The 288,358-nt window shown below is 40.6% G+C and overlaps 3 protein-coding genes, 1 long non-coding RNA gene and 3 pseudogenes across 6 annotated transcripts; 3 read left to right on the top strand and 4 right to left on the bottom strand.

Moving 5' to 3' along the window:
• Positions 1-3,662: 3,662 nt before the first annotated feature.
• LOC114206666 (tubulin alpha-1B chain-like) lies at positions 3,663-5,018 on the bottom strand (annotated as a pseudogene).
• A 4,257-nt stretch (positions 5,019-9,275) lies between these two features.
• NIPAL1 (NIPA like domain containing 1) lies at positions 9,276-33,303 on the top strand. The gene is made up of 6 exons (XM_028100742.2): positions 9,276-9,380; positions 19,335-19,601; positions 24,598-24,654; positions 26,843-26,933; positions 28,742-28,902; positions 29,431-33,303. Exons 1-6 carry the CDS (start codon positions 9,335-9,337, stop codon positions 30,048-30,050), a joined length of 1,242 nt encoding a protein of 413 aa, XP_027956543.1. The 5' UTR covers positions 9,276-9,334; the 3' UTR covers positions 30,051-33,303.
• A 16,921-nt stretch (positions 33,304-50,224) lies between these two features.
• Positions 50,225-109,663, bottom strand: TXK (TXK tyrosine kinase). Of its 2 annotated transcripts, XM_028100526.2 has the most exons (15): positions 109,486-109,661; positions 93,645-93,699; positions 92,509-92,611; positions 91,471-91,676; positions 88,802-88,867; positions 82,959-83,013; positions 75,024-75,103; positions 73,985-74,112; positions 66,822-66,896; positions 64,218-64,389; positions 59,571-59,787; positions 57,339-57,403; positions 54,921-55,039; positions 53,285-53,442; positions 50,225-50,875 (listed from the first exon to the last, which is right to left on the bottom strand). In XM_028100526.2, the coding sequence occupies exons 1-15, from the start codon at positions 109,571-109,573 to the stop codon at positions 50,807-50,809; spliced, it is 1,656 nt and encodes a 551-aa protein (XP_027956327.1). In that variant the 5' UTR covers positions 109,574-109,661; the 3' UTR covers positions 50,225-50,806. The 2 variants fall into 2 exon arrangements, with proteins under 2 accessions (XP_027956327.1, XP_027956329.1); XM_028100528.2 differs by lacking the exon at positions 53,285-53,442 and having other exon boundaries at positions 109,486-109,663.
• LOC114206642 (ATP synthase F(0) complex subunit C2, mitochondrial pseudogene) lies at positions 99,400-99,880 on the top strand (annotated as a pseudogene).
• A 2,283-nt stretch (positions 109,664-111,946) lies between the features above and the next one.
• TEC (tec protein tyrosine kinase) lies at positions 111,947-254,533 on the bottom strand. Of its 2 annotated transcripts, XM_028100747.1 has the most exons (19): positions 254,476-254,525; positions 199,876-200,007; positions 199,255-199,440; positions 148,071-148,175; positions 146,478-146,559; positions 145,686-145,814; positions 143,959-143,999; positions 142,640-142,815; positions 138,816-138,881; positions 131,136-131,190; positions 128,521-128,600; positions 127,143-127,276; positions 122,158-122,232; positions 121,235-121,406; positions 120,898-121,114; positions 117,032-117,096; positions 113,977-114,095; positions 113,735-113,892; positions 111,947-112,560 (listed from the first exon to the last, which is right to left on the bottom strand). In XM_028100747.1, the coding sequence occupies exons 2-19, from the start codon at positions 199,876-199,878 to the stop codon at positions 112,477-112,479; spliced, it is 1,947 nt and encodes a 648-aa protein (XP_027956548.1). In that variant the 5' UTR covers positions 199,879-200,007; positions 254,476-254,525; the 3' UTR covers positions 111,947-112,476. The 2 variants fall into 2 exon arrangements, with proteins under 2 accessions (XP_027956548.1, XP_027956549.1); XM_028100748.2 differs by lacking the exon at positions 199,876-200,007 and having other exon boundaries at positions 254,476-254,533.
• Positions 181,834-182,195, bottom strand: LOC114206660 (eukaryotic translation initiation factor 1 pseudogene; annotated as a pseudogene).
• A 92-nt stretch (positions 254,534-254,625) lies between the features above and the next one.
• Positions 254,626-281,822, top strand: LOC114206620 (uncharacterized). The gene is made up of 3 exons (XR_003608697.2): positions 254,626-254,711; positions 259,207-259,359; positions 281,408-281,822. It is a non-coding gene; the product is annotated as an uncharacterized LOC114206620 (long non-coding RNA).
• The last annotated feature ends 6,536 nt before the right edge of the window (positions 281,823-288,358 follow it).

The raw sequence follows: 288,358 nt of genomic DNA, 5'->3' as shown, positions 1-288,358 counted from the left end.
CATCATGAAACTTCATAGAACTTGTGATTATAAAATAGCTCTTGCCCCAATGAACCTCAATGCGAGGTCATCGCGCGCAATGGTCCAGAAAGAATTCTTGAGACACTTACTGGGCAACTTACTAAGTTCATTGTAGTACAGGGACAGGTCCCTCGGGCAAAAAGAGCTGCACATTTTGCCGTGTGAGGCTGGTGGTTATTGACTTAGTAATCAAAGGGAAGGGGGCATGCAGGGAGTATCAGATTACAAAAGTTTCTTTGAATTTCCACTCCTAAAACTACTTTTGCAAGATTCCTGTGCTGCTTATCATTCAGTTCAATATTAACTATTGGTGAGATATACAGGCAGTGGTGAGACCCTTAAGGAATGTAGCAAACAGCACATATTTGATCCTCATCCAAACTATGCAGGCTTTAGGTCAGCCTTTCGGGCTAAGGGTAAATATTTTCCTGCTTCTGTCTCTCATCAAATCGCTCAATCAGTCTCTCTCTCTCTCTCTCTCTCTTTCTCTCTCTCCATCTCTTCCCCCCCCCACACACACACACTCTCTCTCTCTCTCTCTCACATAAAATTCTTTACTTCTTTGGAAGGACTCATTTGTTTTATCTCAAACACACCTTTCTATACCAACTCTCATACTCTTTCTTGTACCTTTCCCCTCCCGAACCATAATTAAGGATGGACTGAGTATTACCAATTCTTGGGATAATGCTCACTAGCTGTGTAGTCTAGAAAAAATGACTTAATCTTTCTGAGCTTCAATTTCTTTATCTGTAAAATGAAAATGTAATGTCTACCTGATTAGGTTTTTTTTTTTTTGTCTTGTTTTGTTTTTTAAATAGTTTATTTATTTATTTGACAGAGAGACATAGCGAGAGCAGGAACACAAGCAGGGGGAGTGGGAGAGGGAGAAGCAGACTCCCTGCTGAGCAGGGAGCCCGATGGGGGACTCCATCCCAGGACCCTGGGATCATGACCTGAGCTGAAGGCAGACGCTTAACGACTGAGCCACCCAGGCGCCCTACCTCATTAGGTTTTTATGAAGATAAATGGAGCAAGGTTATAGTGTATCACACACTTTTGGTATACACAGTAAATGTGCTCTCACTCTCCTTCCCTTTCCTCTGAGCTCCTGGACTGCATCTAAACGGGACCTCTGCAGCACAAGGCTGAGGCCTCACCTGTCCTCCATATGTTGTCATGGGACTTCTGGTAGCCAGGTATGTGCAGCTATTAAATAGCTAACTTATGTAAAGCTGTAGAACCATTATTTATATCTTGTTTCTAAATAATTTATTATATAATTCTAGTAAAGTAGTAAAGTATGATCAAATGAAATAATTCATTTGTTTTTTTTAATGAAAATCTGTATTTTATGTGTAGAACACTTAACAATGTGAAATACTAATCCTTCATAAAGGCAGAGAATTCGTTCACGTGTTTATTTGTTCATTCAACATGTAATTCCTAAGCCCCACACTGTGCTAGGCACTGTTTGAAGGTCTGGGAGCACACACAAGCCTTTTCCTTAGAGACAGTAACCAGGAGGGAGACAGGCCAAAGAAGAGATGTTTACAATACAAGGTGATCAAGAGCTGAGGAACCCTAAGATTTGGGGAGAAAAAGGAGCTAGACTAGAAGACTGCCAGGGGAAAATTATCTCTGCTGAAATTGAAGGTAAGTAGGAATGTTGTTTTCACACATAAAACCTACTAGGACATTTTTCTGATTTACTGAAGCTTAAAAGGGTAAGAGTGTGTTTTATTTTGTTTTGTTTTGTTTTCCTCCCCAAAATGTGATCAGCTTGACCTAGTCCATCTATCAATGGATTTCTTTTCCGGGGACCTGCAGTAACCTTGACTGATGGAAAGAACATAGCCACATTGGATTATCTGTTTAGTAGGCTACTTTTAGTCTGGTTCCGGGTCTTGCTTTGTCAGCGCCCTCTAATCTTTATAATCCTATTTAAACTGCCTCTAACTATAAATGCTCATTTGCATGACATTGACTCCTGTATTTTCATTTCAAAAATCATGTGATTCCAGGGATTCTGGCTCTTGACCCTAAATTATTAAATATTTGATAGTCTATCTTCCAACCCACCAAGACTTTTAGGCAGAGTGGTCAGTGATGTCTCCTCAACATTTATAACCATAATAATTAAATGTCATGTAATTAACTGTTTAATGTTTGTCTTCTCTGTAAGAAATGTAAACTCCATGGAGCCAGGGCCTGTGTCTGTGTTGTTCATTACTGTATCTTTACTGTCTACTGTCATTCTATAGTAACCGAAATTACAAGACCCCCTCATAAATTATTATGCAATTTAAAATAAACAAAATGTTTATTATTATGTCTGAATTTAACTGGCCTCAAAAACTTATAGAATTTTGATTAATCCTCTTATATATAAGGAGAAGTTGAGTAATAGAATTTTAGCACCTGATAATAGTTGCTTAGAATATTGGAAATAATAGACTTCGGAGTCAGACTAATGTAGACTTACATCCTTGGTCTTGGGCAAATTATTTAACTTCTCTAAGCCTCTGTTTTTTTCATCAGTATAATGGGAGGGCTTCTTTGTATCAGGTTATGGTAATTAGAGATAATCTACATTAAAACTCTTCCCACAGTGTCTGGCACAAATCAGGGCCTTGTTATATAACTATTAAGATTATTATTATTTTACTGAGGAATAGTTCCTGAGGCCCACTATTAGTAATTTGCTGTTAGAGTATCGAATTTCTAGGTAAACAACATAATTAGATATAGAAAGGCTCAAAAGGATTCAGAGTAGGAATGAATCTGTCATGGAGAAGTGTGTGGTTGTACCAGAGGATTTTAAGTCTTTTAGGTAAAGATGAAATTTCAAATTTTGTAAATTTGTACCTTCAATATGCTAGGATTTTTGCAGAATCTACAGTGAAAATATGGTTGCCTATTGCCCTTCCCAAAACTGGCTTTGGATTCAGCTTTCAAATCTTCTGTATGATAACTAAATTTTTTTTAAATTTGGTCACTGTGCCACTTCTCCCACAGGCCCACCCCTAACATTAGCAGGACTGAGGCGAGGGAACAAACAGACGCCTATATACCACATGCCTAAATATTTAAAATCAAGCTAATGAAGTATTAAATAAAATGTGTTTTGTCTTCACCTCGAAAAACATACCTTTGTAACAACAACAAAAAAATCAAATCTGTAGAACAGATTGTTTTAATGTGATTGAAACTTGGCAAAATGTCAAAGACAACTGGATTTAATTATTGTACATGTCTGGGTGGGTCTACTGATGGGCCAGGGATGTTCATATAAGTAATAAAATAAAGATATACATAAATGGTAAATTGTTATATATTACATACAATTTATTTTTCTGCCTTTTCAGAAAAATTACTAAATGCCTTATAATAGTCAAAATTTTACATTATCTGTGTTCTGTTGATAGTAGGGCCAGGTTTGATAATACTTTTTTTTTCTTTCTTTCTTAAAGCCTTTGCTTTAAGACATGATGGAAAAATCTTACAGGTACACATGGAAAAGTAAGACGTGATCACAGTTAAAAGTGAAGCAATCTAACTAGAAAGTTTTAATGCCTGTTGGCTAATGTGGAAGCTAAAATTCTGAGTGTGACATGTTGCAGGGCTGAAAGGAAGAGTAATTAGTCTTCTTCTCCTACTTCTTCACCTTCTCTTTCAACAGAATCCACACCAACCTCCTTATAATCCTTCTCAAGGGCAGCCATGTCCTCACGGGCCTCAGAAAACTCTCCTTCCCCCATGCTTTCCCCCACATACCAGTGAACAAAGGCACGCTTGGCATACCTCAGGTCAAACTTGTGGTCCAGGTGAGCCCAGGCCTCAGCAATGGCGTGGTGTTACTCAGCACGCTCAGAGCTCGCTCTACTTTGGCCACGTCTCCACCAGGTACCACAGTGGGAGGCTGGTGATTAATGCCCACTCTGAAGCCCATGGGGCAGCAGTCCACAAACTGGATGGTACTCTTGGTCTTGATGGTGGCAGTGGCAGCATTGACATCTTTGGGAACCACATCGCTACAGTACAATAGGCAGCAAGCCATGTATTTACTACAGAGAGGGTCACATTTCCCCATCTGGTTGGCTGGCTCAAAGCTTGTGTTGGTGGTCTCTGCTACAGTCAGCTGTTCATGGTAGGCTTCCTCAGCAGAGATGGCGAGAGTATATGTGGCCAGAGGGAAGTGGATGCAGGGAAAGGGCACCAGTTTGGTATAGAATGCTGTCAGATCAACATGCGGGGCTCCATCAAATCTGAGGGAAGCCGTGATGGAAGAAATATCTGGCTAATAAGGTGGTTAAGGTTAGTGTAGGGTGGGCATTCAACATCAAGCTTTCTATGACAGATGTCATAGATGGCCTCATTGTCTACCATGAAGGCACAATCAGAGTGTTGCAGGGTGGTATGGGTAGTAACGATGGAGTTGTAGGGCTCAACTACAGCTGTGCAAATCTGGGGGAGCTGGGTAAATGGAGAGCTCCAGCTTGGACTTCTTGCCATAATTAACAGAGAGATGTTCTATCAGCAGGGAGGTGAACCCGGAACGAGTTCCCCCTCCAAAACTGTATAAAACCAAGAAGTCTTGAAGACCCATGCCCTGGTCAGCCAATTTCTGAATTTGGTCCAAGACAAGGTCAGTGATCTCCTTGCCAATGGTGTAGTGCCCTCAGACATAGTTATCAGCAGCATCTTCCTTGCCTGGGATGAGCTGCTCAGGGTGGAAGAGGTGGCAGTCAGTGCCAGTGTGAAGTTCATCAATGACTGTGGGTTCCAGGTCTACAAACACTGAAGGTGTTGAAGGTGTGCTTGCCAGGACCCATCTCACTGAACAAGGTGTTGAAGGAGTCATCTCCTCCTCCAGTGGTCTTATCACTTGGCATCTGGCCATTAGGCTGGAAGTATTCCAGGCAATAGAGTTCCCAACAGGCACTGCCGATCTGGAAACCAGCCTGGCCAACATGGATGGAGATACATTCATGCATGGTAGCTACGGGATAGCAAGTGCAAGTGACAGGAACAGACATTAGTCCCAGTTACGATCCCTGACAAGCTAAGAGTCGAGGTAAGTAATGCACTCAAATTAGATCATTCTTCTTGAGTCATCATCGAGTTTACATCATTTTGTTAGTTTCTATGTGGGCAATCTTTGTACTGTTTATCAATACAACTCATAAAATGATACTTAAATTCAGAAATAAATCATAAATTTTACATATCATGTTCCAACATTGCATTTGGCTCCTATAAGTCACCTATACTATGGACTTAGCTTTTGCTCATGATGATGTAGCTTGATTCCAAACTGGACAAAAGATATGAAACAACTGTCTTCAAAATACTAGACAACAGCACAGGAGTGTGATACTTGAGAGAAGGGGAGAAAAAGAGTTGAACCCTGCCCAAAAGCAATTTCTGAACTGTGACATAAGAACAGGGAAATAAGGCAGAGCCCAATGGTCTGGCTTAGTTGAGGAGTCTGAAATATGATCTTGGAGACCAAAGTGGCTTGAATTGCAGAACAGGGTTGCAGTGAGGAGGAAGCTGTGCAGAGAAAGCTCCAGAAATCTGCAAAGGGGTCTTCTCAAGTCTTAGGTGGAATAAAATAAAATAAGATGCATCTTTATATCATTTACAAGAAATGGCTTTTTAAAAAAGATTGTATTAAAAAAATAAAAAATAAAAAAGATTTTATTTATTTATTAGAGAGAGTGCGTGAGTTGGAGGGAAAGGGAGAAAGAATCTGAAGCAGACTCTGTGCTGAGTGGAGAGCCCAACTTGGGGCTTAATATCCCCACGACAAGATCATGACCTGAGCCGAAACCCAGTCCACTGCTCAACCGATGGAGCCACCCAGGAGCCCCATTTACAAGAAATGTTTTAAATATAGAGGTAAAGGGATAGAAAAATGTAGAACATGAAAACTCAAGTACTAAAACAGTTGGCTTAGCTATATTAGTATCAAAGTAAATTCAGATAAAAAAGTATTACTAGAAATAAACAAGAACATTTAATAATGATTGAAGTGTCAATTCATTAAGAAAACATAACAATCCAGGCGCCCGGGTGGCTCAGTTGGTTAAGCGACTGCCTTCGGCTCAGGTCATGATCCTGGAGTCCCGGGATCAAGTTCCGCATCAGGCTCCCTGCTCACCAGGGAGTCTGCTTCTCCCTCTGACCCTCTCCCCTCTCATGCTCTCTCTCTCTATCTCATTCTCTCTCTCAAATAAATAAATAAATAAATCTTTAAGAAAAAAAAAAGAAGACATAACAATCCTACTTGTACGTGCACCTAATGACAAATCTTCAAAAATTCAGGAAACAAAAACTGGCATCACTAAATTTATAGACAAACTCACAATTGCATGTGATTTTAACACTTTATTCTCAGTAATTGATATAGCAAATGCAAAAATCAGTAATAAACTAGATTTTGAGCAACCAATTTAACCTAATTGACATTTATACTATACCCAACAACTGCAGAATTTATATTCTTTTAAATTTTACTTGGAACATTCATCAAGATAGGCGATATGCTGGGCCAGAAGCCAAATCTCAATAAATTTCAGAGGATTGTAAGTATAAAGAATATATTTTGTCTTCAAAACAGAATTAAATCAGAAATCAATAATAGAAGGATATCTGGAAAATCTCCAAATATGTGGAAATCAAGCAACATACTCCTAAATAGCCCATGGTCAAAGAAGAAATCACTAGGAAAGTTTTAAAATATTTTTAACTAAATGATAAAAAAGCAACACATCAAAATTTGTTGTATGCAGCTAAAACAGTATTTGAAGGCAAATTAGTTTTAAATGCTTGGGTTAGAAGGAATAAAGGTTTAAAATCAATGATCTATGTCTCCACCTTAGAAATTAGAAGAACAGTAAATTAAAGTCAGTATAGAAGGAAAGAATTAAAAATTAAATAATAAATATACATATTAAATACAGTAGGAATATATAATAATAATAGCAGAAGCTAATGAAATTTTAAAAATTAGTAAAGAAAATAAATAAGGGTAAGAGTTGGTTCTTGGAATAATTAATAAAGTTAAAAACCTCCTAGGGGTACCTGGCTGGCTCAGTAGGTGGAGCATGAGACTCTTGATCTCAGGGTTATAAATTCGAGCCTCACATTGGGTACATAGATTACTTAAAAATAAAATCTTTAAAGAAAATAAAATATGAAATAAAATATAAATAAAATAAATAAAATAAAATAAATAAAATAAAATAAATAAAATAAAATAAAATAAAATAAAATATGAAACCTCCTAGATAGACTAATTGAGAAAAAAATAAGGGATCACAAATTCTCAACTGTTGACTTGGCACAGTCCACCAGTGGGCCAGTTGGAGATTTTTTGATGCTCTTCTTTTGGTTACATAAACACCATGCTTTTGGGGGGACTAAAAATCCCCAAAATTAATGTCACTCAAGACAGTCTATGGTGCTATAACAGGGTAATACCCAAAATCATCCAGAAATAGGCAATGAAGGAAAATATAAAGTTCTGCTTAGGCAACATTGAAACTGAGAAAATAAGGATCCTAAATAAGTTTAAATATTTTTTAATGAGTGTTTTTCTCCTTATTTTCAGAACTGAAAAACAGGAATTACAGCAAAGTGCCTCCTACCTAAAACAGTCCTTAATATGAAACTGGAATCCAATTTTTATAAGAAATTATCTGGGTGGTACATTTTTAGTGGGTTTCTTTTTTCAAAAAAATATCCAATTAGCAAATAGGTTAAGAGCTTACACTCTGAAGCCAGACTTCATTAGTTAGCATCCCAGTTCCCCCACTTGCCAGCTATGTGTCCATAAACAAGTTACTTGGTTTCTATGTGCCTTTCTTTCCTCATCTGTAAAGCAGGGGTTAATAATATTATTGCCAATCCATTATGAATGATTTAAAAAGCAAATATTTATAAGTGCTTAGAATAGCGCTTGCTCACATAAATGCTATATAGGTGTTAAATAATTAATAAATAAATACTACTTTGGATCACATTTACAATCATCATCAATCCTTAATAAAGGCAAAATTTTCAAGTCTGGTGTTCAAACAAAACATTTAAGTAGAAATCGGAGTTTTAAGGCTTATTACCCAAATTCGGCATAAATCTCCCTCCCTTCCAATTTTCACCATTTCTTCCCAAGCTATTCGTTCTCCACGAAGTTATCCACACGTGAAAGCATGTGCCTTGTATTGTTGAACTGACTGATTGTTCTTAACTCTTTGTTTATCAGTCTAAGAACAAGAAAAGCAAGATTGAGGCCACTGCCATGATACTCTTAGTAATAAAGTTAATAGCACTGTTTATACTACCTAGAGCAAAGGCAAGGTGAGCAGAGGAGAGACTTTTCTTCATTGTTGAAGTCCCAGGGCACAGAGGCATCCTATTTCTGCGGCAAAGGTTTTGGCAGGAATTACACCCATTTCATATGGGATAATGACCTACTACCAAGCCTTTCACTAACTAGTTGGTTAAGTTACTTAACCTTACTCTTTGCCTCTGACCCCTCATCTGTAAAAAGTGGCCATTAATAGACTAGGTTGTGAGATATAATGAGCGCCTACATACGCATGGCAAAGCAAGAATATCATAAATGTTAGCTATTACTATTTTGTGGGAATAAGTCGTTTCATTTTGAACATTGCTTCTGCTTCAGGATTTATTGCAAATAACTGCAAGACTTAGAGAAAAAAGGCTTTTGGGAGACATGAGTTTGAAGCCGAGGGACCGCGGGGAGAATCTGATAGCACCAGAAGGGCAAAATCTGTTAGAATCAACTTTAGCATGGTAATCAGAGCAGAATCCCAATGGCCAGCAACTTCCTTACAAAGCCGCCAACATTTGCAGCAGGGCCCTCAGAAAGACATTTTTGGACCTCGGAAGAAGCCAGAAGGGGTGCTCAACACAGACTTTACTCCACTAAATTGCCGGAGAGTTGGCTCGGCGGACGCCACGCTCCGAGGAACACTAAGAAGTGTCCACTGCGCAGCTCCAGCCGCAGACCCGAGAGGCAGCTAGCGCTCCCGCAAGTTTCACGAGGTACCAGAACCTGCAACCGCGGTCCCAACCCCGAGCTCTAGTTCCCAGCCTCAGACCTCGGGGGCGTGGCTCGCGCGGAGGTCCATCCATCCCGTCGGCGGAGGCTGTCCAGGGGCGGAGTCAGCGCTCACACGTCCGGAACCCTACAGCTCCGCCCCATCGCGGGCCCTTGGGGAGCAGGAGAGGCCCGAGTGGAGGAGGAGCGAGGGACTGCTCCGAGAAGCCCCGAGTGGGGGCCATGGGGGGACAGGTGAGGTTACCGCCTGGAGAGCCCTGCCAAGAAGGTGAGTGTGAGACCTGGCATCTGGGTGGCGATGAGACCGGGTGGGCGGTCCCGGGTGCTTGTGGAGAAGAGAAATGAATACACCGACTCGTAACGCGTTCATTCGTGCGTGTACTCATTCAGTCTTTCGGCCAGTCAGTAGCTCCTGACTGGTGCGGACAATGTGCCAGGCTCTGGGAAAGCTTGAGTCGAACAAGACAGACGTACGTGGCCCCCACTCTGGTCCAGGAGGCAGACCCATGTAAATTACAGCGTGCTGAGGGTCGGGACGAGGAAAATCAGGGTGCTGGGGGAGGGAGGGGGAAGATTCCCAAGTCTTGTCTGAGAAAGACGCTTCCTCTGACTCAGACTCGCTTCCAGAGTCCGCGGTCAAAGTCACCGGGTGGGCGGAGGGCGTGCCCCGGGACGAGGCGGGAGTCTGCGTTGCGCCCTGCGTTAGCTCGGCGAGGGTCAGACACTGTGGAAGGTCAGGCGCCCTGGGCCTCGGGGGAGGGCGGCGGACCCGCCTGGGCCGTCCACATCTCTCCTCTGTCTTCGAGATGAAAACTTGTGCAACCCTGCTAGCCTCGCGTCTGACTCGCTGTGCAGTCACTTCTTGGCTACGTAAGGCGAGAGCCCAACGGAAGAGGACACGGGGAACTGGGCGCAGTCAGTGGTAGGTTTGTTACTGCCCGCTAGGCTGGGGTTTCGGCCCCCAAGCGAATCCTGAAAAATCGCTGGGCCAGGCCACTTGCCCTTTGCCAGGTGTTTGCAACACTGGCAGACTTTCTAAAGTCACCGTTCAGAAGGCATGCGTGAGCCAGGATGGAAGTAGGGACGCGAATACCTGGGAACGCGCCGGCTGACAGGAAGGGTGTGTCAACTGACGGGACAGTTTTCGCCTTGTCAAGGCGAAGGCTTGATCTCTAATTTACCTGGTAAGGACGTGCAGAGGGAGCAGTGAGGGGGCGTGGCAAGAACGCCTTTCCAAAATTGGGAACAGCTTCCCGGGTTTCTTCTCCTCTTGGCTCCTCCAGATTATTCCTTGACGCAGAGAGTTTAAACTAAAAAAGGGGGGGAGGGAGGCTGAGGGGGAGTTGGAGGGGGTGTCAGTGAACAAGTCAAAACTATGCCAGCAAGAGAGAGAAGGGACACAAAGAAAGAGAAAATGCCTGAACAACTCACAAACTACTCAAAAGCTGAAGTTTTGGAAGTGGTTTATACTAAAGCAGCTGGATCTGGAATTATTTCCTAGATAGATTGCATGACTTTTGTCTAAATAATTCCTAAACCAGTAAGTTAGACTGTTAATAGTATATCTACCCTTATTTACCCGAGGATCTGTAAGTAAGGAGGGTTTGTGAATTGCCCTCGCTTGTTTGAACTTAGATGTTTTCCTGCTTTACTCGTGCATTTAGTTCCAACAAGATGTATTCAAGCTCAGTGCTTAATACCTGTGATTAATTATAATTAATTGTGTGGGAGAGACTTGAGAGAAATCAGAATCCTTATCAACAGTGGGAAGAGATTAGGCTTTAGAGTCAGTCTTCTCAACTATAACTTAACCTCCTTGAGTCTTCATCTATAAATCAGAAATAATTTGTACAGTTTACAGTTGTCAGGTTACATATGAAGCACATGGCTCAGAGCCTGACATGGAGTAAAGGCTCAGTTTTTCATGCATTCATTCATTCATTCATTCAAATAACAAGAGTCCATGTGCCAGGCACTGACATGGGTGCTGCTATAGAGGGATTTGCAAGACAGTCTAGTCCTAGACTCTAGTAAGCCTCCCATGCAGCTTTACTGTGCAGAAGGCAGATAATATGCAACAAATGAATAAAAAGGACACCCAAGAGTGGTAACTGTCATGAATAATGTATTGAAAGAGCTGAGGATGTTTAGATTGTGTACTCAGGGAAGGTCCCTTAGAGATAGTTCTATTTGAGCTGAGATCCAGATGACAAGGAGTCCATCATGAGATCTAAGGATAGAGCGTTCCAGTTGGACTTCCATAAAGAAAAAGTTAACCCCATACTTTGGTTTTTACTCTTTTTTTGGGGGGGGGTTGGTTTTGTTGTTGTTGTTTTTACTCTTAAACCATAGATGCTTCAAAAGACTTCTAATCCAAAATTTTCTTTTTTTTAAAAGATTTTATTTATTATTTGCGAGAGAGAGAGAGAGAGAGAGAGAGAGAGCATGAGAGGGGGGAGGGGCACAGGGAGAGGGAGAAGCAGACTCCCCGCTGAGCAGGAAGGCCAATGCAGGACTCAATCCCAGACCCTGGGATCATGACCTGAGCCAAAGGCAGATGCTTAACTGACTGAGCCACTCAGGCACCCCTTAATTTTTTTTAAATCAGTAGTGTCTTCTCAATTTTACTTTGGTTAATTGAAATAATGGTCTTCTTACCCAGCCTTAATGGCGTTTATATGTAAAGATATTACTATGACTTGATTTCCATACTTGCTCACAATCATTCTCATTCTTATTCTGCGCCAAATTTTCTCTAAATTATTTCTCATTCCTATTCTGCTCCCTTTGTTCCTGTTTGATAATTCTCTAATAAAATTGTCAGCTTCATGAGAACAAAGACGTGTTCACCTGTCTTGCTGGTCACTGTCTCTCCCGTACTTAGGGCCTGGTACTCAGGAATTGCCCAATAAGAATTTGCAAAGTGTTGAATAAATGAATACCTAACATAGTGCCTTGCATGGTAGGTTTTTAACAACTTTTTTGTTGACTAGCTATATGGATGTACAATGTTGTCATAAAGTCATAATGAAGTTGTGAGAAGAAGTTTGTTTCATCAGCAGCATTAAATAACGATGATGTGCTGATATGATGGAAAGCCACTGAGATGTTCCTTTTTTTGAAGATTTTATTTATTCATTTATTTGAGAGAGAGAGCGAGGGCGAGACAGCATGAGCAGGGGGCAGCAGAGGGAGAAGCAGGCTCACCGCTGAGCAGGGTACCCCATGTGGGACTCCATCCCAGGATCATGAGCTGAAGGCAGACGCTTAACGGACTGAGTCACCCAGGCACCCTTGAGAAGTTCCTTTAGAGTGCGAGGGCAGAGAAGGCCTTTCTAAGAAAGTGACATTTTAAAGATTTATTTATTTATTTTAGAGAGAGGGAGGGAGTGTGCGTGAGAGTGGGGAGGGGCAGAAGGAGAGGGAGAGAGAGAAACTCAAGCAGACTCCATGCTCAGCACAGAACCCAATGGGGGGCTTGATCTTATGACCCTGAGATCATGACCTGGGCAGAAATCAACAGTTGGATGCTTAACCACCTGAGCCACCCAGGTGCCTCAGGAAGTGACATTTTAAAGTGAGACTCAATGAGGAGTTAGCTCTACCTGCAACTGTCAAGGCTAAGTAACAAGTAACAGAGCTTTGAGGTGAGAAGGAATTTAGCCTATGAAAGGAACAGGACCAAAAACAAAACAAAACAAAACAAAAACCCAAAAAACAAAACAATTGTAGGGAATGTGGTTAGAGAGATAACTGGAGGCAAGATTCTGTAGGCTCTTGTAGACTGTGGTAGGGATTTTAGATTTTTCCTAAGTGAAAAGGGAAGCCATTGTGGAATTTTAGGGGGAGAAATGACAGTATTGGACCTACTAATCTAAAGACTCATTTCATCTGATCTTGCCCCCTCTGCTCTATCTTGACCTCATCTGAGGCCATCTCCCTTCCACCACCCCAGTTAGCCTCAAGTACATTCCTGCCTCAGGGTTTTTACATTTACACATAGCAGAGAGGTTTGTGCACTTAATTTAAAAAAAAAATTCTTTTATGCTACTTTTCCTGCTTTCCGTGGCACTCAACATATTATGTAGTTATTAGTTCACTTGTTTATTTTGTTGCCCCTCATTAAAATAAACATGAGAGCAGGAATTCTACTTTATTTACTGTTGTATCCCCAGCTTCTAGAAAATGCCAGACAGACAGTAGATACTCAGTAGTTATTGAATCAGTGAGTGAAAAGATGGCTAGTGTTATTTCAGAGAATGAGTGAGAGAGAGGGAGATGCAGTTTGATGTCAGAGGTGAGCAAGCTTCAGAGCATGTAAAGCTTTTAAAGAGTTCAGAATTAGGAGTTTAGATTTTGTTATAATTGAAATGAAAAGTCATGGGGAGAGGAGAGGGAAATTAAGTAGGGGGGTGACATGATCTAAGTCACACTGGCTGATATTTGGAGAATACATTTCAGGGGACATAAAGAAATTCATTCATATTTTTTTTCTATGCTAAGAGGAATAGGCAGGTATATCCATCAGCTATTGCTGCATACTACTACATAGCCCAAAACTCAATGGCTGAAAACAACAATCATATATTCTTGCCTATGTGTCTGTAGGTCAGCTGACAGTTGACTGATCTAGCCTGGGTTCACCTGGGTGTCTCTGCCTCAGGCTACATGGGCACCTGGGTTTGGCTCCTTCATGTGGGATGAGCTTGGATCGGCTCCATGTGTTTTCATTCTGGGGCTCAGGCTGAAGGGGCAGCAGCTCCTTCTGGAAGCTCTATTCCTGACCAATACAGAGGTGCAAGAGAGTAAACTTAAGTATATCAGTGCATTTGAAGACTGTGCTCATATCCCCTCTACTGCTGTCCCATTGACCACCAGCTCACTTCCAGGCTGACATCGGGGGGAGAATATTCTGCCCACATCAGGAGGGGTAAGGGAGTAGCTATTTGCTGAATAATAAGCCAAACTAACACGTAAAATGGACGGTGAGATAATGATCTCCTGAAACTGGAAATACCTTGTAGTGATTTAAAATGCAGTTTTATGTAATCATTGACTTCTTAGGAACCAGCTTTCCTACTATATGTAATTAACCAAATAATTTAAAGTATTACTCTCTTGTACTTGAAAAAATTATTCAAAGCATTTCATCTTTGTATAAACATTAATAATAACTTTTAGCTGGCTTTATCTGTACTTTATGTTTTTACTTTTCTGAAATAAAAATACTGGCCTGGGAATTGGGTTGCTACTTGGCTGTAATTTTTTTTTTTTTTATTTGAGAGAGAGAGAGAGAGAGAGAGAGAGAAACAGCATGAGAGGGGAGAAGGTCAGAGGGAGAAGCAGGCTCCCCGCTGAGCCGGGAGCCCGATGTGGGACTCGATCCCAGGACTCCGGGATCATGACCTGAGCCGAAGGCAGTCGCTTAACCAACTGAGCCACCCAGGCGCCCTACTTGGCTGTAATTCTGACAATTACATGGCTTTGGCAAGTCGCTTAATATCTTGGCATCAGTTTCTTTTAAAACGTTTTTCGATCACAAGTGCCCATGAGTTTAAAGCGGGTCTATCAGCAACATTTATGAGCCACTGGGATTGTAAGTAAATTACTCCGGGAACAAAGACTGTCTATGATCAAATCACAAAATTACAGAAACCATCTTCAGAATCACTGAGTCAAACTCCCCTATTTAACAAAAAAAAAAAAAAAAACAGGGCGCCTGGGTGGCTCAGTCGGTTAAGCGTCTGCCTTCAGCTCAGGTCATGATCCCAGGGTCCTGGGATCGAGTCCCACATCGGGCTCCCTGCTCTGCGGGAAGCCTGCTTCTCCCTCTGCCTGCCATTCCTCCTGCTTGTGCTCTCTCTCTGTCAAATAAATAAATAAAATCTTTAAAAAAAAAAAAAACAACTCTATTTTAGAGATGAGGAAACTGAAATCAAGGGTAAATATTCAACTTGCCCATGATTAGAGATAGTAATAGAGCTCAAGGTGAGGAGAGGTACATAATCCTATAGGAAATTTAACTTTACTTTGAAATTTTTAGTTTGTGTGTGTGTAAGTGAACTTTCACACTTGTACATGGAAGATATGTATTTATTAAGTTCAACAATACGGAACTGCTATTTTTATGGGGTCAAAATTGTCAAATATCATTAATTACATACATTTCAACATAATTAAGAACTTTAGCAGTACTGTTTGTGAAAGTAAAAACATTGTACATGACTCAAATGTCCACCAGCTGTAAAACAGAAAAATTAAATTGTGAGGTAATCATACAGTGGAATTCCACAGAACAGTGGGCAAAAACAAATCCTACAGCCACATGCATCAACACTGATAAATCTCAAAAACAAGCAGGTCCCCAAAGAATACATACTGTATGATTTACATTTTATAAGATGCAGAAGCAACATGAAACAATGTATTATTTGAAGATACAGTCACATAAGGGAAATCATTTTTAAAAAAAGGGATCTTACACAGGAAGTCAGGATAGTCGTCTCTTCTGAGAAGTAATGTTTATTTCTTAAATTAGGTGGTTGACACATTGGTGTGTATTGAATTTTTCTTTATAACTGACACATATTTTCTAAATATTAATTACTCAATATTTAGAAAAATTAGTAAGAATAATACCAAGGAAGTAATGCACGCACCCTGCTGGCAGGAGTATAAATTGGGACCATCACTTTAGAGGGCTATTATAGTGTCTATTAAAACAAAACATAACGAATGTAATAGATTTTCTCTATGTTGAATAAAGTTTAAACTCCCTGGATAATTACTTTGCTTACTAGAATCTTAAGAAGCCAACTGAGATATCTCTGGTTCCTCTGAAACACTCCAGACACCCTGCCCACACGTTCTACTTTGCCCATCTGTCTCGTGCCCCACCACTCCGCACCCCACAGCCCACCCTTCACTTCGCCACTCCCTCCTTCAGTCACATCTGCTGTAGGCTCTCTCCTCAACAGGCACCCAACATAAAACAACTTAAGTTCTAAGGTCAGAAGCTAGACAAGATTTTTATTATTTTTCCTGCCATAAAACTTGCAGCATTAATAGCTACTGCTCACAATAAGAACTTACGAAATGCAACAAAGATTATTTGCTTTCCCTTATCACCCTCTGCCCCCACACCCCCTAAAATGTCGGAAACATTTTGCTATGTCAACAGCTTAGAAAGAATATTGTTTCACTGGAATGAGACCTGCCTACACTGTTTTCAGAGATGAAGTTTTGGAATGGTTATGTTAATTACATAGTAAGTAACACCAAAGCAGTCGTGGAGGAATTCACTGGAAAGTCAAGTCAGATGTTTTCTCAGGAATTAATGTAATGGAAATTCTTACTATAAAAATCACTTTCCATTCTTGGGTTTTAAATGAGATGAACAGTGACTGGAACAAGATTGCTAAGGGCTGGCTTGTCTGAAAATAAGCAACTCTTAAAACAACCTGCCTGAAAATTCCTCAATGTTACAGAAAATCCCTAAAGTCATATAATTCTCCTTGGAATATTTAGAAGCTTTGAATTAGAATTTATTCTGTATCTTTGAAACAAAGTTGATTCATTTTCAGCTTATAGAAATAAGTGAAATAATAATCATGAAAAGCTTGAATGCAATTATTTTACCTTTTTAGGGAGCTGAACTTTATCATGTTTCTTAACTTTGTAAGTGGTGAATTCAGATAACTGCATAATGTTATGCCAGGGAGGCATAGATCCAGTTACCAAAGTTTTGTCCCTAAGACATCATTTGGTCAAACTGTCTTTTGTTGTTCATATGCCTTCTTAAGATTTTTGAGATGTAAAACTAATATTTTTCATTGAATTCTAAAATTGTAGTTGATTCATTTTTCTTTGCCTTTTTTGTTTAGAATAATTCAGAATGGGAAAATTGTTTTAAAGAAAAAAATGAAACTAATATAACACTGTATATTAACTATACTTGAATTAAAATGAAATAATGGGGTGCCTGGGTGGCACAGTCATTTGAGCATCTGACAACTGGTTTCAGCTCAGGTCATGATCTCAGGGTCATGAGATTGAGCCCTGCATCGGGCTCCACACTTAGCACAGAATATGCTTGAGATTCTCTCTCTCCCTCTCCCTCTGCCCCACCTGTTCTCTCTCTCTCTGTAAAATAAATAAATCTTTTAAAAAAATAAAATAAAATAAAAGGAAGTGAACTATTGGGACTTCATCAAGATAAAAAGCCTTTGCACAGCAAAGGAAACAGTTGATAAAACCAAAAGACAACCTACTGAATGGGAGAAGATATTTGCAAATGTCTAATCAGATATAGGGCTAGTATCCAAGGTCTATAAATAACTTATCAAACCCAACACCCAGAAAACAAATAATCCAATCAAGAAGTGGGCAGAAGACATGAACAGACATTTCTCCAAAGAAGACATACAAATGGCCAACAGACACATGAAAAAATGTTCCACATCACTCGGCATCAGGGAAATCCAAATCAAAAGCTCAATGAGATACCACCTCACACCAGTCAGAATGGCTAAAATTAACAAGTCAGGAAACGACAGATGTTGGTGAGGATGTGGAGCAAGGGGAACCCTCCTATACTGCTGGTGGGAATGCAAGCTGGTACAGCCACTCTGGAAAACAGTATGGAGGTTCCTCAAAAAGTTGAAAATAGAGCTACCCTACATCCCAGCAATTACACTTCTAGGTATTTACCCAAAGGATACAAACATAGTGATCGGCAGGGGCCGCCTGCACCCAATGTTTATAGCAGCAATGTCCACAATAGCCAAACTATGGAAAGAGCCCAGATGTCCATCAACAGATGAATGGACAAAGAAGATATGGGGGGTGTGTGTGTGTGTGTGTGTGTGTGTGTGTGTGTGTACACACACACACACACACACAATGGAATACTACTCAGCCATCCAAAAAAATGAAATCTTACCATTTGCAACAACATGGGTAGAACTAGAGGGTATTATGCTAAGCAAAACAAGTCAGAGAAAGACAATTATATGATTTCACTCGTGTGGCATTTAAGAAACAAAACAGGATCATAGGGGAAGGGAGGGAAAAATAAAATAAGACAAAATCAGAGGACGACAAACCGTAAGACTCTTAATCATAGGGAGCAAACTAAGGGTTGTTGGAGGGGAGGTGGGTGGGGGGATGGGGTAACGGGGTGATGGGCATTAAAGAGGGCACTTGATGTAATGAGCCCTGGGTACTATATTCAACTTATGAATCACTGAACTCTACCTCTGAAACTAATAATACACTATATGTTAATTAATTGAATTTCAGTAAAATAAAATTTTAAAAAAATAAAAGGAAAACAAAAGTTGAGAAGAGGGTCAGAAAATCTTGTCACAATGTCACCTTGCTGGGCAGCTACCTTTTCAAGTGGAGAACAGATTTAAAAGTTCCTTATATTGTCTGCAGTGGGTTCATTTTGTGTTTTAGTGTTTAGATTTAAAATTCTAAGACACTTAAAATAATGGATCTGGTTCAGTAGATTTACGTGTTTGTTTGAGTCCTATTCTAAGAAAAGCATACTGATATTTCATTCCTTTTTTTTTTTTCACTAGATTTTACTTAGGAGAAGGTAGATGAGTAGACCTGAAAAATCATTCTTTTCAGGGAAGCTGGTACAGAAAACTAAACCCCCTTTAAACACATTTTCGGAAATGCACCATCACCCCACCAATGGGTTAGCTAAATTTCCTATAAGAGGCCCACCGATGGATTGCCGGGCCTGTCCCAACACTCAGGCATCAGGAACACTGTTTTCCAGGAGCCACACTGACCAGGTGGAGGAGGGAGGTGGGTCCGGGGGCGCCGTGAGGAATGGCAGAGCGCGCACCAGTGCGAACACCTACCCGCTACTCTTGCTACTCTCCAGGTTGCTGTTTTGCGGGAACCAAGAGCTGAGCAAGTATTGCCGGATTCTCCAATTTATAAGAGGAAGTCAGACTTTCAGGTGACATCTCTCATTTGTAAATGATGACAATGAAACCCTTTTTAAAACATTTTTGAGAACCTATGGGAGCCAAACTGAACGTCTCCACACGGCGTGTGGACCGCCGGCTGGGAACATTCCTCCATGCACTAAAATACGGGTCTCAGGACTGTCCACTAAGGTTTCTCTTCCTCGGAGAAAAGGAGTAAATATTAACGTATCTCCCTTTTATACTTGTTGACATTTCCTTCTGTCCTTTTTTCACAGGCTACCTGCTGTCTCTGCTCTGCCCCAACTCCTCCCAGGCCTGGTGTGAGATCACAAACGTGTCACAGCCCCTGGCTTTTCCTGTCCTCCACAGGGACCTGAATTCCAGCGTAAGCAACTGGAGCATTTCTGCGAAAGTCGAAAACAAATACAGTCTGTATGTGGGCCTGTTGCTGGCAGTCAGTTCCAGTATTTTTATCGGCTCCAGCTTCATATTGAAAAAGAAGGGCCTCTTGCAACTGGCCAAGAAGGGCGTTACTAGAGCTGGTAAGAAACGGATGCAACTAGCCAGTTCAGGTTTCTGCAGCAACTGCAGAAATAATCCTGTTATAAGACTTTTTTTTTTTTTAAGATTTTATTTATTTGACAGAGCGAGAGAGGGAACACAAGCAGGGGGAGTGGGAAAGGGAGAAGCAGGCTTCCCGCAGAGAAGAGAGCCCGATGCGGGGCTCCATGCGGGGCTCCATGCGGGGCTCGATCCCAGGATGCTGGGATCATGACCTGAGCTGAAGGCAGACGCTTGGCGACTGAGCCACCCCGGCGCCCCCTGTTGTAAGACCTTAACGCTACAGTAGTAATGTTTTACTGTCTCTATCTTAGCCCGTCTCTCTTAGCAAAACTCCCCTGCAGTTTCCAAGATTGAGCCAGCTGTGTCGCCTTTAGGGTGAAACTAAAGTTCTTGTTCCCAGAGTGTGGTTTGAGTCCTTCTTTCAGAGTTTTTGTGTGCAATTTCAGTATTCAAGGTCAGATGCTGCTTCCCTGCTTAAAACACGTCAGTGGCTTTCTTTGCACTCAGAATAAAACCCAAACACCTCTCCACAGTCTCTGACCTCCTGCATCAAATGGCCCTTGCAACCTCTCCAGCTGTATCTTCTGCTACCCTCCCTCCCTGTCACCTACTTTTCTCTGCTTCCTGGAATAGACCAAGTTCTTTGCCACCTCAAAGCCTTTTCCCTTCACCTAGAACACTCTTTTCCCTGCCCTTCCTTTGGCTGACCCATCCTTTAGGCTTCAGCTTAAGTATTATCACCTCCGATGGTCTTCCTCTCTGGGGAGGTGTCCCTCACTCCCCCACCCCATTACTTTCTATCGTGGCACTAAGCATTTCCTTCATTGTACCTAAAACAATCTGTCATTGTACGTTTATTGCTTATTTACTTATTTATTGATAGCAGATGCACAAGAGCAGGAACCTTCCCTAGGATAATGTTTGGGACCCAATAAATATTTGTTAAATCAGTAAATGGATAGCAGTAGAATTAGGTTGCTATTTATAGTGACGCTTCACATGCTGAGTAACTCAGCTTAACTACCCTTCATTAACCATGAATTTCTATTCATCTTTTTCTTTTTTTTTTGCCGTTTTATTGATGTATAGTGAATATACAAACACTTCACATAATGTATACAATTTGATGAGTTTGGACGTATGAATATACCTGTGATACCATCACCATAATCAAGATAATAAACATATATATTACCTCCCAAAGTTTCCTTACGTCTCTTTTCCTTTTTTCTTCTTTTTTTTTTTTTTGGTTATTAGAATACATAACATGTGGTCTACCCTCCTGTATTTTTTTTTGCTCTTTCAGACATTTCTTTTTATTTACAGTTTGTGTTCAATGCAAATCAATTCTATGATATGAGAAGTTACTATGAATCAAAGCATAAGTACACAAACACAATATACAATCCAAAATAGATGTATAGCATTCAGGCGTGAAACAAAATTGGATATGGTTGTTTCAGTGTAGGTTCTAAAGATGGGAAAAAATGACCTTGGTTATCAAGACTACTGTGGCCATATTAGATATTGGAACTAAGCATCAGTGCAAACAAAAGTCCTTACAATGTCCATTTTTAAAAAGCTTTCTGTGTATCGAGGCAGACAACATCCCAAGATTAGTTAAGAGATGATTTCTTAAAATGTGGTTTAAAAGTATGGACATGGGGGTGCCTGGGTGGCTTAGTCGTTAAGCATTTGCCTTCAGCTCAGGTCATGATCTCGGAGTCCTGGGATGGAGCCCCTCGTTGGGGCACCCTGCTCATCAGGGAGCCTGCTTCTCCCTCTCCCTCTGTGTCTCCCCCTGCTTGTGTGCTTTCTCTCTCTGTCAAATAAATAAATAGAATCTTTAAAAAAAAAAAAGTATGGGGGACATGTAAAATTCTACCTTGAAAATGAGAATAGATTTTATCTTACCTAGATATAAAGAATGGGATGTGAACAGATTCAGTTTTCATTTGGTTCATGAAATCTTTAAGGCCATAAAACAGGTAATACAAAAAGCTTCCATGATTCTATATATGTGTGTACATTAGAAGAAACTTCCGGGTGTTACTGTAAATCCTCAATGCATTGTGTCAGCAGTCCTAATTTAATGCATAGGTACTCCAGATAAAGTTTTACACTGTCAAGATATCACTGTTTCTTGGGAACTGAATTTTTTCCTCTGTGACTCTATTCATTCTTATCAAGAATGTCATAAAATAACTAAATATTATCCTAGGTTCAGATGAGAAATGACTACAAATTGCACAAACAAGTTTATAAAAATACTATTGGAGGACATTTGCACTATCAGGAATAAAATGTACTATAATGCTATAGTAATTAAAACAGTTTGGTACTGGCCCTAAAAAAGATAAATAAAATAATGAAAGATAATTGAAAACTTATAAAGGGACCCAAGTACATATAACAATTTAATATGCAATTTTTAAAAGTGGAATTTCAGGGCACCTGGATGGCTCAGTGTGTTAAGCATCTGCCTTCGGTTCAGGTCATAATCCCAGGGTCCTGGGATGAGCCCCACATCAGGCTCCCTTCTTGGTGGGGAGCCTACTTCTCCCTCTCCCTCTGCCTCTCCCCCTACTTGTGCTCTCTCTCTCTCTCTTTAAAAAAACAATAAAATAAAATAAAGTGGCATTTCAATCCACTGCAGAAAGGATGGATTATTCGATCAGAAGTGTTAAGACAATTGGCAAAAATTAGAGGAAAAAATGTAAGAGTTCTACTTCATACCATTCAGGAATTTAAAATGAAATGATTTTTCTCAAGAAACCTAAAAGAAGGTCTTTCTAAGCAAGCAGATAAAGGAAGAATCTATTCTGTATAAAGGAGAGACTATCTGGATTGGTAAAAAAAAAAAAAAATCCTACGTGGAAACACCTTAACTAAAACTAAAAAGCAAATGACATATGGGACCAGGGGTGGGGAGAGTGTTTCCAAAATAAATGACAGACAAAGGATATTAAGATCCACAGTATATAAAGAATGACCATAGCTGATAAGAAAAAGATTAGTACCTTAAGATAAAATAGGCAAATACATAAACAAGAAACTCACAAAATAAGAAATGCAAGTGTCCAATAAACATATATAAGCAAATGTTATTTCACTAGTACCAAAAGAGATACCATCATATAACAAGGAGCTCCTGGGTTGTTGTCTATCATTTTTCCTTCTTTCTTTCTGTCTGTCTGTCTGTCTGTCTTTCTTTCTTTCTCTTTCTTTTTTTTTTTTTTTTTGGTGGGGTGGGGAGGGCAGGGACAAAGGGGTAGAGAGAGCACAGGGCTGATCATGACCCTGAGATCATGACCCCTTCAGAAATCAAGAGTCAGACGCTTGATGCTTAACCAGCCAAGCTACCCAGGTGCCCCTGTTGCTTACCATCTTAACAAGGTTTTGTTTTTTCTTTAAAAGGCCGTATGTTGGTAAGGGATTTTGGAAAATAAATAGCCCTTCCGAACATTGCTGGAGGCAGTATAAACGGGTACAGAATTTCCTAAGAGCAATTTGCTAAAGCTTAAAAGTGTCAATGTCTTAAAACCTAATAATTCCACATCTGGAAATTTATCTTAAGAAGTGAACAAGGATGCCACCTATAGTTACATACCAGGATATTTATTTAAGGGTTTTATATAATGAGAACAAAAGTGAAACCCTGTGTGTGTGTGTGTGTGTGTGTGTGTGTATGTGTAGCTGCACACAGGTTAAGTAAATAATGATATGCCAGATTTTGACATAATATTATTCAATCATTAATTAAGGACATGAGAAAGTATTTATGATATATTAAGTTTTTAAAAGACAGATTATGAAAATATATTGCAATATTCCAATTTAATCATGTGCACAGTTTGTAAGAAGAAAATCCTAAATAAATAAACCACTTTGCAAGATAATCTTCACAGCTGATACACCCTGTTTAATTATAACAAAATCAGAGAGGTCAAACGCATAGGATTAAGTATATTAAAATTGGTGAGAAACTTCCATTTTCTATAGCAAACATAACAATGACTTTAGGTCACAGATTACAGTCAAGAAAAGATAACCCTTGGAATACCTCAGGAAAGCTTTTTACCCTTTTCAATAGACCAGAAACTCAATTTCCTGATGCCAAGGTAGAGAATAAGGAGAGTCCAGCTGGCTAATGCTCGTTATTCTCTGATTGATTATCCAAAATCTTAAAAGCTCTCCTGTCAACCATCTTCTTCCCTTTAAGGTCCTCATTAGGCACCGATATAATTTACAATTTATGGTTTTCTGTCTTTAATTTTAAATGTAGCTGAAACAAAGAATCTAGGGCTTATAATATTCTGTGTCCACACCTCTGGCAGGCATAAATACAGTAAACCTAATGATTACACAAAATTTTTTTGCAAACGAAAAAACTTACGCTCTATAGACATCAAGTGAAGATCTTCAGAAATGACCAAATAAATAAGTTGAAGACTAGCTATATGGATTTGGCCTTAATGTGGGGTCTCAATGGTGTGTCTCTCAATAGGACAGGGCCCCCAAATGTGGGGCGACAATAGGGTGGAAGCCACTGCTGTGGGTAGTGAAAGAATTCACCTGAGGCAGAACAAAGGAGACGGAAGTTGACTGAACCACCACAAGGGAGCAGCGGGCAGGAAAGCAGAGGAGAGACTGTCTGCGATGAGGTAGTGGGTGGGGGCTGTTTCTAAGGGGGAAGATAAGGAGGTATGGGGATGTATGGAATTCTCCCTTTTTTGGTTAACTGTGCGTCATTGTAAGTAGCCCAGTGGTCAGTTAGGGCTGGTGGCCATCTTGAGGTGGGTCGCCTGGTGGGCCTTTCCTACATTCCATTGCTCAAGCCTGTTTGCCTGAAAGCGGGCTCGACACTTAAGGCTTGCCTTTTCCAACCACCAACCACATTCCTCTCCTAGTAGTCAGTTCTTCAAACCTTCCTCTTCCAGTTAAGAACCTAATTTTTTTTTCTTATGTTCCCAGGACAAGGTGGTCATTCTTACCTCAAGGAATGGCTCTGGTGGGCAGGATTACTCTCAAGTAAGTCCTTATTGCTGAGAATAATGTTTGCTTGTAAAATGGTAAATTGCACGGAATTGTTCAACATCGATTACTTTATCTTTCTGGTAAGGATGGCATTCAAGTCTAGAAATTTTCGTGCGTGTATATTGTCTTATATATAAAATAAGTCCTATATTTTTTAGAATTAATTATTCCCCGTCTCTCCGTGTACCTCCATGTTCTCAATACTGTCTTGGAATGCAAGGGGAAAAAGTTAACACTTGAAATATTATCTTTTATCACAAACCTCTCCTTCGGTTATATTTTATTCCCCAGAACAAGTGAGGAAAATGCCTTCTTCCCACATTTCCCTGCTCCTAATTCGAATCTGTGACTGTTCTAGCTGCATGTTTTCTAGGGAATGGGTACCTTTTCCTGGTCAGGATGAAAACATGGGTAGATTAAAGTCCCCTCTGGCTGCATAGCAGTGAACACATGGAGAGAAGACGCATGTCTTGTCGGCACGCCCCCTCTCCCAGACTTGCCCTGAGGACTACCTGAGACTGTTGGATGGGAAAACACTTTATAGATGCTCATACGGTGTACAGAGAAGATCTCTCAAGGGCACTTCTGCCGCTCTGTATCTCCTCCCCTAACCCCTCTGAATATTCTTAAATCCCCAACCTAAAACTTCCGAAGGTGGGAGCTTCTCGTTTCTCACCACCATCTCCCTCCGCAGCAAGAAGCCTTCAGACTTCCGTCTATCTTCCCATACACTTCAGTGACACACTTCAGGACTTGTGTGGTCCTCTTACGCAAAAGAATTGGGTAACTTCGCTTTAATATAAGAATCTCAAAAGATGATAAATAAAAATTAAATTTAAACTTGTATAGCCCTTTCAGTTGTTAAGGTGTTTTCTGTTTTCTTACTTCATTGGAATAAAAGTTAACAGGGACTGAACTGAGAAGACCCCAGAGAGATATTTTGGATGATTTTTTTTCTCCTCTTCTCTCTCTCCTTGGGTCTCCCCACCCTCTACTCGCACAATAGGGTGAAGATAGAAGGAGAGTGTTATGTGGCTACATTTACAGTTTTATTTCCATCATGCACAAGGTTCATACCACTATTGAAGAGAGAAAAGCAGAACTCTACAGCATTAGAGATTTTATCTAGTGACAAACATACAGCACTTCAATCGTGAAATTAATATTTTCCTGGGAAGCTGTCTGTAGAGATAAAAATATAAATACTATCAAGTATTCAAGAAAGTTTCATATTTGAAGAAAACTGCCATGGCTCTTCTTAGAAGAGCAGTCCCCCAATTGTTCTGTTCTGGAAGCTTCTATCTGTGTTATGCTATTTCCCTAAACCTGAGTACTCCTGCATATGTGGCTGGGGGAGAAGGGAAGCCTGGGAGCATAGCAACCAGAGGGAAAAAGAAAAAGTATTCTGGTGTCTTTTATCTGTTCCAGAAGCTTTCTCTACAATGCCGTAGGTTGCCGTCATGAAATACTACACTCTGTGGGCAAATGTTGAGTTGTAACCCGTTAAGAGTAATTTGGCCCCCAGACAAGAGTCCTGTCCTTGGAGGGAGTTTCCCTCACTCTAAAAGTCATCTCACAGAAGTGGAGTTCCTCATTTAAGAGAAAGATTGCAGGAGCACATCCTTATGATTTTAAAACATCCCTTGGGATCTCCTTGAGCTTCTAAGGTACTGTTAAGGTACTTTGGGATCATCTACAATTCAGAGACGCCTGGCTCCCTGGGCCTGTGGTAGGCATTCCTGGCCATCCCCTGCCAGGTCAGTAGATCTCTGCAAAGCATTCTGATTTGCCACATGGTTTTTTGTTGTTGTTGTTAATGTGCATAACAGTAGGTATTCTTGAGCACAGAGAATAATTCTTTGCTTAGGCCAAAACCACCTCCAATTAAATTTTATTGAAAGTGACATACCTAAAATCTCTATTGGAAGTCACTTAAAATGTGTATTCATCTGTCACCACTTTTTGCATTAATTGAGTTCAAATCACCAGGTAATTACAGTTTATCTGTATCCCTTAATACCAATCCTCCCCCACCCTCCATAAGAAAATGTTAAATTGCTCCTTTTAGCTGGATCTGTCAGTATCTTTGGGATAGAAGTCCACCACTTTGCGTGTGTTACTGCTTTTTCTCTTCTGACAAGTAAGTCCATCTCTCATATGACCACTGCGGCTTGCTTTCCAGTGGGAGCCGGAGAAGCAGCCAATTTTGCAGCCTATGCTTTTGCACCTGCCACCTTGGTCACCCCACTGGGTGCTCTGAGTGTTCTCATAAGGTACGTGAGAAATGAACTTGGCTTTTTTTTTTTTAAGATTTTATTTATTTATTTATTTATCAGAGAGAGAGCACGAGAGACCGTGCACAAGGGGGGGGGGGCGGCGGGAGGGGCGGGGGCGGCAGGCAGAGGGAGAAGCAGGCTCCCCGCTGAGCAGGGAGCCTGACACGGGACTTGATCCCGGGACCCTGGGATCATGACCTGAGCTGAAGGCAGACGCTTAACCCACTGAGCCACCCAGGCATACCTGAGCTTGGCTTCTATAGAGATGTCAGTACCATGATGAATATAAACCACAAGAAATACATTGCTAAGCATATCTTAAAACAACATATCATACAACTCACTTGAGAAGACACAAGAAAGTGCAGTAAAGTAGGGAATAAATTGTGTTGTTATTTAGAAAACCTACGAGAGTAGGCCTGGTTTCCTGCTAACATAAAGTAATTGTGTGTTATGTTTATGTTTATTCAAAGATTTTTTTCTCTCTCTCTTCCTCTCACCTAAACACATTGCCACAGCCCTTTCAGTCCTTTCTGTTGTCAGAGTAGTTAATGACCATAGTGATCAGAGGACTTTTAAAAGCATAGTGTTTGGGTTAAATTTCAACTCTCACTTAAAGTTTTCCATTGTTTGCCAGGTAGTTATATTTGGAGACCTTTTGGTTTCTTTTAGTACTGGAAATAGGACTAATTTTCGTGTTCAAAGACCTTTTAGTTTCTTTTAGTACTGGAAACAGGAATAATTTTTGTGTTCATAAAACACAGGTCTCATTTTTCTGAGTTGTCATTATTATGATCCCAAATGAATGTGTTCAGTGGGCGCATGAACTCTTATAGCTAAGCAACTATATTATTTATTGTATTTTTCTATTCCTTTTATCTCCATTCGTTATCCACCTCTAGTAGAAAGCCCATGACTAGGCCAACCCCCGTCTTTTCACCTTCTTTGTAGGACTGTTGTGAGAAGTAAATGAGTCAGTACACACAGAGTTCTAGAACACTGTCTATGCATGGAACCATAACTCTTAGTAGTAGCAGTGTTTTGGCTGAGGCTGCAGTCCTCCCAAGTGGCCACATGAGGATGACTCTAAGAAGGTGCCAGGTAATGGACCACAGTCTCAGGTGCACCTTGGTACAGATCATACCCTTGTGGGAGTGCCAGGGCATCAGGGGAAGGAGGCTGGTATGCAGGAGCTATAGCAGACCTATTTGGTGAAGCAGCAGAATGGCAGAGTCTGGTGTCCATAGTGGTGCCAATAGAACTTCCTGAGGCCATGGCAACCAAACAGTGGGGACTTTTGAGTAAGTGAAAGTAGGAGGGTAGAAGCACCTGGTAAAGAAATACTTCAATATTTTGACAACCCATATGGTTGTACTTGTGTGTACTAGCTAAATATCAGCCCTGAACAGAGTGATTCTTCTTTAGACATGTGTCTTTCTTTGAAGCTTTCACAAGCACACACATTCTCAATGAATCATGCCAGTAAGATGTGAAAGATCTTCTATTTTGTTTGGCTTTGCGGGAGAAGACGGGGAAACTGAAAATTAATTGAGTGGGACCTACCTCTCTTGGGAAGATGACACGGGTACAGAATGTCTGTTAAAACTCTTGATATAAAAGCAAGCAGATTCGATTGGCCATTTCTGAGTCTTAAAACTAATCAGGTTTTTCAGCGTCCTGTAGCATATTCAGATCAGTTGATTGGCAACTGAGATAGAGGGGCAGGTACCACAGTGTGACTTCTGAGCTGCTGTGGAATCCAATGTTAACTGAATGAGAGTAATTTTTTTTTCTTCTCCCAACAGTGCAATATTGTCTTCCTACTTTTTAAATGAGCACTTGAACATTCATGGGAAAATAGGCTGCATATTAAGTATATTGGGGTCAACTATGATGGTTATCCATGCCCCACAAGAAGAGGAAGTCACTTCTTTGCATGAAATGGAAATGAAATTGAGAGACCCAGGTCTGTGATTCAACCAGAAGAAACACTCAGATTCTGTTCCACTCTCTCGCCTCATCAAATGAATTTGTAATAATACCGTAAAAGGCTCCCTTGAAGCCTCATTATGGGTCGTGTGATACAGTAAGGTTTGACTGGGTTACCAGTCTTCTGTAAAGGTGACACAACGTTCTGTTCCGTCCATGCTCGCTCCCTACACACTGAAAAGAGATGGGGCTAGGAGGGGCAAAAGGCATATACCCCAACCCCAGCTTTGGCCACTTTCCCCCTCTGAAAATAAAAAGTCAGTCAGATCATACCTGCCGTACCTCATAGTGTTATTCGTGAGATTCAAAGGATATGTTTGTGAAGGTCCATTGTAAAATGTCGAGAGCCATGCAGCAAAATGTCGTCTTGTTTTTGTTGTTTTAATTTAATATCACTTCCCTTTCTGAAACACCTACACTCCTAAACTCATGGCTAACAAGGTTTCACAAGAGATATGGTCCTATTAGCATTTTCTGAAGTTGAATTCTTTTGTCTTCCAAACAGGATTTATCTCCTTTGCTGTGATCATAACTGTGATCTCGTTGGTGCTGATTTTGATCGTGGCTCCCAAGAAGGGACAGACCAATATATTGGTCTACATTTCAATCTGTTCATTAATTGGAGCATTTTCAGTTTCTTCTGTCAAGGGCCTGGGAATTGCCATTAAGGAACTATTGGAATGGAAACCAGTTTACAAGCACCCACTGGTCTTCGTTTTGCTGGCTGTACTTGCGCTCTCAGTGACAACCCAGATTAACTATCTCAACAAGGCACTGGACACCTTTAATACATCTCTTGTGACTCCCATTTATTATGTGTTCTTCACGTCCATGGTAGTAACTTGCTCCGCCATCTTATTCCAAGAATGGTACGGCATGAAAGCTGGAGATATCATCGGGACCCTGAGTGGGTTCTTCACCATTATCAATGGCATCTTCCTTCTACATGCGTTTAAGCACACTGACATTACCTGGAGTGACCTGACATCCACTACTCGGAAAGAAGTCCTCTCTCTGAATGGTGGGGAAGACAAGTATGTCTTACTAGAGAACACAGAGTGTTCAACCCCAGGATTCAGTGATGACATTACCTTGTTTAGCAGGACTGATGATCAAAGTCTCTAGAAACCCTGAACTTAAACCACATAAGACACTTGGAGAGGATAAGAAAGGCCTGATTTTTTTGAAGAACTGTTAGGGGGAAAAAAAAAAGGCCTTCCTTTTGGGCCATCAAATTTGAAAATCAAGGTTTGGATCCTCCTCCAGAAGACTTCTACTGTTTGTCATTTCTACAAACTTGAAATATTCTCTAACCACAAAAGAAGTTAAAGAGTTATAGGAGTCTCCGAGTAGTATCTTACGGTCACAACGTATTTGTCTCTGCCAGGTGGCTCTTCATTTCTTTGGCTGCTATTCTTAGTAATTCATAGATATACTTAACTATGTGCTGATAAGCAGAGTATCAATCATCATTCTCTGAGAGTCATAGTTTCAAATTATTAAACCTGAGAAGCGAGATTACTGGTGCTTCCCCCCCACTCTCTATAACTTCCTTCTTTCTAAACTAGATAGCTAAAGAGTGGAGCGTTAAAGAAAAAAATAGGCCTGCCTTGGAAATTTGCTCCTTGGTGGGCTAGAATGCATAAGACACACAGCCCATGAAGGGCTTATGGATTGTAATTTATTGCCATATCAGAAAACTTTATTACCAATTCAAAAGGGGAGAATAGAGAAAGAGAAATACTTAAATGAAATACAGTGTTTTTTCTTTTCACACACACACACACACACACACACACACACACACACGCTTGCGAAATACAAATGATTACATTCAAGGCTTCTTTTAACTCAAACCCAAACAATGTAAGACAAACGTGAGTTTCTGGAGAAGTCCAAGTGATTTCAGCTTTAGAGTTCCTTATACTCACTTTGTTCCTTTCTGTGTTATCCCAAAGGTCATTTTTCCTGTGAACAGACTTTTGTAAAAGTAACTGGTACATTACTTTAGGATTATATGGTACACCTCAATTTTTCTCAAATGTCTAATCCCCAAAGGGTAAGTTTTCCACAGACTGTTTGGAAATAATTAGAAAAATCTTTGAAAACCCTGAATGAGTTACCGTAATTGTTCTCTTGAAATTTGGCACTTTCACCATTATTAAGGAAACTATAGTTAGTCACTAACCTTTTTAAAAATATACATATCCTGCCACAATAAGTGGTAGATTTTTCTTCTTCTGTTGAATTTCATCCTGACCATATTTTCCATACATTTTATTGAGAAGTGTTTTGGGGGAATAGGAAGGGGACTGAACTTCCCAAGAAAACAAAATATTGAGACCTCAGAGACTGCTACAGGAAAATACCTTTTGCATATTATGACCTCTATACAAGTTTCCTGTCTCCAAGCGCACAGCAGGAATAACATTTTTGGTGGGCTTTCGTGTTTATGGACAGATATCACTCACTGATTTCATGAGAAAGAAATTACCTACTTCCAGACTAAACTTATTTCTGTCAAAACAAAAGTCCTAACCAAAAAGTTATGACATTAAGACAAAACAAAACAAAACAAACCTTCCGGTTGATTCGATTTTTTTTTTTCTGTTCCAACATAAGATGTTATTAGTTTTGTTTGTTTGTTTGTAATTTAGCTCAAGTCTGTCCTGGGTAATAATAGTAAATTCTCTTATCGAGGATTCTATTCAACTGGCTTTGGCACCTCCCAGTTCTGCTGAGCTCTGACTGATGTTCCCAGGAATGTCCTGAGGTGACCATGGAGTTGGAAAGGGCTGTCAACATCTCTTCAGCACAAGTCAGTGTTGAGTGCACCTCAGTGCGTTTCTATTTTTGAAAATTGATAATCCATGGAAGATACATGGGTTGATACCTCAGGTCAAGTACGTGTTTACTCTGTTGATTGCTGTTTCACTTTAATTGTATATCAGAGATATAAGCTATGAACACAAGTTTGTAGGAGAAGTATTTTCTGAAAAGGTAGAGTTAAAAATAGTAGGAATTCTTTTAAAGGTTTTCTTTCCTATTGAAAAACTCTACTGGTTTCTCCAGGACACGTTCTTAGTGAGGAAATTAAGGGCATCCAGCCTGAGGCGGTGGTGGTTCTCCACTCTAGTGAGAGTCAGTGTCAGGTATTTCTTAAACGTCACCCGTTACAAAGCTTTGCCCTTGGTATATTGCGCCCAGGCTAAAGGTTCAAGGAACACAAGAACTCGTGGGCGTCCTGGATTGGAAAATGAACTGGTGTTGACATATATGCCCAGGAGAAAGGCTGAGAAAGATTTAACAAGTTGAAACATGTTGGAGAAACAATGAAATATTTTTAAAACCCTAAAAATCCCTGGTGGGTATATGCATTGAAAAACCAAAATGTTACTGTAAACCTAAAACTAACAATTTTTTCCCAAATAGGAAGATACTAAGAAGGAATAAAATGCTGGATCCCTGTATTCAGACTATGTTAGTCTTAACTGGTAGTTTCATATATGTATATATTTTAACATATATCTTTAGCTCACCTACGTATCTTAAGATTTATTATGTGAATGTCTGGACATGAGTCATTAGGGATTACAAAGCTGTCTTCACACAGCCAGATTGAAAGTTTTCCCAAGTACTGTAAATATGAGTTTCATCTTATTTTTTGACATAATTTTATTGTAGGTCAATGGTTAAGAACTTTATTTTTAGGTGCACCTGGGTGGGTCAGATGGTTAAGCATCTGCCTTCAGCTCAGGTCATGATCCCAGGGTCCTGGGATCGAACCCCACATCAGGCTCCTGGCTCAGCGGGGAGCCTGCTTCTCCCTCTCCCTCTGCCTCTCTCCCTGCTCATGCTCTCTCTTTCTCTCTCTCTCTCTCTCTGTATCTCTGTATCTCAAATCAATAAATAAAATCTTTTTAAAAAAAGAACTTTATTTTTAGTTCAGATTGCAGAGAGTATTCATAAAACTCTTTAGATTTAGCAGCATGAAATTAACACCTTTGTTTTAAGGATACTAAATGAAATCATGGAAAGCACCCCACATCGGGCCTGACATATGAGTCATTTAATAGAATTTAGTTCTCTTTGAATCGACATTTTGATTCTTACTGTCCTATTACTAGATAGTTAAGGACACTTAGTTGCCAATTTTCATACATTCTTCATCTTTTCTTAAGTTGTGTCACATTAGCTTGTTTTAAATAATCCAAGTGAAAATGAATTCCATCATTACAACTATCTCAACACCAAAATGAGTCCAACAAAAATATTTTTTCTTAAAGCCCATAAAACTGAACTAAATGCAATCTTCACATTCTAACAAAACTTTGTGGAAAAGTAATTTGTATGAATATATATGAAATGTTCCCAAATATTTGGAATAAACTCTATAGTCATGAAATTTTCTATTTTTCAAATGTTTATATCTACTGTTCATTTTAGAAAGTTTATGAATTTTAAATTAATGTTTCTGTATATTTTTCATTTGCAATAAAATATGGTTTAGTTACGCTTGTTGGAGTTCAATTTTTAGTTTATTGTAGTTAAGTATGTGTAATGGCAAAAATATCCCCATTTAGATTTGAGATTTTTTTTTAAGTTTTGAGGTTAAAAACAGAATGTGCACTTAGGTTAATTTTGCTCTATCGTTTTCCTTGAAATTGAAATCTGTTTTTTAGAAGAAGACTCTCCACAAAACCATTTCCTGTGTAAATGATTTGGCACCTAAACCAAAGGTAGGAGAAACTGTCTTATCTTTAAATAATTGCACTGAACGAGACAGGTGTTCAAAGCAGTCAGTATAACGAAATCTCTCAGTTCAGAAATTTAAAAGGAGAAAGCATTATAAAAATACTTGCTAGCATTGCATTATATTAAGTTCACATTTGCAAACTCAGCAAATTGAAGAAGCAGAGGAAAAGGGAGAAAGCATTATAAAAATACTTGGTAGCATTGCATTACATTAAAATTTACATTTACAAACCCTCAGCAAATTTCCCTCTAGCCCCTGTGGAACTAAATCTTCATTTCATGGGGGCACCTGGCTGGCTCAGTTTCTTGATCTCTATGTCGTGAGTTTGAGCCCCAAGTTGGGGTAGAGTTTACTTAAACAACAGCAAGGGCGCCTGGGTGGCTCAGTCGTTAAGCGTCTGCCTTTGGCTCAGGTCATGATCCCAGGGTCCTGGGATCGAGTCCCACATCGGGCTCCCTGCTCCTTGGGAGCCTGCTTCTCCCTCTGCCTCTCTCTCTCATGAATAAATAAATAAAATCTTAAAAAACAACAACAACAAGCTTTGCTTCATGTACTGACCACATCACTATGACTTTATCAATTTTCCCTATTTTGATTTGAGCTCATGTTTGAGACCAACCCTCTCAGTTGTCTCGATGGAAATAAATTGTCTAGGATATAAAAGGCCTCTCTTTCTTATGGTATCCCATGGCCCCTCTTCCCACCATTGTATAAATAAAGAAAGAATACACAATTCCTTAAATCACATAGTTACTTAGGACCAAAACACAAGCTTGCCAACATCCTGGACTACTCGATCCACGGAATGTAAGCATCTCTAAGGAAGGCTTGGTGGAGTTGGCTATGTGTAGAAACAGCACATTTCGGCAGAGTGTTCATCAAATGTTCATTAAACATTACAGCACCCTGGCTTCAGTGTATAGGAAGCCTCTAAGAGGTGAGCATAGGTTACCAAGAGTCTTAAATTTTATAACACCGAGCAACATATTTTTCCCAACTGAAAGTTCTGATTGGTTACAAAAAACAGCAAAAAGCCTTTTGAGAGTGCTGGCTGCCTGAATCACCCTTTTACCCCTTTGCCACAAATCATGAAAAACCCTTCTCCTGGAGGGAAAAATGAATCTCTATAAATGCCCTTGGTATAGGAGAAAATCTTTACGTTAGAAGGCATTTTAGTTTTTATATGTAGAACTTCCCCCATGGCGGAGGGGAGTAGAACCTCCGCAGGCCAAGCTCTACCCACCCTCAGAAGCCAAGTCGTCACACCAGTGTTCTGTCCTGGGACACTCATAAGACCGTGTGGACCTCCCTCCCCTCCAGCCATGTGTAGGCCCCAGCAATGGACAGGGCTGGCAGTAGAGATAAAGAAGCCATGTCTGAGTGCATGTCCCCAGAATTCGCTCCCATTTCCTGCTTCTGTGATCCAGCCAGTAAATCCTGACTGCCAGTAAACAGCATCCACTGGGTCTGGATGGAAAGCTAGTGAACTGTTTTTCGAATACCTTCTCCAGGGACTCACAGACCATAGAAAGCCAACCCAGAGCTGTAGTCTCTATGGAGAAAGCCTCTGGGTCTTCTCTAAAATCGATCCTGGGTAATGACATGGGGCTACACCTTGAATTCATTGTACCTAACAAATGCTCCAGACAGTACACTCAAGGACATCGAAGGCCAATAAAACAGATTGTTTCATAGACCAGGAATGCACAAAATCGTCCTCTGACTCGGGAGGTCTCCCTGTCTCTCAATTAGCTTTGGTCTTTGTTTTCACCATCAACATCTCATCATACTACAAGAAAAGTTTTAAATAAAATACATTTGCATAAAAGAGCTCTCTCTTCTCCTTAACTCATGGAACTATAAAGCTGGGTTATAATGGGCAAGCCTTGAGGAAACAGAAAATTCCTATCCATAGAATTAGGTTTTATTTACCCCTGTTACCTTACTTGAACTTAATTCCTTCTGAGTAGTCTTGCATGCACAGAAAAAGAGGACAAGTCTTTCTACCAGTTTGGAGTCTGCTTTTAGACTTTGTAATGCAGCGATTCAATCTTCTCAGCAAGCACTGAGCTAGACGTGCAGCAAAGGGAAGCTGCCAGATCAAGCTTACGTGGGCAGAAAGAAGAACCACCATCAACAGCGCCATGCTGTCATCTTACTATGGGAACCAAACCGGTTTAGAATCAGACAGAGTTAAGGAACTCAGGGCGGTTGGAGTTACACAGAGCAGGTCCACTTACAGGGAGGTGCCTGCTGATTGAAGATTAGCCTGCAGCCAAAGGAAAACTAAAAAGCGTGGAGGAACTGGTCAAACAAGATCAAGTGTTCCTTATTTGCTGTGCCGCACAGTACAGACTAGCCGGGGTGGCACCTGATCTACTTCCACAGCACTGGAATAATTTCCAGGCCAGCAGAATAAAGGTCAGCCCACTTCCAGCAAACACATTTGTGGGCCCAGTGGCTCTGAAAGGCCCTAACTCCAGAATCATCAAGAGACATCAAGGACGAGCGCTCATATCTATAGCCACACAGAAACACGTTCAATTCCGTTCCCAAGCTGGCGAAGAAGGGAGGCTGACTTCCAAGTCCGAAGTAAACTCAGCTGACTTTCATTTCCCCCCCCATTCAACTAGCAGACGCCACAAAAACCAACCAACTCCTTCCTAAAATATATGAACCTCTGGCTCTTTCCTCGGGTTTCATGGACTTCTGCATGTTGTGTGGCTCCCCCGATGAGAGATACAGAGGAGAACCCCACCCATTTCTCTGCTCCAGAGACCTGACAGTATTGACATCAAGTGGGGAGATGCTGCAAGCTCCCCACTGCTGGGCTTTTGGCTCTTTGTAAAAAGGCACTGCGTTTCCTCACTCTCCTTAGCCTTGATTGCATAGCCATCCTGCAGCTGACCCAGGGAAAGGGCGGGCAGGTTAGCTAAAGCCTATAGGTGTCGAGTTAGCGAGGGGACAGCCTGTTAAATAGCTGTTCGTCATCAGGCGTGGATGGGACATGTTTCTCTCATTGTTCCGTCTTTTACAAAACTTCGTAAGGAGGTTTGACTCAGAGTAAACATATCTATACATACATAAAGTATTTTATCCAGTGCAATGATTTTTGGCCCTGGCCTGCATAATTACTTACACTGAGGAGGCTTTTAAAAATTACCATGCCTGAGCCCAACCTCAGACCAATTAAATAAAACTTCTGGGGGTGGACACAGGCAGCAGTATTTGTAAAAAGCTCCCCAGATGGTTTTAATAAGCAGCCAGGGCTGAGAACCATTTAGATCTAAATCTAAGATGCCACCTATTATAAGTCATGTCCCAATTTCAGCGTTGTTTTTTTAAGAAGTGCTGAAATACACACATATTCTATGGTTGTTTTCAATGTCTTAGGCAGACTTCAATAATCTCTGTAATAAGGTAGATAATCTGTACCTAAGTAGAAGTACATAGTACAATAGTTGCCAACAAAAGAGTCAGCAGAGATGTATCATTTAGGAATGGGCTTGGTTTCAGGTAATTGAACATTGGACTAATATTGGCTTAAAGAAATAGGGGTTCATTTGTATCATATAACAAGAAGTCTGGAAGTGGGCAGTTCAGAGTTGGAGCGGTGGCTCCATAACCCTAGAAGGGACCCAGGCTTTTCTTTCTGCTCCCTAGATAGGGTTTCCAGATTTAACAACAACAACAAAAATGCAAGGCAAGCTGTTAAATTTGAATTTCAGACAAATGACAAATAAATTTAGTATAAATATGTCGCATGAAATATGTGGAAATACTTACTGGAATAGTCTGACTTCATTTTTGATGTTTGCTGACAGCTTTCAAGCCCCCTTCCTCCCCTTTCCTTTATTTCCCGCCCACACCTGAGCCAGCTGATAAGACAGGCTGACTGCTCCTTCCCTTGGTACCAGCTGCAAGTTCAAACTGCGCACCGCCAAGCCCTTCAGCTCAACCCCACCCCCAACACCCTGAAACTCCAAGGGAGTTGCCCCATTCTGCTCTCTCAAGCTAGTTTTGGGTCTGTTGGGGATGTCCCAGCAGATGTCCCCAGCAACCCTCACTATGTGAGTTATAAACCTTTCATACCTTCTTGGTATGTGTATGGTATCAACAGTCTCTACATCTGAACCCAATTTGGGATGGGGGTTCCACCCATTTCTGGGCCTGACCATTACAGGAGAGGTAACTGCAACACTTAGACTAAAAAAAATTATTTGTTGTTTATCTGAAATTTAAATTTCACTAGACACCCTATATTTTATCAGGCAACCCTAGCTATGGGCCCTTATCTTCATGCCTGTTTCCTCAGAGTCACAGACGGGCTCTATACCTTCGGGTCTCAAAGCCATGCTCCAATAGGAAGAGGCAAAAAAGTTTTCTTTCTGGTGAGTCTTGGCTTTTTATTTGGGAAGGGAAGTTCTCCTCAGGTGCTTCTGGCTGCATTTCATTATGTGAAACTTGCTGGTGTAGGTATACTTGCTGCAAGAGAGCCTCGAAAGCTGAGGCTTTAACGTTCGTAACAGGAAGAGTAAAGTGTCATAGCTGACTTTTGGAAGATAAACCCACAGCACTCCCAGGAAGTTGCCTGTTGCCGTATGTAATGGGTTTATTTTCAAAATATCTTACTTATCCATAAATCAATTTCCCTCTCTCTGAATCCTGTTAGCCTATAGGGTATGGGGACGCAAATGTCACCTGGGAGAAGGATATGATCCAAGAACTTGCAGCTTTGACATCAGCTAGGAGCTTTTAAAAATGCAGAACCTGAGGTCCCACCTGGGACCTACTGAATCAGAACCTGCATTTTAACAAAGTCTCCAAGCAATTGTATATAGATTGAAGTTTCAAAAGAACAGAGAAGAACGCTGAAAAAGTGAAGAACATTTTCTGAGCGATTCTCAGTCCCCATGAGATGTGGATGGGACCCAGAAGCTTCCATATATGCTCAAGATGGGACTCACAAAGCAACTGAATTAAGAACCAGAAATGCGGGGCGCCTGGGTGGCTCAGTCGTTAAGCGTCTGCCTTCTGCTCAGGTCATGATCCCGGGGTCCTGGGATCGAGCCCCTCATCGAGCCCTGCATCGGGCTCCCTGCTCACTGGGAAGCCTGCTTCTCCCTCTCCCACTCCCCCTGCTTGTGTTCCCTCTCTCTCTGTGTGTCTCTCTCTGTCAAATAAATAAATAAAATCTTAAAAAAAAAAAAAAAGAACCAGAAATGCTGTGATGGCGAGACGACCGGCAGCCTCTGCTACTGGACCAGCCGTCCAGGCCATGGGGCAAGTGGTGGAGTCTGAGAAGTGCCCTCAGTGCCAGCAAGGGGCTGGGGTGAAGTCGAGCCAGCCAGGGAGGGCTTCCAGGGCCTGATCAAGTCAAGAGAGACCGACCCACCCAGCCGCCAACCGGGTCTGCAAATGCCAGCAGGGCGAGCAGCAAGCAGGCTGATGAGAACTACTGTTGAGACCAGAGGTGCCAGGGACACTGCTCCAATCCAAACAGCCCTCGCGTTCACCTCCCCACCCCAAGGTCACCTTCCCGGCGGAGAGCCGGAGAGCCGCAGTCTGCATCACAAGGGCTGGGCTGATGACCGGCCGTCAGCGGCCATTCTGATTGGTCTGTGCCTGTGCCATTTCAATTGTGAAATATTTTGAATATGGCCCCTGGATAAAGCCACCCCTCTCCCTTCTCTACCCAGATACTACCTTGGCAGAACCAGAGGGAGGGAAAGGCAAAATCTGAGTGACTACCCTCTTCACTTACAAAGAATATTTTCACGTGTGTGGAGGCCTGAAGCTACGAGACTAGGTGTAAGTGCATTTTCCCAGCATCCCCCAGCACGTGGAGGAACAGGAGGAAAGGAGGAGAGGTACAGGCAAAATAAAGTAGCTACAGGTTGTCCGCCTCTGGCGGACAGAGGGTGAGGGAGTTTCCATCCCTGCCGTGGAGGTAAAGGTCATCGACTTCCTCTATTCAGTATTTAGCTATCTATATGGATTTATATTTTTCTGTAATTTACGCAGGTGTCTTTTTTTCTAATAATCTGATGCCAATCCCTAACATAATGTATTTTTCTCTACCTAAGGAGGGAGAGGGAGATACAGAAAATTATGTGCAAGTCAAATGCTTCTGAAAAAGAACAAAAGAAGACCCGGTGACTACCTGAAGGGATACACTATGACCAGTTGTGCGGAAATGTTACTGAAACCCAAGTTCGCTGCCCGTGGCAGGAAAGGGCAATACTCAAAAGATAAGTTTTGATTAGAAAGGAATCTAAGCTTTGTTCAGGAGGCCGGCCACCTGGGGAGGAGGCCGTCCCCTATCCAGAAGCCAACTCAGAGGTTTCTGCCTGGCCCAGAAAATTTTAAAGGGGGTTAATCAGTTAAGGGAGTACAGAGGTCCGTGACATTTCTTGATTCCATGTTGACTTGATGACTCTAACTCCAGAGTTACCCTGGTGCTCGGAGGTTGAAGGTCTGGGTCCTTGGTACCAGGGGTTGTGCAAGAGTGCTCTGATCTTTCTGCAAAGCAGGACGAGGTCTACAAATAGGCAAAAGGAGGTCAGTAAAGTCATTTGTGTGACCTGAAACATGAAAAACATTTTGCTGGAAGATTGCTGGGCTAATCAGAAAGCCGAGGTGGCTTAAACAGACCTGCTGGCCTCTCTGGCCTGGGAAGGTTCTGTCCTTTATTCCGCAAGGCCAGTGGTCCACAAATCACAAAGAAAGTAAATTAGTTCTGTTACAGATCAAGGACCTTAAGTCATCAAGCAAGGAGTGTGCTAACTTGAAATAAGTGAACCCTTAAGACCAGCTATGGGGCTGTTACAGAAAAGCAATGGATTAGCCCAGAATCCCAAGAGGAGAGCTGCTTATCGGACTAATCTCCATCTCTGGGAGAAGAAGCTTCTGGATAAGCAAACTACTCTTTGTTCATTGGGTCATTCCATGAATATTTTATTAGCTTAACTCTGTGCCGGACCTGTTCTAGGACCTGGGGATCTGGCAGTGAACAAAACAGACAAAAATATCTGACTTTACACCTGTTACAGTTGCAGGGGGGAGAGGGAGAGACAATAGATTAATTAAATAAGTAGAAATATGTGACTTGTTATATAGTGTTAAGAGCAATAGAGAACAATTATACGGAAAAGGGAGACAGGCAATGTCCATGGTGGGCTTACAATTTTAAATAGGATGATTAGGGAAAGCCTTAAGGAGAGAGAAGCATTTGAGCAAGAACCTAGAGGACCTGAGGAGGCAAGCCAGGTAGACATCCAGGGGAAGCAGGAACAGGAACAGCAGGTGCAAAGGCCCCGAGATGAGCAGAGCCCTGGGCTGGGCAAGGGGCCGCACAGGAGAAGGGAAGAGTGGCAGGAGGTGGGGTCAGTGAGTGACAGAAGGAAACAGCATGCGGCTCCAATCCAAGCAGCCTCTTCACCTACACTTGCAGCCCATCCCGACGGCTTGACATAGCTGAAGTCATCAAACCCCGCTTCCACTTGCCCTAAAGGAAAGCATCTGCATGGGCTTTTCAGCTTCTTCTGAAGATCCTCATATATTGCTAAAGCTCTCTCTTTAATTATGAGAAAGCTTCCTCCAGATCATTTCAAAACGTTCAAGTGCTGGAGAAGACTGAACACAACCAAGTGGCACTTAGTACAGACAAATTCCCCAATTTACTAATCATGTATGAGCTAATCTACATGAACAAGACATGGACCATAGCTGAACAGCTCCGAGTGGTTCCTCGAAAAGATAGCAGACCACATGTTAAATGGCCAGAAAGCAAGAGAGTAATTAGGAAGAGTAGAGCCGTGGATATTTGTTGATAATCATTTCAGCATCTGTTGCTCCCCCTTCCCTGCCCTGCCCTCTCCGGAGCTCACAGCTCCTATTTCCACGTGGTGGTGGGTAAATAGAGTCCACCCCTGGCTCTTGTGGGAACATGTGACCAAGGCTGAGCCAGTCAGAGCACTCCACGCCTCGAGCTGCAGCAGTGTGTTCAAGGAGGCACGTGGCTCTGATCCAGCGAGAGAGAATATCGGGACTCGGGTACAAATGCGGGCACGAAGATGTCTTCTCCCTTCGGATGCTCTGAGGTGTCAAGGTGAGGTACGTGGCTACAGCAGCCACTTATCATCTGGGGGTGGGGAGGCAGCCTAGGGACCAAGAAAGGGAGCTCGAACTATGATAACATGGTGAATTTCCGCACCCCTGGACCAGTCATACGGTCCAATAACTCCTGATTCAACCTCAGCACTATTGACTTGGGGCTGGATAATCCTTTGTGAGGGAATGTGCTGTGCACTGTAGGATGTTTAGCAGCATCACTGGCCTCTAGATACTAGATGCCCATAGCACCTCCCTACCAGTGGTGATGGTCAAAAATACCTGTCTTCTGGGGATTGGGCTACCCCACCCCCAACACCGCTCTTGTTTTGGAAGTAGAATGGAGCCATCCTGGCCTCCAGAGAAATTTGCTTCATTCACTTCTCTCCCTCCAGCTAGCGAGGCTTGGGCGCCCTGGAGGAAAAGAGAGCCTGAAATGCTCATCTGGAGTTGGACCCCATGCAGGTTGGAGGGGCTGGTTGCTATCCAGCCCCGCTTTCTGCTGAAAAATATGGGAGCGGTTGAGACTCCACTCATCACACCCCCATCATGCTCATCATAGGAGTAGAAGGCGGGTGAAAAAGAGGTCGTGCAAACCAGAACTGAGGACCAGCCCTGGCAATGTCTGGGGAGGGGGACAGAGATGGCTCTGAGATTGGAAAGTGCCTGGATGGATGTGCACTTTGGGGAATCAGCCCACAGCACTGGCCAAACTAAATCCTCATGAGGCTTCTGTTAAAGCAACGATAAGCAGCTTGTCAGTGGTGTGTGATCCAGATTCAGAAACTCTGTTCAAAACAGGGGTTCTTAATTTTTTATGCTAGAGATCACTTTGGAAGTCTGGTGTAGCCTTTATACTCCTCGGAATAAGGTCTTTAAGTGCAAAAAATAAAAATAAATGAAGCTAGTAAGGTAACCCATTGTATTAGACAAGCTATCAAAATATTTTGAAAATACATGTGTGCCTTAGTAATATTTCTTTTTTTAAAAAAGATTTTATTTATTTGACAGAGAGAGAGAGAGCACAAGCAGGCGGAGCAGCAGAGGGAGAGGGAGAAGCAGGCTTCCTGCCGAGCAGGGAGCCCGACGTGGGACTCGATCCCAGGACCCTGGGATCATGACCTGAGCCAAAGGCAGACGCTTAACCCACTGAGCCACCCAGGCGCCCCAGTAATATGTCTTTTTTATTGAGTTAAATGAAAAGATCTAGTGGCAGTTCTAAAAGCTTCATGTCTTTGAAGTAGTGATGAATGTAAATTCTCTCCTAACAAAACTGAAACAACTTTCATATGATATGAAAATAACAGTTTTCCACATTGTAAGAAAGTCACAGAAACTGCTACTATAAAGTACTGGATTTTGTTTTCATTTTGTTTTGCTTACATTTGGAATTAGAGGAAGTGCTACATTTTATTTATTTTTTCAAATATATTACAATTTTATTTGTCAATTATACTTCACTAAAGCTGAAAAAAAAAAAATCGGTGGTTGCCAGGGGTTGAGGAGGGAGGGAAGAATGATACAGATGGAGCGCAGAGGACTTTTAGGGCAATGGAAATACTGGTTTTGATACGATAATGGTGGATAAACAGACAGTACCAAGCGTGGACCCCGATGTAAACTGTGGACTTTGGGTGACGAAGACGTGTCAGTGTGGGCTCATCCACTATCACAAATGTGCCACTGCTGGGGGGAGTCGATGTGGGGGAAGCCGTGGTGTGTGGGGGCGCGGGCGACAGGGGATCTCCCTGTACCTTCTGCTCAGTTTTGTTGTGAACCTCAAACTGCTCTACAAAATAAAGTTTATGTTTTTAAAAAATGCTACCTATACTAAAAAAAGAGAAAGGTCTGAAGGAGGCTACTCTCCCTGCAAGCAGCTCTACTTCACCCCTGCTGTCCAAAGGTGGGCTGGCAGCAGGGTGGAGGCATGCGATTCACTGCCTTTAGACTGAATTAGGCCAACAAGAACACTTTAGAAGAATTGCTCTGAAACTCACAAATCTGCTTAATACCAACACACCAGGCGGCAAAGCCATTCCTGAAGGTGACACGAAAAACTTTCTTGACTGCACGGAACTAGGTGTTGCATTAGACAGAAGTGGCTGCAAACGGGCACAGGTTTCCTCTAGGAGAAATGAAAACATCCTACAATTAGACCGTGGCGATGGCTAAGTACCACACCGTAATATGTCAATAATCACATTATTTAAAAAAATGTACCAGACAGAATCCATATATCCTTAAGGAGGTCAGAATTTTTCAGAGCAACCTAGCAAATGTGCTACGAGGTGAAGTTTCATCTCATCTCAAAAGCAAATATCCTTGAAAATCAGCCCGGGAGAGCCAAAGTACGAAGATGACTCACATTTCTATCTGGTAATCGGAAGTGCCACATTTTAGTTAGAGGTCCATAAAAATAAAGATGTGATTTTTTTTTCATTCAAGTTTATGAATCTCTCTAATCCCAGGTCAAGAAGCTTCTGTAACTCGATCCGTGGTTCTCATCCAAGGGCCATTCTGCCCACCCCCCAGGGGACATCTGGCAACGTTGCTGAGACATTTTTTGTCGTCCTCACCAGGGGGCTAGGGGTGTGCTAACAGCTTAGTGAGTAGAGGCCCGAGGATGCCACCGAACACCCAACAAGACACAACATATCTTTCCACAATAAAGAATTATCCAGCCCGAGATGTCGGTAGCACTAAGACTGAGAAACCCTGAACGAGAGGAAGAACACTTGGTCTGGAAAAACCAGAGCGAGGACAAAGACTTTCTGAAGGCAGCTGGGAAGTCTGGCCCTTGCCCAAACCACATACCGGTCCTTAGGAAGCGTGAAGAACCGATCACCCCCCATCTTTACCCTCAGCGCCGTTGTGTTTAGAAGCTAGGAGATGGGATTGTGATTCTAAAGGCATGTGCTTCTTAGGACGCCCAGACTTTCTGGGTTTAGAGGTTTAGACCCAGTGAAGGCAATTATGCCAGATGTAACGAAAGGAGAGGAGGTAGAGGCCAGAGCTTAGAGATGAAGTAAAGAAATGGGCTGATCTGGGGCTGAGAGGCTGGCTGCCCCGAGACTGGCAGCTGATGTGATGGGTGGTGACTAAGAGTCCCTCCTTGACCAAACTTTAATCAAGCTCCTCTGAGCTCTCTTCTTGACTGGGCCTCATCCTTGGGCCCATTCTTGGCCTGCCTTCTAAGAATGCTGTCAAGCCAATTCAGCAAGAATCCCCCTATCCCTCCACCCCCCTGCTCCTGCTATCTCCTTTTGCTATCTGTCCATCTACTGACCCCCTCACTCTGGCTATACATCCCAGCTGTCTTTGCTGTACTTGGAGTTGATATGCATCTCTCTCCCTTATTGCAATAGTCTTGAATAAAATTCTTCCTTACTGTTTCAACAAATGTGAAAACATTTAACCTCTAACAGTCAAAGCCCAAGCTCTACAGCTCTGAGAATGGGGAAGTGGCCAGTGGATCTGTAGGGAGGCTGAGCACTAATGGCAGTGGCCCTCCAGGGAGCAGGGGTGAGGTTCTCTGTGGCTGAGCCCATGTCGGCAGGGCGGATTCCGACAAGGGGAATCGGTATGCCTGACCGAAGCAGAAGACCAGGGAGAGCTGCAGCCTGAAAGAGAAGGAGCTACTGAACACACAGGGGGCAGGACAGCCCTCCCTTCATGCACACCCTCATCACTATTCTCCGTGTAGTACATAAGCCTCCAGGATTCCTACACCGCCTCAGGGAGTCAGGCACAGTGTCTCTCCCAAAAGGCATTTCTTACCAACCACAGCAGGGGAGAGACCCCAAACCAGGTTTAATTTGATTCAGAAAAATAATATTATACTTCCTACACGGAGTGTCGAGCAGTGTATTTACCCTGGCTAGGCGCGAATGTGTATCTGCGTATAGATGGTTCCCTGTTTAACATCCAAGTCTTCTCCACAATGGAAGTGGAGCAGCTCTTCTCTGGGTGTGGCTCAGGGCCATGGCTCCACCCTGGTCTACCCTTCTCTTGTCTTGTTGCATCACTGGCTGATGCTCTTCTGTTACACATTCTCTTTTGTATTCCATACCATTTATGTGGGATTTTCCCACCAATGCAGCCATCACCCAGATAAGGACTCCTTGATTCTCCCATTTATCCAGGTTGCTATGAAGTTTAGTGTCTGTAGCCCAGGGGTTAGGGGAGGTTCTTTCTATCCTCAAAATCAAGTTCAATCCTCAGTGTAGCAGTTGTACCACTGTACATAAGCAAAGCTTTTCCCAAGATTTAGACAAGTTCCCTGGGGGCTTCTATGCTTAGTTTCTTCTGCCCCCCCAGTTTCTTCTTCTTCCCAGGTGCTGCCCTGCACCATGTAGAACCAGGTATGAAGTACACACTATGTTCTTCCCACACACACAATAAAATCCACTCAAACACAGCATTCATGAGCCCAATTGACTTTAAGGAATGTCTGGGGTCACAGGGGTGGGACAACACAAGATAACAGATGTCCCTGCTCTCCCAAGTCTCTCACTGCCATCAGGCAGCGTCCTCGCTCCAGCTCTTTTATCTGCTTCTCTCATCTCCTGCCCGTCTCCAGTTTTTCTCCAGGTCAAGCCATGCATCTGTCTCTGATGCCTACCCCCAAACTTATTTAGTCAAACTTATCACATTTCTTATCAAATCATGAGCTTTCATTTAATAAGACCCCCACTCCCTGGAAAGAAATTAGAGAGACAAATAGCCATGTGGGGTGTGTGTGTGTGTGTGTGTGTGTGTGTGTGTGTGTGTGTGTGTGTTCACCCCACACATGATGAGAAACTCAGATCTTTAATAATATCTCCAGATCCAAGTTCTTTCTTCTATCAAATTCCCCTTCTCTGCATTACATCTCTAATATTTTTCTTTTTGTACTGCCCCAAATAATTTCGATCCTCTCAAATACTACTTATGTTCGGTTGTGCATGGAGCATACTGCTTTGCGGACACAAACAGTGCAGGAAAGAGATTTTACGGCAACAGCGCTCAACAAACAAAAGTAAATATGTGACATCCTTGCTCATAAAAATCCTTTGGCCATTGTAATGAGCAAGACAATTCCAAATACCATTGAGGACGTGAAGCAACTGGAATGTTCACACACTACTGCTGGTTATGTCCTTGGTAATGTCCACTTAGAACAGTGCTTGGCACTCTTTATAAAAGCTGAACACACACATACTTTTCGGCCCTGCAATTCCACGCCTAAGCATATACATAACAGAGATACATTCATATTTTCACCATTAGACATGTAGAACAATGTTCATAGCAGCACCGACCCTAATAGCCAAAAACCAGAAACATCCCAAATGTCCATCAAGAGTAGAACAGATAAATAATCTGTGGTGTAATTATACAGACACTAAACTTCATAGCAACCTGGATAAATGTGGTATAATTATACAACTATACAGGCATAGAATTGATGAAATACAACTACATACAACATGGATGGATTAAACAAACATATTAAGTGAAAGAAGCCAGGCATGAAAGAGTACATACCATTGGATTTCACTTATATAAAGTTCAAAAAAGCCCACACTAATCCATGGTGTTGGAAATCAGGATATTGATTACTATTGGATTAATGACTTGAATAGGAAATGAGAATGGATTCTGAAATTCTGGAATGTACCATTTCTGAATCTGAGTGCTAGTTACACAGATCTACCCACTTTATGAAAACTACGCTATCTACACGTGATTGGATACCTTATTAGGTGAGCAAAGTGTTAGCAGCAGACCTTACTCTTTTTCCCCCAGACCTAGATCTGCCTGGGAGGATTTTAGGCTTACTTTCCCAGCACTTGAATAGCACAATCCCTTGAATATGTCCCAAGATAAATTGGGAATGCTGGGTCCCAGGGCCAGACATGTGTTGGTACACTGTGAAAATCTCTGATCTGTTAGACAGCACATGAGCTGGGAGACCTGTGAGTTGTTAGCCTACATGACAGGTAGAAAACCAAGAAAGAAGTTCTTTGTTTAAAGATGACCTCCACATACTATGGCCTCATCACCGTCAATCAAATACACACACTCTCTAGGTGGGTGAGTGGGGACCCAAGCAGCTATGCACATGGACAATTGGGAGGCTTCACTGAAACTGAAGGGCTGTGCATGTTCTTTCCTGTTCTGAATCTCACTAAAGAGCTGAGCAAACACACTGCTGGACCAAATGCTATTGTGTCATGTGAGTTTGACCGCCAAACATGTTGCCAGTACAATAGTGGGACCCTGCGTTGTACTTCAATAAAAAGTTTACTAAAGAAAAAAAAAATCCTTTGACTATTCTTACCAAGTGGGTATTTGCACTGAACATAGTCTATGCTTGGCCTCCAAATTCCTTCCATTTTTCTGGGCTTCCCCTCTCTTCTTTGAACCCTTGTCTTCTCTTTTTTAGGGCTCTCACATCCAACCCCTAAACCGTTCATTTCTTATGCAGAGCTCTTTATGGCACTATCTCACCCCAAACTATGTAAGCTATCCACAGAGAACCCCTATCAATAACTAATACTGAGATTGGTTGCCACACATAGTTCCCTTCCAGGAGACGTTGGATGACTACTTCTTTAAGGAAATTTTTTCTTTTCTTTTCTTCTCTTTTTTTCAAGAAATTTTTTCTTCTGCTAGACAAAGATGCTGAATCTCTGTCTAAAGATATTCCAAATTCACACATTATCTGGAGCCTCCGTTACATACATGATAGCTCCAGTTACTCCTGTTTCTTGGTATGTCGAAATTTCCGGAAGTGTTAAATCACAAGGCAAGAGAGCATGCCTACCACCCCCAACGTATGCTCCTAGACATGCCAGGGGCTGCCATCTGACCTCCAGCAATTACTTATCTCTGGACTCATTCTTGATCTGCACTCTGTCTCCCTGCATTGCATTGACGGCAGAGGCTCTGTAGTCGACCCTAACTTTTCAGTGTTTGGGTTTTCTGTTTGTTATAACATTAACCTCCCCCCGGTCTTGGCTTTTGCTGTTTGATGGTCTCATACCCTCTTGCACTAAACTTTGGCTTATCTCACTTGAACTAGGGTCTCAGTAGTAGGAGGCCTGTCTCACCTCCCTTAGTCATAAGGAAAAGGGTTATGATCGTTTCAGAAACAGCACAGGGTCTCATACAAATATTTCTGAGACCACCACTTGAATTATCAGAGTTGAACATTCCCGTGACTGATGCTCATTATTTCAGTGCATGTTGACCGAGTACTACGGATATTCAGATATGTCATTTTTGCAGTGGGGAAATATGACTTAAAAGTCACAACTACTACCAGCCAGCAGCTTAGATTCTAATGAGAATCATAATGCAGAACATGATGCGGGGTGGAACGGCATACAAACGCTAGGCTCCCATTGTGAAACTTTATGGTGATAACATTTGTACTTTCTACCACACCCTTCTTCCTATGGGAATTGTGAAGCACTCACAATGATAAAGAGAAATTTCCAATCATCTCTACAAACAATGCATGAGAAATTAAGATTTAATTATGACTCCTGGTTATTTTATCTTGAATTCAAAATCCTGGACTTCAGAAATAATGGAGTTTGAGGTAACATTTGGATATCTTGTTTTTTCCTTCTCTTGTTCTTAGGGGAAAAAACAAGTCATCTTCCAGAAAGGTGCTGGAAGTACTTTCTACAGCAAAATGAGGCTTCTTACAAAAGCAGACCCATAAAGACAGAGAATGAATTGATAGTTTCCATAGGGGATGGACAAAATGGGTAAAGGGGAGTGGGAGATACAGGCTTCCAGTTATGGAAGAAATAAATCACAGGGACACAAAGCACGCACAGGGAATAGAGTCAGTGATACTGTAATAGCGTTATATGGTGACAGATGGGAGCTACATTGTGAGCAGAGCCTAACACACAGAGATGTTGAATCACTATGTTGTACGTCTGAAACTAATATCACATTGTATGTCAACTAAACTCAAAAAAAAAGTTTTAAGGATTTAACTTAAAAAAGATATAAAATCTTCAAAACATATAACTTTTCTTTACCTAACTGTGCAATGAGGATTCTTTTACACTATGAGGAAAACAAAATAAAATAGGTACATTACACATTTTTTTAAAAAGTCTCTTAAATTGTCCAATTTCACACAAAGTATGAAATTTTAGCATTGAAATTCAGGTTCTGAACTGCCCTGACAATGGATATTACTGGAAATAGAAATGTCACCAGGTCCTGTTCAAAGAACTTTGCCTTCACAGTGTTTAAAACTGGAACACAGTGGGGCACCTGGGTGGCTCTGTTGGTTAAGCATGGGACTCTTGATTTCAGCTCAGGTCTTGATCTCAGGGTCGTGAGTTCAAGCCCCATGTCGGGCTCCACGCCTACTTAAAAAAAAAAAACTGGAATACAAGAAACTGTCTCCAAAATAATCAGATACGTGTAAAACCAATTTATTAAATAACATAAGGAAGATTATAAAAGACAGCTTAAGAATGTTCACATTCATGTGGTTTGTAAAGGTGCATTTTCCATAAAGATCTGTACAGCTCAGAAGCATTAAATTCTGCAGAGAAGGCTCCTTTATTCCATGAGTTAGCCGAATTTCTTTATTTCAGTGAGTCCCTGAAGTAAAGAATGTCACTCCTCTTCAGAAAAGATATTTCCTCAGCTCTGTAATGGGTCAAGTTTTCATATACCCTCAGCGGCTCTCAGGGCTATTCTCATGAAGAGCAGCCACTATGAAGATGGTTATGGAGCATTTTTCCCTTCTTCACAAATGGGACACGAAGAACAGTACAGAATAAAGGAGAGTTTGGAAGTCCCTCTCCAACATCCGTGTAGAAAAATTACTTCCAGAATATTCTTAAATTTTAAAGTTTGAAAAGCCTGTGATCTTTGCACTCTTTCTAGGAGTTAGCCACTCTAAAGGAAGGTGTTCATCATCAGTGACCCCACACAGAATTTCCTTTTGTGATAATTTTGCAAGATGATCCTCTGGGTTGGCATTCTATTCAGGTCACCAGGTTTCTGCAATCTCTGTGAGAACCTGCAGCAGCTCAGCAAATGTAGGGCGGCCTTTAGGCTTCTAGAGGAGAGAAACAGAGATGGTCAGCTCAGCCTGAACCTCACTCAGATACCAGCTCTGGAACTTGCTGGCAGGGACCTGGAACCAGGCTGGTTCTCCACAGGTAGAAGAGAAAGACATCTGGGCTGACACACCGGGCATGATTGGTAGTTGAGTGAAGCATGAGTGTGAAATTATAAGAGTAGAGAGTGCTGCCAAAAAACACAAGCCACCTGAGACCATTTAAATTTAAATTAATGAAAATTAAATACATTTTTAAGTTCAGTTCTTTGTCACACTAGCCACTTTTCAATTCTTCAATAGCCAGGCATGAGCACCCTATTGGACGGCACAGACATAACACAGTCCCATCGTCCCAGGAAGTCCCGTCGGATAGCACTGCCCTAGAGATCTATTTGGATGACTTGAGATGCATGGGATAAGGGAAGAGCTGGGAGAGAATGGGCATGCAGAGTTCCAGGCTCTCAGGCTCTGCCCAGCTATTTACTAGACTTGATCCCCTGTAGAAAGAAGGATTTCGATCAGAAAGCAAAAGGCGTGTTTTAATAAGGGTCCTTGCAGGTCCTGGAGCACCCACTGTGCTGTCTTAAGGCTCCTTCAACAAAATCCCTGGTCACGGAGACGAGGACTGGAACGTTTATTTTACTTCACCAAGGGATGTGGTTTGGCTTTGGCTCCATGAAGAACAAAAGATGACACTGTTGGCATCTTTAAAATCCATGGGAAATAAACAGGGCACGTACTGCGCGGAGCACTGGGTATTATACGCAAACAATGAATCATGGATCACTACATCAGAAACTAATGATGTAATGTATGGTGACTAACATAACATAATAAAAAAAATCCATGGGAAATAGAACCACTTGTGGTAGCCACATTCTCACAAGGATCCCTGGCTGCAGAGTTTGTGGGGAGACACCACCCTTAGTGCTTTATAAACAGAGGGCATCAATAAAAAGGACCAAGCAGAAGGGTGTGTAAGCACACATTCAAGTTCTCCTTGGGGTTCCAGGAATAATTTCTGGAGTTTTTGGAGAAGGCTGTCGTTCTGCAGGTAGAAGAGCCTATGAAACAGTATGTGTATATCAGTGTGTGTGTGTGTGTGTGTGTATGTGATAATATAATCACATTTGAATTTAAAGGTGCCTAAACACTTAGGGCATTTAGATTACCTTAAAAAGTTATAGGCAAATCACCTTTTGCAAACAAATAAATCAGCATAACCAAAAACACTCTTTTAATCAATGCTTGGACTACCATTTGAGACTGGCATCATTTACTCGGGCCTCCTGCCACCCTCTGATTTATTCCCTTTTCTGTTTCCTCCCCACAGATAAATAAAATCTCAGTAAGTATTATATTTTATGCACTGTACATGTCTATTGTTCCAAAGGCAGTATATATTTCTAAGCTATCCACATTGTTATTGCAGGGAAGCTCTTAAGACAGCCATTTGTTGCTAACAGCTCACTTAACATGTGCCTGTGTTTCAAGATTCCTTACGGAGCAGTTCATCATATGTAAAATATTATCATACATCAAGGATCTTTATAAAATTAATACTTCTCTGGAATGTGAACAACTACACTGCTCTTGAAATAATTGAGTTTTTCAGTGTTTGTGGATTGCGAATCAAGTGATTTCTTTTTCAGCCGGGAGGGAACTCCTCATCCAGCTGTGGTATTTCTGGACAGACACTGTCAGCTGGAAAGAGAAAGCTGTCAAAAGTCACAGGGGAGTCTGATACAAAGGGGAGAGGTGCGTTGAGTCTGTGCCCAGAAAAGACAGGACATGTCTGGCTTTATTTTGAAGTGTGGCATTTCAAGAAAAAGAAAAACTGGGCTGACCCCTGCCCTCCCCCCAAAGGGAATTTCCTGAGTACAAGTTCCTGGCACACTTTCTGTCTTTATTCCTAATCTATCAGGAATCTTGAGTGCCAAAAAAGAGATGAAAACCATTACTGTTAGCCTTGGAGAAGCAAGACACATTATAGTAGAATGAAGTAAATACAAACAACATCCTTCTCTTTCCACGTCAGTGTTTACCAAACCTGATTCTACCCTTAGTTTCCACCCACCAGTTCTCAAAGGGAGTGGTACATCTCACCCCTGAGGCTCTAGTCACCACAAGAGTTTCTGCAAGAACCAATCTCAGACAAAGAACACCTGAAAAAGGCGCGGAATTCCTCAGGTGAAAGGCCATCATTAAAAACAAAATGGGCTGACGACCTCGACCTCGCAGCGGGAGTTTCAGACAGAAATAGCACTTCCTGCTCTTAGGGGTCCTCATCAAGAAACAGACTCCTCCCCCCACCCCCATGGAGCCCTGGGGTAATGTTTGTCACGCTCAGGCCTGTTCTCCGATGCTGGGACTGCCCACCTTCCCAGGAGAGTAAGGAACATTCACCTCGTGCCAGCAGCCATACATGACTTCGTAGATGGACATCGGCGCCAATGGAGGCCGGTACAGCCGGAAGCCTCTAGAAATGGCTTCCACAACTTGCAAATTTGACTTATTTTCAAACGGCATTTTTCCTTCCGTGAAAACTTCCCACATCAAAACTCCTACAACACGAAATGCATGTAAACAAGAGGTTACTTGAAACTGAAAGAACTCTTTGAAACTACAAGGCCTTATTTTCCTCTTCCAGCCTCTGCATTATAATCGGTCCAGAATGAGAACAGTTCTGTCTAGGAATCAGCCCGTGTGCATCTTCGTTTTCAAACAGGCCTGTAATCTGACAATATTCCAAGTGAAAACAATGCCTTTCTTTTCCACTGGTCTTGACCTCTTTCCGATTGAAAGAAAACGCTGCCAACATTTTTCATTTCTAAGTATGTTCCTGTCTTCACACCCTGAAATCAGCAAGCCTCTCTGCCACCCCATAGAAAATGACAAAATTGTGTGGCCAAGAGTTTACCAGCCAGTAGAAGGCACGTGTTCCTCTCTGCCCGCTGAAAGATGAGACTGCTGGGTAGAGCAGAATATTTAGCTGGGGCTTGGTACATGAGTAGGTGTTCTATAATCATTGATTGGTTGATTAGTGAAACTCCTTCAAGGCTCCCATTTGAACTTCATTTGATTATTCACTTATTCTAAGAATATGTATTATGCACTGATTAGAGGCCAGGCATATGCTAGAGCCAGAAGTCTCTAGAAACCAGTCCATGGGCTCAAGCAGCTCACTGTCCAGTGGGAGATAGAGACAAGTGGTCAGGTAAAACTCAGATATTCTAATTGTTCTGCACCCACTTGATGAGGTCCCTGTATTGCTATCTGTTAGTCTCACAACTTGACTGCTCTCCTGTAGAGCATAAAATGTCACCTGCCAAAACTACCAAAAGTCAGTGGAGAACTAAAGAGATCAATGATACAAGTTTCACCTTACGTGGACAATAAAATTCACATCCTTCTGAGGGTACAGAGGTGTCTCCAAACCCAAGAAGCTATCCAGAGAGGTCTGGGTGAAAGAGAATAGATAGCTTATTGCAAATTGACTGCCACTTTTTGAAAATCAACTCAAAGAACAGACTCCACTGGACATGGATCTGCAACATCTCTTTCTCAATGAAGAACATTACACAATATAAACTCCAATTGACAGTTCCCAAGGAGGCCTACATCTAAAATACCACAAAATCTGAAGGTAATGAAATAAATGCAGTAGTCTTGCTTAGTAGTTAGAAATGAAGTTTATTAATTACACTCGAAATTCAGTGACACCTTAGATCTATTTTCCTTGCAAGTCTCTGTGGTGTAAAAAAGGTGGCTGCCTTTGTTTTCTAGATCAGTAGACGCTCTGTTATGGTTTTCCTGCAAATGCTCATCGGGAAAGGAAAAGATCCAAAAGGTAGACTTATATAAGAAGGTGTATGATACCAGTTGCCAAAGACAGCCTGGATGTGTTTAGAACACTTAAGACAGAAGGACAGTTACAAGAAGACCTTTCTAGAACCCCACATCATACTAAGAAATCAAAGCTTAAAAAAGATTGGCCTTTTATTAAATCAATCTCCATCAAATGAACATCAAATTTACTCACCAAATGACCAGACGTCAGATTTGCTGCTGTACTTGTTGAAATGGAAAACCTCAGGAGGGGACCACTTGATTGGGAACTTCGCTCCAGAAGAACCGATATATTCATCATCCAAAACGTACCTAAGGTCATTAGATTCAAAGCACATTGTGCTAATTACTTCCAAGTTTCATTTAGTTCAAACCCCCTTAGTCTACCTTAAGTTCTAAAAGAAAAAGCAGGGGTGCCCGGGTGGCTCAATCAGTTAAGCAGTTGACTCTTGATTTTGGCTCAGGTCATGGTCTCAGGGTCCTGGGATCAAGCCCCATCAGGCTCTGTGCTCAGCAGGAAGTCTACTTGGGGATTCTCTCTCCCTCTCCCTCTGCCCCTCCCCCCACCCACTCAATCTCTCCCTCTCAAATAAATAAATAAATTTTTAAAAGAGAAAGCATTTTTACCCCCCAAAGTTTCTCTTCTTGTTACCAAAATGGGAAGGTATCCTATATAGTGATTCCTCCTTAAACCAAGCCTCAACTGGGTTTATCTGGGTCTCAGAAAACCAAAACAAATCTTCAATCCAAAACCGATTGGAATCGGGAACCCACTGATTATTTCATATTGACAAATTCTTAATTCTGCAAAGGAGCATGCTGAGTGCTCTAACAACCAAGATTATAAAAAGGAAATAAAAAAATAAATATATATATGGCAAAGAATAAATTCAAAGCTGGATGCCTTATTTTTTTTCTTCATGCAGATGGGTTTTGTGAGGCAGAGAAAGGGGGAAATAAGAGTATTGAACATAATACATTTGATGTGAAAAATATCCAGTGCATTAAAATGGCCCTGTACGACATCAGTAATAACTACCAGTTCCTTTTAAAAACTACAAAAATATTAAACCCTCTCTCTCTTTTGAGGCTTGTAGGCAGGAATATCCAAGTAGGGGAATCTGGAGAGAAGAATCTGGAGAGAAGAGCGAAGAGATGATGACTAACTTGTCGCCCCTGGAGTGTGCAGTAGAGTAGTTTTTAATTATTTATTAGTGCTTCCTCACACTCTCTTTTTTTTCCCACGCACCCTACCTCACCCCACCTTTAAGCCCTTTATTGAGCCAGAAGTCATCCTACTCAGGGAAAGAGTAGCTAATAGAAAACAAAAGAGAAAGAGCCATTTTTCATAGCTTTTGAGTTTCAAAAGTCTAAGCTTTCCAGAGAAGGAGGGGGACTGAGCTGTTACAATACTGGGGAGAATGGCTCATAAATAAGAGTGATATCTCCCCCCACCCCCACCCCAACATCCATCCCTCTAACGAACGAACCTCTGGAGCTGGGAGGTGGCAAAGAACAAAGGGAAAGGGGAGCAGTATTAGCCAGTAGTCGGTGACTGCGGCAGGGTGCTGTCCCCTGTGCTCTACAAGGCCTGCCCCACTGACATGACAGGGAAAGAAGGCCCCACTGAGGGTTGCTGGGATTCAAGAGCAAAACAGAACCCGTGCCTCTTCCCCAGGTCAAGCCCCAGGAAAAGCAAAAAGATTCCCCAAAACAAATAGCTGTGGATGTTCCTAAGCAAATAGGGCCTTAGATAGCTCCAGGGGGTTTCTAAGCATGGAGAATGCCCGTATGACAGCATCTTGCAGACAGAAATTGGGGATGAGTCAGCAGCCGCCTATGCAGATGTTCAGCCAAGGACAAAACAGGAGGATGGTGGCTGCAAGGATACCAGTTGTCAGCGGCTAACAACAAGGACCAGACATGCCCTCTCCAGGACGTGGCCCCATGAAACACTGTGTCTGACCCTGAAGCGAGTCAGAGAGAAACTCTGAATTCACGGGCATTGAATTTTTAGCAACCTGAAGGAAAGGGAGCTCAAAACCAACTCTAATATTGCTTCTTGTGTTTTGCTGTCAGATTAAATTACAGCTTTTATGGATGATTAAATTTTAGTACATTTAAAAATATATATATATCAATGGCATTGAGTGGCAGAAAATGAGGTTAAAGATTTTCCACACTTGAGTCGTAGTCTTAAAGTCAACTACTACACCTGATCATAGAAATGCATGACAATGACATGGAAAAATCGGAACTAAACAAATTTATCCTTTTATCTTTCAGAAATATACATATGTCAGAAGAGCTTTTTTCTTAACCTCATGCATGTAACAAGTAGATTGAGACATTTTTAAAAATTTTAAGTTACGCCTGAAAATAACCTGAAAGAAGATCCGAAGAATAGTCCAAAGTATCCATTTACCTCACAGCTAACATTGGGTTATGTCCTAAAATTCAAAGCAGGGCAACAGGCCAAGCAACCACATCAACATTCTCCTCACAGGGGGAAAAAAAAAAAAAAAAGCAATGCCTATTGACATCTTCAGTTTGTTAATAGATATAAGATTCCCTCTTATGAGTAAACAAAAAATATTTATATATATTATACCTCGTCATTCCAAAGTCCGATATTTTCACTATACTTGCAGCACTGACCAGACAATTCCTTGCTGCCTATAGAAAGAAAAGAATCCGCATTTGAATATAGTCTTTCTTTTGTTTCTACTCTCGTTTTCCTTAGTTTACTTGGGGCCCCACTCTACTTCTATGAGCAGCCATTTATTTTTTTGGTAATACCTGTCGATGCTATGTATGATTCTATATATCTGCCCTCATGATGGATTTTAATGATTCTTCAAAGAAATAACCAAAAAGGGCGCCTGGGTGGCTCAGTCAGTGTGGTGGCATCTGCCTTTGGCTCAGGTCATGATCCCAGGGTCCTGAGATCGAGCCCCGTATCGGGCTCCCTGCTCAGTGGGGAGTATGCTTCTCCCTCTCCCTCTACTGCTCCCCCTGGCTTGTGCTCTCTCTCACTCACTCTCTCTCAAATAAATAAATAAAATCTTAAAAAAAAAGAAAGAAAAAATAACCAAAAAAAAAGGTCAAAAGCAATTTTAATACTTTTCCTTTTAAAAGTTTTTAATGCCTCTCAACAGGTATTTTTGATAACTAGGAAGACTACATCAAAGAGACGTTAAACTATGAATCCTGGCATTAAAAACAGTGTGTATTTTTAAATAATGCAGAGACCATGTATTTGATGCCAAAATAATCCATTTTCAGAGAGCTTCGTCAAAGAAAATCATTGATTTGGTTATTGAGCCTCACGTAAGTCAACAGTTTGATAGATTTTGTTCTCTTCTAAGCTGATAGGTGCTTCAGTTAGTCCCAAAACAAAAACAAGGAACTTAAAATGGTAAGCCAGAAGGAGCCAGTTTAAAAGATTTTGACAAATACTAGCAAGGATCTCCAAGCCAAACCACAAGTTAAGCCCTTGACAAGGAAAAGACTCGTGCTTAGCCGACAGATTTTAAATGGCATAAAGATGGATAAAATAGAACACAAAAGAAAGGAATCAAGGAAGAAACCAAGGACAGGGGGATCTGAGAAAAGCCACTTGGAGCAAAGAGAATGACCAGAACCATCACCCAAGGAAGTTTTGAATTCTAACCTTTGTGAGGAAAGACTGACCTGCAGAGACTAGGAAAGTAAGCTCAGTGGAATTGATATCATATTCATCCCTTCAAAAATGTGTTCCTACTACATGCTGGGGACTGGGGGACATGCCTTGAGGGAGACAGAACAGTGGTCTAAACGGCTATGGAAGGGCTATTGCTGTGGAAGAGCAGAGCTGAGCTCTTCTATATGCCAAGAGCAATTGTAAGTGCTTATCCATATTAATTCATATAATCTTCCCAACAAGCCCCCAGGAGGAAGGTGATGTAATTCATCCCACGTCCTAGTTAACTAGCTTGCCCAACATCACACAGCTAGGGAGAAACAAAGGCCACGTTTCAACCCAGGCTGTCCACCTCCAGAGCGGTACTTCTGAATCGTGGCTGCCCATTGAACTCACCGGGGCATTTGGGGCAAGATAAGCTTTCATTTTTTTTCTCAGGAGCATTCCAGCACAGAATAATTTAACATTTCTAGTCCTCCTCAGTGATGCCGGTAACACTACTGTGATACAGTTATAACCGAAAAACACCCCCACATGGGGGTGGGGGGAGCCCCTGGAGCCTGATCTTCACCACTGTCTGTCCAGTGCCCGGCAGAGCGCTTGGCTGATACTGGCCCTCGTCACGTATTTGATTACTGGTTGAAAGGAAGAAAAGTGGAAGGAATGGAAGAAGGGGGGGAAGGTGAGAGGAAAGAAAAGTAAAATAGTTTTGGTTAGTTGATGAGCGTGGCAGTTAATTAGTTGAAGGTACATTTAGAGTAATGCCTCACTTGGCTGCAGCATTAAGGGGCAATTAAAAATGAAGCTACATTTCCCATAGAATTACAGTAGGAAAGGGTTTAGAAATTAAGTCAAAGGTATTTTATTTAAAATAGTGAAAGGCCTCAGGATGCCTGGGTGGCTCAGTCGGTTAAGCGTCTGCCTTTGGCCCAGGTCATGAACCCGAGGTCCTGGGATCGAGTCCCGCATCAGGCTCCCTGGAACCTGCTTCTCCCTCTGCCTCTGCCTCCCCCCGCCACCCCCCGCTTGTGTTCCCTCTCTCTCTCTCTCTGTCTGACAAATAAATAAATAAAATCTTTAAAAAAATAGTGAAAGTCCTCAATTGTCATATTCTTCTGAATATAATGCCTAGAATAATCAGCCAACTTGCATCCTACTTACTAAATCCCTATGAATGAAGCAGTTCCTCTCCAGATACTCCATCCCTTCACAGGTATCCTGGCACATGCTCAGCAGCATCTCCCTTGTAAGCGTTCCCCTTCTGTCTCTGAGATAGTCCAGCAGGCAGCCGTTCTCCATAAACTCGGTCACAATGTACAGTGGCTTCTGCTGTATGCACACTCCATAGAGCTGGACCAGCCTGGGATGAGACAATCTCCTGTTCAAGAAAAACACACACCAGTAAGCAGATTCGTTTATGCCCTTGAGAGTGCTGAGATTCAATCGGTGATATGCACCAACTCTACGTAATTGTCGACATCAAGATACGAGAAAAGTGAACGCAACCACAGAGAAAGTAGAACAGTTTCCTTTCCACTGTACGTGCTGCATAAGTGGGGTCAAGAGTTCAAGTAGTACTCCCCAAGTCACTGAAGATGCAGAATGTTACGTAGATTCGGTTTTTCCTGCTTTTCCTCCCGAGTTTCAGCTTTCCTAACTGAAGCTGCTCAGACAACAGTTTGAGACAGATTGAAGGGAGGAAACCATGATTGATGCATTAAAAAAAGAAAGAAAGAAAGAAAAATTATAAAAAAAAAAATAAGGTGTCTGGGTGGCTCAGTTGGTTAAGCATCTGCCTTTGGCCCAGGTCATGATCCTGGGGTCCTGGGATCGAGCCGTGCAACAGCGAACCTGCTTCTCCCTTTGCCTCTGCTTCCCCCCCCCTTCTCTCATGAATAAATAAAATCTTTAAAATTTTTTCTAAAAAGGCATTAAAAAAGAAATTTTAGATAAAGTTGGAGACTGAAAAACACTTGCCAACTTGAAACCCTGTTCTGTATTTAGCAATCACACACACACATACACACACACACACACAACACACACACACACACACACACACGTCTTTGAATGTTGCCTATTAAAATACACACAGAACTCTTTAGTCCTCTAAACTTCAAAAGTTTATTGTTTCTTCTGGAGCATAGTATTCAGTCCCTAAAGGCCTGTTTTGCCAAGTAGGCATCATGGAAAACAATATTCAAGTTAATGTTTATAATTTTACAAGACGTATAATAAGCCAACTTCTCTCCTAGTCAAAAGTAACTTGAAATGTTACCAGTTTTCATTCACAGAGGCAAAATAAAGTCAATGACTCAGGGAGATTATTTACCTTAAAATAGTATTAATTGACATATTACCATATGATTAGCATGCAAAGCCACTACCAGGTAGTGGGAAAGAGGTGTTCAGAGGATCGCTACATGATTTTAATCTGTAGATACATATCCTGTATATGTATATTTTGTCTGATTTATCTTTCTCATTTATAAAGTGTATTTTTCAGTTAAGGGATGCCATTTATACGTATGCAGAATAACGGCAGGAAAGTCACTCTTAAAATGGCATATTGATTTGCCATGAGAAAACCACCACATTGATACCCACATATAAACATCTGAGAATTCAAATATTACACTGCATTTGCTTAGCAATATCACCAGAGCAGTGACAAGTATGTTGATGGAACTAACACAGGTGATACAATAGAAATCATGTGGGAGTCAGTCTGCCAATTAAACATGGTAGGGAAGACTTCCTGGAGGAGGTGACATTTAAACTACACACTTAAAAAGGAGGTAATACAGTATTACCAAGTTGTGTATGCTTGGCAGATAGAGCTCAGTGTGTGTCAGCTATGCAATTTTGTAAAGATGAATGGATTTGCAACAGGATTTCAGAAGGAAATTTTTCTGCCTCACTTTCAAAAAAATCAGGAAAAAATAGGCTGCGTTCACCAGTCAGAATGGCTAAAATTAACAAGTCAGGAAACGACAGATGTTGGCGGGGATGCGGAGAAAGGGGAACCCTCCTACACTGTTGGTGGGAATGCAAGCTGGTGCAACCACTCTGGAAAACAGTATGGAGGTTCCTCAAAGAGTTGAAAATAGAGCTGCCATACGATCCAGCAATTGCACTACTGGGTATTTACCACAAAGATACAAATGTAGGGATCCAAAGGGGTACGTGCACCCCAATGTTTATAGCAGCAATGTCCACAATAGCCAAACTGTGGAAAGAGCCAAGATGTCCATCAACAGATGAATGGATAAAGAAGATGTGGTATATATACACAATGGAATATTATGCAGCCATCAAAAGGAATGAGATCTTGCCATTTGCAATGACGTGGATGGAACTGGAGGGTGTTATGCTGAGTGAAATAAGTCAATCAGAGAAAGACATGTATCATATGAGAATTCCTCACTGATATGAGGAATTCTTAATCTCAGGAAACAAACTGAGGGTTGCTGGAGTGGTGGGGGGTGGGAGGGATGGGGTGGCTGCGTGATAGACATTGGGTAGGGTATGTGCTATGGTGAGCACTGTGAATTGTGCAAGACTGTTGAATCACAGATCTATACTTCTGAAACAAATAATTCAACATATGTTAAGAAAAAAGAAAAAGAAGAAGAAGATAGCAGGAGGGGAAGAATGAAGGGGAGTAAGTCAGAGGGGGAGACGAACCATGAGAGACAATGGACTCTGAAAAACAAACTGAGGGTTCTAGAGGGGATGGGGGTGGGGGGATGGGTTAGCCTGGTGATGGGTATTAAAGAGGGCACATTCTGCATGGAGTACTGGGTGTTATGCACAAACAATGAATCATGGAACACTACATCAAAAACTAATGATGTAATGTGTGGTGATTAACATAAGAATAAAAAATTAATTAAAAAAATAGGCTGTGTTCAAACCATCTGAACTGACTTAAAAATAAGCCATTAGCTTCATTCCTGCCTCTGTAAACTTCCAGGAGTCATTTGTATTTCTCACACTCTGGGCATCTCCCACAGTCCTCAAAATATCATTCCCAGAAACCTTGACCCGAAATGCTCAATAAGGCTTGAACCTTTCAAGAATCCTCTTGTCACTACATTGAACATCTCTAATTCTTTCTTGTTCCATAGGAGTTTCTATGGCTTCAACTTTCCCTGAACTAAATGTCTCCCAGTCATCCTTATGATACCTATCAAATCAACACAGCAATATAAATGTTTTGTCTCTCCTTTAGATGTAGGAAAACTAGGGTCTGATGCAGGTGGTATCAGGGAATACAGGCCAGACATATATGTGCCTGAGGTCACCTAGGGGCACACGACCAGCTTTAGGAAGCTGATATCACTGGAAAATTATGTTTATCATAACTTTCCTTGAAATTCACTTTATTGTAACTGGATGGGAAGAACTTTTTTTTTTTTTTTAAGATTTTATTTATTTATTTGACAGAGAGAGAGACAGCGAGAGCAGGAACACAAGCAGGGGGAGTGGGAGAGGGAGAAGCAGGCTTCCCGCAGAGCAGGGAGCCCGATGTGGGACTCGATCCCAGGACCCTGGGATCATGACCTGAGCCGAAGGCAGACGCTTAACGACTGAGCCACCCAGGCGCCCGGGAAGAACATTTTGATAGGACACTTGGGGTAGGGTTGAGAGCCCTCAGAGACAGCACTGCTCTGCCATTAAAGGAGAATGGGTCCAGTTAATCACTTCTGGTTTTTTGGTTGGCTTGTCTGTTTGTTCAGTTGATGTCTGACATTTAGAACAGAACTAAATTGTTTTGGATAACAGAATCTAGGTAATGCCATCTAGAGTTTTTGTTTTTCACCACATTGCTGCTCCTGTAAGTAAGTGTTGAACAAAGACTTAAAGTCGATGGATTTGATTTGGCTTGTCCTGATCCAGCCCAGATTACAGACATAAACCACAACCACATATTCAACGGAGTCAAATGCTGACCTGGGAAATCACAGATGTGATCCCATAGGAACAGCACCCAACATGTCACAGGAGTCACTTCTGTTAGAGCTCTGGATTCTTAAGTTCTCTGAAAGCAAATACTTTATCCTTATATGACTATTTAAATAAAATGAACACTTTTTGCTTCAGGAAAAGAAAAGAAAGAAAGAGAGAGAGAAAGAAAGAAAGACAGACAGACAGAAAGAAAGAAAGAAAGAAAGAAAGAAAGAAAGAAAGAAAGAAAGGAAGGAAGGAAGGGAGGAAGAAAGAAAGAAAGAAAGGAAAGAAAGAAAGAAAGAAAGAAAGAAAGAAAGAAAGAAAGAAAGAAAGAAAGAAAGAAAGAAAGAAAGAAAAAAGGAAAGGAAGGGAAGGGAAGGGAAGGGAAGGGAAGGAAGGAAGGAAGGAAGGAAGGAAGGAAGGAAGGAAGGAAGGAAAGAAAGAAAGAAAGAAAGAAAGAAAGAAAGAAAGAAAGAAAGAAAGAAAGAAAGAAAGAAAGAAAGAAAGAAAGAAAGAAAAAAGGAAAGGAAGGGAAGGGAAGGAAGGAAGGAAGGAAGGAAGGAAGGAAGGAAAGGAGGAAGGAAGGAAATCGTGTAAAGAACATACATGCTTGTCACTTTCACGGATTTCTTCATGTAATTCACACAGTGATGCAGTGAAAAAAGTATTGTTATCCCCATTTTACGAGTGAAGAAATTGAGGCTTGGAAAGGTGAAAAAACTCACCCCAGGTCACACAACTAGCTTGGGCAGGGTTGTGACATAAATCCAAGTGTGACTACTCCAAAATCCATGTTCTTTCCAGGACACCAGAATGTTGTATGCCGTGTATGTGGTGTTGTATGCTTATACTCACATCATCACTTTAGCCTCTTCGATGAAATCCTCCTCGGACATGGAGCCTTCGCTGATGGCCTTGATAGCTACCCGGATGTGCGCTCGCCATTCACCTAAATGGACCACCCCAAACTGACCGCTTCCAATCTCCTTTACAAAAGCCAACTCAGCAGGATCTATCTCCCACTTTTCTAGAAAAGTAAAACATCCATGTCACAAGTAGGGAAAAATTTTAGCTAGAAGAGATTCAGGAATTATCTAGACCTACTCTATTCTTTCACAAAGAGGTTAAAAATTTTATCAGTGAGGGCAGCAGAACCGTAACCATGGTTAATACTCTCATGGTCATTTACATGTGTAATTCCAGAATTCAAGTTTAAACATACAAACTTGACTTGCCTGGAGAGGAATTAGGGGTATCAAAACACTTTCTCTTTCCAGAGAGACCCAAGTTAAAAGGCAACACTTTGCCTTTCTGAACCAAACCTACCAAAATTAGACCTGGCCCCAAGAATATGTATGTCCCCATCTGTTTTTGTCCTGCTGAGTAAACTTGTGAGGCACAGAACATTCGGCCCCCCACCTCGCCCCCTACGTCACTCCTCTGCTCACTTCCACCCCTAAAGGGCTTTTCTGCCTCTGTGTCTTCTCCTAGAGAAAAGCCTAACAAATTCACCTAATAAATACGTGCACTGCTAGGATTCTAACTCACATATATCTAAGTGTGTGTTTGAAGTGAAATTTGTGTTATGGTATATTTCACTTCCATAGAAGCCAAATAAGGAAAAAAGAACTGTTTTTAAAATAACCCTCTTGAAAACACTTGGGAACGATCATATCTTTCCTTTTCAGGATCTCCTTTTGCATAGCAACACCGCCATCTGCTGGAACTTTAGAATAATGTAGTTAAAAGAATTGTAGAGGCTAATGATCCTTATTACCAGCTTTGCAAAGTGCTCCCCCTCCCAGTAGTAGGGCGTGTTTTAAAAGTAACACGGGAGAATATATTTATGACTTTGATATTGGCATAAATTTATTCAACAGAATATAACCCTAAAGGGAAATATTGACAAATTACCCTTCATAAAAATCCTGTTCATCAATTGCACCCCATTAAGAGAGGGAAAAGGTAAGCCACAGATCGGGAGAAGATATCTCTAAAACATGTAACCAGTAAAGAGTGGCTATTCAGAATATGAAAAATCAATTAGAAAAAGGCAGATAACTATATTTTTAAGGGCTAAAAAGCCTGAATAGAGTGTCTTTCACAAAACAGAATACCCAAATGGCCATTTAAGCTATAAAAAGTTGATCAAAATAATCAGTCATCAGGGAAATGCAAATTTAAACCACGATGAGATACCACTACTACACACAGCAGATTGGCTAACGTGAAAACCAAAGAAAAGAATCAACAAAAATACTAAATATTGGCAAAGGTGTGGAGCAACTAGAATGCCCCTACGCTATTGATTGAGGTGTAATTTGGCATAAGCTTTTTGGAAAATGAACTACATCTGAGTGTGTACATACATACTCTAGAACCCAGCAATTCTACTTTTAAGTATATATCCAACACTGTTGGAGCTTAAATGTGTACTGAACTTCATCAAAGACACGCAAGAATGTCCATAATGATGTTATTTATGAGATAAAAATTGGTTTCAACCCAACTGGCCATCTAACGAAGGATGGGTAAATCAACTGTGGTATAGTCATGCAATGTCGCACTATACCACATTGGAGATGGACCAACCACACCCAATATCACGGGTAAAGAAGAAGAAGCCAGATACAAATGCATGGTCTTATTCCATTTATATTAAATAGTCAAAAACAGGGAAAACTAATTGAGCTATAGAGTTATGAGTTGTGCACTGTTCTACATGTTAAAAAATTGAGTTTATTTTTAAAAAGTGAAACAGGACTATGCTTAACTTAAATAAACAGCTAATGGCAGAGCTTTTATTATATACATTGTATTAAGGGCAGAGGAATAACCCAGGACCCATAAGACCCTGAATCATTCTCCCATCCTAATTAAAATAGAGACCCCGAGTCCTGATACACTATATAATTATGTGATCATTTTTTCAGTATTTTCTGTTTCTCACTAATGAGAGAAATTTAAGGGAATAAAATGTCACCAAATTACAGAACAGAATTCTTTGGCTCTTCTTTATTGTCACGGATTTGCTGATACACATCTGCTAGAAAATAGTTCAAATTAAACTTTCTATGGGTTGTATTTTAAAAAGGTGAAGAGGACACTTTGAGCAGCTCTTTTTAGCAGGTTCTCTTGGAGAACAGTCATTTTCCAGCCACCCTTGTACCCAGAGAGCAACAGCTCAAACAGCCAAATAAAAAGAATTCTAATTTATCAAAAGAACGCCTGTTTAATGTATAATGAAATTTGAAGTAAAATTGAAACATTTCTTTCTGAAGTTCAAATTGCTCTTGTGAGATGCATATATTTAAGTATCTCAGAAGGGGGATTTAAACGCTGAACGGAAACCTATCTAGACATCTCAGAAAAGCTAAGAATTTAAAGAACGTAGAGGGAACGTGGAGTAGATTCTTTATGGGATTTGATATTGTACTTGGGTGCATGCGCATACATTACCGTAGCTAAAACCAGCTGTGGCTGGCAAACAGCTGCCCATCAGTCCGACTGGGTAGCGGAGACGGCTCATGAGGCCTGGGGAGACACAGAAATTGGCATTTCAAGCCTACTTACTAACATAAAAGAAAAAAAACAATGTATTAGATGACGATGCCAGTCTTCAAATAAATTAGGCGGGAAAGTATTCTCCATTAGCCTATTTACTTGTTTTCCCCATTTTTCATAAAATAATATTTGCTCATTGGACACACATCTTTTTAATTTATTTTTTTATTATTAACATATAATGTATTATTTGTTTCAGGGTGGAAACACATTTTAAAATCCAAGAAAATTTAAAGACAAAGTAAAGATCTCACTAAATCTTAGCAGCCAGAGATGCACTGTTATCATTCTGGTGAACACCTCTGCAAAAATCTCTGTATATGTACTTGAAGGCATACACACACCCAATATGTTTCACAGAAAAGTAAATGTCTTGCTATAAGCTTTTTACACACAATATGTCATTGATACACATCAGTGACTATAAATAGAGCTTAAAGTTACTTCTAAGATGCCACTATTGTAAAATATGCTGTATGTTTTTGAACATAAACTTTTAGGTACCTCTCAAATTATTGCCTTAGGGATAAATTCCTTAAAATGTGATTTCTTGATCAAAGCACATATAGAAAAACTGTACTAATTCATTCAACCACCAACAGTGTTTAAGGGTACCCATTTCCTGACTCCACTTTTTGAGAGTAGTTTTTTTTTTTTAATAACATGGTAGCATAAATGAGACTTCTTTTGATTGGGTCAACATGTAGTATTCTGTTCCATCAATTTCAATTTAGTTCAACAAGCCTTTGTTATTTATTTCCTCGACTAATGTTTATTTGGGGCCTGCTTTGTGCCAAGCACCATCTAGATGGTGGGAGACAGCAGTGAAGCAGTGAGTAAGCCAGTGGTGGGCCCCGCTCCCGTAGAGCTTACAGTTTGGTGGGGGAAGAGAAAATAAACAAGTACATGCACACTCAAGAAAAAACAGAAGATGATGAGTGGTAAGCAGAGTAGAAACAAAACAGCTTCTATCGAGTGAGCGCTCCGGGAAGGCCTCTCTGACAAGATGAGAGCTATGCTGACATCAACCAATAAGGAGCCATCTTACAAAGATCAGGAGGAAGAGCATTCTGGGCAGATGGAACAGAATGTGCAAAGGCTGGAAGACAGAAAGCAATGTGGCCAGTATAAGAAGAGAAAAAAGCATCATTAAGTGCCTCATTGTGTGCAAGACACTCTTCTAGGTAGATCTCCAAGATTCTGGAGGACCAAAGATGAATAAGGTGAGGACTCTGTACTCAGGGGCTCAATCTCAGTGAGGGAAGACAGGCAGAGAAAGGCAATTCCAATATACGAGGAATAAATCCTGCGCTGGAGATACACAAGATGCTCCAGGACACAGCACCTCACACATTTTTGGATTCGAAGAAGTCTTCTGGAAAGAAATGATACCTGAGATGAATATGGCAAGTGGAGTTAAGCCATGAAGAGAATCTATGAAAAACACTCCAGGCAGAGGTAACAGCGTGAGATGACACCTAGAGGTATGAAGCAGGATGGGCTACTTGAGCAAAAGGTGAGAGATAGAAGAGGCAAGAAATTACACTTGAGAGGTAGGTAATATTCTGGTTATGATGGGCCTTGTAAGCCATGTTGGGGAACATTACATCATCCTGCAGGTGAGAAGGAGCCATTGAAAGTTCCCAAATAAGGGAGTGGCATGGTCAGATTTACATTTTTGGTAGATCATTCTGACATCAGCGTAGAGGATGGATTGAGGGTAAGTCAACATTGAAGACAAGACCAGTTAAGAGGCCATTACAGTTGTTCAAGTGAACAATGATTAGAGCAGCACTAGAAGACAAAGAGAGGCAAGAACCTATATGAGACACACTTAGGATATGAAATTCATTGCACTTGATAATTAACCAGAAGTTGTAGAACAAATAGTATTAAAATTTGTATGGAATCGCAAAAGGCCCTGAATAACCAAAGCAGTCTTGAGAGGGAAAAACAAAGCTGGAGGTATCACACCCCCTGATTTCAAACTATACTACAAAGCTATAATAGTTAAAACAGTATGGTACTGGCACAAAAACAGACACAGAGATCAATGGAACAATACAGAAAGTCCAGAAATAAACCCAAGCTTATCTGGTCAATTAATCTTCGACAAAAAAGGCAAACACATACAATGGTGAAAAGATCCCCATTGATGTTTTCTTCAATAAATGGTGCTGGGAAAACTGGACAACTATATGCAAAAGAATGAAAGTGGACCACTTTTTTACACCACACACACACACACACACACACACACAAATTCAAAATGGATTAAAAACTTAAATGTAAGACCAGAAAACATCAAACTCCTAGAAGAAACCATATGTAGTAAGCTCTTGGACATCAGTCTAAGCAATATTTTTTTCATCTGTCTCCTCAGGCAAGGCCAACAAAAACAAAAATAGACAAATGGGACTACATCAAACTAAAAAGTTTTTGCACAGTGAAGGAAACTATCAACAAAACAAAAAGGCAACCTACTTGAATGGGAGAAGGTATTTACAAATGCTATGACCAGAAAGGAGCTAATATCCAAAATATATAAAGAATTCATACAACCCTATCAAAAAAAGACCAAACAATCCAATTTAAAAAAAAATGGGCAGAGGACCCAAATAGACATTTCCCCCAAAGAAGACATACAGATGGTCAACAGACACATGAAAAGATGCGCAGCATCACTCATCATCAGGGAAATGCAAATCAAATACACCATGAGATATCACCTCACACCTGTCAGAATGGCTGGTATCAATCAGACAAGTGTTGGCAAGGATGCAGAGTAAAGAGAACCCTCGAGCACTATTGGTGGGAATGCAAAATGGTGTGGCCACCATGGAAAACAATGTGGAGGTTCCTCAAAAAAACTAAAAATAAAACTACCATACAATCCAGCAATTCTTCTTCTGGGTATTTCTCCAAAGAAATAAAAAACACTAATTTGAAAAGATACATGCACCCCTATGTTCACTGGAGCATTATTTAAACAGCCAAAATACAGAAGCAACCTAAGTGTCCACTGATAGATGAATGGACAAAGAATATATGGCTGGAATAATGAAATATTCTTCAGCCATAAGAAAAAATAAAATCTTGCCATTTACAACAACATGGATGGACCTAGATGGTATTATACTAAGTGAAAAAATCAGAAAGAGAAAGACAAATACTGTATGAATTCATTTATATGTGGAATCTGAAAAAACAAAGCAAACAAACCAAACAAAACTGAAACATACTCATAGAAACAGAACAATCTGGTGGTTGCTAAAGTGAGTATGGGGGGTGGTAGGATGGGCAAAATAGGGAAAGGGGATTAAAAGGTACAAATTTTTGTAGGAGACACAATGTATGGCATGTGTTAATAATATGTAACAACTTTGCATGGTGACAGATGGTAGCTAGATTTATTGTGATTACTTTGTAATGTATATAAATGTTGAATCACCATGTTATATACCTAAATATACTATCGTATGGCAAATACACTTCCATAGAGGAAGGTTTTCCAATAAGTGAAGAGAAGGAGGAGGAGGAGGAGGGAGAAGGAAAAGAGGAAGAAAGGGAGGGAGGGGAAGGGGGGAGGGGAAGAGGGAGGGGGAGGAGGAAAGAAGTTATCCATTCAGGAGAATGGAATCATCTCTGTGACTCCTCTGTTTCCAGCCCCTGTAATTGGCAGGATGATGACACTATTATCTGAAATGGACAACAGGAAGAAGACTAGGTTTGGAGAGAAAGCAGTGGTTAAGATGAAGAGTTCCCTATCATCACTGAAGTTCAGGGCCTGCGGGATTGCAAGTGCCTGGGACTACCAGGCAGAAGAATTCTGCAAAGGGAAATGTCTAGGGTGAGGAGAGAAGTGACTGGGGACAAATCCCTGCAGAACACCAATGTTTAAGGGAAGAGGAGAAGTAAGACCCATTGGGAAGAACTTTAAGGAATGATCTGAGTTCGAGAGCAAGAAAAGGCAGTGTCAAAACATCTGGAAAGCAGGGGGTTTCAAGGGGTGACATGTCAAATATAGCAGAGAGGACTTGAAAATATAAGAATTAAAAAGCATCACCCTCTAGGTCAATACGGGGATCACTGGTAAAACATAGGGCAATGGAGGCAGAAGCCAGATTGCAGACGTTTAAAATGCAAATGCAAAATGGACCAAGTGGAGACAATGGATGTGGACACATTTCTCCAAAAGTGTGACTTGGAAGAGCAATGTCTAAAGGAAGAAAGGACCAAGGGAGGGCTTTGTTTTTTGGCTTTTTGAATAAGAGATTCTTAAGGATGTTTACACGGTTAAGGGAGAAGGTAAGAAGAAATGGGCGAGATACAGGAGAGGAAGGAAGAGTGGATGGTGGGTGGTCCCAGCAGGAGAGGAGTGGAGGGAACAGGAACATAGGCTCAGCCTCCTAGCCCTGGAAGGGGTGAGGTGAGGATGAGAGCCTGGCAGCAGGAGGACAAGATTGAGGGAGCTCATGTCAGGTGGCTTCCATTTTCTCAATGAAGTAGATAGCTAGAGGTTTGCTGAGAGGGCAGTGGGTAATACTGGAAAAGGGGTCTTGAGGAGAACGGTAAAAGTTTGAAGAGAGAACAGGAAAGGGTACTCACCAATGACTCAGAAGACCTAGTTGAGGTTAGAGCCCTCATCGAGTTGGGACTCTGTAACACATGAGCCCAATAAAGAACATAACAAGGAATTTCTTTAAGACCCTAACACTGTCTTCTAATTTTCAAAGTTCTTATTTGCTAAACATTTTCATTCTGTGATTTATTTATTATTCTGTGATATACTACCAGGGGTTTAATGATGGTCTATCTTTCTGACAAAAAGAAGTCTGTCACTCTCTTGGCATTGTCCTTACTTCTGGGGAAGAGATGGATTGTCATGAACTAAATTGACCAGAAGTCAAAAAGTAGGCAAGATAGTCATGGGCTCTGATTCACAGCCTCCTCTGATACTGGACCCTCCAATGTACCCTCCGATGATCTGATCTGTCTCTTTCTGGAGGCTATAGCAGTCATTGAGTGCAGACGCCAGAGCCAGTGGGTTCAATGGCTCTAAAGGTCTCAAACATTCCTCAAGTTCGAATCTCAGCACAAACACTTATTAACTGTGTAATCATGAGTACCACTCATGTCTCAGTTCCTTCATCTGTAAGATGGAGATACCAACAGCACCTACTTCATAGGATCATTCTGAAAATTAAATAAATAAATATACATAAAAGCACTCAGAACAGGGTCTGGCCCAAAGTAAGTCTTCAACAAATATCGCTATTTCTGGGTCCCATTCCCTTCCTCTTAGCATCCTTCTTTCTTGTTATATCTTTTGTACTTTCTTTTCTCCCTAATAAATAGCAGCTATAGTTGGAAGTTTTTCTTTTTTTGTTGTTGTTGTTTTGTTTGAATCAGTTTTTTTCTTTTTTTAAGATTTTATTTATTTATTTGACAGAGAGAGAGAGGGAGCAGGGGGTTTGACGGGGGGGGAACAGGGGGAGCGACAGAGGGAGAGGGAGAAGCAGGCTTGCTGCTGAGCAGGGAGCCCGACATCAGACTGGATCCCAGGACCCAAGGCTCATGACCTAAGCTGAAGGCAGATGCTTAAATGACTGAGCCACCCAGGAGCCCCTGATCCAGTTTTTTCTTTTTAAAAGTGATATTTTATGCATTATAAGAATAATTTATGTATATTGTAACAAAAAAATCAAACTCTAAACAATCTCATAAGGCAGAAAATAAAAGCTTCCCTTACCCCCAGTGTCATTCCCCAAAAGTAAACATTAAGTTTGTAGTCTGTTATAATCTTTTTAGTTTAAAAATTCTTACCTAACCTTTAACAGAATTTTTCTATGCGCTCATGTGTATGTATTTTTGTTTATAAAAGTGGGACTATATTCTCATATACTGTTTTGCACTTTTTTTCTCTTTACTAAACAACTTATCACTAACATCTCTTCATGTCAGCACATCCTGATCTACCTTAGTATTTTTTTTTAACCACATCGGCATAACCACTCTGTTTCTCAAATTTTTTCTTTGAAGGGAAGGAAAAGAGGACTGTAAAGAAAAAAACTCAGAACTGATCTCCTGATTTTAAGGGTTTCTATCTCTACACATGAATATGTCCTTCCTGGTCCCACTCAGACTCACCACTACTTCCTCTCTAACCAAACTCCCAGAGACCATTGGAATATCCATGTGGATTCATCCCATAAATGGATAAAAACTTCCTTGGATTTACTCTTGATGTTTAGACCAGTATAATGGAAAAGTGGCCACTTTCCAAAAGGATTTTTTTTTTGTCAACACAAGTTTTCATGAGAGATATCTAAAATAATGGCAAGAAATCCAAATAATATGAAAAGTTACAGTGGGTTCCAAATTCTATAATATTGAAGCAAGAAGATTCCCCTAATGGGTTCAAGGTGGTCTGGGAGAGGTTGGGGGAGGGCTAAAGGCCAGAGCTGTGACTGTAATTGTGGTGGAACTTTCTGGAATCCTGTACCTTTCCATAGATAATAAGTTTGCAAAACTAGCAACTATTGCAAACAACACCTAAAGAAGGGGGTTAAATAATGCTTCTGCTTTATTTAAGTCAAATTTTAACTGTGAAAGGCTTTGTCCTATACAACTTTTTGTGTTCTCCAAACAAGAAAGAACAGAGAACGAGATATTTAAGGGTAATTTTCTATACGACTGAAGTAGAGAGTAAATTTATGGGGGCATGATTACCGAGGGCACTTGAAATGCCATTACACTTAGCCCTATGTAAAGTTCAAGAACAAATGCATTGATGATTACATTGCCTTTTGCTTCTCTGCCAGCTATCATTTTTCCTAACCTGGCAGAAATGTAAAAAATTAACCTACCTCCTTTCCCTTGACTAGAAAAACGAAGAAGCTTCAATGAAGAGAAATGTTCAAAACACAGGTTGTATTTCAGGCTCTTACAGATCTCTGCAGGGGTATTTGCTCCTGTTAAAGTGTCTGAGACCAAAGATGCATTGCCTGTCTGGGGCCAGGCCCCCTGACTCTCCCAGCCTGAAGCTCCTGCCTTACCTGCCGCATTATGCTGGTGATACCAGATCAAGTCAGGGATTGATTGAAAGAGGTGTCTTTCAGCCACGTACCACTGTCCTGAGTCATTCTTTTTAATCTGATAATGTTTGATGGTAGCCTCCATATTTCTACAATCAATAGAACGTGAATTAGTAAACAAGCAGAAGATCACTTTGGAACTAAGTCAATTCGTGAAGCGACAGGACTCCACCTCTAAAACTTTTATCCTAGTGACACTACACACTGCAGAGTGGGTTAGATTCAACTGGTGCCTCGCCACGCCCGGGTAAATTCCTGAGCCATCTTATTGGGTCCTTAGATTCGAACATAACTTCAGCCAAAGTTGTCTAGTTGACAACTCCTGTGTCCAAAATAGTAGAGCCTGTTAGGGACACTTATAAGTATTTAGTTATCAGTTCAATGAGTGAATAAATGCACTGTGAGGGATATAAGGAGATATGAAACAAAGAAAGGAGGAAAACCGATAGAGAGTATATTGATGAGCAGGTTTGCTATAACTACTGGGGCTCTAGGCAGCCACGAGAGACTGTGGAACACATCTGAGAATTGTCCCATGAAAGTGCAAAGGAGCTGAGGGGCTAATCTTCCATTCCTTATTGACGGAGGGTTGCTCCTAGGATGCTACCTCTCAGGCACCTCCAGTCTACCCATGGGGACCCCAAGTTCCCACAGCCAGAGAACATCCTCCAGCAGAAAGGCACAGGACGCTTTCGGAGTGCAGGAGAATGCTCTGCAGGTAAACCCCAAGGGATATGAGGAAAGGACCACCATTGTCTGCTACCACTAAGCCAACTTCCTCATGGTTGAGAAAAGGAGATGGGAGAGAGAAGTCCCTTAACTTAGCAAAGTCACACACAGAGCTTGTTAGGAATACAACTCGAATTGATCAGTTTTACTAACTTCCAGGCCAGCAATCTTCTGTGCTAAGACCTCTCTTTCTCCATGTGACAGTGTCTCACCAAGAAAGACTGTCCCAAGAATTGATACCTCTAAAGTGATCAAAATCACAATTGCTTACCTTCTAGCTTTTATAAACACAGAAATTGTGTAGGATCCCAAATGTCTTGAATCTCTGACAATAAATGCACCTTCTTTAGACTGCAAAACAATTCATTGTACAAATTTAGTCGTTATTAGGAAGAAAGACAAACCTACATCTCAGGAATGAAAACCAAACCATACTGACTTACTACAAGTGGATAGGATTGTTTTCACAAATATATGCAATCTTATCTCCCTTATACGTTAAGAAGTCACACCTACAAAAATATTTAATTGGGACAAGAATTTGTAATGTATGAGTATTTTTAAAACCTTGTTCCTGATTTTTCTAAGAAAAATTCTGCATTTGACAACCTTGTACCCCACCATTTCATTATTTTTGTTATATCAATCAAGGTAATTGATACACATTGCTGATGAACAGGAAGCGCTGTGAGACAGATTGGCAGGTTGTATTTTGGGAGAAAAGCAACAACACAGCAGGTGGGGTGAGGGAGGCAACAAGAAATACATCTGGAAGCAGGGAGTGGGAAAAGGGAGCAGAATCCATGACAGGGATGGAGAGAGAATAAGCTTTGAGGGAGTCTGGAGAGAAGAGCGGAGGAGTGATTTTAGTTGCCGCCAGGGTATGGGAGAGACAAGAAGGGAATGGGCTTGAGAGAAGAGTATTTTAAGTTTGATGTTAGGTTATAAATTGGATTCCCACTGACGTCCTCTGGGAAGCCCCAATAAAGCTGTAAACTGTTTTCAAATGACTTGGAATGTTGGACTGTTTGGTTTGTGTTATTTGTTTGATATTATAAAAAAAAGTTTCCACCTTTACTTAGTGTGTTTACACTTGTGGAGAGGGAAACATCTCAGAAGTTTGCCAAACGTGTGAAAGTTTACACTTTCGAAGTGCCAACAACTTGCCTGAGAATTGCCCTAACCCAACAAACACCATGGTGTAACCCTCAAAGTGAGCACGATACATTAAGCAAAGTCTTCTCTTCCTTCTAGATGCTTACCAAGGAACAAGCCTCATTTTCTGGTCAGACTTTTAAAACCAAAAAATCTCTTACAGCCATTTGAAATAATAAAAATCTAGCTTTTATTGAATTCCTACCATGTCTACAGATTGTGTTACAAACCATAGAGGACAGAAGATATAAAAGATGAAGATGTAAAAAGCAAAGTTGTACGTACAATAGCTACATAGGTGGTGTATACACACATACGCAGAGATACTATGCATTCAATCAAGTTGTCTAAGCAGTGACCTCCTCTTCAAGGTGGAAAGAGTGCAAACAGTCATGACCACAAAGCAATAAAAGGAGAAATTAATAACAAGCCCCAAAGGAGAAAGCTACTACTGCATGGATATTTTTAAGTTCTCTTTTATATAACTCAAGGAAATTCAAATAAAAATGAAAACATCTAGAAAATAATAAAGAAATGCCACATATCGGAAACTCTGCTATAGCGTTCAAACAGTACTCAGTCTTAATGCTTACATCAATAAACAAAGGAAATACAAAATAAATGTATCTGCCTCAAGAAGTTAGGGCGAGAACCAGGTCAAGTGGAAGAAAGAAATGAATGAAGACAAAAGCAGAAAACAATCAATTATAAAAACAAAAATATAATAAAGCTAGTCATTAAGTTCAAAATCTGGTTATAGAGGGAAAAACGATGAAATAGGTAAGTTGCTAACCAATCTAACCAATAAATGAGAGGGGAAATATATCAAAAAAATAAGCCACAAAGATCCAGAAAAAAATGAAAGCATCACCTTGACTCTACACAATACATTTGAAAATTTGAATGAAATGAGTGATTACCTAGCAAAACATAAAATTTATCAAAATTGATTCCAGAAGATCTGGAAATGTTCATGGACCTACTGAATGGGAAAATGGATAAGGCTTTAAAAGAGCTACAACATTAAAAACACCACGGAGGACCTATTGTGATGTTGCATGATTCCAGAGCATGTGAAAAGAAGAAAAACTTCTAAATTTTTATATAAAGTGGGTTTAACACCAACACCAACAATACAGCAAAGATTGTGCACAGAAGGGAAAACTAACAAATCTCACTCATGTCCACTCAAAAATCCTAATTAAATATTAACAAACTGAATCCAGTAGCACAGTGGAAGAATAATATACCATGACCAAGAGGGATTGCATACAGGAATGAAAAAGTAATTCAATATTAGGGATTTTATTAATTCATCCTACTAACAGATCTGAGAAGAAAAATCTCATCAACATCACCATAGATATTGAAAAGGCATTTGACAAATTTCAACTTCTAGAATCAGTTTTCTTTAAATTCTCAGTAAAATAGTAATAAATATGTACTTCTGTAACACAATAGTCCATATTTACGTTAGTCCCAAGTCCAGCATTATGTTTTCTGTGAGAATCATTCCAACTAAAATCAGGAAAAAGAAATGCCCACTGCCAGCACTGGTATTTTAATATTGTTCTGAGATGCCAGCTAATACAATTAAATGAGAGGCCAAAAAAAAAGAAAGAAAAGAAACTAAACCAAAACAAAAACCCACCAAGAAATACTGTATTAAATTGTAAAAAGGAGTTGAAATCATCACTGTTTGCTATTGATAAGAGTCTACCTGAAACTCATGAGAATCAACTAAAAAACTACTACCAAAAAAAATTTTGAATTCACCAAGTCTTCTGTTACAAAATTAATTCACAGAACTCAAGAGCTTTCATAAGTTAAAAAAAAAAAGATACCCATTTATAGTAGCAAGAGAAAAATACACAAACAAATGTGCAAGAGCTATATGAAGAAAACTCTAAAATGTTCCTAAAGGGGCTCCTGGATGGCACAATCAGTTGGGCGACTGACTCTTGGTTTCTGCTCAGGTCATGATCTCAGAGTCCTGAGATCAAGCCCCGTGCTCGGCTCTGCACTCAGCCTGGAGTCTGATTGGAATTTTTCTCTCCCTCTCCTTCTGCCCCCGGCCACACTGTGCACATGCTTTCTCTCTCTCTCTGTCTCTCTCTCTCGCAAATAAATAAATAAATCTTTAAAAATAAATCAATAAATGCTCCTAAAGAATATAAAGATGTTTGCTTTTCTCATTAGGTTTTCAATCCATCCAAGATTTATTTTTTTTTTGAAGTAGGGACCTAATTTTTAATTTTTTCTACAGGAATATTTAATATGGGTCCCAGAACAAATTGGTCCCCAAACCCCACTGATTTGTAATGCCCAAACAATTTTCCCTAAATTACTCTGTAAATTTAATACACCAGTAGGAAGGTTTTTAAAACTAGGCAAAATAATTGTGAAGTTCATATGTATAAAATAAATCTCCAGAGTATTTCTGGAAAAGAAGAGTGAGGGAGGCTAGCCACACAAAAAGAGCCTCAGTATTTGAAATATTATAAAGGTATCACCTAAATACACGGGCTGATCAATAAAACTAAGTAGTGAGTTCAGACGTAGTCCAACATAGGAGCTGTGTTTATGATGAAAGTGGTACCTCAAATCAATACAGAAAAGATAGACACTTGGTAACTATCTAGAAAAATATAAATAAAATCAGATCCATACCTCACTCTACATCAGGAAGAATTACAAATGAATCAAACATGTCTATGTAAAAAATAAAACCACTGAAGTAATCAAGAAACATGGGCATTTTTTTTTTAAAGCTCAGAGTGGGTAAGATAATTCTAACCTGACACAAAGCTTTAAAAAATTTGTCTGATAAATTCAAACACATAAAATTTAAGCACTATTCATGGCAAAAAAAAAAATATGACAATTGAAAAATTGGGAAAAGTATTGCTACATATCACAAAGAGCTGATTTCCTTAATGTAGCTACATAGGTCCTACGAATTGTGAGGAAAGCATTAAAAAACAACAACAACAACAACAGAAAATTTTGCAAAGGATATGAACAGACAGCTTACAGAAAAGGAGATACAAATATTTAAAATTTCATATACATAGAGATGCTTAACATTCTTGGGATAGGAGAAATGTAAATGAAACCCACACGGAGATGAGATGTCCGAGAGCAAAGTGCCACACATTTCATTAAACATTTGCTGGAAAGGTTGTGAGAAAATGGGCACTCTTACAACTTTTAGCAGGTATGTAAATTGTATAACTCCTGTAGATGGTATTTAATACCTCCCCAAATTAGAAATGTACATTCCCGGGCGCCTGGGTGGCTCAGTTGGTTAAGCGACTGCCTTCGGCTCAGGTCATGATCCTGGAGTCCCGGGATCCAGTCCAACATCGGGCTCCCTGCTCAGCAGGGAGTCTGCTTCTCCCTCTGACCCTCTTCCCTCTCGTGCTTTCTATCTCTCATTCTCTCTCTCTCTCAAATAAATAAATAAAATCTTTAAAAAAAAGAAATGTACATTCCCTTCGACCCAGAATTTCTATCTTGGGGGATTTATCCTACATATATACTCACATAAATGGGAAAAGATGTGTAGGTAGGTTACCTATAGCAGCACTGTTTTTGTTTTATTTTAAAGATTTTTATTTATTTCTCTGACAGAGAGAGAGGCAGCGAGAGAGGGAACACAAGCAGGGGGAGTGGGAGAGGGAGAAGCAGGCTTCCCGCAGAGCAGGGAGTCCGATGTGGAGCTCGATCCCAGGACCCCGGGATCATGACCTGAGCCGAAGTCAGACGCTTAATGACTGACCCACCCAGGCGCCCCAACAGCACTGTTTCAATAGCAAAAGAGTGTATACCACTTAAATTCCCATTAAATTTTTTTAAAGATTTTATTTATTTATTTTAGAGGAGCACAAGCAGGGGGAGGGCAAGAGGAGGGAGAGAGAATCCCAAGCAGACTCTGGGCCAAGCGCAGAGCCCCACGCAGGTAATCCCATAACCCCGAGGTCACAACCAATCGGAAACCATGAGTCCAGGGCTCCACCCCTCCCTTAAATTTCTTAAATAAAGTGTGATATGTCCAATGTAAGAAATACTATGCAGGTGTAGCATGAATGAGGACAATTTCTGTGTATTGACATGAAGAGTTTCCTTCCCAAAACATACTGCTGAGTGAAAAAAGTAATGTACACAAGGGTATATATAATATGTTACCATTCGTGTAAAAATAACAATATAAGAAAATATATTTCTATTTGTTTGTGTATGTACTAAATATCCCTGAAAGGACACAAAATAAACTAATAATAGAAGTTGGTCTATGGAGAAGGGAACCGGTATCTTGGGGACAAGGATGGGAGAAAACTTCAAAATCTTTTGATTTTTAAACTGTATGAACATGCCATTGAAATGTGAAATAAATAAAATTATAAAATACTTCTATAAAAATTTATGCAATCAATTTGAAAATAAATATAAAGTAGGCAATTCTCCACGTAAATATAAATTGTCAAACATCTCAAGAAGAAACGGAAATTAAATCAGTAGTCAGTTATCTGTTTGAAAAAGCTGCATGTCCAAACTATTTTATGAGAGATATATGTAACTTCAAGGAGCAAATAACTTCTATTCAATATAAACTATTTTAAAGATTGGAAAGAGACAAAACCTCATGTCCCAACTCATTTTATGATGCTAGTATAGCCTTTATACTAAAACTAAACAAAGAGAGTGGGAAATTAGAAGCCAGGCCTCTTGTGAACATAGCAGGACAAATGCTAACTAAAGTATTAGGAAACTCAAACTATCAATATATATGTTTTAAATGCCTCATGATCAGGTAGGATTTAATCCAGGTACTTAAAAAAATAGAAAATATATAAATTACAAAAATATTTTTAGATATATAGGAAAAATATGTATATTTTTAAAAATATCCACACATATAACACACACACACACACACACACACACACACACACACACACACACACACTTTAGACAGATTAGGACCTAAATAGGAAAAGCAAATCTTTAAACCATTTAAAAGAAAATATCACTTTATCACTTCAGGAGAGAGAATTTATTATACTGAAAAAGGAAAAAAATAGATCATAAAAATTGAGAAATTTGACATTAACATATTTTAAAATTTAAAATAAGAAAAGAGCATAAAAAATTTTAGGGCCAAAAATCAAAAGAACATAGTGAAAAATGAGCAAAGGGTATTAGCAGACCTGTAATAGCAGAGGAAGTCCAACTAGCCAGCACAGACATGGAAAGTCACTCAACTGAACTGTTTATCAAGGAAATGCACATTTTAAAATATATATACCATTTCTCAGTGAATCAAAGAAAAGCTACCAACTGTTGGCAAGAATGTAGGGGACCAGTTTTCTCATTTCTTGTAAGGATATAAATTAGTACAAGTACTTTGAGTCATGATTTCAAAATATCTAGCAATACTAAGTCTGCACATAGTTTCTGACCAGATCATTTCTGGGTATAACCAAAAGAAACCCTTGCCCTTGTGTACAAGGTGATATGTGCATAGAAGTTCTTGGCAGCATTGTTTATAATACTAAGAAGTTAGAAACAAGGTGAATGATTAGTAATACGTTTGTTATACTCATCTAATGAAATACAGCAGTTAAAGGAATGTGTTTGCTCTTTATGTATCCATGGGAATGAAACTGAAATACAATGTTTCATTAAGAATCAACATACGTATGATCTCCCTTATGTCAAATGTTAAAACACATAACACTATAGGCTGTTCATGCACCTATATATGATAAAAATATAAGCACATGGATGCGGTGGGGGCACACCCTTCTATGGTGATTGTCTCTGCAGAGTGGGCAGGGACAAAACAGATGAGGGAAGGGATGGGTGTCAATTGCATCCGCCAGGTTTTATTTTGTCTAAGAATGTTATGGCCAAATGTTGCTATTTGTGCTGTCTGGGTTATGGGTGTGTGGAAGTTTGTTACATAACTCCCTGATCTAGTCTTTGTAAGGAGGTCAGCCCCCCACTCTGTTCTGGCTCCCTGGCAGGCGCAAGAGTCTCTCCTGCTGATCCTGCACAGCCCCTGTGATTTTGGCCTGATCACCTGTACTAACTTGCCTACCGTGGACCGACTTGAGAATTTTCCTTCTCCAGTTCTGCCTACTTGTCATAACATCTGTGTCCATTCTAGACCTACTAATATCACTTTACAGGAGGCCACCTGCTGTCACCATGCCAGGCGGGTCCCACATTTGCTGCTGCGTCCCATTTCCTCCTAGCCAGTGAAGGCTCCTTCCCCACCACCAGCTGAGACTGGGTCTGGGTCACTCAAACTCTGTCTAACCCCCTGCTATTCACCGGACCTCCCCTCTGTCTTGAGCCCTTACTGGCATTGACTTTGTAGTTCCAGAACTGATTCTTTCTCACTCATATTTCTAGATTTCCTCAACATCTGACAGCAGGGCAAAGTGACACACATACCTCTTACCTAGTTTCTAGGTTTGACTCTACATTTACCCACAGTTCGTATTTACCGTCCGTTGGAAACTATATGCACCTTTGTTTTGCTTTGACCTAAAAGAGCAGTTTTGATCTGAGTTTGGTATTTTGGCTACCTCACTCTTCCTTTTGTTCCCAAAGAACAAAGAAAGTGCAGCACTCAGTATTTTTCTCTATTTGTGTTTTTAAGAAGCCTTAGCTAAGCTCATGAAGACAGAGGATATATTTTATTGTCTGTGATGCAAAGGTGTATGGGCAATTCCAATATAGACTCTACTGCGGGATGCACTTTAGAGTGAATGAGGAGTTTCAGTATGTTGGAGTTGAAATCATTTCAGGAAAAATACACTTCTCAAGTTACAATGAAAGTCAATGAAAAACATGAGCTGATACAAATACATCTGGTTTACAACTTATCGGAAATTGCACAGTAGAGATAAAGTTGTAATAATATTTTATAACCCAAAAGAACAAGAAGTAATAAAACTTTTTAGTTTGGTCAAATCTTTACAATGTACATGTTAGAAATTTTGAAAATATTCACAAGTTATTCATGAATAAACTGAATTACCTCTTGTCTCAAAATACGTTCTGCCTGATTTCTGGTAATGTTTCTATGGTACCACCTGTAAAAGCAATAAAAATAATTTTAAAATTTTGTATTCTATTTTTTCCAGAAAAAAAAAACCCTGCTTCATTTCCTTCATTTTTAAGAACTTTACTCCAGAACTGATTTTAGAAAGCTGAGCGTTTTTTATTTCCGATAAACAACAATATACTATTATGTGTCATTTAGTATAATAGTTTTATTAATTGTAAGCCAATACCTAGCTTATTCTATCATATCTCAATTCAACTTTCTGACATATACTTAGTTTACGATTTTGAGCGATTTAATCTCCTGAAAATTTCATGAAACGTATGTGGTTTACGTATGTGGTTAAGAAGTCAATAAACATTTACTGAGCTTTGGTAGACAAACTAAAAAATACCCATTTCTTTCTTTGCTTTTAGGAACTTCCTATTTGCATGCTTTCATATGTGGCCATGTTACCGTTCCAAAATTAAAATGTACTCTCACCCATTTGAGTCCCCCAAGTATGTTAACTTGTAGTAAAGTTAGTGGTTTAATAATGTAAATGGAGCAACTAGTACCTGCCTTGCTCCAAACACCCTCTTATCTTTCTGCTTGTTCTCCCCTCATGCTAAGCTTCGGCCATATTGGGCTTCTTTCCTTCCTCAAATTCACCAAGCCCCTTTCTGCCTCCTATCTTGCTGTTTCCTCCGTATGAAACATATCATGAAATGACTTTAGAATATCGGATCCTCTCACAGTAAACGCAATTAAATGAGTATAATTGAAACCCATAGTTTGGCAGAATAAGAGCTAGTCAGTAAGCAAATGTTGTACAGGAAAGAGAGAGGAAATGGTAGAACAAAGGAGAGAGAAAACAAATGGAAAAGTTTTCATTTCAAAATAAGATTTTAAAAAGGAGTTAAGGGAATATTACCAGAAATACTATTTTTGTGGACAGTGGAAGGAAGAATGCATACATAACCATACATTGAGTCACAGTGGGTAGGCCAAATGGTGGCTACGTGAAAACCCTCTATCTGACTTTGAGGACAGAATCTATCATATCTTGTGGACTGACCTGCAGTAGTAAAACGCTGCCACTAAATTAGAATGGTCACATATTAAAAATACTAATGGCCTCAAGTTGAAAATGAACTTTTAAAAAGATAAAGCATAGAGAAGAGAGGATGATTACAGGTGATTCTAGAAGAAACCCCTGGACTACTTATCACTAGTGGGAACAGGAGTTAATTGTGATGCTGGACTGTGAATATCATTCAGTACTTTTTAATGAATATTCATACTGGGGGAGGGACTTTCAGAATGAGTCTAAGACCTCTTGCTGTAGAAAGAAGAAATTCTTTCAAAATAAATGAGAGAGGGTAAGCATCTGCCTTTGGCTCAGGACATGATCCCAGGGTCCTGGGATGGGGTCCCGCAGTGGGCTCTCTGCTTGGGGGGAGTCTGCTTCTCCCTCTCCCTCGATCCCTCCCCCCACTCACCCAAGAGCGCATGTGCCCATGTGCGCGCACGCTCTCTCTCTCAAATAAAATCTTTTTTTAAAAAGTTCACATAAATTGTTTTCTTCTAAATGCTTCTCACCTGCAATCACATTAAGTGTTAATTTTGTTGTTTTGTACTTCTTTATTATGGTGATAAGTAATATAAGGAAATATATTAATTTTGCTTCAATATAAGTTAAAAATCCATCCATGTGTGGATGTCATTAAAATGACTTCAAAGTAGTAAGAGAAGAACCAGAGACAAGTATATGATGAATTTCATATCCTTTAAAATAATGCAGAATTTCAACAGGCAGAAAAAAGAATAGATGGATATGATATAGGAGAGGTGGGGGGGTATGCTGTTTCAGAATTTCATCTGGTTAAATCAGATAGTGAAGAAGACTTCTGTGTTTTGTTTTGTTTTGTTTTTAAATAGGTAAGGCTGCAACTCTTATGCCTAGACAACACTGATTATAAAACTCATACCGAATGATGTGGACAGAAGGCTTAGGGTGGGGCTTCTACTGGCATATGAAAACCATCCAGCACGTCCAACTGGTGCCAAGTACAAGGGTCTTGTGTATGTGTAAGCCTCGGGTAACCCTGTCCCAGTCTTAGAATCAACAAGTAACAGTATTGTGGTCTTGAGTTTTCAACCTAGAAACCCTGTTAGATCTAAGATGGTAAATCTGCTTCTCTCAGTCATTTTTTAACCCTGAGAAAATGAAACTTTCAATAGAGAGAAAATGCAATAAATGAAACTCATACTTCTGTAAAATTCAGCATAAGCAATATGTTTGATATTTAAGGTATCTATTATTGGGGCACCTGGATGGCTCGGTCAGTTAAGCAACTGCCTTCAGCTTAGGTCATGATCTCAGGGTCCTGGGATGGAAATCCACATCGGGCTCCCTGCTCAGTGGGGAGTCTGCTTCTTCCTCTCCCTCTGCCCCTCCCCCTACTTGTGCTCATTCTCTCTCTCTCTCAAATAAATAAATAAAATCTTTAAAAAATAAAATAAAGTAGTATTTTAAGAGAATCGGACATACTAAGTTGTAGCCTCTGATTTTAAATGCAAAATTAATTTTAAACTTACAATTTGAAGTTTAAGGGAATTTGATTGTTTAAATGTTTGTATGGTTATGAGAATTTGGCTTACCACATTTAAGTTTAATTTATTAGATTTCTGGGATCATATATGAACTTACAAAGGGCTATTGAAATTGTAAATTTGCCCTGTCAGGCATGTAAAATATTTAAACAGAAAAATGAATTCATTCAGTTTATTAGTGCAAGTGAAATGCTTCAGGAAATTTCATTAACTGAGCTTATAAATAGGACTGATTGTTTAAGGACACTGTTGAGTTTGAATTAAGGTGACTGTTCTGATTTTTTTAGATTTATAAACAGTATATCAAGATTTGAAGGCTTACTGAAAACCAGGCTTTCACATTGTAATGATGATAATTTGGATAATAATTTAAAACCAAAGTAGCCATAAATATTTCAAAGTATAAAGGTTCCCCTGAGATGTCAGAAGCCTACACTAACATAGCATTCCTTCCCCATCCACCCCTCTTCCTTTAGACCTCAGGTCACTTCCTCAGAGGTCTTCCCTACCCCAATATTCTCATCTTTTAGCCTTGCCCATTGATTTCTCCCAGTGTCCCATACTGTTCCTTCATGACACCACAATTAAAAAAAAATTTTTTTAAGATTTTACTTATTTATTTGACAGAGAGAGAGAGAGAGAGCACAAGGCCGGGGGGGGGCAGCAACAGAGGGAGAGGGAGAAGCAGACTCCCCGCTGAGCAGGGACCCCCCCCCATGCAGGACTCCATCCCAGGACCCTGGGTTCATGACCTGAGCCGAAGGCAGACGCTTAACCCACTGAGCCACCCAGGCGCTCCCACAATTTAAAATTTTATATTTATTTGTGAATTTGAGGTTTATGTTTAATGTCTCTTTTCCCATGAAGCTGTAAGTTCCACAAAAGAAGGGAGTGCATCCACGTGTTATCTGTTGTATCTCCAGTGCCCAGAACAGCTAACACCCGGCACATCATAGGTGGACGATAAATAAAGATTGAACAGATGAGTGATTCAGGGGCGGAGGTAACTATGAAATGTGGTACCTCTGTAACAGCAGGCAAACTGGGAATGCCCTTCCTGTTAGCTTCACGGTTCTAGAATGTATCAAATATTTACTATGTCCTACATGAGACAGGTATCACAGTTCCAAGTTTTCATATCATTTAGAGGTTTATAGATATTCAGTAATTCTGCCCAGAGCTCAAGCACTAGTCAGTGGTGATGTCAGGACTTGAACCCAGATTTCTCCAATTTCTAAACCTATACTATAGTATTTCAACCTAGGGCCATAATTTCTACACAGTCATTAAAACGATGCTTGGCATATAGTAAGTGGTGGATATATTTTAGTGATTTATATTGATAATTATTGTATCTATATTTTAACAAACCCCTTTAAAAAGAAACAGAAATAAAAATTAATTTTCTCACAATTAGAAAATTAAAGAAGATAACTTTCAAAGACACATAAATCAAAGCCAAGAAAATGAGATGATTATTTTAAGTTCAGGGTAGTTTAATTCAAATTACCCAATATCTACAGTATGAACAAGCTGTTAAGGGCAGACTCCAACCCTCAGCTAAACTAAGGAAGCAGCCAGCAAATTAATTAATAATGAAAGGAAGGAAAGTCACACTGTTGCTTAGTGAGCATCCATTTACTCACTACCGGGCACTGTGTTAGGTAGTTTCACACATATCACCTTTAATCTCCTGGAAAGTCTGAACTGGGTTTACGATATGGGAAAAAAGTCTTCTTTTTCTTAACAGGAGATCCTCACACAGAACTTCCCCTGACCTGACCTTCAAAAGAGACCTATTGTGTTGGGCAGCTCCAGTTGGGGGCAGTGGCGAGCCCCCCAAGGTGACCGTAGAGATTTGTGAAACTGTTTTCTTAGCCTTTGTCCCACCGGGTGGAGGCTAGACTTGTGGGGGCACAAGCTAAATGACTCTGGTCAAGAGAGGGGGCATGACAAGCTGAGGGAAGGAGGGAGAAGACAGAAGAGATCTGCGATGGTACTAAGCGGGGAGGGGGGAGAGAGAAGAGAAGTAGCTAAGAGAGAAGCCTGGTAAAGTCATGTGGATGTGTCACGGGTCCTGTAGTCATCCCTTTGTCCCCTCCAATAAAGTCCACATTGTTCACCAATGCTTTTAAAGATTTATTTATTTTAGAGAGAGAAAGAGCGCGTGCATGCGTGTGCCCATGCGAGTGGGGGGAGGGGCAGAGGAAGAGAATCCCCAGACAGACTCCCACGTGGGGCTCCATCCCACAACCCATTAGATCATGACCTGAGCCAAACCAAGAGTCAGATACTCAACCAAGTGAGCCACCCAAGCGACCCCCACCAATACTTTTAGAATTGGATTTGCTTTAGGGAGAGAGATGCTGAGTCTGGCCTCCACGTGGGCTTAAATTAGTAGCAAGGCAGACACCTAGGGCCTGGGAAGGAGGGGTTGGTTCTCATTCAATTTATATTTGCTGCCTGGTTCTCTGAGAAGCACCTGTCTTCATGCCTCAACCCACATCACCTACTGCCATAAGGCTGGAAGCATAGGCTAATCGCAAAAGCGAGTATCTAAACTGGGGGAGAGCACTCAAATGCTAAAACTTATGCAAACCTGAATTTATAAAAGGCTAGGACTACTCTCAGTTCTGCCACTCTCTGCTTGTAAATTACTCCCACAACCTTAGTTTCGGATCTGCAGAATGGGGGGCTAGAAAAGTGATTGCTAAGACCTCCATCTTCCAAATCTATCATTGTAACAAAAATAAGTTTCTAAGCAGAACCTTAGTGAACACGCCAAAAGTTCCCCCCAAACTATAGCATTAGCCTGCTTCTCCTCTTTAGCTATTTCTAAAACGTTTCAAAATATAGTTGTGTGTCTCTATGTTAGGCTCAATTTACCACTCATTAAAAAACTAAGGTCATTTTTGAAATAGTTATTTTTCCGTTTAGGACATAGAGTAAAATAAGACCAAGATGAGTGTTTGGTTTCCATGCAGTCACTGTTAAAACAAACCCAAAAAAGTGGTCATAAAAAACAAAACAAAAAGAAGTTTAAAAAAAGAAGTTTCTGAATCAACCATTATAAGGATCAAAGATCTCTCAAACTAAAGCATACAGATGTGTTACTTTCTTTTCCTTTTGTAGACCAAAACCAGCTTCTATACTCGTAAGCCACCCAAATGTACCTGATTTTTCACAGAGCAACCATAGAGCATATTTTGGAGGAGACTTACTCATATATTTCTAAATTGGTTAGTTTGTTCTCGGTCACATAGTTGCTTGGGATTAAGCCTTCATTCCTACAACAAAAGACAAAGCCAAAATCAAAATGCTTGGCATATCTGTGGCATTATCGTGACAACAATCCTTTTAAAACCTCAAGGACATAGGAGGAAATCCAACTCGTTTTACTGATTAAATTGCTAAAAGAAGAAAAAGGATTTTTCATTTCCATATTCAACCAAAATCTCTGTTTGACAAATACTAAGGTTCTGACTTACAATGGAAGTAATTTAAGATGTTTCGTGACACCAAAATTTTTCAAAGAGGGAAAGTGGCACTTACAAGATCATTGGGATGTCATAGTGACTAGATTAAAAACACAGCAACAACAAAGATATCAACTTAATTCTTTTGAATTGCCGTAAAACAGGTAGAATAGACGTTCTGGTTTAGCCATGTCCCTATTATAGCAAATGCTGCAAAGAAACACATGAACATGCCTTCTTGTGCACCGGGAAAAGTAATTCTCTAAGACAGATACCAAACAGGGAAGTTGCTGGGTCACCAAAACATACCAATTTACACACCCATCAGCAGGGTAAGGGCTTCTCTTTTTCTATACTTTCACCAACAAAATTTGAAAATATAAAATTGCAAAAAGATCTCCATGACATTATTGAAAAATCCAAGCAAGTTGCAGAACAACACACAAAGCATGGTAAGAATTAGGTAAACTAAATCTGCAAATAAGAAGGTGTATTTCAATATGTGCATGAAAGTGCATGGAAAATTTTCCAGAAGGGTACTCACTAAGTGAATAATGGTGCTGGGGTTTGGAGGCATTATTTATCATGGTTGCATATTATAAAAAGCGATATTCACTTATTAACTTTGAAATTAAAAGGTAATTCGTCTTTTTTTAAAGTCTGAGTCATGCCAATGCCAACCTGCAGGAGGGCTAATTACATGGTTCTGAAACTACTCATACCTCTTTTCCCACTGAAAAGTCACCATCACATGTAAAGTCGAAACTAAAAACTGGCAAGAGAGCCAAACCATCAGGAAAATATAATTAAAGAAAGAGGTATATAACTAGATACTTCTAATACACAGATACTTATCATCTCCAAATCATCACAAAGAATAGAAATCAAATGTCAGCATTCTCTTCCAGGCAGGCCAGATCCCCCTCAGAATCATCTACCTCGGACTCTAGTCAGGTACAATCTATTGCTCCCAACATGATGAAGGCTGTTTGCATCCCAAGGTCTTTTTTTCCTTCCAATTTAATTTGGCAAGTACTGCAATGTTTACTTCCAAAACTAGTCATTGCAGAAATACGAAAATTAGAGAGATACTATTTCTGTTCCTACCTTAGAGCTTAAGAGAAAAACGGAGTCAAATACTCAAAGAAAGTATAAATCAGGAGAAAAAACCCTGTATGATAGAAATTATTATTCCCATTTTACAAATAAAGAAACAAAAACACATTAAAAATAGAACTACCATATGATCCAGTGATTCCACTTCTGCTATTTATCTAAAGAAAATGAAAACACTAACTCAAAAAGATGTGTGCACCCCTCATGCTCACTGCAGCATTATTTATAATAGTGAAGATATGGAAACAACCTAAGTGTCCATTGATAGATGGATGGATAAAAGAAAGAGGTTATATATCTATATGTATATATACATATATATGTATACACACACACACACACACACACACGCAACAGAAAATTAGTCATAAAACAGGAGAAAATCTTGCTATTTGCAACAACATGATGGATCTCAAGGGCATTATGTTAAGTGGAATACGTCAGACAGAGAAAGGCAAATACTGTATTATCTCATTTATATATGGAATCTAAAAAAATTTTTAATTAAAAAAACAACCAAACTCATAGATACAGAGAACAGATTGGTGGTTACCCCAGGCAGGGAGTGGAGGGTCGGTGAAATAGGTGAAGGGGGTCAAAAGGCACAAAGTTTCATTTATAAAATAAAGAAGTCATGGGGTGTAATGTACCACATGGTGATTCTAAGTCAATAAACCTATATTGCATATTTGAAAATTGCTAAGGGAGTACATTGTAAAAGCTGTCATCATAAGAAAAAACATTTTCATGACTATGCATAGTGATGGATGTTAACTACACATATTGTAGTAATCATTCCATAATAGATATAAATATTGAATTATTATGCTGCACACCTGAAACCAATATAATGTTAAATGTCAATTATACCTCAATAAAAAAGGAAGGAAGGAAGGAAGGAAGGAAGGAAGGAAGGAAGGAAGGAAGGAAGGAAGGGAGGGAGGGAGGGAGGGAGGGAGGGAGGAAGGAAGGAGGGAAGGAAGGAAGGAGGGAAGGAAGGAAGGAGGGAGGGAAGGGAGGGAGGGAAACTCAGGGTAAGTGACTTGCCAAAGGACACACAATAGTAAGTGACAGCATCGGGATGTGAAGCCAGGTACATGCAGTTCTGTGACTGCCTGAAGTTGCGGTGCTGTAATGCTCTCTCATACAGATAGGACATGTGAGGACAGGTTCTGCTCCACGCAGAAGGAAGAATTCTACACCCAGAGGAAATGAGCCACAAAACAGATTTTACGCTTCAGAAGTCTTCAGAGGATAAACAAAGAGGAATTTGATGAGGACCGTGGCACCAGTCTTACCCCAAACGGTCTCTTGCCTTCCACCAGTGAGGGTTATATTTCTCCAATATCAGGTACTCCTCTGATCTCTTTAATGCTAAATCACACGGCTCTCTGGGCAGAAAATCATACAGCGCCTTTACTTGGATCCTCTCTTCAGTAACCTCAGAGGGTGGGAGGGGAGGCAGTGGCTTGCGTTTTGATGGTTGCATGTGGTCTCTGTTGGACTGTAAAAACCAAGGAATGATTTGTTGTACTATTGTTTTAGTAATCTGCACTAAAAAAAGAATAGGGATAGAGTACATTTCCCCGCTGCCCCAGTTCGCCCGTCTGGCTGCACCAAAGCAAAAACCAGAGTGGGATAAACATAGGAAATGACCATAAAACAACTTTTGAATTCAGCAACCCATTCATCATTTTGTAAGTTGTCAAGATCACAAATTCTCTTGCCAGCATCGCACTGGATGTTTCTCTTTTCTTTTTTACAATAGCTCTGTGCTCAACACAGGGCTCGAACTCATGACCCTGAGATCAAGAGTCGCATGCTCCACGGACTGAGCCAGCCAGGTGCCCCTGGAGGTTTTTTAAGCCACAAGTCTTGAAATCTGATTTCCACCCCAATAGTTTCACTTTGTTTTATGGGTTTTTCTCTCTCGAAAAAAGATAAACAGCCCTTCCCTTTCACACGCTATAAACTGTGTTTGGGTTTATCATACTTCTTAAGAACACTGTTTCCTCCAACACTGAACTGAAAATTACTCCTGGGTTCAAAATGGCAGTAGCCAGAATACATTTTTCCCCATTCACTGTCTGGTTTCAAGTTGTGCCAAAACATAGCAGAGTAGGCTATTTTAACTGGTCTTTCTCTCTCTCTCTCTCTCTCTCTCTCTCTCTCTCTCTCTTCTAAGGCATTCATTCACTAAACGTTTATTAAGCACTTGTTACGTGCCGAGCAGGACACTAGATTCTGGGCATGGCAGCAAACAGTACCTCGAGGAGCGTAGACCCTAAAAACACAAGCTTCCTCTGTTACTTCTCCCTCATCAAGAGGATACTCACTTGCTTCTTGCTTGGCAATTCCCTGAACCACAGCCTGCGACGCTGGGTGTATTTTTCTGAAAATTCTTCATCTTTGCTCAGGCTTATTTGTGCTCTGACTTGTCTGAGATTGAAAAACAACCATGTTACCAATTATGATCTGAATTCAGGTTATCCAAGCATTCACCAGATATTCGCGAAACTAGTAGGAAGCTCCAGGTCTCTTTCTGACTTCTTTCTTACCTAGAAGACTTTCCACGGGCAAGTTACTACCTCCCAGAACTGCATTTTCCTTATGGAGGAGCTAGAGATGCTAAGAGCAAATGGAGTTGTTATGGAATAAAACTGAAGAAACATATGTCCCATGCCCAAACCAAACCTGGTACGTATTCAGGTGATAAAATAATGATCATGATAATGAAAAACTCACTCTGCGTCAGGCACAGTGTTTATCATTTTACATGCATACCTCGTTTGACGGTATCCGTTGTTATAAGTAGACATGGTATAGTGATTAAGAACATGAGCTTGAATCCCAACTCTACCATTTCACAGTGTGGCCTTGGGGAAGCAATAGAACCTCTCTAAGCCTCAATTCCCTCATCTGTAAGATGGAGATTATAAAAACCATAGGTGTTTTTGGGAGTTACTTGAGCTAATAAACGCAAATCTTTTAGCACAGTCTTACACAGAGGACACTGCCATTAAATGCTAACTGTTCCTATTATCGTGGTACCTTGCATTCATTCTACACAATCTTTTGCTGGGCATCAAAGAGACCCTGATCATTGGCGGGGGGGGAGATATTCTAATAAATAAGACAGGATTCTTGCCCTTAAAGGGCAAAAATTATTGAGCAGAACACAGAAAAGTAAACAGCATACACAAAATAAATATTAAATACAGACCCAAGCCACATGCTGTGGGAACGTAATGGAAGGAGCAATTCATGCCAAAGGGATCCGGGACAGATGGTGGAAGACCTGAAATTTCTGAAGGAAGACCTTTAGATCAGTGGACACGCAGCAGGGAGGAAATGGGAGAAGGGTTTCCCCGGCAAAGGGAAGGGCAGAATCAAGGAGCCACGGAGACACAATAGACAATAAAGTAACTGAATGAATGACTTTCCAAGAAGTTGCCCTCAGTAGTAGACTTACCTCTTCTGCATGGAACAGCAGCAACAACAACAGAAAATCGACTGGATGCTGTTATCTGAAAAGCAGATCATTGGAGAGAGCCGTAAGTGTATGACATTGGCTAGATGACGCCGGTGGTGCTAGTCCAAAGGAGGAAATTCCCAAGGGAAATTCCCAAGGAGCGATAGGAATGATAAAGCGTATGCTAGGTCTTGATTCTGCCCTCCTTTATTTGTGGCAGACAAATTTGTGAAACTGTCTTGAAAGCACAAAGAAGTTACTGGCACCCTGGCCAGTGTGGTTTCCCTTCTCAGGCTCTTCTCCCCAGGTCTGGTTTATGCATTTCCTCAGTCTGTGAATGACAAATGACCACTCTATTCTACTTCACCTTGATCAGGGCTAATGTCAGCTAATAAATGTACAAACACAACGTACATGATTCCAAAAGCAACGTTCTCCTAGGAAATCTGGTAGCAGGGATTTTGAATTAGGTCCATCACATTTCTTTTTAAAATATTTTAATATTTTAAATATTTTACTACTTAATACTTTATGTTCATAGAACCTGGGTTTCCCAGTCAACTCTTTCTCATCATGACACTTGACGATGAAGCATTAGGGAAGCAGAGAGCATGTCAGACATGAGTTCTGAGGTTAGACAGACCTGGGTTTGAATCCTCACTGTGCAGGTGACTATATCTGGGATGAGTCCCAGAAGTCACTACTTCTCTAAGTCTTCGTTTTCCTATCTGCAAAAAACAGGATAATCATACCTAACCCCTCTGAGAAGCCTTACGAGGCAGAAGTTAATCTCTAACTTAGTGGGTTTAGGGAAGTTACTGGACTGTTCTATACTTAAGTTTCCTCGTCTGTAAAATGGGAATAATTGGATACTTGGCATGTAAGGCTACTGGGAGGATTAATTGAATGGATTCCCGGAAAGCACCCAGAACAATGCCAGATATATCGGACGAGGGTAATCCAGAAGACCTATTATTACTACAGGGTTGTTGAGAAGATTAAATTAGACATCATCTCTAAAGTCCCATGAAAATAGAAGAGGGGTACAAACAGAAGACACCCGCTACAGTCTACCCCTCAGCATCCACTCTGTGCCCCCAGAACAGGGGATGCAACGGAGTTTTCATCAGCCATCATGTTACCACCAGGTGATGTCAGTGTGGTCATACTTCCACCTGAAACTTAGTGCATTAACCATCAGGACACTTCAAGTAGGTAGGGAAAGAAAGGAGAAAAGAAGAGTAACATAAAACACAGCTGCTACAATCCCCACATCTACAGCTGTCCTGAGTCCTAAGGTGGTGATCATAGATGCCTTCTGTCACCAGAGTCCCTTCTGAAGGCCTCTCATGTGAGTTGAAGGAGAAGCAGAAAGAACAGGTATTATGTGAATATAAGTCACCTGCTCATGAAGCTATCTTGAGCCTTCTGGATCTTCTGGGGCCTACTTTCAAATATACTGCTTCCATATTATGATGGCTTACTGCTATTCATGCCTAATTTTATGGTTCATTGAATCAGATAACACTCAGCTTAAGACAGGTGTTTGAATCACATAAATATTTCATGATCCATGGTTGACCATTCAGTCTTCACCAGTAGCAAGCCAGCAGGCACTTTTCAAATTAAAAATAATTATCAGCACAGTGTCAAGGCATTACTCCTAATTCCTGGGGGATTGTGCTATGATTTTCATCCTGAGACTTTACAGGAGCTCCTTACAGCTAGCATTTTGCCCTTCATTCCAGGCTGCCACCAATGATAATTTGAGTAATTGATAATTGAGTTATTTCCCCCAGCAGTAAGGCTTCCTTGGAACTCTAATTATATGACCAAATAAATCTCAGGTCCAATTTTGACTCTGTTTCCTGGAGCCACTTCTGATACCAATAACTGTATCAGTCAGGGTTCCAGTATGAAACATGACATATTTAAATTAGAATAATTTTAAAAGGGTTCATACACAAAGGGACTAATTACAAAGGTGTGGATAAGGGGGTAAGGGAAACTGGGTCCAACAGTAGAACTGTCACCATCCCTAGGTCCAAAAGGACCAGGAAAGTGAGAGTTAAGTAGATTTCTAGACACTAAAATAAAATAAATTACTGAGCCCCCCAAATCTACATTATACTGTGTATTATTAGGTTTGGGGATTTCAACTGCTTTTGTCAGTTTTCTGGTATCTGCATGAACAAGTGGCCAAAACACTCCTGAGAATGAGGGTACATTAGCACTTAGGGGCTCTGTCTGCTTTAGCAGGACTGGGTCTAATTTACATTCTTGCCAATTGATTCCAATGTTGTTTTAGAGTCCCATATAGATCTGTATCTATCCAGGCCAAGAGATGCAAAGTCAAATGTAGGTTACACAAATGAGTGAAGTGGGTCAGAGTATGGTTTAGAATGTGGCAAAAATGCTGTGGCCTCATGTAGAGGTATTCAAATTCAAAATTTTAAAAATACTCCTTCCCTCTCTTGTATCACCATTCCCCTCTCCACTGGATCATTGCCATTAGCATACAAATATGCTGTTACTTCCCTCATTAAAAATAAAAGAAACTACTCTTGATATTATTTCCTTGATCAGCTTTGCTCCCCTTTTAGAGTAAAACCTAGAAATGAATCATCTTTACTTGCTGCTTCCAATTCTTCTCTCTTTTTCTCTTAACCCATTCTAGTCAAGCTTCTGTTCCTACCACTTCCCCCAAACTGCTCTTGTTAGGGTCACCAATGACCTATGTACCACTCTATCCCATGCTTAATTCTATGTCCTTAGCTTACCTGACCTGTCAGCCGCATTCAACACTCTTCTCTTGGTTTTCTTTCTTCTTGGTCTCTTTTGCCACTTCTCTTCCTCCCTACCCTCTCAGGCTGGGGCTAATGATAGCTGGCTCCAGAGCTTTTGATCTCTTCTCTGTCTCATTCACTCCTTTGATTATCTCATTCCTTTCTGTGTCTTAAAAACAATCTATCTGCCAATGACATCCAAACGTATACCTCTAACCAGTTCCAGCGCATTCCAGACTTGCATACCCAAATGCAGTCTCAAATTCTCCACTTGGGTGTCTAGAGGACACCTCCAATTCACATGAAGAAATCTGAACTCCTTCTCTTCCTTTCTACCCAGACTTGCTCTACCCATCCTCTCCATTTTGTCAATAGCAATTCCATTTTTCCAGTGGCTCAGGTCAATGATCTTGGAGTTGTCTTTGACTCTTCTCTCTCTCTCACACCCCAGTCCAATCTGTCAGAAAGCGTGCTGATTCTGCCTTAAAAATGTATCCAAGAGTTTCAGTTTGGGATGATGAAAATGGTCTGGAGATGGATAGTGGGGGGATGGTTGTATGGTAATTCAAATGTACTTAATGCCACTGGACTATACACTTACAGAGAGTTAAAATGGTAAACTTTACATTATGTATATTTTACCATGTTAAAACTCTCTCTCTCTCTCTCTCTCTCTCTCTCTCTCTCACACACACACACACACACACACACACAGAATCTTACTGCTTTTCCCACCCTCTGTTCTTACCATGGTCTAAGCTACCATGATTCATCTGGATGATACCAACAGCCTGCTGACTACTTCCTGCTTCTACCCTAAACTCCCTATAGTCTCTTCTCAGCATAGCAGCCAGAGTAATTAAGGTAAACCCCAAGTTGGATCATGTTGCTCCTTGTCTCCAAATCCCACAATGGCTCCCCATTTCATTAACAGTTATAGCTAAATTTCTCACACTAGCCTATAAAACCCTCCATGATCTGGCCTCCTGTTGCCTCTCATTCCTGTCCAACATGGCCTTGCTTGTGTCACCCAGCCACACTACCTTCTTCCTGCTTCTGAGACACACCAGGCCTGCTCTTCCTGAAGTTTCTTTGCTTTCGTCTTGGCTAGACCACTCTCCCCTGCAGGTGTCAACCTTCTATTTTTTAAAATATTTTTTAAACTGAATTATAGTTGACGTAAAATATTATATTCATTTCAGGTATACAACATAGTGATTCAACAATCACATACATTATGTAATATTCACCACAATAAGTGTAGTTACCATCCGTCACCGTACAGGGTTATTACAATTTTATTGACTATACTCCCTATGCTGTACTTTTCATCCCTGTGAATTATTTTATAACTGAAAGTTTGTACTTTTTAATCCCCTTCCCCTATTTTGCCTATGCCCCCATCTCTCTCTCTCTTCCGGCAACTACTAGTTTGTTCTCTGTATTTATGAGTCTGTTTCTGTTCTTGTTTTTTCATTTGTTTTGTTTTTTAGATTCTACATGTAAGTGAAATCATACGATATTTGTCTTTTCTGTCTGACTTATTTCACTTAGCATGATACCCTCTAGGTCCACCCATGTTGTGAACAGCAAGATTTCATTCTTTCTCATGGCTGAGTAATATCCCATTGTGTGTGTGTGTGCGTGCGTGTGTGTGTGTGTGTGTGTATGTGTATGTGTACCACATCTTCTTTATCCAGTCACCTATCGATGGACACTGGGGCTGCTTCCATATCTTGGCTATTGTAAATAATGCTGCAATGAACATAGGGGTGCATATATCTCTTCAAATCAGTGGCCTTGTTTTCTTCAGGTAAATACTCAGAAGTAGAATTACTGGGTCATATGATCTCAGGAATGGACCAAAAAAAGGTAAAAGTAAATCACTGGGACTACATCAAACTAAAAAGCTTTTGCACAACAAAGGAAACCATCAACAAAATAAAACAGCAACCTACTGAATGAGAGAAGATATTTGTAAATGATATACTGGATAAGGGGTTAATATCCAAAATATATAAAGAACTCGTATAACTCAACACCAAAAAACCCCCACATAATCCGATTTAAAAATTGGCAGGGGATCTAATAGGCATTTTTCCAAAGACACATGAAAAAGATGCTCTCAACATCACTAACCATCAGGGGAGTACAAATCAAAACTACAAAGAGATATCACATCATACCTGTCAGAATGACTATTATCAAAAAGACAAGAAATAACAAGTGTTATCAAGGATGTGGAAAAAGGGAACCCTCGTGCACTGTTAGGTGGGAATGTGAATTGGTGCAGCACTGTGGAAAACAGCCTGGAGGCTCCTCAGCCCTAATGAGAAAATGAAAACTATATTTGGGGACGGAATAAGTAGGTACATTAGGAAGCAGTGAACAGTAAGAGTGGAGATGTAGGATTAAATTATGAAGGTCCTTGAAATAAGGGAGGATAAGACCTTGAGTGCCTATGTAGTAGGAAGTCTCATTAGATACTGAAAATGAGAACAATGTAGCCAATTACGGCCAGAGCAGAGCAAGCTCTGTAGTCGGTCTACAAACCTCTGTGAGGCAGTCCATCAAGGTGAAGGGTGACCATCTATGGCCTCATGTTCTAAAATAAACTAAAACCATTTAATATCGTCAAGGCCAAGAAGTGTCTATAATGGTCTTGAATAATCATTAGCATGTTATATTGTTCTCTATATTTTTCCAAATGCTTGAAATTTTTCAAAACTAAAACTTATAGGTTAAAAAGAGGAAAACCCCCCAAAAATCAGGTAGGCCTGTGGTCAGATGGTATCTAAGTATCTATTCCAGGACTGAGAACTTTTTACACGTAAGCGATTTTTAGTGATAGTTGCAAGAGGCTTTTTATTTCTCTAATTCAGCCACTGGCTAACATTTCGTCCAACCAGAACGCTCAACCTCCTCTTGAGCCCCAATAAGAAAACTACCCTAGCCCTCCCCACGCCCCTCTCTGTCTTCTCTGCACTGAGAGCAGCCCTCCTGCCACGGCCCCTCCTCCCCTGAAAATGGACACCTGTGCAAAGTTCCTCTCCACCCCCTTCTTGGTCAGGAGCACCTCTCAGCTGTTGAGCCGAACGCTGTTGGCAACGGTGCTAAAACCACCGGAGATGCCGACAGATGAGAGCCTCAGCAGCTCGGCAGCCCCCATGTCCCTCGACCTCAATTATCCCAACCACAGCTTCCGAACCAGCGCTGTTTCAACGGACACGGACACAGCAGCCAAGTGCAATGGGCTGGGGCTGCCATGAGAGGAGTGGATGGCTCTGGGGCTGGAATTGGGACGATGTTTGGGAGCCTCGTATTGGTTATGCCAGGAATCCCTCTCTGAAGCAACAGCTCTTCTCCTACGCCATGCTGGGCTTTGCCCTCTCTGCAGTCAGCGGGCTCTTTTGCCCGATGGTGGCCTTCCTCATCCTCTTCGCCATGTGATGGAGCCGTCTCCACCTCCCATAGGTCTTTCTCCCGTGTCTCGTCTGCCTGTATGTTCCTTTTCCTATACCTCCCCAGGCAGCCTGGGGAAAGTGGGTGGCTCAGCGTTTGACAGAAGGAAGACAAATAAATACTGTATTCATAAGAAAACAGAAAAAGAAAACCACACAAACTGGTTCCCTTTTCTAATCTTCCCAAGTCTGAGTATGATTCCACCACAGAAATCTTGGATTCTACCCAAGCCCCATCCCTTATATCCATTCTGCCATGAATCTGTTCAAATTGTTCGGCTATTTCCTTCTTCTCTCCCCTGCTACCAATCTCATCCAAACCCTCAGCAGCCCACCGGCATTTCTGCGGTAACTCATTTAATCCTCATTTAACCGTGTAAAGTAGGTGCTGCTTTACAGATGAAGACTCTGACCACAGAGGGGACCCTCCCTGCTAAGACTCAAAGGGTTTTTAAGTTGACAGCCAGGATCGGACCCAGGCAGCCTGACTCCAGACTCTCTACTCCCAACCTCTGGGCACAGTGTTCACTCAGTGACTGAATGACCTGGTCAAAGTACCAGCCTCTGAGCCCTCCTTCAATCTGTCCTCTAAGTTCATTTCCCTGAAAGTCTGTCTCAGCCAACGACTCTCCATCCTCAGCTCCTAAAAAGACTCCCAACTACATATGGCGTCAAGATGATACCCTCCCTTATGTTCATTGCCTTTCATAACCTGGCCAACTCCACTCCAACTCTCCGTGTTCACCACTCCTCTTGCACCAGCTCCCTCCACTTGCTCTGCTCTCATAGACATCCTGAACACTCCTACATCCAGCCTGAAAAGGACTTCCACTGCAACTCACTCCCATCTAATGGTCCTCTGGGCTCCCAGAGCACAGGTGATCTGTCCTGCCCTGTGGCTCGTAACTGGGCACCATGTTAGATAGCCATTTACTGTTTTTTAAGATTTTATTTATTTATTTGACAGAGAGAGACACAGCGAGAGAGGGAACACAAGCAGGGGGAGTAGGAGAGGGAGAAGCAGGCCTCTCGCTGAGCAGGGAGCCGGATGCGGGGCTCGATCCCTGGACGCTGGGATCATGACTTGAGCAGAAGACAGACCCTTAACGACTGAGCTACCCAGGCGCCCCTAGATGGCCATTTAAATGACCATCTTTGCATAGGCTCCATCGCTCACAGGATTTCTCAATCACACCACAACTGACATTTTAGATTGGATGATTCTTAGGGGGCTGGGGGCCTCTGTCTTGTGCATTGTAGGATGTTTAGCAGCACCTCTATGACCAAGTGTCAGCAGCAACTCCTCACTCCCCTTCACACCCACCTCCTCTTCTCAGTCGTGAAAACCAAAAAACTCCCAGGCATTGTCAAATGTCCCTGGGGCGGCAGGGGGGTAGGGGGGTGGGGGAGCAGTGTGCAAAAATCCCTTGATTTTGAGAACCACTGAGCTCCATTGTAAGCTCTTCAATTTCAGCGCTTCTCCAGATCATCCAGCATGGGTGCCTGGCACACAGGGAGAACTCAATAAATCGGCCAATACCCCCACACCACCACATCACACCTGGGCTCTACTTTTCAGTAGCTCATTCTACCACAGGACATCTCACAGCACGATGCTGGCCACAGAACAAGTTAGGCTGACCACAACCTTTTAACTAAGTAGAACAGCAAAGTTGAAGAGAAGAGCTTCCGGATCTTTGGCTAGTACTTATAGGTCATAAGCCTAACCCGCTGTCCCAGAAACATTAAATAAAGAAGCAAGTTATCCAAAATCAAGCATCAGTCCATGAAGATATTAAATGAAATAGCGAAACCTTCTCTGGTGTTCAAGGATTTTTTCCATATTAGGACAGCACATGGGGTTTTGAGTGGGTTTTGGTGTCAGACCAACTTGCAGTCAAATCATGGCTCCATTTTCTTGTGGCAACAATGCGATTCTGGGCAATCACTCAGCAGCCTTATCTGGAAAATACAGGAATGAAACCTATCTGCTAGAGAGGCAGTTCCCCAACATAGCCCTTACTATAAGCAGGCACTATACTAAGATCTCATACACTATACTAATTTACTCCCTAAACACTGAAATCGGTCCTATTACCCCATTTTACAGAGTAAAAAGACTAGGAGAGAGGTTCAGTAATTTGTCCAAATTCACAGAATTAAAAAGCCGCTGAGTCGGGGCGACTGGGTGGCTCATTTGGTTGAGTGACTGCCTTCAGCTCGGGTCATGATCCTGGAGTCCCGGGATCGAGTCCCATGTCGGGCTCCCTGCCTGGCGGGGAGTCTGCTTCTCCCTCTGACCCTTCCCCCCTCACGCTCTCTCTCTCTCTCTCTCTCTCTTTCTCTCTCTCAAATAAATAAATAAAATCTTAAAAAAAAAAAAAGCCGCTGAGTCAAAATTCAAGCCCAGAGACTTTGGCTCAGAGTCAGGGAGCATAACGAGACTATCCTTATGGATTAGAAGATTAAATAAGACAGCAGATGTGAAGCACCTAAAATATAGATATTACTCATTTAATTCTCAACCTGTTCCCTCACCCAGTCCCTAGAACTCATTCAAGTATTTTTAGGAACTCACAGGCTATGTTTAAGGTAAACAGAAGTAGATGTGATTCTCCCTCTGAAGACAGCACAAGGGAATAAGGCCAAGCAAGCCAAAGCTGATCTTCAGCCCCCAGCTCCTTTGTCCTGAGCCCACTCTCCACCCCTGACACAAAGGCAAATATTCCCTCCATTTCAGGACTCAAAAGGGCTCTCCCTCCCTAGCATCCAAACAGCTCTCAGGAGAGGCTCTGAAACTTATTCTTGCTAAGATATCAATGATATCATAAACAGATATAATAGTAAACATGTACTGCAGTCCTTCTTTTAAAGGCATTTTCATGTTTGTAAGCATGATACCTATATTAAAGTGAACAGAAAGATTAATTTTTAAGGAATTGGTTCACATGATCGTGGGGACTGGCAAGTCCATAAGCTAATGGGGTGGGCTGGCAGGCTGGAGACTCAGGGAAGAGCTGTGTTCGAGTCGAAGGGCAGTCTGCTGGTGGAATTCCTCTTGCTCAGGTGAGGTCTGTCTCTGTTCTCTTAAGGCCTTCAACTGATTGGATAAAGCCCACCCACATCGTGGACAGTAGTCTGTTTTACTCAAAGACCACTGATTTAAATAAATCTTCATCCCCCGCAGCACCTGGGTGGCTCAGTTGGTTAAGCACCTGCCTTTGGCTTGGGTCATGATCCCAGGGTTCTGGGATCGAGCCCCACGTCAGGTTCCCTGCTCAGTGGGGAGTCTGCTTTTCTCTCTCTCTCTCCCCCCTCTACCCTTCCACCCCTGCTTGTTCTCTCTCTCTCAAATAATAAAATCTTTAAATCCTCATCTCCCAAACCCCTTCACAGAAACATCCAGAACTATGTTGATCAAACATCTGGGCAATATTCTGGGTAATATGACTCAGCCAACTTGACCCATAAAATTACCTATCATAATACCTTACATTTAAATACATAGATCTTCCCGGAAGGAATTGCTGGTATCAGTCAGCAGGCGGGGAAAGCTTTGTGGGCACTAGGAAAAGGCCTTCCCCTACTCACCTGTAGGACTACATGCCAGCAGAGTGGATCATAAACCCCACAATATCCCCTGGGTGACCTCTGCTCTCTTCTGCCCACTGTGATTTAGGAAGAAGTATTTTAAAAAATACTTATTTTTTCCTGATTCAATAGCAAAGGTACAGACCTATGCTGCCACTGATTTAAGTAGGATAAGGGTTTTTTTTCTCCCCCGAAGACCAGGAGCAGCTGTGGCTGGGAACCAACCTCTGTCTTGTTTACAGTTCCGTCCCTTCTGCCCAGCAAGTTGCTGCCCAAGAAATAATTGTTGAGTAAATGAAAAAAAAAAAATTGTGAACGCCGAGCAGCTCCCTGGTGTTCCCTCATTTGGCATGACTTTCCAAGCCACTAGGCATCTTTATTTATAGATTGAAATATCGATTCCCTCCAAAGCAGATAGCAGTGATTATTAGACTTGTGGCCGTTTTCGATCTACCGCTTCACACACGTCTTCGAGGGCAGTGACCAAATGGACAGTCCCTTCCGCGTGCAACCAGTGATTGCAGAAGCCATTCTCTGCTGATTGACCCGCAGAGAGAAAACTCTTCTGTGCCTTTGGGAAATTCCCAGTTTCGGCCGAAGCTCACGCATATCAAAGGCCTCTGCCCGAGAGACTAAAATGCCCCAGAGACGGGCAGTGACTATTTGCCCGCTGGAAGGGTTGAGGATTATCTCAGGAAGGAGCCGGAGCCTCCTCTCCCTCGCTTCCGTCTCGCGCTGATCTCTTCACCTGCTTCTTATTCCCCCCGCAAAGATCTTTAATTATCTACCAGGTCGCGGCAACTTAGGAAAAGGGCACCGCATCCTGGCATAATCCCTGTGACCTTTAGGAATGGCCCATATCTCTCGGGTAAGGCAGTCGAGCCTCTCGCTGCACCGGGCGTTCGCGTTCTTTCCTGAGAAGGCTTGCTGCCTCTTCCCTCACCCGCGCCAGGCTCCCGGCGCCTCCGGGCGGGGGTGGGCGGCCACAGCGGGGGCTGGGGGGGGGACCCGGCTTCCGCCAGGGGGCGCTGGAAGGGGGCGACTGTGAGACGCCCCACTACCCGGAGGCCGCCTCCCGCCCCGCTCGCCAATCGCGGCCCGCCGCAAAGCCGTGGCCCCGCCCCCTCCGCGAAGCGAAGCTCCAGGCCTTTGCTGCGTTTCCCATGGTTTGAGGTTTACGTCGACAAAACCTCGCTTTCATCCCCTGGCATTTCCGACGTCACTGTTTCGTTCTGAATTACAGCCTCAAGTGAAATTTTATCCCTCCTGAATTTGGTCAGAAGTGACAGATGGCCGCTGCTTTTTATTTGAAGACATGAATAACTGGCTCGGTTTCGAGAGCCGTCCTGAACCAAAGACCAGGCCAGTTTAGTCGCCCAACCCGCACGCTCCAGGTGGCGGTTGTAAGACGAGGAATTCTGGTGCCAGCTGCCTCGGCGGGGGAAGGAGGGCGCGGGGGGCGGGCGGTGGACGAAACCCCGTGGCTTTGGGGAAATGGCTCTGGGGGATTCATGAGGGAGTCTCGACGTTCACTACAAGATAGGCGCCATTGTTCCCAGAAATTCTCAGAAAGACCAAACTTCCTCGTGCCGATCATAAATTCCCACCACGAGATGTTTCTTAAGGGCCTTTTAAAATCAGACACATTTTAATCGACTTAACCGATGGCATCTGGGAGGAGTGACACACAGCTAGCTTTCCTTTAGCGCGACATTCTACCTCTGAGTCGGGTATCAGAGAAGCCTTTCCACCTGCCAAACCAAGAACCCACACCTATGGGGGGGGGGGGAAGGAAGGAAGGAAGGAAGGAGGAAGGAAGGGAAGAAGTAAGACACTGAGTTTTTCATAGAAATGTTTATTCAATTTAGAAAGCTATCCTTTACACTAATATCTGAGTGTATGCTCTTTATATATTTGAGTTGTTAAATTATCCTTGTTTTGTTTATACACTTCCTCTTGATATTAAAAAGACACTCCTCTAAGAGGAATGCTAGAAGAACACTCCAGTGTGTTTCCTTTTGATGTTAAAATGTCCCTGCTTCTAAGGAACGATGGTCACCAGAGAGGTTAGTCTTTTTGAATGTGTTGACAAAATAAGTTAACAACCCTATGTTAAACTCCAAACTGGCTTTTTGACATCATCTTGAGTCTTACCCTAAAGGAAGAGGAATAACTACTTTAGGGGAATTCATGGGTCACTAACAGAAAACAGGTACCTAGCTTATGTGACCGTAAACTGATAAATTTGGTGGCAGACAAAAATGGTACTTGGCCGGGCTGGGGCCTGAAGGGGCACTGGGTGTGGGGAAGGAGTGAAGAGACTCTAGAAGCCTGAGGAGCTGGATGGGGTGCTGGGCAGCAGGGGAGATAGTGTCCAGGGAGTAACGGATGCTCTGAGGGAAGGCAGAGCCTCCCTGAAGACTGCACATCTGTTCTCAGTCTTGGCCAGGGCACACCCTCAGGCACCAAACAGTCCAGCGCCCTGAAGCCGTTGTTTGCTCTATGCAGGGATATTGCTTTCTTCCCAGTAATGAGCTGGTGTGAGGTGGACTGGGCAGGCAACCTTGCAGACAACTCCTCCCTGCCCCCAGGTCTCAGAGCAGTATTTTCTAGAAGACTGATGTCTGTGACCTCAGAATTCATGACGAGCTCACAAATATCACACCCAAGACATTGAGCCAGCTTGTGGTCAGACACAAGGCCTGTTGGCGGGGTTGGCACTGTGCCGGAAGCTGTGACCACCGGCCCTCAGTGGGCAGGGGGTGTACAGATGCTGCGGGCCGGTGGGCTTCACGGAGGCACGGCGGGGAATCTCAGCATGCCAGGAGACACGGAAACCTCACAGACGCCGTCACCCGTGCTGGCGACCGCCGTCATTATTGCAACAGACTTGAGGCAGTTGCAGGGGGATAAAAACGAAATGATTCAAAAACAAAAGACACATCTGCTAGCGTCCATAGGAACAGGAGGAAATTCTCTATTTTTGATAAAGGGGAAAACTCCAGCCTGAGGCAAAATAGTGGTGGAAGTGGCCACATTTGATTTTGGCCCAGGGGTTCTCCCTGCTTTTGCCACCGAATTCGTCATCTATTGTTGGAAACAAATCATTATTAACCTCACAGTTTCTGTGGGTCAGGACTCCAGGCACAGCTCAGCTGGGGGCCTGTAGGTAAAGGTTAAGAAATTCATGAAGCTCATGAAATTGTAGTCGAGTTGAGTTGATCCACGTCCATGTTCACTTCCATGGCTGTTGGCAAGCTTTCGTGCCTTCATTCCTCATGATGGGGATCCTCCGCAGGCCACCTGAGAACGCCCACAGCATGGCAGCCGGTAATCCAGGAGACAGAGAGCCCAAGAGCACGAAGTCAGAAGCCACAGTCTTCATACAACCTCATCTCAGGGAGAACACTCTACTGCTTTTATCATCTTCTATTCATGAGAAGTGAGTTACTCGGTCCACTTCAGACACAAGGAGAGGGATTGCACAAGCCTGTGAACACGGGGAGATGGGCACCAGTGGGGGCCGTCTTAGAGGTGGCCATGCAGCTACCCTCTTTATCTCCATATTAATAATCACGGTAATGATAGAAGATAGTAACTTAGTAGGGCTGGTGCAGAAATCGAATACAAGGAGGAATGAGAGGGGGCTTTAAAAATAGGGCCCTCAGGGGGATGCCTGGGTGGCTCAGTCGTTAAGCATCTGCCTTCGGCGCCAGTCATTATCCCAGGGTCCTGGGATCGAGCCCCGCATCGGGCTCCCTGCTCCGCGGGAGGCCTGCTTCTCCCTCTCCGACTCCCCCTGCTTGTGTTCCCTCTCTCGCTGTGTCTCTCTCTGTCAAATAAATAAATATTAAAAAAAAAAAAAAAGGGTGCTTGTGTGGCTCAGTTGGTTAAGCATCTCCCTTCGGTTCGGGTCATGGATCCCAGGGTCCTGGGATCGAGCCCCACATCGGGCTCCCTGCTCCACAGGAAGCCTGCTTCTCCCTCACCCACTCCCCCTGCTTGTGTTCCTTCTCTTGCTGGGTCTCTCTGTCAAATAAATAAAATCTTAAAAAAAAAAAATAGGGGCCTTAGAAAGGCAATGTGATCAGGTGTACATACCTCACCCCCAGATCAAATTATGGAGGTGAGTCTGGAAATCGACATTTTATCAGTATCCTGTGATACTTCAGGCACACTAAGATTTAAGAATCACTCATATACATCGTTAATTTTTTTCCCTTCTACTTCATAAATTGGGAAGAAAAGAAAGGCAGAGAAATTAGGTGAAAATGAAGTGGAGGGGAAGGAAGAGGTGAGTTTTTCAAACCCTTAGTTCTTCCTGGGCTTTGTCCTCTAAATAACTCTACGGGGCTGGACCTGTCCTCAGGGCCACTGTTAGTGGGTAGAAACCTTGACCATACCCAATTATGTTTCACAAATTGAACTTCGCTGGAGCATTGCTCTGCTACCTCGCTCAGGCTCTCCCCACGGTTCAGTATGACCAATATCTCACCTCCATGATCTCCTCCCGCCCTACAGCAGCCTATCAGGCCAGACTTCTATGACAGCTCTTAGAACAACAAACATATTTGGCAAATGACTCTGGCCTGGCAAACACATACAAACACTTTCTGATTAGCAGTAATACACCTGGAGACATCTCTTGGCTTTCTCTTATCAACGGTAAACACTTCAGTGTTTTACCCAGAAGCAGATAGAGCCATATGTCCGGGTGGTTGGTGGCAGAAATAAACAGGGGATTCTTACATGGAAAAAATGACCAGAAGCTGGAAGAGATGGTTAATGTTCATCAAATCCACACCCTTCAAGGCTGGCCAGAATGACCCTCAAAATAGTCCCGCCAAGAGGTTGTCTCTTATTTAATCCCTCGGGCAACCTAATCCTGTCTCAACCCTCACCATTACTTATTTTCTATATAATCAAATCTTTCTTGTTAAAATTTATAGCCTTTTCTCTAGTTCTGACCTCAGGAGAAATGAAGAACAGATGCTCGCACAGCTTTTAATAAAAAGGTTATTAAGTCACTGCTCATCTTCGTTCTACCATCGGGGGTGGTGGGGACAGAAATTGTTGCTTCATAGCTCTTGCCGCTTGGCCCTGGTTCACCTGTAATTCTGATACCAGGCAGCCCCATTCTGTCGATGAGTGGATCAAGACTGTAAGTTATATTCAGGTCAGTACAACTGAAATAGCCTGGTTTATGTTTTACAAATTCTACCAACAAGCGTTGGGTCCTGTGAGGTGATGTGGCTTAAACAGATGACATTTAAAAACTGCCACCCGTTTTTCCTATTGCCACTTAAAAATCAGAAATGTAAAAAACTTTGTTAGCTGGTCTTTGATTACTTTAATCTGATATGACTGGGCTTTGTTAAAACTAGGTTCTATAGTCATTCAGAATTAAAATCAAAGAGTATTTTCCTTTCTTATTTTTTAATGATATTTTGTGCATAAGGCCCTCATAGTTAAAATAATAAGCATTTTCAAAATTGCACATGGAACTGAACAGTCTTCCAAAGCAACTCCAAAATTAAGATCATGAAGGACGTGTCATTTTTAGCTACTGTTTATGCTATCTTGTTGAGAGGTGGGCAGAAACAGGGTACCATTTTACAGATAAGCACCCGACGTAAGAAGTTGCCAAAGGTGACCCACCAAGGCTGCAGCAAATCCAGAAGCTAAAACTTGGTCTCCCAGCCTTCAGCTCTGAGCTCTTTACACTTAATATCGCCCTAAAAACAAACACTTTTCAAACTGCATTTCCATACACAGATATAGATTTAAGGACACTATTTTGTTTCCTTTGCATTCTCCACGCTGAGCATTTACTAAAATTACATCACTACGGTGGTCATTTGAATAACACACAAAACCCTGTCACAACACCTGGGGAAATTATCCTCAAAGTTTCACAAGCCTTGTGCCTGCCTCTGCCGTTCAAGAGTAAGTAACGGGCCCAGAACAAGCCCTGAAGATAAAGGACGAAGCCATCTTACTTACAGGTGGAAAGAATCATGGCTGTGCTTCTGCAGGGAGCAGACCAAACAGCCTTCAGTTCTTCAGCGACACTCCGGTCACAAAAACACATCTTTTAACTGAAATCATAGCTCGCCCAAGATGTTTCTCACAGAGTTAACCCCACCTATTTTCCTGTTCTAAAAACCTCAGAGAAGTGTGTGAATGACAACCCGATGGCCTATATAAGAAAGCTCAGTAATCTCCATCCAGATCTCTGAGGGTAGCTGCTATTGGTTCCTCATTCCCAACTGTGTGGGTGACTCCAGCAAACAACATTTTCAAAAAAAATCACAGAATTTTCGTGCAAGAAACATTAAAAATCATCAAATCCAAAACTGCCCTCTCTGGACAGAGAAGGAAACGGATGCGCAGATAGGACAAGGGACACAGTAAGTGGAAGAAACAGAATTAGATTCTACGTATTGGAGTATAAATCTAGAATGTTCTGTCCTCCCACTCAGTACTAACACTTCAAGGACCATATTACGAAACTTCATTTTTTTGTGGGGCTGGAAGCCAATTCAGTAATACACCTAAAAGGTGACTGAGCCATGGTTCAGAAATATAAAAACAACATCAATAAAAAATGTACTTAGGAGTTTCACTTCATCCCCTTGGAAAATATAACCAAAAATTAAAACTAAAGGGAACAATTCTAATGAGCACATAGCATTTTCACATTGCCCTTCCTATTTCCTGCTTTATAGATTAAGATCTCTTTAAGCATTCTGGGTGGATTCTTCTATTTTTACTTCACTTTTTGCCTTCCTTACGCTTTATACAAAACCTTTTGTTAAGTTTTGGTGAAAAATTTAAAGATTTTTGAAGAAGATGTTCCCAAATGTTGCCAGGTATTATCCATCTTGTTTTCCACATCAATAGTATACATAACGATTACTACAAGGACTATACTTTGTCCTCACTTTTCTTCAATACCATCCAGCTCCTTTAGGTGAAAAGGGAAGTATGGGACCGGACAGGGAGGTGTGGGAGGAGTCAAGGTGAAGGAGAAAGGAAGGAGAAAGATATAATCGACAGTACTCATACTCAAGTATAACGAGTATGACCAACTCCTTGAATGGACTACAATTCCGTTGAAAGGTGTGTATGTTTTTGTGATGGGGGTACGGTTTAAACAGGAAGATGAGGAGGAAGGTGGCAAACAGACTGTGACAAGACTTAAGATAATTTTTTTTTCCATTATAAGGAGGATAAGGAAAGATGGAAGATAGCTTTCAGTGGATGGACAGACCAGAAGGGAAAGATGGTTCTCCAGGGTCCTAGGGAGGCACTGCTCAGAGCAGCCAGCAACAGCTCTGTGTTCCCTTAACACCTGTGGCAGAGGGGACACCACAGCAGTCCCCAGAGCAGCTGAAACTCCTACAGAAAGGCCCTGTGTGTTGTGTGTGCCTCAGCTTTCTACCCTCGTAACACCAAGAAACATGCGTTGGGCCATATGGGGCCTCTGCTATTGATAACAGAGACTGTTTCTTTTCCCTGGGCTCATGAGGAGAAATGAAGGTTCCAGCTCAGCTGGTGTCTTTGTCAGAGATTGAAATGGTCAGAAACCCACTCAAACAAACTTGATCACAGGGTCTACCATGAGGCTCTTCTAGACTATCTCACTGATCCAACCAGATCTCCTGAAAACCATCTGGGAGACAGCTCTATATACCATGCTCTCCATTTTTCCTGGTCTCTCTACCAGAATTTGAGCTTGCTCCTGGGTCTTGCTTGTGGTGGGGGCAGGCTTTGTTGTGAACATCACCTCATCATTCTGCCCCAGAGCCCAGTACCTCCACTTACAGCATCTACGTCCTGGGGCAGATTCCCAGGACGTAGAAAGTCACTGATTGCCTCTAGTTCAATTTTTTTTTTAAGATTTTTATTTATTTATTTATTTATTTATTTATTTATTTATTTATTTGAGAGAGTGAGAGATAGCATGAGCCGGGGTGGGGAGGGAGAAGCAGATGGAGAGGGAGAGGCAGACTCTCTGCTGAGCAGGGAGCCCGATGTGGGACTTGATCCCAGGACCCCGGGATCAAGACCTGAGCCAAAGACAGACGCTTAACGACTGAGCCACCCAGGCGCGCCACCCCAGTTCAATTTTTACCCTACTCCAATTAGTTATGGATACCATGGGCATGGTCACTCAACCCAAACATGGGCCTGATTGGGGGCTTAAATTAGACAGGAACCCCCAAACATGTCTGCCTAAGTGGGGAGGAGGCATTAATGGTAGAAAGTCCAGACTTTTTTCTCTTCAGTAAGGAATATTTGATCCCCAGGGGTAGAGAAATTGACAGCTGCAAGGCATAGTCCCTAGTCCTAAAAAGGTAAGTTCATATGTTACAGAATTAAAATTTTTAATTAAAAGACTACTCAGTTTCTTATAAATATATATCTTTATATATTATATATATTTACAATATATACAGCATACAAATAATGGCAGTCTTGAAAATGGAAGTTTTCAAAACAAAAGAGGGGTACTTATCCAAGATGGGTTCCTGATTCATCCAGAACCCACATTTTAGACAATGCCTGAGGCCCAGATTTCTATAGAAGTCAAAGGAAAAAGAAAGGTTGCTGGAACAAGTCTCTAAATTCCCTTTCCTTTCCCAAATATCCTGACCTTCCACTGACACCAGCCAACATGGCCCCATGTACACCCCTAAAATGGGAAAACCTTGGGGTCTGGGCATCGTACTTAGCACATGGTGAGTGCTCAAGTACTTGTGGGATGATAAAAGTGAGTGTTTTTAATCACCATCTGTCAGGCAGCATTTCCGTAACTTGAAAGATCCAGTCCCAGAGCTAGGACTGGTCTAGAAGCAAATGCTTTAGGTTTTTCCACTTTGTAAGTAAAACAGTCTACATGTCCAAGTGCTAAATAAGTTAAAAGTTAGCGACAAAGTGCCATTTCTTCCTCATGCTTTGGAATCTGGACGCCACAGATCACAACACCACTTATCTTCCAGAAGTTTCTTCACACTCAACTAGTTCATCTATTGTGCGCAGCAAATCTTCAAAGGAAGGCCTTCCCTCTGGTTTCTACAATTAAAAATCAAAGAGAAGCTGTGGGTTCCAGAATCCAGACCCCAAAATAATTTCTCACATTCAAACTCACATAACATAGCACACAAGCGCAAGGTACTCATTGTTTTGGGACTAGAACACTCAGGTGTCTCCAAATGGGTCTACCCTAGCCTACACATACTGTTGCTAGACACACCTTTCCATGACATTCCTTTTGTGTCTCCATTTAAGACTCTAACACAGCTCCTTATTGCCTGCAAAATCAAGTGCTCCTAATTTGCAGTGCCCTCTATAACCTGACTTTCCCCATCCTCTTGCTACCCAATTTCATTTCCCACAAACACCCTCACATGGGCTCTCTGCTCCATGAGACCATCTTCACCCTCCTGTACACACACCACACTCATTACCACCACCTTGCCTCTGCTCATGCTGTCCTCTCCCACCCCCAGCAACACTTCTTGCCCAGGCCTCTCCCATCCCAATCAGTGTTCTTTGGAGACATTATAGCAAGTGACCAAGAGCATGGATTCTGCTTCTCTGTAGCAACGAGGTCTTGGGCAAGTGTCAGTTTCAGGAGCCCTGGTCTTCTCCACAAAGTGGTTATAGTAAAAATCTCTGCACCTCTAAAGGTTATTTTGAGAACTATATCTAAAGCACTCAGTACAGTGCCTAGCACACAATACACATGAACTATTATTATCTTCCAAAAATCATTTTGTTGTCTAATCTCTTCTACAAGGTGACATTTTAATACACCGGGAAGGAAAACTTTCAAAGACTGTAAGTCAAGAGATCTGGGGGAAGTTGAGATTTGGTGAAAGAAACCCCCTCTGGTGAAAGAGTAATACTTCAACAATACAAGTAGTCCAGTGAAAGAAGAGCTACTTCTCTGGACTTAATCCTTGAGTCCCGAACTCAGGCAACTGTGACAGGATTTCCCCTTGGGAGTGGGATGGCAACCTGAATTCATGATCTTAATTATTATCATTTTCTGCTTCTTCACCTTCTTCTTCCCATTATTCAGAACTGACTTGAGAGGGCTGGCTTTCTACCTAGAGTTTGAAATCCTATAAAACACACACTAACTCACCAGGCTGTAGAGACTATAGACTATTAATCTACCAAGCTCAGATCCCCAAATGTTTCAGAGATTCAGAATGAAAGCACAGAAAACTTTTTTTTTTACCTCCTGCCAACATCTCAGCATCACCTCGTATACATATTTGGATGCCAACTTTGGCCTGTAGAGTCGGTGGCCCCGGGTAACCATGGTTACCACTTCATAGTTGGTGTTTTTCTCAAAGGGCATTTTGCCTTCAGTGAATATTTCCCACATTAAAACACCTAGAAAAGGATAAAGGATTATGAAAAGGATGCATCCACTTCCGCTTCAGAGTAGAGCTGGGGAAAAATGGACCATGTTCTTACCAAATGACCAGACATCCGATTTGCTACTAAAGCGGCTGTAATTAAACACCTCGGGAGGGCACCACTTCACTGGAAATTTTGCACCAGAAGAACTTGTGTATTGATCGTCCAGAACATACCTAAAGTAAGACACACCACAGGTTTACGCCTCTGAGTTACGATCTATATGTTGCACATGTTCTTTAAATTTTTTTTTCCTCTTCGAATCAAAAACACAGTTGACTGAAGTCCAACAAGCATCCGGTTGAAGCTAAATGTTTGCCTCCGTGGCCACGCCTGGTGCTTTCCATCTTCCTCTCAGCTTCACTTACACGCTTAAGATGGATGCATTGTAACATTAGTATCTGCACTTTCATTTTTCTGTGTGTTTTTCTTTTTTATAAGGCAATAGAGGCAGGACACAATAAAAGAGTTAGCTAAGGTTTTTTTTTTTTGGTAAGCAATTTTGTTCTTTAAACAAAATTTAACCCAAAGGCCCCACATGTAAAACATCTAAAGCAGAGCTGCTCTAAAGGAAGTGGTGCAGAGCATCTAGAGACACACGTGCTTTTGGCCCCCACAACTCCAGAGTACAATTTAAACCTACAGCAAATGAAAAAAGCAAATTGCAAAATGACATATGTAAATGGTGGAGTATAGATTTATATACCATGACATCCCTCACTCACACACACACTCACACACACACATACACACTCACATACACACTCGCACACACACACTCCCACACATTCACACACTCACACATACACACTCACACTGGCTCACACACCCATACACACTCACACACATACATACACACACATACACACTCACACACATACACACACACTCAAAACAATAATTTTTGCTATGCAAGCATACTTACATCCTTCTGGAAGGACACACACAACCTGACAACTTTGGCTACCTCTGGGGAGGACCCTGGATCAGGGTGGTAGATATGGAGACGTGAGCCCTTCCTGTAATGTGTTCAGTATGGATTTACAAGAGGACTGTGTTTACGTAGTACATGCACATATAAAGCTAATTTCTAAAAAGCTCCATGAAAAAACATTCAAATAATTGCACAAACTTCCTCTGCTACATGGTAACAATGCCACCATGAGTGGGATCCACGTGCCTGCCCAACAGGGGGGGTTTGAGTTTAGTGTCTAATGAGTGTTTTAGAGGGGCTGATGCAAAAGCATAGATTTTCTGAAAGCCAAACGTATAAAAATCCAACATATGAAACTGGAAGACTGCCTATCAGAGGAAAATCTTCATAAAAAGCACAAAGAGCACTGGGTAAGTACTACCCTGACAGGCGGCAGTCCTGCTCTCACGATGAGCTAACCTTGGCCTGTGTGACCTGGTGCTGGGGTAACCCAAGCTTGTCCCAGATTTCAAGCTTTCATACCTGCTGTTTCTTCCACCTGGGATATTTTGTCCTCAGATCGCCACCGTTGGCTACTTCTGTCTTGTTGGTCTCTATTCAAATATCCTAGTCTCAGAGAGGTCTCCCAGAGCACCAGATCAGATGTAGCTACCATCACCCCGCCCTGTGCCACCACTCAGCGCCCACCCACCCCACCAGCCCCACGTGACCTCTATCTTGAGGGGAGCACATTTTTTCTGTAAAGGGCCAGATGATGAGTATTTTCTATTTTTCAGGCCAGTCTCTGTCACCACTAACCAACTCTGCCTTCATCATGTGAAAGCAGCCACAGACAACACACAATGAGTGAGGCTGTGTCCCAATAACACTTTACTTATGGACACCGACATTTGAATTTCAGATATTTTTCACGTGTCCTAAAATTCTTTTAATTTTTGCCAACCATTTAAAAATTGGAAAACCAGGGGCGCCTGGGTGGCTCAGTCGGTTAAACTGCCTTCGGCTCCAGTCATGATCCCAGGGTCCTGGGATCGAGCCCCACATCGGGCTCCCTGCTTGGCGGGAAGCCTGCTTCTCCCTCTCCCACTCCCCCTGCTTGTGTTCCCTCTCTCGCTGTCTCTCTCTCTGTGTCAAATAAATAAATAAAATCTTAAAAATTGGAAAACCATTGTTGGCTCACAAGCTGAATAAAAAGAAGTGTTGGGTCACATTTGGGCCAGAGGCCTTCGTGTGCTGACCCCCACTCGGTCACAATACTGGGTTTTCCTTTCTTCGTGATTCTCTCAGGTCTTATGTCTCTCTCTCTCTCTCCTCCTGAATATAAGAGGCATATGGCAGGGGCTCATACGCCTTATTCTCTGCTATGGTTCAGCCTAACACCCTGGTACATAGTAGGTACCTAATGTTTTCAAGGATGGATGTATGGATGAGTGAACAGACAGAGAGGAGGGAAAGGAAAAACAATACTTTTTAAAGGTCTTTTCTAACACTCTATTAAAATTACAAAAATTAAGAGAATAAAAACACAATGGACTAGGTATTCTAAGAACTGTACCCCTAACCACATTTCTGTGAAAACAAGACTCTAGAAATCTAACCCATCGCCCGGGAGAAAGTAGAATATTTAGCAGGCTATACTCCCACCTAGTGGAGAGAATGAGTAACATCACAATGTGTACTTTGTTTTTTAATGAACTTATTTATCTCGGAACAGCTAACAAGATTTCCTTTCTATTTCATCACTGCAGATTATTCCCATGCTTATTGGCTCTACAAGCTAATGTGACTGTCACCTGACACCACATAATAAAGCAAGAAACAGTCATAATTTCCCAACAATTTTTTACCTGCGAAAAAGCACACAGTAACAGTAAAACAGATACATTCAGCAAAGAAATTTTTCAAAAAACATAATCTAACTTATTTTATTGCCTTACATCAAAAACACACTAAGAAGCAGAAAAATCAATTAGTCTTCCTATGAAAATGATGGATACTACAAATATTTTGAATATAATAGAACAAAAGATGTGGTTAAAAAACAGCTCTTCGATAGGCTTCAGAAAAAGAAGTCGACACAGTCAAACTGCAAAAAAAGTCAGGCTTTCTATACCTTCAGAGGTACATATTAATTTAATCCAAAATTGAAAGAAATTGTTCACATAGACTCTGCCTTACCTGGCCATTCCAAAATCTGATACTTTCACAACTCCCGCTTCATTTACTAGACAATTTCTGGCAGCCTGGAAAACAACATTTCAATGGTATATTAGTTACAAAGTTCTACAAAGTAGAAAAATATAAATTCTGTTTATATTAAATTTAATATAGCCCAGTCAACATTTATGGAAGGTGGAAATGTCTCTTTATAAATTGGATTTATCCCTGTGGAAATGTCTCCAACATATATTTGAAAAAATGGGTAGAAAGACAGGTCAGGAAGTCATATGCAGTAAGACATAATTATATGACTTTGCCAATTGTCACACCTAAATGAAGACTAACAAGGTCAACCTACTTCCCCCCCTCCCATTTCTATTCTTATTAAACTGTCAGATTTTCTTATTGATAATGACAACATCTCTTTAAGTCCTTAATCCAGGTTCTCATTAGGTGAGTTTAATAACACACAATAATCAAAGTGATAGGTAACTGATCTTTTACCCAACAGCTTTGCCCAGTGATTAGTCATCCTGATCTCAGTAAAAACAACAACAACAAAAAAAAAACAAAAACAACCATGTGTAACATAGTTTACCTTGTCATTTACAATGTTTCCTGTATATTGTGATATGACATATGAAATTGGTCAAATATAATTCTGGATTATTTAAATTATATTCTCTTGCCCATTCTTTAAGGGTGAAAGATTCAAGAAAACAGTTTGGTAAAAAGACATAGTGTTTCACAGAAGGAAAACATGATAACATTTTTAATGCCATATCCTATGGGCTAAGATGCATTTTTGTTCCCGACACTTCTAGCATTTTATTCTCTGTATGTGGCAGTTCCACTTATACAAGATTATTCCTGCTGAATGCATTTTAAGAGTCTCTTCTAAAGTTCCCCAGATTTGCCCCCATCTTCCTATGGGGATACCTTATCATTACTTCACTTCATGGTCTACAGCATTCTTTGCCCAAAAGACAAAAGCATCAGAATCTTCCCTTCAGGGGTGACACGAACCTACCATGGTGATGTTAATATTGTAAGCACAAAATTATCAAAATTGCTTTCATCAAGATATGGTCTGTGTGGACAGATGTAGTCTGCCATATTCATGTAGGCATTCAATTTTCATCAGTTTTGAAAGTACAAAAAAAGAGGAAGGTGCTTAATTCACAACTTTCAATATGACAGAGAGATGTTCTGTATCATCACTGAGCATAATAACAATAATGAATGTTATCTATATCACATTTATCTTACAGAGTCCTTTGCCCCAATCACATAATGCGATCTTTAAAACAGTCTTGGTAAAGGAAAAGCCCAAGACCAGATGGCTTCACTGGTGAATTTTTGGGTATGACACCAAAAGCACAAGCAACAAAAGCAAAAATAAATAAGTGATCTACATCAAACTAAAAACCTTTGCATAGCAAAGGAAACAGTCAACAAAATAAAAAAGGGAAACTACAGAATGGGAAAAACAATTTGTAAAACCATATATCTGATAAAGAGTTAAAATATAAAGTACATAAGGAACTCATACAACTCAATACCAAAAAAGCAAATAATCCAATTTTTAAAAGGAGCAAAGAACCTGAATATAGAATTTAAAAAAAAAAATACATACAAATGGCCAACAGGTACATGAAAAGGTGCTCAACATCATTAATCATCAGGTAAATGCAAATCAAAACCACAATGAGATGTCACCCCACACCTGTCAGGATGGCTATTATCACAAACACAAGAGATGGGCGCCTGGGTGGCTCAGTCGTTAAGTGTCTGCCTTCGGCTCAGGTCATGGTCCCAGGGTCCTGGGATCAAGTCCCACATTGGGCTCCCTGCTCTGCGGGAAGCCTGCTTCTCCCTCTCCCCATTCCCCCTGCTTGTGTTCCCTCTCTCGCTGTGTCTGTCAAATAAATAAAAAAACAAAAACAAAAACAAAAAAAACACAAGAGATGACAAAAGTTGTCAAGGAAGAAAAAGTAGAGAAAGGGGAACTCTTGTATACTATTTGTGGGAATCTAACTTGGTACAGCCATTACAGAAAACAGCATGGGGTTTACAAAAAAAATTAAAAATAGAACTACCATATGATCCAGCAATTCCACTTCTAAATATATACAAAAGGAAATGAAATCAGTACCTCAAAGAGATGTCTGAATTCCCATATTCATAGGAGTATTACTCATAATAGCCAAGCTATGAAATAATCTAACTGTCCATCAATGGATGAGTGAATAAATATGATGTGGTATATCTATACAGTGGAATATTATTCAGCCATAAAAAAAAAATCTTGTCATTGTGGCAACACGGATGAACCTGGAAGGCATTATGCTAAAGAAAGACAAATACCTTATGATATCATTTATATATGGAATCTTAAAAAAAAAATGTAGAACTCAGTGTGTTCTGAGGAGCTAATGGATAGCATAACTATAATAATACTTTAATGTTTACTTGCAATTTACTAAGAACGTGCATCTTAAGCATTCTCACCACACGTGAGGTATGGATATAATTAACTGGACTTTGATAATCATTTCATAGTGTATGCATATATCAAGTCATTATGTTGTTTACTTTAAATATATGCAATTTTGTCAATTATACCTCAATAAAGCTGGGAGGAAAACAGTCTTGTGAGCAAACCCGTATTATAACCCACCTATAATTTACAGATGCAGAAAAAGAATCTAAGAGAGATTAGATAACTACCCTAAAACACATCTAGAAGTCAAGTCTTCCACTCACAAATATTCAACTCCTTATTATGCCCTAAGTCTAGACATCGCATACTATAGTAGCTATAGTGTAGACTCTGGAGCTGAACTCTCTGGGTTCAAATTCTGACTCCACACTATACTTGCCTATTGGTAAGTTATTTTATCCCATTTACACCTCAGTTTCCTCATCTGTCAAGTGAGAAGAATAATCATACCTACTTCTCATGATTACACGAGCTGATATATGTTAAATACCTATAAAAGCAATGACTGTTTAAGGTGACTGTTAATTTTTTTTAAATGTTTTGCTGCTATTGCAGAAGAAATGCATCCATGCTTTATGACAAGAAAGTTAAAACTCAAACATGGAAAAATCTCAGGTAGAGAATCACATTCTTTTTGGTGAAAGAATCATCTTCAAGGTTTAACAGGAACTGATAGTTCTGTCATCGTGCTGAAAATAGACACATTTGAGGAAAACAGGCAGAGAAGAAAAAGAGAAAAGAAAGAATAGAGGAGATAGGGAGACAGTCAGGGGAGGGGAAAAATTAAGAAGTGTCTCCATCACAATATTTTAGAACCAATAATAGATTCCTTTTTCTAATATTTTCAGGAGTTAACGTGGGCCTCCACGTTTTCCCAGTGACTTCAGAAATCAGGAAAATAAACCAAGGATTTCTGTTATGGCTTCTGCTTACATCGTGTGAGGTGGAAAAGAGTTTAGGATTTGGTGAAAGGAGGAGTCAACCCTTAACTTCCCCATTTATCACCTTAGGTAAGTCATTTCACTTCTCTCAAGCTAATTTTCCTATCAAACAACAATGATCAGAAAGACTGTTGTGACTATCACATGAGATTCTTGTGGCGATCAAATAGTTATTATATGGTAAGTTGCTTAGAAACAATGACCTATGTAGTCACATATTATTTATGCAATTGCTTATGTAATTATGTATTATATGTGTTAGATTTGATCAAGATTTTTCTGTTAAAATTATGAGGCAAGTTAAGTTTACCAGGTTTAAAGATAATGGGGAAACATCGTTGAGAACAGAAACTGGATATTAATACACCATTGCTCATTTGCTGCCCCGGTGTTACAAAGGAATTCAGCCACTAAAAGGGAATACAGGTGTTTAGGATTACCAGATCTCTGTGGATGAAGCTGTTTCTTTCCAGGTACTCCATCCCTTCACACACATCTTGACACATGCTCAGCAGCACATCTCTACTGAAATGACCTTGTCTCTGTCGGAGGAAATTCAGAAGACAGCCCCTTTCCATGAACTCGGTAACAATGTAAATCGGTTTCTGCTGGGTGCATACACCATAAAGCTGCACTAGCTTCGGGTGTGTCAGCTTCCTGGGAGGGAAGTCATACATACACATAGTTACTAAAGGAAAAGAAACCCGCAGGGCTATTAGCTGATGAGAGGCTACTTTTTAATGCAAAAAGAGGAACCAGAAAGAACCGGTAACTTACATCATCACTTTAGCTTCTTCTATAAAGTCTTCCTCACACATGGCACCTTCCCTAATAGCTTTGATTGCCACTTTGTACTGAGCTCTCCACTTGCCTAGCCTCACCACTCCAAACAGTCCGCTGCCCAGTTCCCTCATAAAGGTCAGCTCTGAAGGATTGATCTCCCATTTTTCTGTGAGACAGAGGGGGAAAGTGATAACATTTAATAAGGAGAACACAGCATGAATCAGTGGGGAATAGAGAAACGACAACCAGTCAATGTCAAAGTTACAGGATAATAGAACTATCAGTAAAACATAGAACAGACTTGCAACCTACATCTAAACTGCAAAAGGTGGCTTTCCAGCCTCTGGGGAGGGTGTACTCCCTTCTAAGCCATCATAATATAACCAAAGTGAACAACAGAAGGCAAGAAGATGCTGAATAAGAGACGAATAATAATAGAGCTTAAAGGTACTTAGAAAAAAACCAGATCAAATACTCCTTTACCATTCATCCCCCTCCGCTTGTTGTACCCCGCCCCCAATTATATCAGGTTGGAAAGAATTTAATCCTCTGTTTAAAAGGCTTTTGCTAGAAGCCACAAAGACAATCAAGTTGGATGCCTTCTTTATTACCTCCATCCTTACTTTCCTGTGATTAACCAATCAAGCTGGTGAGAACCAGAAAAGGATTTGATTTATTTTAGAAATAACATGGTAATGCTTATTTTTCACCAAGAGAAAGTTTTTTGCTGAATTATGAATAGGATGAAAACAGAAAATCTAGGGTTACCATAGCTACAAGGATAATCACCTAAAACCCCATACTATAAAACTGTAAAAATAGTTCTACCATGTGGAATTCTAACATCTAAATTGGTCTTGTGGTAATGGATTTTTTTTCTAAGGAAAATTAGCCAGTGCAACTACAAAACGAGTTACCATAGCTGAATCCTGCAGTGGTTGGTGCATTCTTCTCCTTCGTACTAACTGGGTACCGCAGTCTTGTGACAAGTCCTGGAAGTCAGAGAAAGCATCGAAATTGAATTCATTCTTAATCATTCTGCATGGGAAAGCGCTAAACTTAGACACTCATGTATAAAGGCCGTTCATTTATCCACTTAGTGCTCATCCTCTGTGTACATACAGCACTCTGCTATAGCTAACAAAAAATAAAAAGAAAGGAAGGCAGGCAGGAAGAAGATGATCTTGTTCTTTGGAATTGACAATTTTTATGGAACATAAAAAAGTTTTTTACCTATATATGTTTTTATTCACTCAACAAACATTGCCTTTTCAATACAACAGTGTTTACCAAGCACTGAGCCAGCATATTCTCAAATATTTTTTTTTTAATGTTAAAAAAGGTGGGGCGTCTGGGTGGCTCAGTTGGTTCAGCGTCTGCCTTCGGCTAAGGTCATGATCCCAGGGCCCTAGGATAGAGCTCCAAATTGGGCTCCCTGCTCAGCGGAGAGTCTGCTTCTCTCTCTCTCTCTCCCTCTGCCCCTCCCCACTGCTCGTTCTCTCTCTCTCTCAAATAAATAATAATAAATAATAAATAAATAAAATCTTTTAAAATAAGTAAAATGTTAAAAGGTTTCTAACAGCTATTATCAATTATTATTTCATGGTCTTTTCCAATATGATCTGAACTATGAAAGGGAATTAAGGGAATTACTAGTCTATTAAAAATTAAAGTGACTCACCTTGAATAACTCAGTACTAGTAAGCTTAGCATAAATATGGGGCTTTAAAATATCAACAGCTGGGACCCCAAATAGCTAAAGCAAAGCTGGCAGCATCACAATTCCGAATTTCCAGCTCTATTACAAAGCTGTCATCATGAAGACAGTATGGTACTGGCACAAAAACAGACACATAGATCAATGGAACAGAATAGAAAACCCAAAAATGGACCCATAAGGTTAACTTATCTTCGACAAAGCAGGAAAGAATAGTCAATGGAAAAAAGACAGTCTCTTCAATAAGTGGTGTTCAGAAAACTGGACAGCAACAGAGGAATGAAACTGGACCACTTTCTTATACCAGACACAAAAATAAATTCAAAATGGATGAAAGAGCTAAACGTGAGACAGGAAACCATCAAAATCCCAAAGAAGAACACAGGCAGTAACCTCTTGGACCTCAGCCATAGCAACTTCTTACTAGACACGTCTCTGGAGGCAAGGGAAATGAAGGCAAAAATGAACTATTGGGACTTCATCAAGATAAAAATCTTTTTTTAAAAAGATTTTTATTTATTTATTTGACACACAAAAGAGAGAGCGAGTACAAGCAGGGGTAGCCGCAGGCAGAGGGAGAGGGAGAAGCAGGCTCTCCGCTGAGCAGGGACCCTGGGATCATGACCTGAGCTGAAGACAGACGCTTAACTGACTGAGCCACCCAAGCACCCAAGATAAAAACCTTCTGCACAGCGAAGGAAACAATCAATAAAACTAAAAGGTAACTTACAGAATGAGAGAAGGTATTTGCAAATGTCATATCAGATAAGGGGCTAGTATCCAAAATTTATAAAGAACTTATCAAATTCAAAACCCAAAAAACAAATTATTCCAGTTAATTTAATGTTAATCCAGTTAAGAAATGGCAGAACACATAAGTAGATATTTTTCCAAAGAAGACATCCAGATGGCTAACAGACACATGAAAAAATGTTCAACATCACTCGGCATCAGGGAAATACAAACCAAAACCACAATGAGATACCACCTCACACCTGTAAGAATGGTTAAATTAACAACACAGGAAACAACAGGTGTTGGCGAGGATGCAGAGAAAGGAGAAACCTCTTACGCTGTTGGTGGGAATGCAAGCTGGTGCAGCCACTCTGGAAAACAGTATGAGGGTTCCTCAAAGAGTTAAAAATAGAACTACCCTATAATCTAGCCATTGCACTACTAGGTATTTACCCAAAGGATACAAAAATACTGATTCAAAGGGATAAATGCACCCCAATGTTTATAGTAGCATTATCAACAATATCCAAACTTGGGTGCCTGGGTGACTCAGTGGGTTAAGCATTTGCCTCTAGCTCAGGTCATGATCCCAGGGTTCTGGGATGGAGTCCCACATGGAGCTCCCTGCTCAGCGGGGAGCCTGCTTCTCCCTCGCCTCCCTGCTCATGCTCTCTCTCACTATCTCTGTCTGTCTCTCTCTCAAATAAATAATAAATAAAATCTTCAAAAAAAATAGCCAAACTATGGAAAGATCCCAAGTGTCCATTGACTGATGAATGGATAAAGAAGAGGTACACACACACACACACACACACACACACACATACATACATACATACACAATGGAACACTACTCAGCCATCAAGAAGAATGAAATCTTGCCATTTGCAACAATGTGGATGGAGCTAGAGGGTATTATGCTAAGCGAAATAAGTCAGTCAGAGAAAGACAAATACCATATGATTTCACTCATCTATGGAATTTAAGAAACAAAACAGATGAACATATGGGAGGGAGGAAAAAAGAGAGAGGGAAACAAACCATAAGAGACTCTTAACGGGGGCACCTGGCTGCCTCAGTTGATTGAGCGCCTGCCTTCAGCTTGGGTCATGATCCTGGAGTCTCCCGGGATCCAGCCCCGCATCGGGCCCCCTGCTCAGCAGGAAGTCTGCTTCTCCCTCTCTCTTTGCTCCTCCTCTGCTCGTGCTCTCTCTCTCTGTCTCACTCACTCACTCTCTCTTAGAAAAATAAGTAGCACTTTTTAAAAAAGAGAGAGAGAGACTCTTAAAGATAGAGAACAAACCGAGGGTTGATGGAAGGAGGTGGGGGATGGGCTACATGGGTGATGGGTATTAAGAAGGGCACTTATGATGAACACTGGGTGTTGTATGTAAGTGATGAACCACTTAATTCTACTCCTGAAACCAATATTATGTTAACTAACTAGAATTAAATAAAAATTTGGGGAAAAAAATGAAATAAAATACCAACAACTGGGGATACCAACCACTGGAAATCAGTGAGGTGGGTTAGACACTTTAACGTAAGTTGCTTACAGCACTAAATATGAACAAAGGCAGATATCTCTCCTATAGGCACCCGTAGCACTCTGTGTTTCTTCGATTACAGCATATCTCACAGTAACTTTAAATTGTTATATACTTCTCTGTCTCCCCTACCAGACGGTAAGATCTGAGAGAGACGGGATCAATGACTATCTAGTCCACCACAGCCTCCCTAGAGCCAGGCACAGTTCCTGGCATGTAACAGGTATGCAAGTCATGTTTGCTAGATGAGTGAATTTAGATAATGGTGAAGAATAAAATTTATACAAGAACACACACACACAAAAGAAAGAAAGAAGGGAATGTGAACACCACAAAAGAAAATAACAGAGTAAGAGATAAGAAAAAGTTCTTTGGGGGATAAACTGATATGAAAGTAGCTCTTCACATGTTAAACACAGAGTTAACATATAACCCAGCAAATTCACTCCTAGGTAAGTCACCCAGAGAAATGAAAGATATTTCCATGCAAAAACTTGTACACAAATGTTCACAGCAGCATTAGTCATAACAGCCAAAATGTGGAAACAACCCAGATGTCTACCAACTGATGAATGATGACAAAATGGATTAAAAAAAATTAACACAGTGGATTATTTGTCAATAAAAAGGAATGGAGCACTTATACAGGCTACAATATGGACAAATGTCAGAAACATTATGTTAAGTCACTCAAGCCAGTTACAACAGACCACATATTATATGATTCCATTTATCTGAAATGTCCAGAACAGGCAAATCTAGAGAGACAGCAAGTAGATCACTGGCTGCCAGGGGCTGGACTGATGAAAGGGGGCCGACGAGTGATAGGTGATGGGTACAAGGCTTCTTTTGGGGATGATGAAAATGTCCTTAGATTATAGGATACTTGGCACCATTCTAAATAATACTAATGACCCATGAACTGTATATTTTAAATGGGTGATTCTTATGATATTTAAATTAGACCCCAATAACTGTTCCTATCATTATCTGAGAACATGGGCATAAATGTGGTTTTTGTTTTTGGTGTTTGGTTTGTTCCCACTCTGGTAGTAAGTATAGCAGAGATTCAGGAAGATGGAAAACTTGTCCAGGACATGATTACTCTAGTCTTTGGAAGCCAACAGCATAGCCCTAAACCCTGGGCTTGTCTGCTGGCTTCTGTGACGTCTCTGACATGGACATATCTTGGGTTTTAGTTTCATACAGTTAAAGAAAGGAAACTATTCAATGACACTTCTAAAGGTGGTAAGGCAGATTTTATTTAGGACCACTGTGATTGGTATTGGTCAGGGTCAGTGGATGGAAAACTGCTAAGAGAAATGCTGGGGAGTGGGGGGTTCTGGAATACACCTATCTGAGAGGATTTTGCGGAAGACAAGCCAGGGTGACCAGACATCACCTGGTGGAAAATAAGGAATCTGATCAGATATTGTGTGTGAGAAGATATCAGATGTTAAGGTGGGAGTTCTGGTTAAACTGACTTAGCAGGGTTCTTGCTAAAAAATGGATATTACAAGAAAGTGCACAAATGGGTCTAGGAGATGGTTCAGGAGTCTGACTAAAGCTTGGTCAAGTAAAGAATCTTTGTCAGTACCACGGGTATAAATCACAGAAATGTGAACATTTATCATATACAACAAGAATAACTCCTGTCCTAAGGTCAAGACAGCTTTTTATGAGACTTATTATTTCTATTATTTCTATTTTCTTATATTTTTATGAGACTTATTATTTCTATTTTTTCTTTGTATATATCACTTCCTTAATATGCAATAATTTTAAATTAATCACATTCTATAATTAACAATAAATTAAAACTGCCCAAGGAAGAATCCATCACAATGTCTGATCATTTGAATCACTACACTGTATTTGAAAAATGTTTTACTAGATCACTTACCTGCTGCATTGTGCTTATGATATTCAATAATCTCAGGAATTGAACCAAATGCATGTTTTTCTGCCAGATAATACTTCTTTGGGGATGTTGTTGTTTCCTTTATATGATAATGCCTGAAACCTGACGAGCCCTCACTGAAACAAAAATCCAAATGGGTTAGCACCAAGTTGGAATAATGTAACTTCATTCTTAAGATGTTTTCCACCAGGCAACCACAGGTCCCTACATATAGCCCCTTCTATTCTCTGCACAACTTTTATTTTTTCCCCATGTTCTTCTTAGCTTTGCCTTTCACATTAACAGGTGGAAGTTTTTAAAGTGGTCACTGATAACATACTTGGCCCTTGCATGAGATTATGAAAGAAAAGATTTACCAATTCCATTTACCAACAGTTAAAAGTCTTAAAATAGTTATTAGCTGACTACTGTTCTTTGTCCCTGCTATTGATGTAAACTTGCAAACATCTAGAAGACTTATGCTTCTAAAAATGAATAAGCTGCCTTATAAAAAATGTACAAATTCTATTTTAGGTACCTTTTTAGAACACAGATCTCCTCAAGTCATCTCTTGCTAAAGATCCTTTCAAGAGAACTCCCTCTGCTCTTAAAGCTCCTTGACACTGACATGAGATGACCTCTAGTTTTATCTCTTAGGGTTCGCTTTCCTCCCTCACCCCACCACTCCCATTCCGGCTGTAATATGCTTTTGTCAGTTCCTGGAACTCACAATATCCTCCCTCAATTCTGGGTCTAGGCAGTTTCCTAAATCAGAAACACTCTTTCCCCTCCCTCCAACTTCTGCCCTCATCACCCATCGGGTCTGGCTAGATGTCCCCAGACTACATTTGTGATGAACTGGGATATCTCTCTAGGCTGTGTACCACTCCCCCACACACACATACACACATTCTCTACGAGCATAGGACTTACTCAGGTACTACCATAACTGCCTCTTTGCTTGTCTGAATCCCCCACTAAGCTATCAGAAGGCAGGGTCAGTGCCTACTTTGTTCATTGTGATATCCTTAGTGCTTAGCACAAGGCACAATAATTATTTCTTGAATGTTGCTAAAGTTTCTATAGACATTCTCAACAGATATACACACACACGTGTGTGTGTATATATATACGTATATATGTATATATATATATACGTATATATATGGAAAACCATAAGAAAATTTACCAAGTATAGGAAATATGGATATAAGGAAATATGAATATAAAAAATAGGACAGACTTTAGAAATCAAATTTAGATTTTCTTGTTTAATGCTAAAATGCAGCATATTTTTTGAAATTTAGGAATCCATACAAACTATATAGGAACTTCATATAAAAACTCTTAGAGAGGGAGAGATGATTGATTGAGTACTTACCCTCCAAACTTTGTATAAAGGGAGACCGTGTACATGCCTGGTTGACTGGAATCCCTTACCATGAAACCACCTTCTTTATCCTAAAATCCAAGTTAAGAAAATTTTTTCAATCCAATAACAAGTATCAATGCCATAGAGAAGATTCAGGAAACAAATCTTACAATTTCATGATTATTCCTTGCCTAGAAAATCTGCTTTGGAGAAGCACAACTTACCAACAGCATGCACATGCATGACTTTCCCCTTCACTTTACTGTGCTATGAGATTAGATCAAGAAAGTACTCTCACAGTTCCCCACAATCACCAATGTTCACACAAACCAGCATGAGACATTTCAGCAAGATATCTCGCAGGGCCCTTCCAGAACCAATACACAAGATGTTGCAATTCCTTTCAGTTCTGGACATGTGGGGAAATAGTTACTGAAAAATGTATTTCTTAATAACTGGCTTTCATTTCATACATTCTTCATATTTGCTATAAGCTTTGAATCCTGACTCAATATCATCTTCTATCCACATAGCATTTTTCTGTAAATATCTCAGTGCTCTTTATAAGAACATTTTTTTAAAATCCTAATTCCCCTGGAAATCAATGTTAAATATCATTTGTTCACAAAAGGAGAGTTGGACACAAGGAACTCAAACAGAGAAAACCAGAAGATGAAACAACACAGAATAAGTGAAAGTTAAGTCCTTATCAGGTTTTAAGCCAAACAGCAAGAAACAGAAGCTAGGAACCTCCAATACCTCTCCACCAATACCACCACCATCAGTCTCCAGCTCTGAAATTGCTTTAAGATGAGAGTGTGTTTAGTAGTTGAAAACCAAAATAAATTTTATTATTAAGACAATGAATTAAATAAAGCCCCACAAATAAATCGGATAAAAACAATTAGGTACAATCAATGATCATAATAGTTCACCGATCAGTAAAAAGTATAATAGCTTCCATATATTTATTGAGAGCTTACTCTGTTTTAGTAGGTTCTAATATGTGGATTTACTTAATCCTCAAAACAGTCCCATGAGACAGGTACTACTGTTAACCCCGCTTTATTTCACAGGTGGGGAAATGGGGCACAAAGAGGTTGGATAACTTGCCCCAGATCACACAGCTAGTGAGTAGCAGAGCCAAAATTTGGACCCTAGGTTTTCTAGCTACCCACTCACCTACAGCTGCCTCTCATTGTGGGGTCACCAGTGAGGCATATAAGGACCATGTCAGGGAGTAGGTGGGGTAACATATGATTTGAATCAAGCAGTCACCTTCTTTTGCTCTCAACATAAACTACAGAAATAAGCGTCCAACAAAACCTTGACTGGTGGTAATAAGCAGGAGATGAGAAAACATGGGTTTAAAAAAATTGAGAACTATGAGCGCCTGGGTGGCTCAGGTGGTTAAGCGACTGCCTTCGGCTCAGGTCATGATCCCAGGCTCCTGGGATTGAGTCCCGCATCGGGCTCCCTGCTCAGCAGGGAGTCTGCTTCTCCCTCTGACCCTCCCCCCCTCATGCTCTCTCTATCTCATTCTCTCTCAAATAAATAAATAAAATCTTTTAAAAAATAAATAAATAAATAAATAATTAAAAAATTGAGGACTATTACTAAATAGAATAACTAGATCACAAATGCAGAGAATTATACAGATCATCATCTAATCCAACCTGCTCATCTTACAGATGGGCAAAACAGATGAGAAAAGTCACAACTAGATTCAGGTCTCCTTACTCAGTCCATTGCAGCTTCTTCTATACTATACCTTATCCTTTCGTTTTATTTCTTTTTAAAGTGTAAGAATTTTAGTACATTTTTTATGTATTAATTGGCACATTTATCTCTAAAGGCAACTAAATAGTTATTAAACCTTCATTTGTAAAAGATATCATGTAATATTGATGTAAATTGTTTTTAAAAAGCAACTTCAAAAACTAATGATGTAGGATACGTTGGTTAACTGAATTTAAACTAAAAAAAGTAACTTCAAACAAAAAGGAAAAACACATTTAAGGACTAAAATCCAGGTAGCAGATAATAAATCAGTGAGAAAGGAAGTAAATAAAGTGTTACCCACAGCTTTACCCATTAATATGGGTTTAATTGTTTCCCCCTCACAAAAGATACGTTGGCGTCCTAACCCCCAGTACTTCAGAATGTGACCTTACTTGAGAGTTACAGATGGAATCGAGTTGAAATGCAATCAGTAGGCTGGCCCTAATCTAATGATGGAATTCTTATATGAAAGGGAAATCTGGACACAGAGACAGAGGTGCATGGAGGGAAAAAAAGGCAGGACGCCTAGGACAGATCCCTCCCCCTCCCTCACAGTCCTCAGAAGGAGCCAACCCTGCTGGCATCCTGATTTCAGACTCTAACTCTAGAACCACGCGACAATACATTTCTGTTGCTTAAGACACTCAGTGCGTGGTATCTTGTCGTGGCGGCCCCAGGAAACTGATACTATACCGATCCTCAGTTTTATATGATTAAAAAGAACCACTTATATCACAGTATTTTTGAGGCTTTAGAAACGGGTATGTGAAATCACTTCTCAGAGATCTGTTACAATTAATTTGTGCTGAAACCAAACCCACAAAACAAGTACAAATACTTACTTCACTTCTGAGGAGCTGCTCTGCTTTGCTTCTATTCATATTTCTGCAATACCACCTGAACAGAAAAAGAAGTACCTTTAAGGCCTCCGGTGTTTTAAATTATTTTTTATTCTTTTTAGCATTAAGGTAATACTGCCCATCAATAACAAATAAAATTAATAGGAATAAGACATGACTCATAATCTCAGTAATACAGGCAACCACTAGTAACATTCGGATATATATACTTTCAGACTTTTTCTACCCACATATTCTTTTAAAGATTTTATTTATTTATTTGACAGAGAGAGACACAGTGAGAGAGGGAACACAAGTGGGGGAGAGGGAAAAGGCTTCCCGCTGAGCAGGGAGCCCGATGCAGGACTCGATCCCAGGACCCTGGGATCATGACCCGAGCCGAAGGCAGATGCTTAAGGACTGAGCCACCCAGGCGCCCCTCTACCCACATTTTTTTGATGATATGCACATATGCCAACATTCATATTTTTTTATTAAAGTGGGATCAAACTATACCTGCTATATCATAACCAGAATTTTTTTTACATAACAGCATATGACGGACATCTTTGCAAAGCAATCTAGTTCTGTGCATCATGGTATGGACATGCCATAATTTATTTAAGCTATTCTTCATTATTTAACATAAAAATCATTTCCAAATTTTCACTATTGTAATAATAGCAAGAATGAATTTTACTCCACAAATTCAAACACGTAGGAAACATCACCCAACTTTCATTATTGTATTTAATTCAAATTAAATCTTACCCCAAGCCCCCATCCCACCAATAGGCTGTAGATTTCATCTCAAGTCATTATGGAGGCTCCCCCATTGAATTTCACAAAGGTGCGAAGTGTCAAAGAAACAGCAAAATAGAAGAGTAGGCTTCCTGGGTCTTCTAGACAACGCCTGGCGGTCACCTGAGGCTCTACTGTAGGGATTCCACCATAGCCACATAGAAGCACCTGCCCCCCCGCCCCGACCAGGTCCTGCCACCACGCTGTACAACAAACCCGAGCCCCTGCAGATCAGTGCCCTTCCTAATGCTTGGGAAATCTTTCCCAAGGAAAGATGGAAACTGCCATCTCCCACCTCATCCTCAGAAATACTCCGCCCTCCCCCTGCTTCCCCAGCCCAATCTTTTCATGAGATTGTAAGTTGGCCAAAGAACATGAACTCAGACTGTTTTCTTTGGCCTTCTGTTTTAAACTTTTTGTTGTTGTTTGTTTTGGTCTGTTTGTTCCAGATGCCCTTTAGTGAGCAAAAAACCCTCCACCACAGTCATATTTCCTGAGGCTTACAACGTTATGAAACCAGACTGGCCCCTCTGGACATTTTAATTTCCTACCACAGGTTCAGTCTTCTATAAAAGAACTTGGCACCTACTTTTGACCCAGCAAGCACCCTGAGACAAGCAAACATAAAGGCCTTCTCTGATGGAGGAAGGGAAAAATACAATGACCAAAATACAATTAACAAGATCTTTTTTGGGTCTAGATTCTTTTACGTACTTGTAGCAGCCAAACTACAACCTCAATACAATGACTGCTATTTTATTTGGAGACTGGGGTGATTAACCAGAATTATGGGCATGAAGATCTCATTGCGGAGGACCCCACTTTATGAACTGAGACCAAGTTTAACAAAAGTGCAGTTGGTTGTAATCAATCAATTTCTGAATAAAAAAAGAGAGATACAATAAATGAGGAGAACCGAATGGATTCTGTCCCTAAGCTTCTCCACCAATAACAAGAAACATTTGTCAGAATGCCAAAAAAGTCATAAAAATTAATTAAGGAAAGGCAACTGGAGCTCTCGTGGTGTATTATAAACCAGCAGGACCTGAAAGATTAAGGAAAAAAAAAATCTCTTTATAAATAACAAAGACCCAACCCCATATCTTCACAGCAGGAGTAAGCATTGGAGGTTTAGTCTCACGTTCAGATGTAAGAAATCAGTAAGGCTGCCTCCAGGGGAAATTAACTTTAAGATATTCAGAGAGAGAAAGAGGTTCTTTACTCATCTAGTATATTCCCAGTTCCTGGGAAGGGAAAAAGGAAATAAGAAAGAAAAGGAATCCATGGCACAAAGGGCAGGCAGGCTTTTTGAAATCCTGCCCTAAGCAGTCATTTTTATAGCATTTGCAGATTCCCCAGAAAGGATATTTTCCCTCCCTAGGATGTAAGCTCAGACCTTTAAGAGTATGTTGAAGGAAGGGAAGGAGGAAGGAGTGATGAACAAACAGATGAACCACTTCGTGGTGAGTATTTCCCAATGGTCCACTGTGGCTTCCCTCCCTCTTCTGTGGTACTTCTCACCAGGGAAGAAGGGAAAGACAGAGGTACCTCAGCTGCATTCCATCCTGGCAGGAAGAACACTACACACGGGCGATCATGAAGGAGCCCCCATGGTGAGCAGGAGCGCGGGTGCAGATGCCAGCCCCCAGACACCTCTCCTAGCCTGCCACAGACACAGCTCTGTGAACAGGAGGTTAGTTAGCTGCCCTGGATGAAGGAACACACTCTACATCTAAAAAGAATGGCCTGGGATTTGCAAGTAACTGGTCAGTCTGTCTTTAGATTATCAAAACCCGATGGGAATGAGGTTTTCAGACTGGCTAGTCATTTCAAAACACTACAGAGGAGCAGGACTTCATAGCAATGTCTGCACAGAGAAGAAAAGGAGAGATGGGGATACTCAGGCTTTTCTGGAAAGTTCAGATGCGGGCCAAGCTTCCTGGGGAGGATGGGTTGAGTAAATCACCAAGGGGAAGACAACCAGTATAAATGGAGGAAAAACAGAAACCAACCAACCAACCAGCTCTAAATCTTTGCTGGTTCTCTAATTCGACCCTTTCCTCCTGAGCCACCCACTTAAAAGCCTTATCCTAGACTCTGCCCTGTTCTAAGGGCCCTTTCATGTCGGTCCCCTCCTTCCTTTAACATCCTTCCATCAAGAACGTGTCCTGACCAACACCATGATCCCATTTCTTTCCTGCAGCAGCTCCTTTGACCCTCTCTGCCTCCAACTGTTACCTGGGTGTGGAGGTCAGAACCAGGTTCTGACAGCCCTGGGAGCCTCGGGCCTGGCAATCCGGAGTCCAGCCCTGTGGACAGTCCGTTGCCAGGGACTCCTACGCCCAAACAAACAGCAGGAGAACTCTCGATTCAATAGCTGGCAAAACGCTTTTTAACCCTGGGGACATTTAAGATGTGTTCCAGCATGGGCTGTAGCAAAGAACGAGACAAATCTTGGCCTGGGAAGACTGGGAGGGGAGGGGGATCTCTGATGGTCTACATGGAGAATAGGTTTCATCTTCCTCTTTGAGCTAGGCATGGCCCATGCCATGTGGAATTTCTGAGCCTGGGCAGAGGACTGGGGGATTCCCATGCCAGAGACCATACACAGCAAATTCCCTGAGTCACACAGAGGAGGAGGAGGGTCCCTTGCAAGAGAGGAAATTTCTGAACTAAGATAAATCCAAAAAACTCATGGCAATGAATCATAGCCTTTATAAAATCCTCATTCGTAATCCCATGAGTCAGGGGAGTTCTCATAGTTAGATGAGGATTATCTGGTTTCCAAGCACAGCCCTTCCCAAATCATCAGTTAGGTCTCAGTCAGATCACTTTAAAATTGGGTACAAGTTTTCGCTGTTAAGCACCTTCTCTAATTCTAAGGATTTTGCTATATTTTCCTAAAATTTATTTAAGAACAGAAACACTATTTATCTTACATATTTTGTATACCCTTAGCTATTTCTAAAACAACTTTCAGGAAGTCACATCCCTGAGTGCTATTAATCTTTTTCTAGATCTTAAGGGATACTTACATTACAGAAAGTGATATGGACAGAGGAGACAGCTTTTTCTTGGTGGTGGTGGTGGTGTTTTATTTTATTATTTTTTTCTTTTTTCTTTTTATTAACATATAATATATTGTTTCAGGGGTACAGGTCTGTGATTCATCAGTCTTACACAATTCACAGCGCTCACCATAGCACATACCCTCCCCAATGTCCATCACCCAGCCACCCCATCCCTCCCACCCACCTCCACTCCAGCAACCCTCAGTTTGTTACCTGAGATTAAGAGTCTCTTATGGTTTGTTTCCCTCTCTGCTTTCATCGTTTCATTTTTCCCTCCCTTCTCCTATGATCCTCTGCTTTGTTTCTCAAATTCCACATATCAGTGAGATAATATGCTAATTATCTTTCTCTGACTGACTTATTTTGCTTAGCATAATACCCTCTAGTTCCATCCACATCATTGCAAATGGCAAGATTTCATATTTTGATGGCTGCAAAATATTCCATTGTATATATATACCACGTCTTCTTTATCCATTCATCTGTTGATGGACATCTAGGTTCTTTCCATAGTTTGGCTATTGTGGACATTGCTGCTACGAACACTGGGGTGCATGTACCCCTTCGGATCACTACTTTTATATCTTTGGGGTAAATACCCAGTAGTGCAATTGCTAGGTTGTAGGGAAGCTCTATTTTCAACTGTTTGAGGAAGCTCCATACTGTTTTCCAGAGTGGCTGCACCAGCTTGCATTCCCACCAACAGTGTAGGAGGGTTCCCCTTTCTCCGCATCCTTGCCAACATCTGTCATTTCCTGACTTGTTAATTTTAGCCATTCTGACTGGTGTGAGGTGGTATCTCATTGAGGTTTTGATTAGTATTTCCCTGATGCCGAGGGATGTTAAGCACTTTTTCATGTGTCTGTTGGCCATCTGGATGTCTTCTTTGCAGAAATGTCTGTTCATACCTTCTGCCCATTTCTTGATTGGATTTTTTGTTCTTTGGGTGCTGAATTTGATAAGTTATTTATAGATTTTGGATAATAGCCTTTTATTTGATATGTCATTTGCAAATATTTTCCATTCTGTCAGTTAGATTTTGGTTTTGTTGACTGTTTCCTTTGCTGGGCAAAAGACTTTTATCTTGATGAAGTCCCCATAGTTCATCTTTGCCCTGGCTTCCCTTGCCTTTGGCAATGCGTCTAGGAAGAAGCTGCTGCGGCTGAGGTCAAAGAGGTTGCTGCCTGTGCTCTCCTTTAAGATTTTGATGGATTCCTGTCTCACATTTAGGTCTTTCATCCATTTTGAGTCTATTTTTGTGTGTGGTGTGAGGAAATGGTCCAGTTTCATTCTTCTGCATGTGGCTGTCCAATTTTCCCAACACCATTTGTTGAAGAGACTGTCTTTTTTCCATTAGGACATTCTTTCCTGCTTTGTTGAAGATTCATTGACCATAGAGTTGAGGGTCCATTTCTGGGCTCTCTATTCTGTTCCACTGATCTATGTGTCTGTTTTTGTGCCAGTACCATACTGGCTTGGATGATGACAGCTTCGTAATAGAGCTGGAAGTCCGGAATTGTGATACCACCAACTTTGCCTTTTTTTTTTCAACATTCCTCTGGCTATTCGGGGTCTTTTCTGGTTCCATACAAATTTTAGGATTATTCCATTTCTTTGAGAAAAGTGGACGGTATTTTGATGGGGATTGCATTAAATGTGTAGATTGCTCTAGGTAACATTGACATCTTCACAATATTTGTTCTTCCAGTCTAGAGCATGGAACGTTTTTCCATTTCTTTGTGTCTTCCTCAATTTCCTTCATGAGTATTCTATAGTTTTCTGAGTACAGATCCTTTGACTCTTTGGTTAGATTTATTCCTAGGTATCTTATGGTTTTGGGTGCAGTCGTAAATGGGATCAACTCCTTAATTTCTCTTTCTTCTGTCTTGTTGGTGTATAGAAATGCCACTGATTTTTGTGGATTGATTTTATATCCTGTCACTTTACTGAATTCCTGTATGAGTTCTAGCAGTTTTGGGGTGGAGTCTTTTGGGTTTTCCACATAAAATATCATATCATCTGCAAAGAGTGAGAGTTTGACTTCTTTGTTGATTCAGATGCCTTTTATTTCTTTTTGTTGTCTGATTGCTGAGGCTAGGACTTCTAGTACCATGTTGAATAGCAGTGGTGACAGTGGACATCCCTGCCATGTTCCTGACCTTAGGGGGAAAGCTCTCAGTTTTTCCCCATTGAGAATGATATTCACTGTGGGTTTTTTATAGATGGCTTTTACGATATTGAGGTATGTATGGTGGTGGTGCCTTTAAATAAGTGAATGAAGCATCAGAATGACCACCTCAGAATCACAAAAGTCTATTTGGTATAAATGAGCCTCTCATTAAAACCTGGCCACGCACTGCTAGTGGGCATAAAAATAGTATGCCCATTGCCTTCTCTGGAAAGCAATTTGACAGCATGCATTAGGAATCTTAATAAGTTCGTAACTAGCCTTTAGCCCAGTCCGTAAATTTTTAGAGATCTAGTTTATGACAATAAGCAGAAAGAGGTTATCTCAGTTACTATTATATAGCAAAGATGCTAAACACCACAATGCTGTACAAATAAGAAAATGGTTATGTAAATTATTGTATATCCGTGTGCCACGTGCCTGGTTGTACCTGCTAAGGCCTAGCACAGTGCCTCACACATGCTAAGCTCTCAGTAAATATTTGATGAATTTATGACTGAATGAAATATAATGCAGTTATGAAAATGTTTTTGAAGAATATCTAATGGTATGAGGAAAACTCACACTCACAATACACTGTGAAGCAGAATAAAGAGGATATAACACATACACAGCATGATTCTATTCCTTTAAAAATAGTAAAAAAAAAAAATTGAAATGAAATGCTAATGTTGGGGCACCTGGGTGGCTCAGCCATTAAGTGCCTTCGGCTCAGGTCGTGGTCCCAGGGTCCTGGGATCGAGCCCCGCATCAGGCTCCCTGCTTCTCCCTCTCCCGCTCCCCCTGCTTGTGTTCCCCCTCTTGCTGTGTCTCTCTCTGTCAAATAAATAAATAACATTTAAAAAAAAAAGAAATGCTAATATTAAGAGGTCAACTCTAGTTGATTTATGAGTAATTATTCTTATTAGCATTTTTCATATTTTCAAACAATTTTAAAACAGCAATCATATATTGCTATTATAGCTAGAAAAAAGAAACAAACTTTAAGATTTTGTTTTTAAGTAATCTCTATACCCAATGCAGGGCTCAAACTTATAATGCCAAGATCAAGGGTCACATGTTCTACTGACATTCAGCGAGGTGCCCCACAAATCTGTTTTTTTACTTTTTTTTCATTTTTTTAAAGATTTTTAATTATTTGAGAGAGAGAGAGAGAGCACACAAGCAGGGGGAGTGGCAGAAGGAGAGGGAGAAGCAGGCTCCCCACTGAGCAGGGAGCCTGATGTGGGGCACGACCCCAGGACCCTGGGACCATGACCTGAGCCAAAGGGAAATGCTTAACCGACTGAGCCACCCAGGCACGCACAAACATGTTTTTTTAAAGGCCACTCTCAGAAACTGTATTCTGATTTCTTGAATGAATGAACAATAATCTGTATTTCAAAGTCAGCTAAGCTGTGATTTGTTCAGAATCAATTCAGTTGTATTTGCCCGTGTTATTCCATTCATACATAGTACCTTCAGGTAATGTGTACTATAGAAACTAATTCTCACAACATCTTTTACCACTCTAGACAACTGAGTTAATGAAAGATACCCATTAATCTCCAAAATGTCTTACATAATTAGGAAAATGAAAACATTTTTTGGTTCTCCACATTCATAAAATAGTCATTCACTTACTCATATTGGTCTAAGTTGTTTGATTTCTTTCCCGTTACATAATTACTTGGGATATAACCTTCACTCCTGGAAAGAAGGAAAATAGGTAAACAGAAATTATTTTACTGAGAGGTTATTAAAAGAAAAATTACTGCCTTTGTGGAAATATTAAGCACTATATATTACCTAAAGCTTTAAGAAAAACTAGTCAACCCCCAATAATTCAATATATCTATAGCATTTGATGCTTTACAAACTACTTCCTCATTTGACCTTCTCTAAAACTCTGAGATAGGCAGGCACAAGTGTTCCCACTTCCTGGTGGGGAAACCAAGGCTTGGAAAGATTAAGGGGCTTTCTCCAGGTCCCAAAGCTAGCCAGTAACAGGGCCAGAACTTAAAATCTGACTTTATGATAGGTTCAGAGCCCTTCCTAATATTCCACGATGCTTCTCTTGAATTCACAATTTCTTGGGATGTTTGAAAGAAATCACGATTTCAGAAAAGTTAAAGTGTCAGATAAAAATACCCATCTTGCCAATACTCCAACATCTGTGTAGAGTACTGTTTCACAGAAGGTAATCCCTGACCTCTACATCAGCATCATCTGGGACACTTGCTAAAAAGGTGAATTCTTGGATCATACCCCAAGAGCACTGAATGAGAAGGCCTATGTGAGGCCAAGGAAACTCAGTTTTACCCCAGATAACTCTTACACACATTACCGTTGAAGAAGCCCTCATACTTGAAGTTTGCTAGAGAAAATCTCAAATGCTCACAAACAAAAAGGAAACTATGTCAAATGAGCGCTCTTTTCATTTGATTTGGAAATCATTTCAAAATGCATACATACATCAAAACATCATGGTATACACCTTAAATATATGTAATTTTTTATTTGTCAATCGTACTTCAGTGAAACTTAAAAATTTTTTAAATAAAAAAGGAAACAATCATAATAGGTAGAATCTTGGTAGGAGTCAAGATTTTAGTGTAAAATAAAAGACATGTGTATAAAATTTTAAAAATTGAGTAAAATCCTTGTAATCTTAAATTTGAATTTGAACTATTAGTAGGAACTCATAATACACACACACACACACACACACACACAAAGTACATATATATAGCTCTGCTGCACTGAGAAAGGCCCAGAAACAAAGACACTCTAGGAGTAATTAGAATCCTAGCACCCCAATTGTTGTCCAAACACTATCTCACTAAAAGGAGCAAGCATTCCTTGGAAAAATGGCACACTGAAGGTTTGGCCAGGAAAAAATACCAGATGAACTTGAGCTGTCTTATTTTACCCAGAAAGCAAGGAAACTAAGAAAGATTAAAGAGGTCCCAAACCAGCTACCACTGACCTAAGATGGGTCAATTCAATCAAAAAGAATAATGACTGCAATGGTTGCAATATGCATCCATAATAACCCTTAAAACAATTATTGGTTACCATTGTTATCACTGATAAGGTGAGGAGGCTCAGTCATCAAATCAACCCATCATTCTGAAAATTGGTAAAAGAAAAAAATCAAACATTTCTCTTGCCTTTGCTGTACAAACCAAATGAACTGATTGATGAGATAGTTCTTCTCTAGAGAATTAATAAATACAGACAGAATGCAGAGTTAGAAAAATCACCATTTTACAATCCCTAATGAAATAATGGATCCAAGCAGTAATCACTAATGAATGCCAAAATCATTAGGTGAAACCCTGATAAAAAACTTTATCATCACCTGGACCAGTGAGCAATCTTCACATCATTAGAAGTGGGACAACCAGATATCAATTTCTAATGTGATCAAGACCCTAGACTACAATTTACAGGAAATATAGGACGCGGAGACCTATTAAATGATACCATGTGAAAGCAATTAGCTTAATCTAGATTATGGATCATTTCGTAGGGTAAATGATCTGGTTTCATCAATAAATCAAACTTGGAAAAAAAAAAAAAGAAGGATGGGGACTGTTGTAGAATAAGAAACATATCAGCCAAGTCAAAATGCAATATCTGGACCTTATTTTAATCTTAATTAAATTGCATAAATACATCTTAGAGCTAATCAGGGGAAAACAGAATTATGTAATTGGTACCATCCTTAGACCAGAGGAGCCCCTACCATTGACCTCACACTTTCAAGAGCATGCTAAAGTCCGTGTTCCCTCAGCCCTCTTCTAGACCATCACCTGGATAACTAGGACCCCAAAATTCTCTGTCCGTGGCTAAGGCCAACACAGACCTTTCCACCTTATACTCTGAAAAGCAAATTATGCTGGTTACGTACAACTCCTTCTAGCCCAAGTCCAAGGGGTGGCCAAGTTGGGAAGTGGCTTCTGCAAGCGATGTGGACAGAGCTTGTCCATATGGCTGGGAAATCCACATGGTGCCTGTGGGATGGAGCTATGGTAGAAGGGAAAGAGAGGACCCCAGAGAGCCAGCCCTCCATGCACTGTCACATTCTGGCATGGGACTTCATTCAAACCTTGCTTCCTTGTCATTTTGAAGGTACGTTTGTTAAGTTAGAGGATAAATGTTATTTTATTTACCAGTTTGTCAGCTTGACTTAGGGCTTCAAAATATTTAGATAAATGATATGTGGGCTTTCATTTATACTCTTCCTCCAGTCCTGACAATGTTAGGGTAAAGTCCACAGGTCGTATTTTTTTAATTATTATTAAGTATGATAATGACATAGCAGTTGTTTAAACACATCTTTAGTAGTTAGATTCAGGGGTAAAATGACAGAATGATTTGAATTTACTTTTAAATACTCTAAAAAAAAAAAAATTGGGAGGATTGGTAAATCAGTCCAGAAGTGAACTGAGGAATAGAGAATTGGAACTGGGAGATGTATTTAGTGTTTTGCTTCACATCCAAGGAGGCAAGGAGGTGAGAAAGCAGATTTGGAGGGAAGGTATGCTCTGGCCAGGACAAAAAGTCCTCTCCTTTTTATCTACAGGAATGCAGAATATAAACAGGATTATATTTCAGAGGTAAACACAGTATACAGTTTCTTTAATGAAGCCTAAAAGATACTCATCCCCTACGTTTATCCATATTTACCAATCATTTACCAAATAATATTAAAGTTGAAAGGACTGGTCCTTTAAATCCAAAATTATCTTGTCTAAATAATGCTTGTTTTTAAATTTCTTTCTTTTTTTTAGGTTTTATTTATTTATTTGAGAGAGAGAAAGAGCATTCGCACGCTAGTGGGGGGTGGGAGGGAGGGCAGAGGTGGAGAAAGGGGAAAGAATCTCAGACTCCATACTGAGTGCAGATCCCAACACAGGGCTTGATCCCACAACCCTGAGATCATGATTTGAGCCAAAACCGGGAGTCAGATGCTTAACAAAACTGAGCCACCCAGGCACCCCATTTTAAAAATTCTTGCATTTATGTGTATATATGTATTTTATACATGTATTTTATATATATATACACACACATGCACATATGTGTGCACACGCGTGCGCGCGCGCGCGCACACACACACACACACACACATTCTCTCTCTCTCTTAGAAAAATGTAAGCTCACTTACCTTGGAGAAAAAAACCTAAAATGTCATTCTCCCAAGATCAAAATAATCTAATTAAACATACAATGAATGAGAAAGAGACCAATGTAATGCATTCTAATTTCTGGAAAGAAGTGGTTGATCCATTTGCATTTATTGAGTCATTACTAAGAATACATTGTGTTATTGCAAAGTAATAATGTGTACTTTCATTTACTGTTGACTGAACTAGTCTCATTACATAATAGTTAGACTCAGCACTCAGCCCATAACTCCCACCCACCCGCTGTGTGTCATACACAGAGGGAATACTTACCCGTATTTATCTCTTGCTCTCCACCAATGAACATCATTCTTTTCTAATATAATATACTCTTGGCCTCTCTCTAATCTGAGATCATGCGGCTCTGTTGCTTGGAAATCATACATGGCTACAACGATTTCTTCACTATTGTCTTCTTCTTCAGGTGGAATTGGTGGGGGAGGCCTTCGCTAAGAAAAGGAGACAACATACGAAAATGTAGTCATTCTGTTTGAAACTGGATGTGAAGCAAAACACTAAATGACTCACACAGCACCAGAGAATAAAGCAGAAACCTCAAGTCTACCTAATACAATCTGGGGAATCCTCCCATGACTTTGATGATATTGGTGCTACTGGACTTCTCAGGGGTTTCAGAATATAGGGCATGAGCAAAAACCCTCTTTATTTTTTTTTAAAGATTTTATTTATTTATGTGAGAGAGAGAGAATGAGAGATAGAGAGCACGAGAGGGGGGAGGGTCAGAGGGAGAAGCAGACTCCCTGCTCAGCAGGGATCCTGATGTGGGACTCGATCCTGGGACTCCAGGATCACGACCTGAGCCGAAGGCAGTCGCCTAACCAACTGAGCCACCCAGGCGCCCTGCAAAAACCCTATTTAAACATCAAAGAGCCTCTGCTCGATGTCAGGGCTAGCCTTCCAGGGTTATGTGAGTAGAAACCAAAGGACTAAAGGTGGACCCACCATTCCAGTGGCCTGCAAAGGGGAAAAGACACATTAGAGAGTGAGTCTTTTATCAGGTCTCCTCTCAATCAGAGCATTTTGCACTTCTTTGTGCCTACTATGTGCAAGGCATGCACCTAGTACCTAACACACTTTTTTTTCATTTATTCTTAATACTGATTCTATGAAATAGAGTATATAATTCCCATTTTACAACTGAGGAAACAATGGTTTAAGTAATCCACCCAAAGTCACTTGTACCAGATTCACATTGCATGGGGTACTATCTGAGTCCCAAGTACATGTGTTTCCAACCATACCCCACTCTTTAAAGGCATATCATTAAATCACCGAATTCACTTTTTTGACATAATACTGTGGTCGTAAGACTGAACTATTCCTTCAAAGTCCCATACCTTTTCTACAATTCTTGAAGCCAAAATATAAGCAAAATGCCAGATGGAAGAGAGGACCCCAGTGATAATCTGATATAATTAAATTAATATTATTTGATACAAAAGAAAATCAAAAAATCCTTAGCATATTGGTTTCTGATATGATATGGTAGGGAATGGGGACAGAATCATATGAATGAATATAAACTTACTTATTAAAACTGTAAATATTTCTAAAAGGTAAAGACCACCTACCTTCTTTGTTTCTGGTGCTGGAGGTAATGCTTTTTTTATACCTGAAAATGACAAAAAATAGGTCAAAATGCCATCTTCCAATGATTGAGAGTTTTAACAAAAAGTGAAAACACAAAGATGAGAAATCCACTCGGACTCTCTCATTCTGGTGCATGTTGCTTATATCAGTATTTCAGAGAAGAATTTAAAATGCTGTCGAAGCTGGTTTGTTGTCTGCCTTCCTGAGCAGACTAAAAATGCCGGAGGGATTGGGGCCATGTCTTATTCTTGGTAAACAAGTGAGACTACGACTAACTAAAAAGCTTACACTCGGCGAAGGAAACCATCAACAAAATGGAAAGGCGGCCCACAGAAGAGGAGAAAACACTCACAAATCACATATCTGATAAGGGGTTAATATCCAAAATATACAAGGAACTCCTATAACTCAAAAGCCAAAAAACTCAAATAACTCAAAAATGTTGCAAAGGACCTGAACATTTTTCCAAAGAAGACAGTCAGATGGCCAACAGGTACATTAAGAAGTGCTCAACATCACTCATCATCAGGGAAATGCAAATCAAAACCACAACGAGATATCACCTCATAACTGTCAAAATGACTATGATCAAAAACACAAGAGGTAACAAATGCTTGGGAGGGTGTGGAGAAAAGCCTCGTGCACTGTTGCTAGAACACAATATGGAGGTCCCTCAGGAAATTAAAAATAGAACTACCATATGACTCAGCAATCCCACTTCTGGGTATATACGCAAAGGGAAGGAAAGCAGTACCTTGAAGAGACATCTGCACTTCCATATTCATAGCAGCATTATTCACAATAGCCAAGGCATGAAAACAACCTAAATGTCCATCAACAGATGAACTGATAAAAAAATGTACTGTGTGAGATATGTATATATAATGGAATGTTATTCCACCTTTAAAAAGAAGGAAATCCTGCCATGTGCAACAATATGAATGAACCTGGAGGATATTATACTAAGTGAAATAAGCCAGACAGAAAAAGGACAAATACCACATGGTATCACTTATATGTGGAATTTAAAATTAAAAGAAAAGTCAAACTCATAGTAACAGAGAGTAGAAAAAGTAGTTGCCAGGAGATGGGCGCTGGGGAGAGGGAGACAGAAATGTTGGTGTAGAGGGCACAGATGTTCACTTTTAAGATGAATCAAGGCCTGAGAGTCTAATGTATAACGCGGTACCTCTAGTTGATAACACTGTAATGTATAACGGAAATGTCCTGAGAGTAGAACTTAAATATTCTCACACATACACACCAAAAGGTACACATGTGAGGTGATAGATGTCTTAACTAACTTCATGGGAAGAATCCTTTGCCATCAGGATGCCAAATCATCACACTGTACACTTTAAATATCTTACAATTTTATTTGCTAATTATACCTCAATAAAGCTGAAAAGAAAAAAACTGCTGATGGTGCCACATTAAGCTCATGCTTTTAACAGAGTCATTTTGATCAGGCTTCCATATTGTGATAAAAGCTCTTGAAAACAGACCTTCTGATTCCATGAGATGGCCCCACTGCTAAATAAACATAATTATTCATACAAAATACACCCACCCTACAGTTACATGGTGCTAGAAGGTGTAAAGGTTACAGTTAACCAACACCAGAATCAAAACCAAGTCACTTTCACACTATACCAATAGTTTGTATATCCTGCACATAATATAATTATAAAATAAAATAAATACTTACTACTCTCAAAAAGGTTATATTTTTCACATCCAGGTGCTAATTTTTCAGTTTGTCTGCAACACTGATAACTTCCGTCTGCCCAAAATTTAGGATGATATTTAATCATAATATTATTGTTGTTCTTTATTTCTGTAATTCATAGACACATTAAATGATTAGTGAGATAAAACAGATGACAGAATGTTTTGTAGGTAACACTGTCAATCATTCTCTATTTCTCAGATATTACGTTTATTATGAAAACACCTTCATAACATCATACAACCCAGCGTTCAGAAAATCCATATGGTTCTCTTCCACCTTCTTATTTTGATGAAGCATCCTTGTTAGCAGAAGTGACCGCTGCTGTACCATGATGGATAAACACACAAGTCAGCCCACCCCATTCTGTTCTGCAGAAGAAGGGGTGAGGACTGCGCAGAACAAATCACCCATTGAGACACTCTACGCACAAGTCATCATCCACACCAAATGTTGACTTCATAAGCCATTTCTTAGAAAATAAAATCCTATTATCATAAAAGCCCAGTGCTTTCTCATCTTTAAATGTTTTAGGCATTAAATGGAAGCATACATTTTTTAGAAACTACGTGCATACCACTAGAAGGAATCAGATTATAAAAAAGGAAGTTGTCTTCATCATGTATCACGATAGCAGAGGGTCCTCAGAGAAACACTTATTGTAGATTAAAAGATTAAAAATGCAAGATACATTAGCCATATTTCTCTTCGAGTGTTAACAATGTTATATCCTAAAATTATGTACAGTTAATATTTCATTATGAGTTTTACCTTCTTTTAACTTCTTCACCCACCGGTCCCTGCTTTGTGCACTAGGTGCAAAAATGTAAAGTGTGTTAGCATCATGAACAACCTAAAATAAAACAAAAGATGGAATAGGCAAGAAATACTTAGACACAGCACTTCTGTCTAGCACAGAGACCTTGGTACCAGAGGCATCAATAAATGATTCTGAAATGATCAAATAAAAGTCAATTACTTTGGATCCAAAGAACCTACATTCCTTTCTTACAACAGCGTATCTATTTCTTCATGTCTACATCAAGTGGTGTACACATTTTGCAAAGGACTGTGTTTTTATAGAGGAAAAAATATAGAGAGAGGCCAAGATGCTTCACTAATCTTATTTCTTGCAATCTAATTAACTGAAGATCCTTAAGTAAATTTGGTGTAGCAGGGATTACTCTAATCTAGCATTTTTCTGAATATTTTACATGAATGGACTACTCTGTCAGTGTCATTGCTATACCTTCCTTTTGCCACTATAAATAATGGCAGTGGCTAACTTTATTAAACACTATCCCAACTCTATACTATGTGCTTTACAGACATTAACTCAGTTAATCCTACCATTAAGGTATAAGTATTTACATTTTATGGAGGAGGACACTAAGGCTGATCCCAAGACCTTCCATTCCTGTGTAACTCCAGAAGGCACCATTCATACAGAACACACTGCATATGGTGCCCCCTAATGTTGTGCTACATAACCTGCCCATCTCATCTGGCTGGTAATCCAAAAAACCAGGATCCTGACTTCAGAGCCCAAACTGTGAACCACAGTGCCTCTTTTAGAGGTAACTCGTGGTGAGCAATTAAAGTCTTATTCTTAGTATTTTTAATATTAGTAATAAAATTCAGCCTGAGAAACTAACCCAAGAATTTTGTCTTTGGTCTGTCACTTTACCTTTGGTCACAATCACAAAGCAGAAACACCTTGACTGGCTAAAAAGAAATATAAGGCTAGAAACCTCCCTTCCGACACTGAAAGACAAATACTGCATGATCTCACTCTATGTGGAATCTAAAATAGTCAAATTCATAGCAGTAGAGAGAGTGGTGGTTGCCAGGGACAGGGAGGAGGGGTAAATGGGGAGATGTTGGTCAGAGGGTACAAAGTTTCAGTTAAGCAACATGAATGAGTTCTGGAAATCTAATGTACAGCACGGTGACTACCGTTGACAGTACTGAACCGTATACTTGAAATTTGCTACGGGGGTAGGTCTTAAGTGCTCACACACAGGAAGGAAGGAAGGAAGGAGGGAGGGAGGGAGGAAGGAAGGAAGGGGGAAGGGGGGAAGGGGGAAGGAAAGGAAAGGAAAAAGAAAGAAAATGATAATTATGTGAAGTCATGGATACACTAATCAGCTCGACTGAGATCATCTCATAATGTACACATATATCAAAACATCAAGTTGTACATCTTAAATATACACAATTCCTATGTGCCAACTGTACCTCACTAAAGCTGAAAAAAATTATTTTTTACCAACCACCAAAGCAATGGCAGGAAACTGTAATGTTGAATAGTAAGCATGACTAAAAGCCCAGAATTATACTGTGGCAAAAAACACGCCAGCTTACCTGAAATGGATATTTATTTTGGCAGGGAATAACACCCTCATCATTCTTCACTATTTCCACACACTTGATTTTTGAAACATCAATAAATCCCTTTCTGTATTTTTTCTGTTAAAAGAAAAACAAAGAGAGAACCACTGCAATCATAACAAGAAAAAATGTTATTAATAGAAAAATTTGTTAACGAAATCACCGATTCAAAATACTACAATTTTCTTAATAATTACCTAAATCATGTCTCCATTTATTGTCAAAACTGTTCAAAATACTAACGTTGTGAGAATTGTAATAAAATAATATTATTATATAAAAAGTAATTATTTCTGTTTATTTCTAAAGATGAAATTTTCCTATCCTTGCCCCCAAAACACATTTTTGCCCCCAAAACTCCCTTTTATTGTCACCTTCCCCTTTCAGACATATATCTTTTGAATTTCTTCAACATCTTGTTGACAGCACTCCATCCCCACTCCCTCACCCCACCAAAACAGCATCAAAGACCAAACCAAGCAAACTCCAGGTACTTGACGGGGCACTCAGTTAGCTACACCTCCGACTCTCAGTTTCAGCTCAGGTCATGATCTCAGGATTGTGAGATCAAGCCCCACATAGGGCTCCGTGCTCAGCATGGAGTCTGCTTGAGATTCTTTCCCTCTCCTTCTACCTCTCCCCTCTGCGTATGCGCTCTCTCTCTCTCCCTCCCTCTCTCTAAAATAAATAAATAAAAAATAATAATCACCTTTAAAAAAAAAAAAAGAACTCCACGTACTTGAACACAGGTGCAAACTCTAGCCAGTTACTTTTTTTTTCCTGCAACACAGATAACTCAGGAGGATTTGAGGTGAACTTAAGGTATTCACATAAAACTCCCATTCGGATTCTATTGTTGGATATTCTCCTCTACTTCTCTATTCCCCTCTCTCTGCTCACTGAACTTCTGCCTGCAGCAATTAACTAAGGACACATCAGGACCTCCCTCCACCCGGAAGCATAGTAATCTCATGCCCGAAAATTCATCAAAGGGAAAAACCCAGAAGAAAACAAAGTAGCATGTGCCAACATAAGTTGATAAAATACACCCATTAAAAATGATTACAAACACAACGTAGAAATAAAAAAGGTTCACTGAATAATACTAACTGATATATTCCACACAAAAAGCTGTATAAAGACTTAAGTTATCTTTGGAAAGAGGATGGTAGATATTCGTATGATAAAGAATAGAAGGAAAAGCAGAGAAATGAAGGACACTGTAATATTTGGGGTGACCCCGCTACCTCCTGGCTCTTGTCATTCAAAATTGCTTCACTGAATATTCTAAAATTGTCCTCTGGTCACAACCTTTGAGCCCCCTGTCCTGCTCTCAGGAACCTGCGCTGCATTTTTACTGTCACCGTAAGACTTTCAGACCTGCCCACTTTCCCAGGCCACCAGCTCCCATCTGACAGCTGACTGGACTCTTCTGGAGGTCATTTCACCATACCCTCTTTCTCTCTCTTCCCATTCTCCCCCCACCTCTTCACGAGTCCCACATGTCTCTTGACAATTGTGTCAGTGACCAGTTCTATCTACACCCTCCCTACTCCTTCACACCCGGTTGCAGAAAGTCAACGATAATCCTAATTTTCTTCGCTATGCTTCCCCAGGCCTTGACTGCGGCTCCTCATCTCCTTTGCCTGTATCTCTCATAGAGGAACCTGGTGGCCTCCGTGGAGAACACCAGTCTCATCAGAACTACAAACCCTTCCCATTCCCTTCAGCCCAGGAGACACACTCCCTCACTGCTTTATGAAGAAGAGAACAGCCTTCCCACGAGCACACCCTCCAACTTCTTCCCTCTGGAGATCAAAAGCACTCTAAAATTTATCTTTTTTCTTCTCTTTCATCCCGTCTCTTGGAGAAGTTAAGGATACTGCAGCTCAGACAGGTTAAATATATTCATCAAGGACCCCAACTGACCCCAAAGCCCAGTGGACCCTGGGATAACCCAGCTGCAAACAAGCAACAGCATTAATGGAGCTAAGTCCCCAGGGGGGGCAACAAAGATTCTGAGCATGGACTAAGCTTCAGCCAGGGTAGAGAGAAGAACATTCTCCCCAGCCATGCTTCTTGGAGGAACTTCCTTCTACCTACAGACACATTCGGGCCTCTCCCATCCATACCAAGAACCCTTCTTTGGCCCAGCTATTGCCCTGGCTTCCCTCTTCCCTTCCTGAAAGAGACGATGCTTACGTCCTCAGCCTTCATTTCCTTCCCGCCCATTCCTCCTCCTCAGCCACCTGCCATCTACATCCACCTCACCACAGCCTGCTGAGCCGCTATCAAAAACATCACCAGGGACCAAACCCAACAGTCTTTCCTCAACTGTCATCCACTCACACCTTTATGGGGCATCTGAAAGTGCCACCACTCTCTTCTCCCTGAGTGGTCTTGACTTTGGGTCGTCCTGGTTTTTCCTACTCTCCCTTCCCTTCAGGGTTCCACAGACAACCCTGTCCTGTGTCGGCAACTGTGTCAAGGAGCACAAGGTCAAGATCAGGGAAGCTCACTTCCTAAGCAGACAGCTCAACTATTGTGCCATTCAATCCTCACAAACTCTGTGAGGTAAACATGACCAGACACATTGTACAGAGGGAAGAAACGAAAATTACTTGCCCAAGACAGACAGTGGTTATGATACTGTATATTAAAAAGATGCTCATGGACACAGAGGAGTTGAAGCTTCAATGCCAATTCTGGAAGAGAAATTCTGGTATGTGAAAGGGAGAGAACTGAACGGCACATGACAGGGAAGGAGTAAACAGCACATACGAAGAAAAACATAATCCAGAATGACCTCAGTTGCCTCATACGTAAAATGGGAATAACAACAGCTATGAGAATTAAATGAGTCGGTATTGCCAAGTGCTGAGAATAGTGTCTGGCCTAGAATATGATATCAGTAAGTGTTGGCTACATAAAATAAATAAGTAGCAAAAAAAAAAAAGACCAGTGTGGCTGAAGCACAGGGTGCATGAGGCAGGATGGAAAGATGAGCAGGGCCAGCCTGTAAAGAACCTGCTGCACAGTATTAAGAGGTCTGGTCAGACAGGGCCATCCACCCTGCTCTTGAGGCCTGTGACAGTTAATGGGTGGAAGAAATTGCCAGAGCACCATCCTACTATTAACAAGTCACACATGTTCACTGTAGAAACCTTAGTAAATACTAACAGCACAAAGAGAATCAAATGACCCTTAATCTCCCAACCCTGGAGAAAATCACTGTTGACATCATGGCATTTTCCTGACATTGGTCTCAGGGGTCATTTATCACCTGCCAGCTCTCTTAGCCCTTGAGCAGTAGGCTATATATGGGCTGTTTCCAAGATACCCATCTCCACCCACCACCTGCCCCTGCTATTAAATGCAGCTGTTAAATGCAGGTCAATCTATACCGGAAAATTTAGGATGGCCTGTATACTGGGTTGACTTATGCCCCCTAAATTCATGTTCTGGGACATACAATCTATTCATGTACTGTACTAATATTGGGGTTTGCAGATAAAGGTTCAAATATAAGCTGCTCATGCATGATTTTATCTAGCCCACCAGCAAACACTGATCAGACACCAAGCACAGCGTTGTGTGCTGTAGCTGCAAAATTACACAAGGGGGTTGAGGGTTTCCCTAAGAGGAGTTCACAATAATATACTGGGTGGAAGGAGAAGAGGGTAATGATTCAGAATCAGGTAATAATGAACCCGTGTGAACTCATGGTGTTTATGGAGTGGGGCAATGACTGGACCAGGAGAAGCTGAGGAAGTTTCAGGGAGGAAGTACCACTTTGATTTGGTTTCTAAAGGGTAAGCAGGAGTTTTCCTGTAGAGAAAGTAGAGAAAAATATTCCAGGCAGCAGAGACAACAAAGCGCTCATTTAGGCAACAGAAAAAAATGCATGTGGCTCAGAGTGGTTCAGGGGAAGTGTAGGAAATGACACCAAAAAGGTTATTTGGGACCAAATTAGGAAGATGCCTATACGCCAGACTTAGGAGTTTGGAAGGAAGAGCGCTGTACTGGGGTTTGCTTTTGAAATCATTAATTATGAATGGCAGGGGGACGAATGGGTAGACAGGGAGGCTATCCAGGAGCCTGCTGCAGTCGTTCAGGTGAGGGATGACAAGGTCATGAACCCAGTCAATGGCAGTAAATCAGGTGAGGAAAGCAGGGATGCCAGAACATTAAAAGAGAGAGTCCACATAACTCTGGCATCAATTAGATGCGGGGATTAAGAGAGAGGAAGGAGTTAGGAAACCTCAGGGATTTTGAGTCTGAGTGACCAGTAGACACCAACACCATGAATCACCATAGGGAACACAGAAGAATCAGGTTTGAGATAATGTTGGGAAATGTTTTTTGAGTTGATTATTGGACAACCCACTGGAAATGTTTGAAGGGAATTGACAATATGAGGCTCGTACTCAGCAATGCTTATCACTTTCTTTATAGTAAAGAGAATTCTGCTTTTCTCAACACATATGTTGTGTATATATAGTAGAATCTTATTCTAGCCACATCTCAGGGAACCCTAGGAGATTAGGCAAGGTCAAGGAAGAGACCTGCCATAGGGAACCCTAACAGTTGCTGAAAGAGCCATGTGCCTGCCCCCTTAACACCTGGTCTTTGCACTCTGGTGAATCAGAGTTAACACTGAGAAGGGACATAGAACATATAGTTTTTTCTCCATTCAGATTATTTATCATTTCTTCAATAGGAAAATTAGTTCATGATAACCGAAGTATGCTATACATTACTGTTACTATTGTGGCCCAAGGAGAAATATCCAAGGTCATTACATGTTTCATGTGAAGTTTCCCTTTTATTTCTACAGCCTTCACCCTGCCCACCAAACTGAAAATCACAATTAAACCAAGATGTCACCTTACTCATGTTTGAGTCATCCAAGCTGAAAAATCTACCTGGCACTTAGCAGATGTTCATTAAACAGTGTGCTGAGCCAGTCTGCAAAGAAGTATGTATGACACTCTGTATGTGCGTGTGTGCGTGTGCGTGTGTGTGTGTGTGTGTGTATAACACAGGATATATATCTCTCCTCTCTTGCATGGCCTCTATATACTCTACCATGCTTGAAAATGAGTTAAGTAATTGCCATTTTACACATTTCTAAACCAGCACAAATGGGGAAACTAGATCTAGAGATGAACTATAACTTGCTTAAAACTCCATATCAACTGAATGGCAGAACTGGGAGGTAAATGCAAGAGATCCTATCCCCCGGGAAGTCTTTCAAGGTACCCTGTTTTCCTTTAATTTCCAGAATACTCAGTATTTTAAGAATATCAATATCAATCCTAAATTAATGAAATAACATTTTTCTAAACGTATACAAGCATTCATTGGCCCCAGGTAAATGTGGGAAGTCAGCTATTTATCTTCAGGACACCCTGTGTCCTCCTTCTACACCCTACACCCCAGGCCTCTGAGTCCCCATTAGGCACAGTGAAAGACCTACCATAATTTTCCTCCAATATTGCAAATGATCCCTCCCCTTTTCCCCATCACAGCTTTTATTCCTAATGTGGCTATCCCCAGCTGCACACCACAAAAGAAATTTGCTGGATGAAATCACCCTCACATTGCAACAGGATCTCAGGAAGGGGGCAGGAGCGACCCTGTGTCCAGACTCTGCTTTGCAACTTAGAAGTTGTATGGCCTAGGGCAAGTTCTGTCCCCTCCCTCTCAGTTCCCTTGTCTGCAGGATAAGACACTACTATTCACTCTGCTAAGCTTTTCGCAGCAATAAAGATAATGCACACAGGTGCTTAGCACAGTATCTGGCATATGAAATCGCTCCCTAAATGCAGCATTTACTATTAATTAGTTTTCACAACAACCCTGGGAAGTTGTTATGAAACTGATCATATGAGCAGTTACAAGACCAGCTAAGAGGCTGAGCCACAGATCGAACCCAGAGCTCTCAAAAACACTAAAGCGTTTACCTGACTCCAGGTCTCTCAAGCTGGAATATTTTTGGACTCTTACTATAAAAAATAAAATTATCTTATGTCAAAATCTAACACTTGTAGAGCACTCACTATGAATCAGGCACTATGTGAACCTCTGCACATGGATGACTTAATGAACCTTCACAGCATTGTATGAGAACTCTTGTCATCCCATGTAACAGATGAAGAAATCAAGACTTACAGGGTATAATTAACCGCCAAAAGTCACACAATACACCGGGATTTGAACTTGTCTAATTCCAATCTTGAATTTTAAGTGTCACATACACTTGAGTAACTTGGTATCACTTAACTAAGGACACACATAAAATAAGTCGAAATTTCTAATGCTTATACCTCTTAATACCTATAAGACAAAAGCTAGTTCACAAATTAAATACAAATAAAATTATACAAAAAATAAGATTTAAATGAATGTTACTTGAATGTGATGGATGGGTGTTTGCTGGAGTTGAATTTCTGTCCCTAAGCCAGTTCTTTTGGAATCTACAAGCTTGCATTACTGTGGGCCATGGGACAATCACTTCCACCCTTTCTCTCAATTTCAACTACAGGGAACCTCTGCTTTTGTACACACGGCACCATGCTAGCATTAGGCCTCCATTTGGCACACTAAATTGTTTAGTGTTCGATCAGCCACTGTTCTTTGTCAATAGGCCACAACAATCAAAACATCTTAAATATAAACCCAAAGATGGGAGATGGACTGCTGACATGGCACATTCAGTGACAAGGAACTACCCAAAAAATATAGACAAAAAGTGTGTGTGTGTGTGTGTGTGTGTGTGTGTGTGTGTGTGTATACCCATATATGTGACATGTAATATCATACATATATATGCACACACAGGTTATATTTCTGGGGGAGTTGTGTAAAATATTGCCATCAAATTAAGAACAGAAAATTTAAAATTCCTAGAACCTGCAGTCCTCGGCAGATGGGTAGCACAAAGTTGCCGTTAACATTCATTGCATTCCATCAGGACAGTTCCTTCATTCAGCCATATTCATCAATATGGATTTCTACTTCCGCCTACCACCGGCAAGGCACAGATACCAAAGAACCATGATGGAGATAAACAAGTTCAAAATGTCTAGGTCTTAAGGAGTTTACAACCAGACATTTGCTGAGGTTAAGGAGAACAGTAATTGTTTACAATGAAAGTTCAGATGGGTCAACACTATACAGCTAAAGAGTTCCAGTCAATTCTTAAAAAAAAAAGAAAGAAAGAAAGAAAATGACGCAGTCTACTAAAAATCTCCAACAAGCCAAAGGCCTATTTTATTCATGAGGGTAGTTCTTTTCCCTTTCCACTCAGGACGCAGTTCAAAGAATGGGCCTAAGTGCAGCAGGACACATTAATCATGAGAAACAAGTAAGTCCTCAAGATGGGTTTGGCGCAGGGTTTTGTGGATATTGAGAACAATTTTGATGTAGACCTCTCTGGCATCAGGAGAAGTAGAATACATAAAATTCAAAGGCATTTCCAACTTGATGGTGGTATGATGAAAAGCCCCTCTTCACCAAGGCCTGAATTCTAGTGAAAAATGAAAGTAAGAACAAAAACTTGGCATCCTAACCTTTCTTCCTCCCTTTTCAACAAGTTATAATAATTGACATAGGTGCTTTACATTTTGTAGAGTGCTTTTACACTACAAAAAAATAACCCCCAAAACAACAACAAAACCCCAGCACTTTTACATAAAGAAGCCAGCAGTTACAGAAACATGGTTCAATTATGGTTTTTAACATAATATCCAGCATAAAAACAGGATATTGAAAAACTGCTATAAATTATAAGGAATCTGAAGGCAGAAAATTCCATTTCTGAACTCACAGAATAATCTTCATGTAAGATAATGCTAATATAGACAAGCGTAAGATTTCTGGAGATACTTTTTTCACTACATTTAAAAAGTTTTTTCTTTTTTTTTAAGACTTTTTTTTTAAGATTTTATTTATTTATTTGAAAGAGAGAGAATGAGAGACAGAGCACAAGAGGGAAGAGGGTCAGAGGGAGAAGCAGACTCCCTGCTGAGCAGGGAGCCCGATATGGGACTCGATCCTGGGACTCCAGGATCATGACCTGAGCCGAAGGCAGTCGCTTAACCAACTGAGCCACCCAGGCGCCCTAAAAAGTTTTTTCTTGAGTAGCCATTCCCTTTTAGGACTTTTCTATACTTCTGGCAACCCTTCCCCAAATCCCCCTTGTGGCCCAAAACACTTCTAAAAACTATTACCAGATATGTTTATCACAGTTGAAAGCAAAACTTACTAACATGTGTTTTGAAATAAGTCTAAAAGGGATTTACCTAGTTTAATTTTTAAAATTAGTAAAAATTAGGGTGCCTGGGTGGCTCAGTTGGTTAAGCAACTGCCTTCGGCTCAGGTCATGATCCTGGGGTCCTGGGATGGAGTCCCACATCAGGCTTCCCTTGCTCTGCGGGGAGCCTGCTTCTCTCTCTGCCTCTACCTGCCACTCCCCCTGCTTGTGCTCTCTCTGTCAAATAAAGAAATAAAATCTTAAAAAAATAAATAAAATTAGTAAAAATTAGAATGAGTTAGGTAGAAATAAATGTATATGGATCCTTCATAGATTTCATGTAACAGACTTCCAAATTCAAGGAATTCCAGAACTTAATAAATTCAATCCAAAGATTTCAAATCCCTTGGAGCAGAGGCGATGCCAGTGAGCTCAGATTGCCACGTTTTCTTCTTCCTGGATGTCCATCTCTGCTGCATTTTTTCATCGTCATGCATTTAGGCGAGGGCACAGGAATGAACTTTAGCCAAGGGAGTGCAGGTGGAAGTGATATAAGACCACTTCCTGTCCTCTAAAACCTTGCATACCATCTCCCATGGTCCATCTCCTCCTTTGTGATCCAGCTGGATGAGAAAGTCCAGTGGAAGATTCGGAAGACCACAAGACAATGGCGTGCTAAGGGTATAAAATTTCCTTTTGGGGAGGCACCTGGGTGGCTCAGGTGGTTAAGCATCTGACTCTTGATTTCGGCTCAGGTCATGATCTCGGGGTCCTGGGCTCGAGTCCTGCATCTGGCTCCACGCTCAGCCAGGGGCCTGCTTGAGATTCTCTCTCTCCCTCTCCCTCTGCCCCTCAGCCCAAGCATGCTTACGCTCTCTCTCTTTCTCAAATAATAAATAAATAAATCTTAAAAAAAAAAAAAGATTTCTTTTTGGGTTGATGAACATGTTCTAAAATTGACTGCAGTGATAGTTGCACGACTCTGTGAGCCTACTAAAAATCACTGAATTACAGAATTTAAGTAGGTGAATTATATCTCAATAAAGCTCTTCTTAAATAAAAACAAAAAGACAACAGAGCCACTATATGGAAAGTGCTTAGATTCCTGAATCAAAAGTGGAGGGTAGTTGTATGTAATGTAAGGAAGAAATAAACTCTCTATTGTGTTAAGGCATTGGGTTTTGGGAAATTGCATGTTACAGCAGTTAGCTACCTTTTAAAATACCTTCTAGAATAAGAAGATCCCACATCTCAGCTACTTAATACTTCAGATTCCTTATCCATAAAGGAAACATGTTGAACTAAATCAGTGTTTCCAAAGGATGCTACGGTGGCATCCGAGGTGGCTTTAGGCGAAACTAGGACAAACGTGTGTTTTTATTGTATTTAGTTTCATGATTACCTTTTATTAATGGTTTTCCATTTACTGAGGGATACAGTTTCCTTTCAAAATTAAATGTATTTATGGAAAAAAAGACATGAGATTATTTACAGGAAACATTAAGTATAAAACAATACTATACAGATGGCACATACATATGCCAAAATCATGTAAGTAGCATGCACAATGGTTGAAGTTTGGACAACACTGAGTTAAATTATCTCTTCATTTCCAGTGCTAACATTCCTTGATTTCTGTCATTTTGTACTTATTACTGTAATCCTCCAACACCGGGCCTGCCTGGTATACCTCCCGCTCCATGAGTTAAGAGTACACTGGGGATTGGGGCGCCTGGGTGGCTCAGTCAGTTAAGCATCTGCCTTCGGCTTGGGTCCTGATCCCAGGAGCCTGGAATCAAGCCCCACGTCGGGCTTCCTGCTCAGAGGGGACGTCTGCCTCTCCCTCTCCATCTACCTCTCCCCCTGCTCATGCTCTCTCTCTCTCTCTCTCAAATAAATAATTTTTTTTTTAAGAGTACACTGGGGTTACTGACTTGTTATGACAAGATCAATCCACAGGTATACATTCAGCTAAAACCCCATGAATGTCACACATAATAATTCTCAGCTACCTGAGGCACCTGGGTGGCTCAGTCGGTTAAGCATCTGACTGTTGGTTTTGGCTCAGGTCATGATCTCAAGGTGGTGAAACAGAGCCCCACATCAGGCTCCACACTCAGCATGGAGTCTGCTTAGGATTCTTCCCCTCTGTCCCTCCACCCACTCGCACACCCATGCGCTCTCTCTCTCTCTCTCTCTCAAATAAATAAATCTCAGGTCCCTCTTTCCTTAAAAATACACATTCCTGCACAATTCCTGAATGCCTACTTGTTCCTACCCCACCTAGTTTCAATATTCCTTACTGATAAGATACAGAAAATGCAGAAATAGAGAATGGGTTTTTATAGCAACATTTGAATTCTGGGGCAGACCTCTCACTTGGACACATTTACTGCTAAGACTGGTGTATAGGTATACATTTTTCTGGGCAGTAAGAATTTATATGAAACTCGGTGTTGAGATTTGGGCTCTGAATCTGATGGCTTAGGTATGAAATGATGAGACTTTCTGGGTGAATAATTGAGTAATAAACACAATAATAGGTTATTTGAATAATAAACATATTTGAATAATAGACACACTAATAGGTTAACTCTTAGACAGCATTATGTGCCAGGTACTGTCTCATGAATTTACATAAATGAACTCATTTATGCCTTCTAATAACCATTATACCACTCCATCTCTCCAAAAATGTCAAGAGCACAACACTGGAAAATCAGGAACAGGGTCACAAAGGCAGAAGGGGCTCTCACATGGCAGATCTGTCAGAGAGGACAGCCCATGGCCAGTACCTAGTATATGACATGCCATATGTACACTGAGCTAGATATCAGTGAGATTCAGGGTGCTTTCCACCACTACATACTTTAATATTTAGGTGTGCAAGCACAATATCATGGAAATACTTCATTTCTCTTGACTATTTTCCTCTAAGTTGAGTATATATGCTGATACCTGGAGCCTTCTTTCATACAGTCTGAAATAACAGGTAAGTGTTTATCAGACTATAACCATGAATTTTCCAGTTTTTAAAACATAACTTAATTGTACTAATTGCCATACCTAAACACTAACCCGCCATGGAGCCTCCTTTTAAAAAAATAGAAGCCCTTGGGGCGCCTGGGTGGCTCAGTCGTTAAGCGTCTGCCTTCAGCTCAGGTCGATCCCAGGGTCCTGGGATCGAGCCCCGCATCGGGCTGCCTGCTCAGCGGGAAGCCTGCCTTCTCCCTCTCACACTCCCCCTATTTGTATTCTCTCTCTCACTGTGTCTCTCTGTGTCAAATAAATAAATAAAATCTTTAAAAAATAATAAAAAAATAGAAGCCCAGAGTCACCTTATACTAGATTCTGATTATTTTATCACCTCAGATTAACAAAGCTCTTTTACTCTCATAATGTTCTTCCCAGGTTCGTGTGAAATCTTACTGGGGAATGAATTTCTCTGTAACTCCAGGATTTCCAGCTAGAGAGATGTCTGAAACCTCTTTAGCAAGAACTAAGAAATATGGGATACGGGATACACTTCCCACCTGCAGAGACCTTATAATCTAGGTAGTAAATAAGACAGACAGACAGACAGACAGACAGACACACACACACACACACACACACACACACACACACACACACCATTTTGATGCCTTACCAGGACCAATGAGGGTTCTCAGCCAATACTTATTTTAAATGTCGGGCAAGAAATAGAAGAGTCGTCACAAAGAAAGCATTATCTTGGGTCTGTTGGATCTGCAGGGTGCCAGACAGCCACAGATTCCAGAGACAATGTGGTGGTTCCACCGCTAGAGAAAAGGGGACTTGATATTTCTGTCTATCTGAGAACTCTGCCTAATAGAAGATGATCAGAAACAGATTGGCCAATGAAAGTGATGAGAAGAGTATAAAAAGTGGCTTTAAATATAAAGTCAGAAGTTATGGGGCACCTGGGTGGCTCAGTCGGTTAAGAGACCGACTCTTGATTTCGGCTCAGGTCATGACCTCAGGGTCGTGAGATGGGAGTTCTACATGGGGCTCCATGCTCAGCGGGGAGTCTGTTTCTCTCCCTCTGCCCATCCCCACCCTCCCGCTTGCACACACACCCCCTCTAAAAAATAAATAAATAAATCTTTAAAAAATAATAAAATTAAAGTCAGAAGTTCTTAGGGAAGAAACTCGTCAAGTTGATCAACTTCCAGGGAAATTTATGTGAATAATGTGTGCAACAAGTGAGAACCCTGCTAGAATCTCTTTATTAACTTACTGACCATGCCACAATGTGTTGAGTACTGTCTTAATGTTTTGACATAGCACAGCCAATGCATCATAATGGTTGAGAGCACAGCTTCCGGGTCAGGCAGACCTGTGTTTAAATGCAGGCTCTGTGTCCCCATGCAAATTAACCAACCTCTTCTAGTCTCCATTTCCTCATCTGTAAAATGGAGATATTAAAATAACTCAACCTAGATTATCATGAGGATTAATTGTGGTAACTCATAAAGTGCTCAGTACAGTATCTGGCCTATTGTAATCACGAATATAAGTTTAGTTTAGAATATCCTTTGCCTTTAAAAATAAGATTTCTAAAATTTTTCAGCATTGAAACTTTTTTCCCCACATATAGTATAATTTCGTTACAGAATTCAGTAAGAAAGAAGGATTTAATTTTGAATATTTTACTGGCTTTTACATTATTTCCTTAGGAAACATACCAGTATTTCCTCACTTTCTTCATTGAGGAATTCAGTAAATATTCCAAGAACTCAAAAAATATAGGAGTAGACAAATAAGTTTTGACTATAGTGCATAAAACTGCAGAACACACAGGGAAACAGGATAATAGCAGAACTACTCTTTCTCTTGAAACAAAATAATGTTTTAAGTAGCTATTTTTGAAAGTAAGTTAGTCTTACCTATTAATTACCATTGAAATGTAGCAAAAATCCAACAACTACTTAGGACAATAATTGCTGGGCATCTACTATATGCTAGACAACATGCTAAGCACAAGAGATATAGAGATTAAAAAATGCAACCATTATATTTACCCGAGATAAATGAAGGCATCTGACCATATAAAGATGTGTACAAGAATATTCATAGCAGCTTATTTCTAATAGTTGAGAACTGGAAACAATCCAAATGTCCATCAAGAGGTGAATGGATACACAAATAGTGGTACATCCATACAATGGAATACTATTCAGTAATAAAAAATACAATATTGACACAACAAAATAGATGTAGTTCAAAATAATCTGCTGAGTGAAAGAAGCTAGCTTAAAAGAGTACATGCTATATGACTTTGTTTATTCTACAATACTAGTTCATGCAAACTAATCTATGGCATCAAAAATCAGATCAGTTAATACCTAGGGATAATGGGAATAAAAAGGGAGGTATGAATTACAGAGGGGCACAAGGAAGCTTTTGGGGATGATGGACATGTTCATTATTTTATTATAGTGATGGTTTCACAGGTATGTACATATATCAAAACTTACCAAATAATACAATTTAAATATATGCAGTTTATTGTATATTGATTATACCCCAATAAAACTCAAGAAAATATGTCCCCTGCCCTCAGGGAACTTGAAATCTGGGAAGACTTAGAAACTATGAAATTCTCTGCTAATAATTTAGTGTTCTAAATCATAGACTGAAAAAGAAAAACTAGGGGCGCCTGGTGACTCAGTTGGTTAAGCACCTGCCTTCAGCTCAGGTCATGATCCCAGGGTCTTGGGATCGAGTCCCACATCGGGCTCCCTGCTCAGCGGGAAGCTTGCCTGCCCCTCTCCCTCTGCTGCTCCCCTGCTTGTGCTCACTTTTACTCTCTCTCTCAAATAAATAAATAAAATCTTTTAAAAAATAAATTAAAAGAAAAACCAACAAATACAACCAAAGAGAAAAATAGGTATAAAGATTTAGCAAAACAACTTCACTTTATAATGGGCCAGAAGAAGGCAATCAATCAGCTCTCATTTAAATGAAGGCTCTACCTTAGCATTTATTCCAATTTAGAAACAACTCATCCATCCACCCAATTCAGCCAGCATTAAATGAATTTCTGGGAGAGAAGTAAGATTAATTTTATACCTTCCCCCAAAGTTGGTGCCCGGTCCTACCCTCTTCCCTCTTCCTTTCTCATTACTCCCTTCCTTGAGGCAGGCATGATGGAGGCCACCAAGTGGGAGCTCAGAGGGAACAGACATACTGCCTCCCCAGCACCCCCGACAGGGCCGGCACTGAGCAGGTGCTCGCTGAGTCTGTTCAGTAAGTCAGCGAACGAATGAGGGCCTGCATGGACAGGAAGGGCTTCAGCTAAGCAGAGAGCAGGGCTTCCTTGGGTTTAATTTCACATTTTTCAGTCAGAACCACCACTTGACTATACTGTTTCAGAAAAGAATTTGGCTGCTTTTATCTTTGCCACTGCTCTCTCAGAAACATGCCATTCTTGTGGGTGCAGGCATGCCCAGATCACCGGGATCGGAGATGTCCTGCTTCCTCGGCCCCCCCGTTCCACTCCACTCAAGGGTACGGCTGCACCAGTGGACATCCAATGAGCAGAGTAAAGGTCACGTTACAACTGTCAGAGACACTCATAACTACTGGCAACGGATCCCTCCTTAACCACAGACGGCAATCATTGGATATGTCACCGCAAATCGGCCTGCTGTCTGGGTTTTTTAAGCAGCAAAAGAGAAGGAAGGCTCTATAACCTAGGTTTCGTTCTTGCATCTCTGTGGTTAACACTGACTAGTGGCAGGGCGCTTTAGTACTAGGGATTCCAAGTGCCGTGTGTGTGTGTTTGTGTGTGCCTTCAGTGGACATATCACGTGTGCAGGCTTCTTTTAGTGACACTTCATCGATCTTTATGAAAGGGGAAATACCTAGAATCACACAAACCTGATCTCTTATTAAGAGAAACTCAGGAGAGAGAAGCTTTGTGAGTTTCAGATGGGTGAGAGTTGCAGACAGCTAACAGAAAGTGTAATTTCCAGGATAGGTGGTGGGTGGCCATGGCAACTGGTAAACACAAAGGGCACACTCTGTGGCTTTCTGCATGTGGTCAGGACCTGTAACTGCAGCACGAGGGGCACAATTCCCCCTCCTGCCCCTAGCATCCCCATCACATCACAGCCCAATGGCCTGATGAAGTGATGACCGGTGAAATGACAGCTCTGGGAGTGGGAAGCCCTGTGGCAACTGCCCCCCCACCCCCGGCCCCAGCCTCGCACCAGGAGGCCAGCCTGTGCCTGAGAGGCAGGACTGCATTTCTGAACAGGTTAAAAGTTGGGAGGCTCAGAGCCCCTCGAGAACTTCACCTCCTCACTGCCCAATGCTGACCAGTTCCTCCACTGAGAAAAGCCCCTCTCTCTGCCAATCTGACATGACTGGAGGGCAGTAGTGCAAGCATACCAGTATGAACTGGAAATATGAATTATTTAAAACTGACCCGAGCTTTGCTAGGGTCTTGCAAAAGAACATTAACTCGGTCTTTAAATAAACTTCTACAGGACCCCCCTACATTTCTCTAGTTCTCTCTAGCATTCAGAGGATCACACTGCAGGCTGTTTTCTAAATGCCTCCAAAATATGAAGCTGCAGGGGCACCTGGGTCGCTCAGTCGTTAAGTGTCTGCCTTCAGCTCAGGTCATGATCCCAGGGTCCTGGGATCGAGCCCTGCATCGGGCTCCCTGCTCGGCGGGAAGCCTGCTTCTCCCTCTCCCACTCCCCCTGCTTGTGTTCCCTCTCTCACTGTCCCTCTCTCTCTGTCAATTAAATAAATAAAATCTTAAAAAAAAAATATGAAGCTGCATATAATGGCAGCCTTCCCCAAGGGCCAGCCCCCTTCTCTTTTCCCCCCCAGTGAAGACCATCAGCCACCATTGGGAACGATGCCTTCCTTTTGCTTCTACCCAAGCCTAGGGGTGGGGATGAGAGTGGGAAGATGGGGAGGGAGGTGGAAGAGAGGGTGAGGAGAGGAAGGAAGATGGGGAGGGGAAGTGGGGGGGGAGCACCACTAGAACAATGGCAAGAAAGAGAAAATGTGAGGCTTAGCGCAACATCTCTTATAGTAAGAGAAAAGGAATTGTCCATAACTGTCCCCTCAGAAAGATTCTCGAAGAAAAACACAGAATGGCCTCATTACGTGTTCCATGGGTTTCTGTGGGCCTGATGGGTACTCACCATTCCTTTACTGTGGTTTCTATAGGAATAGTCACTTCGTGTTGCAAATAATTTACAGAAAACTTTTGTAATACAACCTCTCAACTGGGAACCTTCTATAGATAAAATAACTTTTCAAACAATGTCTTCCACTGACTGGGTGCTTGATGATGTCAAGGAAGCTCTGTTGATATGTTCTGGGTGAGAGCATTAAGGTTCTATGTAAGATGGGTACTCCCTGTCTTCTGGAGATGGGTACTGAAGCATCTGCAGAAGAAACGACACACAACTTCTGTGAAGTAATAGGAGCGGGCAGGATTTGCTACATGATGATGGAGGTGGGGTGAAGTGTGAGTCAGGGTCAGGTGGCTGGGTGCTGGGTACATGGGGGTCACTGTGCTACTCTATCTACTCTTGAATACACTTCAAACTTTCTGTAGTAAAAGGCAAAAAAAAAAAATACTCTCTCCATCACATTTTTTAAAAGCCTTTTTTTTTTTAAAGTGGGTTCCACGTAGGGCTTAAACTCACGACCCTGAGATCAAGACCAGAGCTGAAATCAAGAGTCAGATGCTTAACCGACTAAGCTACCCAGGCGCACCTACATTTTTAAAAATCCTGATCAAAATTGTAGGATCTACTTACAAAAAATGTTTTGTGAGAACGTAAGAAGTGTCCGTTATAAATTGGTAAAAAGTAGAGATTATCTCATTATTTAATTGCTACTAATAAAGCTTTGGCTACACTTGTGGTAGTGTAAACACTGGATTCAGAAGACAAAACAATCCCAGATGTTCACACAACTGCTCTTAGAGATCACATTTCCACAGCTTCTTGGATCCATCAATCTCAAAGTGCCCAGTAATTAATTACAGAACTGCTGACCCTTCCGAAGTAATGAGTTGTGTAGCATCTGCATTTTACAACTGAGTAAATGGGGCGCTGAGGTCAAACAACTGACCAAGAACAAATGAAGATACACAAGTCCAGGCTGCCCTGCCATGCTCTTCATTGGCCTTCCCTGCTGGGGGCCATCAAACTCTCATCCCCTCTCCTAGTTTGCTATCGCTAATGCAATTAACTCTCAAATACTCTGACCTAAATTAATCCATGTTGCAAAATACATTCTAAGAGATGCTCCTCAACGCCAAATAAAAGATCCCCATGGCCCAAATAGCCAATCTACTCTCTGCGAGCCCACCAGCACCTGCAACGGGGACAATATCTGTTGGGTTTTCTCTTCCTCATTCCCTCACCTCCCTTCTAGAAGAGCAGAAGGACATCACAGCACCTAGCCAGCAACCAGCCTTGGAAGGCTTTCGAGGAACGCGTAGGAGTTACCATAGTAACTCCGTGGAGTATATCTGAAACCTCTATATTACCATGCACAGGCTTTTAAGTGGATTCAGAAAGAGAGGTAGCTTTTTGCATCAATTCACCAAGATAATACATCAAACCATAAGAAACTGTAAGTCCAAAAGGATCAAATATGGTAATTTCTGATCATTCAGCTTAACACATTTTGTATATTTAGTACGTTTTGGTCCTGTTCACATACCTCACACTCTGAAATACAAACCATTTGTACTGCTCCTTCTACTTAATCATAACCGCAGTTATGATTTGTGGGGCTCTTGGTAGGTACCCGATGCCCATAACAGACGGAACGATGCATGAGAACGGGAGCGGTGCCCACCTGGTGTGATCACCACCAGCACCCGGCACGGTCAGAACCCAGTCAATAATTAGTATTGATGACCCAGGAAAATGTTGGAATTTTTAAGTTAGCCAAATTTTAAATATCAGACAGTTCATCCGGAAAAATAACAGCTCTTTTAAATCATACACTATTTTGGTCACCAACTTGATAGCTCTTTCCCTGTTGCGTGTTTCACAGCTATCAGGACTGTGAACTTCGCAATTTGTAAACTTTTTATTCCTGGTTATGAAGGGAAGCAGGTCACAATTAATAGTTTATGTCCCCAAATCAAAGAGTCTTATATGGCCCATAGACAAGATCATAAACAAAGTCAAGAACTAACTGAAGTGGCCCCACATCTTCTATTGTCTACCTTACACCCCCTTAGCCTTTCACTCTTCTGGACATTTATGTAGCATCTGCTCTCGCCCTCAGGAATTTCCAAGTGACTGGGAAGAAATGATTGCTCATAAGGCAATATGGAAAGTTCTTCATTGAACAAAATGCAGTGGGACATAAATGAAGAAGAGGTTAATTCTTCCAGAAAAAGAGTCAGATAAGTTTGCACCAAAGAGGTGCCTCTTTGAACAGAGCCTTATTACATGAATAAGAGTTTTCCCAGCAAAGAAAGGAGAGAAGATTTTACAAAAGAGAGCATCACAAGCAAAGGCCTGTAGTTGCAAAAGAGCATGGGAGGTTTCAGGACTGCAAGCATGTCAGTGTGTGGTGTGTTCTGATGCGGTCAGGGTCAAGCGGAAGAGGCAGGAGAGAGGAAATTGAGAAGTCGAGTCAGGCTCATATTATGAATGGCTCTGTATGGAGTACTAAGGAGTTGCATTATTAATCTTCCAGGCAACGAGGAACTGTGGCCTCAAGGGATTATATTTTAACATGCAAGGGTCCCTGCTGCTAAAGACAGAAAGCTGAGTCTGGCTCTGTTACTAAGTGTGCAAAAAGATGAACCACTTTATTTGGTTTACATATCCTGTATCTCCTTAGGCTAGGAACCAGCAGGATTGTAACACAGCTCTTATTGCTTAAGAGCAAAGACTCTGCAACCAGACTGTCTGAGTCTGACTCTGCCACTTACTTGCTGTGTCTCCTTGAACAAGTTACTTAACTGCTTTGTGCTTCCGTTTCTTTAGCGATAGAATGGGAATGAATGACAGCAAATAACTTCATACATTGGTTGTAAGAATTTAAAAAGTCACATCATGTTAAGCTCCTGGAACAAAACTGACAAATGGTAAGTGCTCAATAAATTTAGCTATTAATATTTTTTTCAAAACCATATTAACCCTTAGAGAAAATAAAAGCAAAAGCCACTAGAGTTCTGTTTCAAGAAAGTCCCTCATACCCACCTTCTAGACTCCAAGAACAATCTGAGAATGATGTCAGATTTGACTTATAAAATAAAATGACATGAATGAGAATCTTCCTTGGGCCTTGACAAATATCAGCACCCTAAAATTACAGGACACAATGGAACTGACCAGTATCTATCAATAGAAAAAAAGATTAACCTTTACTTCACTGGTTTTACAATTCTGTTTTTAAGAAGGACGGTTGCTGCTTCATGTGACTGTACATTTTTACCCTCTGAAGCTGTTATTTTAGCTCTGTCTTACAGTATGAAACCAAAACTGAATCAGCAAGCGACTATATTAGCACTTCCTCTTTACGTTAGAAACAGTTAAATCTCTGGAAACTCACAGCCTTAAGACACAACAGCAGAGAGCACATCTGGTCAAAATTTGGTCAGTTTCTCTTCCTAAGAGAGGATAATAGTAATATTACAAAAACATACTTTTACCAGTTTGTTAGGCTTTCTTAAAGACTAATTCATGGTCTGGTGAACCTAAAGATTAATATAGTCTGATCCTTACATAAATACACATGTAACTAGCCAGAAAGTCTCACAAAATTACCCAGAAGCAGTGCCACGTAAGGGGTCAGAGCTTGAGAATCAGACAGCTGGGCTGGGTTGCTCTACCATGTACTGACTGCTCTGTAACCTTGAGCAAGGTGTTCAACCTCTCAGCCCTTCAGTTTCCTTAGCTATAAAATGGGAACAATAACTATATCTTCCTTACAAACTTAAGAGGATTGCAGTTAATGATTATGAAGCACATAAGACCTTGCATGACACATGGTAAGCACTATGGAAGATTTTGTAAATTAAAAAAGAAAAAAGGCTTACAAAAGGCTCCAAAGCCCTTCTCCTCCTAAGATCAAAAAGCAGTCTTTATTTTCACTATGCAAAGGGATGTGCATTCAGGATGACCAGGAAGTGACAGAATGTTCTCCATTGTCTCTGCTTTTAAAGTAGAAATATTTTCCTTCTTCAGGTGTTTTTTAACCAATCAGACAGAAAAATTTGTAATATTCCCATCTGCCAGATACCCACATACAAATGGCCTTGCAGGATAGGTATTTTCTCTTTCCAGAGAAAGAGAATGAGACTCAGAGAGTTTTATCAGTTGCCTTATGTCAGAGCTGGTAAATGACAGATCAGGATTCAGAGCAGATCTGTCTGGCTTCAAAACCCACTGCACATCCCCTCAGGAAGTTGCCTCCTTGTAGGGTAAACAGCACTAAATAGCCTAGGTCTGATGATTTCAGATTTAATTCTCTAACCCCATCGTCTTACTTGCGCCTGATTCTGAGTATCTGACTACCTAACGGATACCTCTCCTTATGTCTTTAATATCTTTAGCATGATTCAAAATAAATCCATCATATACATCCTTGAACCTGAATCCCATTCAGACATTCAACAACCATTTATGACTTGCCACAGGTTGCTAAGCAATGCCTTCACCTGCCTTGTGAAGTTTACAGATCAGAGAAAGAAAGACTGAAAAAAAGATCATTGTACCAATAACTTGTTAGAGATAAGTGGTACAAAGTAAAAGTGAAAGATGGTATTATACAGGGAAAGTGAATCTAAACTGGAAGACCAGAGAGACTGTACTGAGGAAGTGACATTTAAGCTGAAACCTGAAGATGTCCAGCCAGTCGAGGGAGGGGAACATGGATTCTAGACAGAGGACACAGCAAAAGTACATGCTGCAGAGATGGAAAGGAGCTGGATGCCTTCAAGGAACAGAGAGACTGCTGAGCTGGAAGGCTGGACCGAGGAATGGAAGGAATTGCAGATTCACGAAGACAGGAGGGCAGGCTGCTGGACCACAGGCCATACTGAGGACTTTTAAGATTTGAATTGGGGAAATGAGAAGCTCCTGAAGGGCTTTAAGCGGGAGAAGGAAATGATCACATTTGTGCTTTTAAAGATCACTAGGGCTGTCGTGTACAACAGACTGGAGCGGGCACACATGAAAAGAGGAGCCTCTTCGGATGTGGCAGAGATCCCCAGGTGTCTGCCCCCGGTATCCACTTCTCATCAGTAAAGGAACCCTGCCGTTTAGTTGGGTACATTGATACTGAGGCTAAAAGACTTTCTCAGCTCCCTTTGCAGCCAGGTATGGGCATGCAGCTACACTGTAGTCAATGAGACCTAGGCAGAAGTCCTGTGCAGGGCATCAGGGAAAGCCGGTAAAGGGACCTAACTCAGATGGGAGAAGTCATTTCTTGTTTTCTGTCTTTCTTCCTTCTTCCAGCCTGCAATGCAGTCAAGATGGCTGGACCTCCAGCAGTCATCTTGAGCCAAAATAAAATATATAAGCAAAGATGATAGAAGGGAAACACAGGATCCAAGATCCCTGGGTTGGATCCACCCTATGCATTCAGGATAGCCTGCTTCCAGTCTTCCCACCCACCCACTGCCCCAACCAAGAGTGAAAGAGAAAAAAAAAATCTTTTTTGTTTAAGCTACTATTATTGAGGGGTCCTATGTGATACATAGCCTAGGTCAAACCTGACTGATACAGAGGCTGCTGTATTCACCCAAGAAAAGGCAGTGGCAGCTTGGATCACGGTGGTAAAGAGATGGGAAGAAGGGCAAAACAAGATATATTTAGAAGGCAGAATTGTAAAAACCTGTCGAGAGTCCAGACATGAGGGAGAAGGGTAAGTTTAGACCAACTTCCAGGTTTCCGGCATAAGCACCTGGGTAGACTGTGGTACAATCACTGAGCTAGAGACAGCTGGGGACGTCTTGGATTTCTTTTCAGACATGTTGAGTTTGAGATACCTGAGAAAACTCTTAAGACCACAGAAGAGATATCAGGCTGGGAAATAGAGACTGGAGAAGTCATCAGCACAGAGCTCCTAACCAAAGCCACTGGAATGGAGGACACCTCCTAAAGCAAGTGCAGAAGGAGAAAAAACTCCGTGGAATAGAACCCCGAGGGAGCAGCCAGAAAGGAAGTTCACATCAAGAAATAAAAGCCAGTTCTTCATTGCATGAACAAGAAGAGCTCGGGGCTTCCACAAGGGCAAGGGGCCACTTCCATGGGTGATGTAAGAACCAGTCAGCAGGATCTAAGAGACACAGGCAGGCTGGAAGAAGGAAAAGGAAAGAGATAGGAACAGGGAAAGAAGAAAGCTCCCAGTCTGGCCTGGCAAGAGGGGGCTCTGAGACTCGAGACTTGGAGGGGGCTGCATTCCAGGGGAAGGAGAGAAGTAGTCTCCTTACCTCCCCAGAAAACCAAGAGCCAGTCAGTGGTTGGATAGCTCACACAGTGAGAGTCACAGGTGCAATCCTAAGCTGCCCGATTCCAGCACACCGGGGCTGGTTTTTAGGTGAAGAGGCTTTCATCCACCACTCTGGAACTTCTTTCAAACAATTATTTTAAATTTTCCGTTGTTAATTAAAGTTTTAAAGGAGTGTGGGATAGAGGGTAAGGAATTTAGTTTACTCAGATCGACATAAGCAGTCAAAAAGAGAGAAAAGATTTTTACAGACACCAATGGTTTAACAGTAACAGCAACATTACTAATTTTTCTTCAAGGCTCACTCTACGGCAGATTTTGCTTTAAATTCCTTTAGTGCATGTTTTAGATGCATGTCTCAACTGAGTCTTCCCCTATGAGGTAGTAACCACTATTGTCCCCATTTTACAGATGAAGAAACTGAGGTACAAATATTTAAGTTTCCCATTAGTCTCGTGTCATATAAACTAGTGAATGACAGAGCCTAGGATTTGGACACTGGCCGTCTAACATCAGAACCAGTGCTTCTTGTTTTATTCAGAAAATTTGCCTTTCTTAACTCTAAAAAAGAACATTTCCAGCCATTACATTAAAGTAGCTAGTGGAGGGGCGCCTGGGTGGCTCAGTCGTTAAGCGTCTGCCTTCGGCTCAGGTCATGATCCCAGGGTCCTGGGATCGAGCCCCACATCGGGCTCCCTGCTCGGCAGGAAGCCTGCCTCTCCCTCTCCCACTCCCCCCTGCTTGTGTTCCCTCTCTCGCTGTCTCTCTCTCTCTGTCAGATAAATAAATAAAAATCTTAAAAAAAAAAAGTAGCTAGTGGAAAAATAATTATGCAAAACCATAGGCAGGAAAATAATTTCTACTTCACTTGAAAACTGAGGGAACTGGTCAAAGAGAAGGTAAGTTGCTTTTCTTTTCTTTGGTCTGTTTGGTAACCCAGAAAAAAAGGAACCCAGGTTTTAGTCAGCTCATGGTATCCTGGTCTATTCTTCCCCAGACCTGTTCCTCTGCAGCAAGGCCCCCTTGAACGTGCTTGTGACAACGGGATACTCTGCAGACAATTCGGTCAGCCCCCACCCGTGAGAACAGAGCAAGGTGTGACCCCAACAGGGGACCCAGACACGGAGGAGGTCAGGTGTAGGAAACTGTTCCACTTTTAGTCAAAGTTTACTGATGTAAAAGTGAGTCTGAAGCAGCGTGTCTGGGGCACTGGAACAAAAGAAATAATATTTCCACTGGAGACACAAATTGCAAACCTCGGTGTTTCAAATGAAGGCCTTTCCGGAGAGAAACGTCACTGAGAATTCAGTCTGGTTATGAAGCTACAGTGAGATGTCTGGGCTAAGCAGTCATAATTAAGCATGATTTGGGTCAACGCAGGGAACCTTTCAAGTACAGAGGCTTTCCAGACACACACACATGCACGCACGCGTGCGCGCACGCACGCACACACACACACACACACACACACAGAAGCTGAGTATCAAAATGAGGATGTGCACAACTCAGGAAGCCATTATTAGAAACCCACCATATATCAAGTTGTATGCAGGCACTAGGAGGGGAAGGCAGACATCATAAGATATGAGCAGGCATAGTCTTTGGACTTTCTCTATTTTCTTTCCTATTTGTGCATTTAGTTAGTGTGCTGAGAAGAGTAAACAGAGCAGGCTCAAGACTGCTATTCTTGGAAAGGCCTCCTTGCGTTTCTACAGTTGGCCCTTGGCTGACATCTGGGAACTTGGACCTTGGGAAGGTCCCACCATTTCCAGCACTGGTAAGAATAGCTCACTGTGCCTAAACTGTTGGTACAAACAATATGGCTTATGCTGAGCACCTGCTTTTGCCTTCTGGAGTCTGCAATTCTGGAACATGCTAGACAGAGGGTGCCTGTATCACTTATCAGTCCCCAGTAAAAAACGTTGGGCACAGAGTGAGTCTCCAATGAGCTTCCTGATATTTTGTGTATTGTCACAACTCACTGCTGGAGGTTTTAAGCATGTCCTATGTGAATCCCCTGAGAAAGGGCTCTTGCAAGCTTGTGCTTGGTCTCCTCTGGACTTTACCCCATGTGCCTTTTCCCTTTGCGGATTTTGTGTTGTGATTTCCCTTTTGCTGTAATAAATGGTAGTAATGAGTACAAAAATATGGTGAGTCCTGTGAGTCCCCCCAGCAATCAACAGAAATAACAGAACCTGGGAGTGGTCTTGGAGACACCCCCTCCATCCCTCCAAAGCAGTTGCTGACCTGGTATAAGTTTTAGAGTAAGAAAGACCTGATTTAAATCCCAACTTCAATGCTTATTAGCTGTGAATCACTGAATTAATCAACATGTTCTCTAAACTGTGGATTTCTCTGAAAATAAGAGAGTAAAACCTGCCTCAAAAGACTGTGGTGAAGATCAAATATGTGGTAGACACTCAATGACATTATATCCTTTCCTCTTTAGACTAATATGTGAATGGCAGCCTTACAGTTGTACAGTGCCCACCCTGCACAACACCAGGGAGCCCTAATGAGGCTCACTTCACTCCACTAATGTTATAGAGTCAGTTCATGCCAGTTCATGAGAGCCTACTGTGCATACCACTTCCCTGCTCCACTTCTTTTTTTTTTTTAAGATTTTATTTATTTATTTGACAGAGAGAGACAAAGCGAGAGAAGGAACACAAGCAGGGGGAGTGGGAGAAGGAGAAGCAGGCTTCCACAGAGCAGGGAGCCTGATGCGGGGCTCAATCCCAGGACCCTGGGATCATGACCTGAGCCGAAGGCAGACGCTTAACCACTGAGCCACCCAGGTGCCCCACCTGCTCCACTTTCCATGTCATGTTGGTGGCTGGAAATCTGCCATGGTGGGAGTATTTACACCCCAGAAACTGGCAAACGCTGAAAATCAGGGCTTCTCCCTCGACTACCAATTGCTAAACATTTACTACACCACTGAACCCTTCATAAAAAAAAAAAAATCAAAAAAAGATGGAATTCCTGCCAGACAGGTTTGTTTGCCTAACCAAAAACAGCAAGCATATATGCATTTTAAAAAGAAATAGGCTGCAAGAAAAGATGTTCAACACTATTAGCCATAAAGAAAATGCAAATCAAAACCACAATGAGCTACCACTTCACACTAAGTAGGATGGCTAGAATCAACAAGACAGAATAACAAGTGTCTTACTGAGGATGTAGAGAAAATGAAACCCTCATACATGTCTGGGGGGAATATAAAATATTGCAGCCCCCTTGGAAGATAGTTTAGCAGTTCCTCAAAATGTTAAACATAGTTACCCAATGACCCAGCAAGAGAAGTGAAAACATAGGTCCACACAAAAACGTGTACATGAATATTCAGAGCAGCTCTATTCATAATAGCCAAAAGGTGAAAACAACCTGAATATCCATCAACAGATGAATGAATAAACAAAACGTGGTATATCCATATAGTAGAACATTATTTAGTTACAAAAAGGAATGAGGTTCTGATACATGCTACGATATGAATGAATCTTGAAAACATTATGCTAAGTAAAAGAAGCCAGACACACAAAAAGTAACATATTGTATGATTCTATTTATATGAAATATCCAGAATAGGCAAATCCATAAGGACAGGAGGCAGATTAGTGGTTGCCAGAGGCTGGGAGGAGGGGGGATTAGGGATTGACTGCTTAATGCATATGATCCTCCCTCCCTCCCTCCCTCCCTTCCTCCCTTCCTCCCTTCCCTCTTTCCCTCCCTCCTTCCTTCCTTCCCTCCCTCCTTCCTTCCTTCCCTCCCTCCTACCTTCCTTCCTTCCCTCCTTCCTTCCCTTTCTCTCTATCCATCCATTGCTTTCCTCTCATGGCCTTCCTTGTATCATCAGTCTTTAGGATTCTACAATGTTTAGTCTATTTGTTTACACTGGCAGCCCTTCCCTTTGAATATTTTAGTGACCTTGATAGCTTCCAGCTGTTTTTTTCTTTCTTTTGTTTTGAGGAATGACTGAAGCTACATGCAGGTTTTCAAGTGTTAATTATGTAATTTTGTGCCACCTGGATTTATGTGACCTAATATGACCTGACTTTTCAGATGATTGAAAAATAATGACAAATGAGCATTAATAATGATAACTATTTTGTTAAAGATGCAAAATGTTTTCACTCCCATTTTCTAGTAAGATTTTCACAACTATGTGAAATAGGTAAGGCAGATGCTATTCCCCCTGCCTCTGCCCTTCAGGCTCAAGATTATTGATCTTCAGAGTAATTATGTGACTCCCTGATCCCTCAAGACCAAACCAGCACTGGACCCCAAGTTTGCTGACTCCTGATTCTAACCTTTGATAGCCATAGAGACTCTCAAATGCTAGAGGTAAAAGTGCAGAATGTTATGTGTAGAGCTTAGTAATTTAAATTTAGGGACTAAAAACAATTAGCAAAGAATCTAATTAAACCTCTTTCTGAATAAAAACAAAGAGAACAAAAAATACTTCTAGTGATGTGCAGGTGTCCCTATAAAGGAGATGCAATTTTTATTGCAATTTAGGAACCAATGGATTATCTCACAGAATATATGGGAAGCAGCTCATTTTTACTTTCAAAAGATGCTTTAATGAATTTTTTATGTAAAATAAGAGAAACTATGAATTCTAAGTTTTGCTGTAATTTTTTTTTTGCTCCTGATCACTTTATTTTTAAACTATTTTAAATATTTAATCCCCTGCCCCCTTCACCATTTCTCTTACCCCCAACCCCCACCTTGGGCAATCACCAATCTGTTCTCTATATCCATAAGCTTGGTTTTCTTGTCATTGTTGGGTTTTTGGTTTTATTTTTTAGATTCCACATATAAGAGAACTCATACAATATTTGTCTTGCTCTGACTGATTTATTTCACTTAGCACAATGCCCTTGAGGTCCCATCCATGTTGTTGCAAATGACAAGATTTCATTCTTTTTTATGGCTATGTATGTATGTATATACATACCACCTCCTCTTTATCCATTCACCCATCAATGAACACTTAGGTTGTTTCCTTATCTTGGCTATTGTAAATAATGCTGCAATGAACATGGGGGTGCATATACCTTTTTGAGTTAGTGTTCTTTTTTTTCTTCAGATAAATACCCTGGAATTGCTGGATCATATGGTAGTTCTATTTATAATTTTTTAAGGAACTTCCATATTGTTTTCCATAGTGTCTGCACCAATTCACATTCCCACCAACAAAGCACAGGAGTTCCCACTTCTCCACATCTCACCAACACCTGTTATTTCTTGTGCCTTTGATAACAGCCATTCTAGCAGGTGTGAAGGGATATCTCATTGTGATTTCCCTGACTGTTAGTGATGTTGAGCATCTTTTGATGTACCTGTTGGCCATCTGTATGTCTACTTTGGAAAAATATGTATTCAGATCTTCTGTCCATTTTTTAATCAGATGGGATTTTTTTGCTTGACTTGTATGAATTCTTTATATATTTTGGATATTAACCCCTTATCATATATATGATTTGCAAATATTTTCTCCCATTCAGTAGGTTGCCTTTTCATTTTGTTGATGGTTTCCTTTGAATGTGCCGAAGCTTTTTTAGTTTGATGTAGTCCCCTTTGTTTATTTTTGGTTTATTTTCCTTTACCTATGGTGTCATAATCAAAAAATCATCTCCAAGACTATATCAAGGATTACCACCTATGTTTTCTTCTGGGATTTTTATGGTTTCAGGTCTTATGCTCAAGTCCTTCACCCATTTTGAATTAATTTTTGTGTATGGTGTTAAGAAAGTGGTCTGATTTCATTCTGTTGCATGTGGCTGTCCAGTTTCCAAACGCCATTTATTAGAGAGACTGTCCTTTCCCCAGTGTGTACTGTTGGCTCCTTTTCATAAATTAACTGATCATATATGCACAGGTTTCTTTGGGGGCTCCTATTCTGCTCTATTAATCTATATGTCTGTTTTTATGCCTGTACCATACTGTTTTGATTACTATAGCTTTGTAACATAGTTTGGAATCAGGGAGTGTCATACCTCCAGCTTTGTTCTTCTTTCTCAAGATTGCTTTAGCTGTTTGGAGTCTTTTGTGTTTCCATACAAATTTTAGGATTGTTCCATTTCTGTGAAGAATGCCATTGGAATTTTGATTGGAATTGCACTGAATCTGTAAATCACTTTGGGCAGTATAGACATTTTAACAATATTAATTCCTCCAATTCAGGATCATGGAATATCTTTCCATTTATTTGTCTCTTCTTCAATTGCTTTCATTAATGTCTTGTAGTTTTCAGCAAACAGGTGAAATTGATTCCTAGGAATTTTATTCTTTTTGATGTAATTTATTTTTTTTAAAGATTTTATTTATTTTTTTGAGAGAGAGAATGAGAGATAGAGAGCACGAGGGAAGAGGGTCAGAGGGAGAAGCAGACTCCCTGGTGAGCAGGGAGCCTGATGTGGGACTCAATCCTGGGACTCCAGGATCATGACCTGAGCCAAAGGCAGTCACTTTACCAACTGAGCCACCCAGGTGCCCCTCTTTTTGATGTAATTTAAATGGGATTATTTTCTTAATGTCTCTGAGAGTTTTTTATTAGTGTATAGAAATGCAACAGATTTTTTTGTATTGATTTTGTGTCCTACAACTTTACTAAATTCATTTATTAGTTCTAACAGTTTTTTCATGAGTTCTTTTGTATATAATGTCATGTCATCTGCAAATAGTGATAGTCTTATTTCTTCCTTTCCAATCTGCATGTCTTTTATTTCTTTTTCTTGCCTAATAGTTCTGGCTAGGACTTCCAATACTATGTTGAGTAATACTGGTGAGAGTGGACATCCTTGCCTTGTTCCTGATATTAGATGAAAAGCTTTTAGCTTTTCACTACTGAGTATGATGTTAGCTGTGAGCTTGTCATATATGGCCTTTATTGTGTTGAGATATGTTCCCCCTATATTTGCTTTGTTGAGTTTTTTTTTAAGATTTTATTTATTTATTTGAGAGAGAGCATGAGCATGTGGAGGGGCAGAGGGAGAAGCAGACACCCCGCTGGGCAGGGAGCCCAATGTGGGGCTTGATCCCAGGACCCTGAGATCGTGACTTGAGCCGAAGGCAGACGCTTAACCAACTGAGCCACCCAGGCACCCCTGTTGAGAGTTTATATCATAAATGGAATTTGAATTTTCTCAAATTCTTTTTCTGCATCTATTGAGATGACTATATGATTTTTATCCATCATTTTGTTAATGTAGCATATCACATCGACTGACTTGCAGATGTTGAACCATCTTTGAATCCCTAGAATACATTCCACTTGATCACGGCATATAATACTTTTAACATATTGTTAAATTCAGTGCACTGATACTTTGTTGAGAATTTTTACATCTATGTTCATAAGGGATATTGCCCTGTAATTTTCTTTTCTTGTGACATTCTTTTTTTTTTTAAGATTTTATTTAGTTATTTGACAGAGAGAGAGAGCAAGCACAAACAAGGGGAACAGCAGGCAGGGGAGAAGCAGCCTCCCTGCCCAGCAAGGAGTCCGACACGGCTCGGTCCCAGGACCCTGGGATCATGACCTGAGCCGAAGGCAGCTGCTTAACCAACTAAGCCACCCAGGCGTCCTTTTCTTGTGACATTCTTGTCTGGTTTTAGATACCAGGGCAATGTGGCCTCATAAAATGAGTTTGGAAGAATTCCTTTCTCTTCTATTTCTTAGAAGAGTTTGAGAAGGGTTGGTATTAATTCTTCTTTGAATATTTGGTAGAATTCATCAGTAAAGCCAATTTGTCCTGGGCTTTTGTTTGTTGACAAGTTTTTGAGTACTGATTCAATCTCCTTCCTAGTAATTGGTCTGTTCAGATTTTCTATTTCATCATGACTCAGTCTTGGTAGGGGGTATGTTTCTAGGAATTTATTAATTTCTTCTAAGTTGTTCAGTTTGGTGGTATATAATGGTTCACAGTAGTTTCTTATGATCCTCTGTATTTCTGTGGTGTCAGTTATTAACAGCCTTTTTGTTTCTCATTTTGTTGATTTTATGTTTTCAAAGAATCAGCTCTTAACTTCACTGACCTTTTTTTTTTTTTTTTTTTTGCTTGTTTAGTCCCTATTTCCTTTACTTCTGCTCTAATCTTTGTTATTTCCTTCCTTCTTCTAACTTTGGGCTTCATTTGTTCTTTTTTTAGTTCCTTGAGGTATAAAGTTAGGCTGTTTATTTTAGACCTTTCTGACTTCTTGAGGTATGCATTTATCACTATGTATTCCCTTCTCAGAACTTTTTTGTTGCATTCCATAAATTTTGGTATGTTATATTTTTATTTTCATTTGCCTCAATGTATTTTTTTATTTCTCTTTTGATTTCTTCTTTGACCCATTGGTAGTTCAGTAGCATGTTGTTTAATCTCCTAATATTTGTGAATTTTCCAGTTTTCTTCACATAACTGATTACTACTTTCATACCACTGTGATCAGAAAAGATGCTTGAAATGATTTTAATTCTCTTAAATTTATTTAGACTTGTTTCTACCACATGATCTATCCCAGAAAAAAACTTCTCCAAGAAAATAACTTACATACTCATATGGAGTCCCCATTTTTGCAACTGCTGCCCAAAGGACACCTCCAGATAGCCTGGCTCTGGTGGCCAATGGGGCTTATGCTCATGGTCCAATAGGAGTGTGTATATTTGCATACTTTTAAAAGCTGTTGTCTATGGGTCTGGCTTCCAATCATCCTAAATCTAAGTGCTGAGATCCTCTTCCCCTGTGGGATAGTGACAGGTCTTGGCATACCCTCAACTACTGGGAGCTATTAAAAATATCATAGGCTGCTTGGGCAAGCACAAACAAGATCTAGAGCAAGGTTGAATGACAAAGTTCATGTCCTACATGAGACCATTCCTTTAGACCTGGGAAAGGTGTGTGTTGCACCTACTGCATAGAAACCAAAACGGAGAGTCAAGAAAAATGAAGAAACAGAGAAATATGTTCCCAATTAAAGAACAAGATAAAAACTAAAAAAAAGCCTTACTAAAATAGAGGTAAGTAATTTACCTGATAAAGAATTCAAAGTAATGGTTATAAAGATGCCCATTGAACTGGGAGAAGAATGGATGAACCCAGTGAGAATTTCAACAAAGGAGATAAGAAATATACAAAAATATCAAGTGGAAGTCACAGAGCTGAAGAATACAATAACTGAACTGAGAAATACACTAGAGGGGTTCAACAGCAGACTAGATGAAGCAGAAGAAAACATCAGTGAACTCAAAACAAGGCAGTAGAAGTCACCCTATCAGAGCAGCCAAAAGAAAAAAAGAATTTAAATAAAGTGAAGACAGCTCAAGGGACTTATGGAACAATATCAAACAGACTAACATTCACATTATAGGGATCCCAGGAGGAGTGAGAGAGAAAGGGGCAGAATCTTATTTAAAGAAATAATGGGTGAAAACTCCCCTAATATGGGAAGTGAAACGGGTATCAAGAGCCAGGAAGACTAGAGTTCAATAAGATGAACCCAAAGAGACCCGAACCAAGATACATTCTAATTAAAATATCAAAAGTTAAAGACAAGGAAAGAATCTAAAAGCAGCAAGAAAAAAAAAATTTGTCACATACAAGGGAAGTCCAATGAGACTATCAGATTTTTCAGCAGAAACTTTACAGTCCATAAGAGAGTGGCACAATAAAATCAGAGAGCTGAAAGAAAAAAATGTCCAACCAAGAATATTCTACCCAACAAAGTTATTCAGAATTAAAGGAGAGATAGAGTTTTTCACATAAGAAAAGCCAAACAAGTTCATCACCACTAAACAGGCCTTACAAGAAGTGTGGGTTTTTTTTAACATTTAATTATTTCTTTGAGAGAAAGAGAGAGCAGGGGGAGGGGTAGAGGAAGAGGGAGAGAGAGAATCCCAAGCAGACTCCCCACTGAGTACGCACCCCACATGGGGCTTGATCCCAGGAACCTGATACCACGATCTGAGGTGAAATCAAGAGTCAGCTGCTCAACCGACTAAGCCACCCAGGTGCCCCATGGCTTTACAAGAAATGTTAAAGGTGGGCGCCTGGGTGGCTCAGTTGGTTAAGCGACTGCCTTCAGATGAGGTCATGATCCTGGAGTCCCAGGATCGAGTCCCACATCGGGCTCCCTGCTCGGCGGGGAGTCTGCTTCTCCCTCTGACCTCCCCTCTCCCATGCTCTCTCTCTCTCTCAGATAAATAAATAAAATCTTCAATAAAAAAAAATGTTAAAGGAACATCTTTGAACAGAAAAGAAAGGGTACTAATTAGGAACAAGAAAACATGAAAGAATAAATCTCACTGGAAAGGTAAATATACAGTAAACGTAGTGGGTTAATCACTTACAAATGTAGTATGAAGATTAAAAGACAAGAGTAGTAAAAATAACTATGATTACAATTATTAGTAATGGATACATAAGAGTAAAATGTGACATCAAAAACATAACGCATGGGAGAAGACTAAAAATGTAGAGTTTTAGAATGTGATCAAACTTAAGTTATCAATTTAAAATATATAAGTTGTTATATGTACATCTCATGATAATCACAATGCAAAAACCTATAGTAAATACAAAAAAGACAGAGACAAAGGAACATAAATATACCATTAAAGAAAATCATCAAAAGACAGAGAACAAGCGAAAAAAAAGGGAACAGAAAAGGAACTACAAAAACAGCCAGAAAACAATTAATAAAATGGCAATAAATACAGAGCTATCAATAATTACTTCAAGTGTAAATGAACTAAATTCTCCAATCAAAAGACACTGAGTGGCTATAGGTATTAAAAAAAATAAAAATAAAAAACAAGACCTACATATATGCTGCCTATAAGAGAATTTTTTTTTTCCTTTTGGTTCTTTTCAGTTTATTGCATGAAGGAGTTACACTAGTCCAAGTTAAAAGCAGATCCCAAATGGTTACATCACACAAGCTGTGAGGTTTTTAAACTTGTAACAAGAGACAGAAGGGAAATTCTACTCATTTCAAGGAAATCCTCACTTAAGCTTCAGTGAGCCAAAAGCACTTAAAACCATGAACCTCCAGCTGGTCGTCCTCAGCCAGTCCAATCTCTCTGAATTGGCATATGTTCTTGCACTGGTCACCCTGTAGCTGAAATACTTCTCCATACTCTGGATATTCAATTATAGTACCATTACAAACAAATTTCTTCTTAAACGCCTTCCTAGCTTCTTTTTATCATAATCATCAGCGATCCGTTGGACAGCAGTAAGGGTCTTCCTGCTGGTTCTCTGTTGATTCTTATATGGATATAATCCTCAGTGCCAGCAGGAAGCAGATCATCACCCTTACTTGCATCAGCAAATGGGTTGAAAAGAGTGGAGGTTCCCGATAACAGACATAAGATGCGATTCCTTTTCCTGGGTGGAAATGGCCTGCAGAAGGCAGTGGAGGGAGAAGGCAGGCACAGGGGAAGGAACATCAGGAAGCAAGGGGGCTTAAGCGGGGTACCGCTGAGTCCTCGGAAGTGGTTCAGTGACTGGGGCCAAGAGACTCATTCTAGATGTAAAGACACAAACAGACTGAAAGTGAAGGGATGGAAAAAGATGTTACATGCAAATGGAAACCAAAGGAATGTTAGGGTAGCTACACTTACTTCAGAAAAAAAATAGATTTTAAAACAAAGATTGTAATGAGAATCAAAGAATGGCATTACATAATAATAAAGGGGTGATTCCAACAAGAGGAATAACATTTATAAATATTCATGCACCCAACATAGGAGTACCTAAATATATAAAGCAAATATTAACAGACTTAAAGGTAAAAATATACAGAAATACAGTAATACTAGGGGTCTTTAATACCCCCGCTTGCATCAATGAATAGAGCATCCAGACAGAAAATCAATAAGCAAATATCAGCCTTAAATGACACGTTAGACCAGATGAACTTAACAGATTTTTTTTTTTAATTTGTCAGAGAGAGAAAGAAAAAGAGAGAGAGAGAGAGAGAGCACAAGCAGGGGAAGCAGCCAGCAGAGGGAGAAGCAGGCTCCCAGACTCTAGGATGATGACCTGAGCCAAAGGCAGATGCTTAACCGACTCAGCCACCCAGGCATCCCGGACTTAACAGATATTTACAGAACATTCCATCCAGAAGCACCAGAATACACATTCTTCTCAATGTGCATACAGGACTTTCTCAAGGTTTCTGTTTGGGGTGAGGAAAAGCTTTGGAACTAGAGAGTGGTGATTATAGCACAACATGATCATTGCACTTACTGCCACTGAACTGTACAGTTTAAAATGGTTACAATGCGGGGCGCCTGGGTGGCTCAGTCGTTGGGCGTCTGCCTTCGGCTCAGGTCATGATCCCAGGGTCCTGGGATCGAGCCCCGCATCGGGCTTCCTGCTCAGCCGGAAGCCTGCTTCTCCCTCTCCCACTCCCCCTGCTTGTGTTCCCTCTCTCACTGTCTCTCTCTCTGTCAAATAAATAAATAAAATCTTTAATAAAATAAATAAAATAAAATAAAATGGTTACAGTGGAAGTTTTATCTGTATTTTACCACAATAAGCAAAAAAAAAGCATTAGGAGAATTAAAAAACAAGCCACAAAGTGCAAACAAGTATCTGCAAAGCATATATGAACAAGGAGTTTGATTCAGAACACATATATCTTTTTTTTAAGATTTTGTTTATTTATTTGACATAGAGAGACACAGTGAGAGAGGGAACACAAGCAGGGGGAGTGGGAGAGAGAGCAGGGAGCCCGATGTGGGGCTCAATCCCAGGACCCCAGGATCATGACCTGAGCCGAAGGCAGACCCTTAACCAACTGAGCCACCCAGGCGCCCCTATGTTATAGCTTTTAAAAATAAATAAGAAAGGGTAGAAAACCGAATTGAAAAAAGGAGGGGGACGCCTGGATGGTTCAGTCGGTTAAGGTCTGCCTTCAGCCCAGGTCATGATCCCAGGGTCCTGGGATCGAGTTCCACATCAGGCTCCTTGCTTGGCAGGGAGCCTGCTTCTCCCTCTGCCCACTCCCCCTGCTCCAGCTCTCAATTTCTCTCTGACAAATAAACAAATAAAATATTTTTTTTAAAAAAAGAAAGAAAAAAGGAGGAAAAATATCTAAATGGGCGCTTCAACAGGGAGTAAATGCCAATGGACACTGAAAATATGCAGACTTGCTCATCCTCTGTAGTAATCAAAGAAATGCAGGTTGAAAAAACAGTGAAACACCACTATCCACACACCAGAACATGGCTGCTCAGAGGCAGGGGTGAGGCTCAAGGCTGAGAACAGGGAAGTTCCAAAGTCTGAGCAGAAAGCAAGGAGGGGAGGGTCTCCTATTCCCCACAGCCAACAACCACTGCCAATATACGTGGACATTAATAACTACTTTAAGATCTAAGAATCACATGTGGCCATGAAAAAGATTCCCGTGAATTATTCGCATAAATCCAATTTCCTCCTTTTAAGGTAGAAACTGGGGCACTGACTGGATTAATGACCTCCCCAAGGTCAAACTGGCTAGCAGAGCCAAAACTAAACCTTGAACCTTCTCTCTGCCATTTCATGTTCCACTGTGCCCCCGTGTCTTGATGTGTAAAGGCCAAATTTTGTGACTGCCCACTTACAACCCACTAAAATCTTCCTATCACATTAAAAAAAAAAAAAAAAAAAAAACACAAAGTCTTTTCCATGGCCCACAAAGCCGTCCATGCGTGATCTTGCCCAGGTCTCTGGCCTCATCGCCCAAACATACGCCGCTCCACCCCTCCCCCCCTTCCATTTCGGCCCCTCGGCCTCTCTGCTGTTCCTTGATAAGGAAGCACCTGCTGCCCCTCTTAAGACCTTGCATTCCTGGCTTCCCTCCCCCAAGGTTTCCAGAAGGCCTGCCTCTTTCTTCTTAAAATCTCCATTCCCCACCCCCACCACCCACCAAAAAAAAACCCCCCAAAACAAGCAGACAAACCAAAAAAACAAACAAGCATGCAAGGCCCCAACCTCTCCCATCCTGCTTTGCTTTTCATCAAGGTGGGAGATGTGTATTGGCTCATCTATATGCTGTCTGTCTTTCTCCTCTAAAATATAAGTCCATGAAAACAGGACATTTGCTTTATATACTTTTTTGTGTCCTCAGAGCCTAGAACAATATCTGCCACAAAATAGGCACTTAAAATATTTTTGTTAAATTAATTGATTCAAGCAAAAAGAATTTTTTTTTTTTTCCGGCTAGAAAAGTAGGGTAGAGGTGCCTAGGGAACTGCCAAGTCAAATGGCCTGGGTTTGAACCTTATTACCCCACCAGTTGGTAGTGATTATGAATTACAAATCTAGATTTCTCTGCTTTTAAATTTTATATTTCAGTCGATTCAGAAGGTTCACTCTTACTGGTTACGTACGTTCTTCTACCATCCCTCATGAATACTTCCCTCCAGCACACACAGTTTATAACTTTCTCAGCAAAGAAATATTTAACCCCACTCTTTTGTATATTCCTACTTTGAATTTAAAATGCTTTTATTTTTGTTAACTTTTTTAAAAATTGTTTTCTTCTGGGGTACCTGGGTGGCTCAGTCGTTAAGCGTCTGCCTTCGGCTCAGGTCATGATCCCAGGGTCCTGGGATCGAGTCCCGCATCAGGCTCCCTGCTCCACGGGAAGCCTGCTTCTCCCTCTCCCACTCCCCCTGCTTGTGTTCCTTCTCTCGCTGTGTCTCTCTCTGTCAAATAAATAAAATCTTTTAAAAAAATAAATAAATAAAAATTGTTTTCTTCTCATGATTTGAATTAAATTTAACAGAAAACAACCCTTTTATAGCAAAGTTGGTAAGAGAAAGTTGCGTCTCTATGTCATATTTAGAAATAGCCTAGTATACTGGTTGGTTACACAATAGATTTGTGAAGATCAAGAGCATGATTATATATTAACAACATCTAATTAAAACAAACATACTATGAAAACCTATTCACAAGAGTAACTCTAACCGTAAAACACTTGGGAATTCGTTTAACATGAAAAGTATGGTACTTTTAAAAACAACTCTGAAAGTATTAAAGAGAAATGTAACAGAAATAGACATATATCACTTTGCTCTTGAAAGGACTTTTAAGAACATAAGCCAATTAGAAATGTGATTGTTTCAGAAGATCAAGCCCGTGGTAGACTCCCTTTGGGCCCTGGAGGAGGAAGTAAACCCCAGATGAGTAAAGACCCCGACTGTGCCATTCAAGACCCCAATGCCTGGCCTGGAGTCGATGCTCAATAAACACTCATTACATGAGTGAACTGATGAATCCAGCAATACACAGAAACAGGACTACCTGGGTATTCTCTATGTTCAATAATAAGTATGTGTTGAATGATGAATAAATGAATGAATGAACAAAAAGAAAGAAAGAAAGAAACGTGCTTGTTTCTTGGCTACTGTACAGCAGAGATGCCTGTATGTATCTCACCGGCAGAATTCATACATATTGTCAGATATTAGAACAAATCAAGTCTTCTGTGCTCCACAGAAACAGATCCAGGTTTTGAATGGCCTGCAGCTTACACACTTTAAGAAGACTTTTTTTTTTTTTTTAAGTGCAAAACTAGGAACACAAAACCGCCAGGGTCGTTCCAGGAACCTGAGAAAGGGGTCTGGAATGAAGTCTCTAGTGCTTACTTTTCTTTCACTTCATAGTAGATCCACCTCTGGTGTATGAGAATGCCAGACTGAAGGAACAGCCCATTTCCCACAACCAGTACCCTGCCACGTGCCCCATGGACAAATGTCAGAGGAAAACATTCACAGCAGAGGCTCCCCAACAAGAGTTCTATCAGCACGGGCTCAGAGATGCCTGGAACGTGAAACTGCCCTACTCTGAGGTACACATTTCCGCCAGTTACCACAAGCCCAGAATGCAACTGACTGCAAGCAACAGAGATCGATTTAGAGAGTGGATCCCCTGCGATACTAGGAGAATGACACAGCTATGCTTATTGCAACAATGTCTAGATCTGGGAAAAGCCAGATGCAAGAGCAAAAACCCTGAAACACAAAAAAAGACAAAAGTGGGTGATCATGCAACATACCTCATGTGTGTAGCTATTACAGCAACCACTGGTGATCATATGGCACTTACTATATGCAAGGGGCTATTCTGACCACTTCACATACAGTGATCCATTCACTCCTCATCAAAACCTTTGAGGGAGGTACTACTTTCTCCCCAGTTTGAAAATGAGGAAAATGAGGCAGAGGTTAGGTAACTTGTCCAAGGTCATGCAGCTAAAAAGTAACACACTGAACCCAGGTAATCTGGTTCCAGAGTCCATAGTCTTAATCTCTCACGCTCGAATGCACAAAAATTCTATTAATTTGGAAATGGGCTGTAGACAATGACTGAAGTTCCATATAATTAAGAGGGAACAGAAAATTGCTGATAACTGATTCCAGAACCTTAGAAAACACTTTTTCATCCAGTGGATGTTGGTTTTGTTTCCTGCAGATATTTCAGTCACAACCTCTATCCTTAGAAAGTGATTAAATGTGACATCTGAAAATAAAGGAATGACCCTGTTTTAAAAAAAATCTGAATTATATATTGGATCTTTAGCATAAAGCTACTCCTCTTTTTCTAAGAAAATTCAAATCTCTACCATTTCTTTTGATGATGGACCATAATCAATCCTAGTCAGGGCTGAATTAACCTAAAAATCTACTTACTTTACTTTTGTAAAAAATGTTAAAAAACAAACTTAATAATATATTATAGAAGCTTTATAGGGTGTCCTTTTCAGCTGTGACACTGGTCTCTCCTGTTGGGATTGACTATGAACATGAATAAATTCATGCTGAATTGAATTACTTGTGAGTTTTTTCTGTGAAGAACAATGTCAAGTATTTCTGAAATGAACTATTTTACCAAACCCACTTTAAAGTTCTTAAGAGTTACCATCTAAGTATAACCGTTTTCAACCTCTTTCATATAACCACTCCCAGAAATATTTCCTTCCCGCAGGTCTCTCTTCCACAAACTCAGATTTACTTGCACGGGTAGGACCACCTCCTAGGGGGGCAGTGAGGAAAAAAGAAACACAAACCAACGATGTCAAAAGAACTCCCTTTTCAAGGTCTGATACATAAAGCCAAAGCAGGGAAGGAGGAAGGAAACGATGTAGGTGGTCAGTGGAGTTATGTTTAAGGAAGTAGCCCTTTGCGGTCAGTAGCACAATGTGGTTTAACAGATAGCACATTAGCCAGAAAGATAAGACATCTTGGTTCACCTAGTCAAATGGGATGTCAATTCAGAGAAGGCAACCTGACTTTGTCCCCCAGTTTCCTCACTTATAAAATAAATGGTGGATAAATGTGTTGGTTATTTACAGATACACTTGACGGAGATGCTACAGAGAACAGAGCATTGGAAGTACACATGCAAAACCCTTGTACTTTCATGAAATCTAAACTAAGTAAAATTGAAGAACAGAAGGAAACCTTGAAATCCTGTATGTGCAACCACGCCATTTACACGTGGAAATCCAAGGGGAAGTCAAGTTCAAGAGTCACAGGCGAGGAGGGCATACAACAGTGGAGCACAAGGGTGAGAACTCCAGCTCCACTGTAGAGTAGATGCAGCGTAAGGAAGTCTGTCATCGGGGCGCCTGGGTGGCTCAGTCGGTTAAGCGTCTGCCTTCGGCTCAGGTTATGATCCCAGGGTCCTGGGATCGAGTCCCACCTTCAGGCTCCCTGCTCCGCAGGAAGCCTGCTTCTCCCTCTCCCCCTGCTTGTGTTCCCTCTCACTGTGTCTTTCTCTGTCAAATAAATAAATAAAATCTTAAAAAAAAAAAAGTCTGTCATCATGAACCCATAAAAGTAGAACTACAGTTTAACCAGACTGTAAGCTTAACAAAGCCAGAATCATGTATCTTTTCATTCCTCCATCTCTATCACACAATACATACTCAGTAAGTCTTTGTTGTACAAATATTGAATAAACTAAAACAAGAGATGGGAGTCCCACATAACAAATAAAAATGTATGGACTCGTGGCCTCTCTTCTGCCAGGAAATAAATAACATATTAATAAATATTTAATAAATCTATATTTTTTTATGATTTAGAAATTCTATAACTTATATAATTCTATATATAATTTATAAATACACAATTCTATATGTAATTTACATATTCCTCTAAAATGAGAAAAATTTCAGTTACAATCTCGTGAGCAGGGAATTATACCTATCCATGTTCCTTTTTTGCTGTGGCAAGTAAAATTCAGGAATAGCTATACCTATGTGGTTACATGGAATAAAGATAGAATGGAAAAAAGTTTTCTCATACAACAGGATAATTGGGGCAAGGGGAATTCCTAGAATTCTATTTTTTACTAGAGATTTCACTTAAGTCTCTTACTTACTCATTGAATTTTATTAATAACCATATTTGGTGCAATTTTCCATTTTAGGTGTTTAGTAACGTGGAATCATGCAAGTATTACAGACAATTCTCTCTGATCAAAAATTAAAAAGGTGAATGAGCTTTAGTAATAAGACTATAACAACGTTTTTAGTTATCTGACGTAGCAATCAGCAAACTTCAATATTTTATCTCAGAAGTACAGTGTGTTCACAAAACCTAAAGGCCAATAATGGGAGGAGTTCTCCTATTAGTCAGAATCACCTGCTGAATAACACAGGTGTTTCTAAGCTCCCTTCTGCAGATAATTCTCCTCGTGCACCTGATCAGCATCAACCAATGGCTAAGACAGCATGTCCCAAACAACCCAGAAACAACTCGACGTGCAGTTTCACTTTCTCAGATTGCTGTATGATTTCTTCTGACAGTTCAGGCTCTAGTTGTTTCAAATAATATCCACATTTTAGTTTGGGGGGAGAGGATAACACTAATAAATATCAAATAAGAATGCAGTTTTGTTTCTAAACTTAAATAATGCATCTCCTTTAAGAAAAAAAAAGAAACAAAGTGGCATGAGAAGTAACTATCACAATGTCTCTAAAGATCTTTCTACTTCCCCAAAACACTAACTGACCACCACCATCATAATTATTGCCAACAAAAACTTTTTTGAGAGCCTAATAATGGGTGCAAGGCATTGTATGATATGTTTCAATTATGAGGCAACAAACTTTGCCCTCAAGGAGATAATTACGTAGTTCATGAGAAAAAAAAAGACTATAATCATAAAAATACAAATAAATTTAACAGTCATTTTAAAAGGTCAAGACACTTATAACTGATATGTGGAGGGAGGGGAGAAGTAGAGACAAACGGCAGGAAACCATTACATGCAACAAGAGCAAAGCTGCACAGGCCGAGAAGTGATAGTGTTTTTCAGCAAAGGGCCCAGTCACTAGATGGTGTCTATTCCGTGACTCACCATATTGTAACAGCTGTGTAAGTGCTCTCACCCACTTGAGCAACCCAAACACATCCTTCCCGGAATTAAGGCAGTACAGAGGCTAACTCAGGAACATTCAGATCTGAGTTTTAGCCCAGGTTTAGCAAGCAGCTTACTGACTGAACTCGAGCGATTGTCTCCTTACCCTCAGTTCCCACAAGTGAAAAACTTGGGGGTCATTCTTTATAATACCTTCAAGCTCTAAAATGGTGTAACTCTAAAAAAATAAAATAAAATATAATTAAATAATTCTTCTTTACTACTAACAAATTAATTATCCCCTTGTATGTATGGGCAATTGTCAGTTACAGAAATCTATATAGGTCCAGAACAGAACAGTTCCACAAACACACCAAATCCCCTTACACCCCCAGGGCCTTTGCACATGCTGCTCCCACTGTATGGAATGGGCACTCCCTGCCCAGCATTGCTCATACTCCAACCCTTGGCCAAGAGGAGGTCTCCAACCATTCCCCAACCTCCACCACCCCCTAAAATCTGTAGAATCTACACTTTTGCCACCAAAGCTTCCTCCACACATATAATTTGGTCTCTTTAAGTGTCCCTCAGGAAAAGTGCTATCATACCTATCTTCACCAACAAACACTTCCAAGAAACTACTAATTACAGAAGTAGCTTCAAAGACTTCTGAGAATCTCCAACCCAGTAGGTCGCGATGCAACATAGAAAAATAAAACTCACATGTTACAAAAATCGTGATGTCAAACATAGTTCTTTTTTTCAAAAACTGCAACAAGTTTCACACATTTCCAATTAAGAGAAATTTCTTTCCAGATAGACAGGTGGGAAAACAAAAGTAAGGAGAAACACTGTTTATTTCAACAGCGATGCCATTTCCAAACATTCTGGGAACTGGTCTTTTCCTAACTGCCTTCGGTATCTATGGCACAGTCTTTTGAATATATTCAGTGGAAAAATTGCTAAATAAAACTTTGAGGGAAATTTGACTTTTTGATATCACTAAAAACTGCTGAGAGCGAAGTCTTTTTTTAAGATTTCTTTATTTTAAAGAGGGAGAGAGCGTGTATGGCCAGGGAGGGGCAGAAGGAGAGGGAGAGAGAGAATCTCCAGCAGACACTGCACTGAGCCGGCGTGGAGCCTGATCCTATGACCCTGAGATCATAACCTGAGCCGAAACCAAGAGTCAGACACTTAACCAACTGTGCCACCCAGGCACCCCGCTGAGAGCTAAGTCTACAAATAAAATAAACTGGTAATGCCATTTCTGACCAAAAATACTGATTTTCCTTATACGCTTTGTCTCATCATAATACCAATAATCAATAAATAAAAACAGCTATCACAGCCAGATCCAGGAGTGTTTTGCAAGATCTAAACTATTTTTATTATTTCTACTTTTAAGTAGCATGAGGACCACACCTTTGATTAAACTCCCTCTTCATTTACACTGAAGGTGGGAGGAGGGTACGGAAACAGGAATAAGCGATTTTTACTCATCCCAGCAGACCAAGCTAAAATAGTTTCTTTGGCAGGAGGGGGATATTCAGCTCCTAATGATGACCATGAGAATGAGAAGAAGGAGAACAGACTATAATGGTTTTTAAATCTGACTTCATGTTTGTGGACATTCACACACAATCACCGAATATTCATAAGATAGTTGGCATTTTATAGTATGTAACAAAAAATAGCATCTCTTCTATACATTTCTCCTCCTTGCACCATGGACATTTAAAAACTTTATGTCTTGACCAACCAAATGCAATACATAACCCAGGATGAGATCCCAGACTTGGCAAGGGGAGGAGGTTGAGAAATAGCTATGAATTCATCAGTGGCATAATGAACGAAATTTGACCACGGACTCTGGATTCCGTAATAGTGTTGTATCAGCGTTAACGGACCCAACACTGATCATCACACTGTGGTTATAGAAAAGAATGGCCTTTTTAGTGGTAAAAGGAGCAACGTCTACAACTTTCTCTCAAATAGTTCAGAAAACAACATGCAATTGAAGAGAAAGACAGAGACCAAGAGAATGACAGAGCAAAGGGGGCAGCTAGAGAAAATTTGTGAATCTGAGTAAAGGTTACTTGAGAATTCCTTGTACTATTCTTCCAACTTTTCTGTAAGTTGAAACTATGGCAAAATAAAGCTAGCCAGAAAATTTTAGGAATGGTATTCTCCCCCTCTTCTGTCTTAAATAGGCTTGCACTTCCTAGAGAAAAAAAAATAGTGAATATTATTATATGGAAATAGATTAATTTGGCAAATTAAGGAGGTAAATCAGATCCTAGGACTTCAGACCTGCATCTTGGCCCTTTAACGTAATTCACGATGCGGAAATTCAGATCCAGGACAGAAGGATAAGAAAAACAGATATGAGTGAAGAAGTGGAGAGAAGACACACAATAAAGGAAACTGAGACACAAGACAAGGAACTGATACAACCTAATTTCAGAAACAAGGAAACTCAATAGCCAATAAGAAAATGAGTTTTCATTGGATAATATAGTTGAGAATTTTCAAAGCCAAGAAAAAAACCCACGCCCTAGTACACTAACCACTATTCTATCTGTGGAGTATTTAGAGCCATTCCACTTTTTACAAGATGGTGAACTACCTGGTAACCTCTAAAGTCTGATGCAAATGCTTCCAATTGACCTATTTTTTCTACTCCACACCCACTCCCCAGAATCCAAAGAAGTGCTGGAAGTTATACATGTTCAGATAGTGATTAGAAAGACCCTGTAAAGCTATGCTTCCCACTGGGAGGTCTACCTAATCTAAAGATAAATAACTAAAAGACAAACATCACATCATCTCAGAACCTTAATGGGCTCTTATCCCTTTATCACTAAGAGTCTCCAGGTTCCCAGGGTTGGTCAAGAGAACAACCCTATATGACCCAAAAGACAGAAACGTGGGAGGCTGACCAGGATATTCAAGAAACATGCGTCATTATACTTATAACTGATTGCCTCCACCATCCTGACAGTTAACCTGGGTAAAGGATTAAAATTCCAAGCATCTCATTACAAAGGATGTTTGAATAAAACAAGGAAGCACCTATGGCATTATAGGAGAAGCTCAGATCCGGACTCTTCTACATAGGAGGCAGTATAACAACGTTTGTGGTTGTCCATGATGTACATTTAAGATAAACCTTTCCTGCCTGCTTCTAAAGGTTGAAGCTTGTCCATCCCTTCTTTGATCCATCCAGCCAGTACTGAGTACTCAGCTCTGCACTAGACCCTCAGAAATACAAAAATGGAAAAGATATGAGCCCTGGCATCAAAGAGCTTAAAGTGAAATGGGGGACACAGATATGTAAATAAAGGCAGGTTAACCAAGCCAATAACAAAAGCATGTATAGGGCACAGGGGGCTGAGGTGGGGTAGGGATTCTACCTTTGGTGGGAGGATACAGGAAAAGCCTCAGGGAAGGTAGGCACTGAGGTGAGTCAGAAAAGATGAATATTGGGCACCTGGATGGCTCAGTCAGTTAAGCGTCTGCCTTCAGCTCAGGTCATGATCCCAGAGTCCTGGGATAGTCTCACATTGGGCTCCCTGCTCAGCAGGAAGCTTGCTTCTCCCTCTCCCTCTGCCTGCCACCCCCTGCTTGTGTTCTCTCTCCTCTCTCTCTCTCAAAAATAAATAAATAAAATCTTAAAAAAAAAAAAAAGAAAAGAAAAATTGAGTATTTGCTAGGCACTCAACACATTTTTGATGTATAAAATATAGTGGGAAGGACAGATGGATCCTCACAGGCTGGTAGAGGAATATATCACTCCAAGTAGACTGAACAATATTAAGTAAGGCACAATATGAAAGAGTGACTGTACATAGAAGACACAGCAGGAGGTGGAGGAAGCAAAGAGGGAAGAGAAGGAAAAATGGTATCAAGTAACTTGTATTCCAAGCTAAGGAGTTTTTACTTGATCCTAGAGAAGATACAAAGCTACAGGTTTTGAATATCCTCATTATGGCTGCATAAATAAAATATTAAGGTCCAAGAGTAGAATCAAATAGGAAAGTAATCCATCAAGAGAATGGAGTTAGGAACCACAATAAGGTTGTAACTAAAGGAAGGAGAATTCAAGGCATTAGGTAAAAGATTGGATGTGTGCTGGGTTAAAATAGAAATGACAAAGGAGGAGTTAAGAGTGTCAAGAGATATATGGGTTGGAGAATATTGTTTTATAAAGTCCAATTAAATAATGGCAGAACCAGGACAAAAATCCTGCCTAGTGCTAATTTTCTTCCGCCAAAAAAAAATTTTTTTTAAAAATCATAACTGAGGGATGCCTGGGTGACTCAGTCAGTTAAAGCATCTGCCTTCGGCTCAGGTCATGATCCCAGGGTCCTGGGATCGAGTCCCCGCATCCCTCTGCCTGCCACTCCCCCTGCTTGTGCATGCATACTCTCTCTCTCTCTCTCTCTCTGACAAATAAAAATAAAAATCTTAACTGAAAGTAGTAAATAAAAAATATTCTCAGGTGCCTGGGTGATTAAGCATCTGACTCTTGATTTCAGCCCACGTCATGATCTCAGGGTCGTAAGATCAAGCCCCACATCAGGCTCCGCACTCAGCACAGAGTCTGATTGAGACTCTCTCTCTCTCTCTGCCCCTCCCCCACTCATAATAAATAAATAAATAAAATCTTAAAAAAATATTCTCAAAAGCTTTAAAATAAAGCTTTATCTGTGTTGCAGAGAAATCTAATAGATTTTTTTTCTAATTTTCTGGAGTATCAAGGTTGTTCCAAAGACAGGTTTCAAAGAAATAGCACTGCAATTCACTAATGAATGATTTTGTACAAGTTTTTAAACTTTCTAAGGCTTGTGTCACTCATTTTTTAAGTGGGGGCACTAATAAGATGTTTGTTTTGAAGAATATAGGAAATAATGTACATAAAGTACTTAGCACAGTGCCTGGCCTATATGTGATACTCAATAATTTGTGTCACTATTACTACTAAAGTGCAGACAATGGTCCTAAGAGTAAGCCCTGCTTACTAGGCTGACCCTTTTTTTTTTTTTGAAAGAAAGAATGAGAGAGAGAGAGAGAGAGCATGAGAGGGGGTTGGGTCAGAGGGAGAAGCAGACTCTCTGCCGAGCAGGGAGCCCGATGCGGGACTCCATCCCGGGACTTCAGGATCATGACCTGAGCCGAAGGCAGACACTTAACCAACTGAGCCTCCCAGGCGCCCTAGGCTGACCTTTGACTGGCATCTGGGAACTTGGACTTTGAGGGGGTCCTACTATTCCTAGCACTGATAAAAAGAGCTCATTGTGCCTAAGCTGTTTGTACAAACAATATGGTTTATGCTGAACACCTATTTTCCTTCTGGAGTCTGGAATTTTGGTACATGATTGAGAGAAGGTGCCTATGTGACCAGCCTCCAACAAAAACCTTGGGTGCTGAGCCTCTAATGTGCTTCCCTGGTAGACAACATTTCATAATTGTCACAATTGAATGCTAGAAGAATTTTGCACACCTTTTGAAGATTCCACTGAAAAAAGGCTCTTGCAAGCTTGTACAACGTTTCCTATAGAAATCTGCCCATGTGCCTTTTCCCTTTGCCAGTTTAGTTCTGTCTCCTTCCACAGTCACAAATCATAGCCATAAAGACAACTATAAGCCAAGTACTCTGAATTCTCCTAGTGAATTACCAAACTTGGGGACAGCCTTGAGGATCAAAACCAGTCTCCCTACTCCTCAACTTTATAAACTATTCGCCAGTTTCCATACTGGAGCAGTATTACAGACAACAAATGAAGCAAATTAGTAGTACCAAAGTCCAATTATAAAAAGTTCCTGGGGTGCCCGGGTGGCTCTCTTGGTTAAGTGTCTGCCTTCGGCTCAGGTCATGATCCCAGGGTCCTGGCCCAGGATCCCAGGAGCCTGCTTCTCCCTCCCCCTCCGCCTGCTTGTGCTCTCTTTCTGTCTTTGTCAAATAAATACAATCTTCAAAAAAAAATAAAATAAAATAAAAAATAAATTTAAAAGTTCGTGGTTTCTTAGCTAATAACTGTAGATTTACACACTACTTGAATTTTTTTATTCCAAATCTCACCATCTAGAAATCTCTCCATTCCTTGTTTCCTCACCATTATTTAATAGACCTTTTTCCTGATTAAGCTCCAGCCCGGCTCTTCCCTGAATTCCATCTCAATTCCACACGGAGCTCTGCCTGGCATGGCAGGGGGTCTAACCCACGTGTCATTTAGTTCCCCGACCAGAGAACAAGATCACTTACCAACCACCCCCCCCACTCCAGGTCCTATGTTCTGTTTATTATTCTGAGTAAGATCAAACGACATCAATGCCAAGAAGATCTCGTATCAGTTCATTAGAATATGCAGAAATATGAGCTAATTGAGGGCAGTAAGAGCAAGGAGGACAAACGAAAGAATGGCCCACAGCAGAAACTGAAACACAACTTTGCCAATACCAGACTTGGAAGAAAGAGCTTGACTGAATTTCTCATCGTCTAAAACAGAATTCCTTGGCATACTTTAAAAAAGCACAATAAACTGTATTTAATAGGAAGAAACGCTTGTTGCCATCATGTTGAAGGAGCTGGGGTTCAGAGAACCAGAGAAGGATGGATGTCTGAGTCACATTATGATTAACTGAGAGTTTTAATAAAGCATTAATGGCACTTAATTGCCATGAAGACACTAGGAATCATAGTGACTAGATAAATCAATAGCCTACCCACTGTTTTTCTTTTAAAAACAGAACTATGAACAACTAAAATAAATATCTCTAGGCTATTTATCCTAACCCCTGAGTGCTCCCCATGGTTTTTCTAATCCACATCAAGTCTTACATTTTTAACAAAATAATTATATTTCAAATACCTATTGATTCTTATGAGTTACCCACATCACAGCTCTTTTTGAATCAGAGCCTCTAGAGCTGGGGAGATGGAAACTGTAATGTTCGTCCATGGAAAACAGAGAACGGAACATACTAACTCAAACAGGGAGAAAACATGACAATGGGGTGCTCCTGGGCTTACCTAGAACCGGACAGAGTGTTGTCAGGCAGGAACTCAGCCCAGTATAGTCAGACTTTTATTTTTACAAAAATTTAGATTCTTATCTTAAAATTCCTAACTTTTTACTATGGACAACAATTTATTTTTAACTGTGAGAGGCAAACAAATCTGCCACCACGTTTCAAGCTGGAAGTCCTAAATATATTAGTGAATGTCTGTACCTAAGAGAAAGAATCCAGGAGGGATCATCGCAGGAGCGGGAGTGAACGCAGGATGAGGCTCACTGGGCCAAGGAGCAGCCGGAAAGGAGGTGGACCCTGATGCTAAGTGTCAGAAGCTGGGTATGTCTGTGCTGTGACAGCTTCCTCCTTCTGTCCCCTGTGGTTCTCATAGTGACTGAGGCTGCTCCCAGGCAAGACAGTGGGCCAGGTTCTAAAGTAAAAAGGGGTCCCACTGTTCTCTTTATTCCACTTAATCTAAAACAAGTAGGGCACTTTAAACCTTGTATTTACCATCTTCAAAGTGACCTAACAATTGCAACATTTTTCAATTGTATCAGTCCATATTTCTAAGTAGATAATACAGGTTTCTGAGGCTTTTTTTGGTTAAGAAACTACCACGTTTTACCACTTTCAAAGTTATATTTCTATTCTTTTCTTAGACTTACTACATTTAATTCAAATATAATAATTACCATACAGCAAAAATGTATTGTTTTCCCTTAAAATCTATTTTAGATTTTAAAATAATTCGTATTTCTGGTCTTACCTAAAACCCTTTTGGAACTCTGAATTTTTCAGATTTAATAAATGAAATATAGCACATATACCACACACACACACACACACACACACACACTCCCAGCAGGGACCAGGACAGCCCCACATAAACACATTAATATTTCTGCACACACACACATGCCCCCTGTAAAAAAAAGTCACAGTGACTAGGGTAAATTAAGACCAAAAACAGCTTCATCTCAGCCCAAGTTTTACAACTAAAAGAGTTTTTCCAGTTTGGGTCTTCAGCATTTCAGGGATTTAGGAAGGTGGATAAAGGACTTTAGTCCTAGATTACATGAACCTGCAGAATTCTGTAAGTCAAAGTGACAAGCCACAACAGAAATTAACAGAGTTAAGGACAACCAGAAAGAATCAATGATGCCATTCTCTCTGAATTGGGGGGAACAAAAACACAGAGAAATCAGTGGGAGTAAAAAAAAACAAAAACAAGACAACCAACCAAAAAAAGTAAATCAATTTCTGAGGATGGCACTCTAGGTAAAAAAGCAGAATTAAATAAAACCAAACAATAAGATCACCAAAAATCCCACTGTAACCAACTAGACAATAGCATGTGGTCAACAAGGGGCAACACACTCTCCAGTCATTCCCTGGAATCTGAGAATATTTCTAGTAGGGAGGAGCACGGCTGGACCTGCAGGACGAGATGCTGCATTCCCAAGATGTCAGGAGGAAACAAGGTTGGCCAGAGGCAACTCTACATTCACATGTCTCATCCAGTGGAAAAACCAGAGGCTAAAACCAGTGAAAAGCCAGAAGGTGGCTGACAACATTCCCTCACTATGCCACATGCTCACTGACGAGGTTGTTAGAAGCCACTACTCCCTGCCCCCCATAAAAGGCACTCCGCAGTAGCTGCTTATCACAAGAAATGTTGAACAGTTCTGCTTTAGGTCAACATCAGTAATGTGCTGGATCCACCAAATCACTAACCAGTTTTAAATAACTTCCACATAATGATGAAGAACTATCCATATAAAGCAATGGACACAGACACAGTGTATATGAACAGATTAATTCAATAGGCTGATATAAAATGTATACTCATATACTACACCATAATCAGGAGACTTGTGAATAATTTCTCACAATATTCTAAGCTTTATTGCTCAGATCCAAATGATAACAAATTATTACCTTAACTTCATTTGCCTCGGGTTTATTCCATAAGATCTGAGGGGGGGTGCAGAGGGGGAACAATATTATAAAATATTATCAACATAGAAAGCGGCAAATTTTTATTGTCTCCTACCTCTGCTCGACCCTCATAGTAGGTTAACACGGACTTTGTTAGCACAAAAAGTCTCTCTTTGTAGTTTAACGGTGATGTCTTCTTTTTCTGCTGTGACCTTTTAATAAGAATCTCTTCTAGAATAGTGTTAAAATTCATCTCGGTCTTCTGATCACTCTGTCTCCTGCCATTGAAGATCCTAGTATTCTAAAGTGAGAAAAAAAAACAGTTGAAATAAAATGTGACATCTTAATTTTCCAAAGATGTTCTCATTCCAAATTACCAAAATAGAGTTTACCCTCTCCACAGCTGGAGCTAGTATTAGTCTATGCACCTGGACTGAAACTGCCCAGGGCACAAAAGCTCAACCTCTCTTCATCCCCAGCTCATCCTGTTCCTCCAGGACCCAGCATTTCACAAGAAAATCTAATCAAGTTTTGCCATGATGATGAGTCACTCCTTTGTACCTCCCCTAGCATCCCTTAGGTTTATGGCACATTGTTCTGCTATCTAATTGCAGGGAAACAAATATCTCAGATGAAAAAGCACATTTCATCACCTGCAAATTAAATTGCCTTGGGAGCCTGGTACACAAAATGGATGAGCACACGGACCCGGTGACTTGTGAACAAAATGAATTACCATAGTGGTGGGTATGAGTCAATCTCCAGCTCTGATAAGGATGTAATCTTGATCAACCATCCTAGTTACTGCAGCCATGAGGATGTTCTCCAATGTCTACACCATGCTCCATAGTTCTCTTTCCTATGGTTCCTGTCTCAACCACAAGAGAAAAGGAAATCCACCTGGTCACAACTAACCTACTCAGGGAAGAACCCACCTGGACAAGGTCCTCAGCCCTGTATTTGCATTCCCCACACCTGGACTAAGCCTTCCAAAATTCAACAAAATTTAACTATCTGAAAACCCAAAACTACTCAGGAAATACATTAAGATTCTTTATTTGATAGAAATTGAATTGACAACAGCCTTTTCTTCCCTTCCCTTCACCACACATTTACAGTCATTGTACATCAAACCATAGAGGTAATGGAAGTCAAGTGAAGAACGTTAAGAGGTTACCTAAAAGCAGAGCCAGAGCCTTGACATTGAATTAGCCACTAGGAATTCTACCATTTTCATACCCAACCTGATGCCTTGGAAGAACCTCTGCAACTCCCTATTACTGATCTGTCATATCCAGTCAGGACCCCCATTTCTGTAAGGTTACTTTACAACAGTTTAACCTCTATATGTAAGTTCCTTCATTTACAAAATATGGAGATAAATACCCCCAAGGTTATTGTGAGGTTTAATGAGATGTGGGAAAGAACTTGCTTATTATGAAAACTCTTTACAAATGTTTACTATCGTTATTTTTTTTTAATTCCACTGCCTTTTTCCTAGCCCAAAGCCTTATAATCTGGACCACCATAGCAGCTCTCCAACTGGTCTTTCTTTCCCCAGGCTCTCGCCTCCTTTTGTTCAAACAACATACCCCTCATTCCCACTGAATCAATCTTCAAAGACACCACCTTGCATCACGCCATTTCATTCACCAGAAATCCTCAAAGCCTCCTCAAAAGCCTTCCTACCACCTGCAGGACAAAGTCAAAATTCCCATATTAACACCAGACAATCACAATCTGGCTAAAACCTATCATCCGATCTTTCCTTCCACTGCTCTTCAAATAGTCCATACCCAGTCAAAATAGTTGGTATGAAAAGTCCACCAGCTCAAAACTTACTTCCTTGATGAAGCCTTTCCTGATGACTCCAATTAATTATATGCCTTCCAATTTTTTATTTTTTTATTTTTTTATTTTTTATTTTTTTATTTTTTTTATTTTTTTTATATATGCCTTCCAATTCATGCACCCACGATCTCTGTATCACTCATCATAGAGTTCATCATAGTCTTCCATGTTCTACAGCAATTAATGTACAGTTTTTAACTTTCACCTAGATTTAAAGCTCCTAAAGAAAAGTTCTCAACCTTAAGTGCACATTAAAATCACCTAGGGAGGGGCGCCTGGGTGGCACAGTCAGTTGAGCATCTGACTCTGGGATTTGGCTCAGGTCATGATCTCAGGGTCGTGAGATCGAGCCCTGCAACCAGCTCCATGCTCAGCACGATATCTGCTTAAAACTCTCTCCCTAGGAGCTTCTGGGTGGCTCAGTTGGCTAAGCGTCTGCCTTCGGCTCAGGTCATGATCCCAGGGTCCTGGGATGGAGCCCCACATCAGGCTCCCTGCTCTGCAGGGGAGTCTGCTTCTCCCTCTCCCTCTCCCTCTGCCCCTGCTTGAGTGCTCGCTCTCTAATAAGTAAATAAAATCTTTTTTTAAAAATTAGAAAAAAAAGACTCTCTCTCCCTTAATACAAATCAAAATCACAATGAGATGCCACCTCACACCAGTCAGAATGGCTAAAATTAACAAGTCAGGAAACGACATGCTGGCAAGGATGCAGAGAAAGGGGAACCCTCTTACACTGTTGGTGGGAATGCAAGCTGGGGCAGCCACTCTGGAAAACAGTATGGAGGTTCCTCAAAAAGCTGAAAATAGTGCTATCCTATGATCCAGCAATTGCACTACTGGGTATTTACCCCAAAGATACAAACATAGTGATCCGAAGGGGTACCTGCACCCCAATGTTTAGAGCAGCAATGTCTACAATAGCCAAACTATGGAAAGAGCCCAAATGTCCATCAACAGATGAATGGACAAAGAAGATGTGGTATATATCTACAATGGAATACTACTCAGCCATCAAAAAAATGAAATCTTGCCATTTGCAACAACATGGATGGAACTAGAGGGTATTATGCTAAGCAAAATAAGTCAATCAGAGAAAGACAATTATCATATGATCTCACTCATATATGGAATTTAAGAAACAAAACAGAGGATCATAGGGGAAAAGAGGAAAAAATAAAACAAGATAAAATCACAGAGGGAGATAAACCATAAGAGACTCTTAACCATAGGAAACAAACTGAGGGTTACTGGAGGGGAGCAGGGTGGGGGAATGGGGTAACTGGGTGATGGACATAAAGGAGGGGGCACGTGATGTAATGAGCACTGGGTACTATATAAGACTGATGAATCACTGAACTCTACCTCTGAAACTAATATTATATGTTAATTAATTGAATTTAAATTAAAAATAAATAAATAAAGGAACAGACTAGAGTCCAAAAATAGACCCACACATATATATGGACAAAAGAGTATATGCCATATGATTCCATTTATATAAAGTCTAAGAACGGGCAAAAACTAACCTGCGGTAATAGAAATTAGAAGAATGGTTGCCTATGCGGGGGTGGGGAGAGGGGTAGAGGCGGACTGGGCAGAAGCACGAGGGAATTTTTCTACGTCTCAACTGGGGCAGAGATTACTTGAATGTGTATAAATGTATTAAAACTCCTTGAATTAGAAAAAAAAAAGACTCTCTCTCCCTTTTCCTCTGCCCCTCCCCTGCTCGTGTGTGTGCACCCCCTCTCCCTCAAATGAACAAATCATGAATTAATTAGTTAATTAATTTTAAAAATCATCTAGGGGGATGTTTTGGAATGTCCAGGCAGATATTTTTATTCAGTTGGTCTGGGGTGGGGCCCAGGGCATCATGACTTAATGTGCAGGTAGATTTGAGAGCCGCCATCTTAAAGGAAGAGGTTGGACTCTCAGAGTAACTACGGCACTCTTGGTATTCATGGCAGCCTCTCAGTAAGCAACTGGAGAACGGACCTAATGAAGCCATCAGTTTTTCTAGGTTAAGAAGTCAGGGGAAAGCTCTTGTTCCTTTTGCATCTCAGTTGGTCCTGATTATTCTAAATTAAAATTTTAGTACTCTTGTTTTTTTTCCTTCTGAAAAACTGGTTGACATGTAAATAGCTTCAGAAATCATCTTTTCATCTTTGTGCAACACATTTTCAATGCAGGGTGAAAACGACAACTTAAAGAGTGGATTTTAAGGGAAAAAGCAAGCTGGGCCCTGGAAAACAGACCATATGCAAATGTGTAGTTCCCAGGCCAGTGAGTAACACCATAGTTTCCAAAACAGAAGGCAGATTTTTGGAAGGTGGAAATGAGGTGTGGCTCAGCTGCAGTTTTAGAAGCAAAAGGTCTCAACATCCAGGGGCAGGAGAAAATACATCGTGTTAAATGCATTGAAAAAAATATCCCCTTATCTGATTTATAGGAGATTTTAAATAGTCTTACCAAGAGCATACCAGGTGAGTTGAAATAAGTCTAAGACATCATCTATTTCACTCATTTTACAAATTAAGAAGTTGGGGTTTAGAAAAGTTTAGCGACTTGCCCAAAGTCACCCAAGCCAAGACTAGAAGAAAAGTCTCCTGGTTCCAAGTGAAGGGCTCGCTCCACCATTCCATACTATACAATTAAAACCTCACTGTTGTTTTAATAATTCATAGCTTAATGGGAAATCCTGGCCAAAGAAAACTATTAAGGTGCACAGAGATAAAATCAAAGGAAAATTCTCCTCATGTAGACTTCCAGCTGAAAATAAGAGTGCTGTGTGTACACAGTTGCATTAGCTCCCTCCTGAAATCCCATTAAATCATCCTTTGTTTTTGCTGTTATCATCATTAAGGAATTAACTCTCATGGAAATAGAAAACAGGACAGGAGATATCAACAAAATATCAAAACAAAAAGCAAATAAACATGTGGTAGTTCCAGCTGGGAGGAAGCCTGGAAACAACCCAACTTACGCTGCAAAGCCTCCAAATAACTCAAGAATCAGGAGAACTTGGTATGTCTATAAATGGTGGTGAAGAAGACTTAAAACAAAAGGATGGTTTGCAGGGCTGTATAAGAAACAGGGTCCCTCACCCCCTCTCCCATACCATATAGCCAAGTGACTAATCCTCCCCAGTCCTAGGAGAAAACTGGAGGTTTATAAAACTGAAGGTCTCTATACTGGGAGGAACTACAAACAGTTGAGGCTAAGGGTACCATCCTGCAAAGGAGGACTTAAGTGAACCTGTACAAGCATATATACTCAATGTTGAGACCACTCAGCTCTCTTCTCCCACTTGACTCCATAATACTGGATAAGGACCAGACTAAAGAGTAAAGATCTACAGATAACAGACCCAGGAGAGCTCCCATGGCCCAGAAATGGCCCAGCCAGATTACCTATAGGAAAGCCCAGAGTCAGCAAGTTCTACCCATAGCACGAAGCTTCCAATGGACTTTTAGAGCCCAATTCATGAATGAGAGAAAGCCAAGAATCATCACTAAGAATGATTAGGAAAGATTCTAACATGAATTGAGGTCAAACAAATGGGGGAAAAAAACAACTTGGAGGAAACAAAGACTCTGCAGAGAAAGGAAAATGCTTTTTAAAAAAAGAAAAGTAATAAAATCAAAGTTAAGGGAAGATACTGTGTGCATGAAACGAGGTCAGGATATAGCCAGAATAAAGAATAGAGAACCAAAAAAGAGGAGCATTCGTAAAAAAAAATAAGATAGAAGAAATGAAAAGCTCAACAGAAGAGGGAGAATATAAAGTTGAGGAAATCTCTCAGGAAATAAAATAAAAAAGCCAAAAAAAATTAAAAATTGGAGAGGGAATATAATAAAATTAGAGGACGCATCCAGAAAGTTCAGCATCTGAAAAAAAAAAAAAAAAAAAAGGAGTTCCAGAAGTTGAAAGCAAAGAAAGCAGTGAGAAACTAATCAGAAGAGAAATTTAGGAAAATTTCCCCACATGGAAGGTTATCTTCATTTTGAAATAGAACCAAATCAAGGCACAACTCATAAAATTTCAAAATCATGGAGACAAACAGAAGATTCAACAAGCCTACACATAGGTTTCATGGAAAGGCTCACATTTCAGATGGCAATCATCAAGGCAATACTGGAAGCTGGAAGATAATGGAGAAAAATTCTAAAAAAATTTGATTTCTAACCTAAAATTCTATGCTCAGCCAGATTACCAATGCAGTAATAGAAGAAAGACACTTTCCAAACATACAAGGCTTTAAAAATTTTCTCTCTGCTTTACCCTTCTTAAAAAGCTACTTGAGAGGGGCGCCTGGGTGCTTCAGATGGTTAAGCGTCTGCCTTCGGCTCAGGTCATGATCCCAAGGTCCTGGGATCGAGCCCCACAGGGAGCCCGCTTCTCCCTCTCCCTCTGCCTGCTGCTTTCCCTGCTTGTACACTCTCTGTCTCTGTCAAAAATAAATAAAATCTTTAAAAAAAAATCTACTTGAGAATGTAGTCTACCAAAATAAAAAGCAAACCACAAAATACATGGAATCCAGGAAACAAGGGTTCCAACACAAAAAAGAGGTAACGAGCATCTCCTGGATGATGGTAAAGGGAAATCCTAAGATGACATTGAGCTGCAGGCCAACCGAACAACTAGGCCATACTAGATTGAGTTAGAAGGTTCTTGGAAAAAATTCTTCCAGGATATGAAGCTCAAGGCATTGGGAGAAGATTTATAATGAATTAGTAAAACTTAGCCAACTTAAAAAAGTAAATCAGTGAATTCCAGTGAAAACAAAAAAGTGTGCAGAAAAGGGAAAATAATCACAGCATGCTTGAGAGCTCATAATAATGTAAATAATAAATAATATTCTTATTACTGATATAAATATACTGGGGAGTAAGTGAGTGCAGGAAATGTGTTTGTGTGTGGGTGGGAGGGTAACCATGAAAGAGAGCTATATCCTCCTCGGTACTAGTAGGAAGCTAATAGGTCATACCTCAAACAGAAAAAGTGAGAAGTGGCAATGTAAGTATGTTACTTAAAAGACTGACAGTACAAAAATACTTTTAAATAATAAAAGTGGTTTCCTCTCAGAAACAGAATGATTGGAAGACCAGTGTAGAGGAATGTGTTCTCTACTCTCCTCCCTTAAAAAACGCTATGAAAACCAGAAGAAAATAATCCCATCGTCCAATGAACAAAATGATGGTCTTTAACTCCAAACTCCGAACCATGAAATACGTATTTATGAAATACTATGAAAACTGGACCAAAATAGAGAAGGCTGCTAAGTAGATTTCCCTAAAAATAAACAGCATTGTCCTAAAAGGTCAATCCAATGACCTTTTGATAAGATCAGTGATATCCAGAGAGATAAGCAGACCCTGGGAGAATCAGGAAGTATCCCCATTGAATTCCTATTTATACAGAAAAATAATAAAAATTATTATAATCACCATTATCAAGCTTTTACTGTTTTGCTGTGTTAGCACTGTTCTAAGCACTAAGCACTTTCAATACATTAAGTGATTTAATTCTCTCAACAGACCTTCTCAAGTAGGTGCTATTATTACTTATATTTTACAAGTCACATTGGAAGAATAAGAGCCAGGTTTTAAAACAAGGCAGTCTAACCACAGAGCCTACACTACTAACCACTACACTATATGGCGTCTTTCGCGGAAGGAAAGGGAGAACCGAAGGAAAAGGCATAATAACAAGTCACTTCCAGCCTCCTAGTTTAGGGAGATTGCTAAAAGCAAATTACTTCAGCAGAAATAATTTATGACTTCCAAGACATCGCTAAGAGAGAGGCACACCAACCTCTCAATACCAGAAACTGAAGGGAGATGTTCTGAGTGAAGGAAATAATAGGTTTGATATTCTAAATTAGAAAACAAAGATGAAACAAAATTTCAAAGTTCCCCAGCTTACTCTCCCAGCCATTCTCCACAAGAAAAAGAGCTGACCCATTCAGAATCACAAAGGAACCAACTCTGGGTTACAAATAACTTCTTAAATACAAGGCAGAGCTGCAACATAAGATCATTTATCTGTCCCACTGGAGATGAACACAAGAACACTATTCTCTTTACCCTGGCTGCTAACTCTTAAAAGTTTGGAAAACTTAACAAACAATTCTAAAATTTCTATGGAGCCACAAAAGACCTCAAACAGCCAAAGCAATAAGAAGAACAAAACTGGAGGCATCACACGCCTTGATTCCAAACTATTTCGCAAAGCTATAGAAATCTAAACAGTATGGTACTGGCATAAAAACAGACCACAGATCATTGGAACAGAATAGAGAGCCCCGCAATAAACACACAAATATGCAGGCAGCGACCTCCGTGACCTCAGCCACAGCAACTCTTGCTAGACACGTCTTCGAAAGCAAGGGAAACAAAGGCAAAAATGAACTATTGGGACTTCATCAAAATAAAAAGCTTTTGCACAGCAAAGAAAACAGTCAACAAATCTATAAGATAACCGGCAGAATGGGAGAAGATATTTGCAAATGACATATCAGATAAAGGGCTAGTATCCAAAATCTATAAGGAACTTACCAAACTCAACACCCAAAGAACCAATAATCCAATCAAGAAATGGGCAGAAGACATGAACAGCCATTTCTGCAAAGAAGACATACAAACGGCCAACAGACACATGAAAAAATGCTCAACATCACTCAGCATCAGGGAAATACAAATCAAAAGCACAATGAGATACCACCTCACACCAGTCAGAATGGCTAAAATTAACAAGTCAGGAAACAACAGATGTTGGTGAGGATGTGGATAAAGAGTGGAACCCTCTTACACGGTTGGTGGGAATGCAAGCTGGTGCAGCCACTCTGGAAAACCGTATGGAGATTACTCAAAAAGTTGAAAATAGAGCTACCCTATGATCCAGCAATTGCACTACTGGGTATTTACCCCAAAGATACAAATGCAGTGATCCGAAGGGGTACATGCACCCCAATGTTTATAGAAGCAATATCCACAATAGCCAAACTATGGAAAGAGCCCAGATGTCCACTGACAGAAGAATGGACAAAGAAGATGTGATACACACACACACACACACACACACACACACACATATACACGATGGAATACTACTCAGCCATCAAAAAAATGAAATCTTGCCATTTGCAACAACATGGCTGGAACTAGAGGGTATTATGCTAAGCAAAATAAGTCAATCAGAGAAAGACAATTACCATATGATCTCACTCATATGTGGAATTTAAGAAACAAAACAGAGGGTCGAAGGGGAAGAGAGGAAAAAAGAAAACAAGGCAAAATTAGGGAGGGAGACAAACCATAAGAGACTCTTAATCATAAGAAACAAACTGAGAGTTACTGGAGGGGAGGAGAATGGGGGATGGGGTAACTGAGTGCCAGACATAAAGGGGGGCATGTGATGTAATGAGCACTGGGTACTATATAAGACTGATAAATCACTGACCTCTGCCTCTGAAACTAATAATACATTATATGTTAATTAATTGAATTTAAATTTTAAAAATTTGTTAAAAACTTGCACAAATATGATCAATTAATTTACAACAAAGAAGCCAAAAATATATACAAAGGGAAAGGACTCTTCAACAAACGGTGTTGGGAAAACTGGACAACCAGATGCAAAAGAATGAAAGTGGATCACTGTCTTACACCATATACAAAAATTAACTCAAAATGGATGAAAGACTTAAATATAAGACCTGAAACCATAAGACTCTTCAGAGAAAACATGGCCCCTGAGCTCCTTGACATAGGTCTTGGTGATGATTTTTGGATATGATACCACGAGCAAAGGCAACAAAAGCAAAAATAAATAAGAACACATCAAACTAAAAAGCTGCCCACCAAAGGAAACCTTATCAACAAAATGAAAGGGCAACCTACTGAATGGGAGAAAATATTTGCAAATTGTAATTCCAATAAGGGGTTAATATCAAAAATATATATGGAACTCATACAACTCAGTAGAAAAAAATCTGATAAAAAAACATGGGCAAATCTGAATAGACATTTTTACAAAGAATACATACAGATAACCAAGAGGTACATGAAAAGGTGGTTTCAACATCACTAATCATCAGGAAAATGCAAATCAAAATCACAATGAAATATCACCTCACACCTGCTAGAATGGCTATCATCAAAAAAAAAAAAAAACTAGAAATAACAAGTACTTGCAAGGATGTAGAGAAAAGGAAACCCTTGTGCAGGAATGTGAATTGGTGCAGCCACTACGGAAAACAGAATGGAGGTTCCTCTAAAAATTAAAAACAGAACTACCACATGATCCAGCAATTCCATTTTTGGGTATTTATTTAAAGAAAACAAAAACACTAACTCAAGAAGATATCTGCACCCCCATGTTCATTGCAGCAGTATTTATAACAGCTAAGACACCAAAACAACAAGTATTCATCGAATGATGGGGAGATAAAGTTGTGGTGTATACATACATATATAAGTGGTATATCACCCAGCCATAAAAAGGAATGAAATCTTGCCATTTGCAACAACATGGATGGACCTCAAGAGCATTATGCTAAGTGAAATAAATCAGAAAGAGAAAGATAAATACCATATGATCTCATTTATATGTAGAATCTTTTTTTAAAAAGATTTTATTTATTTATTTGACAGAGAGAGACACAGTGAGAGAGGGAACACAAGCAGGGGGAGTGGGAGAGGGAGAAGAAGGCTTCCCACCGAGCAGGGAGCCTGATGCGGGGCTCGATCCCAGGACCCTGGGATCATGACCTGAGCCGAAGGCAGACGCTCAATGACTGAGACACCCAGGCACCTCTACCTACTTGAAAGTTGCTAAGGGAATAGATCTTAAAAGTTCTCACCAGGAGAAAAAAATATATACATTATATGTTAATTAATATTTCTATAATAATATTTGTATAATAAGCCTAGCTAACATCCATCACTATACAGTATACTGATGGATGTTAGCTAGACTTATTATGGTGATCACTTTACAATGTATACAAATATTGAATTATTATGTGGTACAACTAAAACTAATACAGTATTAATTACTCATTATCCTTCAATTAAAATTTTTTTAAATAAGTTTTTTTAAAAAAACTTAACACATTAATCTTTGAACACCAATATTCTGAAGAAGATAACAGAAACTGTCACTGTTTCACAAATGAGAAACCCAAACCACCAAGTTATATTCTGTGTCGAGCGTTGCAAATCTGGGTACCAGACTAATGGCTTGCAATTTCATGGTCTGGTAATTTTAGCCAAAAGACCTTAGAACCTTTTCCATCATGAAAGATTCTGCCTGAGGAAAAAAAGGGGGTTTTTGGTGGGGTTTTTTGTTGTTTTTTTAAATAAGAAGGTATTAGGGCTGTCCATCCTAGTCCATACAACTTTTCGTAATATTTTTAATCAAAGGAACAGAGGTACTGACCCAGAAAGACAGTCAGAGACAGCTGAAAACAAAAGTGAATATGCATTACCAAATGATAGGATGGTAAAGAGCACAGTAAACAACAAACAAACCGCCTAACTATCAGAGTAGGGAAAGGAGGAACTCCTTACAGGAAGGAGAAAAGAGTGACTTAATGTTGTTGAAATTCTCTTCTTATTAGGTTGAATCATATGAGATTGCCAATATCCAGCAATATTTTATCTACAAAATCATCAATATCATGTACTCAATCTAATACCTGCTAATGTCCTAAGATGAGTACAGTATTAACTCCCTTGGTTTCCGAACTTCTACATCAGAATACATTGCCTATTACACATCTCAGCACCGGTTTATGATAAAGTTTCTGTTTGCAATTTTGAGAAACCTAGCATGAATAAACATCAGACTGACATTTATCTGAGAAATCAAATGCTCTGCACCTGCCAACAGTATCTGCAGATTATATTTCAGTTCCAAAGTACCTAAAATATAAGTAGCTATTATATAAGAACAAATGTAATGACGTTCTCTTCTGCAATGTATAATCTCAGTGTAAGCCCCAATTCCTTTTGTAAAGGGGGAATTAAGGAGCAGTAATACAAGCAGAAGAAAAACATGTTAGGATGACTTCAATCAGATAAATAAAATAAATAGTACATGCTAGGCTCCCCATTTAACATCATGAATTGGAGCTATTCCCAGATTAGGCAGCACTTTAGCTCTCAGAAGAAAGTAACATTGTAGCCTTCTGTCCTCCTCATCAATTAAAAGAAGGCACTCAGGGGCGCCTGGGTGGCTCAGCCGTTAAGCGACTGCCTTAGGCTGGGGTCGTGATCCCAGGGTCCTGGGATCGAGCCCCACATCAGGCTCCCTGCTCGGCGGGAGGCCTGCTTCTCCCTCTCCCACTCCCCCCTGCTTGTGTTCCCTCTCTCGCTGTCTCTGTCTCTGTCAAATGAATAAATAAAATCTTTTAAATAAATAAATAAACAAACAAACAAACAAACAAACAAAAAATAAAAGAAGGCACTCTGACAACCTGTATGTTCTTAAAATCTCTCAGCGAGCTGACATGTGGTAGACTACAAAGTTTTGAGTACTTGACCTACTGAAACTGAACCAGTGAGGAATGCAACCATCAAGATATCTAGCAGGGGCGCCTGGGTGGCTCAGTTGGTTAAGCGTGCATCCAACTCTTGATTTCAGCTCAGGTCATCATCTCAAGCTCATGAGATGGAGCCCCCTGTTGGGCTCCTCATTGGACATGGAGGCTGCTTAGATCCTCTCTCTCCCTCTCGCCCTCCCTCGCCACCTCCAGCACTCACTCACTCTCTCTCTAAAAAACAAAACAAAAACTAGTAAAGCCATAATCACTTAGTACTAACATCTTAAAAGAATATAAGAGGTGGGACATCTGGGTGGCTCAGTCCATTAAGCATCTGTCTTCTGCTCAGGTCATGATCCCAAGGTCCTGGGATCTAGTCCCACATTGGGCTCTTTGCTCGGTGGAAAGCCTGCTACTCCCCCTACTCATGCTCTCTCTCTCTCTCTCTGACAAATAAATAAATAAAATCTTTGGAAGTTTTTTTAAAAAGAAAAAACATTTTAAAAAAAGAAGAAGAAGATAAGAGGAGACTTCATGGGTCAAAGGGCAAAAGTTACAGAGGCCAGCTGACTTGCCTCATCTCTCCTGGTAACGTAGCCCCCACCCCAGCCCACTACCATATGGTGGATGATTAAGGCATTGGACTGGGGCAAGGGAACCAGGAAATAGACTGAGCAGTGCTGCCCTAAGGACAGTTCTTTCTCTTTGTCCATGTAATACAGGTATATGCATTGATTGAACCTGTACTCTTTAAGACAGGCTTGGGTCTCGCAATGCAGGTTTCCTCTGTGGTCTCTAGTTGTGATTGGGGGTGGGAGGCCTCCCCACTGGTAAAAAAAGAAGAAAAAAAGAGATAAGAGCAATGAACGGAGAAAGAAGTTTTGAGAAAAGAATCCATGTGCAATAATACCTCCAAGCATTGACAAATATAATTCCTATACAGGAATTATATTTATATATAATATTTATAATTTATTACTATATTTACTATATTATACTATACTATAATATATACTATATTACTAATTACTATACAGGAGATTCATAGGTAAGTGGTTCTAGAGAGAAGTAAAAGTTGTCGGGACATGAAAATATTCATTCACTGACCACATAGGCCTCAATCAAATATTCCTTCCACATTACTGGGTTCTGCTTCTTGCTGGTCATTCCCTCTCACTGAATGAGGGGATGCAACAGTCAAAAATATCAAATATTCAAATGATGAGGGTCTTCAAGAAGTCAATAATGAGAGTGATGTTGGAGAATTGCTTTTATCATACTCAATGCCACTGGCAAATGAGGGCCTTACCATTATAGTTAGCTTGTAAAGACAATAAAATAAAATAACACAATAGAAGTATCAAAACATGATTTACAACTAAAATACTAAGATACACTGTGAAGGGGCACCTGGGTGGCTCAGTCAGTTTAAGTGTCTGCCTCCCGCTCATGGCATGATCCCAGGGTCCTGGGATCGAGCCCCACATCCGGCTCCCTGCTCAGCGGAGAGCCTGCTTCTCCTTTTCCTGTTCCCCCTGCCTGTGTGCTCTCTCTCTGTCTCTCTGTCAAATAAATTTTTTAAAATCTTAAAAAAAAAAAAAGATACACTGTGACAGACTGTATCTTGCTTCCTCCCTGCCTCCTTACCTGCTCCATCCATTCTATCCTTCTTCCTGGACAGATGGGCTAGATATACTCCCCAGCTAAGTGTGGCCATCTAAGTTAAAGCCAAAGGGATGTGTGCAGAAGTGATATGTGGGCCATCTTCAATTTAAACACAAGCTTCTCTCTCTCTCTCTCTCTCTCTCTCTCTCTCTCTCTCTCTCTCTCTGTCAAAAAAAAAAAAAGCACCTAGGTGGTTCAGTTGGTTAAGCATCTGCCTTCAGCTCAGGTCATGATCCCAGAGTCCTGGGATCAAGCCCTGCATCGGGTTCCTTGCTCAGTGGGGAGCCTGCTTCTCCCACTCCCCTGCTTGTGTGTGCTCTCTCTCTCTGTCAAATAAATTAAAAAAAAAAAAAAATCTTTAAACACAAGCTTCTTTCCCTGGATTGGGGCATTTTCCACCTTCTTACCAACCAGAAAGTGCACATAACAAACTCAACTTTCCCTATGCATTCAAGACATGATCGTGGTCCTTGAATGACTTCATGGAGCAGAGCTGCCCCACCAACCCAGACTCACTAACCAACTTGTAAGGAAGAAATATACTTCTATTTTATTTTAGAATCTACATACAATGGTTTCTCTGTTACAGTGGCTTAACCTTTATTCTACCTAACAGATATACCTTTGTAAAAATTGATAAAGCTTTCTAATGCTTTGGGAGGCGGGGGGAAGCCCTCCTTAAGAACTGTGCTGACAAATTCAAATGTAAAGTGAAGGCAGTCAAATTTTTTACGGTGCATTTTCATCAGATAAATTATCTCAAGGAAGCAACTAATATTTGATTCACACTTTGTTCTAAGAGCTAGCAATTATAATTTAAGTGGTGCCATACATGCTTTCACTTTTTCAGGAAAAATTCTGAATCATAACAGTTTTTTTTTTCTTTTACCACTTACTATGCTATGTAAGTGGATTCACATTAAGCGACAATATTCTGGCACTAATCCTCCTCCCCTGAGGCATTTGCTGATAGCCAACAAATGTTTCTCTTTCTGCTTGTTGTGACTTCAGAGGGAAACAATAACCAGTGGAAACAAGCCATGAATAACAAGCCTCTCCAGCGGGTAGATGATTTCTAGCACCTTTTACTAGGAGAAAACATGAGAATTTTTAAAAAAGTAATTTGGAAGTTATATATAAAATACTCAAATACCAATATGTGTTCCTTAGCTACGGTGTTCTAAATTGCTTTTAATAAGCAGTCATCTGTATCAACATATTCTTTTCTTATTGAATTCAATGTTTTTACAGAGTGAGGAAGTTTCTTTAACAAAAAGTTTTAAGAACAAAAACAGAGCGAGATTAAGGAGGACCCAATAGATTTTAAGAATCTTAGGAGACATCCTAGCCAGTTGAAATGTAAGAGCTAGGGATGCCTGGGTGGCTCAGTCCATTGAGCATCTGCCTTCAGCTCAGGCCATGATCCCAGGGTCCTGGGATCGAGCCCCACATCTGGCTCCTTGCTCGGCAGGGAGCCTGCTTCTCCCTCTCCCTCTGCCTGCCGCTCCCCCTGCTTGTGCTCTCTCTCTCTCTCTCTCTCTCTCTCTGACATAAATAAATAAAATCTTTTTTTTAAAAAAAAAGAGAAAGAAATGTAAGCGATAACTGGCAATGGTGACGTGAAGGTTTGCTGGTAAGATTTATCTGATGATATTAGGATTTGATAATATTAAGATAGTGTTAAGTGGTTTTAGAGTTTTTTGAAGTGTGATAATAGTATTGTGTATTTTTAAGAGTTCTTATCTTTAAGAGATACATACTAAAAATTTTAGAGATAATTAATATCTGTGATTTGCTTCATAATTGAAGGGGAATACAAGGGTGTAGACAAAATAAAATTGTTCTTGAGTTGATAACTATTGAAGCTGAGTGAGACATATGGAGTTCATTATACTATCCTATTTTTGTGTTTGAAATTTTCCACAATAAAACATTTCTAAAATATGCTTAAGGAAATAGCACGGTTTTCCATGTCCCTGTCATCCAACACTTTGCAACTGGTAAGAATGAAAAGAGAAAAATGTAAAAAGAGGAAGAGAAGGGAAGGAGGGAAAACATAAGAACCAAAGCAGACAAAGAGAAGTAGAAAAAGGTGGGTGGGCTCTTCTTCCTCGAGGATGTTTCTGCCCTCTCTACCTAGCTCCCCACAAAAGCTCTTCCAACGATTCCTCGAGTCAGCAGAGCCTCATGATAATATAATGTGATACCATTTCTTCCCTGAGAAACCAGAAGACACGGTCTCCAGCAGGCAAACATAAAACCAGCGTCCACACATTTGTCCTTTACTCTCTCTTCTCTATTTCCTTTCCTTTTCCCTGTTCAAATTTCATGCAAGCAGAAGTTAGCTTTTCAAGTCTAAAGCGTGGTAAGAGAAGAATCCTGTACCGATTAATAAAGTACCAAAGCGCAGTGGGCTGTCAAGAGAGTATACTCAAATGCAGCCTTTTTATAAAAGAATCATTAGAAGGATCACAACAGTATCACAACTAAAACTACAAAGCACACTAAAGCAAGGAGGCAAATTTGATCAGAGTAGTTACCCTTACTTCTAAGGCTTGTGGGGCTCGGTTAATGGAGAATGTTCAAAGCTGAAATGCCAGGCATTATATACCTGATCTCTAAAAGGAAAAAAAAAAAAACTAATAAAAATGCTAATTTCAAAGAAAATATTTTCATGCATCACTTGTAACAAATAAAAATTATAAACTACATTCAAAAGGTATCATGAAGATAAGCCATGTTCTAATTATTGTTTGGAAAATGTCCAATGACCTTCTGCAGATGTCCCGTCTCTAATGAAGCAAATTGATAATATACTTTCCTGTTCTTTGCTCTACCCAACATTGTCATGATCTGGCCCATTTATGATACGGTAATGCTGTTGTTTTAGAAAGAGATGCAAATTTACTGGCACTCCTCCCATTGAGAGTCAGGATCTACATCTCCTCCCCCTTGAATCTGAGTGGGCTTTTGACTCCTTTGACTAATATAGGACAGCAGAAAGGATAAAATATGATCTCTGAGGCTGAGCCAGAATAGGCCTTCCGTCTGGCTCTTTTGGACTTCTTACTCTGGACAGTTCACCTTGGAACCTAGCCAAGGTTCCAAGCCCCCTCCAGGGGCTCCTGCCATGTGGAGAAGCCACATATGGGTGTTCTAGTACAGAATTCCCACTGAGCCCAGGCTTCAAATCATCCTAGCCCAGGAGCCAGACAAATGAGTGACAGAACTCTCAGATGATTCCAGCCCCAAGTTGTCTGAGTCATTCCCGGCTTATCAAGTTTTCCAAGAAAAGAGATATTATGGAGTAGACACAAGACATTCCCACTGCAACGGCCAATTCTTAACCTACAGAATCCACCCATGTGATAAAATGGTTGTTGCATGTCTGTACATTTCAGGTGGTTTGTTACATTGCATCAAATAACTGGGACATATAATATACTGTATCATTCTTGACCACCTCATTCTCTCTCATTTTTTTTTTAAGATTTTATTTATTTATTCCACAGAGAGAGACACAGCGAGAGAGGGAATACAAGCAGGGGGAGTGGGAGAGGGAGAAGCAGACTTCCCGCAGAGCAGGGAGCCCGATGCGGGGCTGGATCCCAGGACCCTGGGATTACGACCTGAGCCAAAGGCAGACGCTTAACGACTGAGCCACCCAGGCGCCACTCTCATTTCATTCATCTCCAATCTGTCAACCTTCTTCCTTCCCTTAAATGTTTCCTCTTCTTCACTCATTCATCTTTTCACCATTTTCAGTTCACAAACTGAATGTCTTGTGAGGTTTTTTCCAAAGATTTTATTTATTTATTTGAGAGAAAGTGTGTATGTGTACAAGCAGGGGGAAGCAGAGAGGCAGAGGGAGAGAGAGAAGTAGACACCCTGCTGAGCAGGGAGCCCCATGCAGGGCTCAATCCTAGGACCCCAGGATCATGACCTAAGCCAAAGGCAGACACTTAACCAACTGAGCCACCCAGGTGCCCCAACATTCCTGCCCACAGGAATAGTTTCAGACATTCATGTGACTGACCATGCATTCTGACACTTATTGCACAGGCTTAATGTATGAGGAACTATGCATTACGAAGATGAACAAGACTGATCTTTGTTCTAGGGAGGCATAGCAACAAGTGACTTAAAAACAAAGAGCCACAATATAGTCTATTAAAGGCTATAAAAGTGGTATGGGCAAAGTGTTTTAGAACACTAATAGTCCCCAGAAATCGCTACTATGTGATGACTAAAGAGGAAACAACTACCTCTCTTCAAAGTACTGTGGACCGCTTCAATGAAGAAATGGCATATGAACAGAATTTTGACAGTTGGCTAGAGATACATCAACACATGAATAAAAGTAGATATTAATGTTCAGCCTTTATATGACTTCCACTATAAAGCATATGAAAAGTCTTTTTTTTTAAAGATTTTATTTATTTATTTGACAGAGAGAGACACAGCGAGAGAGGGAACACAAGCAGGGGCAGTGGGAGAGGGAGAAGCAGGCTTCCCGTGGAGCAGGGAGCCCGATGTGGGGCTCAATCCCAGGACCCTGGGATCATGACCTGAGCCGAAGGCAGATGCTTAATGACTGAGCCACCCAAGCGCCCCTCAGAAAACTTTTTTAAAAATTAAAAATGGCATGTGTTCTCTGTGTCATTTTCAAGTTTTATAGTGGCTCTCCACCATGAGTTTTGAGTATTTTGTTAGTGTAGAAAAGAGTTTAAACAGAAAATAGCCTTAGTTATGGAAGAATGATTTTTTTTCTGAGTATAGTTAGAACACAATGTTACATTAATTTTAGGTGTACAACATAGTGATTCCACAAGTCTATACATTATGCTGCACAAGAACAGCTAACATCTGTCACCACATCCACTATTACAATATCATTGACTATATTCCTTACACTATGCCTTTTATTCCTGTGACTTAATTCACTCCATAAGTAGAAGCCTATATCTCCCACTCCCCTTCACCCATTTTGCCCAACCCCCCATTTCTCTCCCCTCTGGCAACCATCAGTTTGTTCTCCGTATTTGTAGGTCTGATTCACCTTTGCTTGTTTATTCATTTTTTTAAGATTTTATTTTATTTTTTTAAGTAATCTCTACACCCAATACGGGGCTCAAACTCATAACCCCAAGATCAACAGTCACACGCTCCACCACTTTCTACTACATTCTCCAGAACAAACAAATTATTTCTCATTCATAAACATCTCCTAACCCTACAAAGATTTTCAAGCAAAATACTTCTTTTAAGGTGATATCTGAGCATTAAATCTCAATATCATGTTTTGCCAAAAGAGGATCACATATTTCAGTGAGCCTGGAAATTCCATTATTTGGGAAACCATCTTCTATTAAGAAAAAATTGATGCCCAATTTTTTTTCCAGTGCTATATGAAATTCTGAAAATCAAATTTAGTTAAATAAGCAGTACAAATATTTAGAGAGCCCCACAAAACAATTAGTTAACATATATGTATATATATGTATACATGTGTTACATATACATGTCATTTGTTTCACAGAAATTTCTCAAAAACATATTTCCAAGTTGTTTTTTTTTTCCCTCCAAATACTCTTACACAAATCAAGTACAAGAAAATATAATATTTGGCATGATCTAGCATCCAGTACACTGCATGAAACATAGCACATATTCAGGACTTAATGATTTCACTTTATTTACGCCTTGATGGTTTTTACTTCAGAAGCCAAACCTCAAAGGTAACGGAAGGATCTACTTCAGACCCTTCACTATTTTTAGTTGCTCTTACTGTCACTGGACAGACTTGAAAGAAAAACCTCATATCAAAAGGATATCCATCTGGTTTTTAAATCAAGAGGATCTGGGGCGCCTGGGTGGCTCAGTCGGTTAAGCATCTGCTTTAGGATCAGGTCATGATCTTGGGGTCCTGGGATGGAGCCCTGCATGGGGCTTCCTGTTCAGCAGGGAGTCTGCTTCTCCCTCTGCCCCTCCCCCTGCTTGTGCTCTCGCACACACTCTCTCTCTCTCTCTCTCTCACTCTCTCAAATAAATAATCTTTTAAAAATCAGCAGGATCGGGGTGCCTGGGTGGCTCAGTTGGTTAAGCGACTGCCTTCGGCTCAGGTCATGATCCTGGAGTCCAGGGATCGAGTCCCCCATCGGGCTCCCTGCTCAGCAGGGAGTCTGCTTCTCCCTCTGACCCTCTTCCCTCTCGTGCTCTCTATCTCCCATTCTCTCTCTCTCTCTCTCTCTCAAATAAATAAATAAATAAAATCTTAAAAAAAAAGCTATAAAAAAATAAAAAATCAGCAGGATCTTAGAATCACAAATTATCAAACAATCAACAGGATCCTTTTTCACTCTGAGATGTTTCTGAGGATTAATTCTGCCCCATGCAAGAGGTTCTTTTTTTTTGAAGGGGCTGACAGCTTAACAGCTCGCACATCACAGAGGCCCAGGCCAGAGTCTCCTACATCTCTGCTGTGTCAAGTGACAGTGTGTCCACCAAGCTCTCCTGCTCTCATCTCTTTAATGTGACAGGTCTTTGTCCATCCCTACCCTGAATCCCCTGTAAAATATAAGAGTGAGCCTCATGGTATAGAGGAATTTTCTCTTCCCTGAAATGAAAATGCAACTGAGAGCAACCTCACGAACTGTGAGGCCCCTGTGATGTCATCTATAAGATTAATGCACTGAAGCTGATATCTCTAACGTAGTCAGTAGCCCTAAAATTCTAGTAGCTTGGCATCCCAAAAACCCACCTGTTCCCCATATTACTACCGTATGAAAAACAGAAAATTCGGCCATTTAGAAGGCAGGCCCATACCATTTAATATATTAAACTATCAAAATTTTAATTTGTCTCCTAACAGAGCTGGAAAAGACATAAACAATCGTTCTGTCAACATTACCCTAAAGATTTCTTTCCTTTCTTTTCTAAGATTTTACTTATTTATTTGCAAGAGAGAGAGAGAGAGAAAGAAAGAAAGCAGGAGCAGGGGGAAAGGCAAAAGGAGAGGGAGAAGCAGACTCCCCACCGACGCAGCGCTCAATCCCAGGATCACGACCTGAGCCAAAGGCAGATGCCCAAATGACCCTGCTACCCAGGAGCCCCTAAAGATTTCTTTCCCTATGTCACCCTCCATGATCTTACTTTACCAGTTACTTACACTGGAACTCCTGGCTAAGCAGCATGATTTAGTGGAAGGAACCTGAACTCTACAGCCTGACTGACCTGGCTCTAAGTTGTAGCTTTGCCATTTATTAGCTGTTTAATTTTATGCAAGTTACTTAACTCTTCCTTCCGAGACTATTTCCTTATCTGTAAAATGAGGACAATGGTACCGAGCTTGAAGGAGTACTATGAGGCGTAAATTAGAAAATGTACATAAAGTTTCCTACACATTGCAAACACTCAGGAAAGAAGCTGGCCCAGTTTGTTGTTGCCTTACCTTTGTTCTGAACTGATACATATTTACACATTCAACAACCGTACACTAAGAATCTGCCAAGTGCCAGATATGTCCTCAGGCTCTGGGTCACAGAATAAAGCATGAGACGCAGCCAGTAAGGTGCCCACAGCCTCAGGGAAGGGACAGATAGAACAAAGCTAACAACTTCATCACCACGTAGTAAATGCTATACCAGAGATGGATAAAGCTTCAAATCCGTCTGCAGATGGGAGATGGCAAGATCATCAGACAAGATGATGTCTGAGTTGGGCTAAAAAGGCTGAGGGAGCTGTCACCCGTGGAAGATGGTGAGGCAAGGGCACATCACAGACCAACGGCTTAGCGTCACGAAATGCAAGGTGAGTTTAGAGGCAAACAGTAAAAACAGCTTCTATTAATTGAAGTATACCCTATTTCAATAATCCTTCCTTTTTCCCACACCCATCCAAATACACACACATACTCCCAAACGACAGAATGCTATTTTCACTGTTAAAAAGAAATAAAATACCAAAATTATTCATTTCCAGCCTTGTGTTTATTTGTTCATTCATTTTTCAGTGTTTCTTTATAATCTACTTGATATCAGGCCCTGTGCCAGGGATACAAGAGTGCAATGGAAAACACAGGCCCTGCCTTCATGGAGCTTATACTCCAGAGGGGTTTGGACCTGTTGCCTTAAAGAGCCTTCCCCTCTTTACTCTCACACAGAGGCCAGGGGACGTATTGAATCCAGGTCATCTGATTACAGAAAATGAGGGCAGGGCACTCGAAAAATTAGAGATCACTGGCTCCAAACCTCTCAATTGAGAGATGGAAAAAGTAGTCCAGGAAAGGTGACTTGACAAATATTACCCCCTCCCTTTGTTCATTAATACTATTATCAATATCTTACTTTTTAAAAATTAACTGTTCACTATAGCTATTTTTTTGAGACCTCTAGGTTAAAATTATATTTTTTCTCCCAAATGTCACTCAAAAGGTAAGGTTTCACACACACACACACACAGACACACACACACACACACACACACTTATAATCCTTTAACTTTTAAAACTACATCCCACTCAGTATTTAATTTTATTAAATGAGTTAATAAACATAAAGCACTCAGAACAGTACCTAGCACATAAGGCACATATGCTTTCAGCCTTATCATTTTAATTTCCATAGTGTCACTACTAATCACTAAGAAATTAAAATGTGAAGGAGTATATGGTACCTTGGCAGGTACCATTTTATAAATGAATAGATAAAAGCAAAGAGAATGTAACTGCAATAATAATAGTAACACCTTCGAGACTAGAAAGCTAGTATCCTTACTCCCAGACTTCTGGAATAAAAGTCTGGCTACATTAAATAGCTGAAGAGTTACACTAAAAACATTTATTTTTATTGATACATACCTGTACCTTGTATACATCCAGAGAGAAATTGAAACATCTTACAATAAAAATACATGAACAAAATTTAACCAAGAAAGCGCAAGACTTGTGCATTGAAAAACTACAAAACATTGTTGAGAGAAATTAAAGAAGACCCAAATAAATGAAAAGATATCCGCATTCATGGATTGAAAGATTTAATATTGCTAAAATGGCAATCTTTTCCAAATGGATCTACAAATTCAGTGCAATCTCTATCAAAATTCCAACTGCCCTCTTTTTGCCAAAATGGACAAGCTGATCCCAAAACTCATACAATAATGCTGAATCATCAAATCAACCTTTAAAAAAAAAAAAGAACAAAACCCAAGGACCCACATTCCCAATTCCCAAACTTACTACACTATTACAGTAATTCAAACAGCATGACACCACGAGGATAGACACAGGACTATAAATATAGACTTGAGCGTCCAGAAACAAACCTATGCATCTACGCTCAGCTGATTTTTGACACGGGTGCCAAGACCATTCAATGAGGAAAGAAGAGTCTTTTCCACAAATGGTGTTGGGACAATGGGATATGAATGACTTTGGTACCCTACTTCACACCATACACAAAAATGATCTCAAAATGGATCAAAGACTTAATGTAAGAACTGAAATTACAAAACTCCTAGAAGGAAACATAGCTGTAAATTTTCATGACCTTAGATTAGGGAATGGTTCCTTATACATGACATCAAGAGCATAAGCAACAAAAGAAAAATAGCTCAACTGGACTTCATCAACCTAAAAACCTTTGCATGTCAAAGGACACAATCAAAGAAGTGAAAGACAACCCACAGAATGGGAGCAAATACTTACAAATGATACATCTGACAGGAGTCTAATATCCAGAATGCATAAAGAACATCTACAACTGAACAACAACAACAACAAATTTTTAAATGGGAAAGAGCTTAAATAGACATTTCTTCAAAGAAGATGTACAAATGGCCAATAAACACATGAAAAGATGCCCAACATCATTAGTCATTAGGGAAATGTAAATCAAAACCACATGCGATATTACTTCACACACACTAGAATGGCTATAATTTTTTTAAAGAGAAAATAAAAAGTACTGGCAAGAATGTAGAGAAATCATAACCCTCATGCATTGGTGGGAATGTAAAACGGTATAGCCACTGTGAAAAATAGTTTGGCAGTTACCCAAAAGTTAATGCAAAACCCAGCATTTCCACTCCTAAGTATATACCCAAGAGAACTGAAAACCTATTTTCACACAAAAACTCACACATGAATGCTCATAGTGGTATTACTCATAATAGCCAAAAAGTGGAAACAACCCAAATGTCCATCAACTGATGAATGGATATATATACATCCACAGTGGAATGTTATTCCACCATAAAAAGGAATGAGGTAGGGGCACCTGGGTGGCTCAGTCATTAAGCGTATGCCTTCGGCTCAGGTCATGATCCCGGGGTCCTAGGATTGAGCCCCGCATCGGGCTCCCTGCTCAGTGGGAGGCCTGCTTCTCACTCCCTCACTCCCCCTGCTTGTGTTCCCCTTCTTGCTGTATCTCTCTGTCAAACAAATAAATAAAATCTTAAAAAAAAAAAAAAGTAATGAGGTACTGATACATGGTACACTGTGGATGAACTTTGAAAACATTATGCTAAATAAAAGAATCCAGGCCAAAGGGCAACACATAGTGTTAATTCCATATCTATGAAATGTCCAGAATAGGCAAATTCATACAGACACAAAGTACATGACTGTTTGGATAAGTTGAGGGGAGAATTGGGTGTATAGGGTTTCTTTCTGGAGTGACAGAAACCTTCTGGAATTAGTGGTGATGGTTCCACGACATTGTAAATATATGAAAAGCCACTGTGTTGTACTCTTTAAAGGTGGTTTAAATAGTGAATTTTATTCTCAATAAAAGAAGTTTAAGAAAAAATATACGTACAACATGTCAACAATATACAGATAAGAATTAAAAGCAAAAGGAGAAATCAGAAACCAAAAGGCAGGAAAACACCAGAGTGGAAGCAAAGCTTATACGGGAGTTGATTCTCACATAAGCATGGACGACAAGAACTGAATATAGTCAGAATTAGCCTTGACTATTCCCCAGAAGATAGCCACACTGTCCCTGGAGAAGGCCAACAGCATTTCAGCAGAAATGTCTACTAGCACTGGAAGTTATATCAGTTGGCTTTTGAGAACAACAACAACAACAACCCAAAAACTCCACTCCAAGATTAGTAGCACAATAACAATAAAAATGTATCGTTTCCCATAATTCTGTAGGTTAGGTGGGCAATTCTAGTTTAGATGTCTATGATGGTCTCACTCCCATTTCTAGCACTTGCAGGCTATCAACCAGGGCACTTCAGTTCCCATCCACGTGGCTTTTCAAAAGGACAGTTTGGGTTTATTCGTTTAGTTCTCAGGATTCCATGAGCAGTAAGAGAGAGCGAGCCCCAGTACACAACACATTTCATGTCTCTGAGTGCCTTGCCTTTGCTATTGTCTCATTGGCCAAAGCAAGTTACATGGCCAAGTCCAGAATCAGGATTAGAGGTGACTACTCAAGATGGAGTAGATATGGGGAGAGGAATTATGGAGGCCTTTTTGCAAACAATCTAGCACAGAGAAAAATAGATTTGGGGTTTTTCGGTTCAGCATTAGATAAATTAGTTGGCTTGAACTTGGGGAAAGTTTGTGAGAAAAAGTACTTATCTCTAATTACTGAAATCACATTCAGCACTGTGAGATGCTCATAGAAAAACCTTGGCTAACTAAGACAGAGGAGGGAGAAGTAAGTGCACACTTCTTCCAATGCTCGTTGATTAGAATAGAATCATCCATCCTCTTTACGTTGTTTCTTTTCTCTCTTTTCTTTGTTGACCCACACAAAGTTGAATTCTCCTAAGTCAAATGCACATATGCTACAATTCTACTATACACTGAAAACTGGAACTCTGAGACATTTATTGCAATTGCGCATTAGATTTGGAGCTTCTCAAAATCTAGGAAACAAAGGATACTATAAAGCCTCATAGAATAGTAATTTTTTGGTAAGAGATATACCAATTTACCAAAAGAAAAACTTTTCCTGTGATTAAATTCTAAAGAGACACTAGTTTATGGGATTGTCATAATACATCTTCAATAGAAGTTTGGGAAGAAATGATAATATCAATCCTCACCTGGCTATTTCTAATATTAACACTTGATAATAGCTTAGTAAATAAATCCTTGTAAAAGCATTTCTTTGTGGACTGAGCTAACGAGGTTACATCCTTGTTAACTCAGGAAATAGGAATAAAGTATAGAAATAGGTAAATACAATCCTTGGTCTGTATTCTGTTAAATATTATCTTAAGTTCACTTTTGGCAAAAATTGAATGAAATTCAGTTTCATATTTATTCTCCAATATGTGACAGAAATTTTAATACTATGTCAAGAATAGGCAGAAATAGTATATTTGTTGTAAAAGGTTTTTAAAGACTAATACGTATCTTGCGGAGTATTTTCAGATGTATCCTCCTGAATAATCCACTATAATAGAAAACACCAACAGTTCCAAAGATCTATAGCTTTACCCAAGAAGCATTTACATTTTGAGATTCCAGCTATATCTGATTTAAGCCCTGCTTCTTGACTCCATGATATTTCTGTGAACACTGAGCTAACATTCGCCAGATTGCTATATATAAGAATTATTAAGACCCTGGCAGGTGTCCTTTTCAGTATTATTTCTGCTAAGTCAGAAAGCTCTAAAAGGCAGAGTGGTGACAGATGTGGTTCTCAGTCCACAATATGAATTGCACAAGTAGATACTAATATTTTAAATGAGTGAAATAGCAAAGCAGACTTGAAGCATTTGAACAAAAATCTTCCAAAGCTGTCAAAACACTCGAAGACAGGGTACTGCATTTTTTTCACACCACCATCCTGACCCACTACACACAGACCACACACCCCAGAAGGGTTGATGAAAATAGTTGCTTAAATACCACCAAATGTATACTTGAACTTACACAAAATGCATTTTAAACTACCATTTATTTAATAAATTTGCTTTACATTACACTTTAAAATTGACACTGACTTAAAAAACATAAAAAGCAAAATTCCTATCACTCAGCTAGAATTCCAGAATGCATACCTTGTCTAGGATCTACTGAATGGCATTAGCCAATCACCCTAAAGTCTTCTAGTTTATGCATAAATAGTAATACCTATATTGCTGGGTGTAATTGGTTCCTATACTAGCATTACTGGACAAGGAAGTGGCACATTAATTGACATTCCTTTCTGAGCTCTGCCCGGGGCCTGCCTAACTTGCTACCCATCTCAAAATCTAAGAAACTGAATTGATCAGCTTCACTAGCATTAAAAGAAACACTGAGCACCACCTACAGAGTCAGAATAATTCCACAGAGGTCTCTCCTTCACAATGGCACCTGAGTGAGCCTAATACGGAAGCATTCAGTCTGCCTAGTGTGACAACAGAACTCATACTTCCCTACCCTGGCTGATGAGTGGAACTTTTCCAATAGCAGATATACCCTTCATTCCAAAATTAGAAATAAAATATAGAACTCAAATACCCCTTGAAGAAGGTAACACACTGACTAAAGTTTAATTTCAAGTCCAGCCTCTCTTGCCATCTCGAACATTTCTGGGCTGCAGTTACAACCCTCTCTACTGGGAATGTGATCCCCTCTGTGGGTCAGTGATCCCCTTTGGCACAGTGGCATCACTTATGTTCCCAAACCTAAACCATTCCTTGACCCACATTCACCTCCAACAACCACATCACTTCTGAGTCCCTTTACAGAAGAAATTCTTGAAAGACAGGATGAGGGTTGCTCTCACCTCATGTGCTTTCCTCAACCACTCCCATCGGGCTTCTGTTTCCATCATTCCACCAAGACTGCATTTGTCAAGGTCACCAAGGACCTCCTTGTTGCCAAACCCAGTGGTCACCTCTCACTTCTTACCTTACCTCCCAGCAGTGTTCAACACAGCTGACCATTCTCTCTTTGAAATGCTTAGTTTCTCTTGGTTCTTTATGACACCAAAGTTTCCTGGACTTTTTTTCCAGTCTTAGAGGATGCACCTTCTCAGTCTCCTTTGCTGGCTTCTATTTTTTTGTTTTACTTCTAAACACTGGTGTGTACCAGAGCTTGCTTTTGCTTCTTCATCCATACATTCCCCTCAGGAATGGCCTCATCCAGGTGCATAGCTTGAAAGGCCATCTGCATGTTGCTAACTCCAGAATCTACATCTTTAACTCTGTCCCCAGGAACCTCAGATTTATTTATCCAGTTGCAAACCTGACATCTTCATTTGAGTATTTAATAGGTATCTCAAACATAACATGTCTAAAACAGAACTCTAGATACTCCCCTAAAACTTGCTCTTTACCTAGTCTTTGCCATCTAAAAAAATGGCTTCACTATCTCCCCAGCTGCTCAGCCAAAAATCTAAGAGTTATCTTTGAATCATTCCTCTGTCTCATACCTCAAAATTAATTCATGACCATGTTCTTTGGACTGTACCTCCAAAATATCCTAAATCTGAATACTCATGTCTTTACTTTTCTCTCATTAGTGCAACCTGTTGCACTAATGGCTCTGATTTTTAATACTTCTCTGTACCTTTTCACACTTCTCTGTATCCCTTTGGCAATGTCTTCCCATACTAACTGTGGGTGTACCAGAAAACTTGCCTTGACCAATGGGACAATAGCAAACCTGACACAAACTAAGGTGTTAAAATCTGCTTACTTATTTCTACTCCCTTGTGCTTCTTGGCAATCACTATGAGATTATGACAGGGCCAGCCTGAGAATAAACCCAGGCTAGCCTACTAGAGGGACATAATATAAACACCCAGAGGAGAGCAGAGTTGTCCCAGCCATCTCCACTGAGGCCATCCCAGATAGTCAGCAGTCAGCTAGCCCTTCCAAACACATCAGACAACCAAGGCAATATTGCAGAGCTGCCTGGTTGTCCCACAGCTGCTCACAGATCAGCGGAGCCTGACCCATCTCAGAAGAACTACCCAGCTATCCTATCACCTCATGAGCAAAAATAAATCCTTATTCCTGTATGCCACTGAGTTTATGGGATGTTTGTTACAGGGCATTACTGTGGCAATAACTGATACAGACACCACCATCCCTTGTTAAGACTATTGCAATATCTTCCTAATAGATCCGCTACTTCCTGAGGCATCTGGGGGGCGCAGTCAGTAAGGTGCGCAACTCTTGGTTTCGGCTCAGGTCATGATCTCAGGGTTGTAAGATTGAGTCCCACATCAAGCCCCGTGCCAGGCTTCATGCTCAGCACAGAGTCCGCTCCAGATTCTCTCTCCCTCTGCCTCTGTCCCTCCCACTCATGCTTTCTCTAAGTAAATAAATCTTTTTTAAAAATGGATCCACTAATTTCTTCCACATCTTCTTATAATCCTTTCTCCATTTATCAGTTAACACAAACTTCAAAAAAAATTAAGAAATAAAAACATAAATCAGTTCATGTCCTCAGCCCTACTTAAATCCTCCAATAGCGTCCCCACCCTTAAACTAAAACCCCATCTCCTTAACCTAGTGTACCACCTACTTGTCCAGCTGCATCTGGTACCACTCTCCCCCGACCCACTAAACCACACAAGCCTTCTTCCTGTTCTTCAAACACAGCAAATTCCTGGCATGGTAGAGTCTTTGCACATCATGTTCCCTCTACCTAGAAAGTAATGCCACCTGCTCTCTGTTGCTCTCTCCCTAGTCAACAACTTTGTAACTCCAGTATCAGCTTGAATGTCACTTTTTGCAAAAAGGCCTTCCCTTGACAACCCAATCTAAAATAGATAACCAGTCACTCTCAGGTCTCTATTTTAATGATTTCAATGATACTGATCATGTCAGCTGTACTCAAATGAATGAGTGAATAAACAAATAAAACTTATCACTACATGACATTTTTCTTGATTTTAAAATTGTATGCTCTCGGGCGCCCGGGTGGCTCAGTTGGTTAAGTGACTGCCTTCAGCTCAGGTCATGATCCTGGAGTCCTGGGATCGAGTCCCACATTGGGCTCCCTGCTCAGCAGGGAGTCTGCTTCTCCCTCCGACCCTCTTCCCTCTCGTGCTCTCTATCTCTCATTCTCTCTCTCAAATAAATAAATAAAATCTTTTTTAAAAAATAAATAAATAAAATAAAATTGTATGCTCTCCGACTGATTATAAGTTCCACACAAGCAAGAACCTAATCTGTATATTCATCACTGGATCCTCAGCATGTAAAATAGTTCCTTCACATAGCAGGTACTCATTAAATATACAATGAATGCTACCTGACTTATGGAATAAATGAACCATCAGATCCTTTCTGAGATCATGTTTTTATACAGGGCAAGGAACTAGGTAAGTTGAAATGGCAATGGAGGGGCGGAGCAACATGGCAGAGGAGTAAGAGACCTGGATTTCGTCTGGTCTCAGGAATTCAGCTGGATAGGGATCAAACCATTCTGAACACCCACGGACTCAACAGGAAATCGAAGAAAAGAATAGCAGCAACTCTCTGAACAGAGAAGCGACCACTAACTGCAAGGTAGGACGTCTGGAGAAGTGAACCCGAGGCGATATTCGGGAGGATAGACGGCGGGGGAGGGGGCCTCTGTTGGCCGCTTCTGGCAAGTGCTAGAGCCCCGGAGCACAAAATCGGACCTTTTAGAAGTCGGCTCCGCTAAGGGACGTCGCTCCAGTGGCTAAGCGGGGGGTGGAACCCTCGTGGGACAGTGTGGTCTCAGGACCCTTGGGGTCACAGAAAGACCAGGGGGTGCCTGAGTGCAGCAGAGCTCCCAGGTATCAGAGCCGGGAGGCCGGCTGCAGAGACGGAGGCGAGGCCCGGGCTCTGAGCTCGGGGTTGTCATAAACTGCGATCGGTGACAGTCGGGCCACTGCTCCTCCAGCAGGGACCCAACAAGCAGCAGATCTGGGGAGACTCCCCTTCCTCCCCCGGGGAGGAGCGGCGCGGGAGCGCACCGCAGGGATCTGCTGGGTTTCAAGACTCCACACCAAGTCGGGTGCCAGACATAGAAACGCTCGGTCACAGGCCGGGTGAGCACCGAGTGCGGCCGGAGACCAGGGACACGGGAGTGATTGACTGCTTTTCTCTGGGGGCGCACTGAGGAGCGAGGCCCCGAATTCTTGGCTCCTCCGGGGCGGAGATTGGGAGGCGGCCATTTTCACTCTCCTCCAAAGCTGTACGGAAAGCTTGCAGGGAACAAAAGCTCCTGAGAGGAAAAAAAAAAAAAAAAGCTCCTGAGAGCAAACCCCAGCACATTACTTAGCCCTGGCCTGGCAAGGGCGGGGTAATTCCACCTCCAGCAAAGACATCTAGGAACCACAGCAACAGGCCCCTCGCCCAGAAGATCAGCAAGAACCACCAGCCAAGACCAAGTTTACCGATCAGTGAGAACAGCAGAACTCCAGCGCTAGGTGAATACTGCACATAGAATTCATGGCTTTTTTACCATGATTCTTTAGTCTTTCAAAGTTAATTTTTTTAACTGTCTTTTTTTAATTTTTCTTTTTCCCTTTTTCAACCAATATCTTATCAATCCCCTTTTTAAAAAAAATTTATATTTTTCATTTTTAGAGTCATATTCTATCCCTTCATAGTTACCCTTATTTTTGGCATATATATATATAAGTTGTTCTCTCTTTAAAATTTTGAGATACAGTTTCTTCTAACAGATCAAAATATACCCTAAATCTCTAGTGTATGGCTTTGTTCTAGTCTCCTGCCTGATCACATTCTCTCCCCTTTTTTCTTTTTTTTTTAATCCTCTTCTTTCTTTTTTCAAACAACTTCTTACCTTATCAATTCCTTTTATAAAATTTTTTATAATTTTCATCTTTACAATCATATTCCATCCCTTCATCATATCAACCCTTATTTTGTACATATATAAGTCTTTCTTTCTTTAAAATTTTGGGAGGCACTTTCTTCTAACAGACCAAAATACACCCAGAATCTAGTGTGTGGCACTGATCTATGCACCAGCCTGATCATATTTGATCATAGTCTGTTATTTTGTTTTGTTCTGTTTTTGTTTGTTTTTACCTTTTTCTTTTTTCTTTCTTTCCCTTTCTCTTCCCCCGGCTCCAGGTCTTTTCTGATTTGTTTACAGTATATTTTCTGGGGATGTTGTTACCCTGTTAGCATTTTGTTCTCTCATTCTGGACAAAATGACGAGACGGAAAAAAATTATCAACTACCAAATGTATCAACTACCAAAACTGAATCAGGAAGAAATAGAAAACCTGAACAGACCTATAACCACTAAGGAAATTGAAGCAGTCATCAAAAATCTCCCAACAAACAAAAGCCCAGGGCCAGATGGCTGCCCAGGGGAATTCTACCAAACATTTAAAGAAGAATTAATACCTATTCTCCTGAAACTGTTCCAAAAACTAGAAATGGAAAGAAAACTCCCAAATTCGTTTTATGAGGCCACCATTACCTTGATCCCCAAACCAGACAAAGACCCCATCAAAAAGGAGAATTACAGACCAATATCCTTCATGAACAGGGATGCAAAAATTCCCACCAAAATACTAGCCAATAGGATCCAATAGTACATTAAAAGGATTATTCACTGCGACCAAGTGGGATTTATCCCTGGGCTGCAAGGTTGGTTCAACATCTGCAAATCAATCAACGTGATACAATATATTAACAAAAGAAAGAACAAGAATCATATGATCCTCTCAATAGATGCAGAAAAAGCATTTGACAAAGTACAGCATCCTTTCTTGATCAAAACTCTTCAGAGTATAGGGATAGAGGGTACATACCTCAATATCATAAAAGATATCTATGAAAAACCCACAGCAAATATCATTTTCAATGGGGAAAAACTGAGAGCTTTCCCCCTAAGGTCAGGAACACGGCAGGGACGTCCACTATCACCACTGCTATTCAACATAGTATTAGAAGTCCTAGCCACAGCAATCAGACAACAAAAAGAAATCAAAGGCATCCAAGTCGGCAAAGAGGTCAAACTCTCACTCTTTGCAGATGATATGATACCTTCTGTAGAAAACCCAAAGACTCCACCCCAAAACTGCTAGAACTCATACAGGAATTCAGTAAAGTGGCAGGATATAAAATTCAAAGCACAGAAATCAGTGGCATTCCTATACACCAACAACAAGACAGAAGAGAGAGAAATTAAGGAGTCGATCCCATTTACAATTGCACCCAAAACCGTAAGATACCTAGGAATAAATCTAACCAAAGAGGCAAAGGATCTGTACTCAGAAAACTGTAGAATACTCATGAAAGAAATTGAAAAAGACACAAAGAAATGGAAAAATGTTCCATGTTCATGGATTGGAAGAACAAATATTGTGAAGATGTCAATGCTACCTAGAGCAATCTACACATTTAATGCAATCCCCATCAAAATACCATCCACTTTTTTCAAAGAAATGGAACAAATAATCCTAAAATGTGTATGGAACCAGAAAAGACCCCGAATAGCCAGAGGAATGTTGAAAAAGAAAAGCAAAGCTGGCAGCATCACAATTCAGGATTTTCAGCTCTATTACAAAGCTTTCATCATCAAGACAGTATAGTACCGGCACAAAAACAGACACATAGATCAATGGAACAGAATAGAGAGCCCAGAAATGGACCCTCAACTCTATGGTCAACTAATCTTTGACAAAGCAGGAAAGAATGTCCAATGGAAAAAAGACAGTGTCTTCAACAAATGGTGTTGGGAAAATTGGACAGCCACATGCAGAAGAATGAAACTGGACCATTTCCTTACACCACACACAAAAATAGACTCCAAATGGTTGAAAGACCTAAACGTGAGACAGGAGTCCATCAAAATCCTAAAGGAGAACACAGGCAGCAACCTCTTCGACTTCAGCCGCAGCAACTTCTTCCTAGAAACATCACCAAAGGCAAGGGAAGCAAGGGCAAAAATGAACTACTGGGACCTCATCAAGATAAAAAGCTTTTGCACAGCAAAAGAAACAGTCAACAAAACCAAAAGACAACCGAGAGAATGGGAGAAGATATTTGCAAATGACGTATCAGATAAAGGGCTAGTATCCAAAATCTATAAAGAACTTATCAAACTCAACACCCAAAGAACAAATAATCCAATCAAGTAATGGGCAGAAGACATGAACAGACATTTTTTCCAAAGAAGACATCCAAATGGCCAAGACATCCAATGGCCGGACACATAAAAAAGTGCTCAACATCGCTCGGCATCAGGGAAATCCAAATCAAAACCTCAATGAGATACCACCTCACACCAGTCAGAATGGCTAAAATTAACAAGTCAGGAAATGACAGATGTTGGCGGGGATGCGGAGAAAGGGGAACCCTCCTACACTGTTGGTGGGAATGCAAGCTGGTGCAGCCACTCTGGAAAATGGTATGGAGGTTCCTCAAAAAGTTGAAAATAGAGCTACCATACGATCCAGCAATTGCACTATTGGGTATTTACCCCAAGGATACAAATGTAGAGATCCGAAGGGTTACGTGCACCCCGATGTTTATAGAAGAAACGTCCACAATAGCCAAACTGTGGAAAGAGCCAAGATGTCCATCGACAGATGAATGGATAAAGAAGATGTGGTATATATACACAATGGAATATTATGCAGCCATCAAAAGGAATGAGATCTTGCCATTTGCAACAACATGGATGGAACTGGAGGGTGTTATGCTGAGCAAAATAAGTCAATCAGAGAAAGATATTTATCATATGACCTCACTGATATGAGGAATTCTTAATCTCAGGAAACAAACTGAGGGTTGCTGGAGTGGGGGTGGGGTGGAGGGATGGGGTGGCTGAGTGATAGACATTGGGTAGGGTATGTGCTATGGTGAGCGCTGTGAATTGTGCAAGACTGTTGAATCACAGATCTGTACCTCTGAAACAAATAATGCAATATATGTGAAGAAAAAAAAAAAAAGAAGATAGCAGGAGGGGAAGAATGAAGGGGGGTAATCGGAGGGGGAGAGGAACCATGAGAGACAATGGACTCTGAAAAACAAACTGAGGGTTCTAGAGGGGAGGGGGTGGGGGATGGGTTACCCTGGTGATGGGTATTAAAGAGGGCACGTTCTGCGTGGAGCACTAGGTGTTATGCACAAACAATGAATCATGGAACACTACATCAAAAACTAATGATGTAATGTATAGTGACTAACATAACAATAAAAAATTTAAAGAAAAAAAGAAATGGCAATGGAGAAAAGACAGACGGATTCTGACAGGGAAGTCTAGAAGCAGAGAAAATATTTCACCTAATATAAAATGAAGTTAAGAGTTTGGACTCTGGGGGCGCCTGGGTGCCTCAGTTGGTTAAGCGACTGCCTTCGGCTCACGTCATGATCCTGGAGTCCTGGGATCGAGTCCCACATCGGGCTCCCTGCTCAGCGGGGAGTCTGCTTCTCCCTCTGACCCTCTTCCCTCTTGTGCTCTCTATCTCTCATTCTCTCTCTCTCAAATAAATAAACAAAATCTTTAAAAAAAAAAAAGAGTTTGGACTCTGAAAACAGCCTAGTATGGAAGTTTGGCTCTGCTCCTTCTTAGCTATGTGAACATGGACACACTACTCACCTCTCTGAGCCTGTGTCCACATCTTTTAATTGGGGTCATAACTGCCACTTCATTGAGTTGATATAAAAATTAAATAAGAAAATATATATCTAAAGTGCTTAGCATGGTACATGGATCATGGCAATTACTGAATATTAGTGATAAAAATGGTGGTGGTAGTGGTGGTGATACCTAAGTCAGTTCTACCATTATTGATTAGCTTGGCATAATCCATAGCATCTCACTTAACCTGTTCAGTCTATCGAATTTTTTTCTTTCAATTTTCAGCCATGTCAAATTATCCCTTTTCACCAAGATTGGAATGAGCATAGAACTTAGAGCCAGAAGAGCTGGGTTCTGGCTCTGGTTCTGCCACTTACTAGCAAGTCACCAACTTCCCAGACCTGAAATTTACTTTGTCATCAGCTCTGTCCATGCCCAAGGCAGGACGTGCAGGAAACATTCTGAGAAAAGGCGAAGGAACTGGTGTAATACAGAGATGTGGAGACAGAGAGACAAGCAGGCAGCCAATCACTCCAGCCCATTCCAGAACACAAACAGGAATACCTAAACACCTTAACTCCAGGCTTCCCAAATTGTGTTTCTCAGAATACTAGGACCTATCAGATTATACCAGACCATAACCTCATAACAGCAAGGACACTGGCTCATTTTATTCTCTGCCATAGGACCATTGCAGTGCCCAAAGCATACTATCACATGGCCAACAGACTTATGAAAAGGAGCTCAACATCACTAATCATCAGGGAAATGCAAATCAAAACCACAGTGAAATATCACCTCACACCTGTTAGAATGGCTAAAATCAAAAAGACAAGAAATAACAAGTGTTACTGAGAATGTGCAGAAAAGGGAACCCTCTTGCACGTTGGTGGGGAATGTAAATTGGTGTAGCTATTGTGGAAAACAGTATGGAAGTCCCTCAAAAAATTAAAAATAGAAATACCATACCATCCAGTAATTCCACTACAAGGTACTTACCCAAAGAAAGCAAGAATGCTAATTCAAAAATACATATGCACCCCTATGTTTAATGCAGTATTATTTACAATAGATAAGACATGGAAGCAACCTGGGGCACCTGGGTGGCTCAGTCGGTTAAGCAACTGACTCTTAATTTCGGCTCAGGTCATGATCTCAGGGTGGTGAGACTGAGCCCCACGTCAGGCTCCATGCTAGGCATGGAGCCTGCTTAAGATTCGCTCTCTCCCTCTCCCTCTGCCCCTCCCTGCTCCTCTCTCTAAACAAAACCAAAAAAAAAAAAAAGATATGGAAGCAACCTAAGTATCCACTAACAGATGAATGGATAAAGATACAGTGTGTATGTGTGTATAATATATATATAATAATACATATATATATTATATATATAATAATACACACACACACTATATATATATATATATCTCAATGGAATATTATTCATCCATAAAAAAATGAAATCTTGCCATTGGTGACAACATGGGTGGATCTAGAGGGTATTATGCTAAGTAAAATAAGTCAGACAAAGACAAATACCATATGATTTCACTTACATGTAAAATCAAAAAATAAATATAACAAATGAACGAACAAAAAAAGGAGAAACAGACCCATAAATACAGAGAACAAACTGGTGGTTGCCAGAGGGGAGGGAGGTTGGGAGGATGGACAAAATGGGTGAAGAGGAGTGGGAGGTACAGTCTCCCAGGTACAGAGTGAGTAAGTCATGGGAATGAATGGTACAGCATAGGGAACATAGTCAATGGTGTTGGAATAGTGTTGTATGCGGACACAGAGCTGTCAAAACATTTTGTACACCTGAAACTAATATGACATTGTGTGACAACTATAATTTTAAAAATGCATGTATTTAAACCAAATCAAAACAAAACATACTATCATAAGATGTGCTTACCACAGGCTTGTTGAATGAATGAACAAATGTATTTGGGCCAAGTTGTATTGCACAATGTCAAACTGGTTTCTTATGTGCGTTCCTCACAGCCTTTTCTACATGAACAGGCTCTGTGAATCATAGAGAATGCTGCCTTTCCCAGCCTTATTTGATCACAGAACTCACTCTACATCCCTTAAGCCTTATTAACATCTCCCAGAGTTGTAGTATTCTATAAAACAGTTTGAGAAACATGTTATGCTTAGATAATTTCAGTCATTTTCACCATCATAAAAGATACAAGTTCTCTTACTCTTTACACATAACATAATAAAAGGCCAACTAATTTGACTCATATCTGGTCTGAGCTGTTTCCTCCGCCTTCAAATCTCACACCACCATGCAGGGCCTCCACGCTCCTGTCCCCTACACAGCAGATGTCCTGCCCAGTTTCTCTGCCCTGTTCCCTGTCTCCTTATAACCAGTCTGCTCTGCAAATCCTTCCACTTTTCTCTTCCCACTATCCCTTCTCTCTACATCCCTAGTCTTCTTATGAACCTTCTTAAACTGCTTTAACTACTCCTCTTCCCGTTTGCCAAACAGCCCAATGTCTCTATCTTGTAATTTACAGTATCATTCCACCTCTGCAACTTTTCAAAGCACTTTTTCTCCCTTTTATAATAAAGGCTGTTCCTTCTCTTGCATTCTCTACATTGGACTGTCCTTAGGGCCACTCCTTAATCTTAAGAAAACATAATCATGTCAGATCCAGTCTGGTTTCCCCCTTCCCTTCCTGCCATTTATTTCCAAGTGTTCGAGAAAGCAAACACACTAGCCTTTTCATATCTTCACACCTTTGCTTGAGTTGTTCTGCCTAGAAGAGCACCTGCTGAAACGCTACTCATTTTTTAAGGTCCTGATCACGAGAAATCCCTTTCCTGAAGTCTCCCTTATTTTCCACTCCTGCCACAATTAACTACTCCCTCGAACCAGCCCAAAGGCAACTGGATAACTCATCGTTGACATCTCAAGTTAGTGGTGTGTATGAATGAAAAGATGGCAGAGTTTGTAGAAATCGTGAACCAGGTGAGTATTATCAGGGGAATGACCAAGAGGCTGCTGGCAAAAGGGGAGACCACGAGGGTATCTGCATGGAGGGTTTTACCTCTAAGAGAGAAATCAGCAAAGGGAAGCCAGAAAGCTATAGCAGAGAGAGCTACAGAGAAGGGAGGGCTCCCATCACGTGAGGAGGCTGGGGTGTGGGAGCATTGATTCACAATGGAACAATGCCCTCAGAGGACCGTAGGAAAGGCTGGGAAGGAAGCCAGCAGAAGAATGGAAGTTCAGAATCACAGGGGAGTTGAGAGTATTTAGGAGAGAGCTGATCAGAAAGGCTAGGAGCCAAGGAAACTGGGGACAAGACGCAAAGGCTAGGCCTGGGCTGGCTGAGGTCCCAGAGGGTGTCAGAGGCCAGATGAGTTAAGCATTCAACAGTCTTTGATCAGCATTCAAACGTAGGTTGATGAGTAATTTTGTAATGTCTACGAAGAACAGATTTCTCCAATGCTGTACTCCTGGCATAATATTTATCCCTGTGTGTGGGCTCTGTAATGCAGGGAAGAAGGTGAGAAGGGGCTGGGTGTGGTATCTCCTTTCCTTAGGGCAGAGCTCAGAGACCTGAAAGGGAAAAAGCAAGATGAATACCTTGAGTGTCCAGGGATCAAAGGTCACCAGGCAAGGTACAGGCAACAGTAAGGCACCAAGGCCCAAGAAGTAGGGGGCTCATCCAAAGGGTAGATAAAGAACAGCAAAGTCTGTACATTAGGCACGGCTCTTTCAACTGCAAATAACTTGATTTAAGCAGACAACAACAACAAAAGGAATGTGCTGGCTCACAAAACCAAGCAGGCTTGGGAGGCTTCAGGCACATCCGAATTCTGGATTGTTTTTCTTTTTTTTAAATTTTATTTTCTTTTGAGAGAGAGAGAGTGCGAGGGGGCGGGGGGTGGAAGAGCACAGAGCCCAATGGAAGTCTCGATCTCACCACCCTGAAATCATGACCTGAGCCAAAATCAAGAGTCCGACGCTTAACCACCTGAGCCACCCAGGCGCCCCTGAATCCCAGGGTTTAAATGGTGTTGTCTGTGCTCCCACCACTGCTCAGAGCTGTGTCTCACTGCATGCCGGCTTCATTCATACTCTCCTACTGCAAGCAGCTTCGCCCATAGAGCAGGCCAAGATGGCCACCAGGAGCTCCAGGTTAAATCACTCTAGCAGGGGGAAAAAAGAAAAAAAAAGAATCCCAAAGGAAAAGAATGCCGCCTCTCTTACCTGGAGCAGAAATGGAGGCTGACTGAGCAAGGCTGGGTCATGTGCTAACCTCTGAACCAATCAGTAGTTCCGGTGGAGGCACTTCTCAGATAGGCCAAAGCTAAGTCACATCACCAGCCCTGGGGTTAGTGTCCACCCCACCCAAACCGCAGGAACTGTGGACTGAGAAGTTCCCCAAAGGAAGGAAGTCCAGGCCAACAAATAAGGAGTCCACTGTGGTGTAGTTACTTGTCAGTCAGGCCCCAGATAATGAAGGAGAAGCACAGTCCTGCTACTTAAAGCGTAGAAGTGATATGGGGAACAAAGGCAAAAAGAAATGTAGATAAAATTAAATGTCCTTATAACCTGCAGCCCGTTGGCAAATACTTGAGGCAGACGGAGTAGAGCATTCCTCTAGGAACTCCCAATCTTAATGTTAATGTCTTGCTAGAGGCAAAAACAACCTTAGCTGGATAGTAAGTAGCCAGGACTTCAGGATCCCATGAGTCTTTAGCATGTGAAAGTCATTTCTGAAACTTCCCTTGGTCTTTACCTCCCCACCGCTCACTCCATAGTATATAATCAATTGCCCCTCACAATCCCGGGGTGGCCCTTTCTGCCCACGGGTCCTGTCCTCATGCTTTAATAAAAACCACTTTTTTGCACCGAAGACTCTCAAGAACTCTTTCTTGGCCATGGGCTCTGAACCCCAACATTTCCACATCACAAGGGCTTTGAAGTCAGACAGAACTGGTTTTAAATTTCAGCTCTGACACTTACTAGCTGTGTGACCTCAAGCAAATTATTTAATTTCTCAGTGCCTCAGTTTCCTTCCTATAAAACAGGGATAATAATAGTACCTACCTCCTAGAGATGTTTGGAAAGAGTAAATGGAATAATGCACATAAACTGCTAGACACAAAGCTTGACACAAAGTGATCAGTAAATGGTAGCTATTATTAGTAATAATAACAATAATGACAATTATTATTATTTAGAACAAGGGGACCACATGAAGGGTGAACTGTGACTCAGTGAAAGAGCCATGTCAGCACTTGGATAATCAGCCCTGGGTCAAGTTTCATTAAGAGCAACTCAGGACACAACGCAGGGCCCTAAGTGATACTAAGAAAATTTAAATCAATAAATTTGTTGAGTACCCACTGTGTGCCAGGCACTGCACGTACAATCATGAATAAGATACATATGGCTCTGACGTAAACTACCATGAAGACTATAACTTTGTATGATATTATTTTGGGGGTGGCGGTGAGGGAGGGTGTACTGAAGCTGCTTCATTACTTTCAGTGCTGAGCATACAAGAGAACAATGCCTGGGCCCAACTGTTGGAATGCTAAGAAGAAATGATGTGGGGAACAAAGGCAGAAGAAAAATTATTAAATTTCCTTACTACTTACAGCCCATTGACAAATCCTTGAAACGGGCAGAGTGACATTCCTCAAGTAACTCCGCTACCTCGATGATAATACTTCCTCAGGGCAAAGCCAGACCCCCAGGATTCTGTGAGTCTACTTAACATATAAAACTTCTTTTGGAAACCTCCTTTATCTCTACCCCCCAAGATACGTGTTGGCAATCATCCTCCAAGCGCATGACCCACCAATATACATCTGAAGAGTCTCATGACTGAGTTTTTACTAAACAGTAATAAATGACATTTTCCTAATAAGAGCTAGCCCCCTCAAGGTCCTGGAAACCTTGTTTCCAAAATACCTGGGAGGCTTACGCTATACCGAACCCTCTCCCAACTTGAAAGTATATAATGGGCCACTCCTCATGACCCTGGTGCAGCTCCTTCTGCCCACAGGTCCTGTCCCCATGGTGGTTTCATAAAACCACCTTTTTGCACCAAAGACGTCTGGTCTCAAGAATTCTTTCTTGGCCACCGGCTTTGAACCCTAACATCTTTCCTACATCAGGAACAGAAGAACTACAATCACCTCCCCAAAAAAATGCCTTTGCATGAATTAGAAAAAGTATATCTTCCTTTAAAAACTTTACTTGCATCAAAAACTAATGATGTAATGTATGGTGATTAACATAACATAATAAAAAAATAAATAAATAAAAATAAAAACTTTACTTGCATCTTCCAACAACCTGTCACAGTAAATAAATCTTCTAGATCTACAATGTGAATGACATCCCAGAGTTTTACAGTACATAACCTGCACAACTGTACACGGTGGCCCTAGGCAGAGACACGGAAACCGGGCTGGGGACTAAGAGAGGTCAGGGTAGAGGGGTGGGGATGGAGTGTCTGGGAGTCCCATGGCCTTTGGAGACAGAGAATAACTTTTGCTGCACTATTTTATATGGTAGCCACTTGCCACAAATAGCTATTGAGCACCTGAAATGTGGCTAGAGCAAATGAGGAACTACAGTTTTAATTTTATTTAAATTTAATTTAAAATTTAAAACTGAAGCAGTATAAAATGTTTCTCCATTAACCGCAACTTTATTGTTTGGTAGGACTACATCTTACATTATGCACTGCACTGCATAAGACATTGCCTTGCCTTGCACTGTACTGGATCGTATTACTCATATTCAAGCTCCTGGTTGTTTCTGGCCTCCCATTAATAATCATTATATGATTACACAGTGAAATTATAATGTTTCTTATATATTGGGCTACACAAAATATATTATTAAAATAAATTTCACCTAGTATGTTTTGCTTGTTTCACATGGCCAGTAAGAACCTCCAAATCACAGAACATTTCTATTCAACAGTGCTACTATGAAGACATCTTAGGATCTTCAGGTTAAGGGGCTTGAAGTGATATCCAGAGAAACTGGCTGCTTTCACTTTGTTTGAAGCAGACTTTTATGTTTTCTTCTAGGTTGTCCAATTCTGTTTACCAGGACAGAAAATAATAAGAGGAATGGAGCATTGCTCAGTGTGGATACTCAGCAGAGCTATAAGCATACCCTCTTGAGTCAGACAGTATTGTTCTCAACTTTGGCTCCACCACTGAGCCAAATTTCCCTGAATTTCCAAGCTTTAGGCTGGCTCTTCATCTGTAGAATGTTGGAAATAATCTTGCCCACTTCATTGGATTGTAGGGCGGGTTAAATGAGCTAATCCATGTAACAAGCCCCACTTGGAGCCTGGCACATCTTATGTGCTCAAAAACATTAACTATCGGGGGCAGGTGGTATATTATTTGGGAATAAAGAAGGTGCAAATGAATGGTCTCCCTGTATCATTGAGCTCCGCTTGCTGTGGTGTAAGAGGGTGCATCCCTCCTATGCATTTATCTCTCTGGACCAAAGAATTCAATGGGAGTATTTTACTCAATCTTCTCTGCCACCGATAGATATGTTTGCTTTTCTCTAAGTCCATTACATCTTTACAGTACATTGATGAAACTATCTTAGATGCTGAAACATGAAAATGGGTAAAATGACATTTCTGAATTATTTGTAACGACACCTAAGATCTAGTTAGTTCTCTTGTTCCAAGCTATACACTTAGTGAATCTCTTCAGTTAAGAGTCCACAATCATATCTGAATCTCTTTCTTTAGTAAAAAACTAGAAGGCAGGGGCATCTGGGTGGCTTAGTCAGTTAAGCATCTGCCTTCAGCTCAGGTCATGATCCCGGAGTCCCCGGATAGAGACTCGCATCAGGCTCCCTGCTCAGTGAGGAGTCTGCTTCTCTCTCCTTCTGCCCCTCCCCCTGCTCTCGTGCTCTCTCTCACTCTCTCTCAAATAAATAAAAATCTTAAAAACAAAAAAACTAGAATGTCCATCTACATATACAGATAGATTAATTTTACCTAAATGCATTCTTCACCACTGCATAGACTTGAGACCAGCAGTTTGGCTTTTAGCGTCCCAATATGTTCATGTTGACTGTAAACTTGGGACTTTACACTGTGTACTCCCTCTTCTACATAATTTTTTTTTAAAGATTTTATTTATTTATTTGACAGAGAGAGAGACAGCGAGAGAGGGAACACAAGCAGGGGGTGTGGGAGAGGGAGAAGCAGGCTTCCCGCTGAGCAGGGAGCCCGATATGGGGCTCGATCCCAGCACTCTGGGATCATGACCTGAACTGAAGGCAGACGCTTAACGACTGAGCTACCCAGGTGCCCCTACATCATTTATTTTTTAAAAATAATAATAATAATTAGACTAGTTTACTCACATTTGTGTTCTAGGAAATGTCCATCTATGGCTGCCTTTGTTCTGTTTTTACCCTCCCCCCACTGCTGATTTATAAAACATTTTTCCCAAACTCCCAGTGACTCAATCTATTTAACAGCCTTTGTGTGGAGTCTTTTCAAAGTTACTTTAAAAATCACAATTTATCTCTAACTTCCATGATTATTTAATGCTCTTTAAAAATGCCAGTGAATGTGTCAAACATGACTCCCGCTGACAAAGGAGTGGCCTATGCCTATCCCCCTGAAAGGTTGTATTTGCTTAAAAAGTGTAAAATCCGCTTTCCCAGCACACACACTCATGGCAGAATTTATTTTAGATTCCACTTGTTCCACAAAGTTCAAGAAAAATGTCATAGACTGTACGTTCAATTTACCCTCTGATTCTCAGGAAGCTCTTATCCTCTGAGGCTCACCTTCCTCATCTGTAAAATGAGCATAATATAGATGTCCTTTGCTAAATAGAGCAAGTCATCTCATTATTCATGAACGTGTATAAAACACTCTGAAAAGCTCAAAGTTCTTTACAAGCATTAGGCCATGAATCTTTCTGAAGTGGACTGTTAATTATGTGTCATTATGGTTTGCTTAATAGGTGGAAAACCTGAGGCATGGGAACATAACACCAGTTAATAGCCGACTTAAAAATCTAGCCCAAGCTTTAAACATTAGACAGGAAGATGTCAAGGGGAAAATCTGAATAGGAATCCACTCTGCTCTGGTTCTTTATCAAGAACCGAAATCAATGCAAAATTCCCTCACTTTGCTGGTTGTCCTGCCCCTCCTACTTCCTCTTCCGGTCCAAGTACAGGGAAATGGGTGGGAGGGTTGGAGTTCCCTGCGGGCTTATAATGCCTTCTCCTGCTTACACAAAGGTTCCTGAATCCTAGGCCAGGTACTGAGGTCAAATGTTGTTTCACAGATACTATAACAACCTCTCCACTTTTTGTTACTGATCCCTGGAAACTTTTCCTACCACATCCAACAAAATGAAATGAGGCGATAGACATTACCAACCGGAACACAGCCTCTTGGAAATGGGACCTGTTGGATTACTCTAGCTTTATTATCTGATCTACCACCTGGTACATAACATGGCCTGACTATGTCTTCACACAAAGTAGATACTGTTGATCTAAAAGGTCAAAAAAGAGGATAATGGAAACTTTAGATAGCTTTATATAGCTAGTGAGCTTTTTCAAATTATTATTTAGTGTCCTTCTGACAATGATTACTAGAAACTAGAAATCCTTAATCCCGGAGTGGTATTTTGAGAAAAACTCCCCAAGAAAATAATCCCCAAAAGGGAACAAATGTATAACAACACTACTTACTTAAAAAAGAAAAGAACCCCAATTGTCCAACAATTGAGGACTGGTTCAAAATACTGGTTTGTGTGTGTGTGTGTGTGTGCGTGTGTGTGTGTGTGTGTGTGTGTGTGTGTTTTGGTGCAAAATGGTAGTTTTATGACAGCACAGGGACAGGACCCGTGGGCAGGAAGAGCTGCTGCACGGGGTTGTGAGTGGTGGCTGATTATATACTATGGGGTTGGGGGAGGTAAGGAAAAGGGAGGTTTCTTTCTTTTTTTTTAAACATCTTTTCTTTTTTCTTTTTTTTTTAAGATTTTTATTTATTTATCTAAGAGAGAGAACAAGCAGTGGGGAGGGGCAGAGGGAGGGGGAGGGGGGGAGAGAGAGAGAGAGAGAGAGAGAGATAAGCAGACTCCCTGCTGAGCAGGGCTTGATCCCAGGACCTGGAGATCATGACCAGAACTGCAATCAAGAGCCAGATGCTTAACCACCCAGGCACCCAAAGGGAGGTTTCAAAAGGATTTCCATATGCTAAAGAAGACTCACAGGCTACTGAGGCCTTGCCATTGTCAAGTTAAGGTTGTTTTTCCTTCTAGCAGTAAGATAGTTGGGAGCTTCCTGGAAGAATATCATATATTAACAAGACAATCAGCTAGCTACTAAAAATGATAATTAAATTAAAAATGTCTATATGAAATAATGAAACCCAAAGAACTTTATGCCTGAACTAATTATAATCTCAAGAAGTAATTGCATATATATAATATATAAAGTACATATATATTGCATATATATAAACATTACAGAACTTGGCAGTTACATAAACAGTTGCATGCAGTGCTCCTTAAGTAAATTATTTTCTAGAAATTTGCTAAAGATTTTTAACAAGTCAAATAATGATGAGATGACTGGGAGGGGGTTCACCAAGATTCTCTCTGGAAAGGTTTTGGGGTTGTTTTTAATTTCTTTGTAGGCTTCAGCATTGTCAACATTTTTTAACAATTAGCATATGAGACAACTTTTTTTTTTTTTGTCTAAATGATGTCAGGGAGAATCCACAGAGCACACTGAGAGTTGAGGAATCTCTGTGGCATCCAAGGATTTAGCCTTAGTCTAGGTGAGGTAGGAGGATGCGTCACCAGCTCTGAGCCCAAAACCCTCTTTCAGCTACGACTCCAGAACCTATGAACAAGAATTCTTTAATGCAGTGCTTCTATAACTGGTTTAAATGTGTGACAAATAAGTTGACAATCTTTTAAAAAAAATTAAAAAGCATTCACACCTAAATTTATGTCTTATTCATTCGTAACTCAGTTAAATTGTATTTCTTCTTATCTGCATGGCTAAAGGATCAGACATTTTTATCAGTCAAGGCAGGAAAATAAAAAAGAAAGCCAACCACCTTCTATGAAACAAAAATAACCACAATGGTAAAAACCAACTTCGCTGCACACTTAAATTATATCCGCAGAAAAATAAACCTTGAAATCACTCCTTTGTAGGGAAAAAAAAAAAAAGCCAAGACTTAGGGGAGACTGGGTGGCTCAGTCGGTTAACTGTCAGACTCTCTCTCTTTTTTTAAGATTTATTTATTTGAGGGAGAGAGGAGAGAGAGAGAGACAGAGCACAGCACGAGTGGGTGAAGGGCAGAGGGAGAAGCAGACTCCCTGCTGAGCAAGGAGTCCAATCCAGAAATCAATCCCAGGACGCTGGGATCATGACCTGAGCCAAAAGCAGATGCTTAACCAACTGAGCCACGCAGGCGCCTTGAGTGTCTGACTCCTGATTTCGGCTCAGGTCCTGATCTCTGTGAGTTGAGGGGGGGATTGAGCCCCATGTTGGGCTCCCACTCAGTGGGAGTCTGCTTCTCTACCCTTCAGACTCCCTCTGCCCCTCCCCCCCACTCATGTGCTATCTCCCTCTCTCTAAGATAAATAAATGAATCTCAAAAAAAAAAAAAAAAAGCTACAATTTCACTTTTGGGGCAGTCATGTGGAGATTCCACATGCTGTGGCTGAAACATAATATCGGGGGATACATGTGGACATGAGAGTTTCCAAGGAAATAATAACAGAAAGACATTGTTGGAACTCTATTCAGGATAAAGAAAAGTTAAAATCTTTTCCTATGAAATCAGGCTAGAACTTCACAAAAATTAAAGATAAATGAAGGAGGATATTTGACAGAGAGTTCTACGTTAGAAATAGCTCAGATAGCAACAGACAATTTAAAATCTGTCACTTTGATACTCTGTAGCTAATCATTTCAAAAGCTTTTAACTTTCAAAAATAAATCACATGTAGTCCCAAAAGGAAATATATATACACTGCTGAAATCCAAAGAGATCTTCCTCCTTTATAAATGTACAACTCACCCGTCTAGACAACCTAATCAGCACACACTTCCCTCCCTCCTCCAAAAGCCACTCTTCTTAGCCATAAAAACCGAGACAATCACAACACTGTGCTAAGAGAAAATACACAGGTGGGGAAAAAAATAGTAGTAGTCGTAATCTGTGTTGTCCTTTTAAGAATGTTATCAATGGGGGCGCCTGGGTGGCTCAGTCGTTAAGCGTCTGCCTTCGGCTCAGGTCATGATCCCAGGGTCCTGGGATCGAGCCCCGCATCGGGCTCCCTGCTCCACGGGAAGCCTGCTTCTCCCTCTCCCACTCCCCCTGTTGTGTTCCCTCTCTCGCTGTCAAATAAACAAATAAAATCTTAAAAAAAAAAAAAAAAAAGAATGTTATCAATGAGGGGTGCCTGGCTGGCTTGGTCAGTGAAACGTGTGACTCGGGGCTGTGAGCTCAAGCCCCACGTTGAGTGTAGAGATTACTTAAAAAATAAAATCTTTAAGAAAAAAAAAGAATGTTATCAGTGAGAACTATTTCTAAGTAATACCAAGAAACAATGCACTTGGGAAAACTTAAATTGAATGTTTCAGTCTATACAGCAAAAGTGAAGTGAAAGTCTAGTCAAGAATTTAATAAATTTAGGCTATTCAACTTGGGTAACTATGACCAAATATCTTTTTGTCCTAACTGCCAAATGTCCACAATTATCTGGAAAATTCATTCAGTACATTCATCAAGTATTTATTAGGCATTGCACTCTTCCCTAGGAGAGTTTACAATGCAGCTGAGAAAACAAAAAGAACTTAGGTGAAGCACTTAGCACATTAGAGAAAAACATACTGCATGGAAAGTGAGGTTGCAATGGCTTCAAAGATTCTATTTAGAAAAGGGAAGGATGGCCATGGACGGAAGAATGAGCACTTCAGGTATTCCCACTGGCCAAGTTTCTGTTCACAATGGTACCTGGCGGGTTCCAGCGGAATAAGTGTTTTCTACCCATCTTCTCATTTGCTGTCATCCCCCAGGGAGCAAGTCCCTCCTGCACCACTCCAATGTAGCAACTGCCAGCACTGGTGTTTTCTGCTTTCTGTCCTCCCAATGCATAGGCATCACCTTGGGAGTACAGAGCTTTGCTTTTTCCGCACAGATAAGATGGTTTGGGAACAATGCTCTCCCTCCTTCCGTGGAAGCTGACTCTCCTCATTCGTCTGTGTGTAAGCAAAAAGTCCTGTTGACATTGCCAAGCGACTGGCATAGAGGGCGGCAAGATCACACTGAATTAAAGAAGCCTAAGGATTGATTCAATTGGTAAAACGGGGTTGGGAAAGTTGTGATCATCCACGAGGCCTTGGATAGATCAGTCATCTCTGCTCAGCACAGCCAGAAACAGGAACTTGGTGCACATTCCAAGAAAGACATGAGCTTTGAAACAGGAAGTGAGGATGCTTCTGCTGGTAAGGAAATTGTGTGATGAACTGGTCTCCAGAAGGAAATAGTGATAACTTCCATTAAGGCCACAAGGCCACCAACAACAGCAGGCTTGCCTTTCAGATTTAAATATTAGACTTACTATAGATGAGTTTCACTGAATTTAAGACAGTCAGAGGCCAAGGTGATGGAATGAGTCCTCCTTGACACAGTGAACTAGAGAAACAGGAACAAGGGCTCTATGACCAGTAAGCTACGTTATCACCCACGCTAGGGCTAGAGGTTTTGCCTCCCACGACAAGTGTAATTAGTTGGCAGTGGATGCTTAAAGTGGTAGAAGAAATCTGAGGTCCAACCTGGGTTCAGGGAGAGAATATGCCTGGACTGGTCCAACAAGGTTATTGTTGGTAAAGGCAGGAAAACAGCAGTAGAGTGCCATGGCTGAAGCTCAATGGGCTCTCAGTGGAGGTTCGTTAAGGTACCAATGGCAGATTAAACAAAACTTTCTACCTTCTCTCCCTCCTGAAAGGCCAAGAAAATAACAACAAAGGATTTTTTTTCTTTAATGTATGAACCCAACAAGGATGGAGAGAATGGAAGAAGAGAAAATAGGAAAACATTTTGGTGGGGTGAGGGGAAGACAAGAAACAACCTCATTAATACCATGGAATCTCCAAAATGCTACATAATTAAAGGCAGTTAGACCCTCTGCGGGGAGAGGGGAAAGCAAAAATAAAGAGGGCTGAAAGCTTCTTTAAAAGGCAGTTGGAGGGGCGCCTGCATGGCTCAGCTGGTTGAGCATCTGCCTTTGGCTCAGGTCATGATCCCGGGGTCCTGGGATCGAGCCCCACATCGAGCCCCGCATCGGGCTCCCTGCTCCGCGGGTAGCCTGCTTCTCCCTCTCCCACTCCCCCTGCTTGTGTTCCCTCTCTCACTGTGTCTCTCTCTGTCAAATAAATAAATAAAATCTTTAAAAAAAATAAATAAAAGGCAGTTGGATGTCCCATATCCCTTCAGCCATTCTGAGCAGGTAGGTGATAATCCCCTCCCTATCCTTGCAAAAACACCTGGAGTTTCTTCCCCACCTCCTCTCCAAAAGAGGGTCTCTGGAATGGGGTACATCAGGCTCAGGTGTTGTACTGGAAACACCATGGAAGGGTTTTATGAACATGTGGATGCTGAGACTTCCAGCCTTCTCCTCTACCTCGCTCCCAGATCACTGGCAGCCAGGCTCTCCGCCACCATCCAGGAAAAAGAGAAGAGCCTTTTCTGAGGACTCTCCGTGGCCCAAGAGGTAATGACATCAGAGCTTCTACAAATATAAGCCCCAACCAGATCACCAGACAGTGACATTTCCAGTCAACAAGCCCACACACATCTTCACCTTTTAACACCCCACTCAAATGTGAGCAGACAACAGAGGGTATCAGAAATAGGAGGCAAACCTCTAACATGAATGATCCAGACCCAAACTAATAGACAAAAGCAACTTGGGGAAACGGAGTCTGTGATGGAAGGATTAAACTTTCCAAAAAAGTTTGTCCTCAGAGAGATAAGACAGATAAGCACTGAAACCATAAAACAAAAGCAAGAAATAGATATTGAAGGGGCCAAGAGCAGACAACCTCAAAATGCATCACTTTGGCATGCTGATTATTCTAGATAAAAGTTACTGAAGAGACAGCCGATGCAAGAAGGACACTCAGACCCTCTTCTGTCTCCTGAAAGCAGGAAATAAATCTCCCATGTGAAAGATGCCCTCCCTGTACCAGGAGGTAAAAAGACATCCCCTACAGCCAGAGATGGAAAATTTAGAGCCAAGAAGGTTGTATAAACAACCCTTGTTACTTTTTATTCATTTACTACCACAGCCCAAATTCTGTTTAGAACTCTTTACTAATTGAAGTTCCCAAAATGTTCTGTGTCCTGTCAATTCTTCACAGATTTATTGTTTCTTTGTCTAAAAAAATATAAAAACTGCCTGCTTTAATCATTTCTTTAGGTCCCAATTTCATAATTGGGCCTCTGTGCGCTTGGAATAAAACTGTTTTTCCCCTGTTAATCTGTCTCATTTAAATTTAATTCTTAGTCCGGCTAGAAGATCTTGAGGGCAGAGGAGAATTTTTCCTTTCCTTCAATATACCACACACATACACACACACACACACATTCAGAAAACAAAAAGAGCTTTTAATTTAAAATAATTAGAAATGTGATTATACTTATTAAAAACTCAGTGGAAGGGCTAGATGATAAAATTGAGAAAATCTCCCCAAAAGCAGAACCAAGAAATAGAGAGAAATTAGGAGAGAAAATATTTAAGAAAATTAGGGGCTCAATATCTAATATATGAACAATAAGAGTTTCTGAAAGAAACATCACAGGGTGCCTGGGTGGCTCAGTTGGTTAAGTGGCTGCCTTCAGCTCAGGTCATGATCGTGGGGTCCTGGGATCGAGTCCTGCATCACATCAAGCTTCCTGCTCAGCGGGGAGTCTTGCTTCTCCCTCTGCCTCTGCCTCTCCCCTCTGCCCCTCCCCCTGCTTGTGCTCTTTCTCTCTCGCTCGCTCTCTCTCTCAAATAAATAAATAAAATCTTAAAAAAAAAAAGAAAGAAACATCACAGAAAATGGAGAGGAGGAAATTATCAATGAGTCAATTCAAAAAAATTTCCCAAACTGAGGGATCTAAGTTTCGGGATTCAAAGAACCCAGCACAATGGATGAAAGCAGATCCATACCAAGGTACAGCATCATGAAATTTCAGGATCATGGAGACCAAGAGAAAATTCTATAAATTTCCATAAAGGACTCAGGAGGCTTGTAAACTGTGCATAAATTACAGGCAAAATTTGAGGAATCAGAACAGTTCTGAATTTCTTAAAAGCAACACCACAACCTAGAAGGCAATGAATCAATGCCTTTAAAATTTCCATCCTAAAATTCTAAACAGTCAATTGTCGGTGGAAAACAACTATTTCCAGGCATTCACTGCCTCAAAAAAATGCATATCCCATGCATCTTTTTCCAAAAAGCTCCTTGAAGATTGTTCTACCAAAACAACGGAGTTCACCAAGATGGAGGAAGACATGTGCTTAACAAGAGCTCCAATACAGGAGAGAAATGATGGGGATCCCCAGGATGATGATGAAGGTCTTCAGGGTGACAACTGGTCCCCATGTGTAGGGCAACTGGTCCAGATTAGGGAAAGGCAGGAGACTCAAGGACAACTTCTTCAGGAAAATGAAACTGACAATACCCCATGCATTTGAGGCAAGTTTTAGAAATCTGGCCAAGAGTTTTGGGTCAAATTAATGATGAGGACATACAAAACTAAATAAATGAACAAACAACTATTAATGCCAAAGAAAACAAAAAGTTGTGCTTGGCTTAGCTCTGCATATTGATCTAACCAAAATTACTGCTTAACTACTTCAAAAATGGGAAAATAAGGAAGCTGTGGGTAGAGATGGGGGTGAGAGAAATAAAGGGAGCCACGTCACCACCTTCCACAGTGGGAAGTCAATAGATAATGCTTCAAACTGCAAAATTCAAGAAGTAGCAACTATAAGCAACAAATACCAAAATAAGCAGCTCAAAGAATTACAAATGGTTGTTTCTGAAGAGAGAGATATGTAATTTAGATCAAAAGTTTAAAAATTAAAACAAACAAACAAACACATGTTGACTTCTATGCCCAGGCATTTTTACATTTATTTGCTTTTGCTTTGTCTCCCCAATAACAATTTGACAAAATTCCATCCTTGTTTTTCCCAAACAAAAGAAAATGTAATTTTCTACATCTAGTCCACGGTAGCTATGGCCATCTGAGCTCTGAGCAGCCAAACGTGGTGGGAAAGGTAATAGTTATAACCCAACGCAAGGAAGGACTGGTTGAGCTAGGGCAGAAACAAATAGGTTGAGACAACTACTAAGCCCCTCTCTTCTGGGATTCTTTTCAACAAAACTATCCTCATGGCATAATCGCATGGTACAGGATAATCTTACAGTTGCCAACAACCATGAGCCAATTTCACTCCTGTCTAACAGACCCAAATGTCCCTCTTCATGACACGAATCTAACCAAAGCAGCTGGCCCCTAAAACAATTGAACTGAGTTCAACTTCACTCCTCTTTACCTCTGTAGACTGAGTAACAGGAGAGAATAAGGGCTCTGACGCAAGTGGCCCTCTCCTCAACAGATATTTACTAAGCATCCACGGGGGACCCAGCACTAGGCTGAGGGTCAACACCCCTGTGCCAACTACGTGGACCTAGCCTGTCCTGAACAATAAGTTGATTCCCCCTAAGGGTGAGAATCCAGGGAGGGGTGGAGTCGGGGTAGAAGCCACAAAACTGGAAGAGCTGGGGCAGGGAGAGAAGGCACCAACTGGGCCAACCTGGAGGAACCTGTAAGCAGAGGTGTGATTGGAGGCCCAAGGCTCAGGCTCCTACCACTCTGGATATGCAGAGGAATGCAGGGAGACCAACAATTCTTCCCCAAGCATAAAAGTAGCCAGACACTGCCCACAACCCTTCCAACCACCCTGTCAAGTGTCAACTTTACAGAGCAAAAGTTACCATTCTCTGAGCTTTACCACGGTTGGATAAAATACTGCCCCTGCCCTTGAGTGAGTAGCTGCCGAGAAAACATGATGACTGTCTTAGTATACAGAATAAGTAAAGCAGGTTCAAAGTGCTAGAGCACACATTAATATTCTATATTTTCTATTTGGGAAGATGTGAGAATTTTAGTTCAAGGACCTATGTGGAGCAAAGGTTTTGCCTACTAGAGCACAGCACTGATTTGCATGTGTCTACAACACTTGCCCTATACAGTCCCAAAAACCAAAACATATACACCCTTGGGGGAAGAATCAAACTCATTAACATAAATACATTGCAGTAAGCATCATGAATTGGCAAGAGTAGTACTACATTGATCAGATTAATTGTAGTACGGGGAAAGTAGAGGTCTTTCCTAAACACTGAAAATGTAACTGAACTAAAAAATACTTTCCAAAGCAAAATAAGAAAATTACAACATACTTTCTTTTCTCCATATAAATCATGATATTCCATACTACATGTGATTCTTGCTGACTGAGCTACCAGTGTCACAAACCAACCTGTTAAATCCTAAACTTAGGGCGCCTGGGTGGCTCAGTTGGTTAAGCGACTGCCTTCGGCTCAGGTCATGATCCTGGAGTCCGGGGATCGAGGCCCGCATCAGGCTCCCTGCTTGGCGGGGAGTCTGCTTCTCCCTCTGACCCTCTTCCCTCTCGTGCTCTCTCTCTCTCTCAAATAAACAAATAAAATCTTAAAAAAAAAAAATCCAAAACTTAATTGGGAAAAACCACTGGTTTGTTGAGGTTGTTTCTTCCTCCTCAGCTCTTTAGGGGAGAATCATCTCAAAGAGAGTAAATTCTTGGAATTTCCTAAAAGGAAAATGGGCACTCGCTGGAAAAATACAGGGTATATGCTCAAAACACTTGACTATTTTGGATAACCTTCAAACCCACTTAGCCACCGGCTCATCCTGTTGTTCCCAACCCTTCTAATCAAGTATTCCAGTTTCCAAAGAATGGCAATAGATGAGACTGTTGCCGAACCTGGTACACAGAAATGTATTATTATTCTTCCATGGGGGGAAAAAATCAGATCAAAAGCAAATTTAGGATCCAAGGAAAAGTGCACACTCCGGATCAAGGTCTAGTTTTTCCAATACATGTATTCACCGAACCGCTGTTTTCAAGATTCAGACTATTTCCCAGATTTAAAAAAAAAAAAATGTGAAGTTGGTGGGGTGAGGCACTCGGACACTGAGAACTGTGTAATGTCTCTGTCGATTGTGCCAACTTTCAATCGAGACTGCGCTGCCGCCCAATCAGACTGGAGGAACCAACCTGGCCGCACCGCTGGGAAGTGACCCCAACGCTGAACCTGGCGCGGGGCGGCTTCAGCCCCGGGACCCAAAGGGAAAGGAGGCGGGTGCTCCTCGGGAGAGGCCAGGGCCTGAACTCGAGAGGCGGAGAGGCGGCGGCCTCCGGGAAGCCGCAGCTACGCGGCAGCGCGCACCTGTCCCTTCTTCCTGGACCGGAGTGGACCGGATCCCTCACCTGCCTTGGCGCGCCCGCCCTCACCGCGCCGCGTTGGGGAGAAAATCTTCCTCATCCCAGGAGGGTCTGTCTCTGGGCTTGCGAGAGCCACCTCTCGCCTCGCACCCGTCCTGACCCTTTCCTGCCCGGATTCCCGCAGTCCCGGGGCCGCCCCTGCTGACCCGCGGCATCCTTACCTGGCTGGAGCGCGCAGGGTGCGCGGAGCCGCGGACAGTGTGAAGTCCCGCGGGCCCCGCCGAGTTGGGAGCCTGGAGCCCGCAGGCCCCGCCCCCGGCCGCCCCGGCCCGCCCTGCCCCACTCGCTCCGCCCCCGCTCGCTTCTGCCCGCAGCAACCGGTTCCCACGAGCCCTGCGGGAGGGGCGGGGGGCGTTGCACGCGCGTCCCGGCTGCCGCGACCCAGCTGGAGTTTCAAGTAAGTCGCAGGAGCGTCCCTTGGGTTCCCGAACGCGGGGCTTGGACTACCTAGGCCCAGGCTTCCTACCCCAGGAGAGCCGCCCGGTGAGGTCTGGGACATCCTCGGGCCGGGGGAACCCCGAGCAGTGCCACCTGTGGGTGACTGGGGACTCTGTCGGAATTGGGGGCCGCACCTCCCCTTCCGCTAAGCGGTGGCGGGTCAGGCGGGATGACAAGGTGCTTTGGAGCGAAACAAGAGTTTTATGAAAAGAGTAAGTCTTTTTCTGTCAAACCTGAGGCATCGGAGCATATCTGGTACACTTATAGGGTCACGTGCATTCGCTATTAATGTATTAACACTTCACTCACGGAAAAGTAGAAAACAGCACTTGTGTAAGACTTACTATGGGCCAGGCACTGTTTCGAAACTTTACAGGTATTAACATTTCTACAAAGTATACGTTATATCAGAACCCCCCATTTTACCTGTGGTGAAAGTGAGGCACAGAGAAGTTAAATAACCAACCTAACTAATGTCACCCGACTTAATAAACTGAAAAGCTGGGATTTCAATCCAGGTAGTCCTCCCCTGGAGTCAGTCGGCCCAGTAAGCCGCTGCTATCCTGACTCACCAAAATCTGCGTGTCACCACCGAGTGCGGTGAACTCTTTACAGGCCTGGGGAAAACAAAGACAAGGGGCTCTGGCCTCAAAGAGCTTTTATTCTAGTCTGGGGAGAAAGACAGTAAGCAAGTACAAAATGAAACCACTGCACGTGTGAGAAGTGTCTTGACTATAAGAAAGCAGCCTGGTGGCTTTGAGTGTGATGGGTAGAGGGAGGCTGCTTTACACCGGGGGATCCTGGACACTTCTCTGAGAAGGTGACGGTGGAGCTTGAGCACTAAATGAGAGGACAACCTGACGATGAAGCTAATAATTAACAAGTCCATTAATAATGATTAATAATTATTATAGCTCATGCTTGTTCGGGACTTTACAACACACATTATCTCTCCTTTGACTATGCAGTAACCCTGAGAAGTCTGACAAGATTCCATTTTACAGAGGCAGGGGTGGACCCTAAGGGTTGGGAAGTTTAATGACTTGCCTCAGTCATTAGGTAGGAAAAGGGAGGGGGGGTGGGTGGGAAGATGGCACAGAACTGAACCAAGACCTTCTGATGCCAAATCTTCTCTCACTCTGGTGGGGAAGCCTTGAGAATAATGACCTGTACTCAGAATGAATCTAGTAAAATTCTCTTTTGTCATCTACTGTCTCTTCCCAGCCCCCATCTCTCCTTGCCTCTTATCCCATTCAGAAACTACTGTTGACTGGTTGACGTAATTTCCCCCAGGGCAGGTGTTCTTTGAGGGAGCAGAGGTGAAATTATATGCCCAAAAAAAAAAAAAAAAAAAAGTGTGTATGTAGAGAGTTATAATTATTTATTATGGTAATAAAGTTGGTTTTCTCCCAAGAAAAACGCTCATCACTGGGTGTTAATACGCAGACAATGTATCATGGAACACCACATCAAAAACTAATGATGTAATGTATGGTGATTAACATAACATAATAAAATAAAATTAATAAAAAAAAATGTTCATATACATAAGTGAGAGGACTTAACACTTCCATCAAATCGGCTGATCCCAAAAAGGTAGGAGAGCCACTGTCTTAAAGGGTTAACTGATACTGTGGTGATTAAAAGAACCGATTTCCAATTCACTTTGCCTGTGCTCGCTGGGTGACTCTGGTGGCTCCAATTTCTGGCTTAATGGAAATGAGGTTGTCAAAGTTGATGACGTCTGACTGAAAGGGCGGCAAACCCAAACCCTCATATTACCCCTTCGTAAAGTTTTAAAACTAAAAGAGAGGAAAATGTCTATATTATCCCTCTTAGTTCTCAAGAAAACCAGAGAGAACTGATCTGTAAACAAAATACCTAGATAACAGAATTCATTATCAGTGATAATTGAGGTAGTTTCCATAATGTTATACTGTGTCCTAAAGAAGACATTCATTACGTTATCAATGTAGGTAGGTGGTTGCTGCAGGTGTATCGTCCCCAAAGCATGTAGCATAGAGTACTGGCAATTGTTTTCAGCAGAGTGTTGATAAGAAGAGAGACAGAGGTAAAGATAGCAAGAGAGACTTTTTTATAGAACTTCAACTACACGGATGAAAAGGTGTAAAACTGAACTCAGGATGTGGTGGGCTAAAAAAACACATTTAATCTTTATTATTTCTTATGTGAAAAGTTCAGTAGCTTTAATAGAAAACAGAATACAGTTTAGGCCTATATAACTCGGTTTTTACACTGTGCCCTCATCAAAAGAAGGAATGTGGTCATGCTGGACTTAAAACGATTTCTCCTTCTGCCTTCAAAGAGAAGATTTCAACAATATTATTACTGTCTTCTTTATTTTAAAATAATATTGAGGTACAGGAAAAAAGGCATTTATGTAGACTTCTCAGAGACAGGGACTCCCTTCTTACAAGATATCCCCATGGCTTCTATAAAATTCGTATGTTTAGATGGGCAGTATCAGGTTGACATAATGTTAGTTCCTTGAGAGAAGAAAATGCTTCTTTTTAACTTGCACATAGATTCCACATTGTGCGTTAAAAGACACACGGAATCAACGTGAGAGGTTTATAAATAAAAGCTCATCACACTTTTTTTTTTTTAATCTCTGGCTTTCTTTTGTAACTTCCTTCCTACTCAAAAAAGACCTGACCCATCCTGCCTGCATACTACATGTTTGTTGAATGAACGAATGATGACAATGATGAAAATAGTGTAGACCTTATCAGTCTTTTATCAACAGTCTGTTCCTAAGAGAAAATGACTTCACTGTGGTGGTATGATATATCTGCTTCTCTTTCCATCACGCACTGAAAGTAGTTCCTTCTTTGGAACTACACAGAAGGAAAGAAAGAGGTTTTTTGTTTGTTTGTTTTTTTAAAGTATGCACCACACCCAACATAGGCCTTGAACTCACAACCCTGAAATCAAAAGTTGTACACTCTACCCACTGAGCCAGCCAGGTGTCCCCTGTAGGAAGGACTTTTAAATGTTGGACATAAAATCAAGAATTATATTCCAGACACAGTTGCTAAATAAATCATTCAAAAGGAAGAAAAAGCATCATATACAAAGTATGTTTATAAGATCATCACTAATAATAATACAATAATCAAATGCTCAATAACAGGGAAATATTTAAGCAAAACTTATCAATAGTATGGAATGTCATGCTGTCACTAAAAATAATATATAGGTTAATAAAATAGGAATGTGGAGAAAAACATGAACATTAAGTGAAAAAAGTAGAACACAATGCTTTATGTATCGTGTGATTGCAACTGAATAAAAATAGTGTGGGAAGAAAATTGTTGGGTTGAAAATAAGAATAATGATTGTAGTTATTGAGGGGGTTGCTATGTACCAGCCTCTCTTTTCAGTACATTAGTTTAATTCATCTAATTTTCACAACAGCTGTGTGAGGAAGGTACAGTTGTTATTTTTGTTTTACTGATGAGGAAACTGAAACCGAGAAGATCTGAGTAATTTGCCCAAAGTCACACTGTTAGTGAGTGGCAAAGCTAGGATGTAAATATAAAGCAGTATGATTCTAGAGTTTGCACATTTACCAACTCAAATCTGGCAGAGAAAATCATGTTTGAATCATAGATCATGGGTTTTGTTTGTGTTTATGTTTTTATTTTTTTTTTTTTAAGATTTTATTTATTTATTTGACAGAGAGAGACACAGCGAGAGAGGGAACACAAGCAGGGGGAAGCTGGGGAGGGAGAAGCAGACTTCCGGCTGAGCAGGGAGCCCAATGCAGGGCTCCATTCCAGGACCCTGGGACCATGACCTGAGCCGAAGGCAGACGCTTAATGACTGAGCCACCCAGGCGCCCCAAGATTTATTTATTTATTTTAGAGAGCATGCCTGCCTGCCCTCTTTCTTTGCCCCATGAGGAGGAGGAGGGGCAGAGGAAGAGAGAGAGAGAAAATCTCAAGCCAACTCCTTGTTGAGCACAGAGCCTGATGCAGGCTTGCTCTCAGGACCCTGAGATTATGACCTGAGCCCAAATCAACAACCAGACACTTAATCAACTGAGCCACCCAGGTGCCGCATGTTTTGCTTTGTTTTTTAATATCTCCTTGTATAATGTTTTTATGTTGATTTAATAGTAAGCAAAAACTTTTTAAATTGCAAAAGTCAGAAAAGGCACAGATGTAAAACCAGATTACACTCAGAAGAGAGAGATAACAAAGGTGAGAAACCTACCGAGTGAAACCCTCTGGGTTTGACCAGTTTATGTTTTGGATTAGGATCTAAATAGTGATTCAAATGGGTGCAATATATCAACAACTTGATAATTTATGAGAATTGAGATAAAATGATCTATGTCACAACAAATGTTATATTCATTATCATTACTATGAATAAAAAGTATATTCTGGCCTGATGTTGTACTTGTACTTGCTGTTCCTTCTGCCTAGGATGCTCTACACCCAGGACTTTTTGAAGCTGCCTTCTCAACAGTGACAGTCATGAAAATGTGACCATCACTGCATTAGCAGAAAACAGAAAACACTGATGAACAATCCTGAAAAAAATCCCCATTATGGTGGAGCTTACCTTCTAGTGAAAAGGTTAGTCATTTAAAATCTGATTTAGTTGCAAGTTAACAACATCCCCTCTTGGTAGGTGAATAATGGTCCCCAAAGATGTCCACATATTAAATCCCTGGAACCGGGAATATGTTAACTTATATGATAAAAAGACTTTGTAGATGTAAGTAGGTGAAGGATCTTGAGATGGGGAGATTATCATGGACTATCCAGGTGAGCCCAGTGTAATCACAAGGGTCCTACAAAAGGGAGGCAGGAGCTTCAGAGTCAGAGAAGGAGAGGTGATAAGAGAAGCAGAGGACAGACAGAGAGAAAGAAGGAGATTTGAAGATGCTACACTGCGGCAGCTTCTAGAAGCTGGCAAAGGCAAGGAAACAGATTCTGCCCTGAAGCCTCCAGAGGCAAGCAGCCCTGCTGACAGCTGGATGTTAGCCCAGTGAAACTGATTTTGGACTTCTGACCTGCAAAACAGTTAAAGAACACATTTGTGTTGTTGTAAGCCAGTAAGTTTGTGGTACTATGTTCCAACAGCAATAGGAAACTAATAGAGCCCTTAATAAGAGTTTATTTTTTCTTATCTATAAGCAGTCTGTGTCAGACTGGCATGATGTCCATAGTGTCAGTGCCCCAGCTCCTTCTGTCTTTTCAAATGGGTGAGAGAACCTAGACAGAAATATGAGTATCTCCAGAGACTCATGATTTGGGCATCGGGCCTTATAGTCACCCATATCAGTGTTTCTCAAAATGGTGTAAAGTATAAAGCCCTTTAAGAAAAAATAAAGATTGATTGATTGATTTTAGAGAAAAAGAGAGCGAGCACATGAGCAGGCAGGGCAGAGGGAGAGGGAGACAGAGAAACTCAAGCAGACTGTGCTGAGCGCAGAGCCCAATCTCATGACTCTGAGATCTCGACCTGAGCCAAAACCATGAGTATGAAGCCCTTTTAAACAAAACATTTTCATCCTTAGTCAGTTAACTATATATAAATATAAAACTAGTTTTGTATTACTTAAGTTTATAGCATTTTATACATATTTAAAACCAAAATAGATTTACACAATAAATTCAAACAAGAATATAAAACCAATTATTGAGGCCACACACATACCCACACTGTAGTGTCATTGAAGGTCATGTAGGAAGCGGTAACAGGAAATTCCTATCCCCCTCAGCCAGGGAGGCATCACTGAAAACCTGGGAAAGAGCTGGAACTCCCAACCTCACCAGCAGGAATAGGGAGCACCTCCCTTGATTGTCAATGGAGGCAAAGTGGGAAACCTGAACTTCTAACTCCAACTGGTAGATGGTGGAGACATTGCCCCCCACCTTCCTCTGCCAAAGTAGTGTGAGAAGAAGTCAGTTAAAACAAGGCTTAAATACAATCAAGAATCTTCATAACATAATTCCCCAAATGTCCCGGTTTCAACTGAAAATAACTTGCTATATCAAGAAACAAGATCTCAGATTGAATGAAAAAAAAGGTAATGAAGAGACACCAACACCAAGATCACAGAGAAGTTAGAATTATGTGACAAAGATTTTAAAGCAACCATCATTAAACTGATTCAATGAGCAGTTACAAACACGTTTGAAACAGATTTTTTTAAAAAAATAGAAAATCTCAGCAAAGAAATAGAAAGTCTCAGTAAAGAAGTAGAAGACCTAAAAGTTAACCAAGTGAAAATTTTAGAACTGAAAATACAAAAACTAAAGCCCAAGGATGGGCTTCAGCAGAATGCATGAGCTATAGGAAATTAGTGAACTGGAAAGAGCAATAGAAGTTACTCAATCTGAACAAACAGGAACAAAACAAAGCAAATCCATGAAAAATCCTATGGGACTATAACAAAGGATCTTCCATTTGTGTCTTCAGAGTATTAGAAGAGGAGAAAGAACAGGACTGGAAAAGGACTCAAAAAATAATAGCTGAAAACTCCGTATTTTACAAAATCTGTAACCCTACAGATCAAGAAGTTAAGCAAACTTCATGCAGGTAAAGGCAAAGAAATCCACACTAAGACACATTGTAGTCAAACTTCTTGAAACTAAAGACAAAAAAATCTTAAAAACAGTGGGAGAGTCATAACATCTTACCTATGGAAGGAATACAGTTCAAATTCAGAAACCATGCAGAAGGAAGTAGCACAACAGTTTTGAGTGCTAAAGTAAAATAATGGCCGGCCAGCCCACAATCCTATACCCAGCAAAAATATTCTTCAAAAATGAAGGAGAAACCAAATCAATTAAGACAACCAATTAAGATAATTTGTCATCAGCCAACCTGCCCTAAAAGAATGGCTAAAGGAAGTTCTCCAAACAGAAAGGAATTGGGGGGAAAAAGGAATCTTGGAATATCAGTGAAGAGAGAGCACAGTAAGTAAAAATATTGGTAAGTGCAATAGACTTTCCCTCTTCTCTTCCTTTTTCTAAATTACAATGGATAGTTGAAGCAAAGATGATAACATTATCCAAGTGGTTCTAAAAGTATGTGAAAGAAATATTTAGGACAATTGTAAATAAAAGAGGATACATGTACGCAAAGGGAGCTAAAGTTTCTACATTTTCTTCACACTGGTAACATAATGGCACCAGTAGAAATTGTCTATATGTATAATGTAAAACCTAGAGCACCTACTAAAGAAGCTATACAAAGAGATATATACTCAAAATTACTATATTTAAAGTGAAATAGAATTGTAAAGATATCACTTTCTCAACAGTTGATAGAACAAGTAGAAAACTAGCAAGGATATAGAAAAACTCCCAATGATACCATGAGCTGAGAGAATCTAATTGACACTTGCAGGATACTCTACCCAATAGTGGAATACACATGGAATATATACCAAGATAGATCATATCCTTGGCCATAAAACAAACTCCAGCAAATTTAAAATAATAGAATTCATACAGAATATGTTCTCTGATCAAAATAAAATTAAATCAGAAATCAATGTCAGAAAGATACTAGGCAAATCTCCAAACAAATGCTTGGAAACTAAACGTTGTATTTGTGAAGAATTCATGTATCAAAGAGGAAATCATAAGGGAAAAAAAATAAACTAAGTGGAATAACATCAAAATTTGTGGGACACAGCTAACAGTATTGAGAGATAAATTTATAGCAATGAATGCATACATTAGAAAAGAGAATTCTCAAATCAATAATATCTCTCAAACCAATAATCTATGCTCAAATCAATTATCTATGCTCCCTTTTTAGGAACTGAGAAAAGGAAGAGTAATATAAATCCAAAGCAAACAAAATGAAACAAAACTAAAAGCAGAAATCAATGCAATTGAAAACCAAAAAACAGAGAAAATCAATGAAAAAGCTGGTTCTTTAGAAAGATGAATAAAACTGATAAACACCTAGGAAGACACAAAGATAAAAAGAAAGAAGACCCAAGATACCAATATCAGGAATGAAACAGGAGTATTGTTACAGACCACTCCAACATCAAAAAGATGATAAAGGAATATTACAAACAACTCTATACATATAATTTTTTAATTGAAATATAATTGGCATATAACATTGGTTTCAGGTATACAACATAATGACTCGATATTTGTATATATTGTGAAATGATCACCACAAAAAGTCTAATTAACTTCCATCACCATTACATAATTACAAATGTTTTTCAACAAACATAAATTTGACAATTTAGATGAAATAGACCAACCATTAAAAAGTACAAATTACTACAACTCACCTAATATAAAATAAGTGGGAAAACCTATAACAATTAAGGATTGAAGATGTAATTTTAAAATTCCCCAAATAGAAATCTTCAGACCAAATGGTTTTGCTGGAAAATTCTAATGTTTAAAGAATAAACACTAATTGTTCACAATCTCTACCAGAAAATAGAAGAAGAAAGGACAATTCCCTATTCATTTTTAAAGCTAGTATTACCCTAATGCCAAAACCAGAGAAAAACAATACCAAAAAGGAAAACCGCAGACTAATATCTCTTATGAATATAGACATAAAAAATTTTAACAAAATAGCAAATAGAACTCAGTTAAAAAGAATTACATACTATAACCAAATGGGGTTTGTTGCAGAAATGCAAGACTGCTTCAGTATTTGAAAAACAGAGACAAAAACTTTTGCACTGTGGAAAACATTTTGCAGTTCCTCAAAAAGTTAAACACATAATTATGACCCAGCAGTTCCACTCCTAGGTATATACCCCCAAAGAATTGAAAACAGTACTTAACAAATGCTTGTCTACAAATGTTCAAAGCAGCATTATTCAAATAGCCAAAAAGTGAAGACCAGCAAAATGTCCATCAGTTGACCTACATATACAGTGGAATATTATTCCACCATTAAAAGAAGTGAAGTACTGATACATGCTACAACATGATGGACCTTGAAAACATGCTAAGTGAAAGAAGTCAGACACAAAGGCCACCATGCTGCACTCTTCATTTATATGCAATGTCCAGCATAGGAAAATCCATAGAGACAGAAAATAGGTTACTGGTTGCCAAGAGATAGAGGTAGGGAGGGAATTTAGGACAAACTGCTAATAGGTATAGAGTTTCTTTTGGGGGTGATGGAAATGTTGGGGAATTAGGTGGTTGTGATGGTGATACAACATAGTATGTAAAATTTTTTTTAAAGATTTTATTTATTTGAGAGAGAGAGAATGAGAGACAGCATAAGAGGGAGGAGAGTCAGAGGGAGAAGCAGACTCCCTGCTGAGCAGGGAGCCCGATGTGGGACTCGATCCCGGGACTCCAGGATCATGACCTGAGCCGAAGGCAGTCACTTAACCAACTGAGCCACCCAGGCGCCCAAGTATGTAAAATTTTTTTAAACCTGAAGTCCAGGGGTGCCTGGGTGGCTCAGTTGTTAAGCGTCTGCCTTTGGCTCAGGTCCTGATCCCAGGGTCCTGGGATCGAGCCCCGCATCGGGCTCCCTGCTCAGTGGGAAGCCAGCCTCTCCCTCTCCCACTCCGCCTGCTTGTGTTCCCTCTCTTGCTGTGTCTCTCTCTGTCAAAGAAAGAAATAAAATCTTAAAAAAAAAACAAAACCTGAAGTCTACACTTGTTTTTTTTAAGATTTCATTTATTTATTTGAGTGAGCACATACATGAGCAGGGGGAGGAGCAGAGAGAGAGGGAGAAGCAGGCTCCCTGCTGAGTAGGGAGCCCAACGTGGGACTACTCGATCCTGGGATGCCAGGATCATGACGTGAGCCGAAGGCAGACGCTTGACCAACTGAGCTACCCAGGAGTCCCTGAAGTCTACACTTTAAAATGGTGAATTTTAAGTTATGCAAATTATATCTCAAGTAAATAAAACTTTGGCTGTGTGAAAGTCCCTGTTAAGAGGATGAAAAGACAAGCTATAGACCGGGAGAAAAATATGTGCCAACTGTAAAGACTAGTATCTAGGCTATATACAGATCTCTAAAAACTCAACAGCAAAAAACCAAACAATCCAATTAGAAAAATGGGCAAAAGACATGAAGCTACATTTCACCAAAGAGCACATACAGATAGCAAATTAATACATGAAAAGATCTTCAACATGATTAAATGCTTGGTAAGTGCAAATTAAAGTTATAATGAGGTATCACTAAACAACTATCAGAATGGCTGAAATAAAACATACTGACAACATCAAATGCAAGTAAGGATGTAGAGAAATTTGATCACTCATACATTTCTGGTGGGAATGTAAAATGATACAGCTACTCAGGAAAATGGTTTGGCAGTTTCTTTAAAGAACAAACATATAACTATCATATGACCCAGCAATTGCACTTAGGCATTTGTCCTGGAGAAACAAAAGCTTAAGTTCACACAAAAACCTATATTCAAAGTTTATAGTAGTTTTCTTTATAATAGTCAAAACCTGGGAAAACACATATGTCCTTCAATGGGTGAACAGTTAAACTGTAGTATATTATACCAACTACTCAGCAACAAAAAGAAACAAATTATGCACTCATTTGACACACCCAACAATCTGGATAAATCTCCAGAGAATTATACTGAGCGAAAAGAGCCAATAAAAATGGTTACATACTGGGGCACCTGGGTGGCTCAGTTGGTTAAGCGACTGCCTTCAGCTCTGGTCACGATCCCAGGGTCCTGGGATCGAGCCCCACATCGGGCTCCCTGCTCGGCGGGAAGCCTGCTTCTCCCTCTCCCACTCCCCCTGCTTGTGTTCCCTCTCTCGCTGTCTCTCTCTCTCTCTCTGTCAATTAAATAAATAAAATCTTTAAAAAAAAATGGTTACATACTATATGATTCCATTTATATAACATTCTAGAAATAACAAAGTTATAGAAATGGAGAAGAGATTAGTGGTTACTAGGTATTAAGAAGGGAATGGGGGCAGAACAACATGGGTATGGCTGTAAAAGGGCAATACTAGGAATCTTCATGGAGATGGAAATGTCATCCTGACTGTATCAGTATCAGAATCCCACTGTAGGGGCTCCTGGGTGACTGAGTTGGTTAAGACCTTTGGCTCAGGTCATGATCCCAAGGTCCTGGGATGGAGTGCCACATCAGGCTCCCCGCCCAGCAGGAAACCTGCTTCTCCCTCTGCCTCTGCCTGCCACTCCCCCTGCTTGTGTGCTCGCTGTCAAATAAATAAAAAATCTTTAAAAAAAAAATCCTGCTTTGTGATATTGTACTATAGTTTTTTCAAGATGTTACCATTGGGGGAAACTGGGAAATAGGAGATCTCTCTATAGTTTCGTCTGATAACTACATGAATCTATAATTAACTCAAAATTAAAAGGTGGATTAAAATCTTAATTAACAGCTGATAATGACAGTAGCCCACAATTACTGAGTATTTAATCCTAAGTATGGTTCTAAGCACTTGATCCATTTAATCTTCCCACCATCCCAACAATATAAATGTTCCCGATCTCAAGCAGCTAGGTAAGCCCTGGTGTGCTGATGCTGCCTACTGCTCGGATCCCTAGGGGACTGGACAAAGCGAAAGTGTAGCTTTGGCTAGGTTTGCCAACACTATTGCCAAACAAATTTGGATAAACTCGTCCCAAGAGAAGCCAATAACTCAAGAGATGAGGATTTGGGAAAGAGAAAGGGAGAAATGTATTTAGGGTGCCAGCAGCCAGAGGAGGCAGATTCAAGCCTTAACAACTAACCTGTCTGCCTGCAAGATGGGCACCTAGAGTTTTATAGGGAGAGGTTCAATGGGTACATGAAAGAGAACACGTGGTGAGCAGGTGATCATGGGTGGGGAGTGCTATGTGTTCAGCAGTGATCACGGGCAGGGAAGGGGACAGGCTCTTCGAAGGCATTCTGTTGCTATCAGGGCATGTCTGGCCTGCCAGTTGGAATGTTCCAATCTTTGCCAACCACCTTCATCAATGCCTCAAGAAAATGTGATGAGAAGTAGGAACAATGGGCTTTAGTTAGAGTGTGAGTTAAGCAGTCTCGTCGATTTCTAGTTTTAAGTGTTGGGTTCTGACATAAGGACAATCATTAGTCCCACTCAAGAGATGAAAAAACTGAGGGTCAGAGAGTAAGTAATTTGCCCAAGGTTACAATAATTAATAATTGGTAGGAATGTGATTCAACTTCAGGCCCCCTGGCTGCAGAGTCTATGATCTTAAGCACCATGTTAATAATCAAGCAACTTTGTGTATTCAGGCTTCTCAACTTTCCTTGAAATCACATCCTCATTCCTACTCTGCAACAGTGGCTGAGGATCAGTAGCTGCTGCCCCCTTCAGGCAGAGCATTGTTGCACATTTATCACAATGCCCACTGCTCTCTATTCAATAGAGTCCATTTTAGGGGCACCTGCGTGGCTCAGATGGTTAAGCATTTGCCTTTGGCTCAGATCATGATCCCAGGGTCCTGGGATTGAGCCCCATGTTGGGCTCCCTGGTCAGCAGGAGGTCTGCTTCTGCCTCTCCCCCTGGTTGTGATCTCTCTCTCTTTCAAATAAATAAATAAAATCTTTAAAAAAAAAATAGAGTCCATTTTATTACTCCCAGTTCACTTCATCCATGGATGTTACCACCAAATTCTGCAGGCATTTAAGTTTTAGGCCCTGGCATACAACATTACCTAGTGCCTGCAAAATGAAAAAGCCATGGAGAGGGGAAAAAATATATGTTAAAATTACGTTGATTTAAACCTAACAAAGAAGAACCATTATAATTAATATGAAGTTTGAATTATAGAATTTTTTTAAAGATTTTATTTATTTATTTGACAGAGAGAGAGAGACACAGCAAGAGGGAACACAAGCAGGGGGAGTGGGAGAGGGAGAAGCAGGCTTCCCGCCGAGCAGGGAGCCCGATGCGGGGCTCGATCCCAGGATCCCCGGATCATGACCTGAGCCGAAGGCAGACACTTAACGACTGAGCCACCCAGGCGCCCTTGAATTACAGAATATTTTTAAAGTAACTATAATAAAGCAGATGCAGATAGATACGGCTAATATTGCAGCATAAGTTATTGATTTTTAAAAAATAAGGAGCGCCTGGATGGCTCAATCAGTTAAGCTTCCAACTCTTGATTTCTGCTCAGGTCATGCTCTCAGGGTCATGAGATCGAGCCCTGCATTGGGCTACAGGCTAGGCATGGAGCCTGCTTAAGATTCTCTCTCCCTCTCCCTCTGCCCCTCCCCCTCCTTCCAATCTTAAAAAAAAAATTAAAACAAAATCTTCCTCTGGGCCAGTTCTCCTCATGCTGTTAATTACTTAGTTCATCCCTCCTCCAAACTAATGGCTGTTAGTCTCCCTTCCCTACCTCACCCCACTGTAGTAGCTATCAGTGTCCCTCATATATCCCCTGCGAATTCACCTTTCCCCTACAAGGACAAGGTCATTCTCAGGCACCTTCTGCCTGAAAGCTTTCTCTTGGCTCCTCTATAGGGAGCAGGCCAGAAATGCCAGGGCAGTTAACATCCCCAGGGAACTGCCACCACCCAGTGATGGATGAGAACTGGAGGATACATACCAGTTTTCCTGCCCTTGGATGGGACAACTCTGAGTCACGTTCCCAGTGGATCCCAATAGGACTGAGACCCAGTTACCCTCCGTGGTAATCCATTCACTAATACCACTTCTTTCCCTTCCTTGTCTTTCCTTATGAGTGCTGTCTGGAATCCCCTCATAAACAAACCATTTGCATTAAAATCTTTGTCTTAGGTCTGATGAATGCCCACCATAGCCTAAGATACCCATCCTAGGAAAGAGAGAGAGCGAGAGAGAAAGAAAGGAAGAGAAGGGAAGAGAGGAAAGAAAGGAAAGGTGTCTTTAAAAACACAGTATCACTCAGGAGGCAAGTGAGGATCAGCTGTGTTTCTAGCCCATTGAAAAGGATTAACCTGGTTGGTTTTAGATGGAAAGATAACCTGCAGCTTTGAATTAAGAAGGAAGAAGGTGAAAGCAAAAATATCTGAAATCCCAGTTCATACCACTTCCTCCTTACCTCTGAATTCATCCAAGTCTGAATTTCCGGTCACTTTACACTAATGAGTTTGCTCTCTACTCTGTGGCTCTGGTTACCCCTTCAAGGACAACTGTTATGGACTGAATTTTGTCTTCTCACCCTTCCCCCAAATTCACAGGTTGAAGTCCTAACCCCCAATGTGACTGTATTTGGAGATCGGGCCCGTAAGGAAATAATGAATCATAAAAGTACAGTCTTAATCCAATAAGACTGGTATCTTTTTTTTTTTTTAAGATTTTATTTATTTATTTGTCAGGGAGAGAGAGAAAGCACAAGCAGGGGGAGTGGCAGGCAGAGGGAGAGGGAGAAGCAGGCTCCCCACTGAGCAAGGAGCCCAATGCGGGCTAGATCCCAGGATCCCAAGATCATGACTTGAGCCAAAGGCAGATGCTTAACCAACTGAGCCACCCAGGTGTCCCAGGACTGGTGTCCTTATAAGAAGAGAAGGAAACACCAGGACTATGTGTGCACAAAGAATAGACCAGGTGAAGATACAGCAAGAGGGTGACCATGTATAAGCCAAAGACAAAGGCCTCAGGAGAGACCAAACCAGCTATCACCTTGATGTTAAACTTCCAGCTTCCAGAGCTGTGAGAAAATATAATTCTAGGGCGCCTGGGTGTCTCAGTTGGTTAAGCGACTGCCTTCGGCTCAGGTCATGATCCTGGAGTCCCGGGATCGAGTCCTGCATCGGGCTCCCTGCTCAGCAGGGAGTCTGCTTCTCCCTCTGACCCTCCCCCCTCTCATGTGCTCACTCTCTCTCTCATTCTCTCTCTCAAATAAATAAATAAAATCTTTAAAAAAAAGAAAATATAATTCTATTATTTAAGCCACCCAGTCTGTGGTATTTTTGTGTCAGCCCAAGTAGACCAATAGAGCAACCCTCAACAAATGATGGACAATATTTGATGTGTATATGAATTTTTCTACCTCCAGTCCTTTAAACCAACAATGGGAATGAAGTCAATGTCCAAGGACTAAGTTTAGGCCCCCTCTCAAAGTTCTTGGGACAATGTAAGCCTGTGATTCTTGTATGATTCTGTGGAAGGGAGGACAAGGGTTTAAATAATAATGGAGATTTTATTTTCTGCCAGGTAAATGTGTGAGAGCTCAAAGCTGATGACATTTGGTTTAGAAAAGTAAGGACTATGAGTCAACAAAACCAAAAGGCAACCAACAGAATGGTAGGAGATATTTGCAAATGTCTTATCAGATAAAGGGCTAGTATCCAAAATCTATAATGAACTTAACAAACTCAACACCCAAAGGATAAATAATCCAGCCAAGAAATGGGCAGAAGACATGAACAGACATTTCTCCAAAGAAGGCATCCAAATGGCCAACAGACACATTAAAAAATGTTCAACATCACTTGGCATCAGAGAAATATAAAAACCACAATGAGATACCACCTTACACTGATCAGAGTGGCTAAAATTAACAAGGCAGGAAATGACATATGTTGGCGAGGATGCGGAGAAAGGGGAACCCTCTGCACTGTTGGTGGGAATGCAAGCTGGTGCAGCCACCCTGGAAAACAGTATGGAGGTTACTCAAAAAGTTGAAAATAGAACTACCCTCTGACCCAGCAATTACACTACTGGGTATTTACCCCAAAGGTACAAACATAGTGATCCGAAGGGACACCTGCACCCCAATGTTTATAGCAGCAATGTTCACAACAGCCAAACTATGGAAAGAGCCCAGATGTCCATCGACAGATGAATGGAAACAGAAGATGGGGGGGGGGGGATGTAATGGAATATTATGCAGCCATCAAAAATGGAATCTTGCCATTTGCAACGATATGGATGGAACAAGAGGGTATTATACTAAGCAAAATAAGGCAGTCAGAGAAAGACAATTATCATATAATTTCACTTATATATGGAATTTAAGAGACAAAACAGAGGATCATGGGGGAAGGGAGGGAAGAATAAAACCAGACAAAGTCAGAGAGGGTGACAAACTATAAGAGACTCTTAATCTCAGGAAACAAACTGAGGGTTGCTGGAGGGGAGGGGTGGGGGTACGGGGTAACTGGGTGATGGACATTAAGGAGCACATGTGATATAATGAGCACTGAATATTATAGAAGACTGAGGAATCACTGAACTCTACCTCTGAAACTAATAATATACAATATGTTAATTGATTGAATTTTAATTAAAAAAAATAAGGACTATGACATCTTATGCCCTGGGGTCATGGACTCATTAATAGCTGCAACTGGTGGGGCATCTGGGTGGCTCAGTCAGTTAAGCATCTGCCTTGGGCTCAGGTCATGATCTCAGGGTCCTGGGATCCAGCCCCAAGTTAGACTCCCTGCTCAGTGGGGAATCTGCTTCTCCCTCTCCTTTTGCCCTCCCCCAACCCACTTGTGCCTTCTCTTTCTCTCTCTCTTAAATAAATAAATACATACATACATACATACATACATACATATATAAATAAAATCTTTTTTTAAAAAAATAGCTGCAACTGGTTGTATAAGAAACTGGGATCAAGTCATGTTCTCCACCGTCTCCCATAGGTTTCCACCCAGAGGTGCTCAGCCAAATTAGTTCCAAATTAAGGGGATTTTGTACTACATGTGTTTATAAAAAAGAAGAAACATGTTTGCGTCTTCTGTTCTCTTTTCCCCAAGTACAAATTTAAATACAGAAGAAATAAAGCAGTTATGAAGAACTCCCTTTCTGTACTTTGTTTTTCTAACATTATATGTTATTTCATAACATTGATAACACAATATGATGACCAAAAACAAGCTGGGCTTTTTCAGTTCAACTTAATTCTTGGCTTCTGAACAATAGTGGAACAAAGCCCATAGGAAAATTTGGCCAGGCAGACACATTGTTGTTACTTATTAGGGAGTCTGCTAGAATTGATAGCAGACCTCTTGATCTTTTTTAAGAGGTAAAAACAAACATCTTTCTCTTTTAAAAGAAATTTCTTCCTGTTTGCTAATTTTGAATTTCTCCATTTTGAAATTTTCAGGTACATACTAGAAATTGTCCTCTGTGAGATTTCCTCTTCTTTTTTTCTTTATTGAGTTATAATTAACAAATAACATTATACTGAGGTTTCTTCTTAATTGCCTGCAAGATTTCATGAAATTAGCACCTACTGTATACCTTCACCTTGCACCTAGCTGGGGGACTCTCATCAAATTGCCAAGCAAGTAAACAAATAAATAAATTCTCTTTGTGGAAGAAGATGGTCAATGAACTCAACTCTGTTTTCAAAATTGCCTTCATCCTAAGGCTGTTTTTCTGCCCTTTGTAATTTTCTGCATTGTGAACTTTAACAGAAAAGAAATGTCTTCAGTAGAATTCTTGTACCCCATTTAAACGGAAAGTTCTTGAACATCTTTCCATAATAATGCAACTGGAGTCCTCAGGGGCTGATAGAAACATTCAAAAGGACGGCTTAACATATTACCGACTCCTCTCACAGGTCCTAAATGTAGGCACTTTAAGTGTTAATAGCAAAGCAATGTGAGAATATGACTGCTGTATAGATAATGTTAGAGAAGAAACAGTACGGGGCAGCCTGGTTGGCTTCTCTCCTTCCTTGAAAGACTCAAAGCAAACTATCTCCTGATATGATGGAGAATATGAACCCTGTGCTGTATGAAATAGAAAAGTTAAGAATTCACAATAAAAACCATCAAATAATATTATTATTATATTTATTCAAAGAATGTGAAGTAAACAGTCACCTTGATGTAAAAAAACAAACTTCAGTTGCCGTATACACACATCCACAGACCTAACTGTACTAATACATTTTTTAATTTGCTCACTTAGATAAATCTACTAAAAGAAACAAAATGCAAAAATCTGTTATTTCCTCCCACTATTTCATCTGCTTTCAGCCCCAGACTCAACCCCAGCACCCAGCACTGAGCTCCCCACACAGCCCCCAGCTATCCGCCATCAAACAGATCTTCATTCTGCCTGAGCCCGAGCCTTCTCTGGTGGTTCCATGCGCAGCTCCCAGCATTCTGTGAGAGTGGAGTGTTGGGATGGACAGGAGCTTTTCCAGGTGCCATCTGTCCAGAGCAGCACTGTTGAGTAGAAATATAATGTGCACCACAAATGTAGGTCACACGTAATGGAAAGTGTTCTAATGGCCACTTGAAAAAAGTAAAAAGAAATAGGCAAAATTAATGTTAATATATCTTATTTCTTTATTGAAGTATAATTAATACACAAAGTATGTAAGGTTCAGGTGTACAACATATGGATTTGGCATTTCTGTATTTCACTCAGTGCTCACCATGATAAGTGTAGACACCATCTCTTACCATGTGACACTGTTACGGTATTATTGACTATATTCCCTATGCTGTATTTGTCATCTCTGTGATTTGTTTATTTTATAACTGGAAGTTTGTACCTCTTAATTCCCTTTTTCTATTTTGCTCATCCCCTCGACCTCCCCTTTGACAACGACCAGTCTGTTTTCTGTCTTTTTTTTTTAAGATTTTATTTATTTATTTATTTGAGAGAGAGAGAGAGCATGAGAGGGGAGAGGGTCAGAGAGAGAAGCAGACTCCCCACTGAGCGGGGAGCCTGATGTGGGACTTGATCCTGGGACTCCAGGATCATGACCTGAGCTGAAGGCAGTCGCTTAACCAACTGAGCCACCCAGGCACCCTGTTTTCTGTCTTTAAGAGTCTGTTTTTTGTTTGTTTGTTCCTTTGTTTTGTTTTTTAGATTCCACATATAAGTGAAACTATATGGTATTTGTTTGTCTTTCTCTGCCTGACTTATTTCACTTAGCATAATATCCTCTAACTGTATCCATGTTGTCACAAAGGGCAAAATCTCATTATTTTTTAACGGCTAAGTAATATTCCTCTGTGTGTTTGTGTGTGTGTGTGTGTGTATCTTATTTAACTCAATTTATCCAAAATATCTTTTATACATATAATATAAAAATTATTAGTGAGATATTTTACATGTTTCTTTTTTTATACTAAGCTTTCAAAATTTGGTGTATATCTTACACTTACAGTACATCTCTATTTGAATTAGCCACTTTCAGGTATTCAGTAGCCATATGTACTTAATGACCTCATATTGGAGAGCACGGGCCCAGAGGACACCGTGGTCACACATTCACAGAGGGGTGAGCAGGAAAATGGTATTACCTTTCACTACAGTAGCCTTCACACTTTGGGAAACACTGCCACTGGATTTTCCACAGCCCGAGTTCATAATGTCAAGGGATCTCTCTAGACTGAGATTCTGTAGTTGACCCTAAAACTGCCCGCAATCTCCTCAGAGATGTTTCAGGAACTCCAGACTAGGGATTGATTACCCCATTTTAGAATAGATACTTCATACTGGAACAGTCCTGGTGGGACTCACTTTGGTTTGAATTGCTACTCTTTTGGGCCATTGCTGAAACTACACAAAATTCCGGGCTAGAGGTTGAAGAGCACTTTGTTAGATACTGGATTATATTTTTTCCTCTTTCTCCAGGCAAATTCTGTGGTTTTACAATCCAAGCTTTCAAAGTTGTTGATTGTCAACGAGCTGCCCCTGTAGTATTTCTACCATACTGTAATTCTATTTTATCTCAAGCCATGTGCACAGTCAATATGGAGTGTGAAAAGACTGTTTAAAGCATAAAGCCATTTTTTAAAAAAATTATCCTTACTACATGTAAAAATAGCCTGCATTCTGTCATCTTGAGTGAGGATTGTTTAGACTAGTCACACAGCTCTGCTGTCTGAATCCACTCAGTTCTGTTTCCACTGACAGTATAGGTCTGGCCTAACTATACCAGGTTTGTTGGGTTTTTTTTTTTTTAATGTTTTTCTTAAAGGAAACTATTTAAACATGAAAAATAACTAGTTTTGAAGATTTGGGCATTTGTAGTCCAATGAGTCATAACATGGTAGAATTACATATTTTCATGGATGACAAAAGAGAGGCCATCCAGGCAAACCCCTTATATTGTAGATGTGGACAGTTTCCCTTAAAATATCTTAAAGTCTTGGGGTGTCTGGGTGGCTCAGTCAGTTAAGCATCCAACTCTTGATCTCAGCTCAGGTCTTGATTTCAGGGTTGTGAGTTCAAGCTCTGCATTGGGCTCCACACTGGGCATGGAGCCTACTTTAAATAAATAAATACATAAATAAATAAATAAAATATATTATTTTGTATAATAATATATCATGTTATTATATAAAATAAGTACATATATAATATATATTTATATATAAATATGTATGAAAATCTTGATCTGTATTTTAATCCAGAGATTTTTCAAAAATCAAGATATTTCAAATCATTTACATTCTTAGGAAATGATCATAATTTAAAATTTTTTTTTAATTTAGTTCATTGATTCGACAATCATTTATTGGGCGTCTCTTATGTGCTACAAGTCTGGTAGATGCTGAGAACACACAGACAAATGATTTCATTCCTGTTCACATTTATTCCAATATATTATGATACATTATGATAGAAGTCTACACAATTTGTAATGCTTTCAATAAACAACTAATAGTTTAACCAACGTATTATTGTTATATACAATATATAAAGATTCCTTTATTTCGTGGTTAACCACAGTGGTAACATTAACAAGAAACTACAACTTTAGCCAGAGACACTGTAATAATGTAGCAGAAGACATTCAGTGACAGAGAGAAGGTTATTAAAACACTATAATGGCTTGCCACAGGAGAGTGGGATCTTATGTATAAATAAAAGTTATTTCTTCAAGGTCCATTCAAGGAAATGTACCTGCAAGCAATGAAAAACAAAATGCTTGTAATTACTTTGTCTTATCCTCTAGCCCAGCACCCCCACCCCTCTGTTGCTGTCCCTTTAGGCTGGTGAGCCTGAAAGTGGTGTGGGGACAAACAGCCTGCTTGTGCAGCCTGAGCTTAATTACCAGCTGTTTTGAGGAGTGCTGACAACACTAGCAGTTCGATATCTGGAAGATGAGTTTGGGTGTAGTATCCCCACTGTGGAGAGAGAAAACCTCCAGCTCCAGCCATTGTCATTTCTAGGACTCCAGAATCATTCACCAATCATATATGTCTCCACAAATACCAAAGATTTAGTACTCTTGATATTCTTTTGTAATTTAAGCATCATGAAATTCCAAACTCTTGCTATGTAGAATATGAAATTGCTAATGGAAGATTGTTTATAGAAAAAAAAAGACTAAAAATCTTTAAAATCTGGCACATACAGGCACTCAGTATTTGTTGAATAAGTGAATGTAAGGACAATAGAATATAATAAATTTCATTTGGTATCAGATTACTAGGCCATCTAATATTTATGATGAATGTAGTTCATGGGAAAGTGTTGCTCTATGAAATAATTGTATATACTTAATCTCAAATTTAAGAGTAAGTCATTGTTGAGTCATCTATGAATTTATCTAGATATTTTTAATTTCTGTGATAGTTGCATAGTCTATATGATTTTTAGGAATAATTTCCAAATGTTTATATTACACTGTAAAGATATACTTCTGTTCAAAAATTGCCATTTTTTTAAAGATTTTATTTATTTATTTGACAGAGAAAGAGAGAGTACAAGCAGGGGGAGCAGCAGAGGGAAAGAGAGAAGCAGTCTCTCCACTGAGCAGGGAGCCTGATGCAGGACTCCATCCCAGGACCCTGGGATCATGACCTGAAGCGAAGGCAGTCACTTAACTGACTGAGCCACCCAGGTGCCCCCAAAACTGCCATTTTTATATCTCTTACTTATACTCCAATGATACGGTAGTTTGTGGAAAAAAACAAAAAAGTATTTTCCTGGATATATTTTGAAGCGATTCATGGATAAGTTTTTAAATTTACTTTTCATTTTCATGTAATGTTGGAAATGGCTCTCAGATTAAATGATCATCTAGTATATGGAGGAGACTTCTATTGGAAAGCTCTATACTAACTGGATGCTAAAGGATCAAGTAGTCCATTGGATATTGAAAAACATCATTAAGCATGACAGGTATTATCTATAGAGTAAGGCAAACAAATTTAAAATCTTATGTATAAGAAAGTAAAAAATAAGGATTAAAATACTTTGGGGCACCTGGGTGGCTCAGTCGTTAAGTGTCTGCCTTCAGCTCAGGTCATGATCCCAGGGTCCTGGGTTCAAGCCCCATATCGGGCTCCCTGCTCAGTGGGAAGCCTGCTTCTCCCTCTCCCACTCCCCCTGCTTGTGTTTCCTCTCTCGCTGTGTCTCTCTCTGTCAAATAAATAAAAAAATAAAATCTTTAAAAAAAAAAGGATTAAAATACTTTGAAGTGCATAAATTACATAAGTTTTGTTTTTTTTTTATTTGAGAGAGAGAGAATGAGAGATGGAGAGCATGAGAGGGAAGAGGGTCAGAGGGAGAAGCAGACTCCCCACTGAGTGGGGAGCCCGATGCGGGACTCGATCCCAGGACTCCAGGATCATGACCTGAGCCAAAGGCAGTCGCTTAACCAACTGAGCCACCCAGGTGCCCCTAAATTACATAAGTTTTAACAAGGGAAATTTTAGAGTAAATATGAACAGTCCTAAAAATTTATGTACCATTTGAATGAGCGATTCCATCCTGGTGTTGCAGGATTGCAGGGTTCTTGTCTCACGGAGTCAAAGAATGAATCTCACGGACACAAAAGGGTGAAGTGAAGTGAAAGTTTATTAAGTGAAGGTAAGAGAAGAAAGGAAAGAAAAAAGCTCTCTAGAGTGAGAGGGGTCCCAAATGGGTGGCCACTGAGGGCTTTTAGGGGCAGGCTTTTGTTGAGAACTGACTGGGAAGCTTGTGGCCTTGAGATTCTTGTGCCATCTTGGTTTGTTCCCTTATCTCTTGTTCAGCTCTGTCTCAGCATCTCCACCTGCCAGGAATAGTTTGGGAGCCTAGAGTGGGGGGCTCCAATCTCTCCTGTCTATACCTTAACCCCTTCCCTACTCATGGGACAGGACCTGTGGCCAGAAAGAGCTGTACTGGGATTGTGAGGAATGACTGATTGTATACTTTTCAATTAGTGGGGGTTAGAGATAGCGCAAGTCTCCAAGGAATCTGGAAGCAAGACTTTCAGGACCTTGAGGGGCCAGCTGCTGCCAAGATAGTGTTACTTTTAAACATTAAGGCACTAAAGGCAGCCACGAGGTCCTTGAGGAAGGTCACGCTCTTCATGCTTCAGGTATCTATCAGTGGGCTGCAAACTATGAGGAGATTTCAATTTAAGCTACATTTCTTTTGCTTTTGTTTCCCACATCACTGGGGCTATATCCTAAAGGACTATTCATGGACATGTGTAAAAAGTTATTAAGGGGTACCTGGGTGGCTCATTCGATTAAGCAACTGCCTTTGGCTCAGATCATGATCCCAGGGTCCTAGGATTGAGCCTCGCATTGGGCTCCCTGCTCAGTGGGGAGTCTGCTTCTCCCTCTCCCTCTTCCCCTCCCCCTGCTCATTCTCTCTCTCTCTCTTGAATAAATAAAATCTTTAAATTAATTAATTAATTAATTGATTAATTAAAAAGTTATTAAGAATAAGCTTTACTGGGGCTCCTGGGTGGCTCAGTCGGTTTAGAGTCTGCCTTCGGCTGAGGTCATAGTCCCGGGGTCCTGGGATTGAGCCTCACATTGGTCTCCCTGCTCAGTGGGGAGTCTGCTTCTCCCTCTCCCTCTGCCTGCCAACCCCTCTGCTTGTGCTCTCTGTCAAATAAATAAATAAATCTTAAAAAAAAAATGAGCTTCATCATTAGAATTCATAACATAAAAATTAAAAATGATTTGGTATATTTACATATATTATGACCCAACCCTATGATAGAATACTATGCATATTTTATATACATATAAATATAAGAATGTCTTAGATATAATGTTTTTATTAAGATTTTATTTATTTATTTGACAGAGAGATACATAGTGAGAGAGGGAACACAAGCAGGGGGAGTGGGAGAGGGAGAAGCAGGCTTCCTGCTGAGCAGGGAGCCCAATGCGGGGCTCGATCCCAGGACCCAGGATCATGACCTGAGCCAAAGGCAGACGCCTAACGACTGAGCCACCCAGGCGCCCCAGGTATAATAATGTTTTAGAAGAATAACTGGGTAGCTCAGTTGGTTAAGTGTGCCTGTGGCTCAGGTCATGATCCCAGGGTCCTGGGATCAAGTCCCTCATTGGGCTCCCTGCTCAGCTGGGAACCTACTTCTCCCTCTCCCTCTGTCACTCCCCCTGCATGTGATCTCTCTCTCCCTCTGTCAAATAAATAAATAGAATCTTAAAGAAAAAGAAGAATATTTAGTGACATATTTTACATGTCATACCAAAAAAGAATAGGGAAAAATAAATTTATAAAACCAATGGACTTTATGATTTCATCTTTGGTTAAAATGTACAGATATATGCATAGAAAAAAGACTGAAATTATGATATAAAATATTAATAGGTGTTACCTCTGGGTGGTATGCTTATAGATTTTTATATTCTTTTTTTTTGGTATATTTTCCATATTCTACAATTAGCATGTATTCTTTCTATGATCACCTTTTCAAATTTATTTTTTAAAAACTCTCCTTGTTAGCTGTTTTACTGAATTTAAAGTAATGATTTTATATAGGGGCGCCTGGGTGGCTCAGTCATTAAGCATCTATCTTCAGCTCAGGTTATGATCCCAGGGTCCTGGGATCAAGCCCCTCATTGGGCTCCCTGCTCAGCAGGAAGCCTGCTTCTCCCTCTCCCACTCCCCCTGCTTGTGTTCCCTCTCTCGCTGTGTCTCTGTCAAGTAAATGAATAAAATCTTTTTTTAAAAAAGTAATGATTTTATATTAAAAATAAACTCAATAGTTTAAGAACAAAGACAGTCCTTAGTACAGGCTAGAGGGAGTATCTTAGAAAATGAGGAAAGCATCACTTAGAAACATGCAAGAGAGCATGAAAAGGCAGGGATTCTCTCTGCCCCACCTCTCCGGAAGTTAAATGTCTATGGAGAATCCGGGAAGTAAGGGTATAATTTTTAAGTATTAGTAATGATTAATAGATTGTTCTTTAATTTTGCTTTAAAACAGTTTGCATAATGAGGAAAATTCATCAAGGATTTTAAACCTTGGCTTGATTCACCCCACTCGTCTTAGGGAGAAAGTAATTTTTCTACTTCCCACAGTCATTCAAAAGGACGCTGTGCTACCTTGTTCTCCCTGGTGGAAGAAAGATAGGTAGCGTGTCATCTTTGTACGTACATCCTACTATTCAAGCATTCAGCAAGACAGAGTAGGGTATGAGCTGTTTCATTATGGATATGCAAAGTAGTGCCTCGTCTAATTCTTCCAGGAAAGAAATTTCTTAACAAATGACATAGCAGTAGGCATCAGGTGTTACATATCCCAGCTGTCATCCACAGAACTAAGAGTGATGTGGGAAACAAAGGCAAAAGAAAAATTAAATTTTCTTACTACCTATAGCCCACTGACAAGTCCCTGAAACAGGCAGAGTGACATTCCTCTAGGAACTTGGCTGCCTCGCTCCATGTCAATAGGGCAGAAGGCAGTCTTAGCCCGACCCCCAGGATCCTGTAAGTTACTTTAACATATAAAAATTCCTTTGCAAACTTCCTTTATCTCTACCCCCCAAGATACAGGTTGGCAATCATCCGCCAAGCATATGACACACTGGTATACATCTGAAAGGTCTCATGACTAAGGTTTTACTAGACAGTAATAAATGACCTTTCCCCAACAATAGCTAGCCCCCTCAAGGTCATGGAAACCTTGCTTCCATAATTCCTTAGAGACTTTCGCTATCCCCCTCCCAACTTGAAAGTATATAATAGGCCACTCCTCATGACCCCAGTGCAGCTCTTTCAGCCCACAAGTCCTGGACCCATGCTTTCATAAAACCACCTTCTTTCTTGGCCATCGGCTTCAAACCCTAACATCTTTCCTACATAAGCAGGATGTTATGAGAGATATCTCGGCAACTCCTATGCAGTAATGTTTAAGTTTTTGTTTTTTATTTTTATTTTTTTTAAAGATTTTATTTATTTATTTGAGAGAGAGAGAATGAGAGACAGAGGGCATGAGAGGGAAGAGGGTCAGAGGGAGAAGCAGACCCCCCCCCCCCGGCTGAGCAGGGAGCCTGATGTGGGACTCGATCCTGGGACTCCAGGATCATGACCTGAGCCGAAGGCAGTCGCTTAACCAACTGAGCCACCCAGGCACCCAAGTTTTTCTTTTTTAAAGAGTAGCATATTCCAGGGCGCCTGGGTGGCTCAGTCGGTTAAGCGTCTGCCTTCTGCTCAGCTCATGATCCCAGTGTTCTGAGACTGAGCCCCACGTCAGCAAGGGAGCCTGCTTCTTCCTCTCCTTCTGCCCCTGCTCATGTGTGCTCTCTCTCTCTCTCACTCACTCTCTCAAATAAACAAATAAAATCTTTAAAAAAAAAAAAAGGAATAATGTGAATGATAATAATTGTTAAGCAACAAAAACCCATCTATCTGGTTCCACTCCTGCCCTCCCCAAAACAAAACAAAAACTGATACTGTCACCAACCAGACCCCAAAACCTGACCTTTACTGCTCACCTGCTTGTACCCACTGACCTTTGTCCCACATTTTTCCTTAAGCTCTTTTTTCTCCACCTTATCTCTTACTCTGGCAAAAGACCTGACCAGCCTCCTGTGAAGGAAACCGAAACTACACCTTGAGCAATAACAACTGCCCAGATGAAGAGCTCCAGCAGCCCAGACCACTCAGACCAGTTTGAGCTTAACTCCTGACTCACACCTGCGCAGATGGACCATGGAGTGACCCATGGAGTGACCCATGAAGTGACTGACACTACCCTTACCTCATTGTAATACTAAAATCCCCACCCCAGGAAGAGCACAAGCCTCATTTACTTGACGATACAGTGTATTTATAGGCATGTGTCCTTAAGGTGCAAACTTTACTTTATGCCTGCCTCTACATACAATGACAAGGCTCTCCTTTCTAAATATTCATCTTAACCCTAAATAAAAGGAACCCATTCACCCTTGCTTGGGGAGTAAGGGCTTTGGAAGTTATACTTATTTGCTCAAATAAAGTTTCCTTTGTGTGATAACTGCACTCTCATTCATTCAGTTACCATGTGTACTAAACCTGTGAGTTGGTGAGAACCTCTTCCATTTAGCTCAGGGAAAACATTTGCCCAAAGTGCCGCCAGTCTTAAGATTACCCACTATCTTCACACTCTAAGGATTTTCTTAGTTTCTTCTGCTTCCAGAGACATTTTAGGGATATAGAACCAGGGAATGTATAACACAGACAAATAGGTCTCATCCAGGTAAATTCTCTAAGTACTATGCCAATTGTCTGGTAGTTAAGACATAAACCAAATGAAATGATATGATTAATACTTTTAGCTACATTAAACTTAAAATTTCTATTTATCTAGAGCCTTAAAAACAAAGTAATCAATATAAAGGAGAGAGAAAGTGTTTGCAAGGCATAGAAAAAAGGATTAAGATCCATAATAAAGAACTCTTACGAAGAATATGACAACCCAAACAAAAATGAGCAAAGATATAAACAGGTATATCACAGAGAAAGAAAAACCCAATAGCAAAAACATGAAAAGAAGCCACCGTGAAAAACAGTATGGAGTTTCTTCAAAAGAATAAAAATAGAAATACCATACAATCCAGTAATTCCAATAGTAGGTATTTACCCAAGGAAAATGAAAACACTAATTCGAAAAGATACATGCACCCCTATGTTTTTTGTAGCATTATTTACTGTAGCCAAGATATGGAAGCAGCCCAAGTGCCCAATGACTGATGGATGGATAAAGAAGATGGAATGTTAGCCATAAAAAAGAATGAGATTGGGGCGCCTGGGTGGCTCAGTCGTTAAGCGTCTGCTTCGGCTCAGGTCATGATCCCAGGGTCCTGGGATTGAGCCCCACATCAGGCTCCCTGCTCCGTGGGAAGCCTGCTTCTCCCTCTCCCACTCCCCCTGCTTGTGTCCCCTCTCTCGCTGTCTCTCTCTCTCTCTCTGTTAAAAAATAAATAAAATCTTTAAAAAAAATGAGATTTTGACATTCGCAGCAACTTGGATGGGGATAGAGGTATCATGCTAAGTTAAATATGTCAGACAAAGAAAGATGAATACCATAAGATTTCACTTCTATATGAAATCTAAGAAACAAGCAATAAAAAAAACAAAGACAGATCATAAATACAGAAAACAAATTGGTGGTTGCCAGAGAGCAGGGGCTTAGGGGGATGGGTGGAATAGGTAAAGGAGATTAAGAGGTACAAATGTCCAGTTATAAAGTAAATAAGTCACAGGGATGAAAAGTACAACATAGAGAATATCATCAATATTGTAATAACATTGTATGGTGACAGATGGTAACTATACTTACAGTGAGCATCTTGTAATGTATAGAATTGTCAAATCACTATGTTGTAGACCTGAAACTAATATAACATTGTATGTCAATTATACTTCAATATTTCATAAAAAAAAGGAAATGCAAATTTAAGTAATAAAAAGATCATTCATATCCTTCCAGTTGGAAACAAAGTATAAAGTCTGACAGCACCAAGTATAGGAGAGGATATGAGTTGCTGATAGGAGTTTAAATTGGTACAAACATTTGGAAACAAATTTGGCAATACATAGTAAAACTGAAGATGTGGTTACACCATGACTCAGGGCAATTTTTTTTACTACAGAGAAACTTGTCCAACATATACACAAAGAACACACAAGGATAAGGGCGCTTGGGTGGCTCAGTCGTTAAGCGTCTGCCTTCGGCTCATTTCGTGATCCCAGGGTCCTGGGATCGAGCCCTGCATCAGGCTCCTTGCTCCACAGGAAGCCTGCTTCTCCCTCTCCCACTCACCCTGCTTGTGTTCCCTCTCTCACTGTGTCTCTCTCTGTTAAGTAAGTAAATAAAATCTTAAAAAAAAAAACAAGGATATTTATTACACCTTTTGAGACAGTAATAAATAAAAACATAAAAACAGTCTAGTTCTCTATCAGCTGGGAAATGAATAAACAACGTGATTATTCATACAATGGATTTCCATAAGTAGTTAAAATGAGTAGATCATATCTACATGTATCAAGGTGGATAAATTTCAAAAATATTATACTAAGTAAAAATGAAATTAAATGGTAATAGAATACATTTGACATGCATAAAACAATGTTAGATAAGTATATATAATATATTTTTTATTTAGAAAAAACATTCTTATTTTGAGGATTTTATTTTATTCATTTGAGAGAGAGAGAGAGCGAGCACGAGCTAGGGGAGTGACAGAGGGAGAGGGAGAAGCAGACTCCCTGCTGAGCAATGCAGAACTCGATCTCAGGACCCTGAGATCATGACCTTAGCCAAAGACAGACACTTAACCAACTGAGCCATCCAGGTGCCCCTAGAGAAAAAACATTCTTAAGCAAAGATGATAAAATGTAAATATTTAAATTCAGAGTGGTGAGTAAATGGTTGTAATATTATTTCCTGTATGTTTTAAATATTTAATAATTAAATAATTTTGTTTAAGTTATTAATAAGGAAACACTCAAATTTCTTTGGAGAAATATGAAAGCAAGGCATATGGAAGCAGTCTTGTAGGGCTTGAATTCATTAGTAGAGTTAATTTCATCCCTGTGATAAGTTCTTGATGTGAGAGTAAGCTCCAATTAAGCCCATGAACATCCTTTTTCAAGTTTACATTAAGTGTTGGACCCTCTTTATTTATTTCCCAAGGCATGTGTGACAAATAAAATTTAAAGTGTTCCTCAAGCTTTCTTTCACCTCCTATAGTTACTGATCAAAAGACAGGGTTAGGCAGTGAGAGACTTGCTCATTCTGACTTCTAATTAGTCTTTGTTTATTTTGCAAATTACTTGTCGTTGCCATTTCACAACCTCTCTGGGTCACTGATTTGAGCTGTTTGATTTTCTCTGGCATCAGATACATTTTATAAACATGTAAACAAAACATATTTTAAAAAAATCCAAACTAAAAAATATCTTTATGCCACCATTTGGTGACCATCACAGTAACTATTGGTTCAGTCAAGAATCATCAGTGGATGATTGGCTAAGTAAAAGTCTGATGAGAAACAATATATAATCTCAAGGGACACTGGGTGACTCAGTTGGGCATCCAACTCTTGATTTCAGCTCAGGTCATGATCTCAAGGCTGGCATTGGGCATGGAGCTGGCTTAGGATTCTCCCTCTCCCTCTACCCCTCCTGCCCCTCGCTAAAAAAGAAAAAAAAAGATATAATCTCAAAATATCTCCCCACAAATTGCTTTTTACTTACAAAGAAAAAAACATAGTAACTTTACAGTGGAGAAACCATATAGACATTGCTTTATTTTTTTTTTAATTTTTTTTTAAAGATTTTATTTATTTATCTGAGAGAGAGAATGAGAGATAGAAAGCACGAGAAGGAAGAGGGTCAGAGGGAGAAGCAGACTCCCCGCCGAGCAGGGAGCCCGATGCGGGACTCGATCCCGGGACTCCAGTATCACGACCTGAGCCGAAGGCAGTCGCCCAACCAACTGAGCCACCCAGGCGCCCTAGACATTGCTTTAACACAAGTAGCTGCAGCTAACATCATGATTACTGGGATACATCAATATATGTAGGACATGATGCACTGAGAACAATGTTGCTTCTGTATTACCCCCATTTTTTTAAGATTTTATTTATTTATTTTATTTGAGAGAGAGAGCACGCACACACACGCGTGAGTGGCGGGGAGGGGCAGAGGGAGAGAATCTCAAGTAGACTTGTGCTGAGCACAGAGCCCAATGCAGGGCTTGATCTCATGACCTGAGATCATGACCTGAGCCGAAACCAAGAGTCCGACACTTAACCAACTGAGCCCCCCAGGTGCCCCACTTCTGTGTTACTCCTGCTCCAAATGCATGACCTGAGTCTAAGCATGAGGGACCATCAGACAAATTCAAACTGAAGGACATTCTACAAAGTAACAAGCCTGATGCTTCAAAAATGTCAAAGTCACAAAGAAAACCTGAGGAATTGAATTCAAGATAGAAAAATCAAGCAAAATGGCAACTGCATGCAGTTACAAAATCCCAGATTACATTGGATCCTGAACCAAAACATTATTTTTCTTTTGTTTTGAATAATATCAATGGGTAATTGGTTGCACCTTGTTGCTTCTGTTAAGAAGCCTCAGAATGCAAATTTAATACAAAATACTTTAAAGTATCTGCACCATAAAATGAGAATAAAACTGTGAAGCCACTGCAGTCTCATCTTGCCACCCCATAAGAATAGATCCAATTCAAAATGTATTTCTCCATACTCTGCTCTCAAGAATTACAAACAAGTCTGTCATAGCAAGATTGACAGAGAATTTCTAATACTTACAGGCCTTGTCTACAGATTCGTATCATAAATTCGGGGACTATTTACAGGAAGCCCATTAGCTGATCTAGTCTACTGTAAAGCTGAAAAAAGAGAAAGATAATTAATAAGGCTGTCAGAACCAAATGACATTGGGTTTCACAGCTGCATTTAGAAACCCAGCAGGGGCGCCCAGGTGGCTCAGTCAGTTAAGCGCTGGGCTCTTGGTTTGGGTTCAGGTTATGATCTCACAGCCCTGGAATCAAGCCCCGCATGGGGCTCGGTGTTCACCATGGAGGCTGCTTGTCTCTCTCCTTCTGCTCCTCCCCCTGCTCCTGCTTTCTCTCTTGCTCTCTCTCTCCGTCTGTCTCGAGAATGAATACATAAAAAAAAAAAGAGAGAGAAAGAAAGAAAGAAAGAAACACACAGCGGCAGTCAGTCCAGCCTTGGCTTTGAGGCAATGAATTCTACTTCCTGTATCTTTTTTTTCTACTTCCTGTATCATTTACACTTAGTGGAATTGTCATGAAGATGTGTGGTATGCCTCCCAGTTTCTTGGACAGTGTTCTTCATAATTTTATATATTGACTGCAATATATAAAGTGAGTTTTTAGCTTTAGTTAAAAGTGAGCTTAGGGGCCCTTGGCTGGCTCAGTTTATAGAGCATACAACTCTTAATCTCGGGGTCATAAATTGAAGCCCCGCATGGGGCGTGTAGCCTACTTAAATACAATTTTTTAAAAAGTAAGCTTATTTTTCATTAATCATGTGACTTGAAGTTAATTACTTGACTTTTTGAGTCAAAGAGCTTTCATTTGCTAAATGATAGGATCAGAAATTTCTTGCCTCTGAGATTCTTTCCAGTTTTAGTTATGAATTATTCCAATTCTTTAGTCAACATTTAGATTATCAGTAAAAGTGGCATATTTCTTCTAAGACCAAAATAGAAAACCTATTTTATTTAAAAGAAATTCCTTATGGTGGCTTATTTTATGAAATATGTTAGATGCATGAAATGTGTAATTAAGAATAGAACAAACTTCCATGTACCCACCACCCAGCTAAAATACAGAACATTACAGTTTTTCATCTATCATGTTGGCAAAATCCTTAAGTTTGACAAAAAAAATCTTATTGGCAAGTCTGCAGGGAAACAGTCATTTTCATACATTGCTGGTGGGAGTGCAGAAATGGTATAAGGAGAATTTGACAATATCTAGCAAAATTACATATGCATTTAACCTTGGACAGCATATAACTCTAACTGTATCTCAAAGATATACAGGCAGAAATATGAAATGATGTATGTACAAGGTTATTCATTGTAGTATTTTTATCATAGCAAAAGGTTGTAAACCATTCAATGTCCATCAATAAGGGAATGGTTTAAGAAATACTGGTACATCCATATGATGAAATCCTATACTTCTGTAAAAAAAAATGCTATGGAATATGGACAGTATGTTACCTTCTGTGTAAGAAAGAGGGACTATACATGTTTGTGTGTGTGTGTTATTTTTTAAAAGTAGCAATAGTAGGGTTAAACCAAAAGCCAATATAAAATGGTTATCTAGGGGCACCTGGGTGGCTCAGTCAGTCAAGTGTCTGCCTTCGGCTCGGGTTATGATCCCAGGGTCCCGGGATCAAGCCCCACATCAGGCTCCCTGCTCAGCAGGAAGCCTGGTTCTCCCTCCCCTGCTCACCTGCTTGTTCTCTCTCTCTCTCTCTCTGTCAAATAAATAAATAAAAATCCTTTAAGAAAATTAAAAAGAAAATGGTTACCTATAGTGGAAGAAAAAAAACAACCAGGAAGCAGGAGATGTCAAATAAGCATATGAAAAGATGCTCAACATTATATGTCATTAGGGAATTGCAAATTAAAACAACAGTGGTATACCACTATATACATATTAGAATGGCTAAAATCCAAAACACTGACAGCACCAAAAGTTAGCAAGGATGTGGTATAATAGGAACTGTCATTCATTTCTGGTAGAAATACAAAATGGTACAGCCACTTTGGAAAATAGTTTGGCAGTTTCTTATAAAACTAAACATACTCCTACCAAATCATACCCCTTAGTACTTGCCCAAATAAGTTAAAAACATATCCACCCAAAACCCTACACATGGATGTTTATAGCAGCTTTATTCATAATTGTTAAAACTTAGAAGCAACAAGACGTCTTCAGT

Source organism: Eumetopias jubatus, unplaced genomic scaffold (genome assembly GCF_037043125.1).
Source record: "Eumetopias jubatus isolate StellerSeaLion01/CBP00866 unplaced genomic scaffold, mEumJub1_p1.0 scaffold_2, whole genome shotgun sequence".
Classification (NCBI taxonomy): domain Eukaryota; kingdom Metazoa; phylum Chordata; class Mammalia; order Carnivora; family Otariidae; genus Eumetopias; species Eumetopias jubatus.
This window is presented reverse-complemented; position numbering and strand designations above follow the sequence as displayed.

What these genes read in the sequence shown, in the direction of transcription:
- NIPAL1 (XM_028100742.2), top strand. Translation starts at nt 9,335, where the DNA reads ATGGGGGGACAGGTGAGGTTACCGCCTGGAGAGCCCTGCCAAGAAG. An exon ending in TGGAGAGCCCTGCCAAGAAG is followed by an intron (nt 9,381 to 19,334) that starts GTGAGTGTGAGA and finishes CTTTTTTCACAG; the next exon opens with GCTACCTGCTGTCTCTGCTC. An exon ending in GAAGGGCGTTACTAGAGCTG is followed by an intron (nt 19,602 to 24,597) that starts GTAAGAAACGGA and finishes TTATGTTCCCAG; the next exon opens with GACAAGGTGGTCATTCTTAC.
- TXK (XM_028100526.2), bottom strand. Translation starts at nt 109,573, where the DNA reads ATGTGTTTTTGTGACCGGAGTGTCGCTGAAGAACTGAAGGCTGTTTGG. An exon ending in GCTTCATTCATAGGGATTTA is followed by an intron (nt 57,404 to 59,570) that starts GTAAGTAGGATG and finishes TTCTTTCTATAG; the next exon opens with GCAGCAAGGAATTGTCTGGT. An exon ending in TGTATGGCTGCTGGCACGAG is followed by an intron (nt 50,876 to 53,284) that starts GTGAATGTTCCT and finishes TCTCTCCTCTAG; the next exon opens with AAGCCTAAAGGCCGCCCTAC.
- TEC (XM_028100747.1), bottom strand. An exon ending in AACAACTTAGACCAATATGA is followed by an intron (nt 131,191 to 138,815) that starts GTAAGTGAATGA and finishes TTTTCTGTTCAG; the next exon opens with GTGGTATTGCAGAAATATGA. An exon ending in GCTTCATCCACAGAGATCTG is followed by an intron (nt 117,097 to 120,897) that starts GTAATCCTAAAC and finishes GTTGTTTTCCAG; the next exon opens with GCTGCCAGAAATTGTCTAGT.